The 220,049-nt window shown below is 41.2% G+C and overlaps 3 protein-coding genes and 2 long non-coding RNA genes across 43 annotated transcripts in view; 4 read left to right on the forward strand and 1 right to left on the reverse strand.

The window, feature by feature from the left end:
* The window catches only part of TBC1D5 (TBC1 domain family member 5), a 242,306-nt gene extending 204,927 nt beyond the window's left edge, over nt 1-37,379 (forward strand). For 11 of the 26 annotated variants that reach the window (XM_083404795.1, XM_083404789.1, XM_083404792.1 and 8 more), the window contains exons 18-23: nt 4,495-4,584; nt 9,084-9,247; nt 18,617-18,716; nt 25,032-25,111; nt 26,807-26,983; nt 33,312-37,379. In XM_083404795.1, the coding sequence (XP_083260921.1) occupies nt 4,495-4,584; nt 9,084-9,247; nt 18,617-18,716; nt 25,032-25,111; nt 26,807-26,983; nt 33,312-33,608 (908 nt within the window). In that variant the 3' untranslated portion in view covers nt 33,609-37,379. Of the gene's footprint in view, nt 1-4,494; nt 4,585-9,083; nt 9,248-18,616; nt 18,717-25,031; nt 25,112-26,806; nt 26,984-33,103; nt 33,217-33,311 lie in introns of all 26 variants that reach the window. The other 15 variants (XM_083404783.1, XM_083404780.1, XM_083404779.1 and 12 more) reach the window with 3 other exon arrangements.
* Nucleotides 37,380-45,742: 8,363 nt separating this feature from the next.
* Nucleotides 45,743-80,774, forward strand: LOC310660495. Its single transcript, XR_014503436.1, has 4 exons — nt 45,743-47,338; nt 47,496-47,747; nt 78,610-78,697; nt 80,044-80,774. It is a non-coding gene; the product is annotated as an uncharacterized lncRNA (long non-coding RNA).
* PLCL2 (phospholipase C like 2) lies at nt 61,355-201,506 on the reverse strand. 13 transcript variants are annotated; one of them, XM_083404673.1, is made up of 12 exons: nt 199,378-201,151; nt 197,768-197,841; nt 188,900-189,167; nt 187,509-187,567; nt 160,640-160,715; nt 142,845-142,916; nt 136,939-137,541; nt 84,235-86,721; nt 81,034-81,237; nt 72,122-72,197; nt 68,109-68,218; nt 61,355-62,649 (listed from the first exon to the last, which is right to left on the reverse strand). In XM_083404673.1, exons 7-12 carry the CDS (start codon nt 137,251-137,253, stop codon nt 62,470-62,472), a joined length of 3,372 nt encoding a protein of 1,123 aa, XP_083260799.1. In that variant the 5' UTR covers nt 137,254-137,541; nt 142,845-142,916; nt 160,640-160,715; nt 187,509-187,567; nt 188,900-189,167; nt 197,768-197,841; nt 199,378-201,151; the 3' UTR covers nt 61,355-62,469. The 13 variants fall into 13 exon arrangements, with proteins under 13 accessions (XP_083260799.1, XP_083260803.1, XP_083260802.1 ...); XM_083404677.1 differs by lacking the exons at nt 160,640-160,715; nt 199,378-201,151 and adding an exon at nt 201,379-201,506; XM_083404676.1 differs by lacking the exons at nt 142,845-142,916; nt 199,378-201,151 and adding an exon at nt 201,379-201,504 and having other exon boundaries at nt 197,768-197,986.
* Nucleotides 162,325-166,715, forward strand: LOC310660554. Its single transcript, XR_014503508.1, has 2 exons — nt 162,325-162,566; nt 166,384-166,715. It is a non-coding gene; the product is annotated as an uncharacterized lncRNA (long non-coding RNA).
* Nucleotides 201,243-215,563, forward strand: DAZL (deleted in azoospermia like). 2 transcript variants are annotated; one of them, XM_083405175.1, is made up of 11 exons: nt 201,243-201,395; nt 203,456-203,590; nt 204,951-205,042; nt 205,843-205,894; nt 206,675-206,741; nt 207,774-207,904; nt 209,348-209,425; nt 210,189-210,239; nt 211,629-211,730; nt 213,198-213,296; nt 214,685-215,563. In XM_083405175.1, exons 2-11 carry the CDS (start codon nt 203,552-203,554, stop codon nt 214,736-214,738), a joined length of 765 nt encoding a protein of 254 aa, XP_083261301.1. In that variant the 5' UTR covers nt 201,243-201,395; nt 203,456-203,551; the 3' UTR covers nt 214,739-215,563. The 2 variants fall into 2 exon arrangements, with proteins under 2 accessions (XP_083261301.1, XP_083261300.1); XM_083405174.1 differs by lacking the exon at nt 201,243-201,395 and adding an exon at nt 201,588-201,793.
* Nucleotides 215,564-220,049: the final 4,486 nt, after the last annotated feature.

Consider the following 220,049-nt stretch of genomic DNA (forward strand, 5'->3'; position numbering starts at 1 on the left):
ATTCAACAAGTTGTTGAATCACTTGTTCTGATTTAGTTCTGAAGAAATGTTGCTGTATTTTGTGGCTTCAGATAAAGGAGCATGACTATTCATATGTCATTTTGAGTCTAAGCTCCATTCATGATTTATAAACGTTCTCTTTTCTATTAGTGGCAATAAGAGAAAAGCATGCATTAGGATAGTCAAATAACTATAAAGGTCATGTTACTCCTAAAATTCTCATTCTAAAGAAGTAGCTCAACCAGATGATCAGATGTGTATCTCACCACACCACACTTACGCACACTAAATGCTCTGCCAGAGCCTTGGTCACAGTGTTTCCTCACACTTCCTCTTGTGCTTTCTCGGGGAGGTCATGACTATGAAGAAGCCACCACTCCATGTAAAGGCTGTCTTGCAATTAGGACAGACTACCTAACCCTATGCTGGCCACATGACCCGGAAGCTGTACGCTGGCTCCCTCAGCCAGTAAAGCGAGATGAGCGCCGCAACCCCAGAGTTGGTCACGACTGGACCTAATGGTCAGGGGTCCCTTTACTTTTACCTAACCCTAAGATGCCTGAAACACTCTTATGCTTCTGCTGACATATCAGTTTGCTTTATGATCTACTACATAAGAATATACTCCTTTTAGTGAACTTGAAGTTTGTTGGTTTCTGGTATTTTTATTCTTAACTTGTAGTTCTGTATTTAGTATAGCAGAAGTGATTGAGAAGTTGTTGTTATTTATAAACATCCTTGTACAGTCAAACCTCGGTTGTCGAACTTAATCTGTTCCGGAAGCCCATTCAGCTTCCAAAATGTTTGACAACCAAGGCACAGCTTCCGATTGGCTGCAGGAGCTTCCTGCACTCAAGCGGAAGCCACGTCAGATGTTCAGCTTCCGAAAAACATTCGAAAACCGGAACACTTACACTTTTTGGGAGCCAAAACATACGGTAACAGAGGCGTTTGGGAGATGAGGCTTGACTGTAACACTCCCTCCCCAGTTTTGAATAAGATATTGAAACATGTTGTGACCAAACATAAATCTGTGCTACCAAAGTGCCATGCATCCATTGTTGTTTTTACTGGTATTAACTGCTGCTGCTAATAAACATTCATACTATTTAAAAACAACAAATTTCTGCTTTTAAGCAAAAAAATTTTTGCATTCACTGTAAATGCCTTCCATTCATGATGATGTCTTAAAACTATGACTAATATTTCTATATGGGTTAGGCTTCACTGTTGTTGTATAAAATCATGCTTGGTCTTCCTTTTATTAGTTTAAAGAGCCACTGAGCATGTAAAAGCAATCCCAGATTACCAGGCTACCATTAAAGTTTGTTAAAGGTGTTTTGAGGACCGGCCACCCACATATGGATTTGAAAGACCACTATCAAGTTTGCTAAACTCCTCTGAAGTATTGCTGTTAACTTAATAGTAATCCCCAAACTGGCTGTTCACTATGTAAAGAGAAGTGCTAATCAATACTTATTTATTTAGGTAGATCTTTAGCCTATTCCTATAAAAATTCAAAGGATCACGAAACTGTCTAGTCATCAGGCATCACCATTACAATTTTGTGAGATGCTTGGGACATCTCAATTCGCATGGCATTCACACATACCATAAAGGAGGTATTTCGAGATCACCTGAAAAAGCAGAATTTCATTGTCCTGAGTAGGTAAACAAAAAACCCCCAAACACCTAAAGTTTATACTTGCACAGTTAGAAACTTCTAAGAGTTACAAGTCCATTTTCCAAAACCATAGCAGGACATTGAAGGTTTGCCACTTGCCTCCATTAGTTCTAAGTTAATGGAACAGAAACAAGCAAATTTACTCAACAGTAAGAAAACTGCAACTGAAAATACAATCTGCAAATCGGTTTTGAATCTCTGGTGTCCCATCCTTTAGGGAAAAGCTGTCAGGATGAGAGAAAGAATGACCAACCAACAGTGTGCATAAGAGCAATAGGCAAGGCTTGTTAAAAACCAATCAAGGCTGGCACCCCCCACCCCACCCCCCAACAAAGTGGGGAACATCAGCCTAACAACAAAGGTTTTAGCACTTCAAATGCTGGAATTCCACGAAAGGAGGACAGACAAGCAGAATCAACAAAGAAAAAAGCAAACATGTATGGTTGTAACTAGCGAACATGATTTCATAGAAGGAAATGGAACATAAAAAAATATAACTTCTTGTAGCTGGATTTTTTTAGCCTGCATGCCCCAAAGTAGGATTTTGTTTTGTTATTTGTATTGTGAAAGTTGGCCAGACCATAGAAATCGTGACCATTATAGGCCTGGTTCATGACATGGCATTCTAGGCGCTCTTGTAAATTTAGTCAATTACCAAATTGATATTATTTCACACCACCCCAATCTCCAAGTAGTGCAGGATTCCAGAGGTTCCAGGAACTTACACAGGGTTTGTGTTTCCTTTTGGAAATGAGATGCAGCAAAGACTGTGATGTACTTACAATATTTGGTTTATTTACACATATTTACAACCTGAGCCTGCAATGTAGGGGTTCACAGCTTCAGCACCCCAAGAGGGTCTTGCTTCTCCCGAAGTTGCATCCTTGGATTCAAACAGTCACCTCAAGAGGAAGCTAGACTGACTTAATTAGCTCTTTACACTTACTAGAGCCAGGGATTAGAGTCCTCTTGCAGCCATTTTAACCCCCCCCCCCCCCCAAGGCCAGATTAAATTCTGATTTTTGCTTAATCCAGGGATTATAGGAGTCTGACACCATCAAACTCATAACAGTGTTTAGGATTTGATTTACCTTCTGTTTGTTACCTAGGGAAGCAATATGATTACATAACAACCACAGAACAAGCCACACATCTTGCAGATACTTATGAGGGTGTATTTATTTCAGCATGCAGGAGGTTGACTGTTTGCCTTGCTCCTGTTACTTAGGTCTGCATGTGAGAGAGAATCTACAAAACTAAACAAAAAACTGAAGGAAAAGTGCAATGTTAGATTCCGTATCTTCATCACCTTTGCAGCGCAGACTACCAGCCCCAAGTGCACATTGTTTCTTTATAGGTCCTCTTCTGTTAATCAGTAATGGTGCTCTAAATGTTAGACTCAAAACCATGCATGTCTCATTATTGTCAAAAACAAATATTCAGAATACTTATTAAAATCTAAAAGTGAAGTTAGACTGTTTTCTTCTTGTTCTACTGTTAGTGGCTCATTATACTGGCATTAAGGGACGTGGGTGGTGCTGTGGTCTAAAACACAGAGCCCAGGGCTTGCTGATCAGAAGGTCAGTGGTTCAAATCCCCACAACGGGGTGAGCCCCCATTGCTCGGTCCCTGCTCCTGCCAACCTAGCAGTTCGAAAGCACATCAAAGTGCAAGTAGATAAATAAGTACCGCTCCGGTGGGAAGGTAAACAGCATTTCCATGCGCTGCTCTTGTTCGCCAGAAGTGGCTTGGACCCAGAAGCTGTATGCCTGCTCCCTCAGCCAGTAAAGCGAGATGAGCGCCGCAACCCCAGAGTTGTCCACGACTGGACCTAACGTTCAGGGGTCCCTTTACCTTTACCTTTATACTGGCATTACCTCCTGGGCAATTCATGCTGTAGTAGGAACAGAAATGCTTGGTTGATCTGACTGTCGTATTAAACCCTAATGATATATAATTCTGATTAATGTTTAGGGGATTATTACCAATAAATAATTTAGGCAGCAACTTTATACCCACTTGCCTGAGATTAAGCCTCAAAGAGTTCAGTGGGACTTACATCTAAGTAGACATGTATAGGTTTGCACTGTTAATTACCAATAATTTATACCTTTCCTTATTGGAAACTTTGTGTGTTGAGTTCCTGCTGTGGAAATGCTGTAAATTGATCGTAAAAGCAATAGCTAATGAAAAGACTCCAGTTGGTTTATAATATTAAACAAAGGCATCCAGGGACTGAGGAAGACAGTCTTCTTTTCAAAAAATATCACTTGTTATATTTGAAAATTAATAGAATACACTTCTTATAACTGTTAACATTCTTAAGATAAATAACTTTGCTTTAATACCTCTTAATAATAAGTTAATTATTCCCATTTTCTTATCAAGAACTGACTTCAAGAATCCTTTTAGAGCTCATGTTTGACATATATTTAATAGGTGTAATGTGAAATTAGACATAATCATTATCCTAAATCTTTGTACACCAGGTATCTGTGGTGGTCTTTGTTTACCAAGTTTTACAAGGTTCAAAAAATGTGTGTGTTATTATTTTTAAGATTTTACAAATTGTTCAAATAAATGCATACTCTGTGGAGTAGTAGATTTGTAAATGTAGGGAACGTTGGCATTAAAGTTGAAGTGAAATGGAAGAATCAGATGACAGTTAGGCATATATCTCAGGGAAAGTAGATCAGATGTCAAACATTGTATTTGTAATAGAAAGGGGTCATTTCCCATTCTTAGTTATACAAAAAATGAGAGACTTATATTTCTGTTACGGTAAAGTTTTTTTTAACTTTATTTACTAGGAGATGTAGTTACAGGCAGTGATGCTCAAGTGTCGGTTCCTGTCCAGAATCTCACTGCCCTCCAAGGGATAGTTGCTACAGCAACTCATGGTATGTTTGCCTGTCACATTTTTATTGGAAAGCCAGACCCACGCCTGTTTCATTTGTGGTGTTGTCATTTCCAGCGTGTATCATACATCGTACTTCCACTAAGTGGTGCTGTTGTTTAGAAAAAAGAAATTTCCTTTATTTAATCATCATATGCGATGCGTTAAGTGTGTTACCTTTACTTTATGTATTAGCTTTCCTCTCTGCTATTATTATTATTATTTTACCATTTTGTTTCATATAGTATCATGCTATTCAGGTACACTGTAGGAATTTTGATTTAGGACTTTCGGAAAGAATATCTTCTTAGCTTACAATGCTTTTTAAAAAATCTTCAATTAAGAGCCTACATCTGAAGTAGTGCATTGTAAATCTAATGATGTAAAAGGTTCCCTTCATTTAGAAAGCTAGTATTTATACGAAGCAAAGTTAGAGTCTTTTTCCAACATTTGACAGTATTATGTGGAAGGGGATTATTTTGTGACTTTGCTGAAACCATAGGAGTGTATCCAATTAAGTTATACTCATAGTAGTCTAATTGAAATTCATGGACTGTTTGTCATGTCCATTAATTCAGTTATTCTGCTCTGAGTGTTAGATACATCCCCATAGCTCAGCTCCTTAATTTCCATGCTGAATCAGAGTTCAGGCAGCGGCCATTTTAGGCACGTCCAAATTGATGCGCAATCGCTGATGTGCAGATTCTTTTGGACCTGGAAGAAGGCAGAACAAGGGTGGGGCAAAATAATGTGGGGCGCATGAGTGCCAGGAATGGAACTCCCACACAAAATGGTTGTCACTTATGACTGTAAAAGTAAAACGAATTCTTCTTCTTTTTAACTCTCTCTATTTTAAAAGCAAAGTTGCTGAAGCATTCAGAATTCTAAATTGTTTTTCAGATTTTGTGTTTCTTCTCTATGGCTGTCTCCTGCTTTCAGGGGGAAAAGGAGTGATATCAGACTTTGCTACTTGTTTTGTTGATGGATAGATTTATATTGGTCATTGGCCTTGGCACTATTAAATTTCCCCCCCAAAATAAGTTCTATAAAATAGAATAGATACAGCTTCCAAAGGTAGAGTCTTCAATATATCTTACACAGAGATCATATAATTTATCCTGCTTCTGCAACTTTTTAGCAGACTTTCCCAACTGACAATCTAAATAATGCAGCAGAACTTCTAATTGTTGATTTATCCCAAAGTTAAAAAGCTGCTTTATGAAGTTTACACTTTTGACCTGCAAGTACATATTGATCCAGTTCACAAATAACTCAAAGCCATGCCAGAACTTATTGAAAATACATGGGCTCCTGGTGAGAAGATTCTGGGCACTTTGCTTCTCCTCTGGTCCTCCTGCTGTGAGCAAAGCCATGGTTTGGCTTAGCAATACATCAGCACATGGGCTTATGGTTTATCTCACTTTAGAAAAACCATGATTTGTACCGAAGGTTTGTTCTGTGGCTTACCACTTACAAAGTACACTTTTTTTGTAACCTCAGGTCTGAAAACATTTTTAAAATATCTAAAAACACTTTTTAGTTGGGCAGAATTCATGTTAAAATAGAGTTCTGCAATAGGGATTTGAAACCAACCCTTGGGGTGACGTTAGTATATGGACAATTACAGCTAGCAGACAATTTTTTTCTTAATATCTATATTTTTAAAATACCATTTTTATGCTGCCCATCAAGGAGCTCATACATGGGTTTTCCATGAGCACCATTTACACTTAAAGCAGTCTACCTCTGACATCCTATTGACTTCCATAAGCAGCTGGGGACTTGAACTCAGGTATAAATAGAGATTCAAGTATACTTCTCTTCACCATGATCCTCTTGTTATATTTAACAGTAGACACAAGAGTGAAGGATAGGAATTTATCAAAAGAGAGCATTCACAAATACCACTCCACAGAACTGTAAAGAATGGGATGGGGGCAATTTCCCCCTACCTGTTGACTAGAAAATCTAATTACAGATAGTACTTAGTATGTACAGTGGTACCTCAGGTTACATACGCTTCAGGTTACAGACTCCGCTAACCCAGAAATAATGCTTCAGGTTAAGAACTTTGCTTCAGGATGAGAACAGAAATCGTTCTCTGGCAGCGCAGCAGCAGTGGGAGGCCCCATTAGCTAAAGTGGTGCTTCAGGTTAAGAACAGTTTCAGGTTAAGAACAGACCTCCGGAACGAATTAAGTACTTAACCCAAGGTACCACTGTATGCACTCTTCCATTTTATTGGAAGCATGGCACCTGTGATGAAATAGCTGCTGAGGATCTGGTAGGAGACTAACTGCCAACTGGTACAATGTATAGTAAAAGAGTGAACCAAAGCTGGTGGGACCAAAATAGAGTTCCTTCCCTCTTTGGCTTGCACTTCCCCTCTAAGCATGTATCTTAGCAGTATTCCTTTGTCTTGATGGAAGCAGTCAGCGGAGGTGTCTGGCAAGGCCTGTCAACATTACTTCTCTCTCAATCAGATTAGGCTCTCCTTATTGTCATCACTGAAGTTTGGCAGGGAATAGTTGCTAGGATCATGGGAAGCTGCCTTGTAGTGAGTCAAATCATTAGTCCTTCTAGCTCAGTACACTCTGCACTGGCTAGGAGCAGCAGTCGAGGATTACAGACAGGGGTGATCTGACATTGCCGGTGTAGTCTGCACAATTCCAATCTAACTAAAGCCCCATTTGGGTGTTCAAGAAACACCCAGAGGCCTCCCTGTGATTGGGAATCACGCATCATCGAGGTTCTCAGTTGCTGGGAGGATTCTGTACACATTCAGATCTTCCGCCCAATGCACAAAGGACTTGTGGTTGCAGCCGGCAGAGTCTGGGATATTGTTGAGGAGGCAGTCATGCACAGCCCCTACTCTCTTTCAGCCTGAACAGGCTTAGCATCATCTTAGTAAAAAAAAAATGAGGCTGTACTGTGGGTAAGAGACATCAAAGGCCACCAAGTGTGTTCATGGCTGAGCTCAGCATCTTAATTTCTACTCTTCTGGGTGATTTGCAAGACTGAATTAGTCTGTGCTGGTTTTGCCCTTTAAATCTCTAAATGGCTTGGGACCATGATTCCTAATGGGCAGCCTTTTCCTATATAAGCCTATGTACTCATTAAGATCTGCTGGAGAGACACTCTTTTATAGCCCATCTATATCTGGTTGAAATGAGAGAGAGAGAGAGAGAGAGAGAGAGCCTTTCCTCTCCTCTGGCTGTCCTCAGGCTTTGGAATTTGCCTCCCTCGTTTTGCCTCTTCTGTCACTGTGTGAAGGCCTTTCTGTTCCAGGGGTTGTTTTACCTGCTGAGTTGTTGACTGGCTTCTCATCTCCCTGACTCCTTAGCTTCTGTAATCATATGTCTCTTGAATTTGTTTATATTCTTATTTTATTGTTACATTTTAGTTTTTTATATTAAATGTATTTGTTCCCTTGAGTGTTTGTAAGGGAATTATTATTATTATTATTATTGATAAATAAGCACAGTGTATCTGCTAAATGTCATGAAGCTATTCTCATATTATGCTCTGTTTGTCTTAAGCTCCAAACATCACACATGCAAGTGAACATTGATTTATGCAGTGGTCATATATATATTACAGGATCTGAGCTATTGCCTTTTTTAAAAAAAGCCTGTGTTCCTAACTGTTGCACCTAATGAACAGGAAGAACATGCAACTGATTTTGGGATTAGGGTGACACCAGTGAAACCTGCAACAAAATATTCCAGTGTGGACTGTTCCAGTCAGCCAGGCACATATGTTCTCACAATACTCCATTCCACTACCCCCCAGTTTCTTGTTTTTCCTTCCTCTCCAGCAGATTGCCAGCATTCCATTCCAACTGAAGATACTCAGCCCTCTTTTTGCTATTTTTGGGTTTTTCTGGCCCTTGAAGAATTATTTTCTAAAGATCTTTTGTTCTTATGCAAACCTTGGGGTTCCCCTAAACTTGCTCACATATTTCTCTTGTCTATGAATCATGCTGTTTTGGTTATGCAAGAATCAGCTTGGAGAACTGAGTTGGTACATAGGATTCCACTGCACTACATACATCTATATTATCCTTACCAATGCCTCCTCTGTCAAGCTACCACTTCACTCCTTGCCTCCAAATTCCTTGTCTAGCAAATATTAAAAACTGTATTTGGAAAGGAGGGAGAGAGAAATTGTTTGAGGATTTTTTTACACTGCCGTGCATAGATTGAGTACTGAATGCACGCCTTTCATAGGGCACTGTCCATATTTCTTGCACAGGATTTGTTTTATGTGTTTGACTTGTATTTGTCTTGTGGAGAGTGTGCGTTGAAGGCATGGCACTAGGCAGACCTGCCTGCCTCACAGTGGCAAGTCCCTCTGTGTGTGGACAAATGTGCTTTGATGTCACAAAATCTCACTCTGCGTTCATCTGTTTACGAAGGTTACTGAGTGACACTTCAGATAGGGAGCTCTTTGATGGCAATGTTTTCCACTGATCATTTTTTGTTTCCCTCTGTTTGCTTTACAGGGCAGGGTTCAAAAAATGTCAGCGCTTCTCCAAGCATTGAAAGTTTGTCTGGGGGACGTGAATACACAGGGTCTCCACCTTTGTCTGCAACCAAGAAAGAGTCCTTTTTCAGTACTATTTCCCATTCTCGTTCGCACAGCAGAAGTATGAGCAAAAAAGAGTCTGTAAGTCCCTACTGCTTATTGATCTCATATTGTCTCCCGTATTTGCACTGGTCTGCTTTTTCATTCAGGGACCTATGTACACAGGCAGGCACGTATCTTGTGACACAGGAAAGATCTGTTCTGAACTTTAATGGAGGATTATTTCCCTTACTTTCTGTTTTTGTGTGTGTCTTCCTTAACTCATGAACAGCCATGGTGTCCTCTAAAGAAGAAAGGCACCCTGTTCCCACTTCAGCACCAGATCTGACAGGCTTCAGCAGGTGATGAGGTCCCAGAACACTTGCAAAGCCTACTGGTTCTGACACCCCTCCCCTCCCATCCTATCCTGGCACTAGGTGACTGTGTTTTAAATTTCTCACAATGTCTCCCATGTTTAACATTGCAATGGGGCATTTGGGAATGCTAAATGGTGGCTCACAGTCACCCATTGCTGCCACCAGAAAGTTGGTGGCCACTGATGTAGGACTCACTGATGTAGAAGAGGACTCAGTGAGGACCACTTTGACAAATGCTCCGTCAGACTTTGCACCAGCCTTCTAGGCAGCACATTCCTGTTCTCTGCTTTAGCTGCTGTGTTGCCAGAGAAGCTTATGTGGCACTGATAAAGTTGTGAGGGCAGGGGAGACGGAATAGGAAAGATGTGTCCTAATTCTCTCTGACGCCTCCTCAGGTTCTGCTTAAATACAGCCTTTTCTGCTCATGCAAGAGCAAGGGCAGAGCCACACTCATTGCCACTGCCTCCAAAATAGCTCCACACATATCTCTTCAGTGCCTGTACAATAAGGAAGTAATGGTTTCTCATGCCTCAGTGTAAGGTGCAATGCAGCCTTTGCCCATCAAACAGTAGGAAAGGTGCTGAGATCTTGGCTCCTGGTCTGTTGCCATTGTGCTACAAATCATACTGTGAATCAACTTTGTAATGCATCTTTTGATATCTTTACTGAAAAGTAGGAATGCACCATCTCTATGTGCATTCCAAAATTGATCCCTTGCGTGTGATGCAAGTAAGCACACAGAAAGTATCATCATTTTCTAGCGCAGGCAAAGAGGACATGGCAACTGAAAAGGTATAAGTTTTTGCCAGGTTGCACCTTCCATCAGTGGCGATCAATGCAAACAGTGTCACGTTCCCATTGGAGACATTGGAACGTGTGTTTACTTATTTATTTTTGTAAAATATTGTAACCTGCCAAATTTTCAAAAATAAAATCAAGGTGGCTAACAAATCCATACATCACATCACACAATATATCCCAATTCCCATTCCTTAGTCATAAGTGTTGCCATAAAGACCCTAAACTACAATGATAAGTTCCAAGGCAGCCATTAAAACAAAAACTTCAGAAATAAAAGGAAACACACATTTTAAAAAAACACACACACACTGTGGAGGCCTTTTTAAACAGCCACATTTTTGCCAGCCACCTGAAGCAATACTGTGCATCCCTTGACTGGAAAGACATCTCTGCCAAAGAGCTAAATCCTCTGCCACCTCTGCTTTCTGCCCTGAGCAAGTTGAGGGAGCCTTTGAGATTAGGAGAAGGCAGGCAGGCACTGTGGCGGATGCTTGATGTATGTTCAAGTGGGGCATTGCTTTGTAGCAGGCTACAAAGAGGAGTTGCTCAACCCAGATATCCTTTTGAATAATCAGAGGAGCTCGCTTTTATGAATTCTCTTTGTATCATCCCTATACTACTGTAAAGTGTTGCGAAATTGAAACTGGGTTCTTAAAGCGAGTTTGGGAGCATATTTCGGGTCCTTTTAACCTGGCTTGGCAGAAGATGCACATTGGAAGGAGGGGGAAATGTGTGAGAGTGGGAGGCCGTGGAGAGCACCCTTGACCCCACTGCTCATTCCCTATATCTTACCTCAGTGTCTGAGGTTTAGGTGTTCTGCCAGCTAAGGACAAAAAAAGAAGAAGATTTGGAACATATCTTTTACAACTGCAAAATAGCAAAAATATTTTGCACAATTGAAGAAAGTATCTACAGTATAGAAAATTCATCATTTAAGAATTTAAATACACCAATAGAAACTAATACATTTTGAATTAGTTTAACCTTTTAAAATGTATTCATGAAGCTTTTGTCACCAAATATTATTTAAGAGCCAACTGCTTTTCCTACTTTTACTCAGATATGATCCATATTCTCCTTACTATAGTCAGAATTTAAGTCTAATGCTTCTTTCATCTTGTAACATTAGGTTGTAAAAGAATTTTCTTCTGATTCTTTTGTTATCATCTTAGTTAGATTTCTTGACAATCTATAAATGTGAGAAAAGGAAGAGGGAGAGTCACTATAAACAAATAGTCTTCTTTAGTGCTGTTTCTTAAAAATAAAACAATAATCTGAATCAAAATGATGATCAAAATTGTCTTTGGAGTAGTTAATTGCATCATTTTCAAGTGACAGAAGTTACTTTGTAATCAAGTTATATGTGCTCAGTACCCAGTGAAATCAGTAAGACAGGATTGGTTCATACGATTTCCTCCATATGTTTAATCCTTGTCTTCCTAGAGCTCACACTCACATTGACATATAAAACACATGAACTAAGTAATCAGAGCTGTAAACATAGGTGGGTCAGGGACATACGAGAACGACATATATTTTCCCATTACTTTAAATGAGTTGTGGTTATGTTAACACGAAAGCACGCAAACAAGCTTCATCAGTATCATATGACAGTATCATGTGACAAAGCAGATGTTCTCAATACTGTTAAATACACAATAAGTAAAATGGGGAAAGCATACTTTAACATTTTATGACACTATATTGCATGTAGCAAAGCTTCATTAGGTAGTTTGTTCACCGCCTTTCAACTTTGAAAGGAAACACAACTAACCCAAGCCCTCAGCCCAATACAGTTCAGAGTTGAACAATAAATTTAACCTCTCTTGAGCCCAAATGCAAGGCATTGTTATGTAGTAATGAAACATCAAGACTCCTCAAGTGTAACCATAGCAAAAAATAAAGATAAACTGGATGTTAATCCTACTTCTCCTTGGCCTTACAGCAGGCATCCCCAAACTCAGCCCTCCAGATGTTTTGGAACTACAATTCCCATCATCCCTGACCACTGGTCCTGTTAGCTAGGGACGATGGGAGTTGTAGTCCCAAAACATCTGGAGGGCCGAGTTTGGTGATGCCTGCCTTAGAGGACAAGGCAAATCTTTTTTCTTTTTCTTTTTAAGCATGGGACAATAAGGCCACAGCATGCTTTAAAAGCAGTATTAAGACTCATCTAATTCTAGTTTTGGTGTAGAATCCTTACATCCCATCCCTTGGAGCATAAAGAGGAGATAAATATAGGAACAAAACCTCAGAATGGTAGTGCAAATGGAGACTGGTTTGAAGAGAGCAACAAGGCTTTTAACACAACAAGGGGGAAAGAAGTTGACAGAAAGGACAGTAGTAGAGAGGAAGGAAGAAGGAAGAATTTTCAGATATCTGAAGAGCTGAGACGGGATGAATGTGTATGTCAAGATACATTATTTTATTTGTATAGTACATATGCGCTATGAAAGATAATTACGGAAGATCGTATAAATAGAATGTTTTTAAAATTTAATCATGCAGTGTCTTGGTGAAATTTAGCCTGTTTCCATTTCTATAGTTTCAGGTATCTAGTGCTTCCTCACAAGCAAATGAAAGAGTACTTTTTTTAATAAGCATTTTGGTGCCAGTGTTTTTATTTGTAAACATTTGCCTACACTTAATTATTATGCCAGTATTACTCCTAACTTCCGAACATAGTCATCAGAGCTGTAAAGAAACCAAAATGTGAAATAACAATCCCATACCTACATGACATCATATTACCATGGAAATGTCATAACCTACAAATCTGAAGATACTGAGTAAAAGTGAATGCTGTGGTTCTGAAGAGGTTTGCTTTCTCCTGTGACTCTTTTATTAACGTAGCTCATCTAGTCTTGCCGACAGTGCTGCCATCCTATGGCCAGTAGAAATCTGTTATTAATGAATACCTTGTTCATAAATACAGCTTCAAACAATACTTATTGCAGTTTTCTGAAGTGGCACCCCATGGTTATGTGGTAAGCAATTATGTGTATTTCCAGAGTCCAGCCATGTAGAAACGTAAGCAGAACTTGCTATGAGCAAGTATCTACTCCTATATTCTGTTAATGCTTTTGAGGTGCTGTAACTGATCCCAGCTAGCTAACCCAGAAGTCATTGTTAATTCTAATGGTCAATATAATGAAAAGTCACTCAGAGGACCAAGAGAATCAACAGGCAATACTCTTCCTGCCCATCTCACAGCCACAGTTCATCTATCCGGTTAAGCAAGGCCAGAAACCAGTATTGGACAGAATCCACATATTTAGTACTATTCAAGATAAACTGGAGCTGTAACTTTAAAACAAGCTTCAGTAAGGTTTAGTCATCAACAACTCCAATACAAGTTTCAGCTAGGTGATTTCTTCATCTCATCTTTCCTTCTGCAACTTCTGTGGGCTTCAAGGTATCATTATCAGGTTCATGCAGTGCTCCATCTTGGCCATGTCATGGTCATGTCATGCCCATAGGATTCTAAGCTTCCAGACTTTGCCTGGGCTGGATGAGAAGAAGCAATGCACAACTGAAAAAATATGTACCAGTATGCAAAAGTCACACAAATGGAGTGATAAGTAGCACTAATTGAATCCAGAAAGACAAGAGAACATGTCATGAATCAGACTCTGTAAACAAACAAATATGTAGACACCTCCAGAATTAAACAGGTGTGCAATTTGTCTGAGGTGCATAGTAGCAATGAATACTACTAAAGTGAAAACATACATTTCCATTTCCCCCCAGTACCTATACTTTTTGAGTTAACTTATAAAGAATGTATATGATCAAGTGCCTACATGCATATTTTGACAGGATGTGTTGGTGCACTTAAAGCCAGGGGCGGTGTTGGGGTTAGCATCGTTGGACACCTACCAAAGTCCATCCTCCAGAGACCCTTCCCCCTTCTCCTGTTCCTTGCTGTTGCTACGTGGTCACCTGCCCCCTCTAGGTTTGTGTGTGAGCATGAAAAGAGCATCATGCACCATACATTGACCTCTTCTGGACAAGAGTGTAGATTGAGCCAGAGGGAGCAAGCAGGTGAATGAGCAGTGATTATGTGTGCAAGGAGGTGGGCTCACAGAGGGAGAGAGCACTCAGGGCATCTGGCCTAAATGATTCTCAAAATTAGGATCAGACACCGCTAAACACTATACCTGCTAAGTTTTGAGAGATTTGTTAATATTTTGGCATTAGTGGAGTAATCGCTGCTCACATGCTGTTTGCATAGACAATACAACAATTTCTTAAATGTCACTTGAACATTATCATGAGTTAACATTTCTGTATTAGTGCCAGAAAGCAGACTGTTGCAAAAGAATGGAAACATTAGATGATATTTTCGTGGCCATAATAACCTTCGGTGAATGACGCGAGAAGGAAAATTCATTCTGCCATCCATTTGGCCACTTACAATAGTAATAGACTGTACTTGATGCTAATCACAAGACGGTGTACGTTTTATGTGCTTTGTGAAGGCACCTCTCTGTGCCTTTCCACCCCCAGTTATAGGGGAAATAAATTCAATTAATATGACAGCACTATTTATTTCCCCAAGATGTTGGTAAGAAACATGGTTTCTAGTTTAAACAGGATTTGTGCAATTAAAATATGATAGTTGCAGTTTTCATTTCATTCTTCCAGTGTGTATGAAGCAAATGTCCTCTCCTGTTTCATAATCATCATATTTAGCATTTTTTATGGTATCCTTTGACAGCTTAAAGCATGTCACAGGTATCCATCTCTGTAAGGTTTACAGCAGCTGGTAAAACATGTCATTATTAGTATTGAACTGGAGGAATCTGAAGGCCAGCTAGTCTGTTAACGGCTGAGATGAAATTTGATTTGGGAACTTCCTGAGCCCCTTTCAGTTGTTACCATGTGTATGACTAGTGCAGGGGGAAAGGAAGGGTGGGGGCTGGCTCCTGACTCCACCCTTAACATCACATGCCTGTCTGGTTCCAAAAACTGGTGTCTGCATATAGGACAAAAGTCTAAAGAGGGTACCACATGTACTCGTGGAGACTTCCATGTGACTGGGAGCGCAATTCAGTCAACTCATGGAAAAAGCTGCATTCCTTGCATTGATTACCATGTTTATATAGAGGAATAACTTCCACTTGTGCAATGGAGCTTCCTCTTCTCTCCCCCACCCCGGCCAGGTACCTTCCCCACCCCCAAAATCTGCTCTGGGGTTTCCCCCAGTTCCCTGGAACATATTTTGGGTTGTTCCATTGCATGAGCAGAGGTTTTACTTGCTCAGTGATTTAAAAGCTGGATTAAAATGTGACCTTAGCAAAGCAAACAACGTATGTATGTATGTATGTATGTATGTATGTAAAAATATTTTAGGGTGCTTTTTAGGCCTTGTGTACCCAATAAAACAGCATAAAACAACAAAGAAAAATGCATTTTTTTAAAAACTACTCAGTAAAACCTCATTAAAAGAAAGAGAGAAAGCTGAATTCAACAGAAATATCATCCAGCCAATAAAAGGTTGCTCCTGGAAGGCCAACTGAAAAAGAGAGGTCTTCAAGGCCTTTTGAAAACCCTTCCCCATGGCAGCTTGATGCGGGTCTGATGGAAAGGAATCCCAGACTTGTGGGCCCACCATACGGAAGAAACTCTCCCTTAAATAAATCTAGGTGTATGCAGTGCTTTTTTTCTTTAAAAAATGTTTAGAGGTACTCTCATTTTGACTCAAGAAAATCACCATTTTATAGTTCAAATCGGGGAAAATAAATACAGTAAATGGACAAAAGTACAAAGATTCACAAAATGTTTAGGGGTATGCGTACCCCTGCATCCACCCAGACAAAAAGCACTGGGTGTATGTGTGACAGTCTCATGTGTAAGGAAGTAAACCCGTTTTCAAAATGTTTACTAAAGGTTTGGTTGCATGTAACATGCTGTGTGGTTTTCGTACAAACATCCAGTAGTATAGTCTGTAATGAACAGAAACATATCTTAAATTACGTTGTGAAAGTGGTGACCTAGATGAATATATTACTGGCTTGCAAGTAAAGCATCCAGCTCACTTTTGGGTTTAATTGAAGTGGTTGCTGAGTATCTTTAGATTACAGTGGTCTAGAGGTATAAATGTGTGGGAAGTACTTGCTGCAGTTTCCTAGAAATGAACTTCCCAGAACTGGTGACAGTTTTCTTCCCCTCAGCAGAACAATCTCATGGGTTGAATTTTCTCCTTCTTAGTTGTTTTCACAGTGGAACAACTTATTCATCATTACTATTGTTGCATTCCTTGCTTCTACTAGCATTACTGCTGACATGTTCCTGTCAACCCTGAAATTATTAGCTGTGAGAGCTTTAAGAAGTTAAAAGTTTTAAGCACCATGTTTTTTAAAAAAATTATAAGTAGCAATATAGCAATTGCTCTATTGTGTCTGTTACGATGGAAACTTAACAGGTTTGCTTAAGTAATATTGAATCTGTTTTAAGCAAATACCTCATAGGCTATTTGATTTTGTAGAGGTTTTCACTAGTTGAATAATTCCCCATAATGCTTGGCTGACATAAATATTTGTCTTCTTAATGTAACATTTATGAAATCATTAGCCAAACGATGGTTGCCAAATCCTTGGTCTCCAGAAAAGATTGTCAGCAGCTGATAAGATGCAACTGTTAGAAGCTACCTTTAGCTCCAGCCAGTACCTTTTAATCTAGGATCAAGAATGGCTTTTAGACTGCCAGTCTGCTGAGACCATAATAGAATGGTCCTATGAGCAATTGGTTAATGTATCAGAAAGCATTCCTCCCAAACTTGGGTTTAAGGACTGACTTAATTACTTTCAAAAACAGTTTCCAACATAGCAAACCTTTACACATACATTTTACCTGCCATTTCTCTGGACTGGGGTCCGAATTTAGACTCTTCATTTACTTGGTCCTGTCTAAATTTAGAATGGCACAGGAAGCCGTGTGAAACGCGGTTGTTTTGCTCTTCTAAAAGTCTGGCTCTGCAAGTGTGTCTGAATAGCACCACAGATACTCTTCAGCCCTATTTCCGCACAAAAGAATTTTGTGAGGGCATTTGAAAAGCATTAGAGTTATGTAGGGCCCTCTAGTAAACTTACATCTGTTAATAGCTAAGAAATCTGCAGTTAATTTAATGCTACTGACTCATGACTACAAATATAACACAATTTGCAATCCTGCCCATATGTCTGTTGTAACAAAGTAGAATTGCATTGTTTGATTAATCTGGAAAAGAAGATTACACTCATAATTACCGGTAGCATGATGCCTTTATAATTTGTAGAATAAAATAAATGCAGACCGTTAGAGATGGCCCATAGCCCAGACCACTTTGGCAGAGAGAAAAATGATGCTCCCAGTAGTGATAATAATCCTAACCTGCTTACCTGGGTGAAAGCCCCATTGAACTCAATAGGATTTACTTCTGAGTAGGCATGGTTAGGACTCTGCTGTAAATAACTACAGAACTGATAAAAAGGTTGCATCGCCCTGCCTAATGGTAAAGCCAGTTTCAAAATTATGCCCCCTCTTTGGTCAGTCACAGAGTATTTTTATATGAGGCTGCACCACAGAGAGAGATAGCAAAGCAGGGCTATTCTATTGCCTCTACTGCAAGACTTGTGGATTTAAGTTAGACTTTTACCTTTCCTCAATCATTGGACTAGATGACCCTCATGGTCCCTTCCAACTCTTCAGGTCTATGATCACCACAAGTTTTAGTCTTGACTAATTTTTCATATTGATTTCAATGGGAGCTAAGGAAAACCAACTTCCTCTGGATCTGACCCAAGTGCTGTGTCAGCCCTTGAGAGGTGTTGGGTTAAAGAAGCTGGAACATCACGGTTGTCTACAAAAGACCATAGGCAGCCTTGAGATCTGGTAAAAGTCCTTGAACTTACCTGCCCTAAAGAAGACAAATCATTTGTCTAGGTACATGTTTTGACTGAAGGCATGCAAGGTGGTATTCTGCAAAGCAGAGACTGTAACAAAAGAGTATGTTGAAACTATAAGGATCTGGCTTGTGCTAAATGGGTAAGGGGAACATGAGTTAAGAGTTGTTAGAAGCTAGTACATTCTGAAACAGCTTGAATTATCTAAGATCAATGGATTAATTTCTGGAAAGTTGTTGTTATGAATGCTGGGTTGTAGGCAGGGTACATGGAGGAGTGGGGCCAGTACGCCACCCTAAGATCCTTTGAGAAAGGGTTTGACAGAAATGCAATTTAGATAGATCATGAATAAAATATGTTATCAGTATCCTTATTATTAACTAATTCATTAAAAAATTTAACTATAGGATGAAGAACTGGAAGCCCAGATTTCATTTCTCCAGGGGCAATTGAATGAGTTGGAGGCCATGTGCAAATACTGTGCAAAGATGATGAATACACATCTGGGTAAGTAGATGCTGCTCTATTAATGTCATTGTTTATTAAATTTGTATATTGCCTTTCATTCATAGAGGTCAGGGTGGTTCACAACCACAACATAATAAAAAATACAGAATAAAAATAGGAACAAAACAAAACCAATAATCCGCCCCTCACAACAGATTTAGAAGGGTATCTATTAGATGTTAATCAGCCAAGGGCTTGGTTAAAGAGGAATGTTTTTGCCTCGCACCTAAAGGTGTATAAGCCAAACCTTCCTAGGGAGAACATTCCACAAACGGGGAGCCACTGCAGAAAAGGCCCATTCTCGTGTTGCCACCCTCGAGATCTCTCGTGGAGGAAGCACACAAAGAAGGGCCTCAGATGGTGATTGCAGGGTCTGTGTAGGTTCATGTGGAGAGAAGCAGATCTTGAGGTATCGTAGTCTTGAGCTGTTTAAGGCTTTGTAGGTCAAAACCAGCACTTTGAATTGGGCCCGGAAGCTTAATTGGCAGCCAGTGCAGTTGGGCCAGGATTGGTGTACAGTGGTGCCCCGCAAGACGAATGCCTCGCAAGGCGGAAAACCTGCTAGACGAAAGAAGGGTTTTCCGTTTTGGAGGTGCTTCGCAGAATGAATTTCCTATGGGCTTGCTTCGCAAGACGAAAATGTCTTGCGAGTTCCTGCGATTTTTTTTCGCACCCCACCCCCTTTTTCTAAGGCACTAAGCTGCTAATAGCCTTTTAGCAGCTAATCCGCTAATCCCTTAAGCCTTTAATAGCCGCTAAACCGCTAATAGCGCTAATCCGCTAATGGGGTTGCTTCGCAAGACGAAAAAACCGCTAGACGAAGAGACTCGCGGAACGGATTCTTTTCGCCTTGCGAGGCACCACTGTAATATGCGCTCAAATAGTCTTGCCCCGGGGTAGCAACCTGGCTGCCAAATTCTGCACTAGCTGAGGTTTCTGAACCATCTTCAGAGGCAGCCGTTAAACACAATGTGTACACCTTCTGGGTATTGTCCCCCAAATTTAGGAAACGTATCACTGTGTCCAAAGTTTTGTGTATAGAACAATTTTGCAAGCTTTGAAAATTCAACTGTGCAATGGGAGCATTGCCAGATTATGTTGACATGATTGAGGCTCATATTACTTTCCTCTCTTGACCAGACAAATGAAATGCAAAGTGTGTCTGACCTTCAGATAGTCTGCCAAACCTCTGCATAAATCTTCACTTAACCTTATGCTATGATAACTGTTGTGCTATGATTGTTTTACACAATAGAAAGGCCATCAGAAACGAGGGCGTGGGTTTTCTCCATTTCTTTCTGTAAGTCTTCAGTTGATTGCTTATGCCAGGGGTCAGCAAGGTTTACCTTGCCTGGGCTAGTTCACTCCAGTGGAGATCTGTCCATGGGCCTGCGATTTTCAGCATCAGTGTCTACGCAGACGCAATTTCCGGCACTGCGGAAGCAAGTCCCCATGCCGTGTTGCACTGCTCCAGTTTAGCGCAGCGGGCAGGGACTTGCTGAGTGGGCAGCTCGGTTCAGGGGCGGCTTGGGGGCCGGTTAAACAACCCCTGTGGGCCACTTGTGGCCCATGAGCCTTAGGTTGCCTACCCCTAGCTTATGCCAATAATTCTGTTTTCTGTTTGCATATAGAGAACTTTTATAATTAATTTTCAGAACTGATGCATGGGCAACTTATTTTTGCCCCAGGATTGCATGTCTTTCCATTTGTGTGAGCTCTCTTTTCTTACCTAGTAAGGTGTTTATCCACATCAGCCTCAGAATGTTCCTTGGAGATCTATTTAAAAGGAACAGGTTTTGAGTTCAATTTGCAGATTTAATTGTTTTCAATACATTGAGAGAGGTGCACTAAATTCTCCCTAAGCCCATGGTAGTTTTCTTTTATCCTTCAGGAGGTGTGTATGTGCAAGGGACTTGTAGCATGAAACAAACTAAGAAACCTACAAGTGGCTTTCTGCATGTTGGAAACAAGACCACTAATGACCTATTTAGGAATGCTTTTGATAGTAATCTTTTTCTTCTTTTTTTAAGAAAAGAGAAAGAAAAAAACCCAGTAAGATTTCTCCTAGCTTGTCAGTTTCACTAGAGAGCAAAGTGAAAATTCCCAGCCCGGCAGAAAGCAGCTAAATCTTCTACTTTCTTCAGCAGTCAGTGAAAGGCCTTTTCTTGCTGTTCAGAATAAAGTACCAAATACATGCTGTTTTGAACATCGAGAAAGGGACTTTCACTTGTTTTCATTTTTCTTTTTGTAAAAAGAGCACTTCTTGTGCACAGGTTCACTTGAGATTTTAAGGATAGCAAAGCACAAAAAAATAATAATCAAACCAGGCCTGCATATCTGTCATTGCAATGACCACACCAGGAAATACAAGGCAGAAGGATGTTTATTACTGAATTAATCCCCACGCATATAAACACATCATTATATTATTTAAGATTGAAATATGTTCCAGGCATAGAAGTTCATAATTCTCATATAAATACATCAGTTCCATATTCTAGGCATCAGCTATTTTCTGTCCATTGAAAGAATCAGAGTATTAATAAATAAAAAATAATGCTTGAAAACACAGTATGATTTGGTAATTTTTTGTCTTAGCATCCAGTGCACTTGGAAATATTCCAACTCTAAAAAAATATGACAGTTCTGCACCCAGAAGGTAGTTGAAACTATGTCAGCCATATGCTAATTATTTGGTGTTAGAGCTTTTATCAGCTCCTAGACTTTGGGTCAATATACTTGTTTGCACTAATATATCTGAGTATTTCTAATGGCTTTTTCATGCAAGCTTGCTCTTCTGCTCTTAGCTAAATATCTGGGGAGGTAACTAGAAAGTATAGGGTGATATTTTTGTGATCTGTAGCAGAGTTTAGAAACTGTGTTATGCAAGACCTGGAGAATGATGCTGTGTCGGGTCCACACCATTTCATATGTAACTTCTCATCTTTCTGACCAACTGTGTTGTGTCATTGCATCACATAAAGTGGATGGGAGGAAAAATATTAAAATGATGCATGACTGCAAGTACCACAACCATTTACAGGTGGACCAGGACCAGCAACCTTAATGCTGAAGCTAAGCAGCTCCGATCAGTCCCTGTGTAGAAAAACTCTTGGTAATCCAGTGTACACTGGAAGAAGAGTTTGGATTTGATATCCCGCTTTATCACTACCCTAAGGAGTCTCAAAGCAGCTAACAATCTCCTTTTCCCTTCCTCCCCCACAACAAACACTCTGTGAAGTGAGTGAGGCTGAGAGACTTCAGAGAAGTGTGACTGGCCCAAGGTCACCCAGCAGCTGCATGTGGAGGAGCGGGGAAGCGAACCCAGTTCACCAGATTACGAGTCTACCGCTCTTAACCATTACACCACATTACACCTACTGTTAGTTATTGAGGCAGAATATCTTTAAATCACAGATGTGGCACAAACCACTTGAAGTTGTTCAAGCAAATGCAGCTTTCTTTACTGTTCTCAAGTTCATTAGCTTTATGATAATTAACCAGGTGACTTTTCTCTTATACAACATACTACAATTAGAAATGTGATTGTTAAAATTTCCATATCTGTATGATGGCATCATCATACTTCTACTCAGACATACCTTTTTGTTACCATGGGTTTGATCCTAAGGCTGCCAAGATTATAATTGTATTCCCTGGAATGTGAAGGAGGGAAAGATGAGTTAGAGCAGTAATTTTTGTTTGTGTGTTTATACAAAAGCTTTCTCATTAAATGTTCATCCACTTCTTTTGCTGCACCACACAATGACAACATAATTATATATTTGGGACCCTGCCTCTATGTTACTATGGAAATAAATGTGGTGTCTTGAATAACATAAGTATAGCATGTGTAAGAATGAGAAATTGGTTCTTGTGGTGAAAACTGATAAATGGGGGAAAGGCTTCAGATTGTGTAGTTAGTCCATTTTGTTAGGTGCAAAGAGCTTTGAGAGCACATTTCTTCAGCATAATATTGGAGAAACTTTCTTACTTATTATTGTTTCAGCAGAACATCACTTTGGTACCTGTTGAGCAGATCTAATGAATCGTAAGACTAGCTGCCACACTTTGATTGAAACGTAGGGGTATATTTTCCTCACTCATAACACTAGAAATCAGGGTCATCCAAAAATATTTAGCTGTCTCTTCCCCTTAAGTGAAGCATATCATAGGCAGAGTCTGGATCCAACCCATTCTCTTAACATGTTGTTTTGGGATAAGATCAAATATCTGGGATAAGATCAAATAACTCAAGTCTTTTTAAAATGTTGCTGCTATTGTAATGGCGATTATTGATTTCTTACCCGTCCTTCACCTTGAGGTCCCATTGCAACTTTCTGTGCTGTTGGAAGGGGAGGATGACTTTTGTTTAAAATAGATAAATGTTTGCATTAAGGACAGTTATAAACTTTGGAATATCTCTAAAGAAGTACTTTGCATTCATCTAGTAAAGTACAGTAGATGAATGCATGTGTAAAATGAATGATTTTAATTCTGCAGTTATTTTAGCTGATCTGGAGGTTCTCTATACATTGCATTTGTTTCTCAGAGAAAGCTTTTGATTTCTAGCTCATTTTCCTCTGGTTTACTATCTCTATCATGTTTATGCAGATAGTACTAACTATCCACACCTTTGTAATGGCCCTTGGTCTTCTACATTTTTTTTTCTACTGTAGCCCCTTTTCCACTTTCTTCTTGTGCAGGTTGCTTATTTTGAATGATATCCAACATAAGTTTCCTTCCTCTCTGCTCCTGTGCCACTCCTGCCCCTCACCCCAACAAATCTGTTCAGAGTCCCCCAACCCTCTAAAACAGATTTGGCAGGACCATGAGGGGCTGCAGGGAAGAGGGAAGGAAGTACAAATTCTATTGCATGAGCAGAAATCTGTTCCATTAGGGGTGGGTACAATTACATATCACCCTTTCTCCGTTACATAACAGACTTTATATAATTCTGCATCCCCTGGCATTTAAACCTCAAGTTTTGAATGAGGTACATAGCATTACTCTTGGCTGAGTAGTGTGGGCTGCAGATTACATCTTTTCCCTCGAATTGCTTGTTGAGTTGTTGATGTCATTCATCTTTACAGCTAGTGCCTGTGATTTAATCCTAACTTATGTATGAAAAATTGCTGAAATATATCAGCAGTCTGGAAACAAAGCAATCTTTTGTCAAGTTCTGAAGTGTGTATATTCGCTGCTGATTTCCTGAAGCAGAATCGTGGCTTTCATCTGCTTTTAAGCAACATGAGACATAACTCAAGGAAGCCATTTGTGACACAGAAACAGATTTTGTTTGCCTTGCAAATAATTTATAAGTCTCATAATTCATTTGTGTGGTATCAGTGCTCATTGTTCCATAAAAGATGCAGCTCATGAACCTTTTCTTATTTTAAGAGAGAGATTTCAAGTTTTACAATTTGAATAACAGCAACATCAGATAGGAAGAATATTTCAAAGCAAAAATGTTTCCAGATGGGCATTTTGTCATATATGCAGTACAAGCTTATCAATACAAACATAGACTCAGACTGGGGCAGAACTATAAAATTCTTGCCTGCTTTCCTGAATTTAAATATCCCATCTGTTGTTATTCCAGGTGTTCAGTTTTTTTCCTGCCTACATGACTTAATTGGGCAAACTTGGTACTTGCCTTTTAGTCATCTGTTTAATTTGCTCTGTTAACTCAGGTGCTAAGGGAACCTGACTGCAAATGCAATAACTTAACTTGCACATATTCATTCTTAATTTACAATGCTACCCAGATATTTCCTCTTGAATTGGGGAGTATAAGACAATGAAGATCAGTAGTCTGATGGAGAGCCAATGCAGCCTTCAAATAGAAAACATGGCCCCTTTCACTCTTGATCTCACAATTGTTTTTGGCATTGCAGGAAAGATTCAAGATAAATTGTAGTCAAATGCAGCATTCATATGTAACAATAAATACTGGTTTCCTGCCATATGAAAATTAGCCTAAGCAAGCCTTGGTATCACCCACTCCCCTCCACATGGGAGGAGATTAGAAAAAAATGCTCTCGTTTTTATATAGCCATAGTTGAGCCTTACACCTGAACTCTAAACTGTGCTTAATTTTAATTATGGTTTGTTGAAACAAGCCAGCTTCATCAGCCAGTGTTTCAGCTGAACTGTAACTATAAGTGATTTTTTAAAGGGTTCTTATCCAGACTCTGTATTTTTTTAGATATATATCAAACTATACATTCATCTTCATGGCCATTGGGTTACATGTAATCTTGAGGCACATAATCTTGGTTCTTTCTTGCGAAATAATTGTTTTTGGCATTGCAGGAAATATTCAAGAAGTCATTCTTCAGGAACACTTGGAGAAGGAAGATGAAATTCTAGTGTCCTTGGCTGGATTGAAGCAGGTATAGCTTTTGACAAAATGAAGATTCTATGTATATTATGTATAAATTTTTTTGAATGGCACTTCTATAATTTATATCCTTTTTATCTGAACTTTGCATTATTCAGGATTCTAATTGCTGAACTTTAATAGTTTGTTGACATTTATTATGATGGTGAGCAAAAGAAGAGTCTGTGGAACTTACTGAAATAATAATGCTGGTAGACATTTCTGACTTTCAGTTTCTTCCTGCTGCTGTGAGCTAAAGAAACAGTAGACAGAGTAAAAGGCCATAACTTTATCAAGCAACATGGCAACCAAACTCAAATTACCCAAGGCCATTTCAGAGGGAATCTAGCCAGCCCCACTCCAGTCCTCCAGGGCATATCCATGATAGGCCAAACCATTTTAATAATGAATTCCTTCACTAACAGGACCCACAGTGAAACAACAGGAACTCTGTTGATTCTGTATTCTCTTGTCATCAAAGTTTGAATCATAGAATTGTATAGTTGGAAGGGACCACAAGAGTCATCTAGTCCAACCACCTGCAATGCAGAGATACAGTGGTACCTCGGGTTACATACGCTTCAGGTTACAGACTCCGCTAACCCAGAAATAGTTCCTCGGGTTAAGAACTTTGCTTCAGGATAAGAACAGAAATCGTGCTCCGGCGGCACGGCAGCAGCATTAGCTAAAGTGGTGCTTCAGGTTAAGAACAGACCTCCGGAACGAATTAGGACTTAACCTAAGGTACCACTGTATTTTGCCCAATGTGGGGCTCAAACCCACAACCCTGAGATTAAAAATCTCATGCTTTACTGCCTCAGTTATGACAAGTAAAACTATAAGCAATTGAACCAATGAAATGACCTTAAAACGTCAGGTCATCAAGAACAATAACCTTAATTTGACCAATTGTGCCCTTTGGAATTCCATAGAAGAGTAAAAATAAACAGCCAGCCAAGTTGGCATGTAAAGATTACATTCTAGTGCCCAGTAAAGGGATTTTTTTTTTAAGCCCGTGATGTTCCAACAGGGTGAGTGGCTAGATGAAATGTCTGACTCATCTCAGTGTTCCAGTTTTGGTTTGCCTTCAGTTTACATAGTCTCATCTTGCAAGATCTCACAGTATCTCAAGCATTACCATCATTTCCCAGAAATCTTGTGAGGCCAAGAACTCCAAACCTTGCAAATTTCTAAGGAATTTGGCAACTTGGCCCCTCCCTGCCCACTTTCTTACCACACTCACTACCACTGAGGGATGAACGGTGGGGGGCCTTTTAATGGTGCCCAGTCTTTGTTCTTCATATTCTAATGTCATTGCAGTTGTAAGATCATGCACTATGGGTGCTTTCAGTTAGATTATCAGTTTTAATATATGTCTGTTGACTCTTGCAATTTTTCAGTACTTTGTGGAATTATAGGCTGGATCCAGAAAGGGCTCAGGTCGATACACCATGGCACGTTTCAATGTTTTAATGGCATCCAGGGGAACTGATGTCCTTTTAAATGCATTTCCTTTATCTCATCATTCTTGCTAGAAGATTCAGTGGCGCCCTAATGCTTTAACTCAGAAACACAGTTGTCATTTTTATAAATGTCTTCAACAATTTAGGCAATCAATGCATAAGAAGATTGATTCCGAAGAGGACCTGGCTTTAAGTGGCAGATGTTGCAATGCAGCTAAATTACTTTCCCCCTTCTTGATAAACAGATCAAGGATATTTTGAAAGGTTCCTTACGTTTCAATCAGAGCCAGTTGGAGGCCGAGGAGAACGAACAAATCACAATAGAAGATGATCACTACTGTTCCAACAATCAGACCAAGGAGACAAATGAACCTGTAGAAGAGCCTTCAGTTGCAAAGGAGCCCCTGCCTCTAAGGAAGCAGGTAAAGTGCATGCGTTTCAGAAAAGGAAGGTCCTGGGGTACTTTTTAAAGCCTTAAAAAAAGCAGACAGGAAAGTCCCAATGGATTACAGGCTTAGAATTTAGTAATAACAACAACAGCAACAACAACAGTTAAGTCACTTTCAAAATAAATAAGTAGCAATAGTAGCTTCCAACTCCTTTTGAACCTTTTTTCATAAGAATCTGAATTTATCTTCTAAACTTTCTGATGGCTTTTAGGTGTGACAGGTTCATGGACCATAAGACTATTAATGGCTACTAGTCATGGTGGCTGTATACAGTGTTATCTTGGTTTTTCCAACAGAATGCGTTCTGAACTGTTCGAAAACCAAAGTGCAGCTTCCAATTGGCCGCAGGAGCATCCTGCAGCCAATCAGAAGCCGCACCAGACACTCGGCTTCTGAAATCGTTCGAACCGGAAAACACTCACCTCCAGGTTTCGATCGTTCAGAAGCTGATCTGTTCAGGAGCCAAGGCGTTCAGCTTCCAAGGTACGACTGTACTGCTTCCAGGATCAGAGACAAGCACCCCTCTGGAAACCTGTTGCCGACAAGCACAAAATGAGAAAGCAATTGTCTTTGAACCCTCTTCTGGGGTTGGACTCGATGGGCCTTTAGTCTGATTCAGCAGGGCTATTATGTTCCCCCTTTGGGGCAAATATCTTTAGGATGTCCTATTCTAATCACAATTACTGACTTTCAGATGAAATGATTTTCTCTGTTGCTTCCCTGTTTTCTTGTATATACGAAGATAAGCTGTGATATGCTAAAAGATGCAGAATCTGACTATCGAAACCTAGGGATTTCACAACAGAAGATGAGCATTTTTTGCCATTCCTTGACTCTTCTTATTATCTCTGTTTTCTAGACTATCATTATGCAATAATATTTGACCAGCTACACTGCTGCACTATGTCTATCATCAACTGTTTTGAACCACTCTCCTCTTTCAGCTGTTTGAGGTTTCCTTCAAATCTGTGTGGTAGCTTTCTCTCTTGTAAACACTCGTTCAAGTTACGAAGGGAAGTAGCTCTATCTGCCTTCCATGTAGCAAGTGGTTGCGTTAGACTTTTCAGTCTCATACATAGGCTGACGGAGTTGACGATCAAGAGTAGACGATCATATACAAGCTAAGCACCAGCAATAACATTCATTTATTTTTAATCTACTCTTCATCATAGAGTGATCTCAGGGCAGGGCACAATAATATAAAACTATAAATTAAAATATAAGAGTTTCAACTACGGTAATCAAACAAACAGATAAAATGATAAGATGGAACATTTGGAAAACCCGTAGCATAACTGTTTTCTAGAGCAATTCCCATTTATTTCAAGAATTTTACAATGGAAACTCCCGACAGATTGTGCCTGTGATAAAGGAGTCCATAAATGTTATGGTTGTTTGACATTGGCTTTTCAGTGCTATGTATCAGTCAACTCTTTTCACACATACAGTTTAGAAACCCTTTTTCTGGGTAGTCTTCTATAAGACATGTGCAACTTTTTAAGAGAAGGAGATTGTCTGTCTCAGTACCTTGGAGAGCTTAAATCAGGATTCACTTTAATATAGCCTTTTAATTAAAAAGTTAGTATGGTGAGCACTTCAGGGATTTCTGCCTAAAAACTGACCAGCAAAGTTCATGACCAAAGAAAAAATATAGAATTAGACAAGTTTTACAAAACATAGTTTAGTTTACACTATGGAAAAGTAAAATATTTTTAAAAAACTTTTTTAAAAAAAGAATTCTGCCTAATTGGTCAGGTATTAAACATTCCTAAGAGAATAATCCATTCAATGAAAATAGAAACTTACAGGATTGGCCAATAGCCTCCCAGCAGTCTTGTCAATACAAGTCAAGCTGGCACTGTGCCACATCCTGCTTCAGTTTTGTCTGAAAAATTTGGGATTTGTGAACATGATCTACATTGTCGCCCCTGCAACATAGTCCAATAGTTTTCTGTTCATAGCTGTCCAGCTATGGGATGTTGCTGAACCATTGACGGGGCTGGGATGCAGACTGCAACCCAAAATCATATTAACCAGTGTCATTATTCAGTGGTAAATCTACTCTGAATCTTCAAAGTTTTAGGACCAGGTCAGCTTAGAATATCTGCTTGAATATGAAAAATGTGATTTCAAAATGTTTTGGACTGGATTCATGGCTGTGATGGCTCACATGCTCAGAAGCCTATAACTGGTTGGGTGCTACTGAGAATTGCAATCTGCCTTCAGGATATCTAAGGAAGAAGTTACTATTTTCCATATGACAGCTTCTGTTTAGAAAACAGGCTACATCTGCTTATCTGTTGTATGACATTGTGAAAGCCAGGTCTACAGTAAGTAACAGGCTCCACTTACATACTGGACTTCCAATGTCAGCATACTTTTATTAGCAGAGAAGAAATTGCACACCATTTAATGTAAATTTCATCTCATAAAATAGCCAATTGATACTTTTCACAGAACAGGCGGGTGTGGCTTAATAGGATTTTCTGTTTATGAATGTTAGGCTAGACGGTTTCTGCATTTTTTTACATTTAAGGCAAATATGATAGCCTTTCTATTACTTACTTTGCAAATAATATCCAATGGGTCTAGGTGTTTACTAAGCAATTACACCTGCTTTTCACTCTGCTGAAAGCCCTGCTAAACATTTCAGAGAGAACATTAGAGCAGAATACTAATGCATAGTATGAAACCCTCAGTCACTCAACTAGATTAAATTAGCCCTTTTGAATTTCATGGAGGTAGGGTTCTATCCATCATGCTGTTGTGCAGATTTATATAGAGGCCACCATCTTTACAACTAAAGTCGGCAAATGCTTGTTCAAATAGGTAAAGACAACGAGATCTGACACTGGCAAGCTGTCAGATGTTTGGGTGGAGTGTGCTCCACTAGAAATTGAAGCTGGAGAGCCCTGAGAAGGGGCGGTGGTTTTGTTGCTTTTTGTGTACTTTCATGGAACAAGTGTAAGATGGTGAGCATTGCACATAGCTTTGGTGGGGAAGAGGTTTCTCCATGCTGTGAGCTAGTCAGCTGGTGTTCACAATGCCACTTCCCACAAATCTAGATCACTGTATCTATTCATTGCCAAGAATATGGAACTTTTTGCTCCTGGGGCCAACTGCCCAAGGGTTGCACTGAACAAGTCGCCCTTTTAAGCGCTGCAGCCTGGCCAGTCAGCAAGGTCACTGATTGGGCTGTTTGAATGGGCATTTGTGGGAGGAGTCCGCCGCTAGATCCTCAGGCTATGGGGAATTTCCTGCAACGGTCAAGCAGAGGGAATAGAGGCTGGAGCACGAGGAACCGCAAATGTCACCTCACCCACCCTGGGAAGGCGGTGAGCAGCCATTGCCAAGAATATGTAGCTTACCATAAGAGCAGGCAGACACTAGGACCAAAGTATGGTGTTTCAAGCTCATTACTATGAGGGGGGAAAGAGGCCAAATTATATATCTTGCTTGGCCTATCCCAGTAGGAATTCTGCCTGAAATTGGGCCCTGGGTATCCTGAATTAAAAAAAAAACACCCTGAGGTGCTAGATAGTTGTTTGTCCTCTTCTTTTTCTTCCCTTTTCCTTCTCTTTGTGGGATTTATAAAGGAACAATCTTACTTTAGACAAAAATAATGTAGATTGGTTCCAATATATATAACATGTAATGCTTACTATGTTTTTTATTTCAACAAATGAGAGGAAAGGAAAACATTAATACCTCTATTTCATGTCTTCCTTTGTTCTGCTTAGCTTTAACTTTAATCAGAAGCATTTAAAGCAATAAAAGCTTCATAATGAATTTTCAGAAGTTAAATAAGTGCTATGGCCTATACAGAAAGGACACCAGAGCCAACTTTCAGTTTTAATGAGGCACGGTGTCGTATTGTGATGTCTTTAGGTCAGGCTGGAAGAATTTTATGAGTGCAGCATAAGCTTTTAAAATATTGCCATGAATTAATTGGAACATTTTAATGCATCAGTATCTGTTCTGTCAAAGGCAGTAGTTCTAAACTTAGACTAGGCTGCAAGTCTCTTTGAGCAGGCATGCTTTGGATTGAGCTTTTTCTGTATTAGCACCAAAACAACTAATTGTATTGCTTTTTCTACCCCTCTGTAGTAGTATGTGTGAGGCAGCTTCAAGGCTGCTACCTCTACTCCACTGTATTGCAATTATGTTGTGGCTGCTCACATTTCAGCTTCTTCTTTTTAACCTTGGGCTTATTCATGCAGAAAGTTTATTTTGCCATGATTACCTGCACACAGTAATTTCTATACAGATGCAACTGTGTTGAAATAGCCAGTAATCCAACGTGTAGATTAAAAATGATCCAGCATTTTTAAGTCCCATAGATTTCAGTGGCAGAGTTAAACAGATGCTTAACTCTCTTCCAATAAGATTAGTGAGGTTGAAAGTTCTAGAAGGAGGGGGGCGGGGCTGAACAGCCTTCCCTCTTTTTTCTGCTGCCTCAGTCATTATAGACTTTATTAGAGCTAGGACAGTTGACTGCTTGATAGGAAGATTGGGACTTGACCTTTCTCTATAAATCTATTGGAGTTTCCAGTTGTCATCTCATAATAAACAAAAGCAATTGTCTATGTCCGATTGTGATTTGCAGAGAGATAGCTTTACAATAGGGCAGGGGAAAGGAGCGGATTAATTTAGAATTTTACAAAAGGCCAATTATTTATATGATCAACACATTATGTTTTCTTTATACGAGACCAGGGAACGGTCAAAATTCAGAGCCACTGTAATATTTACAATTAGGCCTGGCAACACGCAAGGGAGAAATCAGCTTCAAATGTTTTGCTTGCTGGATTTAAATTTAGAGGGATTCGCATATTCTTTGCATATTGCATCAGTATAAATGTTGAGTAGAGGAAGTTTCAGCAGGATGTTGCTTTTCCTCTCTTGGTAGTACAGTTGTCACAAAAGCTGCGCCTGGTGGCATTCTCTCCTTTGCAAATTTTGAGGGAGAGGGCTGTGGTGCCCTATTAGGTGGAATGGAAAGGGAGAGTTGGCTTATTCTAAAACTGCTGTTGAAATGAAGGGAAGGACAGCTGATTTATGTCTCTTCCATGATTTGGTTCCAGACACACCTTCTTTCACTGCTCACTACTCTACCACTTCCCATCATCCACACTAATTTCAGTCTTTCATCACCTGCCCTGCAGACGCAGAGAGCCAGTGTGGTGTGGTGGTTAGAGTGTCAGACTAGGACCTGGGAGACCAGGGTTCAAGCCCCACTCAGCCACAAAGCTCACTGGGTGACCTTGGGCCAGTCACTGCCTCTCTACCTCATGTACTTCTCAAGGTTGTTATGGGGATTAAATGTGAAGGGGGAGAACCACGTATGCCAGCTTAAAGGAGGCACACACATGAACCCATAAAACATGTAGACCTGTTTAAAACATAGTATCAGGAGGGTTTGCTTGCTTTAATGCATGATGGAAATAACTTTTATCCTACTAGAAGATACTCATCAGGAAAAAATGTTCCAAGAAGCCATATGGCACCGGGTGTAAGGTTGTTAACTTTCAAAGCTACTGGAAGTATAATTCTGTCATATTCCATTTATTCGGTAGCAGCAGCAGATGGGAGAAAACATGCTTCATATCACTATGAGTTTTCCTAAACCGAAACTGGCAGAGGAAGGAGTGGGGAGATATTTCACCTCTGAAAATAGCAGCGTCAGAAAAAAAGCTAGCATGTTGCAAAGGATGCTGCAGGGAGATATATCTATATATGGCTTGAGAAACTAATTACATATAAATTTAGAGATTTCGTTTTAAAATGTGTAATGGAGTTATTTTAAGATATATATTTTTGCAATGCTGTAGTTAAGAGTCAAGCCTTATTAACGGTTTGCACTTTGCGAGTCGCCAAGAGCCGCTTCTCGTGTGGCATTTTTTCTGCACAGGGATAATTGAAATGTACAGGATCATTGTAAATAATGTGCGGTTGCTAATGTGTCGGGAAACCGACAGCACAACTTTGGCGGGAGGGAGAATTGCATATGCTTTGAACGGCTTCGGTCCTGTGCATGCTTATGAGAGGGGACACCTTGACCCTATAAACCCACTCATCCTTTATAATCTGTAGGAGAGACCCTGCTTAAAGAGTTCCCAACTAGGACCCCCTTTATATGTGCCTTTACTGGTGTGTACCTTTACACGGGAACGATGGTGGAGGCAACGGCAGCCACGCCTGTAAAGGTATGTGCTAGCTGTGATGATGGATGCAGTAGGCGTGGTATTTAAAAATGGATTTTCTGACATGCTTGCCTGTTCAAAATTCTTTTGTTTCATAGGCTGTGGGCGATTCGAGTGGAAATTCTGCCGACAGGCACACGGATGACTATATTCTACTTTCCAAAGAGGAGGAAGGGAATGTTTGTCCTGCTCCGGAGCATGTGCAGACTGTGCCAACCTGCAAGGATGCGACCACCAAGAGTGAGGTCTCATGTCACTCTTCTTTAGCCTTTTCTGATCCATTGATGGGGTCCATATCTGCCTCTTCTAGTAACCTCAGTTCCAGCCCTGATGACGACAGCAGCAGCAACAGCAAGGATTCTGATTTCACCATTGTTAGCCCCTTGGAAATTTAAGTCAGCCTGTGAGGTCAGCTGTGGCACATTGGCATGTGCATCTGACACTTCATGGGACTGGGAAACTCATAAAACCAGAGCACAGATGTGGTAAAGGCAGTCCTTTTTCAGCAAGGAAATCAAGACAACAATTATGTAATGATTGCCTTTAAAACATGCACATGTGAATCTCAAGATCTAATGTATACTAAAGGTACTCGTAGGTTTACTTTGTTAGCAACTTCTTGGAATATTGAACTAGTAGCTCATAGTCACTCATCATGTAGAATAACATGAAGTATATAATCTCGTGGGTAGACAGGTGAGCATCTTTTCCAAATGTGGGGAAAGCAAATGAGCATCAGCCTGGATCCTGGCAGATTGATTTGGTCTCAGGAGAGAGTGGGGGTACTCTTCCTCAAAACATGGCAGCTAGAAAATCTGAAAAGTAAAGGTTTCAGAATTGCATCCTGGTTGCATCTCAGGCACTAAGACAATTGGCTGGCCTCCTGAACCATTTCCTGAAAGAAAAATAACATGCTGAATTTACATACAGCAGAAACCACTAACTGCTGTTCCTATCGTGCAAAAATTTCCTCGTAAAGTAATACAAATTAGGTGCACATTAGTTGCTTTGAAACATTTAGACTGTAGTCTCCACTAGATATAAACTTGTCTCCCAATGAATAAATTGTATTGTTGTATATTATAGCCTGGAACATATTTTTATAGCTATTTCAGGACATCCACAATCCCCTCAGGCCCAGGACCAAGGCTCATTGTAGGGTCATAATGCAGCAGTGTTCCTTAGCCATGTAGAAACGGTTCCCTGGCACTCATTTTTTAAATTTAATTTAATATGAGTGCGCATGATTATGTATACATCACTACATGGTTCCCACAAAGGGCAATAAGATTCCTCGTGCTTTTTTATACCAAGGATGTCATGTTTCACTCTAGCTCAAATTTCTCTCACAATCTTAAGAGTAGGCTAAACTATTTCCCAAGGCTGATTCTGTCCTTGGGATCAACTGATATGTCAGTGTCCAAAACTAGTGCATAGTAAATAATGCTGATGGAGTAGTGGCTATGTTCCTTTCTAGCTTTTAAGCGTATAAGTTCTCAAAGTAGCTCTTCCTCTGAATCTCACACCCAACATGGCCAGTTTCAGAAGAACCAGATGGTAACCGCAGAGAAGAGCTACAAATCAGGGAAGCACAGGTCTGAGCGATTTTCCCATGGACCTGCTCCTTTCCCAGTGAAAACCCACCCTTAAAATCAGAACAAACAGCAATCCATGGAAAACCCAATTGCTGTTTTCTCCAGTTGAGCGCTAAAGAGTGGTTTTCCCCAGGACAATAGGAAGTATGCATAAGCCCAGAGACATATTCTGTTCTCAAAAGGCTTCTTCCTTTCCCAGGCAGCCAGTGCTAAACATTATGTGCAGCATTGCTCTAGATTACACTGACTAATGTCACTAAGCCAGGGGGAGAATTTGGGTTTCTTGAGATTAATAGCCCCAAGTGTTTAACCTCTTGGAGATCTTTCACCTTAGCAATACATTGGTGTTGAACAGACTGAATTTCAGAAAGCTTCTGGCTTGCAGGTTGAACACAAGAAAACTCAAGGGGTGGGTGGGTGGATGGGTGTCCAGATATGCCCACCCATCCATTTCTGTATGCAAATATGCCATGACAGGGTTTCTCCAGATCTCATCAAGAGATAGGCAATGGTTCAATGATGTCAACATCCAAAAAGACCTAATTAGCCCACTAATCTGGTCTCTCTCTTTTTAACTGCATTTGGAAAGGAAACCTCTTAGCCGTGAAATGTGTAACCCATTAGGCAAGGAGTTTTTACTAAGGGTGTTGTGCTTCATTATATATAATTATCTCTAGGACCCTTGGAGGTAACAAACAAACAAAGGTTGCTAATATTAATGCAGTGTATTCCCCCCCCCAAAAAAAAAGCCTGTTCCGTAGACAGATGCTGGTGAAAGATATTTTCAAAGATTTATCTCAAAGACACTTTGCTTGTATGCTTTAGTTTTCTTTTCCAGACACACACACAGAGTATAACCACCGTCATGTAATGCAGTTGCATGGTAAGTGATAGGGCATGAAGATGTTAATGGTGATTAATTGCAGTTGTAACTTACATTAAGAATACATCTACCCCTCCATCTGCAGCATGAGTCATGCTAAACCAAATTGCAACCTGACCCCAAAGCATAAGTGTTACATAACGGATAGCTCTCCTGAGAATATTGCCCCTGTCATTTTGTAACAGGGGATTGTGGGGTTGGGAAATGTGAGCAGTGGGAAATTATTGGATCATATTTTGCCCTGAAGTGAATGGAATACGATTGTTGGGTGAGTTTGCTCTCCCAGAAGTCAGTTGAGCTAGCAATACAGTGGTAATTCCCCCTAGTTTTGTATCCATGAATGTTCCGGGCAGATGACCCAAATTAACAGGTAATAGCTATTGAACAGTGGCAGGTTCGCATTTACATATTCAGACACTATCAAGTAATTCTTCACAAGATGATGCCCTTGTGCCTTGTAAAAGTGGGAGTAATACTGAGAGGTTGTGTGAAGAGCTTAATAACAAATACAGTTTGTGAGGTCACATTGCTGTTCTTCTGCATGCAAGACCTAAAACATACTGTGGTTATGCAAGGTTTCTGTGCCAGCTTAGCACTCTTTCTCATTTAAACTTACACAGTAAACCACCTCAAGATTCAGCCTTTATGGCCTGTGCAGGCTTTTTTTAAATATAATTTCCTTTGAATTTGTAAGGATGACAAAAAAGGATTACATAGCTTGTGATTAATTTTGATCCTTTAAATGTGACTAACCTTTCTGTTTAGATTTGTTTCTGTTCTAAAACAGGGGAAAGTGCCATTTAGAGTAAGCAGCTATTTAAAAGTGGGAAACCAAGTAAGAGAGAAACTAGAGTATGGTATATCATCTTTCATCAGGTGGGGGTGGGGGAGTTCATAGAGGTTTTTGTAATTTTGTTATGATTGACCCTTGCTGTCTACAGATAATTCAGGGATCATATTATTTTTCTTGTCAGAACTGTCTTAGTGCCATGAAACAATGCAATTTATTTTATTTTTTGCTATTATCTTGCTGGGATTTTTTTTAAGAAAACACGTTTGCTATAATTAGTATAACTTTACTTCCTCAATGCCTGTAATTATCTCTGGTTTCAGAAAATAAACAGTGCTTTATGGAAGGACAGCAATGAAACCTAAGTAACTCCATTAGAGGAGTCAACATTGGTAACCCTATGACACAGTCTATCTCAATGCTATACTGGAATTTGCTTTTTTGATAATTCTGGAAGTGCTTGGTTTTGTATGCATGTAGATCCAGAATGACTACCATAATATTAGGTCATAATAATCCCATATTGCCTTACATTTGGATTCCTAGATGGTACTTTCCACTTTAAAGTACCAGTTTATTATGTCTTCTAAAATTAACCTACTCATCTTGTTCATGGGTATCAGTAATCTAATAGAAAATAATATGCAGTATAAATGGCTGCTTAGTACTAATACGTGGAACTCTAAAATGTTTTTTTTCCAGCCTCTTAGAGTCTCGTCTGATTCTTATCACATCTTCGCCACATGGCTCTTTCAAGTCTGTTGCATGTAATGTCCACATTACTGCAGAATGATTATGACCATATAGTGACTGGATGTTCATTTTTAGCTGTGGAAATTTGTATCTTTCCTCTAGAAGAATGTCTGACGTACTTTATTAAAGAAAGAACTAATATGCAGACGCTTTGCATTTCTCCTTGAGTTTTTCTTGCGAAAGTGACAACTATCCTACATCGTCTCCCTTAAAAAATAAAAAAGGCAGTTCCTACCCACCTTCTTGGAGTTCCGTCTACTCAAAAGGTAGGAAAATTAGATTTGATCTAGTACCGTCAAGTTATTTTGTGCCTCATGTCCTCTTGTGAGTCAGCAATTTGTATAAATATGTGTATGCAAAAGAGAAAGTTAAAGGAATGTTCCTGTACACAAAAGTATGGAAAGAGCAATCCATTCTGGCCTATCTCCATACAAATCCTCATTGCATTGTGTTGAAGAGCAAGAACACAAGGGCAATCAACTAGATAGTAAACAAAGACACATTTGGAACAGAAACCTACCATCTCTGAGTGACAGTAAATGGTGTAAAACTGGGTGACAATGGAACTTCTACTTTCTCTTCTCCAACCCTTTGCAACCCCTATCCATTTGTTCCAGGGGATTCCCTGAGCCCTGTAGTGTAGACTTCAGGGATGTGCAAGGGAAGAAAGAAGCAGACTCCCTCTACGTTGGATCTCATCCAGTATATCTTAAGATAGAAGTTGTTGAAGCCAGCAGCTGGCAGAGCAACTCAAGTATAGCAGCTTTGCCGTTGGGTAGGTACAAAGAAGCACCATTGACCACTCTCTTCCCAATTCAGAGAACTGTAGGGGTGGAAGGGATCATCTAGTCCAACCGCCTGCAGTACAGGAATTGCAGCTGAAGAATCCTCGACAGATGGTCATCTAACCTCTTGTTTAAAAACCTCCAATGAAGGAGAATCTACCACCTTCCCAGGTAATTGATGTTAAATTATTATTCAAGCTTTACAAACCCGGTTATAAACCTGGTTCCAAATTTTGGTTAACAGAAGAAATATAATTAGTGCAGTGTAAAAGTAATATTATGGGACGCGGGTGGCGCTGTGGGTAAAACCTCAGTGCCTAGGACTTGCCGATCGTATGGTCGGCGGTTCGAATCCCTGCGGTGGGGTGAGCTCCCGTCTTTCGGTCCCAGCTCCTGCCCACCTAGCAGTTCAAAAGCACCCCTAAGTGCAAGTAGATAAATAGGTACCGCTTTATAGCGGGAAGGTAAACGGTGTTTCCGTGTGCTGCGCTGGTGCTGGCTCGCCAGAGCAGCTTCGTCACGCTGGCCACGTAACCCGGAAGTGTCTCCGGACAGCGCTGGCCCCCGGCCTCTTAAGTGAGATGGGCGCACAACCCTAGAGTCGGACACGACTGGCCCGTACGGGCAGGGGTACCTTTACCTTTACCTTTAAAAGTAATATTGCCACCAAGGGCAAAGTACTGTTTGGAAAGAACCTCATAGAACTCAGGGCAGCAGGAAGGAACAAGGGATCTCACAGTACATTCCCAGCAACCAGGGTCAGGAGACTGAGAGCATGCCATCCAGCCTGGCTTTATAAGGGATCATACTGAGTAATGTGTAACACAGATGGTGTGTGCATTTTCTACCCCCTTCTATATACACATCCAAGTGAAAAGCATGTTCTAATAATTGTTAAAGACAATCTGTTCCTGGGTGTGATGTCACCACCTGGGTCCCCATGACTTGTACCTTCTGCAATGGGAAGCACAAGAATCCAAATAAGCCTATTTCAGGAAGATTGGGTCACCGAACTATTTCTCAGGGCTGTTTTCTGAACTGAGCAATCCGTGTAAAGATTTTGCTGCCTGGCTTATTGGTTTTCCTCTTCCTTCCGCATTCCTTTTTCCTTTTGTGTCTTGCCTTTTTAAAATTGTAAGCTTGGAGGCAGGGACTGTGGTATTTCCGTTGATCTATTAGTCACCCTGGGAGTTTTTTCTGCTTGAAAAGGGGCAGATAAATGCTTTGAAGGTATGAATAAATAAAAAATAGATTATTGTTTTCCCAGATTGATTAATGCAGAATACTAGGGCATGGTGCAGAGTCCCTTGTGTTGCACTTTGCAAACCATCTGAGTTCTAAATTAAAGACTTCTCACAGCTTCCTTCTAATGTAGGCCTGGTACAATGCAATAACAACTGTTGGGTTTCAGTGCTCCTCTGAAAACAATGGGCTGCTTAAATGGTGGCACAGCCACGTTGGTCAGCTTCCTGGCTTTTGAATGTCAGTTTTTTAAAGACTACTTTTACTGTTCTTCTGTGCGGGGCTCTCAAGTGTATACTTATGACAGTGATTAAACATGAAAGGTGTAATTTCGGAAACCAAACCTGCCTCTGTGCAGGATAGTAATCATCCTGCCTACCACAGTATGCTGTTCTCTGGAGGACAATCATCAGGGCTGTTAACTCTCTCATTGTACTTGCTAGCTAAAATTAGGGCCAAACTACACATTATGCAGGAGATCAATGACTGGATTACCTTTTCTTCCTTCCTTCCTTCCTTCCGTTCTTTCTCCCCCCTCCATACTAAAATACAGCAATGGAAGCCTGTCTGGGTTTCTTGTGGGGTGTGTGTCTTAGCAACAGCAAGGCAGGGGCAGTTAGCCCTTTGCTCATCTCCTTCAGGGTCTCCTCTTCAAAATCCCTTGCCTAGGCTCCTGCTTTTCTGAGCAAACAGCAACTGGAGGGGTGCTCTTGTCTGGAAAAACAGCAGAGGCGCAAGGAAAAAATTAAACACCTTTTTCCAGACCACTGTTCCAAAGAAACCAGCACTGCCCCACTGTGGGTGCACTCCAGTGGCAAAGAGGTTGGGATACCCAGACACAAATCTCCTGTGTAACATGTAGCCTGGCCCTTCGAGGCAAGTGGAAGTCTCTGAGTAGGAAGTGCCTATTGAATTGCGTGTTGTCTACAATAAATTCTAGTGGCACCAACATGTAACATGATAGATGGTCCCAATAACACTTGATCCCGATGCAAGGAGGACAGGGACACCACCTGCTTCAGCTTATCTAGGGCAGTGGCTGAATTAGAAACGCACATGTTCTACTCAGATATGGCAGCCTACTCTGGAATGGCAGTGCCCTGCCAGCAGGTGGCACAGTGTACTGGCACCAGATTCTCTCTGTTGCTTACACCTCCAAATCGCAAGTTGAGTTTTGTGGAAGTTCACTGCTAGTGATTTTGTTACTTGATACCTTAATGTAAAACACATTGTTGTGTTGTGAAGTATATATCCTAGAGCCAGTGCTGCTGTCACTACAACTGAAACACAACGGTACAAAAGGCTTGCAATCTCTTCTTACAGTCCGTGTTCCACCCATGATCACGGGAGTGGGTGGAATGACCACTAGGCCTGACAGTGATTCCTTATACCAGGTAAGGCCATCAGTCTCACCCACTATTGTCAACCCTGACTGGCAGCAGCTTTCCAGGGTCCCACTTTCCCCAAGCCTAGTAAACTCTTGCCCACCTTTTGAGAAGGAGGTGGGACAGCTCTAGGACACTGCCAGTGCCCTCACATTTCTTCACAAAGCCCAGCGCCTCACCCAGCTTTGGGATGGCAGTGCAGGGGCTGGTGTGTTGGTGTCAAATTTAGGTTTCACTCCCACTCACAGGCACCTGCACACCACAAGCCAGTGTGTGGCCTGTGGGTTCCACACTAGCAGCCCACTTGGTATGAAAAGCTGGACCACCCTGCTTTGGGCCACGTCCAGAAAGACTAGAGAACGGAAGGTGGCAGGTGTGCCTGGATCACTGGTGTCCGATTTAACTGGGTGCCAGGCTCCTGAACCCCTTTAAATGTGTAAAGGGGGTGGGGAGAGAGAAAAGGGTGTCTGGTGTTCCCAACTTTAGCCCTGTTTCCTGCTTTGCATCAGTCACTATTGCATGCCTCTGGTATTCGTTTGGGGGGTCCCAGGCTTGGATTCAGACCCTGAATTCCGGTCTTAGCAATGCCACTGACTATAACTGAGCTATGATCCTCCCCATCATAAACAATCTGCTCCGTTGTTGGTAATAATGTTACATCAAGCCCAAATCCACATGCAGACATTCAAAATAGTGTGAGCACTTCCCATACCCTTTCGCTGGGCAATAAGGAGGGCTGTTTTCACAACAGATAAATGATGGCCCGGGAAATTAATTTTCTCCCACTTCCTGTAGTACTGCAAATCAGTCTCTTTCTTTTGAGTTTTGTCTGACAACCATCCCCACGGCTCCCATGAGCTCTTCATATCATCTTTGCATGCCATGTGGCAGATTTATTGTATTGCAAATCTTGGCAAAACACATGGGTAGAGATTTAATAATGCCAGCATGACAGCAAACACGTTGGGTGCATTTTGCTGTAGCTGTAAATTTAATATGCTTGTGCGTCCAGACTTGGCGCCTTTGTTATCCGATAGAGTTAGGCTCTGTTGTGGATAACATCATTATTGAGAAACCAGTTCAGTTTATAAGCTGAACACACCGCAAAGTTTCAGCTGATGACAAGGTTCCTTGGGCTTGCAAATTGAATCAGGCCACTCTTGAGAGGAAGAAAAAATATCCAGAAATGGGTTAAAAACCAAATTATTGTCATCTGTGTGCAACAAACGTATGAAATTATGGAGAAAAACCAAGAGATTTATTTAAAATAAGGGAGGAAAGAGAGCAAGTGTGGTGTAGGAGTATCAGACTAGGACCTGGGAGACCAGGGTTCAAATCCCCACTCGGCCATGAAGGTCACTGGGCGATTTTGGGCTCATCACTACCTCGCAACCTAACCTACCTCAGAGGGTTGTTGTAAGGATCAAAAGAGGAAAGAGAGAACCATGGAAGCCACTAAACCTATTGGAGATAATTGTGGGATATATATGTGTGTGGGTAGAGGAGAGTGTTCTGCTTAAAGACATTGCTGATGTTTCAGTTTACTGTTTGTGTAGCCTTGAACTGTTCTGTGTTGCATGTGACCTGCTCAATGGATCTGCTTGCTAAGAAGCAAATACATTGCCTTAGCTTACCCCAAGCATCAGGCCCTTTGCTTGATTTCATTATCTTCTTGGAGCAGTCAATGTTTGGTGTACCAAAGTCTTGACAGTTTAGCGCCTCCCAAATTGCCCATGAGAGAATGAGCTGTTTACACTCCCCTGAACAAATTAGTTTTCATCATGATCAGGGCTAATTCCTCAGCATGCCCAAAGCAAAATGGTCCATGACTCAAGCAGAGCTATTGACCCATGCTGAGCTGGTGGTTTCTCATTTATTTTGAGACTCTACTGGAGTCTCCTTCAACACGAGAACTGAAATTGGCCACGTCCCTAGTCTGACCTTACTCATGCATGGCTTGCAAGTATGTACATTTGCCCCTTTCACCCACCATTTACCTCTTTTTTTCATGTCTTCTGGAAAGATTAGGAGTGATACATGGTGTTCCCGGAAGGCCATATTTGATCTTGGATTCCTGCTATGAAGATTAGGAAGCAGCTTAAACTGAGACAAAACAATTGATGGTTTCTAAAAACAGCCAGCTTGGAAGTCAGCCCAAGAGAGCCCTACCTGCTGAGCTCAGATGTGGATGCATGCATTAACAGTTATTAAGGACATTTTGAAATTTAAGTTCCCACTATCTGAAGGTTAAGGCTTACTGTTAACATTTATTTTGAGCTGGCCCACTCAGAAAAAGCTCTGCTCGCAGGAACTTGGGTTGACACCCTTGGTTTCCTACTGAAGCCTGTTAAGGACATTTCTATGCAATAGGCACAAATCAATCAGGTAAACTTTATCCCCACCATCACTGCTGCTGGGCAAAATGTGGTCAGTTGTATTTTCCATGTCATCCAATTAAAGTAGATGGCACCTCAGATACAACTGTGTTCAGCGGCTGAACCACCAGAAGAAGCTGAGTGCTATATAGATTTGGCTCCTCCTACATGAACTTGCCTGTCTTTCAATCATGGTTGTCACTGGGGGCTCTGTTCTGTGTCCTGTAATCGGTAGGGACCTGGGGCAGAGCCTTATCAGTAGGAGCACCCCAACTGCACAACAAGGAAGTTAGACTGACCCCTTTTTGTTGCATATTAAGGGGGTGATAAATATATTTTTGTTCCCCAAGGCTTTTACATGCATTGTAATTTTACGCTTTCTCTGTGGCTTGAGCATCTCTTCTTTCTTTCTTTTTTAGGTATTGGTGTGGTTTTCTTTTTTACCCATTAACGTTTTTATCACGTTTTCAAGAAGTATTGTTACAGTTGCATAGTTACAGACACAGCTGTGAACCATTGTATTCAATTCAATCATAAAAGAATGAAACCTGTGGGGCTCTTTTAAAGCCCAAATGAGAAATGGAAATGTTTTATACCTACTCAATCAATCAATAAAGCTTGCTTTCTTAAAGGAATGCACTGACATCTGCAACAAAAAAAATGTTGCAGCATGGACTGCTCCTGTTTGGAATGTCAGCTAGGTACCCTTTCCCAGGATATTCCATTCCTCCTCTCCCTCTGCTCACCCACCCAGTAGTCAGCGTTTCATGGCTACTGATCCCACCCAGTTTTCAATGAGCAGGGATGGAGAGGAGGAAATGCCACATAGAATTTATTTCTAAAGATCATTGTGTTTCTGCAAGCCTTAGTGTGTTTGCATGGATGGCCCATGTTGACTCCATACTCAAAATCTTGAGTTTGCTATTGATATATAGGATTAATTTTCTGGATATGTCTGTTCCATTTAGGGAGCTCTCCTAACTGCTGCTCTGGGATGGTGGGGTGGTTGGTTGTGGATTTGGCAAATATGTCTTTTTCCCCACAGTACCCCCGCCCCAAGCTCATCCAGCTCCACAGAAGCCCCAGCTGTGCCCACTGAAGACGTGGGTGCCTTGGGAGCTGGTGGTGTTGGTGTTTCTGCTGGCAGTAGCAAAATGGTGTGGAGTGGAGCAAGTCTGTCGCAGGATCTGCTGGATCCTAGGCTGGCCCAGACCATGCCTCTGCTATGCTTCCTTGGAGGAGTGAGAGGAAAAACACCACCCTTCTCTGCCACTGAGCATCCCCAAGTTAGGATTGCTCTGCCCAGCATCTTTTCCTTTTTAAATCTCCCCCCCCCCCTCTTAATTTAGCTCAATCACAGTTGTGTATTAAATTTTCTATTCTTCCTTGTCTCTTTTTTGGCTTGGGGTTGTTGGTTTTTTTGCAAAACGGCCACAGACGAGACATAATAATGAATTAGTACCTTGACACAAATCACAGACTTTCAGCCCTGAAAAGAAACATTCACATGTTGTCCTGACCTCAGTCAGACTACAAATATAGCCAGAATTGCTGGTTACCAAGGCAGTTAAATCTTTAGTTAATGAAAACAAACAGAGGTAGTAATAAGCATGCTGGCACTCAGAATTGTTCGGAGTATTTATAAATGGCACTTGCTGTTTAGTGGCAGGCATAATCGGGGTAATTATCAAGAGCCTTTGCAGAACTCGGAATGAAAAGTTCTTCTGTTTGGGGAACAAATGCAAGTCAAGCCCTCGTTTCTTCCTGGGCCATAAACATTCAAAGCAGAAAATAGCTGTCATTGCTGCAAAGGCTTGTCCAGACAGCAGCTTCTCCTGTAGTTTGTTCGGTGCTGTGGCTCCCTTGGCCAAGTGTCCTGGGAGGGTCCCACTGGTGCTGATGCCAATACCTATTTGGCCATTCTGCCAACCAATTCCCTGCCCATTGGCTTAACTGGCCGTAGCAGCAATAGCAACTGGGTCTGATTACATTTCCCTACATGTCTTCAGGTGCCTGATGTAAACCAAGTGAATCTTGCCAAACCCTAAGGATTATCCACTTGTGATGCAGAGCTGGGCTTTTTCTCTGGTGGCGCCAGTGCTGTGAAATTTACTCTCTCTGAAATAAAACAGTGTTATCATTCTACTGGCTTTTAAAGATACTGTACACCTGTTTGCTTTAGCATTCACTTCATCTCTTTAGTCTTCTGAGTTGTTTTGATGAAATTGTGTTATTGCCTATTTTAACTATGGTGATTTATATAGAATCATAGACATGGAGCTGGAATGGACCACAAGAGTCATCTAGTCCCAAATTCCTGTAATGCGGGCATATTTTGCCAAATGTGGGACTTGAACCCACAACCCTGAGATTAAGAATCCCATACTCTACCAACTGAGCTGTCCCAGCTGTAATTTTTATATTTTGATTGGATTTTTATCGTGCATTTCAATTATGGGTGTTTATATTTTAATGCCTGCACAATTGGTTTTTATATCTGCAAACTGCTTGGATGCTTATCGTGGTATTAAGTGGTATATAAATAAATACATAAGACAGTAACGGCAATCGGTATTGGTGTCAGGTAAGCTTCCCCTGTTTAGGGAAGTTTTTAATGTCTGGTTTTTTATTGTTATTATTATCATTAATTCTGTTGGGAGCCACCCAGAGTGCCTGGGGAAACTCAGCCAGATGGGTGGGGTATAAATAATAAGTTGCTGTTGTTGTTGTTACACAAAGGGCAGGCTGTAGCAGGGCTGCACTTTTAGCCCCATTGTCTGGGTTTCTTTGTCCAAATACAATGGCTAAAGCACCAGCCCCTCCTTGCACGTGGGGGTTGTGTGCCATTGGCACACTCACACAACCAACTGCTCTAATTGGGCAGCACCCCCTACATGTGAGGAGGTGCAAGCACCTTGGCTTGGCTTGGCTTTTGCATGCAGACAAAACCACATGCAGTTGCTATGAGAAGAAGATCCATTGTTGGGACAGGGTGAAAAGAGTGGCTCCTCTCCAGTCTGCATCCAGGTATGCTCTACATGGAAATAACAAGTGTGCGTGGCTTTAGTTTTTGTGTAATTCTCTCCTTTCTTGAGTGATGCACAAAGGGTGGAGAAAAGAGCTCCAAAAATGGGCCAAGCAGGAAAAAAGGAGGGAGGGGTTATTCAGGGAATTTTTTATTCTCGAGAGCTTGAAAAACCTGAGAATTCTACAAACCTAGCCAACTGCAGAAACAGCTTGGAATAATATCGGCGCAAAACAGATTTCTCTTTCTCTGCATCTAAGGTGAGCCTTTGCAATGACCCTTCTGGGCTGCATTGTTTAGACTCCCCTTGCTAGTCCCTGGTTTGCCAATTGGAGAAGCAGGGATCTCTCTCAGTGTGAATAGCAGATGTCAGATATGCTGAATCTGGTTAATTAATGCATTTTTGCCTTTTGAGTCATACTGTACAAATATGTTTTGTTTACCCCTTTTTCTCAGTGCTACCATATATGCTGCATAGATTACTCATATGGTGAGAGCATCTGGGGCTCTGTGTTGTGTGGTACAGGGAACGGGAATGAACCCGGACTCTCTGCCTCCCTTAACAAACAACTGATGCTGATAAAGCCTCGCTGTTTCAGCTGTCCATCTACATTGGTCCATGTAGCTCAGTATTGTCCACACTGATTGACAGCAGCTCTCCAGGTTTTTTAGGCAGGGTTCCCTCCCCCCATCCTACCTGGAGATACCAGAGATCAAACCTGTGACCTCTGCCACTGAGCTGTGTGGCCCTTCCCATGGCTGCCTTGCTACCAAGCGTGCTTTTTTTCTGGATCAGGACTTGTGTGAACAGTCACAGATACTCACAAACCATAATCAATGTTTTCTTTTGTATAGGCATTTCCACATCCTGAAGAAGGTGAACTTCCTTTAAGGAATCCATAGGGAATTTCTCAACTTCTGTAAGGGCCAAAATAGCACAAAACCTTTGGAGAACTCTGAGGCTTACAAAAAAAATAAATAAATCCTCGCAGTGTTCTGCATCATTGTTTGTATTTGCCTGTCAAACAAGTGCTTGCTTCTTTCTATTTTCTTAGCTAAAACTGGACACAAGTGTAGAAAATGTGAATGATGGTGGGGATGGAAGGTTCACGCTTTAAGAAGAAAGAGACAGTGAGAGACATGAATAGTATTAAGACGCTGTTAGGGCTAAATGCAGTGAAATGTACTTCACAGTCACCTGGTTCACAGGCTCAAGAAAAGAGTCTAGCAAAAGGAAAACAGAAGGAAATGGTTGCAGGGTGAACTGAAATAACCTGAAGATATCAAAACAAGTAGGTATCTTTACTGCTGTTTTTATCTTGACAATGTTGATTCTACTTATCTGCCTGTCCCCAGCCTGTTCCGCCCCTGCCCATTTTTTAATTCTTTGAAATTCCAACTATATTCATTTCCCTAATTACTTACATATTATGCTTTCATTCCTGTTAGGTCCCCAGAGCACCACGTAGCAGCTGGGAGAATCCCAAAACAGCAGTGGGCAATTTCTTAAAATATTGCATTGAAACAGGGTTAACTTGCCATCTGAACTCAGTTGATGAGGTAGATAGATCTTCTGAAGCAATGAATTCCATAACTTGATCCCTGTTGATGAGATGATCTGGTCCTGCATCCTTGTTCTCACATCTCACAGGGTGGAGGAATAAATAACTAAACATCTCCTAGTCCTACAGGGCTTTGAAGGTAAGGGTCAGCATCTTGAATTTCACCAGCAAACAAATTCAGAACCAATGTCACTTACCGTATCTAATACCAGTGTTTTGTAATATGGCTGAATAAACTGGGTTACCATCAGCAGCCTCACCAATGCATATTGCACCAATTGACATTTCCAGACATTTCCAAGGACGACCCCAGGTAGTGTTCTAAGTTTTTGGCGGGGTAGTAGGCTAATTCCTGGCTAGCTTCCTGATAAAGCAATACAGTGGTACCTCGGGTTACAGATGCTTCAGGTTACAGACGCTTCAGGTTACAGACTCAGAAATAGTACCTCAGGTTAAGAACTTTCCTTCAGGATGAGAACAGAAATCATGTGGCGGCAGTGGGAGGCCCCATTTGCTAAAGTGGTGCTTCAGGTTAAGAACGGTTTCAGGTTAAGAATGGACCTCCGGAACGAATTGAGTTCTTAACCCGAGGTACCACTGTGGGCCATTAAGGAAACAAAGGGAGCAGTTCTGTGCTAGGCCCCAAGAGGACCTTGCTTCCCCCAGAGCTGCTGCCTTGGACTCAAGCAGAACTCAGGCATGCCTCTGATTCTCTGGCTTCCTAGCCTGTTGCTTTGCTGCCAGCTTCAGGCTCACATAACTCTCAACTGTAGCCTTTGTCTTTATGTTTAAGGAAGCTTTTAATATTTGATGAATTATTGTATTTAACATTTTCTTGGAAGCCGCCCAGAGTGCCTGGGGAAACCCAGTCAGATGGGTGGGGTATAAATATATTATTATTATTATTATTATTATTATTATTATTATTATTATACCTCGGTTTAAGAACAGTCCAGTTTAAGAATGATTTGGTTTACAAACTCTGCAAAACCAGAAATAGTGTCTTGGTTTGAGAACTTTGCCTCGGAATTTGAATGGTGGAAGGGCACCAGCGGTAGGAGGCCTCATTAGGGAAAGCACGCCTTGGTTTAAGAACAGAATTCTGGAACAGATTAAGTTCGTAAACCGAGGTACCACTGTATTATTATAAGCACAGGCCAGCTGAGGAAGGGGGACCTACCCATTTCCCATCAAGCATAGAGCTGTTCCCTTTGTTTCCTTAGCGGTGGCGTGCAACACTATGACAGTACAGTGGTACCTCGGGTTACATACGCTTCAGGTTACATATACTTCAGGTTACAGACTCCACTAACCCAGAAATAGTTCTTCAGGTTAAGAACTTTGCTTCAGGATGAGAACAGAAATCGTGCTCTGGCGGCGTGGCGGCAGCAGGAGGCCCCATTAGCTAAAGTGGTGCTTCAGGTTAAGAACAGTTTCAGGTTAAGAACAGACCTCCGGAACTAATTAAGTACTTAACCCAAGGTACCACTGTATTTTAATCTGGATGTGTCCAGGGTGCTGGGTAACTGGCAAAATGAATACAGTCAGAAGTCGAACGCCTTGCGAGACGAATGTTTTGGCTCCCGAACGCCCCAAACCCGGAAGTGTTCCGGTTTGCGAGTGTTCTTTGGAACCCCGGATGTCCAGCACAGGTTCCAGTTGGCTGCAGGACCTTCCTGCAGCCAATCGGAAGCTGCACCTTGATTTCTGAACGTTTTGGAAGTTGAACGGACTTCTGGAACAGATTCTGTTCCACTTCTGAGGTATGACTGTATTCCCAAGTACAGGCTGGAGCTGGCACAGCAGCTGAGGCTGGAAGCAGGCTTTCACTTCTGGTTCAAACTTGGCGTGGAAGTGCCACACTTCAGCAGTATTAATAGGAGTCCAGTTTTGAAAGGAACAATGTGTGGCGGCACCTCATTTGCATCCCTAGGGGAACATGCGCATAGGATTTCAAGCCTATAGATGGCAGTTTTCGTTCACTACTACTATCTCCCCTATAACCAAATTCTGGAAGCCGTTCAAACACCCAAGCATGGAAATACACATTTACACACGCTGTCTCAATCTGATAGCTTCCTTTCATGCCTACAGGAGCACCTATTTCAAACTGGCTGGTGTTTTGTCCAGGGACCACGATAATAGGCCGAGCTGCCATTGTGTCCTTGTTTGATCACATCATTACCACCCTACAAAAGAAGAAAACATTTTTTCCCGGTGCTCCAGCCTTTGTTGTCTGCTGAAAATGCCTCCGTAGGAGATATTGCCATGGGGTGTTTTACACAGACCGTTTGTTAGAGAAAATAGAGGGGGATGTTCCTTTGCAGATTCCGACAAGCACAATCCAGCATTTAAGAACCGCATTTGTTCCTCCGTGAGTCTCTCGTACAAGTGAGGTACTTTTTTTCCTCCTCTTTAAAAGAACCACCATGATATTAATTAATTTGGACAGAAAATCCTCAGTAGAACAGGTGGAGTCTTTTAGCCATTTGTATATTAACACTCCTAAGTGAGGAATGTTCCTTTCATGTCTGCTCTTTTTAAAGAAACCAAGTCTTTGTCATGCACTTCTGCGACAAGACATAGGGATGCACGCAGCGCCCTGCTGGATCAGAGCAAAGGCCCTCCTGCTCCAACTTCCTTTTCCCTACAGTGGCTGGTCATATGCCTCTGGGAAGCTCAGAATTAGGACACAAAGGCAGCAGCCTTCTCCGGCGGTTGCTCCCCAGAGTCTGGCATTCAGTGAAATGAGTGTGCATAAGGTTGCGCATTGCCTTTATGAAGAGTAGGCATTACTCTCCATGAGTCTATCTAATTCCCTTTTAAAGCCATCTAAGCAAGTAGCCATGACTAAGCCCATGTAAGAAACGCCATAAACGAATTAGACAGATTTCCCAGAGGTAACAAGTTAATTCTGAACAAAGCCACATGAGCAATAAAAGAGTCTAGAGAAGACTTTTCCCCCCTGAAAAGGAGCCTGCCTATTATTCCGAGCTACTTGTGGCCTTGCTCATTGGCTTGGCCTCTAACAATAAATTTAATTGGCAGTCGTGGTAAGTTAGGAATGGAAGGTGGTGCCTAGTGGCCAAGGTAAGGGCTGAGGCCCGTGTTCTGTCCAGGTGTATTCATGGCAAATGAGGGAAATAGGGGTGGGTTTGGGGCTTGCCATAAAAGTCGCAGCACACCCTTTTGCTGCTGGTTAGAGAAAAATCAGGTTTGCAGAGGGAGGAAGAAAGTCCAAGCCTAATATTGCCGGTGTGGGTACCTGCTTGCTCACCTTTGCTCAACCTAGATATGGGTAAAAAAAATCCAATAGCCCTGAACCAGTGCTGACAAGAAGCATGCCATCTGTAAAAAGCCTTGGACCCAGGTGGAGACAAACATCACCATCAAATGAGTGCAATTGATCATGGCATCATAGAGCTGGAAGGGACCCCGAGGTCATCTAGTCCAACCCCCTGCAGTGCAGGAATGATGCCCCCAGCCACCATTGGGTGGACTCAAACCACCAACCTTCTGGTTAACAGCCAGATGCACCGACTCACTGTGCCACCTTTCTACAAGGTGTGCATCTTCCTGTGCATCACCCGATATGTGCTGAAACCTGGCTCCCTTGCTGGATTAGAAGAGCCTCTACTATTCTTCACAAGAGGATTCAATTCTCAGAGTAGTTTAATAATCCTCCTTTCCAGGGAACTCCAAGAATTGCAATTTTGTGAGCTGCATTAGGAGTCTCCTAACAACTCTCAGCACCATTAACAAACTACAGTTCCCAAAATCCTTTGGGAAAGTAATAACTGCAAAATGACATGAGAGTGCTTTAAATGGGTAGTGTAGACGTGACCTAAGTGTCTTGTATTCCATGGATTCTGCGAAAGGCTGCACTGACCCTTCATACCACAAGGGGAAGCAAAGAGAGTTTACTATTGCATGGATTGCAGAAGTATAAAGTTACACTCCAGTCCTAGAGGTGATGTTTGTTTGTTTTAGCATAGCGTTTTTTTCAAGTGTGGCTTTCTGGGAGGAAACTGTGGGGCAGCTGTAGTTAGACTAGGTCCTAAACTGGCTATTAGGAAAAGTTGAAGACGATGGATGAGGCCAAACCATAGGAGACTATGATGGTGGAAGTGCAGATTAGGAACAAAGCTTACCCCTTTTATTAGGATTATTTAGACATTGCATGAAATGGGACTCCTAGGCCAGGCTATAGCCAAATGGGGGGGAAAGGGGTGGAGAGGGAGAGTCTGCTTAACCCTTTCCCCTCCTGTACTTTTTTTTAGCACCAAATTTCCCTCAGGCTGCTTTTTGAACTGTGAGCAGGGAGGGAAAGGTAGGGTCCCCAGATATGCTTGACTCCAGTTGTCTTTTGGAGGGAGTGTGGAATGCAGGGGAAATAATGTACTCTATAGCAAGAATCTTAGAGCTGCTCTCCTGGGACAAGAGAGAAGGAACGTAAGCGGCTCCCTTTTGAAGACTGGCTTTCTGCTCCCGTTTCTCCAGCAGCATTAATGTTGTGCCTCTAACATTAAGAACATGAGCTTTTGTTTGCTGTTAGTCCATCAGCAGGACACCAGAAAGAAAGCAGGAAGCTGAAGTCTATAAATATTATCACTTAATTATATGGGGTTTGTATTGATGAGTCTTCACTGCAGGCACCATAACAAACAAAGGGTTTCCTCTTCTTGTAGCCATGTGATTTTTATTATTTACTGAGAAAAGATAAGAGCTGCAAACTGGAAAGCAGAAGCGCTCCTCTCTGATGCAACTATTTCACTCTCCCATTGCCCTGAGTTGCAAGGGCGGCCTTTGTAGAGTTTCTTCCAGCGATGCAGCAATTCCAGTCGAGGCTCTTGCATGGACTCTGGGAAGCTCTTGCAAGATCTCCTGAGAGCCTCCCAGAGCTCAAAAGCTATTTTTGTGCAAGGTTTTCCCAGCATGGAAATAGCTTTTAAGCTCTCCACCGTCATTGCATTTAATTTGTGCAATTTCAATTGGCCAGTCACCAAGTATGTCAAGTTGAAATTGTACAAGTTTAAATGCGTGTAAGTTGTGAGTGATCTATCATCTGTTTACAAATGTGCAGGTGGAACAGGTGCTAAATGGGCTTCAAAAGCTAGCATAATGTAGGAATCTAAATCTAAAGATGCTTGTTATAGCTTATAAAGACCATGCGGCCAGGCTGCTTGAAAGATCTCCTCTTTTGACAATCTGCTCATCCTTTAAGAACGGATGTTCTGACCCTCTCGCATGTGTCATTTGTAGGGGAAGCCTGCTGTGAAAGACACTTGTATTTCAAGGAGATAGGTTGATTGGTCTGTAAGATTCTTCCTCCCTGCTTAGTAGCACCTTGGCAAGTGGCAAGGGTTTGGGGTTTGCTTCATTGTTTGCTTTACCCAGGCCTAAGTAGCAGCAGGATGTGGGAAGACCTGCTGGTGGGCCAGGTGTAGGCTGAGTACCTGCCAGCAGGAAGGCAGCTGCAGAGTTGATGAACTGTGCTGGTCCCTGTAGATTGGCCTAGTTTGACACAGGTGGGTTGAATTTGGGTATTAGGCCAGTAAGCCACCAAGAGCCTAGAAGAGCAAGCTTTTTTCAGTTCCAGCACCTCACCAGTGCCATTCTAAGAGAGCGAAGGAGGCGTTCATGGTGAGTCCTGGCACCTCTTTTTCTAGAAAAATAGCACTGTGGAAGAGTATATAAGTTTCTCAGGTGGGGTCTGACTCCTGGAGGTTCATTGTAGGCCCTGACATAGCTCAGCTGGTAGAGCATGGGTAGGCAAACTAAGGCCCAATTGCCTTCTAAATCCAGCCCGCGGATGGTCCAGGAATCAGCTTGTTTTTACATGAGTAGAATGTGTCCTTTTATTTAAAATGCATCTCTGGGTTATTTGTGGGGCATAGGAATTCATTCATTATTTTTTTCAAAATATAGTCCGGGCCCCCACAAGGTCTGAGGGACAGTGGAGCGGCCCCCTGCTGAAAAAGTTTGCTGACCCCTGTGGTAGAGGATGAGGCTCTTAATCTCAAGGTTATAGGTTCAAGTCCCATGTTGGGTGAAATATTCCTGCATTGCAGGGGGCTGGACTGGAGAGGATCCTCATGGTCCTTCCAACTCTGAGTCTCTGAAAGGGTGCAACACACAGGCCAGCTGGAATCTTCCTGTTACTAATCACTGAAGCTCAGGATAACTGAACGGGGAAGTGTTTTATCTTTTTCATGCTATGTTAGTTTGCTTGAAGTCTGTTTTGCTGTTTTTGTTGTGCTGTGTTTAAGCCTGCTGTTTAATGAAAGCAATGTGATGTCCCTGAATAATAAGAAAAAAAGCTTTTGCAGTTGGCAAAAACATCATTGCACCCTGTATGTGTGGAATGTTGGGTTATCTTCCTCTTTGTTTGAAAACTTTCGTTTTCCCCATAAGCATTTGATTCCTTTCCTGTTTAATGCATCTGGTGTATGGTGCTGCTGTTTGTGGTTTTGCTGCTCCTTTTAGTTAGTTAATTTGTGTTTTAATGGTTGGGATATTTTTGCTTTTATTTTTGCTTTTATATTTGTAAGCCTCTTTGAGCAACTTCTTGGTGGATGGGGAAAGTGGGGCATATACCCATTAACAAAAAAAAAAAGCTAAATTCATATTTGACTATCATCCTGCATATCTTCATAATATCGTGCTTTCTTGTTGTTTCTGGAAATAATACAAGGTGATGCAGCATTATTAAAACAAGCATTTGGCGGGGGGGGGATAAGTAGCTTTTAATTGTATATTTTAAGAAACAAGGGAGATTTAGGACACACATCAAATTGATTGTTTCAATTTTTCATAGCAATAGAAATGATTAAAAATCCATCTATACAGATCAGAGAAATGTTTTCAGGGAAGGAGGAAGAGATAGCCAACTATGACAGATGCTAAATGTTAATCTTTCATCTAGTCTAGAAAATTGTAGGAAAGTAATAGAATACCTGGAAATTTTGTGGCATATGGAAGAAGTTGGAGGCAGAAGGAGACTGACCTGATCTTTCAGTGATATTTATGTTAAAAATAAAACGTATTGGGATGACCTAGACATATGCAGTTAAAATGAATAAGAAATGAATGCAATTCAGATGAATTTTTAAAATGAAAACGAATTGAGAAATTAAAACAAAAATTGGCACACCTTTTAGTAAAGAATTTTAGCCTCTTGCAGCTTGAACAAACAGTACCTAATTGACACAAACTTATTGTTATTGAAATTAAAGGGTTTAATTTGTTCATATTTCCTGGCATACCGATTTAACTGTGTTCTTTTAGGATTTATTTATGTTTAAGTGGGTTGTAATTGTGCTGTGCTTTGTGATGCCTTCTGAGCACTAAAGTCAAGTCATCCTGTACTATATTTGAAACTGATTTATTAGCTGAACAACAACATTACACAACGTAAACACCATTAAGCATGGTAGATAAATGTAAACATCTAGCAGGTCTTGCCTCTGTCCGGTTGTAATTCACATTGCCCTAAAGCTAAGTGGTCACTAATTTAATTCAGACCGAAATTAGTTGCCAACTATGTCAACTGCATTATTCAACTTTTTAGAAATAGTGTATTACACTGAAGCTGGCTGGGAAATTACCCTGAGGTATGCTGCTTCAGTCTAAAGAATCGCACACACTACTAACATTTTGGGAGCTGTAGTTTTTTAAGGGTACTAACGCCCCTGTTCCTCTCACAGAGCTTCATTACTCAGAGTAGCTTAACACTCAATTCCTCTTTCAGGAAACTCCAGGAATCATATTCTGTGGTTTTCTAACAACTCTCAACACCCTTAAACTGCAACTCCCAGAATTCTTTGGGACAATCCATAACTGTTTAAAGTGGTATCATAGTTCTTTAAATGTACGGTGTGATTGTGGTCCTGGTCAAGATTAGCTGGTTATCTTTGTGTTCTTAACAGCTATGAGTTCTTATCAGGTGGAATAAAAATTAGATAGATAGATAGATAGATAGATAGATGATAGATAGATAGATAGATAGATAGATATAATAAACCTTTAATTTGTGGGTGCTGCTTAGCCGCAAAAATACAGAAGGCCTCCGATGAAAAGTATTTGGTGTTCCAGAAGTGTGTATAGCTAAAATAGGCACATCATGAAATATGTCAGAATCAGATAGCAGCCTCAGCACTGTCACTTTTTGCAGAGCAGGGAGACAAAATAAGCCCCTTTCTCGGTAATTGGTTGCTCTACTGTACTTATCCCCATTTTCTTACTGCCAAGTCTCATTTGCTCATTTATTCTGTGATTTGGATTGACAGTGCCTCTCCACGGTCATTCTCATTACAGTAGCCCAAGGGGCATAGTGGTCTTACTTAACGTAGGAAAGGACTCAGACAGGGAAGTGTTGCCTGCTAGAATCCTGCTTAGAAGATTCTGTAGTGCTGATCATGGCATTTGATTCTTTCCTACCTGCTGGTAACTTGCTAGATGAGGCAGCCGGCATGACTGTAGTTCATCAGCCATCTTTTGCATGCATCCTTGGAAAAGGACCACAGCTCAGTGGCAGTCTGACCTGGTATAAAGTAGTTTACTATTTTAATTTGTTGTGCCTAAAGTAAATGGACAGCCGAGACACAGTTTTCACTGTATGAACGTGCATAAGCGGGCAGCACCAGCCCTACCATTGTGAAGCAGCTGCCTCAGGCAAGAAAGGTGGGTGTCAAGAAAGGCAGAAAATTGTTACCTGCAGATATTGTTGCACTGTTTCTCTGCCAGGGGAGGGAAAGAGCTGCTTGTGGGACTTCTGCTTCCAGTGCCTGCCTTGGGATACATGATGTGGGGTTGAGGGGAATTTGGTGTCCTGCCTCAGACAGCAAAATGTCATGGAATGACTCTGGCTGGTGCTACGGATAAACGTTCTGTGCACTCCACATCGTGTGCAAACACATTTGTCATGTGGTTGTGTCCATTTGTGTTTAGACCTAGGCTTCCAACCACGCCCTTTCTTGCTTCCAGACTCTGCATGTGATTGGGCTTTCTTAATGGTGAATGAATGCATATGTGGTGAGGTGCATGGTATGCTTACATAGGCTGGTTCTTTACCCGCTGCCAGAGTCTTTACAGCATTAATGCATTCACAAGCATATTTAGCACATACGTGCAGATTTCGAAAGGCATGTGCTGCTTGACTGAGAGCAGAAAGGGCCGGGTGCGAAAATGAGAAAGACATTTCACTTAATCCTGTGGCGGAAAGCAGGGATTGTGAGCCTTTGTACTTGTCACTAGTCATAAAAAACAATATCCTTCATGGCTTGTGCTTAATTCATTACCATTTCAATATGAAAAAGGGCTCCATCCCTTGCAAGCCTTTTATCCCCTAATTAGATTTTCCTGTTATTGATGCTCTCATATTAATGGCTGCATCTGAATGGAATTTATGCAGTTAGATGACATTTTTAAAAAAACAAACTGCACAGAACCAGTGCATAGAGGCACCGTATGTAAAGTGCCACTAACTGCATGTCGTTTCCCTGATAAGCTCTCTGCACTGTTTCTCTCTCTCTCTCTCTCTCTCTCACACACACACACACACACACACACACACACCTACCTCTCAACCGTCTAATGTTGTGACATCTGTGGCATTTAAATGTCTTACTATGAAATGTTTCTCTCCCCCCCCCCCCGCCTTCCAGTACAAAACCCTTTAACACTGAGGCAAATCGTGCTCAGCAGAGAAAGCGAATGCGTGCGTCGGAGTGATTTAGAGGACACTGTATTTCCAATGATGTCATTGTAAATGAGGCTGAGCAGTTCGGCTGAAAACACCCATCTGAAAGCCAAGACCTTTCTGGTGGTGGAAATTGCTCAGTAGCTGCTCAGGGCTTTACCCACATCCAGTAGATTAGGGATGGGGAACCTGTGGCCCTCTGAATGTCACTGGACTACAATTCCCATCAGCCCCAGCAGCATGGCCAATGGGAAGGGAATTGTAGTCAAACAACTTCTGTAGGCCTGCAGCTCTGTGGTAGATACACTGAGTTGCTGTTGAGTTTTATCAACAGACAAGCCTTCTGATTTAGTGTGTTTGTTGCATTAGTACCATTTAGTTGTTCACTTGTTGATGGTCTACAACAATTAAAAGAAAAGCAACCAACTAGGTCTTTAAGGTATGCACACAGCTGGTGAGCGGCCTGATAAAAATGTGGTTTATTCTGCAAAAAGTGGCATCTAACCACTAACTGAATTTCTTTGCATTAACACATCTAAGCTGGTGCCGTTCTTTGTCAGGAAATCATTCACTAGCCTTGTGTTGTCCAAGTGACCACAAAAACAATAGGGTATCTTGTAGTTCTTTAAAAAGATTCCAAGTAGTTCTATCCGAGGAGGGTGCAATGGCGTGCCAAATTATTATTATTACATAGTAAATAATAATAGGGGGATAATGATATTCAGCATTAGCCATACTCAGAGCAGACACACTGGAATCAACAGAGTTACATAATGTAAATCCATTTATTTCAATGTGACTGCTTGGAGTATGACAAATGCTGAATATTGCCCATAATTAAGAATTAGTCCTAGTTTCCTTAAAAGTATCTAGGCCTGTGTTTTGAACAGGGACAAATCTCAGCACTACCATTCTATAAATGATGACCAGCACCATGTTTTTCAGCCAAATTGGAAAACAGCAATTACGTGCTGAAAAGCGCTCTAATGCCTTATCCAGATTTATTTGGTCCATCTACATCAGTATTTTTTTTACAGAGATTGGCAATGGTTTCGGACAGACCTCTTGATGCAGCCATACCTGGAAAAGCTAGGGGTTGAACCTGAGGTCTCCTATGTGCAAAGTATTGAGCTGAAGCCCCAAAATTCCATCCAACTGTGAGTGCCTCATGCCATTTAGCCAAGTGAAAAGTGTTACCCACCACCATTTAGCAGTGGCATCCTGAGTCGGGCTCAACATGTTAAATTTTATTTGGCCAATACTGGTTTATTTAGCTGCAAGAGCAAGTTTTGACCGACTTATCATAGAATGATTGTCATCATTAGGCTAAATAGATCAGAACAACTGCTGAGGATGATTTTGTTTTAACGTGATGTAACCTTTCCCAACCCAATATCCATTTGAAGTGTTTCAATTAATACACCTGTGTGAAAGAAAATGGGCACTTGCCTTTTAAAAACCATGTAAACGGAGTTAAGTGATTCAGCAGAAAGCTGTTGCTGAGGGCCACTATACTGATAGAAGTATTTGGTGTATTATACTCTTTGCAGAAATCAGGATACATTGGGCAGTGTTGCAAGAACAGCCCAAGGTAATTCAAATGTCTGTGCTTCACCATCAGATAACTTACATGGTTATATGATAGCATGCTGGTGTGGAGTGGTTATCTCAGATCAGCTCTTACAGAGAGCCTTGTAATCATGTGATACCCGCTGGTGGAGACAAGTTTATCAAGTGAAACCCAGAGCGTGTCATAAGTACCACCTCACTTCATCAGAGAAAATTGGATTCCACTTTAATCGGATAGAGTATTGATAAGTGTTTCACTTCCAGTGTAAGGATTTTTTTTTAACTGCTTCAAAGTGGGGTGGGAGGAAGCTCCACATCTTTAACCCAGGGTGTATCAGGTTGACAGTTCAATAGCGGGAGAAGTAAATTTGACTCATACAATGCTAGGACAACCTAGACATTTTTGTCACTTTCATCATTGTCTGGAATACGAAATTTATGAGCAGGTTCACATTGTCAAGTCACAGCAACATTAAAAACAACAAACTGCACTTCCTGTTGAATTCCCATTTCTACATGAATATTAATAGTTGCCAATGTATCGGGTCACCCTATGCAGCATGGACATATGAAATGCCCTTTAAGTTTTTGCAAAATTAACGGCTTCTAATATCATGCTCCCTGATCCAGCAAATTGCTCCAGGTGCAACTGCTCCCTTGTCCATCCCATAATGAATTGTTCCTTAAGCAACATTAAGAGCACTTCACAGCAAGCCCTGTCTTGAACAAGGGTTGCCAGCTGTTTTCCACATGATATCTCACTTTGGAGACTTTTTCTATCTTCCTTCAAGCAAGGGCCAATTATTTGTCCCCTACGCAGAGGCTAAGGGACAAATCATGCTACTGCCTGCACAGCTTTGGGGCCTTTGGGGGGGGGCACTGTGAACAAGTCTTTCTGACATCGGTTGGAAATGTCCATCAGACATTTCTCCTTCATTTTTTTTTCTCAGCTTATTACTAAGGCAGGTGCAGGCAGCCACTGGAATAAAATTGGAGCTCCTGTAACATTGGTCCTCATGCACATTGTGGCAGGTAAGAATGGCTGGATATGGCATTAGTTTGGGTAACTAAACTTGACTGAAGGAGCCATGATTTGGTCTCTGGTTCTTGAGCAGAGGCCCGTAATTCCTTTTCTCAACCAAAAAGTTCTTCCTCCCTCTGCCATTCCTGTTTAGTCTTGTCGTTTCCTTGGTTGGTGCACCTAGTACCATGCGATCAGCAAATGCCAATAGATGTGACTCTGTCATATTTCCATGGGCTCAGGCAGCTGAGCCAATGAGCCAAGTCACCAGCACAAACTGCAGAAGGATGTCATGCCAGTTATGTTTTTGCTCTGGGAGGCAGTGCAGTGCAGAGGAAGGGACATCACAAATGGGATTGCAACATTAAAGGAAACCATTGCACTTTACTCTTGCTGTGCTTAAGTTTTAAGGAAGAGGTTTCTTTGCGTGAAGAAAACAAAACCAGATGAGGCACAGGCAGGAAGCAGAACTTCCCGGTGATTTTAGGTGTGTTTTGACGGCTTGATATTGCACTGGTAGGCTTATCTGTATCTTTAAAGGTGTTTGGAAGGCAACTGGAAGACAGCAACATGCAATGATAAGGCTGCTAGTTCACTGAGCAAGAAGGTATCGTCTATCCCAGCATAGTTTAAGATAAGCAGAACACAGATAGCCCTTCTTCAGTTCCACAACTGGATACCGTTTCATCCACTGGACTTGAAAGGGGTTTGAATTTGCACGACCACAAGACTAACACAACTGTAGTCTTTGCTTAAGTGGTGACCCACAGTTCAGAGGCTAGAGGCCTATTTAAAAGCCATCCCTTACCCCCACCTCTCTCGTGAAAGGGGAAGTGAGCTGTTCAGCTGGTTGCACCTCTTATCTGGCCACACCCAGGCTGTGTCCGTCTCCACCCATTCAGCAGAGAACTAGCAAAGGGAAAACATCTCTTGGTGGCAAAAAGATTGGTGAACCGATTCTGCAGATGCAAAGTTAATGCAATCTACTCTGTATAGCCTTTCACTGTAGGACTGCCTCTAGTATTGTCCCTGGCTGATCCACTGTTCAGGTGGTAGTCCTGATTCAGTCCTTAAAGGTTCAGCCTACAACATTGCAGCTATTTATACTTGAACCTAGGGCTTTTTTTCAGCTGGAACTCAGCGGAACTCAGTTCCGGCACCTCTCAGGTAGGCGCCATTGCCATGATAAAAGAACAGAACATTTCCCCAGAAAAATAGCACTGCTTGAACTGAAATCATTTGATTAAGAAATCCTAACTGTGTTGCTTAAATGGTGTATCTTTTATTGAGAAGGCTTTGCTGGAAGGGAATGGTGTTTCTGAGGTGCACCGAACATTTTGGATCAAGCTTGTCTTACCAGCTGAGCATAGTAAGCACTCACTTGATTATCTTGTCTCTAACAAAATCAGGGTTGACGCTGGCACTCAACAAAAAGACAATTTAGATCTCTTAAAACTGACTTCATTTGCTTCAAATTTATTGCACCTTGTGATGTCGTACCCCATTTTATTATTTTTAGCAGAAACATTAGGAGGCAGATCTTGGTTTGTATATTCAGCTTACAGTGAGTATGAAATTTCGAAAAACAAATCCATGTTAAAACCACGTAATGGGAAGATTGATGGATCTGGAAGTTTAAAAAGGCTATTTAAAAACCTGAAACAAAACAAAAATTGAACTTCAGTTTTAGGCCAATAACATGGGAATTGTATCATAAAACATTTTAATGTGAATTACTTCTTCACTTCCACGAAATGATAAAACTATGTACAGTATTTTGTTTGCAGTTTGGTCACTTTTACATTAGCTGTAGACATCTGCAGATGTTCTTAGGTGGAAATAGGTATATGCACCTTAATCAGGCATTTAATGGCTGACTGATTGCACATGTTCCTTCTATGCAACGGCTCTCCCACAGTGCACTGTGCCAGGAGTAAGCACTTTGTATTTACATTCCCCTTTTTATTTATGGCTCAACAACAAAAAATAAACCCAAAAGAGTAGCACTTTCAAAGCTGAACACTGCCAAGTATCTTCATCATAGAATTTTGCTTAATCTGTGCATTTGCTTACATTTTCAGCCCTGATTTTTAAGTTAGATGTGCAACAACAGGCCTAACACAACAAACTATTATAGAACTGCGCTGCTCCTAAATCAAGGAATCACTGCACACCTAGATTTTCCCCAAAAATCAAGGCACTTTTCTGAGCAATGACAAAAGCTCCTTCCCTTGCCATTATAACGTATTTCCAGTCAGGAAAACCAATTTGTTTTTCTGTTAAATGACAATGATATTTTTCTGCACAAGATTATTGAATCATGACATCTTTTACACATATACAGAGTGTTTTAGCCAGCAATATTATTTCCATGTTAGAACAATTCAGTTGCCTCTGCACACAGAATTGCTATGTACATTCACAGTTTTCATGGATAGTAATTAGCTTCTCCAGTTGTGCTTTTAAAATTCCAGGATTTCCCCTCCCACTAGTAGTAAGTGCAAAGCAAAATGTCTTGTGCAGCTACAATGGTTGCAGAGTTATAAACTCCAAAATAATGAGAATGTTCTTTCATTCTCCATTTTCTTCACCCGCCTTTTCAGGTATGGCCTCCAGGCTTCGACGGGGCTTCGAACCCTCGGCTGTTTCTGATCCTGGCTTATTCAGTCCACATGAAACAGTAGCATAGTGGATTTGCTTTAGGTTCTCCAGGGCTTTGTTCTTAGCATCTTTGAGAAGATCAGCCTGCCCCTGTTAAGAACAAAAGCAGTCACAACTATCAATAATGAGACCATTTTCTAGACTTGATTTATTGCACCACATCCTAGTTCATGAAGATGAAAACCAGATTACTTTGAGCTAAGACACACACACACACACACACACACACACACTGGATTGAACTGCATTCAGCTGGCTGGATGCATTTAAAAGACAATACTATTTCCCACCAAACAATTCTAGGCAAATAACTTTTGCTAAGAGTTTTATTGTTGTGGATGGAATCCAAGAGCCATCAGGAGTTTATTATTCATTGTGATCCAGCATACTGAGCTTCTTTGTAACATTCAGAGTTAGGAACCAAGTGCCCAGGGACAGCAGCTACCTTTCAAAAAAGAAAGAGGCATGTGTGTGCATGACCACAGGCTTCAGGTTATTTTCAGTTTCATTGGCCAGAGCTCCAGGCGTAGGCAGGAGAGCCCTATTCTGAACAGGAGTTCCACTAAGTAAGTGGTTTTGGCATGGGCTGAATGGCTTATGGGATAGGAGCAGTGCTTGTATGTAAAGAAAATGAGCATCTAGGAAGGGTTGGGTGATATAAACATCACATTTTTTCATTAGCAAATCCTTTGGAGCTGTTGGTGGGATGGCAGCATAGTCCTCTCGTAAGCATAAGGAAAACTGCTTCTAGGACAATTCCCCCGACTTTCTCTGGAGGGTGGAATGCTTTGCAGAGCAGAAAACCACAAGTCTGGCAAAGTTCCAGACCTTGAGGATAAGGCAGATACTGCATTCTTCTAAGAAAAGCAATTTGGACATAAAATCATGGTCTAAGAATACAGAGAAAATCTTATAGAACTGGGAAAGACACCACTAGCTGAATAATAAAACAGAAAGACCAAAACCCCTATGAACATTCATATGGCAATGTTGAGTTTTTTTTCTGTAGGGAAGAACATCTATTCATTGGACTCTGGCTTCAGTGGCATTCTTTAATCTGTCAAAACAAAACTGGTATCCTTTTAAAATTCCCATGAAAAAGGAAACAATGAAAGATATATGAAACATTATATGACAGAGCAGATGAATCATATGTACGTTATCACAAATGTTTCTATGAACTTCAGCAAAGAATCATTTATTTAGTTCATGTTGTTTTCACTTTGGTTTGTTTAAATCTAAGCTAATCTAGGCTGACTCTTGCTAAAATAAACCGAGTGAATTAAATGCTGGGTGCAATTTTCAGAGTGCTTAGAATCCAACTGCAGCCCAACTGAAGCAGTTTTCAGCTGCCTTGTCTGCTTATCTGTTACTTGTAAATAAAGTGAGCTATGACTGACAGGAAATTCAGAAGCTGCTAGCAATTGCAGAGCAACCCCAAGCAAAACTCAACACATGGAATTTTTTCTCTGCAAAAAGGGCATAGCCACATCCACCAAAACTCCAAACTAAGTCTTTGATCACAAATGTAAAGCAAATTATTTAAGAAGCTTAAGGCTGATATGTGGCTTCCAGAGAAGAGTTGCAACTGAGTGAGCTCCGAAGCCTGTTCCTAAAGGTGAGCAAGTTAATTTTAATGGGAAATAATTTAATAACACTTTCCACAAATGGCATATTCACTGCCCCATAAGGCCACTGTGATCGGCTAATGGAATCTGGCTAGTTTCTTCAAGGCTGATGATTATTGGCTTGTGGTAATAGAGAGCAGACTCTTTTACTGGTAACACCAGTGCTTGTGGAAGACTCTCCCTACTGAAATACAAGAGTCCCTAAAAATGTTCGCCAGCTCCCGAAAAATGCGCTTGTTTAGGCAAACATTTCCCTGATTTGAACTTGTGGTTTGTTTTAAAACTGTTTTAATTGTTCATTTGCTTTACGTACATTTTAATTAAGGATGTTTTAACATTATTGTGTATTTTAATTATGGCTTGATTTTATAGTTCAAAATGCCTTCCAAGAGGTAAATTGATAAATAAAATGTTGCTTTCTGAAATATTACTAATAAATGAATTGTTTCATAGGGTCCTGAATTTGCTAGTTTTTGTATCTCAGGAGGGCAAACATCAAGATAATTTTCTTAAAATGACTTGTTCACTTTGTTCATCCCTCTACAGGTGCTTCGTAAGTGCAGCACTAGAGGCCAGGAAAGATGGGCTGCTTTGCTGAGATGTGTGGGAGGGAATTAAGATGAGGTTTACAGTTTGTATGTTGGATGTGTTTCTACAATAGAATTCTATGACAAGTTAGTGAGTGGGAAGAATGAAGCTGAGAGGAGGTGAGATGAAACTGTATTTTTGAAAAACTGAAAGAAAGCTTTCAAAAGTGTGTGGGAGAGAGAGAGTGCCATGAAATGTGATGTCGTTAAAATAGATTCCAGAGTTTAGTGCAGAGATGAGTTATTCGGTGGGCAAATGGGACCTTTATCTGTTTGGGGAAGAAAGACAGGGAATGAATTACAGGCAGGCAGCTGCACTAACTTTGCCACTTATTCCATTTTGCTGAATGGAAAACATTGCTGAGAACAAATGGAAACAACTCTGCATTTTAATTGTATACTTCCATATGAAAAAAGGCTTTGTTTATTATATGATTTTAAATTCATGCAAAATGTAAAGCAAAAATGTTAAGATGAAGTTAAGCCTAGAGAAGTGTGAAGCAAGCATATGTAGCGCCTAAAAAGGAAAAGATGTTAATACTTTCCCTCCTGTGTACCTCATTAAGTACCATTGATACTTTTCAAAAGAGCGGCAAAGTATTTAATTTTCTCTTCCTAACCGCATTAATGTTAATTCAGCTGCTTCCTTTTCAAAGAAGTAAACAGATTTCTAATAGCTTCACGGAGCCTCTTTAGAGCCCTAGCCACTTCACATAAAAATCGGTTTTAATGATGCCAAGTTTATAGTCTAACAACGGGGGATTCTGATATCACTAGAATGTTTTTTAAAAAGAAAACATCGAAACAGGAACACCAACAACATTGGCAAATGTTCTTTTAAATAACTGTTTTAAAGAAACAAAAAGTGCAAGGATCTTTGACGTCTATTATTTCCCCATCTCAAATACGACTATGCAAAGGTCTATATCAACTAGTAAACCACCAGGCTTATTCAAGGGGGTGCATAATAATCAGTATGTTTTATAGCGTCTTGAGGTTACTGAGGTGTGGATATAGCAATCAGAGGTTCAACCATTCACATTGCTGTTGAGGACCTCATTTTATTTGCACAAATTCCACGTGTCAAAGGGCAGTCTAAATATGACACAACGTACCGTATTTTTTGCTCCTCGTAGAAAAGCCTGCAGGAGCTGTGCGCTCCTTAAAGGGTGCGTGGCTCCTGTGAACTTTTGCGGGAGGTAGGGGAATTGCCATAGCCGCGCGCAGCCTCTCCCGGCCAGAGAGGCTGCCTGCAGCTAAAGAAGCCAAGACAGAGAGCGCGATCCATCCTGCTGGCTGTTTTGACTTCTGCCATAGCCTTGTGCAGCCTCTCCCGGCTGGAGAGGTTGCGCGCGGCTATGGCAGGAGCCCAAACAGCCAGCAGGATGAATCCCGCTCGCTGTCTTGGCTTCTTTGCTCTTTGGGGCTGGTGTGGGGGGAAGGACCCGGGCTTCCCCCGGCAGCTCTGAGAAGCGCAGCCTGTCTGCTGCTCTTTGGGCCTGGGGGGGGGGGGAATAATATTTTTTTTCTTGATTTCCCCCTCTAAAAACTAGATGCGCCTTATGGAGCGAAAAATACGGTATATCCCCCGGGCCATTGATTCCATGTGCCAGTGGCCCTTATTTTAGACATGTGATCTTTTACAGGGAAGTAGTGGCCTTTGTGCACAAGGCAGCTGAAGAGGTTAAAGAAGAGTTACGTTGAGGGTTGATACTAAGGCTGCGCCCTGAATGCAAAGGAGACTTCAGGAATTGCATGCTCAGAAAATCCTGAAGATTATCTGTAGCTCTTCATCCTTGCAGATTAGTGCTACTTCACAAGTGCACCTGACACCTAGAAGCCCCTGTCCCCAATAGGACCTCTGCCCACACTGATTTTCACTGCATTGCATTCATTTCATCACTTTTCCATTTGCATAATCTCCAGCTAAGAAGGTTCAGCTAAACACATCAATAATAACAACAACAACAAATTTTATATCCCGCCCTCCCTGGCCAGAGCTGGGCTCAGGGCAGCCAACACCAGTAAAATCACAATAAAAATATAATGGGGGGGGGGGACCAATTTAAAATACAGGTTAAAATGCAATTTAAAATGCAGCCTCATTTCAAAAGTAGCCCATAGATCAAAACAATAAGGGGAGGGAAACATAAGGGTCAGACTGAGTCCAAACCAAAGGCCATGCGGAACTGCTCTGTCTTGCAGGCCCTGCGGAAAGATGTCAAGTCCCGCGTCTCTTGTGACAGAGCATTCCACCAAGTCGGGGCCAGTACTGAAAAGGCCCTGGCCCTAGTTGAGACCAATCTAACCACCTTGAGACTTGGGACCTCCAAAGTGTTGTCATCGATGAGGCTTCATTTTAATATTTTAACGTTTCAATGTTTTAATGTTGTATTTTAATTTTGTTTTTAAGTTGTAATCATTCAACTTGTTTTTATTATTGCTTGTAAGCCGCCCTGAGGCCGGCCTTGGCTGAGGAGGGCAGGGTATAAATAAAAATTATTATTATTATTTGTGAACCTTAAGGTCCTTCGCGGGGCATACCAGGAGAGGTGGTCCTGTAGGTACGTAGGTCCTAGGCCGCATAGGGCTTTAAAGGTCAAAACCAGCACCTTAAATCTGACCCTGTACTTCACTGGGAGCCAGTGTAGCTGGTAAAGCACTGGATGAATGTGATCCCGCAGCAAGGACCACGTAAGGAGCCTCGCCGCAGCATTCTGCACCCGCTGGAGTTTCTGGGTCAGCTTCAAGGGCAGCCGCGTGTAGCGCAAGTTACAATAATCAAGCCTGGATGTGACCGTCACATGGACCACTGTGGCCAGATCAGGGTGAGAAAGGTAAGGGACCAACTGCTTAATATGGCGGAGATGGAAAAATGCTACCTTTGTAAAAGACCTCTGCTTGAGACCCTGGAGAGTTGCTGCCTGTCACAGAATCTGTTGCTGTTGGACTCCAACTCCTGTCAGCCCCAGATATCAAGGCCAGTGATGACGGGATGTTGGGAGCTGGAAGTCCAGCAACATCTGGAGAACCAGATGTTCTCCACCCTTCATCATCTGTGCAGTTTTTATTCCTATGTCTTTGATGGCTAAAACTAGACAAGTATTCCAGCTGCATCTAATTAATAAAGGGTGATGCTATACTGTTCATATCCAAGACACAAATGTTTCTGTAAATTCAACAAAAGGACAGCATTTCCATTTTAAGTATCATCAAACTTTGTATTCAGTAGAACCACACTCGGTATAGTGTAACATTAATTATCATATTTTTGGTAATGGTCTAAGCATGGTGGTTTATGTTTCAAAAAGTATTCAACTTTAAAAAAACATACCTTTAGGATTGTAATATTCCAGGTAAAGCTCTCCACTGCTTTTTGTAGCTTTCTCTCCTTTAAACCTTCCTTGGCTCCTATACTTTGTAAATTCTCATGGAACTCCATCGCTGGGGGAAGGAAAAACAAAAAAAAGTGACCTAAGAGAATATGAAGGAAATGAAGCGATACCTTATACAAGAAACCTCTGCCAACTATATATTAAGTCATGTAAGATTTGCTGCAGCATAATGATTACCGTATTTTTCGTCCCATGGGAAGCTCCGTCCCATAGGACGCACCTAGTTTTTTGGGGGGGAAATAAAGGGGGGGGAAATTCCCTTTATTTCCCCCCAAAAGCAGGTCGGGGAAACCGAACCAGGTCGAGGAACAGTGGGATGGCGGTGCTGTGCCTCCCTGCTGTCCCCCGAGCTTGTGGTGCTGGCCAATGTCTGTCCGGCGCGCGGGGCGTTCTGCTTCAGGGCGCCCTGCGCGCCGGGCGGCAGGCTGCTATCCGCAGCGTGGGGAGCCCTGCAGGAGGTCCCCACAGGGCTCCCCACGCTGCGGATGACTTCCCGAAGCGCCGGGCGCTCTGCTTTCAGGGCGCCCGACGCTCTGGGAAGCAGGCTGCTATCCGCAGCCTAGATAGCTCTGCGGGACCTCCCGCAGGGCTGCCTGGGCTGCGGGTGTCTTCCTGAAGCCTGGAGAGCGAGAGGGGTCGGTGCGCACCGACCCCTCTTGCTCTCTAAGCTTCAGCGAAAGCCTGCATTCGCCCCATAGGATGCACCCAGATTTCCCCTTCATTTTTGGAGGGGAAAAGGTGCGTCCTATAGGGCGAAAAATACGGTAATTTGTTCTAAATTAATGTGAGAGAGCACACAAACTAACAGGGATCACAGCTGAGTATAATCTCATTCTCACAAGGGTCTAGGGAGGGTCACCTGGTGCTGCCTCTCTTCTTTATCAGTGCCTCTGCTAAGCAATACAACATAGCTCATTTGGGAGAGCATAAGACTCTTAATCTCAGGGTCATGGGTTCGAGCATCATGTCGAGCAAAAGATTCCTGCATTGCACGGGGTTGGACCAGAAGATCCTTGTGGTCGCTTCCAACTCTACAAATCTATGATAGTGCATTAACTATTTTTGCATTAATACATACTGGATCTGATACGCTTGGTTTCTACCAACTGAACAAGGTGTCAGTTAATGATGACAGCTCATTAATTCTGAAACACAGTGACTTACAAATCATCTTTGCAATTTCAAAAGAGGAAAGCAAATAAAGAAAGGGCCCTTATAGATGTATAAAATATTTTCCCCTTTAGAACTGTATTCTTGAAAGTTTCAATGCAGTGTCTAGAAAGGTTCTAAAAGGCAAAATAGTCGAATGGCATGAATGTTAAATTGCCTCAGGAAACACACTAGAAGGCTGCCATTTGGCTAAAGAGTATTACTGCTAGAATGAATACTGTTGATAAAACAGCATACCGTATAGGAAAAAGAAATGAAGTCTTAACAAGGAGGGTATCTTTCTGATGAAAAGAAACAGAATAATAGCTCTATGCAGATGGCTTTGCCTGGTTAATGAGCTGAGGATACCACTTTAAGACACTGAGAAATCACTTTTTTAAATACTATGTATAAAAGTATTAACTTGTCAGGGAGATGACTAGGCTACAATTGTTCTACCTGACCTCCTAGTTTTTTTATGTGGAATTGCTTTGTATGGAAGAGGATTCACTCATGTGAACCGCCATCTGAAGTGGGACAACACACACACATCCCCTAGAGCAAAGATAAAACTATTGTAAATTTTACCTTAAAAAATTAGTAGAGATCTATGTAGACTCATGTATCTGCATAGACCAAGATACACAGAAGGATTTTTAATCCTAAACACAGCCCATGGGAAAATTCCACTGCAAACAAAGTTACACCCCCATGTGTTTATGGGACTAAAAATACAAGTCAAGGTTGTTGCTTCCTGAAAGAATTTGCAAAATCAGGATGCTATGTCAAAAATATTCATCTACCTTTCTCTTTACTCCTTCATAATAGACTTGGTCATAATTAAATGCAGTGCAAAAAATATCCAGCAACAATTTTTTTTTTGCACAAAACAAACATCAGGATAACTAAACACTGGAGGTTTATCAGCCAGACCAAGGTTACTTATTAATACAAATATTTGATAGGTTAATATTGAACCATATACAGTGGCTTGCTAAATCAGAACCTGAGCCATGGAGCAAGTCAGACTTCACACGCACAGCCAGTTCAACAACTGCATCCACCACTTCCCTAACGCAACTTCAGCACTGAAGGCTTTTGTGCGCTGTGGGGCTCCATGCCGTAACTACTTGAATCAACAGTTTGCCACATGCCTTACTGAAAATCCCTGGGAATGGAAACAGTCTACATTGTTAGCAGGATCAGACATCCTTTCTATTGCCCATTTATGATGACTGCACATGCAAAAAATTTGCTTCACCTCCAAACTGTGCACATCCCATAACATCCTGGTGGAATCCTGTAACTTTTTATACCACAAATAGCTCAGTCGGTCTTAATCTCAGGGTCATGAGTTTGGGGTAAAAGGTTCTTGCATCACAGGGAATTGGACTAGATGACTCTCATTGTCTCTTCCAACTCTATGAATCTCTGAATCACATTTATTTTTGTTGTACTTTTGTTAACAAAAGCTACAATCCCTCTTGAGAAAGCATTGCAAAACAAACTAATACAAGACTAATGCACTAGAACATGTTACAGAAACATCGTAAATCACAGCGATCATATGAAGCAGTCCCTAGGAGCTTCAGTGTATAAGGACCACGACCTTCTTCACACTGTCACAAAGAAATGGTCCCATGAAGGCAGAACAACACCTCTAAAATGCATGTGCTAATCAGACTGCTTAGTAATAAGTAATTTCACTGATACTTTTAGCAGTGCAATCCTGTGCCTGGCTACTCTGTCTGCTAAGTTCAATGGGTTCCTACTCAGAGGAGAACCACTTAAATTAATGAACCCAGTTCATGTCCACTAACCTCAAAGGACCCACTCTGAGTAGGACTAGTACTGAATACCACCCAATGGGCTTACTGACAGATAAAGGGTTAAAGATCACAACCTTCCTAGACAATTCATCAGGCAGGAAGAAAGAGTTCTAACTAAAAAGCTTTTTATGCCATTTAGACCAACAAAAACATCTTTATGTTTTCTTTGTGATAAATGCAATGGTATCAATTGCACATTAATTTCCAGCATTTTGATAATTAAATCTTCATCTGATCCACTCAACTGCAAAAAATGCATTCCTATCTGGTCCTAAAAAATGTAATTACACCTGCAAGACATGTATTACTTTCTGCTTTACAAACAAAACAAAACAAAATAGGTAGAAATTAAATGACCTATAATGTGAGATCCTCTGGCTCGCAACTGTATATACATTGCTTCCAAATGGCATAAATCCATCCTTAGAGAAATCCTGCCAACACACTATATTTTCACTATTTCATTGTCAAATAAAAGATGGAAATAATTGAGACAGGGAAGTTGTATACTATGTATTATAAATATTATATGTGATTTTAAATGCTTTTAAACTTCCCTGTCAGGTGGAAGCTGCTCATTTAATTCTTGTTCCAGTTAACGCTTTTAAATTTTGGCATTGGCAGACTGAGGCAAATCTTGATTCTTTTCCGAGTTAAGGCTAATGTGAGACCTTTGGCAAATCACTTGCCAAAACGTTTCACTCAGCCAAAAAGCAAGTTTTTTACTCATTGTAAATTGAAATGAAAAAGGAAAGAATAGAATAATCAGCTGCAATGTTCCATGTATCAAAGAAACATAACTCTCACATAGCTCCTAAAATCTTTAACACAAAAACCAAAAAGTAAGTAATTGAAATTCGTCTGTTGAATCATGTTGCTTATATAATACATTGATGTGCAACTATTTTTACACGTTTAGTAGAATATGTTAACCCACTGCAGAAAGCTGAATAAAAACAGAGTTGTGTCCTTACCTGCTTTTTGGCACTGGGCTATTTTTTCATATACGTTATCTGCATTTTCTATCAGAGTCTTGATAGTTTGAATCATCTGTAACAAGAGAATAACTTGAGCAATGAGAAAATGAGCAATGAAAACTAGAAGTCAGAGCACTGGCGAATCCAGACTCACAGCCTGCATGAACTGGCCATTTCTCAGGCAGAACATATTTCCCTACCCGAGCTCTTTTCTTAATTGAAGTTGCTAGAGATTAAAACGGGACAATTGTGGCCTTCCACTTGCAAAGGATAAACTCTGCTACAGAGCTGTGGCTCCTCTCTAAACTTTGCATTGTAACAATCTCAGATTACTACACTGCTGGTGACACTACCAGAGACGCCAAGTTCTGTCCAACGTACGAGCAACACACGCCATGAGGCCTGCTGCCACCCCCGTGAGGCCTGGTATCGCGAGGCCCAAACCCTCAAGATTGAGGTGGGGCCCTCAGTCCCATCCCAATAGACTTGGGGGGCTGAAGAAACCTCAGCCCTATGGAGCTGGAGCCTATGGAAACTACTGCATTACTTTTTTAAAAAGCTGTTTATTTCGATTTATACCCCACTTTTCTCAGACTCAAAGTACCGTATTTTTCGCTCTATAGGACGCACTTTTCCCCTCCTAAAAAGTAAGGAAAATGTGTGTGCGTCGTATGGAGCAAATGCAGGCAGGAGGCTCTGCTCAGCGCTCCCTTTAAGAGCCGCACACACGCTCTGCGCGGACTTTAAAGGGAGCACGGCTCTTGGGGGGGCCTTCATCCCGCTGCCCTGAAGAGGCTTCGTGCGGCTATCCCAAAAGCCAGAACATCAAGAGGCTATCCCAGAAGCCAGATCCCTCTTGCTGTTCTGGCTTCTGGGAATCAGAATATTTTTTTCCCTTGTTTTCCTCCTCCAAAAACTTGGTGTGTCTTATAGAGCGAAAAATATGGTACCTTTGAAAAGTTCACATATGTTCTAGTAATTCGATCATATTCGAATGTACAAGATTCTATAATAATTGCCTCCCTAAGGAAAACATATTCACAGCGCTGTTATTTGTACTCACTTATTTATTTGCTAATATGCCAAGTCACCCTTCTTTACTAACAGGCATTTCAAAGTGTCAGAATTTGCCATGTTAATTGTGTGTGAGTAGAGGTGTAGTTATGCAATAAAATGCATAGGTTGCTCCTTTTATAATACATCAGAATATGCTGTATATATGTTTCAACCCACAAATCCCAGAAGCAATGCTGAACATTGATTTCATGGCTAGAGTTTAAATTGGCCCTGTGTGGATACGTAAAAGTCCACAATCCTGAATCTTGCCAAGTATTGCTTGTCGGAACAAAATGCAGTCAAACAGGGCCTGAAATCTGTCAAATGTTTCCTCACATATCCACTGCCTAGCAAACAGCAAGGCGGCCAGGGAAATGTCACTACCATGGCATTACACTGATGAGTTGAAACAGTTTTCACTAAAGAAGGGAACTGCCACAACACTGCAGAAACATCTCTAAGCCAGGTGAGGTCAACTTCGTATAATTTCATAGTCTCCATACTCCCAAAAAATAGCCCGGTCTTTTATAAATAATGCACAGAAAGGCAATTATCTTTAAATTATTTTAAGACTCCTCAAGAAACATTTAATGAAGGCAGTAACATCAAATTAGCAAGTGGGGAATTGTACCATGCCCTGTATTGTATATCCTGTGCCCACCAACTGATTTAAAAATTTGGTTCATAAAGTTACAAGTTTAATGATGAAGGGCTTTGAAATGCTTTCAGTAAACCCATTACATCCCATTGATTTCAGTTGGTTTACTCTAAGCATGACAAACTCTGAAGCCAATCGCAGCATTCAGTTAGTGATTATTTTCTGAAGATTCAATACAGCAATAAGTCTTCAATATATAGCAATAGGCAATACCTTATAGCAATATCTTCAGCTGGTTGTCAAGTTAATGTGATCCATCTCCAAAATACAGAAAATCCAATAGCAGAAAGAAATCCTTTGTAATCCTCTTTTTGTTTTCAGATTATCATTTACTCATTATTTCAGGGTCTCACTTTCAGTGTCATTGGAGCACATTCAAAAACCTGTTTTTCATTACCTCCCCTCAATGGAGTTAATTTACTTTAGATTTATTCTAGTTTGTTGCCTTCTTCTGTCATGGTGTATTTTCCTGCTTCACCCTGAAACTACACTCTTCCAGACAAAATTGTCCAATTGGCCCAATCAAATAATAACTAAATAAGCCAGGATATGCACCCACATGCAGCCCCTTTGCCCCTTCTTTGGGGAAAGTGCAGAAACAAGTCACGGAGCCGCAGTTAACCATAGTTTCCTGTAAACTGGAAACTGTGGTAGTAGCTTCCAAATGAGCTGTGGAAAGGAGCCTAAGGTCCAACCATAAACAATTCCAATGAGAAAGTGAAATGGGACATATCTTAAAATGTGATAGCACGAAAAGCTTTTAGTGGCAATATAACGGCAATTAAGACACAAGCTTAGTAAGGAGGGTTTGGGGTTTTTTAAGGGACATGCAGAAGAAGTTAAAACAAAAGACAGGTCACTAAGGATGAATACAAAATTGTTTCGTTCAGTCTTGTAGGGCAAAAGCTACTTGCCTTAGGGTTTGATTTTACTTTAGGAATTTCTTTCACCCAATACACTGTTATACTAAAAGTTGAATTAGCAAAGTAGGTCACGTTAAGTGGTTGAATCTAACAAGTAAAAGCAACTTTTAAATAGTGCTAACCTAACACTCAGTATTGATAATAAGAAACAGTTATCCAGCCTTTTCCTAGTGTCTATCAGGTCTTTTTTATCACTCTTTGTCCTTTAGAATTCTTTTGCCATTAGAAATACAGGGTTTATTTATTTCCATTTTTCATAGAACTGTGATAAGAACTCAAAATAAAGAGAACTCGGTGACTGCGAGTCCTTGAGTTCCCCCTGTCTGCTTCTTGGGTGGTGTATACATGGAGCTGCATTTCAAATGTTACCCAAAACATTAACATTTTGAGAAAATATGCAGTCCATATTCTGTGGAAATATGGGCATAGCCTTTCTGAAATACATTAACTGGCTTGGAGTCACATCTAGGTATGAGAGCTTCATCAGGACCTGGGAATTAGGCAGCTCAAGTAAGAATTTGTCCATCGGGAACTTAGATGGATAGTTAGGCATGAGCAGTTATGCAACTTTATTAAGAGAGGTAATATGAAGGTAATCCTTTAACCTCTATCCTAATGACGAGATTGCAAATCTGTACTTAATTTTTAGTTCTGCAATGTCTCAAGAAGTTAAGAACATCTTAAGTATTAACCGGGCCTCAGGATCTATACATATATCAAATTGTGATGGTTCCAGCACATCCAGTAAGGGAATTACACTAACCCACTAAACAAGGCAATGATTTAACTATGGAGAGAAGATTTAAAATACTATTTATCAGATAGTGACACTTGTCAGATCATTACTTGAAAACAGATACTAATTAAGATCTTACATGGCGGTTTGTAGTCCAACAACATCTGAAGAGCCGCAAGTTACCTGCTCTCGCTATAGATCAATATATAAGTGTGTCCAAACAACTGCAATGTTCTTGGTTTGTTCAACATTTTACAGAGTCGTAGGGCTTCATTTCTGACTCTGCAATCTAACCTAATCTCAAGATTTGTCAGTAGCCTTCATTAAATGCTTTTCCAGAGCAGCAGGCTCACAAGTTGTTACTACAGAAATAGTACTACCTGGGAGAAGGCCACTGATATTATACCTACCGCTCTGGCAAATGTGTAGCATTTCATAACCTCTATAATTATGTTGGCAATAACACATAGCATGTATTAAACAAACTTAATAGCTATTGCCTAACAAAATGTTTTCTGAAACTTTACTTTCTTCGTATACCTTATAATTTCAAGGATAACAACTTCTGGGATTGGTGAAGTACAGACCTTCACTTAAGAGGAGCTTTGTACGTCAACCTCTGTGACAGCACATAGGGAAAAGACTTTGCAAACAAGACGGCAATCAATAGTAACCTCATTACCGACCAGCTGTGGTTAGGCCCAGGCAATCAAAGTCGATTTATAATGAAGTGTAATTGATCTTTCTACTGCTTTAAATGCTGTCCAAAATTGCCATTGTAAGAAAACAAATCTTCTGGGTGTTACTTATGTTTACAATAAAGTACTTGTCATTCATATAAGACTGCTTGGATGAGGTTTAAGAAATAGAATTTGTCTGGTGTTCCCAATTGGTCTGAAAACCATGTATTTGTACGTTGTGGACTGCATGGTGCTATTCATTTATGGGACAAGTAGACAAAACTTGAAAAGAACATTATTGACCTCTCTAGAACAGCCTAAAAGCGTCTTCCCTACTTTAACTACTTAAAAAAAAAAAGCCATGCTGGAGAAAGAACCATCTAATACAGCATCTTGTTCTTACATGTTTTAGCATTTTGAAGGAGAAAAACCTATACTCACTTTCTACACCTGATCCATACATTTTATACACATCTAATATGCTCCCCCTTACCCATCATCTTCCCCCTAAACTATAAGTTGCTTTGGGACACTCTTCTGTGTGTGGAAAGTGACAAATCAATAAATAATATATAAAACTACCACTACTACTACTAATCTTTTTAATTATTATTTGTATGCCATCCATCTAACTAACTAACTAACTAACTGGGTTGCCTCGCCCACTCTGGGTGGCTCCCAAAAGACTTTTAAAAACATTAGAACATTCCAATTGCACCCTTCCCTCATAAGGAAATTGCTCATATCCCACAATCATTTTGGTTGCCCTCTTCTGATTTTTGCAGCTCTGTAATATCCTTTTTCGTATAACTTTCAGAAAAGGACAACAAAAATGAACGGGGGATTAGAGCAAACCATCACACAATCCTTTCTGTTCTGTTCTATTCCCTTCAATCCCAAAACACTATGGTAGTGGAGCCACTTTTGCTTTCACTAGCAGGAGGGAATGGGAATTTGAACAAAGTTTTGCCTGCATTTTTTTTGCTGCAGAATTCCCACTGCCAAACTGGGAAACCACTGCACAGTTTTTTAAAGCAGCATATGTACTTGATATTTGGAATGGTTACATCAAAACCAAAGCAAAACTCTGTCTGCACATGTGGATTCCTCTCTCATACCCCCCTTTGGGATCCCAGCTGTCCAGTCCTAGTCACAATTCCTAAGAACTCTTTGGATCCGTCACAAAATATCTCTCAATGTCACAATGTAATCTACTCTTGGAGGGGGTCTCATTTCCTTGCATCAAAAGTAATAAACATGTTTTTGTATTATCCCCTTATACCTCATAATTTCATCACCCATTTTATCAGAACTTTTAGCTAAAGGAAAGCATTTTCTTAGGGTTTCAAGGAAATGCAGGACAGTAGGTGAGAGGGATAAACCAATATTGTACAACAATTTTGTCCCATTGCAACTTATCAGTTGCCATAATGAATCTATAGAAGGAACTGAACATAGAACCATGTATGTTTAATCTAGTTTCGGGGTGGAGCTATGTTCTCAATTCCAGGTTGGTTACAGTAATCTTGATTCCCAGATTTGGAGTGCCAAATCCTTCAGTCATTCAATCGAGTTGCCCAAAAAAGAGTACAGTGGTACCTTGGTTTACGAACTTAATCTGTTCCAGAGGTCAGTTCTTAAACCGAAACCGTTCTTAAACCGAGGCGTGCTTTCCCTAATGAGGCCTCCCGCCACCAGTGCCCTTCCATCATTCGGATTCCGTTCTTAGACCAAGGTAAAGTTCTCAAACTGGGACACTATTTCTAGTTTTATGGAGTTTGTAAACCAAATGGTTCTTAAACTGGACTGTTCATAAACCGAGGTACCACTGTATATTAACCGTATATAACTGTATATCAACTCCCAACTGAAATAATTTGCAATTTCTCCATTAGTCCACATCAGAATAGCCTGGGGGGAAATTCCCAAATGCAAACCCAGCCATTTGCATGCAATAATGTATACTGAATTTGAAAAAATTGTATCGTGCTTTATATTTTTATGAGGAAAATGTATAATCTAACAACTATCCAGGGACATCTTAATTAACTGAAAATACTTGCTCACTTGACACTAGTTCTTTAATAATTTTAAGTTTCTCCTTTAACACAGAACACATTTACATTCTATAATGCCTCAATTCCCTGTAGTATTTTGTCATTTTAAATTACTCTGATATTGGCTAGCATTTTTACTGGAGAGAGCTTACACTCTTTTGTAGGTTAATGAACAAATATATTGAGCTCCCTAGTTACTCATTGTGCAAAAATAAATTTATAATACTAAACTAGAGAGAGGATTACTTCAGTTACCAGTGTAAATGTTTGCTGTAATTTTTATGGTAAGGGAGGTATTTCTGACAAAGAAATGTTAAATATTAAATTAGCATATTTATCTGAGATGGATTGACCCAGGAACTGTTGTACTTTTAGAAACATCCATGATAACCACAAAGCATACTGAGAATGAAGAAAACAATGTAAATCAGAGATAGCCCATGCACTCACCATGGAAACCAAGGTTTGTTTTTAAAACATTCCATAAGGAAATGCCCATGTTTTCACTCTAGTGCAGAGCAAAGGCTGCAGCATGTTAAAACACAAGTTATAAACTAGCTATGCAGCACAAAAGTAAAAGGGTTTCTATTCTTATTTAAGTTAAGAAGAGTTCGACATAATTATACCATAAACATCACTATGATTTACATGCAATACCTATACATTTGCAGCATTGCTTGCCAATAGAGGCTTTCCTTGCCCCTTACATATATTACATATCCTACCAAATCACATTCTCTTGACCAATTCCTAATGACATATTGCAATGCTTCCTGCGACATATGAAAAACTACAAGTATAGTTTTATAGCAGCAACGTTTAACTTTCAATGTGGAGGCCGTTTGCTGCTAAGTTCTGAAATAGCTTTTGTACTAAGTTTCCTATGACATATTTTGTCTGAAACTGAACTTTGCTCCTAAAAGCTAGGCAAATGTGCACCTACTGTATTATAGTTTCAAGCAGTTTCTAGTCTCAACAAAATGCTTAGAACATTTAATATTCTAAGTGCAAAGTTTAAACAGATTGTTTGCATATTGCAAATATATCCTCATCCCTATCTGAGCCCTGTCATCAGCTCCTGGTAAAGGTAATGGTGGAAATGCAACACTGTCTATCTATCCACTAACAAAAGGAAATGGTTAGCAGAATGGGGGAGAGAAGCCAGTTTTGCAACTTCCCCTCCACCCCACAGCTTTTGCAACCATCATCACCCCATCTGCTCTGCAGGTTCCCCCATGCCCCTGGAACAGAACAGTATCATGGATCAGATGGTTCTACAAGAAGACTATAAGCTCTGGAGAGCCAGCGTGGTGTAGTGGTTAAGAGCGGGAGACTCATGATCTGGTGAACTGGGTTCAATTCCCCGCTCCTCCACATGCAGCTGCTGGGTGACCTTGGGCTAGTCACACTTCTCTGAAATCTCTCAGCCTCACTCACCTCACAGAGTGTTTGTTGTGGGGGAGGAAGGGAAAGGAGATTGTTAGCCGCTTTGAGACTCCTTAAGGGGAGTGAAAGGCGGGATAGTAAGTCCAAACTCCTACTCCTCCTCCTCCTTCTTCTTCTTGGTGTCTTAATGTGAAAATGGAATGAGCTACTCTCAAAGTCCATTTGTTCAATAAAGATAGGACTCACTTGAGAAGGGAACCAAGTTTGGGGAAATATAATGGGAGATGTTTCATTTTAGCTTGCTAAGTAACAGTTCTCGAGTGTTTCCCTTTTCCATGCTCCAGGCTGTATAATTTAATAGATATAATTGTATTTGCTATGTAGCCTAAGCATTAAAATATTCACATTTTTTATGAATTTCAGGATACATCTAGCTTTAAAACACATTTTCTGAAACATATACAAGGTGTTAAAGCTTGCTTGCTGTTTTTAAGTGACCACAGCTGCCCAAAATTCTGGTAGCACAAAAGTGGAGAACAGACGAAGTCCCATCACAAGAAGAATGAATATATAGAACTTGCCAGCATGACAAATAGAATAAGAAATAAAGATGATAAAATTTAAAAGAGAACTGGACATTATATATAGATTATATGGAAAAATATTATAACAAGAAAATAATCGTAACAGGCTGACAAAAATATTCAGCAGTAGAGGTTACAACGTGGGATAATATAAGGTAATGAAAACAACTTAGTAAAGTAAGATAACATAGTGGAAAAGATAGCAGTTAGGAAACCAAGGAAAGAGTGGGAGTAAAAGTTAAGGTTTATACGACTCAAATAAATTGGAGGAATAAGATGTTATCATCAATATACATATATATGTCTTATATTTATGTATTTTTTCTTATTATCTTGTGTGTAACACAGTATGTGTTGATGATATGAGAAAAGCAAATAAAAATATATATTTAAAAAAAGCTTGTAAAGAAGTTTCTAAAAATTGAACTGAACCAGGTATTGAAACTAATGTGATTCACATTTTTGTAATAAAACTAAACCCTTAAAATAACACCATTTTCTTTTTCCCCTCAGACTAAAAATAAGGCTACAGCTTGGTCATATATATAAAATGCACAGCAGTAACACACACACACAGAGAGAGAGAGAGAGAGAGAGAGAGAGAGAGAGAGAGAGCACAGCATCAGATACACATCAAGCAAATGTTCTTTTTGGTAACAATGACTTGCACAGGCCACAGCTCATGTGTTATTATCTCTACAGTTTCATACCCTCTGCATTCATGCAAATGATCTTCCATCCACGTGATTTGGCAGGGTGGGGGAGAAGGTTAGACTAATATTTTGAAAGTAATATATTGTTAAAAAGATGTTTATTAAAGGCTACTCACTGTTTCATATGCTGTTACAATTTTTTTCAAAACTTCTGGAATGATTCCTTGCAACTCCATAACGGGATACTGTTCGCTGAGATTCATCACAACCAAGGGTGTGTTATCAGATCTCACCAAGTGTGTAGATACTGCCAGAATGCATTGCTTGAGGTTTGCTACAGGAGAGAGGCCACACAGCTCTTTGAATAAAACCACTGCATTCTGTTGAAAAGGAGGGAAGAAGTTATATTTCACTTATACACAATTTGAATCTCAATTATCTTTAGTTTAAGATATTTCAACCTTATTATACAATCCTAATAGCTACCAAAATAAAACACCCCATAGCTGTAGCCATGTTCTGCAGAAACATCAACTTTCTGAAGTAATTAAGGTACCAACAAGGCTTGCAGTAGTTATCCAGAATTAAAATTAAGCAGATATGCTTTAGAATGCTTCTACATTCTAAAGTAATCCCACTTTTCAGCTGCAGTTGACAGTACTGTAATCATTTCTTCTCCCTGCAGAGAAACAGTCAACATTCCAGGTCATGCTCTTTACTTGAAAAACTTTTAGTCATCAATATTGTCATGCAAACTTTTTCTCTCGAGGAGTTAAGTGATCATGGGTCATTTTACATTACTCTTCAGATATATATTTTTCCAGTGCTGTATTATGATGTCTACGACACAGGTCAACATCTGTTGATCCTGCCCAATGTTAGTGTATCTATTTCAATTCACTTTAGTCTTTGATTCATCCTTTAACAAGGTAAAACGAATCACAAGCAGGAAGCAGTATCCTAGAATAATTTAACATTACATAAAATACCTAATATTAGTACTTGCTTAGTACCAAACTATGAGAACAGCAACCTACTTGGCATGACAGTGCATGAAACAACATAGAAATACTGAGGATATGGAAGGTCTTGCCTCAGCAACAATTTAATATGGGGACTTGTAAACATACACCTTAAGTTTATCCCCTTCTCTGACACTAGTTTATGCAGTGCCTTTACATCCCTTGATGACTGCAGAATCAAGTGATGGCTTGCATATGTGAATGAGCCATTTTAGATCACACACCATAAACACAATGCTTTTTGATGCACTTAGCTCATACAATCAGCTGCAAGCCAACAAACACAACTATTTTCTGCGAAACAGGTATGCTGAACCCCAGGCTTGCAAGCCTCATCCAACCCACCAAGCCTTTTCTGGTAGCCTAGAAGTGCCACTGAACAAAGTTCCTCTCCTCTTATTTATCCACTAACACTTAGCATATCAGAGCACTGGAAACCTGAGCAGTGGGAGTATCAAAATAAGGCAGCAGCTTTCTGTTCTGACCTATATTCACCACAATCAACAGCGTATCCATTCTGCTGCAGTCTGGCTTCTACAAAGTATGCTATTATCTTGCTGCATGCAATTTAACATAACTTGCATAACTATTTATGTATCTTAACATCCCTTTCAGTGTAAAGGAAATGTCAAAACACTGTAGAAAGGTCATTAATTACTTACTGTTCATAGAACTAAACAAGAACATTGAACAAAGACCAGTCACATTTGTTTACCATTCCTGACCACACATGAACATGCCAACTGCAGCATTTTCGGATTTCTTTTCTGGGAGTGCTTGGGAAACATCAGAGCAGAGTAGAATACTCCCTACGGTTTCCAGAGACTGCCAATCTGCTCAGTGGCAGGGGATAGAAAGGAAAGGCACTTCATTCAATGCTCACGAGGAAGGGACACCAGGGAGGAAGACGGCCTTCTCCCTGGCAGAGCGGTGGGGGAAATTTCCCTCCCCACTTCCCCCTCCCTGCTAGAACACTACAGCTACAGAGGAGCGTTTTTGTCTTCCCACCCTTCACATGGCACTAAAGAAGAAGAAGTCCACCTCAGGATGCTGCAGCATGCCACTGCTCCATCAAGTCGAATGCTGGGCTCCTTGGCACTCTTGAGCTCCTGAACCTCTTTCCTATCTGCCATGGGTAAAAAGGTGTTGTGAAGAAGGAATGGGGGCTTTCTGCAAGCCATGTGCGGGGTGAGATGATGTATGCTGTGTGTGTACTGTGAGTATATGTGCCATGAGAAAGAAGGGGCAAAGGTGGGGTGGGGCATCAGAACCCACTAGTGCTTTGATCATAGGCGCCATTGGGATGTAGCCCTCAAATTAGTCAGCATGTAATGCAGCCCTGAGATTAAAATTCTACTCTGGAACAGAGTTTAATGGAGATCAGGCTATATATTTACCAAAATAAATAATAAGAGTCAGTGAGGTGTAGTAGTTAAGTGTTGAACTAGGACTGGGGAGACCCGGGTTCAAATGTGATTCAGCCATGAAGTTCACTGGGTGACCTTGGACTAGGTCTCTCTCTCTCTCGCTCCCTCTGCCTCTGCCTAATTTACCTGCCTAATTTACCTCACATAGTTGCTGAGAGGATAAAATGGGGAAGAGGGAGAAGTGCCATGCCACCTCAAGCTCCTTGGAGGAAAAGTGAGGTAGTTTGTGATTATAAGTTGCTTCAAACGGTTTTTAAAAAAATATTGTTGGACTGTTTTATCGTTGTAACTTGCCCTGGGACCTTAGGATGAAGGGCAGGTCAATAATACTACTAAAAATAAAAATACAGTGGTACCTCGGAAGTCAAATAAAATCCGTTCCGGAAGTCCGTTAGACTTCCAAAACGTTCAGAAATCAAGGCACGGCTTCCGATTGGCTGCTGGAAGCTCCTGCAGCCAATTGGAACCCTCGTAAGCCGCGTCGGACGTTCGGCTTCCAAAGAACGTTTGCAAACCGGAACACTCACTTCCGGGTTTGCAATGTTTAGGAGCCAAAATGTTCGACTTGCAAGGCGTTCGGGATCCAAGGAACAACTGTAAATAAATAAAACCAGTTAGCCAACCTTGCTATAAAACGTATCTATAATCAGTCATCCTTCAGAAGAACAGTCAGATAACAGAAAATACCTTACAGCACAAAAACTGAATCCAGGTAGGGTGGCATCCGTGCCTGAGTATCTTACAGCCATCACTTGAGGGCACTGATAACTCTAATCCTTACTTTTAACTGTCTGCAAAGTCACTGAACCTCTGAGCACATTTACTACGCTTATGTCACATTATTTATTATGGAAACATATAATTACACCAGTATATCTGTATGTAAAATGGTAATCTCATATAAATGGTAGTGAATAAAAGACGGTACCTGCATGTTCTCCCTCAAATCTGTGGCATCCCGTATGGGCTGGAGAGCATTCTTGAATACTTCGTCAATGGTTTTAATCCATAAAGTCCTCATACAGGCATATTCTCTGGATTTCTTGCTCTTCCTGACAGACAGGCCCCGTTTATGTGGCTTTCCACCACCCCTTCTATTAGTTATAGCAACGTGGACAAATAAGAAAGCATGTGCCAGAGCTTCTCCTGTTAAAGACTGAAGGGGGACATGGCGATAACCTGTCTGTAAACACTCAAAGGGAATTGTGTACTGCCCAATAAATTCATCCCCGATATAATCATCGTCCAGCACTACAAAGCGCACCATGGCGAGTTCAGGTAGATTAATCTGAAATTCAAAACTCTCATCAAAAATTGGGTTGTCCCCATTCTGGTGCACAGTTTTTGTCCTTTGCTCTGCACAGTCTGCAGGGATCCCATGGATTTCTACATAGACATAAGGGTCTACAACATCACCTTTGGCACCTGACCCTTTTGGTTTAGGAAAGTTCTGTCCGCTAATAATCTTAACATGAAGAAGCTGAGGTGAAACTCCAGGCACAGAGTCCTTCGTATTTGCACTGAAGTAAGAGACTTCTTCCCGCATGATAGCAGGTCGAAGAACATAGCCACAGTTACCGTTTTGACGAAACCAACCAATGTTGAGGTCCATCATTAATCCAGGTGTCTGAAAGTTCATTGCTACTATCTGACAGCCACACTTCCAAAAATCCTGTGGGTTCATATTACTAGAATCAATCCTCATAGGGCTAGGGAAAACCCTGGCCAGAAAACGTTTGTTGTAATTCACAAAGTCTCCAGGGTTTTCATTGGCATATTTGGTAGCAAGCACTTCATTGAAAGAGCAAACTTCCCAGTATTTTTGAAGCTGAAATGAAACCTGAAAATCTTTAAATTGAACCGACTTACACATGCTTACCAGTTCTGAAAGCTCTTTGCAGAGCTGAAACCGTTTTACTGTGATAATATTCTGTTGTTCCACACCCTCTTTTCCCATTCTCTGGGACATTTCTACGCCTTCGTCTTCATCTGTAACGTCTCCCTCTAGCCCAGAACAATTAGGAGACAGCTTCTTGGCTTTAATTAGTATTTTCCCTCTAAGAGATTCAGGAGAAGGCAGATAAGATTCCTCTGTGTTTGGAGACTGCGTGTGGACCTTGTCTCCCAATATTTTCTTTATATGCTGAACCATCACCCTCTGCTGCTTGAGACAACAATGGTTTTCTAAGCACAAAATAAGAGGGTATTCCGAAGCAACGAATGCATATTTGTTTATAATGTCGATTACACTGCGGAAGACTATCTGCGAGGTCATGGTGTGCCCTGTGTAAATTACTGGTTCATTGTCAGGACCATCCCACACATCCAACTCGACACATCGACACCCCATTTTCAAAGCACGAATGTATCCTGTGATATCAGATGGGCCTCGGAACTGATCCTCTATCAAGTACGTGTTATGAGATGAGTTTATGAAATAATGAGATAGAGGGTGGTTCATGCCCTGGCACACTTTTTTGTGCTCTGGGTCAAATATATGGCATTCTGGAGAAGTTAGATAATTTGTAAAACCGTCTATGGAAAGCCAGCCCTTTTCCTGGCCCTCTTTAGATGGCTCATATTTGTGAATAATATCCAGGCTTATCTCTTCGGTGGCATTTGCAATACCCTGTTCTGCTTCTAAAAACATCATAAGGTCCTTTGTGTCCAGGAATTCTTTATTGCTAGAAAATTGAACTAACAAAAAATAGATTTCAGGGCGAGTGCAAAGCTCATGAAAGACTTCAATAAACTCTTCCTTTGTGATTTCTGTACCAGGTTTGTCTTTTGTTCTGTGTAGCTCTTTGAACTTCAATTCAATTTTACTAGTTTTTAAACCAGGATTTAAATTTTTTATAAACTGTACAGCTCTGCACATGGATATGCGCCCCAAATTATCAATATCTGTTTCTTTAAACATTTGTGAAACCCATGAAGTCCGCATTTTATCTTGGCTACTTTCTAGCATATCTAGTGTGTGTTTTCCATACGATATCAGGTATCTCAGTCCAGTGACCCAAATATTTGCGACATCTGCAGAATTTGCAACAAGATCTAGAGACTCATAATTATCTCCATAAATAATAGAAAATGCACAGTCTTCCGAAATCTGTTCCGAAATTCCATTGCTACGAAAAATGTCTGTATTTTTCCCTGTTCTCACTTCTTTGATTGATTTAACGTCGATCTTTGCTTTCTCAGAATCCTTCTTTGAAGGTTCCCAACGTAGAGACTGCATGTCTGCATCTAAAAGGAAGTACCGGTGGTAAATTCTGGAGTTGGAGCGAACCTTTCTGAGTTCTGAGCCTTCAACCATGGCGTTAATACAGTCGCTTGCGCTGCTGATCTTCTTTTCAGTTGGCATGCTGCTAAATGACACCGTCTTTTTCCGTTCTCTTTTTTGCTTCGTACCATCCTGAAAAGTAGAGGAAGGGAAAGTTGGTAAGGTACTTGCCACATGTTACAAAAACAGAATATTCTTAAAAGATCTGTTGAGGACTAACATGTATGTCCACCAGTACTGACATCTATGCAAAATGAATTAAAAGCTACACTAAAAGGTAACAGATATGCAATTTACCCTTATGCTGTTGTGTCCAACTGAGCTCAGTACGACTTATTACCAAGTAAGTGTACAAGGGATTGCATCCTTAGGTGTCAATGGTGTTTTGTGGCCACTTTTTCTGCATTTTTGCAGATAGTATATATTATTGCCTCTCTCTTTTTTACACTCACAGTCAGGAGACTTGCTGAAGACCGACCAAACCAACCAACCAAACTATGCTTCAACAGTACATTACTGTACATTATCTATAAACATGTAATGTGTTTGTGGGAATGGCTATATTTTAATATCTGTTGATATTCTAGGCCACAATTGTTAACATATTAATACAAATGCCCAGAATTTTATTACAAGTCCTGGAAAGAAGAGACGCATATACTTTGTGTGTGGGTTGGGTACTGATTCCTCTGCAATGTGAGACAGAAGAATGGGCCCCATGACGGGGAGAGGGGAAAGGATATGAGATGCCGAACTAAGGAGCAAACAGCAGAGTGTTATGAAGCCTAGCAATGTCTTCCTAGCAATTACCCAAGGAGAAAGGAACCTGCGGCTACTGTGGCCATGGCCTCAAGCACTCCCCTAGCCACTATTGTCTGCTAAGGAGTAAAGGGGTGCTTTAAATTGAGATCCTGCTCCTGGGCATGAACATGGAAATGGGTATAGCTTGAAAAACTGCCTAGAAAAGGTAGAATTCTAGCTTTGTTTACATTATAGCAGGTATAAGTAGGAGGCTAAGTTACACATTGCAGGGCTGCTGAACAGGGCTGAAAAAAGCAGTAGTTTAAAGTCAGAATTCAAAAGTTCGGCTGGCAGAAGATCCAGTGCAGAATCTAGGAGCATTAGCTTCTGCCAACTTCAACTGAAGATGCATAACAAAACTCTTGGCCGCACAGTGAAACTGACAAAAGTGGGGTGGGGGGGGTGAGCATAAGCTGCTTTTGGAACGGTTTCTTAAGATAATGGGCCAAGCAAGTCTGGCTTGTCCTAGTCTTTGCATATTTAGTGTTTGGGATCAAATGGCCATCAACAATCAGTATCTACATGTCACCTTGCCTATTAGAAATGGACTAAGGTTGGCCTATTTATTGGGGGGGGGGAATCAGGAAAGGCCTATAACTTCAAATGTCATTTTATTCTCCATGAAATCCTCTTCATAATTCTTTCCCCACTTTTCTTTTTAACACACAGTAGTTGCAGCAAGCTTGGAGACTGAGAGGAAGACTAGAGAAAGAAGGGGTGTTTCTGCATTCCTCCTCATGCTGTTTTTCTTTGGTGGTGGGAAGGATGAAAAGATACCTAGTCCTCAAGGCTGCATACCTTTTTGAAGGAATGAGGGGATATATACTTATATTGCCCATGGCAACACCTATCCATGTATGATGGGAGCAGTGGGAGTGTGGGTGGAGAGAAAGAAGGATTTGGAAGTGGCAAGAAAGATTGGGAAAAGAACCAGAACCGTATCCCACCCCCCCATACATGTCTGTACACCCATACACATCAGATCTGATGGGTCTTAGTAACTTCACAACGTTATTCAAAATTAAAGCAACAGTATTGATATCTACACAAGTATTTCTGCAGCAAAATCAAGGACACAAAGCAGAGCTCAACAGTAAAACTCTGGAGAGGGGGTTATGTTCCAGGGATCATGCCTAAAGCCAAAACTGTATATGGTCAAAACACATTGGGTACAATGGCAGGTGGGATTGCCAAAGTCTTTTTTTCCTGGATGTCTGCCCCCGCTTTAATTTTTTTTCAAAAATTTTGGCCAAGTTCATTGAATGTGCATAAGTTGTGGGTTTACTGTAATGCTATTTGAGCACAATGGATGTGAATCACCAGGTTAAATTTCTGAAATTATCAAAATAATAAAGCAGAGCAAAGATCTGATAAAATGCTCATTCTAAAACAAAAACCTGTCACACTGATGGTCATAACATCAAACGTACAAGGGCCTGTTTACACATTTATAGCTGCTACACAAAATTCACTTTCATATCTCTCCACATGGCAACTGTTACATGAGAAGGGAACACTTAACGATGGCAATAGATGTGGGGAACTAGTGTTCAGTAGACATGCTGTAAGGTTGCAAGGAAATGGAAGGTGGCTAACCACAAAACTTGCTAGGAAAAACTAATAGCATACAGAAATTGAAAGGCTAATGCCTCCATCTATTGAGCCCCATGTATTCTCCAGAGTGTCCACCCAGCTCTGATATTCACATGGAGACATGTGATTGCACCTCTGAGCTTTTGCCATTTCTATGTGCAAATAAATATATGCATATATAGTCATCTACTTCCATAACTGAAGTTAATGAAGCCAATGATGGCATTCATGTTTATGGTACATCTTGCAACTGATGTTTCTACATACAAGAAATCAAGAATTTGGGGGGGAGAGCACACCTCTTCACTCCAAATTTACACACTATCTTAAATTTACAACCAAATTTTCAAACAGGCATCAGATAATTCATTCAAATTTTTATTTTTATTTTTTCTTTATATGCTGCTTTCCAGTGCAAAGCTCTGTCAAAGAATTTTAATAATTACATTAAAACTGTAAACCAGTCCCGTTTATGAAACACAACGGCATCAGTTTAATGAGTTGTTTTACTAAAACATCTCTGTGGCTACAATCCTAAGTATTTTTGGAAGTATATTCTTTTGACATCTGTACAGGGATATGAGAGAAACAACCAGGCAAAGGATACAATATGAGTCACAACAGTACAGCTTCAAATGACTTTTCATTACAAAATAAGATAACCAAGTTGTAGTTCTTCCATAAATCTGAGAACACCATAACAAATCTAAAGTTGCTGATGAAGGCCTGTTGTCTGCAAAATTCATAACTCAGTAAAATATTTCCTAATATATGGTAGTACTTCCTGGCGTCTGGATTCTAGAGAATTTTTCAGCTGTGCTTAGAATCATAGAATTATAGAGCTGGAAGGGACCTAAAGGGTCATCTGGTCCAACCCCCTGCAATGCAGTAATATATCATTTGTAGAATATATCACTAGTGTACATTAATCATTTAGCCTGACGGATTTCTATTACTGCAAATCAGGAAGAAACAAAGCTAGGTGGAAGCCAATGACTCACCACTCTGATCTACAAATGAAACTGTATCTCAAACATAATTCTCGCTCAGGAGAATTAATTACCTCATCAAATGAAGAGATTTAACTTGATCAATCGATTGATCATTATTAATGCATGTAATAACTGTTCAGAAAATCACTCACAGGGCTGTGGAAGCCCTTGCAAGTTATATAGTCTGACATCACTAGTGGGGAGGCTCATCTGTTCCCCTTACCATAGTATTTCAATGCTTCTTCCCCTCACACTTAAAAATAAATTCTTAACATGTACACAAAGTCCTATATCATTCAAACACAAGAAAACCCAGACAGTTCTCTTCTAAACCGTCCAACACCAAAAGGGCTACCTCATCTCCCTTACAGTAATACCATGTAACTTCATAGGTAATTTGCTGCTTTGCAAAACGTTATTTAACTTTGAAAGCTCTACACTCACCCACTCCAGTGATGTCCTCTGACTTTTCCCCCCTACTTGAAAGGAGTAAATCAGAGTATAGCTATTCCCAAGAGTAGTACCTCTCCCCTTACACAGAGACAATGATTGCTTTTGGTTCTGGATTGGTGCTACTGTGAATACAGTGGTACCTTGGGTTACAGACGCTTCAGGTTACAGACTCCGCTAACCCAGAAATAGTACCTTGGGTTAGGAACTTTAATTTCAGGATAAGAACAGAAATCGCGTGGTGGCGGCGGGAAGCCCCATTAGCTAAAGTGGTACCTCAGGTCAAGAAAAGTTTCAGGTTAAGAACAGACCTCTGGAATGAATTAAGTTCTTAAGCCAAGGTACCACTGTATAGCCCTTTTTAAAAGGTGTGCCTTTATGGGTGCTTTGAAGGACCCTTTGTATAACCACATACACGAATATCCAGCAACATTTAAAAATAAATACTGCGTCACTGCACTATAGCAGGATGTACCATATTTTTCGCTCTATAGGACGCACCTTTTCCCCTCCAAAAATGGAGCCCTGCGCAGCCTCTCCTGGTTGGAGAGGTCATGCATGGCTAAAGAGGAAGCCAAGACAGCCAGCGGGATGGATCCCGCTGGCTGTCTTGGCTTCTTTGCTCTTTGGGGCTGGAGGGGAAATAATTTCTTTTCTTTATCCCCCCCCCCCCAAAAAAAAACCTAGGTGCGCCCTATGGTCCGGTGCGCCCTATGGAGCGAAAAATACGGTAATTTCAGCAGGTTTAGTCTAATACTTAGACAGAAAAAAAACAAATAGCAGCTATTATAGTTTATTTTAACAGCTACACCGATTACTCCCTAATCTGAGTATGGACACCATGGCAAGATCATGAGCAAATCTTCACTCGGTGTTCTCTGCCTATTTAACTTCCTGGTTAATCTCCCTGATTCGGTCATTTATTCCTGCCCATGGTGAAGGGAGTCCACAATCCAGAAGCTCCTCTACAATTTCACAAACAGGGGAAAGCCACTTTTTCACTAAACCAAGCCACTCGCTTTCATCCTTTAATTCACTGGGATCCACAGAATGTTCACTACGCCAGCGTGGTGTAGTGGTTAAGAGCAGTGGACTCGTAATCTGGTGAACCGGGTTTGATTCCCTGTTCTTCCACATGCAGCTTCTGGGTGACCTTGGGCTAGTCACACTTCTCTGAGGTCTCTCAGCCTCACTCACCTCACAGAGTGTTTGTTGTGGGGGAGGAAGGGAAAGGAGAATGTTAGCCGCTTTGAGACTCCTTAGGGTAGTGATAAAGCGGTGTATCAAATCCAAACTCCTCCTCTTCTTCTTCTTCACTATTCTGATTGTTAGCAACAATCTTGATTAGTACCAAACTGAGACAGCAACAACATACTGACACTGCATGAAACAAAATGGCCGTGCCAAGAAAATGAAAGTTCTGGCACTGGCAGCTACTTAATGTGGAGTCCACAATAAAGAGTCCAGTGGGCTATAATTAACACAGACAGCAAGTTCACAAAGCACAGGGAGCACAAAATACATAACATCCCAGCAATGCCAAAATAATGACATGGCTTCCAATGTTGCACTCAAGCAACCAAGCCCATATGCTTTCCACTAAAGCCCAGAAAAATGGCATGCCCAGAAAAATGTGCAAGACACCCAAACAGAACTGATTTCATATGTTAACAATTAAGGCTAAATATGGTGGGCAATTTGCTTCTCACACGTCTGTTGTACAATCTGAAACGAACCTTAAAATTATACCAATCAGACCAGATGTTTGAGCCAGTCACTTTGCATGCAATAAAGCTTTGAGAAAGGAACAAAAACTACTTTGAGATTCATCAGGTAGTAGTTTACGATGACATTTTGTGTATATGGTTTAAGCCCGCACTCTTATTTGTACGAATAAATCTATAGCAGTGTGAATGAAGTGCCACTCTGAGCTTGGGCTCCATAAATGGCCTCTGGGCAAAAAGGCAAAACACATCTATCAGGTTTTATTTATTTATTCTTTGGACTGAAGCTGTCACCCTTTCTTAAGTTTGGGAATAGATTATTAAGTATTGTTTTTTTAAAAGTGAACTCTTTAAAACAAGAATATTCTTTTTAGTAAAGAATACTACAAAATCCCGTTTGGCAGCAACAATTGCCTACACTTTATTTATCACTGGAACCAATGGCCCTGCAGAGATGGAAAATTCAGAGATAATTCAAATGACAACATGCCAGAAATACTGCAGAATTATTAGCTAAGGTGTTCTACTACACCCTCAAAGCTCAGAGGTGCCTTGTAATAATGACAAAAGTTTATTAAATTTACAGGATATGTCACAGGCAATAGTTGGGATTTAAACAGCTGGTCAAGCTTATGCAAATAGCTGGCACAACTAACCAAGTGGATTTTTATGGTACTTTTACCCTTTCTGAACAGCTGAACTCATGTGATTAGCATAAATGTCTACTGCAACTGCCAACTCCTCATTTCTTGTATGGTATACTGAAGACTAAATCCTCATAGGATCCTTATCCATGTTTATGACATTCAGCTCTGCCTCCTTCAGTACATAGCCTATTCAGTTTCGTGCTGCTTATGAGGTTACTCTGGTGAAGGATTTGGCTCAGTTCACCTTGTTATGTGGATAATTACACATTTGTTTCACTGTATTCCCCTTCTGAACCTCAGCTCCATATCAAGGCAATCCTTCTGTGGCAGTTTTGTGGGGCAAATGACCACCACGTAATTGAATCCCTTTCAAAGTTCAATAAATCTCAAGGTTAGCTTTCGAATCAAATTCCACCTTGTTTATGTTTTGCAGTTACTTCAGTTAAGCTGCTGCTCTGCCCCAATAAATGATGCTTACACAGCAGCAGAAACCATTGTTTATAGCTAAAATTGCTCCTCAAGATCAGACTGCTTGGCTTAGCCTCAGACACAAATGCATTGCAAGGGAAGAAATGGAACATAAAACCCTAAATGCTGCAAAAGGAAATACATTAATTTCTTATGGTCACTAAACAGAACATGAAAAGAAATTATGACCTGGTGTCCTTCTATTCTTGTTTAAAGTCTCAAGTGGGAAGTACAATGTGTGCCTGTGATTTGTTAACAGCAAGCCAGCTAGTCCAGATGTCTATAAATAATTAAATTACACAGACAGTTCTGCATTGACATACAAACATTTTCCTTGCCTAAAGGGATGGAGAGACTATGCTAAAAATGACCCTCTTTGTAGTCAAAAGTTGTTGATAAGTTGTAACTACTTAAAGGGTTTCAAATCTTCCAATACAACTCTGGAAAATCTGTTGGTTTACATTTTTGTCCTTTTTTCCTTTTTGAAGGGAAAATATGGCACTTTATATTTCAACAAAAGGTGCACTATTAATGCAGACCTCCCATTTCCAGAATTCTTTGTTTCTTTTAATAGAAAGGGGGAGGTATCTAGTTCAGATATAAAGAATACAATCTAATGCACACTTCCTTGGGTGTAAGACTTATAGAATTCAGTGGAACTTATTTCAGAGTGATCTTGAATAGAGTTGCACTGTGAACTGCTCTCCAAATGGATAGTGGGGCTGTCATTTTTTCGGCCAGAAAACTGAACAGTGATTAATTGAACACAGCATTTGAATTTTTGAGATTAGACTGTTATTGCAGCCAGGGCTGAACAACTGAGATTATTGTTGCAGTTAACTTCAATAGGCTAATTGTGACTCACGCTGTTATATGCCCTGTTTAAACTCAAAATTACCCACATTTTAGGTCAAGTCTCAGAACATGGTACTAAAAAGTTCCTTGGCACCTTTGGAGGGGCTCAGAGATCCAACTTGAAGTTCATACTCCTGGGGGGGGGGGGGGACAGAATTTGGGAAATTTGGGAAACATCCTTACCAGAGATGGAAGGTTCCTGGAAGTCAGTAGACAAAACTGGGCTTCAAGGCAGATAGGGTATAACTTCCTTACATTAATAAACTGACCTGGTAGAAGACAGTTTTCTATGTTTCCTAAACCTCTATGTTATGTTATACAGCTGCACAGCCCAAAGAAAGGATGGTGTGGGTGTTGATGACTTCACTGACAACTAAGGGCATGATCCAACCAGTATTGCTTCTGCACAGATCCATTCATTTTCAGTAAAACTCACACAAGGCTCATATACTAAACATGAGATGAAAGGAGGGCTCCTGACTCATGGTTGAAAAATTAACTGTTGAAGAAAGTTGTTTATGAAGATAAACAGATCCTACATTATGCTGTCAGCTTTAGATAAACAGAATGGACTCCTCTAATTCCAGACATACTGGTGTGAAGCCATTTAATCCTATAAAAGAAAATGACAATATTTTTAAGCAGTTGCCTTACTGGTACGTGTGCAGAATGTTTACTAATTTTCTTTCTAGATAGCTGGCCATACAGCGTCTCCTTATGTTCACTTATAAAAAGTAAAGTTCATATATATAATTGGAGGCCTTTGATTTAAACTTCCGCATTTGCATTCTGCTCACCTGGAAGTTTCTTTAAATGAGATAGCTCCAATGAACTTGAGATACTGGAAATAACTTTAGTGCAGAAGGTGTGTGATCTCGTAGCTAGAGTATCAGACTTCAAGGGCATTTAAAGCACATGACTTCCCCCAAAGAATCCCCAAAATCCCCTCACAGAGCTACTATACTCAGCACCCCATAAACAAACCACACAGAAACACCTAGCTTCAAATTCCCACTCAGTTACTGGGTGACCTTGGACCAGTAACCCGTTCTCCCTCCCCTGTGGGAATGTTGTGATGATAAAATGGGGGGGGGGGGGGAGAGATAGGGAAACAGAAGTACACGTTACCCTGAGTTTTTCACAGGAACAGCAGGATAAAAATGTAAAATAAATGAACACACATGATAAAGGCACAATTCTGTGTTTCAAGGCTGAATAATAGCTTGGTCATAACTATTCAGTTTTAAGGAGGCCTGGGAAAGATGCAAAATAAAAAACTGTGTGATATATGGATTCAGGATTGAGAGTTCACATTGAAAACATAACATAGTTCAAACACATGCTTGATCCATGCATCTGTTTTCAAACGGGCAAGGAGAAAAAATAAAAACATAGCGTGATGCAATACCTATTTTGGAGCTCAAGATATTGGAGCTACAGTTTTGCATGTTGGCTACACGGTTCTATACTTCGTGTTCACACCTGGCGCTGAAGCCCAGAAGTGCGCAAGATGTTTACTGGTCATAAGCACCATGTTGCCTTGAAAAATCAAGGTGAATACGATCAATTAAAAATGATGAATGATACTGTGATGATAACAAGGTTATAAATTATTTTGCTTTTATATATCCTCATTAATACATCCACATTGCCTGAGAAGCATAATAAAAGCACTTCTACGACCCCAGTACATCAAGGCAAAAACATAAACAGCTTCAGGTGACCCTCCCTTTCAACATTAGGGCTGTGCTGCAGGGGACAAATATTTTTCTACAGAAAAGCTTTCATTTATTCTGTGCCATCCTCTCGCACACCCTACCACTCAAACTGTATTTATGGCAGCTATGGGTTTGTGTAATAAGAGGGCTTGCATACTGTATTTATCTTTTAATCTAATTTTAAAATGAGGTGCACAGACTTTCAGCTGCATGAATTATTTTGTTATAAAAGTTTCCTTAATTTCATGAGTTTAACAAGCAAATGAAGAATATTGTTTTATTTCTAGATCGGCTTTAAGCCTCTGGAAAATTTTGCCGATACGTCTCAACATATTCTCTCTCTTCTCTGCAATTCTCAGCTTTTGAAGGTAATGTTATGATTCGGCAAAATCATTCGCCTAAGCAAAATATTCCACTAGAATAATAAAGTACGACACAGCATGGCCCAAAATGGTGATTGTTGAAAGACTGAGGCATGCCCCAATGCTGAATGACTCATATTACATTTAAACAGCAATGCAATCGATTGTGCAAGTGCTATCAATGCTACATGTGTACAGGTGTACTTCACATGAGCAGGGCAAAAATAATTTCAAATAGGAATGAGAGGGTCTATTTGGTGCAGAGATGAACCACTGGGATAAGGTTCATAAACCTTTTTGCGCCCCTCTGTGGAGAGCTGAGTGGAGGGGCTCAGTTATTCATTACAACACCTGACCCTTCCATCCCCTTTGGCAACAAACTATGCAACAAAGCAGTCTTCACTTTTTTGGTAGGGTAACTGCATACAGGGCTGAACTTGTAATCTACCATTACACCAGAGTCAATGTTTTTCTGTGGTGCCTCTAGAATAGCTCGTGTTATATAATCTTGTGTATGAGTATATTGTGGTATTTATTTATTACATTTCAATGCCATGTTTACTGCAAATAACTCAAAGCAGTAGAAACGGTTCCCTCTCCCTTCCCCTAATTTTTCTACGCACAGCAACCCTATGCAATACGGTGAGGCTGAAAGTGTGTGACTCGCCCAGTATCACCCAAAGAGAATCTAATGGCAGAGAGGTATCTGAAACTGGGTCTTCCTTGGCCATTGTCCAAAAGTTTAACCACAGCACCCAGGGGCCATTCGGAACAGCAGCACCTCGTATCAGCTGCATGTAAGCGATTTCTATGGGGAAAGGTAAAGGGACCCCTGACTTATTAGGTCCAGTCGTGGCCGACTCTGGGGTTGCGGCGCTCATCTCGCTTTATTGGACAAGGGAGCCAGCATACAGCTTCCAGGTCATGTGGCCAGCATGACTAAGCCGTTTCTGGCGAACCAGAGCAGCGCACGGAAATGCCATTTACCTTCCCGCCAGAGCGGTACCTATTTATCTACTTGCACTTTGAAGTGCTTTCGAACTGCTAGGTTGGCAGGAGCAGGGACTGAGCAATGGGAGCTCAGCCCGTCACGGGGATTCGAACTGCCAACCTTCTGATCGGCAAGTCCTAGGCTCTGTGGTTTAACCCACAGTTCCACCCGCGTCCCTATGGGAAAAGAGTGGGGCCTTATTATTAAATCTGAGAAAATATTTTCTCCTCTTGCCCAATGTTTTCTGTAACTGTAGTAAGCTAAAACCTATTTCCTCTTATTCCAATGCAGCCTGAAGTCATGGGAAAACTTTACAATCAAAATTAACATCACATTGGAAAAAAAACTCTAGGAATACGGGCGGGGAAGAGGAGAAAGGTCAAATGATTCAGTTTGGGGGTTTTTTATGTAGAAAGTGTTGGATATATTCCATTAAAAGCAGTTCGTTTTACTCTGCTTTAATAACTCAAACATTGTAAAGGGATAATCCTGTTTGAGAAGATAACCATGTCAGAGAAAAGCTCTCCCATCAGCTTCAGAGAGTTTCATACCACAAAAATAACATTATGAATGGCAACAAATCACATAATGGCCAGCTTGGCTAATATCAACTATCAGCTTTCCAGTGACGTTTCAATAGCCTTCTAGGGTTAATAGAATCTGCAGCCAAAGAACTGGGTGGTTCCTGAAATCAGTCTGTGGAGTTTAGTATCCTGACCATCACTACTGTACTTGAGTCCTCTTTGCTGCAAAGACAGGAGAACCCACAATAGGCAGAATTCCCCTGACCAGGGTCTATGAACCTCATTTCTGTCCCCACCACAATACACAGACCCTCAATGCAAAATGTATTCACATTTATCTCTCTAGCTTCAATTCCTTGTCCCCTCAATCCCTTTCCTTAAGCCACCTATCCTTTCTTCCACTCCCCATCTTAGTTCATTCTCTACTCTGTATCCAGCCAAACTGACACATTTCCCTTCTCTTAAAGAAGCTGGATACCACACGATTTAGCTCTCTGAGCAACTGAACATTCTGTGCCACCATACCAGCTTAGGCGTACAGTACAGTACAGTACAGATTTAATTAACATATCTTCCTCAGACAATTAGTGTGCTATTCTTCGACCCCAGGGCTCAATGATGTCTTAAAAAATTAAGCAATGCTGCATGCATTACTAATAGCACAGGGAGATAAGACAGCAGGTTAAAAGCAAGCAAGGTATGTACAAAAGAACATTGTATAGAACTGTACTTTAAAAACAAACCTATGATCTAGGTGTGTGAGACATTGGTCTACCTAGACCAGTATTAAACTGCACTGATTGGCAACAGCCAAATAGGTTTTAGTCCCATCTGGTGGTGCCAGGGTTTGGAACCTGGGATGCCTTTCATAGCCACTGAGCTATGACCTTCTTTCAAGGCCCCTTGTTATTTGCATCTTCTAAGATGGGAAAAGCTAGAACAATAACAGGCTTTTCTCATTTAGAAAACAAACAAGTTAACTCTGCTAGGGTTTCTAAGAGAGGATAGATCATTCTCTACAATTCACCCATCTCATTTGGCTCTCCCATCTTCATTTGCAATTGTACCAATGCATGGAACTATGCACAGCTGTTTATATGGAAAAAATGGTCTCTGGAGGCCAGTAATTGCTATATGTGTAGATGTTACGTTCACCAGCTTAATCAAAGGCATCTGATTAGCAGCTCAGAATAGGAGCCGAGTATTATAGGAAGCCCTTGGATATATTATTCTCTTGAAAATTTTATTTTGTCTTAAATTAGAACAATTTAGAAGTAAAAGGGAAATACTTGAGTGAGATGTAAATGAGGTATCACAGTCCATGTTGCTATTTGAATAGGACAATCATTATGCAAGAAAACAGAGGAGTCAAGCTATGTTTTCCTAAAGGGAAAAAAGTAGCATTAAAAACTATAGTTGCTGCTTTAAAAATCATGGATATGCCAACCAATAAGCTGCTACCGCACCAATTTGAAATAAATGTTAGAGAAATATATCTTTCACTAATTAGTCTTGGAAGGCTTAATAATAAACAGATAATGGGTGAAACTGGCTCAATACCTCCATTCACTGTACTTCATTCTGCATTAATGCTGAAACATTTTCATTATACTGCTGGTAGAATTATTAATTCTTCCTTGAGACAAATTAATACAATTGATCAAAGTGTCTTGGAAAATTAAACACCGGGTTTTCTTTTGCATTTTATGACAACCGGCTTTAAAGCAGAAAAACCCTGTAAATGTGACATCTTTTTCTCCCTTCCTTTGCTAGATCGAGTTGAAAGACATTACATTAAAACACCAATTTGTACACTTTCCCTCCGTATCTTGCAATTTCCTGCTAACATGTGTCATAATGTTACTTCAATTTTTTCTTCCCTGTTGCAGCTTTAAGTTTAGGTTTTAATTGCGGCACAACTGGTGGATTTCTGTCCCTCTGGGAACCGGTTTATTTGAAAAGTAGCACATAAAATAAATGCAGCTCTCACCCTAAAAAAATATAAATCCACAAATAACAGGAGGCATGAAGCTAAGCCCTGATCAAATATTTTCCCTTAACATTTAGCTGCACAAACCGGCTGGAGCCTTCCAGACTTTGTACACTTGGTTCGAAGTTGGGTACAAAGATTAGTCTGCACTAGCAACAGTAAAACCGCATGAGCAAAAGACCTTTTTAAAAATTCATGAAAGCACAACTGAAGAGACAGGCCACTTTCCCTATGGCCAGAATTCAAAGCTCTGCAGCTGGGATCCAAAGAACTGTGTTATCTCTAATGCTAGTCGTTCCCCTTCCCAGCAATGCCTTATAGCACACCACTTCCAAAATTGAAATTTTGGAAATTGGAAATGGAATTCAACAAGAAGGTTTGGGGGGCGGGCACTGGATGTACCTAAATTTGAGGGGACGTCAAATGTAAATCTGGGGATTCTAGATTGGGGAATTTAGTTCCACAACAAATGTTTTGGGACAGAGGTGGGGGAAGAAGCATTCAATAAGCATTTTATAAATAGTATTGGAATCAGCTGTTTAAAGGGGGTAGAATAAGTAAAAAAAAGGGGGGATCAAATGGGCTGGTGCAAACCCCTTGCATTTGTCTAACAGGCTCTTTAGATCTTAGTCTATGTAACTGTGGTGCAAGGCTAAAATAAAATATACTAGTTTCATAACCAAATCTAGCAACAGTTCATGGTAAGTTCCCCAGAGGCTACCAGCGTAGCTGCAAAAGGAGAAGAAAAACTAGCACCCTCATTGGAGGATGTTGTGAGGTGGTGGTGAAAGCTTGAGAATTGCTAATTCAACACTGTGCAGATCTGGTTGTTTGAGTGGCCAGAAGCAACATCAGGGCCCACCCTGGACACTGCTAGCAGCCACTAAGCAATCACATACTTAGCAGATTTTTTATATATATATATATATATACAACCAAGTGCAGCACAACCAAGTGCAGTACAGCCATCTTCTCAGAAAAACTCTTCACAAAGTTCAAGAGTTCAAGACACGAAGGCTTTAGCAACTAATCCACACCTAATGACCCACCTAAGTGGGATTCAGGAAATCACTCAAGAAATCACTCAAGATATCCCTCAAGTAATTAAGGAACAAAAGAAGAAAAGGCACACTAGCCTGGGAACCTCCTCTCTGCCCAGAACATTGGAGGCTATACACCACACCTCCTCAACAGTATTTATAGGAACTCAAACACTGAGATCCTGCTCTGTTCCAGTAACAAGAAGCCGAAAGCACCAGCCTGAAGATGACGAGTGAGACCTCGTCGAAACGTCGCCTAGACACCCCAACTTTTACACGGGAAGACACCCGAGGACACCAAAACCTGCATTCCTGTACCCGTGAAAATCTACGAAAGCATATATATATATATATATATATATATATATATATATATATATATTGTGCACTGTAAGTTTGAAATATGCTGTATTGAAATATGGTGTATTTCAGAGAATTCCAAATAAATTTCATTGAAACACTTATTACAGAACATGCAGTGGGTCTTTTGTATATATATTTATTAAAAAGATGAACCTTACGACTAATTCAGAGGCGGGTTTGGGGGCAGAGGAATTTGTTTAAAAGATGTAAGCTAACCCTCCTGTGACTTCCAGCAACTGGTATTCAGAACCATTACTGCCTCCATAGTTTAACTATGTGCTGTGCGAAGAAGACCTTCCTTTTATCTGTCCAGAATCTTCCAACGTCTTCTGAAGTGCCCTGCACTTGCTCTTTACTGGCCCTAAATTCATCCATAAGGATCTATGGACACTTCTCCTTGTAGCAGCCCACATGTCTATTGCGGAAGGACCGAAGATGTTCTCAGACTTTACCCTTGAGGGCCAGTATAGGCACAATAGCATTGTATGAGAAACTCCTTTGCACCATCCAGCTTGCCACAACTTGATTCCCCATATTCCTATGTCTCCATAGGGAGACTGTCCCCATCTTCACAGCTAAGCTTCTGGAAGACTCTATTCAATGACGAGCTCAAACTGCTGCATTATCCTCCTCTTGATCTCCCTCCCTTCCTCTTCCCTCAACCTTACTTTAAGTTATTTTTAAACTGTGCATTTACCCATGTTCGTTCGTTCTCTCCTTCTCTATTTAGTTTATTTGTTTTGAGATTTACCTGTTGTTACATTATGACTGTTTTGCATTATTTGAATTTGACTCACAATATTTTAAACCCCAAACAACTTACACTTAAGAGGTACCACCTCCTGCTATACTACCCTGTTCATCCCCTAAGGAGAGGTCCTTCTCGTGTCTGATCTGGTGTGCAAGCACAACTTGTCCCAAGAATCTTGGATGCACCATTCTATGTTGGTTGACAAAAACCAATTTTAACTGTGCAAGAAACTTCGCACTAGTAAAAATGTGATGTTCCGTGTAGAGGCCATGTTTTATCTGCAAACCATGCCTTTGCGGTGCTGTATGTTTCTGTGAATATATAGATTATATCTATGGGGTTTCGTTTTCAAGCAGCCCTACCAGATCTTTACTAACCCATGCCTTAAGCAGTTAATGCAGTCTCTGATCAGACTTCATCTAATACATATTAGATGCGTCTGTAAAAGGTTTGTTTAAAAAGCTCCCAGAACAATTAGAGGACTGGAACATCTGCTTTATCAGAGGAAGAGTTAAGAAGATCTGTCTGCTTAAGTTTATCTAAGACAAAGATTAAAAAGTGATCCCAAATGTGAGTAGGGATTCCTGCTGCCAGAAATTGCAGAGATGGGTGGGTGCTGGTAACCATTGTGCTGAAGTAGAATCAATTGGCTTGTTCAGATTTGGTTCTGAGCAACAATATCCACATCTGTACAGAATAGGTTTTGCCTGTAGGCAGCTCCTTAAACCCACTACCTTTATAGGTGTAATAGAAACCAGTAGATGGAAGATGGTGTGGTGTGTGGTGTGTGTGTGTTTGTGTGTGTGTGTGTGTGTTTGTGTGTGTGTGTGTGTGTGTGTGTGTGTGTATGTGTGTATTCACTTTTCTTCAACTCCAAATACCCATTAGAAAATAACCACAAGAATTAATCATGTGATATGATAAACAACATGCCTTATAAAAATAGAGAGTTTAGTTTACACTGGAATTACAGGGGAATAAATGCCAAAGAGCTACAGACCAGATTATCATACTGATAGATTTGTAAAGCCATGAATCTATAAAGGCTGCTATACACAAATGTACTTGATGCTAGGAAGTGGTATACAAGCCATTTACTGTATATAATTGATGAGAACAGTGCTGCAGATGTTAAATTATCCCCAGGTAATTTACTTTGTGCTTCTGGGATAGTCCTTTGCCAACCATCTGGTACATTTTAAATGATGGCACAAAATATCAGACACTACTTGTACAGATGACTTTGTGCTCCAATCCTTTTGTTCTATTGCGGACAATTTTTCTGTTTATACTTTGTCATAATAAAGGCGTTAAGTCCTATAGAACTGAAGAACAAAATGTGGGCTATGAGGAGAGCCAAGCATGTGAGATTCTAGGGTGGCAGAAACACACTTGGCACAAAACTGAAATTAAAAAATGGAAACGAGCTGGTTTTTAAAAGGCGGGAGCAAAGCAGATTCCCCACTATTCCATATGCTCCTTTCTCACTGCCAGCCTGCCCTCTACTTTATTATTTCCAGGCAGCCAAAAGGAACATATTATCTTATGCTAGAAGCCAGGGGAGAAAAAGTCAACAGGCCCTGGAGCAGAGCAACCCGACTTTCATACCAAGTGGGCCGGAAGAATACTCTCACACGGAATCCGCAGGTTCAGTTCAAATACATTGCATGTATATTTTTATAACCACAAATCTCTCTTGTATCTTATATTACAAAACATTTGTTATAAGAGGTTGTTAAGTTTTGCTAATGACCAGAAAATTCTCTTTAGATTGCAGAACTGAGAGCCTCATAGTATTCACATGTACATTAACAAGTAACTCAAAATTCGTAATGGTCTAATTGCTGCATGAGGATCAAAATACCCAACAACAACCAAAGTAGTTATACCTCAGCTCTATATAGTACATATAGGGTAAAGGTAAAGGTACCCCTGCCCGTACGAGCCAGTCTTGCCAGACTCTAGGGTTGTGCGCTCATCTCACTCTAGAGGCCGGGAGCCAGCGCTGTCCGCAGACACTTCTGGGTCACGTGGCCAGCGTGACAAGCCGCATCTGAAGAGCCAGCGCAGCTCACGGAACGCCATTTACCTTCCCACTGGTAAGCGGTCCCTATTTATCTACTTGCACCCGGAGGTGCTTTCGAACTGCTAGGTTGGCAGGCGCTGGGACCGAACGACGGGAGCGCACCCCGCCGCAGGGATTCGAACCGCCGACCATGCGATCGGCAAGTCCTAGGGGCTGAGGTTTTACCCACAGCGCCACCCGCATCCCACTATATAGTACATATAGTAAATAATAATAATAATAATAATAATAATAATAATAATAATAATAATAATTTATTTATACCCTGCCCATCTGGCTGAGTTTCCCCAGCCACTCTGGGCGGCTCCCAATCAAGTATTAAAAACAATGCAGCGCTTTTCCCAGCCAGAACTCACCAGAACTCAGTTCTGGCATCACTCAGGTGGGTGCCATTGCCATTATAAGAGAACAAGGGAGAAGTTTATGGTGAGTTCCAACACGGCTTTTTCTAGAAAAATAGCACTGAGTAATTGTATGTTACAATAGCTTAGTGCAATTTCAGAAATCAAAGTAAACACATACAAACACACACGGTTTTAATTATTTCACCAAATTTACAACATACAATTGCCTGCTATAAGAAATAGGATGCTCTTGGCAGGTGGATTAAAATTCTCTTTATCCAAACAATTAGCAGGAAAGCATTAGCAATGAATTAACAGTTGTATTTATACAGAGTGTTGCTTTTGGAGAGCAGACATAAATTTGATGTAACAGCAAGCAAGGCTTTGTTTCGAATGTTAAAAATAAATTAAGCTTCACATTTACAACAACCCATAATGCACTATACAAAATGAAAATGTGTCGTAATTTATTAGAAAGCTTTCCACGAAGCATGTGGGGTATATGTTATATAGTACTGTGGTGATATTTTTCAGTGTTACTTGGACTTTAAAAAAAAAAAAAAATCCTTACATAAGGGAAGTCCCCCTCCCCCCCACCTCTGACTGAGCTGGGGGAGAGCTGGCTTAGGATAATGGCTACGTGAACTATGTTCCGTTCTAGTTAAAACCAACAAATAAAGAGGCCTAAGTTATATCCAAAAATAGTATATGCAATGTAATAATGCAAGTTTAAAACTGCATACAAAATAATACAATGATCACTAGTAAAGCATTCATTTTAACAAATACTCTCTGCAAGTTCCTGCAGGTGAACAATATCAAATTCCTTCAGTGAGAGAGTTTATCATCAAATTCCAGCTTAATGATTAATTCAAACTGGAATTTGATAAGAAAGTTCCCTGCAGGAAAGGTGGCATATAAATATAGTAATAAATAAATAATGGAAGTCATTTATAAAAAGGGAAAAAGCAACCTAGATTTCATTTGAAACCAAGACTCCACTTTTCCTCCAAAAGAGAAGTACATATCAAACTGAAGACACTGTCAAGGGGCTGCTCTACACCTACACACACACTACTGATACATACACATATATTAATATTAAAATATTATAAGCAGCATTGCGCAGTCCTTTGTATGTATAACAGAACTTTCCCCAACACTGAAGATCAAGTCTCATGCAGATGCATGTATGCTTTGTAGTTACAGTGGTACCTCGGGTTACAAACACCTCGGGTTACAGACTCCGCTAACCTGGAAGTAGTACCTCGGGTTAAGAACTTTACCTCAGGATGAGAACAGAAATCGTGCGGCGGCAGCGGGAAGCCCCATTAGCTAAAGTGGTATCTCAGGTTAAGAACGGTTTCAGGTTAAGAATGGACCTCCGGAATAAATTAGGCTCTTAACCAGAGGAACCACTGTATCGAGGAGCCCTGTATCACAGCCACTAAATTTGGGACTACTGAAAAAGATACCGTACTCTCAAGCAATTCAGAGAAGGGCTATTTGTGCTTCTCTCCAGTTCACCTGTGCGTTGCCCCTATAGGCTAATATTCAAATATTAGGTTTTGTGGAAGCCAGAGTAAACAATGTTTCAAATCTACATGGTCTAAAAAGTAAATACGGTAATAAATAGTTCTGATATGAATTTAATGAATAAAATGCTCTCATACATTAATCTGGATCTTATTTTGAAGTAGAATTATTTGGGAATCACAATCTGACTATAAACCCACTCTCAAAAACAAGATTTAAAACAACTAATACACTCATAAACTGTATGTAATAATTATTCTTCCTGACTCCAAAATATCCAGAGTGTACTTACGACTGTACACAGATTGACCATAGCTCAGTCTGGAAAGCTTGAGGCTCTTAATCCCAAGGGTTGTGGGTCTGAGCCCCACACTGGGCTGGAGATTCCTGGATGGCAGGAGATTGGATTAAATGGCCCTTGAGGTCACTTCCAACAATTCTATGATTCTATGATAATCACTAAACGCTATCAACAATTCTGAGCTTAACTGAAATACTAGTTAGCAACAACATCCTGGTTCAAAAGGGATCCTTGCAGTCATAATTGTTACTCAGCTGGGAGGAGAGATGTCCTCTTTCCCATCTGTTCTGATTCTCTCAATCCTTCACAAAAAAAGGATGGGCAGTTAAATACTGCAGTTTTACTAAGACCTAGCACTTCAGTGTCTGTCTTGGTTCAGAAGTAGTCCCTGCTGCCACAATTTCTAGCATAGATTCATGCCACAATTCAGTGGTACATTTGTTTACGAACTTAATCCGTTCTGGAAGTCTGTTCTTAAACCAAAGCATTCTTAAACCAAGGTGTGCTTTCCCATAGCAGCGGGGACTCAATCTACAAATGGAACACACTCAACAGGAAGCAAAACATACTCTTATTCCAAGGCAAAGTTCACAAACCAAAACACCTACTTCCAGGTTTGCAGCGTTCTTAATCCAAGTTGTTCATAAACTAAGCTGTTCTTAAACCAAGGTACCACTGTAATTGTACATTGCTCAGAAATAAGACCCAATTCTCTTCTCTTTCTGGGCACTTCTGCACAGATCTCTCATACATTCAGTAAAACGCTGGCATATGTCCTTTGTGTGTTAAGAGTGCTGCTTCATAAACCACCAGAAAGAAAGGCCATACACTGATATTAATCAAAGGCTAAATAATGTTCCTACACAACAAAGAGAGTTTTAAAAATTGATATTTTGCAGTAAGGAAAGTGGTGGGAAAATACAATGGAAAGTGCAGGGTAACAGCCACTTGACATCAACATCATATAACAGTCAAACAAATTTTGCGAAATAAAGTCAGGAGGATTGTTCAATATGTGCTTCACTGGGAAATAACCTAAACCCTATTACATAATTATTCCTCATATCAAATGAAGAACTGAATACTGTTCTAATATAGCATGGCATTCTTTTCTTGGTTTTAACTACTCAAGTACTTTCGTTTTTCATATTATTTGCACAACCAACTGCAATAAACTACATTTCTAAAAACCATGCAAATTTTATTTTTTAAAAAAGATTAAAACATTAAATAAGTGTTTTTTTCTAGTATTAAGATAGCCTAGCATTTGGCTATCACTGGAAAAAACCATTTCCAAAATGAAAAATGACTGCATATGAGATGAGATTACCCTGTCTCATGAAAAGTCAAGAGGTATCGAATATCATTAAACCTAAGATGCATAAATCTAACCAAACTCTTTAGCTTTCTTGCTTTAAAGTGGCAGATCAATATCCACCCTTAAAACTGTTTTAATTATCTTTTTAATAAGCATTTTATTTGCAATAAGTTAAAACAGTAAACCTAACTATCACACGATGATATTATTATTGATTATAAAACTGCATTGCATGGAGCTGCCAAGACCCAAGTAAGAAAAAAAATACATAAATAAGGCAAAGTTATCAAGATAATTAAAATGACAGCTTTGATCATACGCAGAAGAAAAAGACTGATAAGAGCTTCTTCAACTGAAACTTTGGCCCAGTGGAGATATAACGGTGTAATCAAATTAAGTGTCAGCTTCTGAATTCTAAGAGAATGGGCTTCATCCTTAATATTTAAGTCCTCACCTCTTTTACCCCACTTCTTAGCCACAATGAAAGACAAGAAAACTGGAATTGCTAAGTTAATTAGTGATCCTACTGCAGATAAATCCTTCCAGGTCCACTGCAAGTCGTTGCCTAAGCAGTATTCTGCCCAGAGAGGTGCTCAAACTGTCCGCAGCTGCTCTTCGCTCATGACTCGTCTCTAACCTTGCACTGTTCCTCATTTGTCAGTTCCTGTTCCCAGCTTCCCTGGATACCCAGCATGGCTGAAGCTCCACTTCATTCTGGTTCAACTCTGTCCTCGCTGTTCTGGCTTCTTCCTCTGCCTCTTGTTTACTCTCAGCTGTTTCTTCCTGGTCCTCCTCTCATGTCTTTTCAAAACCCTTCAGCTTGTGGGCCATATGTTTGGACTGCAAAACCTCTTGGGAGGCTCACACTGCTCTACAAAATAGGAAAAACTGGAACATAGACAGCACACCTTATCATGAGGCTGGAAAGTAGAAATGTGGCATTAAGGAAGACCCACCCAACCACTCCCAACCCCGCTGCCTAAACATCCTGAATTGGGCTGGTTTGGATTTCAGAGCCAGAAATGCCAAACCGTTCCATGAAGTAGGCTTAGAGATTTTGATGTGCCTGCTAACTGGTGCCCCCTTGCTGACTTCCATCCATGCCCTCCTGTTGCTCCCACACATCTACCAGCTGAGGCTGCAGTTACAGCCCCGTTGTTCCTTACCACTGCCCAGCGCACAGATTAAAACTAACAGCATGCACCATTAGAAGGCTATGTAATCAATGCACTTAAAAAAACAAACATATTTATTATAGGCAGGCTATAGAACTTGACATTGTGTGGCAGTGTACAAATGTTGTTAGTCAACAAATATAAACAGATTTAATAAAGACCAGCATTCTTATCCATTAAGTCTTTATTTCACGCTGCACCCATTCTGGCTTCAACAATATGTCAAGAGAAAGAATGACACTGCTTTCCAATAGACTGTTCTCTAATGGAAAGCTGTTTCACCGTATTATCAAATCTGTTTTCTCTCGCCTTGCTGTACATTCCTATCACATCAGCTTTTCTGATGAGGCATCTAGAAATCCATTCGCCAGCAAGTGCCCCCTGGCCTTCTAGTGAACAGATTCCCTCCCTGACCCACACCACTTCCAAGTAAGTACTGCTCAACGCTGACAAAATATGAAATGTTTTTATCTATTGAAAGGTATTTTGTCAAGAACCTTAAGCTTTGTGGTCATGGGCTTTTTACTTATTTATTCATAATATCCGTTTAGCACTTCTTGACCACAACGGTGCTCCTGTAACATCTGCTATGGTTTAAAAGATAGTTTTATAGGAATGAGATTTACAACGTATATAGTGCTTATTTACATTCAGGCAGAGTGTTTATGAACCTCAACAGTTGTTTTACAGTCTGTGTTACCTTCCAAGCATTAGTTAAACACGTCCTCCATGTTTCACCAAAATGTTCCGCTGAGTACACACTGAAGACTTACGTTTTTAAAGAGATTCTACAAACATTGAACAACGTAAATTTCTAGGAAGATAAACATTGCACCGTAAAAGATTAAAATCCTGCAAGATTATCCTCTGAAAGTGCAAGCTGCCATTATTGTTTGTAAAGCTATACAGTGGTACCTCGTGTTAAGAACTTAATTCGTTCTGGAGGTTTGTTCTGAACCTGAAACTGTTCTTAACCTGAAGCACCACTTTAGCTAATGGGGCCTCCCGCTGCCGCCGCTGTGCGATTTCTGTTCTCATCCTGAAGCAAAGTTCTTAACCCGAGGTACTATTTCTGGGTTAGCTGAGTCTGTAACCTGAAGCGTCTGTAACCTGAAGCATCTGTAACCTGAGGTACCACTGTATATTATGCAAAGACAGAAAAAAGCTGTATCAAACTTTTGGATTCTTCCAAAAATAAATAAATCTGTAAATAATAAAAGAAAAAATCTGTAAATAACACTCCTAATGTGATTCAGGATTTTGCCCAAATTGTATTTGCTTATATCCCAGTCTTAATTTAAGTAGTATCCTTTCTGTAAGGGACAAACACTAATCCTCTGCTTTCCTTTCAGTAATATGCTCTTGCACTTAATGCTAACACACACACACAAAAATACACAGACCAGCAGCTTTCCAACTACTTCCAAACAAATTGCATTGAAATCTACTGAATATTTTCCCAAGTGAAAATGTACTTAACGTGGATGTGTAAACAAGAATAAAAGAATAAGAGTTATGATTCATTTTATAACCTTTATAAACTGTGTTTTTTAGAAAAAGATACCAGGCTGCTATTCAGATGAAGATCAAAGAGCAGAATTGTTGCTGGGGGAAGAAACAACAGATGTACTTGGGAAGGGTCACTGCTCAGTGAAAGAGCATCTGTATAAATTCAGGTCCTAGAATAACTCCCGTCTGAACCCTGGAGAGCCACCGCCAGTCAGCATAGAGAAAATACTGAACTCCATGGCTCACTATAAGGTAGCTTCCTTCTAAGAGAACTATGCATATTGTGACATGAGCTCATGGGTGCTTTGTTGACAGTGGTGCCCAAAGGAGGTTAAATGCAAATGATTTTTCTCCAAAACCTGCTTACAAACAATATTCAAAGCAGCTCTTTGAACTCCCTTATACAGATACTGCAGCTATTGCCACAAAAGCTGGGCTCTCTTCCTCTGGACCCACCAGTGACTTGGACTGGGGCCCAGAGGGAGAGAGCTCCAGCTCCTTCCTCCAGGGATTGCTCCTCTTCGCCACTACTTGACTGGGGTAAGTAGTGGTGGCAAGAGTAGTTCAATGCTCGAACTTAGGACGAAAGGGAGAAATGTGCTAAGAGGAAGAAACGTTTGGCAAATCCTCACCGTGATCTACTCCCACCTGGAAACCTATGTACCCACTTGTCAAAGGATGTGTGGATCCAGAATTGGCCTCCAGTGTCACTTATGGACTCACTGTTAAGACCGTGTTCATGGAAGTGATCGCCAAAGAAGAGAAGAAGCAGGAGTCTTTCCCAGCCTCAGCCCCCCAGATGTTGCTGGGCTACAATTGCCATCATTCTCCAGCCAGTATGGTCAATTGTCAAGGATAACAGTTGTAGTCTTGCAACATCTGGGGCTCCAAGGCTGGGAAAGGCTGTGTGACAACACACAATTAAGTTACACAAAATGGAAGCGGTGTAGCTGGTGATGGGGTCTCTTCCAAGGTTTTAATTAGCCACAGATAACTGAATGAAATCATGTTTTAGTGCAGCAACACCATAAAGCCACCATTTGTTGCAACCATCACCACAACAAAGCAGACCTTCAAGTAAGCTATATTTTGTCTTCAGCTGCAACTCAATTTGCACCTTCTGCTGTCTGTGTTCCAGCTTTTCTCACAATAGCTCACTGAACTAAGGAGTCAATGGACTTCCAGACTACGGGAGATTGTACCAAAACTGCAATGGTGTCCAATCATTTCTGCATTCCAAAGATCTACGACATTGACTCTAGAAGAGCTAAGGCTGCCAGGGGATAAATCCCCTGAGATTTCTTGACCGTAACAGAATCCATCTTGATCCAGGGACAGACCATTCAGATTGGTCTCCCAATTTTACAGGGATAGCCTGAGCTCTAACTAGGTCATGAGCTGCCCATAGCAATTCCCAGCACAAGCCAAGAAGAAATCCAACATATGTTACTGGGCCCAATAGATAAGCCTATATCATATATTCCTGAGCTATACCTTTCTGTCAAGGTAACCTTAGAAAGGAAACTGAGGACCCTCTAGATGACTTCAATACAAAATCAAAGAATGCCTCTGTCAGCTCAGGAAGAGTGGTGGATAGTACGCTAGTTCCATTGGATACTTAACCAAAGGTTTATTATATTTCTAGATTATAACAGCTGTACTTCCCTACCATCTGAAAGGATGTTCTTGTTTTTGTGTACTCAACTGGCAACATCTGGATCAAAACAGGCAACCCTGCCTCATTCAGTCAGGTTCCAGTAATGCATACCAGACTGACAGCCTGATTCAGGATTATATCATGCATAACTTTTGCTTTGATTGTGACATTGATAAGCACCGACTGAAACTAGGAAACTAGTGGAGTAATGGCCAGTGTGACTGGGACTGATGAGACGGAACACAAATACAGTTTTCCCATCAACCACTGTTTATTCCTCACCACTCCCCTCATTTTCCATTGCACCCATGACTCGGATTTTGGCCATTTTGGGATTCTACTTGAAGAATACAAATACGAGAAAAGCACAAACCTACCACAGTTTTAATCCCACAGGAGAGTAGATGACTCTCTTTGTTTCCCAATTTGCTTTCAGCTACTAATCTTGTGTGACAACAAAAGTTCACATTTTGTTCCTTCTTCTCAGTATGAGATTTCTGACTTGAATGAAACATAATTTCACATTTTGCCTTGCACAATATTGTAGCATGAAGGAAAACTGGGCATGTTTCAGGACATAAAATTCATTGCAATGCATCTTGATGATGCCACCTCCTGTTGGTAGTTTCAATCACTTCTTTTTGGCCTTTATCCTTCAGTGTGTTTCAGTAAAAACCATTCAAGGGTTCTCTTGGGCAGCTGTGAGATCAGCTGTCCAGCTCAAGAATGTGTTTTTTCTCTCCATCAGTAACAATTGCCCATGGCTGCTTTCCCAGATTGACAGTTCTAAACCTTCTGGCGGCTCTCCTGCTATTCTGTAGGAACTACATGCAAGACCAGTAAATTCTACACAAAACTGCATTTGGCACTGAAGCAAAATCCCCCACCCACCCTTCCCATTTAGTCAGAGTGATGAGTGACCCCTAGACTTAAGCTTAGATGCTAAATGCTTAGCCATCCTTACCCAGAGAACATAGTGGGCTGAGTAAACAAACGATTGTGTTGCAAGTCCTACAGAGCTATCTGTTTTATGGTGCAGTGCACCTTGCCTGACCCTGTTTGCTTGTGTCGTAACTGTGGTCTGGATTATGTGGATTTATGGTTAAAGTGTGGGTGCAAAAGTTGTGGCCTTTCAGGTCATATGGCAAGCCAAGGTTCATGGTTTGCTCCTGACACAGTCAAGGATTTGGGAGAATCACAGCAGTGGCCCACAAAATCACCCCCTTTTGTTTTGTTTATTAATCTGAACTTTTCAGAAGCCACAGATTCTGTACTCAGCAATCATTTAGGTGAAGGGTGAAAGCAGAGCTGTAGATACAAGGGGGGGGGGGGCTAGCCAGGTTTTTTGCCCCAGATGAAGCCTCCAGAGGGGAGCCATTGAGGTTCCCCACCTGTGGGGGTGCGCAAGTGTGTGTGTGTGTGTGTGTGTGTAAGGGGGGGGGGTGCCAAACTGGGTCTTTGTCCTGGGTGAAATAAAGCCAAGTTTTGCCTCTGGTGAAAAAAAGCCAAAAACGTTCATTTGCAAAGAGATGGCTGAAGTATGTCAAGTAGAAAATAAATTATGTGAAATGACAGAAAGCAAGCACCACAAAGGGAAGCTAGTGCACTCTGTTTAAAGTCTGCTTTTATATAGGAATATTAATATTAAGTGGGTTAGAAGTTAGATACAATGGGGGGACAGACTGTTTTATCTCATCCAAGTCTCCCAAGTAGGGAATGGAATGGCTGGCTGAAGAAGACAGTAGAGCACGGATCAACCCAATATATTTACAGAGTAATGTGAATGGATTCAGTACAGAAGGTGATGCCATCCATAGGTTTGCAAGCTGCTTGGATTCAACCCTTAAGATGGAGATAGTAGTTACCAAACTCACACCAGTTGAGAAAAGCCTACAAGTTTAACCTTAAAAATACTATTTTGAAAGCTGATTGGAAATGCAAACAGTTCAGTAATATGGGTGACTACGTAAGCAGCCCAGCACTTGAGCTGTTTTCTGTAGCGCAGATCACAGGTCCAACTTAAACAAGATGCTGGCATGCATTCAGTTTTACACATTCAAGATTTGATGGAGCCAAACATTACATTCAAAAAATTCTTAACCCACACACTGACCCCAAAATGCATCTCATATGCACCATCAAAGCTTCTCTCACAGAGTAGGTCCTTGGTGCTCTAGCACAACATGCAATAGATCCAGCACACATGTGAGATGTGTGTGTGTGTGTGCACGCTACTCTGTAATTTATATAAGCTCTAAGTCTGCACAAAAATATTCAGTAGCGTTTCCTGAAAACTAGATTAAAAACAAGATTAAAAATAAAAACCAAGCAGTGTAGCTTAAGAACGCAGGAAGAGAATGTAGTTGAATGACAGAGAACATGCTTTGAATGCAGAAGGTCCCAGAGTTCAATATCCAGCATCTCCTGGTAGGCTTGGGAGACACTCCCATATGAAATCCTGGAGGTCCACTGCTAGTCAGTTTAGACCAGGGGCTGTCAACCTGGTCCCTACCGCCCACTAGTGGGTGTTTCAAGATTCTAGGTGGGCAGTAGGGGGTTCTATGGCACAAGCTGAATCCTCCATCCATTGAGCACTGGTGGGCGGTAAGGAAATTTTACCATCAAGTGGGCGGTAGGTAGAAAAAGGTTGACTACCCCTGGTTTAGACAGTGCTGAGCTAGATGGACCAATAGGCCTGACTCTGTTTAAGTTTCCTGTGTTCCCACCTTTTAAATGTCTATGGAATTCTGCACAAAAGCTTATGTACCATCAAGAGTTTCATCTTTGTCCATTCCCGTTTACTGTTGGGAGCAAAATGTCTCACCAGGTAAGACAAAATGGTCGTAATAGCTGGCACCTGGTTCAAAAGTTACACAGAAGCGTAGAAAACAAAAGCACAAGTTAGCTACAGGTACACCTTTACTCCTTTTATGCATCAATACTTTTGACCTGACGACCCCTGGAGCTCATGCATCTCACCAGGGGTGAAATCTGCAAATTCCACAGGGCATGTTTCAGCAGGCTGTTCAATGCAGAAGCCAATATTGAGAAAAAGTTATACTTAACACTCAACTGATTTATGATCATTAAATATCTCCTCACTCTCCTCATCTTCCAATTAGCCTCTATTCCACTTTCAAATCTAGTACAATCCTCTTGTCCCTTATGTGCAATCCTTTCCATGGGCAGTCACCGTTCTACCTTTGTAAGTAGGACCTGTTTACTTACTTTTATATCCTGCATTTCTTCCACCATGGTTCCCAGGAGGCTACCCATCCAGGCACTGACCAGACCCAGAGCTCCTCAGTTTCAGCCAAGTGCTGACCTCAGACTGTGTCCTGGGGCCATACCATGTTGCAAATTTATCCTTGCCTACTAAAAATGAGTATCCCTGGCTCAAAATTCCAGTCATCTATGGCCTCCTCTATTAGATTATATAAGCTGTAAGGCGCTCAAGCAGGCCACTACATTCCAGACTTCCATTTCTGTTTTAAAGTTTTATTTTCCAATTTGAACTCAATATTTTGTAGCTACCGAGTATACTTAGTCTTCATTTGGCTGTTTTTTGGGGGTGTTATGTTTACAGTTTTGTTACTTTTACATAAACTTCTGCAAACTCTGGGGTTTCCCCAAGCATGCCAGTAGCAACTTTTGCTTCTCAGTAGCCCCATTCCTATCAATATTTACCACCAGGACTTGCTATTAGTGGGGTTGCTATATGTGTACCATATTTTTCTCCAAATGCTTCTTCTGTGCTCTTAACGTTAGTTTCCTTAAACTAAAATTTACTCTTCCTACAAATATCTCAGCGTAACTTATATATGGTTCCCAGGTGTTCTCCTATTCAGGCTACACAGCTTCAGCATTAAAACTGCTTTGTATATGCCTTCAAACAATATTCTTTTCGTTGTAGGCTTTTTTGGTTTTTTGTACTGTAAGCCACTTACCGTGAGCCACTTTTGTACTGTATGCCAGCTTAATAGGAAAGCAGGGTAAAAATATTAAATCTAACTGTAACAGACTCCCCCTCTAATGACAGGAGCTGGGTAGCACGATCAACATGTTTATTGGTGGTTTAAAAGATTCAACTCTCCCTGCTAATAACGCAAGAGAGGTGCGGAGTTAACTGTTTATGGTAGCAAGGTATTGTATTACCGTATTTACTCAAGTCTAATGTACCATCAAATCTAATGTTCACCTTAAGTTTCGCAACGCAATTCGGCCAAAACAGGTGAGCATTAGATTCGAGTAAATACGGCATGTGAAAGTTGTGCTGTATAAACTTTTCCGCCTCAAACACAGAGGTTCAGTTTAAAGAGGAGGCACTTCTAGAACATTCTTCTAGACGTTTTATTTAATTACGCTCAATGAGGGTTCAAGCCTGATGGTTACCCATGTGAACAATACTTAGTTACAGGCACATGCTCATATCACAGATAGGCAAAAACTTACTTAAACTCTCAGACCTTGTCTCAGGACAGACAACAGACGACTCCCCGTTTGCACAGGGATTGTGTTCCAGGTCATCACATGCATCAGTGAAGCATGTGCCAGCCCACCCCAATCTGCCCCCTTTCAGGGCTGAAAACGGCATGTGTGTCAGCAGTCACACACCAATCAAACACACACAAAATGGTTACCGCCTTTATTTCCACCTAGAATGGCTATTAACATTACTAAAACAACAACTCCCCCTCAGCCTCTTCAAAAATATTTACTTCGCCCTCAGGGAATTAGCCTGGGTTGCCATACTTAACTTACCCCAATCCCTATCAGGACATGTCACCCACTTCCCAGGTCCCTATCTAGGTTTTTTCCCAAGCCATAACTTCTCATCTGACAGATTCCCATCCTACAATTTACCGTAACTGAAAAGTTCTAATTTTCTGACTCACCTGGCCCTTCTGATTGGTTACCAGGTCACCACAAAGCTTACCCAGAGTCTCTCCACCACGCTAATCTAATTTTAATCCAATTATTTATCTGTCCCCTAATGGCTGGAACACATATACTAGGAACTGGCAACTAGCACCTTTGAGGAACTATTTCATTCCTCAGAGATGTCTGATATGGAGCTCAACAATGCTTCCCATCTCATGGCTTCCAAATATTATGTAACTTGGCTATTTTTCAGTGCTGACCTAGGAAATTTGCCTTCACCCTCTCCTGTCCATAAAAAAAGTTCAAAATTTTCACAAGGGAACTCTTTCAAGGGCCTATGGCTGTTCACATGGCTATATTGAGATTCAGAGAGCAATTCGCCTGTGTCAGCTCTCATGGGACTGAATCAACAAAAGTAGCCAAACTTGCTTTTTGATCCTTGTTAAAAATTAGTTGCCAACTAGGTACAGTACCTAGTTTGCAATCCCTCTTTGTTCCTCTTCCAAGCTTGTTTTTTTTAAAAAATGACTCTGCACCCACCCTCTAACCTTTAACTCTTGCCCCCCCTCTGCAATTGCATTAGCTTACAGTTAAGATGTAGTTCTCTACCCTAAGTTTCTGCCCCCTACTCTCAATTTTTCATTATCTTCTACTGTGCTTATTAAGAGAATACCTAATGCTAGTTTTGAAATGGAAAACAGAAAAAAGTGACACAGCGAGTCTTCCCTTCATGTTATAGAGCAGGTGAAAAGCAGCAACCCCTTTTGTTTTCCCACTGGGATTTGGGAGAGAAAACAGAGCATGCTGCCTCCCCTTCTGGGAACTCATTTCTGGCACATGTGATGTTTGTCGAAAGCTTAAAGTGCAAAGAGGATAGAGACAAATTTTTACATGTCTGCATAGCCATTTCCCATTACAGTCAACAGATATTTTGAGCACCACTGAGCATCAGTATACATTTCTATGCATACATATCTGGGAATAGCTATAAGCTAGGCAGAGCACCAGCATTAAGAAAAACCCAGATGTATTTCCAGTAAGAAAGATTCCAAATCTCTAGAACAGCAAACTGCAAAAAGCCAGCAGCATAAAACAGTTGCTTTTCAGCTGTGCCCACTGGCAACATACTACTGCACACTAGCTTAACAAAGTGTTATCCCTAAAATATCCTGCCTACATTAACAAAATTCCCTAATAAATATATGAATATATGTTACCTATTCTTTCTCTCCCAAACCCGAGTCACGTGAAATGCATATTTTCTGTAACAGCAACAACAACAACAACCCATGCTAATACACCAAGGAAGGCTGTATTCCTGTTCTAAAATACAGTGCCACAGCCTTCTGCTTACAGCTGGATGAAATCAATCTATGTAAAGAGACCGTCTCTTACCCCAGAGCTGCCAAACAGCAGACAGCTAAAATGGCTGGGGGCTGATAACAGTGGGTGCTGCCGGATTCAATTTTCACCAAACTGTAAACTGACATGTTGGTGTGTCATACATTTACATAAAATTTAGTCCGCAGATATATACAAATAAAATTTCCATTTAGAACTATATTTGGCAATGCAGTCCTAGAGTCTTTATTTATTTTTGAAATTGTGAAGTGTTCCTAGCAATTGGTACCAATCACCCCAGTCTTTGCCAGTTGGAATCCATCTATTTAATCATATGGCTGGTGGATATGATAGTGGATGGATCGATATGATAGTTTGATTACCAGTGAACACCTCTTGAAAAGAAGAGGGGAACTTCAGTTGGTGGAGCATGAGGCTCTTAATCCCCAAGTTGGACGAAAGATTCTTGCATTGCAGGGGGTTGGACTAGATGATCCTTGTGATCCCTTCCAACTCTACGGGTTCTACAATTTTATGATTGTTTTTCTTTTGGGACAGTATGCCAGGTGAGCAAGACAAATTCCCTTGATATTCCTTGCAGAGTGAGGTGGTCAACCCATACTATTGCTTACCCTGATAGATGGGTTAGTTGCCCCTCTCCATCCTTTACATCCGAATAAGCACTGCCATAACAATAGTCACACAGAATGAGCTACAAAAGAGGCTTACCATCTTTGTAAGATACAGGCTAGGTTTTATGATCTGGAAAGCCCTACAAGGAACACTGTGTACACAAGCGTCCAAATGCAGGGAATAGTCTAACACAAATTAAGATGCAGGAGAAAAGCTATACAGTCCACGGAATCAAGATACATGGATGCTCTAAGGCTGGCAGGCAATTAGCAATGACAAAGGGGATGGCAGCAAACAAGTCGATAATTCAGTCAAAATGGGCTACAAGTTGCTGAACTGGGCTAAGGCCTAAAGCAGTCAGAGAGTCAAAAGTTTAAGTAGAAAAATAAAAATCAAGGTCAGAAGTAAAAAAAAGGAGCAACTAGTCTAGTAAATATCTTTGCACACACGCCTCTTCTGGGTATGCTGTGTCTCCCAAGAGTGGTCTGCTCCCCACATTTTGAAAAAGCATTTTGATCCAACTGCAATAAATTTCACTTAAACTGTATTTTAATAACCTTGCCAGTTATACAGAAAATCAGACTTGCTTCCAATGCTTATTATCACCACATGACTCTGGACAAGTTTTATAAGGCCTCTGAAAAAAGCATTATTTTAGGGTGGAAGAATTTCTGTTGTGCAGCTTTGAGCTTTTCATTACACCGCTGATCAGCAAGGTCAATATTACAACTATTTACATTTAAACAAAACCCACATCTAATTTTGTAAAATGACTGAAACTCAAACCTGTTTGAATTACAAACGAGGGGAAAGAATTAAACATGCAATTATATACTACTTTTTTAACATCTATAGGCTCCTTGAAGGGACAAATTTTGATTCTTTCACCAACAGAGAAAGTTAATATTTTTGTACCAAAAAAACCACACACACATGCGGTACTGCCATCCTCCAACTCCACTGTACAAGACCCAAAACACCCGAGCCTCCCCCACCCCACCCCCCACACCGCTCCCTCACATTAAGAGAGTAGAGAAGTCTGGGACCCTTTATGTCAAGCAACATCTTGCACCTGCTATTAATATAAAAGAAACTGTGTTTCCCAGAGCACAGCCTATATCCTGCATTATCCTACATCCCCCATAGAGCCTTGCCACATTGCAGAGTGGCACAGTGATGGAGAAACCCTTTGGGGTTATGCTTAGAAGACAGGGCTTTCAAAAAATGAGCCAAGACTTCCCTAAGCTAAGAGCAAAATGTTTGCTTCTAGGGATTCTACCATCTCTTCGGTCACAAAATACTTGCTTGCAGATAGTTAAGTGCATAGCTTAGTGGTAAGCATTAAGGAACTTTTCTACCCTGACAAGACAGTTAATCTCCTCATTCTCATTTGCCTATTCATCCAGTAGGATTACCTTCAGATCTCATATTACCACTGGCTGGTTCCTAATCTGCAAGTGACCCAAAGTCACCATGCCAAGATGCCCAAAGCAACATTTCACCTCCAAAAGCATCCTTGTGGGAGGGCACGAGCAGGGCTTACAGGTGCAGCAGGGGAACTCGGAAATTACCAATCAATGAACAATGTGATCCCTCATGATTCTGATTCAGTCCTGAGCATGTTGATGCCAGTCATTAGCTTAATAATTGTCAAAGTCTTCAGCACCAGCTCAACAAACTACCATAAATGAAAAGCCAGAATAGAATAAAAATTATTTTCTTTTTTGGTTTCTTTCCAAGATTGTCTGTCATTTTCATGCCTTTATCTCTTAATATAGTATACAGTAATAAGAATACCTCCCCAACCCCATATATAAATGATCCACAATCCTTTTTGCCTGTTCTGCTATATCTAGCTGCTTTTCTGCTATGACCATGGTTTTGTTGTTTTCATTGGTTCTGCTGCACTTTATATTCTATATCCTATCTGGAATCATTACTGATGAAGGGCAGGTTATAAATGTTTTTAAATAAAATCAAAATATAATGGTAGTTTTGTACACTCAGTGATAACCCTATGGTCCTAAATGTTCAAGTAATATTACTAGCAATCTGGGTGTGCCATACAGCTGCTAGCCCTCCTTTTACAGTTTCTGAGAGTTCTTACTAAAATAGAAACCCTGCATCCAGAGAGACTGCAGGTCATATCTGCACCCAGGATACATAATCAGCGGCCATGAATGGTGAATCCCAGAAGATCTTAGCAAACATTCCTAAGAAACTTTAAAAGGAGATGATTCACCACCTTAAGTGAGCAGGGTTGTGACACACTCATTATAAGGCACCATGATGTACATGAATATGAACCTCAAATTAGGAAAAACCAACACGGAAATTGTTGTTTACAATTTTCTGAATTTTAAATATCATTTGGTCTATGGAATGAAAAATCCTAGTGGATCTTTCTCAGCTGCCTAGAATATTCATCCTTGAAATAAAACTTGTCCTACTACAGGCCAACGCCTACATGTCATTCAGGAAAGGTGGCAACACAATCTCTTTTTATGCCACCATTTCCTGATGGGGAAGGAACAACCACAAAATGTTGCAACAGAGCTTGTCCGGAGTTAAGAGATATTTCTAGGGGAGAAAAATCAGCTGCTTTGGGCTGGTGCCTGTATGCAGATGAAGTACCAGAAATAACTGCAACCAATTCATTTGCATTTATACCCATATGTGTAGTCCCACCATCACTCAAGCAAATGAACATATAAAAATGAATAGTATAAATCCACCCATTTAACTCAACTGGCCTAATGTATTTATAAACATAAATTTTAACCTTTTAATTCTTTCCACCCTAAAGGTTCACAGTAGATGTCTGCATTGCTGGGGGTTGGACTAGATGACTCTCATGGTCCCTTCCAACCCCATTATTCTACAATTCTATTATCCCACAGATTGCCATTGGTCAGCCAACATACTAGACACATTGAGAACTGATTTTTAACCCATAACTCCACTTCCTTCAGGTAGGCAGGTAGGTAGGCAGGGTTTCTAGGGGTCCACAATAACAAGAGTAAAAATGACAAAAGACCTGTTGATATAGGAATCATCTCCCACACTTTTGCCCCAAAACTCTTTCTTCCACAGTACTGTAGTAAACTAAACTTGTAAACACTGAGCTGCGTCTGACTATGCAACGGGATATTTCCCTCTTAGTTAACTCCATCCGAAAGGAGTCAAGAGGAGCTCCTTCCCAATTCATACCTCTCTTTCCCTAGTTCCAGTGAACAGCAAGTGCCCAGCATCCATTTCTGCAGTGCTCAGTCTAAAGCAGTTATTCTACATATAGTTCATCTCCTTTTGACTACTTTTGACGTTATTCCCTACCCATCACTCAACAGCTCACCTAGAGCACATCATAAAAATGGGGTGATTAAAGTGACCTGGTTTGCAGGCAGTAGTAAAACAAATTGGCCAAGTGTGAGGAAGCATACAGATACTTACAGCAAAAAAAGTGGGGCTGCTCTGCTCCTCTCCCACTCTTCCTGCTGCAATGCGGCCCAGAGGCAAGCCATGGTTTGGTTTAGTGTTATGGTTTGTCTCGTTCCAGAGGCACTTTTTCAAAAATTTAGGTCACAAACAGCAAAGGGCTTTATATAATCACCAGCACCTTGAATGTGGCGCAGAAGCAAACAGGTAGTCACCACAGTTCTTTCAGAATAAATTTATTCCAATTGGCTGTTTATTCCAATTGGCTGTTCAATCTTGCAACCCAGAGCTGCAACTTCTGGGTCATCTTCCAAGGACACCCTTCAAAGCGTGCATTACAACAGTATAGTTAAAAGGTTATCTAGAATCAAAGAAGTGTAAAAGTTGGAAGAGACCTCAAGTGTCATCTAGCCCAACACCATGCAATACAGGAATCTTAACTAAAGCATACATGACAGATGACCATCCCACCTCTGCTTAAAAACCTCCAAGGAAGGAGAGTCCACCACCTGCCAAGGGAGTCCATTCCACTGTCGAATAGGACAGATCATCTATTTAAACCACTCACAGCACCACCATCTTGTTGAGATCCAACTTGAGTTTATCGGTCCTCATCCAGCCCATTACAACTGCCAGACACTGACCCAGCCTCACCTGATTATGGTACAGCCTCCTTTTCGTCACATACCTGTGCATAGTTTTCTTATTTAACTTGGATAGCCTCCTAACCGAACATTTTTCTCTCCTCAGTACTATATTAGCAGTAACATGATATAAGCAATTACAAAGCTTCTCTAAGTTAAGAACTTTCAAAAAATATAGCAGTAAATATTTGATGCAGTAACGGGGAATTAGACGTTAAATCCCCATAGCTATGGTACAAACTGAAAGAATTTCATAGATTAATTGTGGTATTTTAGAATGCACTTTTTTTCTTTTCTGCAAAACACAGCTGGCACAACACAATGTGTAAGCATTAAGCAGGTTAGTCAGGCAGGCAAAACTGACAACTGATTGGAAAACTATTTCCATATCTACAAAAGAAGTTCATTGGTGCACACAGCCTCACTATCATGTCAGAGCAAAGGCCCATCTCTAATATCAATCTGCACTGACATGCACTGAGAGCCAGTGTGGTGTAGTGGTTAAGAGCGGTAGTCTCGTAATCTGGGGAACCGGGTTCGCGTCTCCGCTCCTCCACATGCAGCTGCTGGGTGACCTTGGGCCAGTCACACTTCTTTGAAGTCTCTCAGCCCCACTCGCCTCACAGAGTGTTTGTTGTGGGGGAGGAAGGGAAAGGAGAATGTTAGCTGCTTTGAGACTCCTGAAGGGGAGTGAAAGGTGGGATATCAAATCCAAACTCCTCCTCCTCTTCTTATTTACAACCAACTAAAATGTTGTAAGTATGGATTCATGAAGAAGGCTCAAAACCAAAGTAACCAGTTGAGGAATATACTAACACATTTTGTTCTTCAGCAAGCTTCTCATTCTAACATGGTTATTTTTACAGTCAAGAGGCTTTCAAAATGGATTTAGAATAAAGGTACATTTGAATATTTGTCCAAATAGGGTAACATGATTTTATTTTTTCAAAGACTTAAAAAAAATAATACGTGGAGGCAGTCTATTTTTGTAAAGAGTCAAGTGGATTAGCTAGCTAGCTATGTAGCTTACAAAAAGCAAATACTTAGAATGGCCACTGCAGAAGACAACCCTAGTTGGCTGTTACTAAGAAATGTGGTTAACTACATCATTATTTAAAAATAACTTTAGGAATCACCTCTGAAGGATCACAGAAACATTTGACTGCAGCTACTTCTGTGGCTCATGATATCATGCTATTATTCTTGTGAATCATGTTAACCAATAAGCATTTACATAACTTTTAAACTATTTGAAATAGTGCACTTGAAGTTGTGAATTCTATAGACAGTGTGATGTAGTGGATAAAGTATTAGCCTTAGACAAGGCATACATGGGCTCGAATTCCTGACTGAGTGCATGTCAGCAACTCTCACCTCACTGAATTGTTGCAAGGATACAATGAGATAACTTTTGAGTTCTGTAGAAAAAGGACAGGATAACAAATGAAATACAGTAACTGAAATTAAATGTCCCTCCCTCACCAATAGTTTCTTAGCTATTTATAGAAAGCTTTTTTTTTTTTTTGTTAAATGTAGACATCACACAGTAATACCGTGCTCTTTCTTGAGAAGTTATGACAACCACCTCATAAGAACATGAGCCCTGCAGGATTAGACTGAAGGCCTATCTAGTCCAGCATGCTGTTCTCACAAATGCCTCTGGGAAGCCTATAAGCACCTCACCCAGAACTCACGTTCCATATTAAGTTCTACAATGCCCTGCCATTCATGGAACCTGATCTCCTGCAATCAAGTTCAGCCTCTATTGCTAGGAAGCCCAGGGCCTCAGTTGGTTTCCCAATAAAGTCTACCATATTGCTTCAAAAGTGACTTATCAAGAACTATCACAGGTACAGCTCCTTTACTTACCCTCTGTTGTCTTATAGAGCCAAATATTATGGTCTTCTACCTCAGTCAACGATCAGGACTAAGCAACCCTTACCTTCTCTGGATAAGAAAACTTCTGTTCCTGCTAGATCATCTCCTGAGGTCATTTTCTTTGTGGGCCTCCTCCTCAAGGGATCTGGCGGGCTTCTCTGCATTGGCTCCCCGTCTATGGAATGCTCTCCCCACAGGGAAGTTTGCCTGGCCTTTAGGCGCCAGGCAAAAACGTTCTTTTAACCAGGCCTTTGGTTGATTTGATTAATATCCTATGCCCTTTTAAAATGTGAGTGGGTTTTTTGGGGGGTGGGGGAGGGTTACTGGGTTGTCGTTTTTATTTTGATAGTGTATTCTGTGGTTTTATATTTTGATTTTATTCTGTGAACCACCCTGAGACCTCCAGGCATAGGTCGGTATATAAATTCAATAAATAAATAATAAATAGATCAACAAGGAACAGCTTTCTACTTAGTTGTGCTGGAACTGGCTTATTTACTAAACTTATAGGCTTGTACTCCATGGTTGTCCTCTACTGACAAGTGCTCCTTGATCCAGTAGAGTCTTCCAAAGGAACAGGGAGGGGGTTTTGGTCTGTTCCATGGCTTCCCATTCTGTTGCAAAAGGCCCACCAACCCTTGAAAGCAGATTGGGGGCTGCAGGGGGGGGAGGTGAAAATTACAACCCTCCCTAGTTCCACTAAGAAGCCTCTGTTGGGTCAAAGTGCTTTCTATCATGAGAGGGACATTTGGAAGAACTTCATAAAGAGCAGTCAATATATTCCATTGGGATAACCCGGCAAAGAGTCATGCTGGCCTGAGAAGCAGTGACAAAAATCATAGCTCCTCTTATTCCTGGATTTAGTGCCTTAGAAGAAAATGCACATTCCATTTATGTGTACGGCTTGCACAGCCAGATGTAGAGATAATATTTTCCAGTGATGTATTAAAATATGGAGTACACACTGGTTAAAATAACTGCTGTCTTAGACCGAGATATCAAGTGTATCAAAACTAATCTTACTTTCAAATAATCCGTAGGATTTACTTCCAAGTGAATATTTTGGGAATAATGGATAAAAAAGATTGACTGGTCTTTATGTTAGAAGCTGCAAGGTATAGATTTGATTTCATTCAAGGAATTATTTGGTTAAATTGAATCTAGACACAATGTAGCCATAATCTGCCACAACATTAAATACAGAGGTTTTTAATATCATAAATCCCTAATCCTAAAAAGGCTTAGGGATGCATAGTCACATTTCATTCATGTGTATATAAAAATATGTAGGACTAGCACCTCAATTGTTATGTAATTTATTTCAAATTAAAGTAAAAGAGGGTGCTGGAATATTTTTTTGTATAGGAATCTATTATGACAATTTGCCAGATTATTGTTGCTGTTTAGTCATTTAGTCGTGTCCGACTCTTCGTGACCGCATGGACCAGAGCACGCCAGGCACTCCTGTCTTCCACTGCCTCCCGCAGTTTGGTCAGACTCATGTTTGTAGCTTTGAGAACACCGTCCAACCATCTCGTCCTCCGTCGTCCCCTTCTCCTTGTGCCCTCCATCTTTCCCAACATCAGGGTCTTTTCCAGGGAGTCTTCTCTTCTCATGAGGTGGCCAAAGTACTGGAGTCTCAGCTTCAGGATCTGTCCTTCCAGTGAGCACTCAAGGCTGATTTCCTTCAGAATGGATAGGTTTGATCTTCTTGCAGTCCATGGGACTCTCAAGAGTCTCCTCCAGCACCATAATTCAAAAGCATCAATTCTTCGGCGATCAGCCTTCTTTATGGTCCAGCTCTCACTTCCATACATCACTACTGGGAAAACCATGGCTTTAACTATACGGACCTTTGTTGGCAAGGTGATGTCTCTGCTTTTTAAGATACTGTCTAGGTTTGCCATTGTCTTTCTTCCAAGGAGTAGGCGTCTCTTAATTTCGTGACTGCTGTCACCATCTGCAGTGATCATGGAGCCCAAGAAAGTAAAATCTCTCACTGCCTCCATTTCTTCCCCTTCTATTTGCCAGGAGGTGATGGGACCAGTGGCCATGATCTTCGTTTTTTTGATGTTGAGCTTCAGACCATATTTTGCCTCCTCTTTCACCCTCAATAAAAGGTTCTTTAATTCCTCCTCACTTTCTGCCATCAAGGTTGTGTCATCTGCATATCTGAGGTTGTTGATATTTCTTCCGGCAATCTTAATTCCGGCTAGGGATTCATCCAGCCCAGCCTTTCGCATGATGAATTCTGCATATAAGTTAAATAAGCAGGGAGACTATATGCAGCCTTGCCGTACTCCTTTCCCAATTTTGAACCAATCAGTTGTTCCATATCCAGTTCCAACTGTAGCTTCTTGTCCCACATAGAGATTTCTCAGGAGACAGATGAGGTGATCAGGCACTCCCATTTCTTTAAGAACTTGCCATAGTTTGCTGTGGTCGACACAGTCAAAGGCTTTTGCATAGTCAATGAAGCAGAAGTAGATGTCTTTCTGGAACTCTCTAGCTTTCTCCATAATCCAGCGCATGTTTGCAATTTGGTCTCTGGTTCCTCCGCCCCTTTGAAATCCAGCTTGCACTTCTGGGAGTTCTCGGTCCACATACTGCTTAAGCCTGCCTTGTAGAATTTTAAGCATAACCTTGCTAGCGTGTGAAATGAGTGCAATTGTGCGGTAGTTGGAGCATTCTTTGGCGCTGCCCTTCTTTGGGATTGGGACGTAGACTGATCTTCTCCAATCCTCTGGCCACTGATGAGTTTTCCAAACTTGCTGGCATATTGAATGTAGCACCTTAACAGCATCATTGTTTAAAATTTTAAATAGTTCAGCTGGAATATCATCACTTCCACTGACCTTGTTATTAGCAGTGCTTTCTAAGGCCCATTTGACTTCACTCTCCAGGATGTCTGGCTCAAGGTCAGCAACCACACTACCTGGGGTGTACGAGCCATCCATTTCTTTCTGGTATAGTTCCTCTGTGTATTCTTGCCACCTCTTCTTGATGTCTTCTGCTTCTGTTAGGTCCTTTCCACTTTTGTCTTTTATTATGGTAATCTTTGTACGAAATGTTCCTTTCATATCTCCAATTTTCTTGAACAGATCTCTGGTTTTTCCCATTCTATTGTTTTCCTCTATTTCTTTACATTGCTCATTTAAGAAGGCCTTCTTGTCTCTCCTTGCTATTCTTTGGAAATCTGCATTCAATTTCCTGTATCTTTCACTATCTCTCTCGCATTTTGCTTGCCTTCTCTCCCCCGCTATTTGTAAGGCCTCGTTGGACAGCCACTTTGCTTTCTTGCATTTCCTTTTCATTGGGATGGTTTTAGTTGCTGCCTCCTGTATAATATTACGAGCCTCCATCCATAGTTCTTCAGGCACTCTGTCCACCAAATCTAAATCCTTAAACCTGTTCCTCACTTCCACTGTGTATTCATAAGGGATTTGACTTAGATTGTATCTTACCGGCCCTGTGGTTTTTCCTACTTTCTTCAGTTTAAGCTTGAATTTTGCTATAAGAAGCTGATGATCTGAGCCACATTCAGCTCCAGGTCTTGTTTTTGCTGACTGTATAGAGCTTCTCCATCTTTGGCTGCAGAGAATATAATCAATCTGATTTCGATGCTGCCCATCTGGTGATGTCCATGTGTAGAGTCGTCTCTTGTGTTGTTGGAAAAGAGTGTTTGTGATGACCAGCTTGTTCTCTTGGCAGAACTCTATTAGCCTTTGCCCTGCTTCGTTTTGAACTCCAAGGCCAAACTTGCCAGTTGTTCCTTTTATCTCTTGACTCCCTATATCAGCATTCCAATCCCCTATAATGAGAAGAACATCCTTCTTTGGTGTCATTTCTATAAGGTGTTGTAAGTCTTCATAGAACTGGTCAATTTCAGTTTCTTCAGCACCAGTGGTTGGTGCATAAACTTGGATTACTGTGATGTTAAAAGGTCTGCCTTGGATTCAAGGCCAGATTATTAGTAATAACCTATTCATTTATTCCTGATCAGTCATGGTGGAAGAATGCAAGCCTAAAGGCCCACTCATAGTATCTAACAGATGACCATCCGGAGAGTGGGAACAATGTCTGAACAGGCCCATCTGTCTTTCACTTTTATGGTAACGGACATAAGCTGCCATTATTCAACCCCCAAAATCAATTCAGCAAGAAAATCCTGAACATTCAGAGAAGTACAGTCATACCTCGGGTTACAGATGCTTCAGGTTGCAGACCACCAAAACCTGGAAATAGAGGAACGGGTTACTTCCAGGTTTTGGCAGTTGCGCATGCACAGAATCACAACCCACGCGTGCACAGACGCACCGCTGCAGGTTGCAATCGCTGTGGGTTGCGAACGTGCAGCCCACACGGATCACGTTCGCAACCCGAGCATCCACTGTATTCCTGTTCCTCCAGTCGTCACTTCAGTGTTCTCAGGGTGAACTGGAACTGGCATTGTAAACCGATGCCTGGTTCAAACTCTGGCTACATGAGACCTCCCACAACCAAAGCATACAGTACGTACCATATTGTGCCACAAATAACAGCAACAGGTAGAAGAAAAGAATCCAGCAGATTCAGAGGAAGGAAAGCCAAGCCACAAACTAAAAATGTACAATTTTAAAGAATCCAGGGCAATGAAATAGCAGGAGGAAAGAAGGGATTATAGGTTCTCTCTTCCTCTTTGTTCCATAAAGGGAAATGAAAACAAAAAAGTAAGGACAATAATATTCAGCAAGTTCATCTATTCACAATCCCTATATGATGAGATATCCTCCTGTTTCAGGGTTTTCTCTACATTACAGCCTATGAGAATCTTCTGGAGGCCACTAGGTTAGTGAAGGCTGGGCCCTGTAGCTTTTAAAATTTATTTATTTAAAGCTGAAAAAACAGGGCATTGGTTGGATTCCCCCCCCCCAAACGACAACAACAGCAACAACAACAACAATGTATTTAGGGGAAAGAAAAATAGTTTCCAAGTCTTTTAGAAGCATAATTCGCAGGTTTGGGTATGTGAACAATGCAAATATGTACTGCAAGCAGATACACATGTTTTTCTGGGTGAGCTTGGTCTAGTCATTATCTCGCACCCTATACCTAAACTGCTTCACAGGGTTGTTGTGAAGACAAAATGAAGTGCAAAGAATCATATATGCTGCCTTGAGCTCCTTGGAAGATATATAAGATCTAAATGTAAAAAAACAACAACACAGAATACAGTTAAACCCACCCACTACTCACACAGAACATGGATACAAGCTTCTGTATTCCTCTACAAACTAAATGCAGATTTAGCATGCATGACAAAAGCCAATAGACACTAAGGTAGTAAAGTCACATGCTCTGAATGTGTATGTAGCTGTTCATATTACACAATGATTGCTTCTATTTTGTGCTGACCTCAGGTGACGACTACAATCTTGGTATTGCATGCACAAGTGGGCATTACCCTGAAACACCAATGTCATATGTTTTGAGGGAGGAGCAATTTGAGTACAGTACTAGGATTTCCATGTGGAAAAGCAACAGTGGCAGCATTGAAAAGAAACTTCCTCTGGCTGTTTTAGTGGAAGAAAAGGTTGGGAAAACTCAGCCCAGAATAAAGTCAGGCAGTACATACCTTGTTAATGATGCCATTCCAGAGTTTTCCACAAACTAGTCTTTGGTGATTGCTACCTCACAGCTTTTGTAGCTACACTTCAAACCTAGCTTTAAACATTTAGCAGAGTATTTGAGGGGAGAGAGGGGAATTTTGATGGACCTATGCATCAGGAATATCTAGAATGAAGCTGCTTCCAGACAGAGGCTTAATACTGCACATTGGTTGTTAGCAACTGTTTATTTTTTAATTTAGAGGATTTTGTGCAGAAAAAATATTTTAAGGGGGGTGCAGAATACAGGGTGGCATTTTGATGCCAATGACGTTATGTGGATGCTATGGAAAACTTGAATGAGCGGCACCTGTCTAGAAGCACGCAACTGTTTTTGAGAAATGTTGGATATGGCTCACAGGATTCTTCATATTTTGAATATGGCTTCTGCAACTACGAAGAGCAGAAACTCTAGGTTTTGTTTCTCAAGCCAACATTCTAAAGCAGAGTTGAAAGGCTGTGTGATCTTGTCAACAGCCAAGCAGAATTGGATTGGGAAGACCTAGGTTCTAATTTCAGCACTATCTTTAACAAACCTCTCTTTTTGGGAGGGTTGGGCTGGTGTGTTAGTGGAAGGAGATTCAGCTGGGCTCCTGTCTAATATTACAGACAGTGAAGAATGCCAATCCAGCCTTTGAAACAGTCATATCTTTGTATGAATGTGATTTCTATTTTTGTGATTCAAGCTGCAAAATACAACCCTAAAGTGTAAAAGCATTTTATTTTGCTATTAATACCAAGGACAGCCTTCTGAAACATTTTTCTACCAATTTTGGTCATATGCAAATGAATTTATCAAACCGTAGCTGAAAGCTAAGTTTCCTAATCAAGATGATCTTTTTTCAGAGGCATAATATAGAATATTACTACTAAACAGTTCAAACAAGCTTTTGGACTCTGTAAGGAAGAAACACCTACTATTTCCTACTACCACAACATAGCTATGAATGCCTTTCTGGTCTATCACTTGGCAGTGGGATGGCATCTTCACACATACACGAATAAGAACACATTCCAACCCTGTCCCACAAAAACACAAGACCAAACAAAACACACCAACACATTGCATGTTTAAGTCAAAAGGGCACAGCATTACAGAATCACCTGCAACAGTCAAGAGAAAAAAGGAGATGAACAAAGAATATAAATCACCCTAAGAATTAAATATAATTTTAAGAAATTCAAGATTGAAAACAGTGTGTAGTTCTCTACCAGTGTGACATGATTAAGCAGAAGCAAGTTCCTAAAGAATGCAATCAACATTATTGAGCTTAGGAAATCAAGTCATTTTTATCACTAGCAAAACCTGGCTGGCCAGCCATTTTAAGAAAAGCACTGTAAGACCTATTGAAATATCCCTTTCCTAAGACGATAGGACTCACCTCCTTGTACATTGGCTTCCACTATATCTGAATTAGTACCAACACACTAATAAACTTACCTGGTCATTTTATTTGTTATCATCTGAAAAAAGCTTTAGGAAATCTTGGATGCAAAAGTTAGATCCACAGACTTCCATGGGACTTACCCCAAGATTAAACACATACAGGACTGCAACCTTAAAATGTCAACTGAGTTTTTTAACCAGATCTAATCCTTTGCCTTACATTCTTGCTAAACACCTATAAAATGCATCACAACTATCGGTAAATATTGTTTACTGGTCTGAAGTTGTATTTTAGCAATGAAATATTTTAAGTCATATATACATTTAGGACAGTCTTACAGTATTTAACTTGTTTCTGAACCCGAGACCAATGCTAACATAAAATGCTCTATATTTGCTCTATATCTGGGATTGGTTTTTTGGTGTGTGTGGTTTTTTTTTACTACTTTGAAAAGTATGTGCTTTTGGAAACATTTTTTTTCTGTTTCCTGAGGTTTAGGTAGCTGTTGTATAAACAAAGAAGGGCTCCAAGTAACAACAGCAAGACCTATTGGAGGGCTAGGTCCAGTCTAAACAGAGACTGACAACCAACTTGATGAATTCCTGTCCTTTGTGATAGCATTATATATTTTTGCACAGACTAAACAATTCCTCTTAAAACAAATGAAGACTATGTTGAGTCATTCAACTCCTGGTTTTGTTGTAACATAGTGCCACAACAAAGCCTGACTGACACATTGCAATAAATTATTTGCACTTTCTTTATATATCAAACAGCTGATGAAGTTCTAGTGATTATAAGCATTTAGGGCGGAGTGTGGACAGAACAGAACTGTTAGCAATGAAAACTGTTGGTCATTTTCTTCCCTGCATTTTCCTTTCTTCCCACCTCCATTCCCAGATCAATATGGAAAAGGAACCCAAGTTCTGGAGTGCTCTGTTCATTACGCCTTGGGCCATAGAAGCTAATATCATGGGTTCTTTTAGGATAAAGAAAGAAAATGGTACTTCTAATTTGTCTATCTGTCCTAGTGCTGTACATATAACAAAAGGGGAAAAGCAATCCTAACACGTTACCTTACAGCAGGGATGAGGTACCTGTGCCCCTACAGGTGTACAAAGATGTAGGAATCTGGTAGTCCAACAACATCTGGCAGGTAACCTATTCCTGCTTTATAGTCATAACATACATACATATGAGATATGGTGAAATAATCTGTGAAAAAGATGTCATTATTCCATTTCAGAAGTTTCTACTTTCAGTGTCCTTAGTATTGTTCCTTAAAATTCTATGTTAACTGTCCAGCAGTGGAGCAGACTCCCATAAGAGGTGGTGGTGGACACGCCTTCATTAGAGGTTTTTAAGCAGAGGTTGGATGGCCATCTGTCATGTATGATCTAGTTAGGATTCCTGCAGTGCAGGGGGTTGGACTAGATGACCCTCGGGATCCCTTCCAACTCTACACTTCTATGATTCTCACATGTAAATGGTATGTACATTCAGATGTGCTGTTAGTCAATCAAAATGTTAATTCAACTATGATCTCTAACTCCGTGGTTGGAGTAAAAACAAGAATGACAATGCAGTATAGTTGCTAAGAGTTTCAGACAAAGGTTGGGGGAGATCCTGCTCTGAATCCCAACTCACCCAATGAAGCTCACTGAGTTACCTTCAAAGAGTCACTACCTTTCAGCCTAACCTTTCCTACACGATTGTTGCTGTATGGGGAAAAAGAGAGAAGAACCACACCTGCTACCTCATGCAACTTAGAGGAAGGGGAAGGATATAACAAATATTTTTGTTATATTTTTTAAGGCAAAGACATCTCCTTCCTAACTGCTTGTTTTAAAAACTACTCTGAATGAAAACATGCAGGAATTGTGTTACAATGAGAAAGTGAAGCTTTAATAGGTTACTGCATTATAAATGTTACTAATGCATTGCCTTTTGTGGCATTTATCTCCAGCAGAAATTGAGAACATACCCCAACTTAAAGTAGGGGGAAGGAAAAAGCATGAACAGAGAAAATATTCTTGCTGCTGCTTTTCCAAAATGCGTGGAGAGCTAGAAATACTGTTTGCTATGCACAAGATCTCTGTGCAGAAGTGATGCTTGCCCAATCCAGGAGGCTATGCAGGCAAGCTGTCCTACATGCCAAAATCATCTGGAAGTGGGAGGAAGGGAGGGTTAAGCCAGTAACAGGTTAAGAAAGCAAAAGACTTTCCAGTTCGCTAACAGCATTCATCAAGCCAGGCTCACTGTCCAGCTTTTAAAAAGTGATAATGTAAATGTAATCTGAGCACTTGTATACAGCAAAAGTAGGGACTCCCAATTAAATAAACTATATTGTATAACATTGTTACTATCAGTAACATATGCATAAAACTTCAATATACAGAACAATGGAGAGTTGAAGATCGTCGTGCAACATCCTACTCCTAAATGGTTGTGTTAGCTTCAGCCAGATGCACACCATCACAGATAAAGCACTATTCTCAGAATGCCCAAATGAGGTTCCATTTGCCATTTAGTTTCATAAAGTGCTGCACTGAAAACTCCTGTTGCAATCAGGAGTGCCCACGTGGTAAAACAACTCTAAGGGTTACAGATGGGGCATGAAAAATTGCAACACAGAAGCGGTCTACCACAGAGAAGTAGCACACAAGCCAGCCCTTTGAACGCAGAAATCCTCTTACTACAAATCCCGAGCACAGCACAGGGTCCCTAAAAAGTGGTGACAGTTCTTATGGTTTTACATACGCAGCCAAGCCTAGCAACAAACCAAGGGTCAGGTTCCACAATGGATAAAACGGCAACTTCTGCTGGAACTGGAACACTACAGCCAAATCCTAAAGCCTGCTACCTAAGCAGAGCACTGTAGTTTTTTGCAGGCCCATACTTTTCGTAAGATTAAAATTGTTTACTCCAGCTCTCAACAAGCCTAGCTACTGTTCATAGAAATGTAATAAACTACACTGGGGGAAGAGGTTCAGAATGCCAGTCTGGTGGGCACTGCTTAAACAACAGTATATTATTTGCATAAGCAGGCATTTATTATCATATTTGCACTTACATTTCAACATCAGTTTTTAGTCTATAACTCAGGAGCTCCAGATGTACTTGGCAGGTAGAAGCACCATTAAACAAAGATTAGTTTCAATAAATAGGAATCTGTGTTTATGATGTTAAACTTATACTGTAGGAAGCAGTTATTTTAGTGCCACTAACTTACACAAGTGTTTTGCCAAACTCTTGTATTGGCAGCCACATACTTCAAAAAGGGTGCCAACTGTAAAATAGATAATATAGTTGTATTCAACTAAATGGAAAGTAACAGCTGATGCAAGAAACTCGTATTATTTGCTAATGCTGCATGTCTATAGGGCAAAGATTTGCATAAACTTCAATATGGATATCCATAATCAATAGCATGTTTAAAATTGCGCATCTAGGGCTTTTAATTTTTTTGCATATGTATGAAGGTGACCTTGAACAATAAACAAATTCTGAATAAATTCCAAACCTTAGTTCATTTAAAATTCCTGTTCCCACTGAACTTGGTAGGACTTGCTTCCAAGTAAACACACATCAGGCGTGGCTGTAAATATGGTTGACACGCCAATACAAAATAATTATCAGCCAAGGCATGTTAATAAGTAATATTTGGAGTTCACACTATGCTGAACCACTAATGGGAGTAATAATACAAAAGAGATAGTGAGGAAAGCAACTAACTTTATTTCTAAAAATACTTATATACCACTTTATCATAAAAATAAAAACGCTAGGAAACAAATCTACAGTTTTAACCCATAGTTAGTTGGATGAATCACATAAGTCATAGATGTGTGGAAGGCAAAGTCCACTTTCAAGTTACCAAATTCTGAATCCCAATCCTAGCTTTAAAGCAAGCTACGGTTTGAAAAAATGTTTCTTTTACTCCTACCCTTTCGAAGCACAAACTTGCTACAGAAACCAAAAAATATATACACCACTATTTAACAAACTCCAGTAATACAGCAATTATATTGTTGTTTGGACTACCAGGGACCACAATTGGAGAGTTATAAATTAACTCTGTGCTTGGTTCAAAAGATATTTTGGCAGGCTAAATGAATACGGTATTAAATTTATACCTAAACAAGAAGCAACAGAAGTTTGCCACTGTGCTGCAGATGTTTGTCACACAAGCACACTGCTGCAAGTGGTTAACAAACCTGCATCACCTCTCTCTGACAGGATGGGTGGGTGCAAGACTGTCAAATGCACTCTACCACTGACTGTCCTTGTTCTCCCCTTGATTCTGAAAACAAGATCCTGCAGCTTGCTGCACAACTTGAGATCTGCTGCTAATGGAGTATTCATTATAGAAACATTTCACTTTACAACATGCTACTGAAAATACCTATTCTCAACAAGGAGATATCATTGGCTATGGACTTGCTGTATTCATACATACTGCAACTCTATTATTTTATGTAACTTTTAATGCAGCTCATCTGTGTTTAAAATTACCAGTATGGGTTATATGCCATTCAGCTATTATGAATCCCATGCCCTGTAGCGATCAAACATAAATTAGTCACATTTTTTAAATAAAAACCCCAACTGTTTTCTTTAAAACTAGTAAGACTTATAGCCAGGAATCCTTCTGTGAATCTATGATTTACCTACCAGCATTGTCTTATCTCCCCGTACCTGTTTGATATGTGACAATAATATCTAGAAAGTAATTAAAAAAGGCTAAGACTATAGGCATAAGCTGCCATAAACAATCTCTTGATGAATGTGCTGTCACCTTTAGGAGGGCGTTCATCTTTCTTCCCCCTCACCCACGTCATTTATCCTTGGTTTTCACATCACTTGCTGTGCGTCTGTCAACAGGGTACAAAATTGCTCTGCACAGGTGCACCAGCATCCCACAGAATCAGCAAAAACCTGCGTAGTCTGAAATCTCTGCATGGCAAGCTGATTCTACACTTAACTAGGCAGCAGTACCTTCCTTCCTTCCTTCTTTCATTACAGAAGAACAAGTTCTCGCTCCCCCTTCCCATGCCCCCAACTTTACCTCTTTATAAAGACACATGCACCAAAGATCCACACTCATATACTCAAAATTCAATGGACAGGTTGTGTCCTCACCTTGCTTTAAAGCTGTGTGTTCACCTGCACAAGTCAGCAGACACATTTACTGCTACATACACGGCTGAGTTGGCTCACCTGGAGCCTGGCATTTGTGCATGTCCTGTTCCATCATCCCCTTTCCCACCCCCAAATAGCAGAGAACCCCAGGTAGCACATCCTCTTACCTTGATGATGCTCGTTTTCTTGGGGTGACCAGGTTTGCCATCTGGCTGCAGGGTGGGACATCCTCTCTCTGTGGCAGGGCTGCCAGACTGAGTAGACTCTGTCTCTTCTCTGGTGCCCATCAGAGCGCAGTCCCCATTGGAGACCCCGTTGCCGGCACTGTCCAAGTGGGTTCTTGCAACCCCACCACCTCCTCCTCCACCACCACCACCTTCCCCATCTCCTGCTTTGAAGGCAACCTTCCCGTGTGCAGGGCTTGGGGAGGAGGCTATGCCCCCACTGCTGGTGCCACCCCCTCTGCTGCCAAACTCCGCCATCAGCCTCGCCAGTTCTAGAGGAGCAACAATATCGACGACCCTTCTCTTCTCCTCCCTCCTCCTCCTCCTGCTGCTGCTGCAGCAGCTCGGCGATGATGATGATTGGGCTTCTCCTCCTTCCGCTTTTTCTTTCTTTCTTTCTCCTCCCCGATATATGCAAAGGCTCTAAAGAGGCGGGTTGCAAAACTCTCCCGTCTCCGACCGTCGGTCAAACTGCAAAGGTTGCAAAGCGCCGGAGCGATCGCACAGATCCCGGTTCCGCCAGCGCCAGCCGTGGCTTTTCAGCACCTGGGAGAGGAAACGAGAGAGAAGGAGGGTGGGGGGAGAGGGGGGCGGGATGAAACGTGACAATCAGCTCTCAAATGAGGCGCACGAAACAATAACATACTTTGTAAAAAATACGACGTACTGCATGCATCCGGTGGGGCGGCGATGCACTGCCTTACACACATACACACACGCAACGCGGCGTGCACGAAGAGGTGAAGGATAGGAGTCCTCCCCGAAACACAACAACAAAGGCGCTCTCCCCGAGGGAGGAGGGAGGGGAGGAGACAAGAGAGCTCCCCCCCCCCCATAAGGAGCTAGAGGCACGGGCGCGCGCGCGAGGCGCAGCACCCTTGCAAAAAAGGCGGCAGCTGCTGCTGCTGCCGTTGCTACTAAACCAACAGCGACTTCAAAGCAGCGGTGATTATTTGTGCATTATCTGGAAGGCGGGGAGGAGAGCGAGCAAGCTCTGAGAGGAAGTCGCGCGGCCAGTCACTTCCTCACAATATCGATGCTTGCTTGCATCGTCCTCCTCCCGCTCGCCGTTATAATTCCCGCGTGCGCGGGGGGCCAAGGAGCGCCTCCTTCCCTTCCTCGCCGGAGAGCCGTCCCGCCTCTTTGTGTCCTCTCCTACCGGCTGCACACGCAGCTGAGGGCACTGCAGTGGCGCCTCGGAAGCGTTCACCTGTGCCGACACGACCACACACACGCGCGCGAGAGAGAGAAAGTCAGCACACGCAGAGAGCCGCCTTGTGCACACACACATATACACGTCCCTCTTCCTCCAGCACCCAGGGGCATTTTTACGCGCTACTCTTAACCTGCCCCTCCCCGCCACCGGGCAGGCAAGCAAGAGCGCGCGCGCCCCTCCCCGGTTTCTGGGCTCCAGGGCAGCACCTCTCTCTTGCGCGCGCGCGCAGGGTCCCCCAAACTGCCCTTCCCCGCGCTCAGGCGCTGTTTCGGCCAGCTGTCACTTTTCCCGCCTTCCTTTCCCTCCCGCAACTCTCCCTCCCCGTCCAAAGAATGCGCACACCTCCACGGCAAGGTGACAGAGTCGCCGCCGCTGCTCTCGGCATGGCCGCAGTCAGAGCAGGCGTCCCCTCCCTTCCCGCTTCCCCGCTATGGTCGCCGCCTCTGCCTGAAGCCGGATACGCGCCGAGAGACTGATTCATGTGCCTGGGCTGTGCTTTCCCCCACCCCGTCTCTTGCCTCACCCGTTGGGAGAAAGGGTGGCGGGCGGCGGCTGCCGCGGCTTCCCTCCTGGGCTGCCTGAGGTAAAGGGGCAGCTGCGAGCGTGACGCCGGAGCGCCCCCGCCTGTGGGAGGGCAGGGAAAAGCCCCGCGAAAACAGCCCCCGCCTCCGTCTAATTGCCTGTGCGTATCTTGCACCGGTGCCGGCTGGGCCCGACCCAGTTGTCAATCAGACGGACGAGCACCGCTCAGATTGGGCAGCCGCCCAGCACCCCCTCCGGCAAGCCCAACACACTACAGTGGAGCCGAGGGAGGGAGAAGCCAATCTGTCAGGCAAATCTTGCCCACTCGGGGTGACCTGGCGCTTTGCCTTCACAGACACCCCCTTCCTTTTTACACCCCCCCCAAATAACCAGTTGCTTGGGGTTGTTTTAATAGCGAAGGAACTCAGCCTAAAGTGCTCCTCCTTCATATTCCTCTCATTCTTTTGCTTTTCAACACACCTTCCTCTCCTGACCTCTTCCAGGGCTATTTTCCTTGGTCTCTCATTTTATTTTGTTTTTTAAAACCACACTTTTTACCTTGATGCGAACAACCGCGTGTGACATGGCACTTTCACAAATGGGTTTAATTGTTTTGTTTTCATTTTCCGCTTCTGTGATTGAATCTAAAGCCTTGTTTGGCTAGAACATGCGTTCCATTTAAAACTGGCTCTCTCCTGCGTTAATAATGCGCAGAAGAAGTGATACATTCCAGACTAAAATGCATTCTCGGCTTCACTTGTAAAAATGCCCTCAGGACTTTCAGTGGTTAACCCATCGGACCATCTGGATTGGGTTAGAGTCACATTCCTGGACAATCAATCCTTTTCCTGTCCATTAATGGCTTCCAAAGTGTAAATCAAATTGAAATGGATGTGTGTACATGCCATATGCTCAAGGACATATAGATGACACTTCCAAAAAGAGGCAGAGAGCAGACAAAACAAAAACAACAGAATAAGTGTGCTGATAAAAAAGCAAGGTTATATGTGTTTTTTACACATGCTTTACATACACCAACCACATCATGACAGCCCAGAGCACATTCTTGATGTGAAGTCTACCAGCCACTTAATGACCACAAAGCCTGCCCTTATACAAGCATGCTGGCATTTCAGGTAAATTATATAATTATATTAATAATAAATTATTTAGCAGCCTTCTGCATGCTGTACAAAACCACAAAAGGGATCCTGTGAAAACAGGCAGCATAACGTTCACACAAGAGTTCACTCTTTCACTTTTGTTTTAATTGATGTGCTATAGCTACTACCCCTCTTGCTGTTTACTCACTAAGTTTAATACAAACACACACCAAAAGGGTTTGGGGAAGGAAACACCTCTGCTTCACTCACTCTCTTTTGCTACCTAGATCAGTGGTTCCCAATTAGCTAACGACTGAGGACCCCCTGTTTTTCAAAAGCCAAGCCACAGACGCCCTACTTTTGAAAACTTTGGTATCCCTATGGTAGTTTTAGTTATGTGAATGGTGCCACAGACCCTGAGTGGGCTATGCAGACCCCCTGGGGTCCATGGACCACCAATTGGGAACCACTGACCTTGATAATCTACACTAAGCATCTCAAAGTTGGTTAAGGAGCAATGAACAAATCTGCATTAAATGAGTCTGTGCTAAATGATACATTAAGTGACATCATGGAAGATAAGTTGAAAGAGAGATTAGACGGTTTGATAAAGCAACTGCAATATTAACAGCACATGGCAGAACTGAATAATCTGTCATGGCCCTGAAAACACTTTGAAAAAGAAAACAGATATTGTGGGAGTGTTTAAAAAAGGAATGGAATAACTTGATAGACAAGCTTTAGCACAGTTCAAGAAGGAAAAGCAGGACTGCATCCTAAGTACACTTACTAGGGTGTAAACCCCACTGAATACAGTGGAATGTCCTTCTGAGTAATAGGATAGGATTACTCATAAATTTCCTTCTGAGTAAACAAGCATATAACCATTTCTGAATGTACAACAAGGCAGCAGCAAGAAAGGATAAAAGCGGGGTGAAGAAAAGAGGTCTGGAACAGACGGAGAATAGTTTGAAAGTGACACAGAAATCCACAGGGGGTCAGTATAAGTGATGGGCTGTGTCATTGCCTATAGGAGAGAAAATGCAGAACAGAAAGAAGAAGCAAGGCTTTTCAAAGGACATTTTTTAAAAAAATCACTGACGTACAAGTACATGCATTGCAACATGACAAAATAAATAACAAAAACAAACATGAATAAATAAGTCTATAACAAATACTGTAGGAATGAAATAATAGCCCCAAAGACTTACTTACAGTAATTATGTTATAATTTGCTTTATAAGACAAGTGTCTTTTCAAATTGAGATGATGGAGGATAAAACTCCCAAGAGACCTTCACTGATGTGAGAAATGAAAGGAAACCACTTCTCAAAAAAGGAATTTTGTATAGCTGTGTGTTTTTGTAAGTCTGCTCTGTGATGCATTAACTTTTTGAGCAATTGGAAAAAACCCACAGAGATTACAACTGGCAACACAAGGGGTGCTATTGGAAAAAGCAGGTAGCTTGCCCTCCCCCCTCCCCTCTGAACAAATCTTCATTCAAACTACACAGCCTCCACATGACCTTCAAATGGGGCTTGTTGGTTGTCACTCCTAGAGCAGCATGAATTTTGCTATGCGCATATACTGTAGCTATGAAATGTGCAGTTTTCACCATATCCAGTCCCATAACTTAGACCAATGGAGACATCCCAGTACAGTGAAAAGAAGCTAAGAGATGGAATATCAACCATTTAAAAGACAGAAGACAAGTTGACTAGGAATAGGATAGAAAATAGATTTTGTTTGGAAAGAAAGATAGCTGAAAACTTAGTAACAATCATTTTAGATTAGTAGAATAGAGGACATCAGCAAGATAACTAAAGAACAGAAAGAACATGCTGTGCACCCACTGCTGAAAGACAGCAAGAATCAGGAGTGAAAACTAGGGAGACGAAATGTTAGAAGACAAATGGAAGAGGAGACAAACATTGTCTTAATGGCTTTGATGCTCAGCCATGTCAGTCCTCTGATTCAGTAAGTTTCTGTTTCCTATTTCTCCATTTAGAAAAGCACTGTACAATTAAAAATCCTTTGTTGGTGGATACCAATGTACAGTGGTACCTCAGGTTAAGTACTTAATTCGTTCCGGAGGTCCGTACTTAACCTGAAACTGTTCTTAACCTGAAGCACCACTTTAGCTAATGGGGCCTCCTGCTGCCGCCGGAGCACGATTTCTGTTCTCATCCTGAAGCAAAGTTCTTAACCTGAAGCGTATGTAACCTGAGGTACCACTGTATTAAAATAGTCACTAGGCACATTCCACCATACATTACAGTGCACACTAACATTCCAAGGTTACAAATCTATCCACCTCAATTTAAGCAAGTCTACAATGAATTCAGTTGGCTTGACGTCTGATGGAACATGCATAAGATTCAGCAGCATGGCTACTATTGATGGCGTGTCTGTGAGCTGTGTCCAGAAAGAGAGTTAAGTCCTTGGCTTGGGTTAGGACTCCCTTTGCTAGTCTACCACAGCAGCAAAACAGAGGGAGGAAAGGAAACAGGCTAAGTAAAACCTGATGTTGCCACCTTAATTATGATACTGGTTTCTCTTGTCCCATAGAGAGAGCCTTGCTACTGTTATTCTGGTCCATCCTAGTTTTGCCTTCCTGGTGGATTTTGCTTATTGGTTCAAAATAGGTTTGTAAAATTTATCTCCCCTCTTAAATGCCTCATGGACCCTTTAGGTTTTCAAGGCAAGACCCTGAAAGAGTCCTTGTATTTTTAGGAGTTGCATGGCGAAGGTAATTTTACCTGGTGTGCCTTTTTCTCCACCACAACTCTTAGTTTAGCTTGTTTAATAATTTCAAATTACACCCAGAATATACTATTAAATGCATTTCTAAATGTAAGTCTGCAAGAATTTGTCATGTAGAAAATGCAGTTAGAAAAATGCACTTACTAACAGCAGAGAAGAGGTCATTTTCATTTAACTTTTTTAAAAAAAAAACAACCAATAACAAAATTAAGAACTAATCAATAACAAAATAACCAGTCAATTACCTAATAAATGCTGCTGGCCCAAAATCAATGGTTGTGTCTCATTGCTTGTACTGCTTGTGCTGTTTCTACATCCTGTTGGTGACAAGGAAAAAACAGATATAAAAAGAGAATTCCTGGATGCATGGATCCAAGTTTGGGGCAAGAACTCTGTGTAGAGAGAACCCCAGCAGAGATTTAAGATCACAATATGCAGTAAAGTGCGGAAATATAAGCTGCTCAAACCTGAGTTCCGAAATACTCCCCTCTTCAACCAGCATAGCAAAAGACCACACATTTTGTTAGTTTAAAATGGTGTACTTGCAAACTCTCCAAAGGTTGGGTTCATGTGCTTTTCCATACAGCATTCAGAAAACACAGGCTTAGTTACTAGGCTTAGTTACAGTGGTGAAAGTTCCTAAATTATTGGCAGAAGATTTCAAGGGAGGCTTGTTAGAACCATGTGGTCTGAACTTGGAAAAACCAGCTCAGACCTCTTTACATGCTAAGCCTATTAGGTAGACTGGGGGAACAATAAGCTTGATTACCTAGTCCCTCCCAAGGTGAGCTAAGCCTGGCAGGGCAGTTCACTCAATGGCATTAACCCTTTCACACATTCCCTTCATGCATTAATCAGACTTAAGCATACTGGTTGTATGAGGCTAGTTATCCCACACATCCAATGTTCTAGGGCAGGCATAGACAAACTCAGCCCTCCAGATGTTTTGGGACTACAACTCCCATCATCCCTAGCTAACAGAACCAGTGGTCAGGGATGATGGGAGTTGTAGTCCCAAAAACCTCTGGAGGGCCGAGTTTGGTCATGCCTGTTCTAGGGAAAATATTTGGTTGTTTTTAGCTTTCCACTTGCATAAATATTATTATTCAAACTGTTTCCTGAACAGATTCGGTAGTCCTATATATTAATCTTACAAATATATTAATGTGCACACTTTTTATCAGATATTATAAGAACAATTCATATAAAAATTCCAGACCATTTGAAATGCTAACTATTGTGGATCAATGCAATCATCAAGAAATAGATAAAACTATGCCTAAATTGCTAGTGATAAATCCACAGATTGGGCTGGATTTATTTTTTGTGTTGCTTCACAAATTAAATTAAATGGCAGGCTGAAATTAAGTATGGATTTACAGTAACATCTTTAGATCTACAAACCCTTCTGGACAAACAGTCTCTCCCTCATTAGCCTCAAATTAAAATTCTGAATTTAAAAGCTGCAGGAACCTCAAGTTATTAGAATTCTTTGTCATGTAGCCTCTCCAGCAGCGCAGTGAACATGAGTAATGATTTCAGCCATTTTGCCACTTAAAATGCAAGTACAGAACCATCTCCTTGCCACTGCTGATCAGACTGATAACAAAATTTGACTTCTGCATCAGTACAGTATAGCACGATAACGGATATTGTAAGAGCTGCAGCATTAACACTAAACTTTGGCAGAATGCTCCTAAAGCATGCTGGCCATAAAGAGATTATCCTTTGCAGCAGTTGTTCATGGCAAAAGATGTCTAGCTATAAATCTCTCTGAATATATGCTTAATGAATCTGTGATGCCAACAAGCATCAATGAAATAAGTTTGGGAAGCAAGGACATGTTGTGATTGTGATGAGATTTAGTGTTAATGCCTGAGCCTTGTATTCCTGCTGCTTTTCCCCTTCCCTAACACCTCTGGCACAGTTATACTGAGGGGATCAGAAGCATTGACTTCCTTTTCAATGAACTGCAGCTTAGCTTTACTTCCAGGCCCTAAACTATGGTTAATCTTGACTATGGATCGTTGAAACAAGCAATCTTCCCAAACTACAATTTGCAATTGAGCTGGTTTATTAAACCCGTTTTGTCTGGGATTGCACAAATCTAGACTCTCAAACCATAGTGGACTGCTTCAGAGGGACTCTCGACTTCTCAGAGACAAAGCAAAACCTGTATGAGTTCAACACAGGGACTCCTGGAGCACCTTGTGGTGCCTCAGCAATCCAAACATCAAAAAAAAAAAAAACTGCTGCAAAGTGTCTGCTAAAAGTGAACTGGGAGTCTCTAATCTTATCATATAAGGAAAACACCAGTGGGGTGATGGGGGAAAGGACATTAAACATCAGTACAGGGAAAGGGCAAAGTGAGAGCTGACAAGTTATAATCAGAGGGAATGGTTTTACCCAGACAGCAAATCCCTTTAATTCTTTTCTTCAACCAACTTTAAAGGTAATGATAGCCTTTGGAAGTATTTCTCTACAGTTCAGCAGGCTTATTGCCCCGGGGCACATATCTCAAGTCTTCAATTTTTAGACTAATTGCCCACAAGCACTAGGAAAACACCCTAAAAACTGTGAAGGTTGCCCTTGTGGGTAAACCATTGCAGCTATCATTCTGAAATTTGACAGAATTCAATCTGTAAATGTAATGTAAATGTCATCCAATTCCACCCCAAAATAAGTTCTAAAAATTCCCCTTTAGGAAAAGAAAGAAATTTGAACTTTAGAAGATGCCCTGCACACACACACACACACACACACACACACACCCTATTTGCCTATAATTTGGCAGGTTTTATTCATTCCAGAAGGGTAGCATACCTGCAGATTTCATCCACTTTTGTCAAAAGGGAAGCAAAGCAAACTTGGGCAGACCCTAAGGCAAATCAGCCATCCTACAGCGTGTTCCTGGCTGAGACGGGTTGTTTTTCAAAGCACTGAATTGATGTCCAAACCAAATCTTGAATTCCTTGTCTCGTGTCTAGCATCAGAACTCAGGTGCCACAATGGTTGTCTAGTGACATAATCAGCAGCAGAGGAAGCCGCTCGGGCGCCTGGGGCGGTTCACCCAGGGGTGGGGTAAGCCTCCCATAGTGACGGGATGCACCGTGGGCCTCCAGAGTCTGCCTGCCTCCTCCCACTCAGCCGCCCTACAGAAGAAGAAGAAGAAGAAGAAGAAGAAGAAGAAGAAGAAGAAGAAGAAGAAGAAGAAGAGTTTGGATTTGATATCCCAACTTTCACTCCCTTTAAGGAGTATCAAAGCAGCTAACATTCTCCTTTCCCTTCCTCCCCCACAACAAACACTCTGTGAGGTGATTGGGGCTGAGAGAGTTCAGAGAAGTGTGACTGGCCCAAGGTCACCCAGCAGCTGCATGTGGAGGAGTGGAGACGCAAACCCGGTTCCCCAGATTACGAGACTACCACTCTTAACCACTACACCACACAGGCTCACCTGGGTTGTAGGCAGTGGGCGGACTGTTTGGGCAGCGTGGAGCCTGCACACCGAAGCCACTGCATCTTTCCCAGGAGAGACGTGTGGCTCGAGAGTGCTGCAGGCCCCGCAGTGAGTGCCACCCGGCATTTTGTCATCCCCCTCAGTGGTGACACCCGGGGTGGCCCACACCCCTGTTCCTCCACCCCTGGCCACAATATCCAATCATAAACAGGATGCATTTGCCATACAGTCTGTGTACTGTTTTTGATAAGAGGGGGAACAATTGTTCAAGCACAGCCTTATCATAATCATCATCAAATGTTTGGATTCTGCAGATTTGTACCTGTGATGATGGTGGTTATAAATTAACTTCCTGCTTATTTTTTTTGAGCAGAAGTAAGAAAAAAACCACACCCTAGAGAATCAACTCTGAGTCACATGCACTTAAACTGAAACACATATGTTTTCCTGAAAAGATGAGGATAACAAATCTGTTCTAGATGGACTTATTAATAGATACAGATTTTTGTCTCATTCCCTGTTTGAAATCTCTAAGACCAGCAAGGTCGCAAGGGACACACACACACACACACACACACACACACACACTTACAGCTGAGAGCAAGAAACTGAAAGAGAGAAAAAGTAATTTTCTTCACATAAATGTTAATAAATTATAAGTTATGTATCAGACTTTGAAGCTATATACCAGATTCTATCTTCAGACCCTCTGAAGATTAATTCTGAGCAATTGCCTAGGTTACACAGTGCAGTATCAAAAAGGCAAGCATTCATAAAGTCATGAGATAGATCCCTGCAATAATTAGATTTGCTTTAAAACTTCATACATACAGTGCTAACCTGAAGGCAAAAACAGGGGTTTGTCTACTTTTGAAACAGGGATGGAAGAGCAGTAGCCCTTGGGGCATTATAGGGCTCCAACTCCCATCAGCCCCATCCAGAAGGGCCCATGATTAGGGTGATATGAGTTGTTGCAACGGAACGACGGAAACCAGAGCACAGAGAAATGCAGTTTACCTTCCTGCCGCAGCGGTACCTATTTATCTACTTGCACTGGTGTGCTTTCGAACTGCTAGGGTGGCAGGAGCGGGGACAGAGCAACGGGAGCTCACCCCATCGTGCAGATTCAAACCACCAACCTTCCAATTGGCAAGCCCAAGAGGCTCAGTGGTTTAGACCACAGCACCACCCGCATACTGTGGTATGGCTGCAGGAAACCCCAAGGTAATATGGCACACAATGGTGTGGTTCTAAACAGTATGTAGCGGACTGCAGCTGCACGGTGTAGCAGGAGAGTGCCATCTTCCCCCCACCCTCCCCCTGACAGGTTTCTCTGCCTAGAGATTCTGGTGGAAAAGCTTCATCTTCTAAAGCAGACATTTCCAAACTTTTCCAGTTGGTGACACACATTTTAGACATGCATCATTTCACAACAAAGTAATTCAATTTTACTAGCAAACCGGAAATTAAACTAACTCCTTTCCAGCCCCAGAAGCAGCATGGGGAGCATTCACATGACACACCTACACAATGTAGCTGACAAACTAATGGGTTGTGTTGCAACACACAGTTTGGAAAGTTTTGTTCTAAAGCTACACTGAAGGGGAGGACAAGGTGGCAGGAAATGGAGCTTCCTATCTCTGAATTTGTAAATAGACAATAAGCTGGGTTGAGCTGGGTAATTTGCAGGAAGATACCTGAAGTCATCATTACTTACACGCATATTCCAATACTAGAACCTTTCTAGGAATTAAAGTACCATTGATAGGCTAGTCATTGTTTTGCATACGGGTCTTATTTGCATACAGGCATTATTTGCATGGTTGTCACTAAAACCTAAGTCACAACTCCCATTATCCCTAGCTAACAGGACCAGTGGTCAGGGATGATGGGAGTCGTAGTTGCAAAACATTTGGAGGGCTGAGTTTGCCTATGCCTGAGTTTAGATCCCTGGATCCTAATTCATTATTTCTGCAGTTGCAACCTTATGAAACAAATTATCGGCATTATAATTTACATGTATGGAAACAGTGAACCTATTTGTAAATTGTTCAAAGGAAGAGTCCTAACTTGATATCTTACATCCCAGATTCAAATACCATCTTCATTTGGCCAGGAGATACAGTGTCACTGTTTGAATATAAGTTGATCTGCTCCAGTCAAAAGCTAACAATCATCACAGTGGTTCTTAAAAAAGAAAATTGTTTTGAGAATTCCTCATTCATGGATACATCTATAGCACATATCTCCATGTTTCTTCCTGCCCAGCCTCCTAAAGGAAGATGGAAATCTGACACATATTCATTTCAGTTGTACAGTTTCTCCATTCTGATGTTAGCAATTATCTTGCCAGTCTGAAAGCTGATGACACGCTATACTCCAATGGGAGTAAATGACAAGGATCACAAAGGAATTAGTATCAGTCTGATAAGTGGCATACAAGTTACATCATTCTATTTTAGTCAAATGGCTTCTGAAGTATTATATGATACATACCTCCTGAAAAGAAAATGAGACAGGACTGATTAAACCAAGCATAAAACACTTTGAGATGCCTGCCTTTGCCCAACCATAAAGATACATTATGGTTTCCTCTTAAGGACAGATCTTGATGCTACAGTATTAGCATTAAAAGTAATTGGGAGGGGGCATAAAGCTATGGGCTAGTTGGCCCAATGTCTGTTTTGGGAAAATTCATGGAAATTAATGCAATCTTCTCCAAGAGAATGTAAGGACATAAGGATAGCCTGGTGGATCAACCCAATGGCCTATCAAGTTCAGCATCCTTTCTCATGGTGGCCAACCAGATGTCTGTGGGAAACCCACAAGCAGGAACTGAGTGCAGGAGCCCTCTCCCTCACTGTGGTTCGTTCCAACTCTTCCTGGCTCGGCTCCAGTCTCCACACCAGGTGCTGGTCATAGATATTAGATGCTCTGCCACTATGGCCTATCCCGAAAATGGAAGTGTGAGGAACACTTGGGCTAGAACCAGAAAGACCTTCAGCCTTGTGCAATGCTGCCTTGTGAATTGGCGTTGTTTTAAATAGCCTGCATTGAGGTCTATAAAGGTAAAGGTAAAGGGACCCCTGGCAATTAAGTCCACTTGCGAACGACTCTGGGGTTGTGGCGCTCATCTCGCTTTACAGGCCGAGGGAGCCAGCGTTTGTTTGCTTCCACAGACAGTTTTTCTGGGTCATATGGCCAGCATGACTAAGCTGCTTCTGGCAAAACCAGAGCAGTGCACGGAAATGCCGTTTACCTTCCTGCTGGAGCGGTACCTATTTATCTACTTGCACTGCGTGCTTTCAAACTGCTAGGTTGGCAGGAGCTGGGACCAAACATCAGGAGCTCACTCCGTCATGGGGATTCGAACCACCGACCTTTCGATCAGCGAGTCCAAGCGGCACAGTGCTTTAACCCACAGTGCCACCCGCATCCCATTGAGTTCTATAAGGCAAAATAAATAGGCCATAATTTGTAATGTTGTTGAGGGAACATTTTCCCTCATCTCTACACTGGGTTTGCCAGAGGCAGGAGACAGCTTTAGTATTCTTTCCAATGTACATTCCTTGACCTATTCACATATTTATTTATTTATAAATATTCACATATTTATTTTTATAGAGACTGGCGTTTGGGAATGATGTTGTGGAGAAGGATCCCTTTACTACCACTTGCTCTAAGATGATCATTTCAAAAGTATATGAATCTGCTATTTTTCAAATGCAAGCCTGCAAATTCAGTGTTCCTCAAGAAATCTGGCACACTACAAGGAGGATTGCAGAAGATCTTAACTAGGGTCGTCATATGTCTGGAATTTCCCAGACACAGCCAGGATTCAGCCATCGGAGACAGCGTCCGGGAAGAAAGCGCTGCAATGTCCGGGAAAATCTGGACATATGGCAACCCAGGTTGGAAGACTTTGGCGGGATTTTCACTTTTTGAAATATGGCAACCCTATCTTAACAGCAGATCCTGAAACAAAAGCCAACGATGAAAACCTTAATCAGCTCCTCCATCTACAACCAGCCATTTTTTTGTTCATTTGTTTGAATAACAACTGTGACTGAATCTGGCCAAAACAGCTCATGTGGATGCCTCCTCAAATAAGTGTGTTTTGAACATATGTGGAGGATAAAAAGACAGCCTGACAAACAGAGGAAGGGGCTGTTTTATGCATAGGGAGCATAAAATTCATGAATGGGGAATGGAAATAAATAAAGTCCACTGGAGAGGAATCTGAGAACAGCAGAAGGAAGAAAAAGGAGAAAGGGTACACTGGTCTGTTGGAATACGCCTACTTTATATCAGTGGCTTGGTGCAGGTACGATTCCCCAAACTCTTCCCATTTCCTCTTGAGGTTCACACACTCCCTGCCACTTGATTTCAGCATCTCACTCCTTTTCAGCACTAATGGTTAGCAGCTGTTGCCTCAACCTGAATGCTAACCACAGATAGTGCTCCAGTTTAAAGCTAAGTACCCTGAGTTTTCAACTCATTGCATCTGTAATGCTCACCACAGTTAGCACTGAAAGGGAAAAGGAGGAATTTCAGCAAGTGAGGTTAGAAGCAGCACACAAGCCAGAGGGGGAAGGAGGAGTATTCAGATTCTAGATTGAGAAACATTCTGTCTATAATGAGTCAATGAGATGTAGAGAGGAACAGAGAGGAAATGAAAAAGACCTACTATTAACAGAAGAGATTTAGACACAAGGACTAAAGGTTTCCTGTGCAACAAAATCGTTTCCCAATACTGTATACAGAGCACTGCACACTCCTAATGGCACTCAAATGTATCAGCCAAAACAGAGAAGCCAAGGAAGGAGAACACTGAATACATGAATTGTGTGGACTTATTTTAGCCAGATGGTGTGTCCTCCTGTGAAGCCCAGTGTCCTTGGGATCAGAAGCTCAGGCCTTGTCTTTCTGTTTATATTTTGTAAATATTCCTTAGCCTGCTGTAAATAGTGTACAGTAGTCACACATTTATCTGTTGTCTAAGGAGCAAGTACACAACAGAAGGGGACTGAAAGCATGCTGCTTATCAAAGCAGTAGAACTTTTCAATGTCGATAAGAATTTTTTGTTCCTCATCAAGGGCATTAGTATCCTTGGGAATACTCAAAAAGAGAAACAGAGGAATATCTTGTAATGGTAAATAACCAAACTCCAAATAAATCCTTTGTTTGTCACCACTGAAACCCTAATTATAAGTGCAAGCAGTGCTCCCCCCCCAAAAAAAATGTTTAGGGGTACTCTCATTTTCCCACACATATTGAAATACTGCCCTTCAATGAGGCCAAACTTTGATTCATAAAATGTTTAGGGGTATGCGTACCCCTGCCCCTGTACCACTGGGTGCAGGTATTCTTTCGCTATCAGTCATAATTATTATTATTATGATTATTATTATTTTGCCGTACCAGGAGTTCTCAAACTACAATGGAAGGCCTCTAGCTCAATGGTAGAATCTTGCTTTGCATGCAGAAAGTTCCTGGTTGAATCTCTGTCATCTCCACATAGGGCTCCCCCATCTAAAATCCTGGGGAGCTGCTACCAGTCAGTGTGGACAATTCTGAGCTAGATTGACGAAGGGACTCACTCAGTATAAGACAATGTTCCTACACATGGTAATGAAGATCTGCACACAACTACACACATTGTGTGTAGTCATCTATTTTGTTTTGAATTTGTTTCTCTCCTGGAGTGCACCTTGCGCAGAATTAATGGTTAATCCAAATTGCTCAATCTTTGAGCAGTGTGAAATTCCAGGTATTTTCCTAGGATTTGGTTTCCTTGGAATGAGGGACAGCGGAGATTGTGGTCTTTATGCTATATGGCTTAAGGTAAAGGGACCCCTGACCATTCGGTCCAGTCGCGACCGACTCTAGGGTTGCGGCACTCATCTCGCTTTATTGGCCAAGGGAGCCGGCATACAGCTTCTGGGTCATGTGGCCAGCATGACAAAGCTGCTTCTGGCGAACCAGAGCACTGCACGGAAACGGTATTTACCTTCCCGCCGGAGGGGGAACCTATTTATCTACTTGCACTTTGACGTGCTTTTGAACTGCTAGGTTGGCAGGAGCAGGGACTGGGCAACGGGAGCTCACCCTGTCGCGGGGATTTGAACCGCCGACCTTCTGATCAGCAAGTCCTAGGCTCTGTGGTTTAACCCACAGCGCCCCCTGCGTCCACCCGTTTACTTGCACATATATACAACCTGAGACTATGATGGCGGGGGGAGGACTTACAGCATTAATACCCCAGAAGGTCTTGCTTCTCCCATCTTCAGAGCCTTGGATTCAAGCAGAAATCAAGCATGGCCCCCACTCTCTGGGTTTCTGCCTGCTTCTAGCCCAGCTGAAATAATTTTAGCCATTGTCCTTAAACTAACAGTCAGGTGAGGGAAGCAGGTCCTGCCCATTGCCCTCTGGCACAAAGCCATGCTTAGGCCCATTAACTCACCAAGAAGCCTGGCTAGTTCAACAACTGAATCCTCCATTAGATTTTAGCCCTTGCTGGATCCAGGAGCCAGGCAACATGCAGACTAACACCCCCCCCCCCAAATGTACAGCAATATTTTAAAATATGCTATGTTCAAAGAAGCCATTGTGCTATTCTGCTTTCCTCCTTTTGCTCTGATGCTGTCTTTCTGCTTTTACCTCAGCCAAGGAATATTATTAAAGGATTTCAAGGTGATATGTGCTCCTTAGTCACCAGCCTAGCAAAATCTGAACATATTACAAAGGGAAGCACAGCTACTCCACTTGAGGGGGAAATGTACTAAGTAATAGGAAGACATTGTCTGCTGTTCATCCTACAAGCCTCAGGGCTAATAAAAATTGTGTTTGGCGGGGCTTGTGTCCTTTTGCAGTGCAAGCACAACTACATTTTGTACAATCAAAAATGACAAAAGGGGCTATGAGACATCTCAAGTCCCCACGCTTAAGAGCCACAAGATGACAGCTGATGCAACTAAGGCTGCAATCCTACGTATATCCCATTGAACAAACTACTTCTGAGTACAGATGGATAAGACTACACCGAACATCTCCTTCCTGAACCTTGCCATCACCACCATTGAAACTTTTCCTATTCCAGCAGCCATGATGACATTTTTCACTCTGCAAGAGCTCCTGCCCAGCAGCCTGTTCCTCTGGCCTTGTTTCTCTTTCTATCCTCCTTCGCTTCCCACAGCTTTATCCACAATCTCCAGGGATATGTGAGTCTAGCAGACTGTCTGCCAGCAACACCTCTTCTTGCTCCTCTGGTAGCTGATTCCAGAATATGTTTGGGAGAGGGAAAGGGGAGTGATGATCGCAGGAAGCTGCTTATCATCAAATCAGGCTGTTGATTAATCTAGTCATATTGTCTATACTGACTGAGGGCTGTTCTCTAGGGTTTCAGTCACGGTGCCAGGAACCAAAGCAGGAACCTTTTGCAGGCACCACTGAGCTAAGCATGATGCTCTTGCAACACATATGTCTACAATAGCAGCTTCTTTTATTCTGTTTTTTTATTCATTTTATTCCACTGCCCAGAATACAGATGTGGTTCACTAGGCATCTCATGCAGCTAATATTTTCTCTGGAGGAAACTCTGGAAGCAGCTATCTGGAGTCAAAGAATTGGCATTCTAGGCTGCCAAGATTAAAAGAGTCAAGACAAAGAAAAAAACAAAATGTATTTTTTATCCCCATCGAGGTAAAAATGACAGTAAATTAATATCAGAAAGGACATTTTTCCGCTTATGTAACAACTTGCTCTTTGCACAGGCCAATGCTAATTTGAGGCATCTGTAATGTGTTATCTGAAATGTGCACTGGAAATATATGAAAATCAGCAGAACAGCAATGTATCATTGCTCACAATTTTAAGCAGGGTCATCAATACAGCCAAGAGGCACTTGGATGGCAAACATCTGCGTTTTCAGCACTATTATCTTATTGATTGCCCTCAACTCTTAAATGCAAGATGTAGGGTTGTGAACAGGCTTCTGTTTTTTGCCCCCCCCATCCCCCTCACCCTTTGTGCACATGCTGCTCAGCTGAGCATATTCAAAGCCATTCATTTCCATGTTGGAAATTATGTAAAGTAGTAAACCTGCAGAAGCACTCTTCTGTGGTTATATGAAAATGGCACCCAGGATTGTTATTGGTTGTGAAAATACTCTCCAATGAACTATACAGGTACTAATATTGCTACTTTGGTAAACTCTCTGAATAGAGATGACTCTACCATTGGTTTATTAATATGCTATTTGAAAGGGAGCATCAATGCACAGATGCAGTCAATCATCCAGGGTGCGTGTGCGGCAATTTCTCCTCTGCTGGAGCTCAGACAAGATCCTCTCTAGCATAGATGTTGGGAAGCCTTTCGTGAACAATATGAGGAAGATTTTAGAAGATACAGCTGAGCTGCATTTCATAACAATACTAAAATAGATATTGCATTGTTTTTTTAAGATGTCTCTTTCATGCTCTTGCAACATCTCATTCCTTCTGCACATTAGAAAAAGATTCAGGAGCACCAGTAGGAAGATTAGTCATGAATAATGCTGCCAAGAATAACGGAGAGACAGCCAGGAAACACCAGGAGTACAGGCTAGATCATCAGTGTTCAAATTATTCCTGCCTCCCAGTATAACTAGCCTGTGGTTTCCAATAGCTATATTTCAATATAGTTTCACCTCATTATAGTTTACAGCCAGTGCTGTATGCGCCTGTTCCAAGATTCATAGGGCTCATCTACAGTGGAGCTTAATGTGGGTTTGAAACTGCTTCTAACACTAATTATTTGTTTTTGCAGTGTCCACATGACATTCTCCTAATCCAAGTGGCAGTCCTCACTTTCCCACTGGTAAATTAGGATTCTCCTGATTTGTGGATAATCTGATAAGGAAAGAAAATCCAGTATAAACTTGCATGTTACCTGACGGCGGAGGTACTGTGAGCTTTTTGTATGGGTGAGCTTTTTTCCATGTGTGATGATGTTTTTCAGTTTTTCGCTGAGAAACATTTCTTCCTAAATTGCTTGTAAGAAGTCAAATGTTGTGTTACAGCTCTCGGTGTTACAGAAAATGTGATCAAATCACTTGGTAGTATTTAACGCTGTTGATTTGCCACAGATAGAAGTTGCCTGTGCTCAGATGTTTCTAATCTTTCCATCAAATGCTTCAAGAGAGTGTGAACTTTGTGTAAACGAAAGTGAAGGAATTGCAAAACCAACCTAACAAACCTAAATAGGCTAAGGCTCAAACTATAAATAGGAATCACTGGGCGAACAAAGAACTTAATCTGAAAGTCCCACAATAAGAGCAATAATATTGGCTCAGGTCAACTAGGGGCATGAATCTGTTTAAAATCATGCATCTAGCATGATACAGATGTTCACAATGTAAATATGAACGTGCATTATTCTAGGATGTTTCCATGATTATTTCCCTACCTATGCAGTACTAGTAGAGACTGTTTGCACTAGCGGAGTCTGTCAGTAATGTAATTCTGTAATTTAGCAAAAAGAAACATCAGCTCTTTCTTTAGCACAGTAGGATATGATGGCTCTTCTATCAATTTCCATCTAGTTCTTTTCAGAAATTCTCATTAGGGCTGTTACTGGCACTTCACTTCTGTTTTCCTGTTCTTTCCCTTTGGCTCAGTGCCCATGTTATATTCCCTGCTATTCAGATGTTCTGTTTGATTACACCTGGCCGAGTAGTACTAACTGCTTGTCCCAATCTCTGATCCTTGAGATCAATCCATTACGTGCTGACCATGCAAGAACCCAAATACTAGAGGAGACCCTAAGCGTAGCTATATTTGTTGAGTCAATATTGAAGAGAATTCTTTTGTTTAAAACATAGACATCAGTTGGAGCCCTTGCGGAGCAGAAAAGTCAGTAAATATCAAGAATGTTTAACCAGATGTGAGAGAAGCGGCACAGTAACAACTTTCAAAACTAATACCATCAGAAACCATTTTCACAACTGGAAATTTAGGCACAAATTTTCTATCCGCTTTCCTATTTTATCGTCTTAGTTTTATTTCTACGCCGCCTTTCTATAGTTAAAACCATGCTCATGGTGGCTTAGAACACGAAAATGAATACATAATTACAAATATAGCAAAAGTAGTCATAAATAATAAAACACATCAAAAAGTACACAACCAAAACTGGAAAACTTCCACATAAATAATATCTAAAAAATAATCACAAAAAAATATCAATAACAGCAACACAACCCCCTAAACCAGTGCTTTCCAAACTGTGTGTCGCGACACGTTACTCTGTTGGCTGCAGTGTGTAGGTGTGTTGCACAAACGCTTCCCACGCTCCTCCCGGGGCCCGAAAGGGGTTAGTTTAATCTCTGGTTTGCTGGCAAAACTGAATTACTGTGTCGTGAAATGATGCATGTCTAAAAGGTGTGTCACCGACATAAAAAGTTTGGAAAGCTGTGCCCAAACAATTCCCCAGCCCAATAATCTGTTCAACAACTTCAACTTTTGTAGCGGGAGTCAGTCAGCCCTGACCTCCCAAGCCAGATGTCAAAAAGATCAACAAGAGAAGGGGCAGGTCTTCCAGGACTCACAGCCAAGATAGCTATGTATGACTGAATATGAATTACATAAGGCTGTAGCCCTATTTAGCCATGCTGACAAGCCCCAGTCCTCTTCTCAGCATATCATGGTCTCCGTCTTTACAGCTGTCCTTAGGTTAAAGCAGGGAATCTCTTGTACTTGTGAAGGCTCTATCCCGCTCCCTGCCCTGGTGATTTGTAACTCTGATTATGTGGAGTTCGCCATCGTGCATACATAATATACAATAATATTATTTATTATATTATATATTTATTACTTTGCTGAATGCATAAAGCTGAATGTTAAATGTGCTTAAGTTGCAGACTTACTGTATGTGCACAATAAAGAGTTCTACAGTGGTACCTCGGGTTACATACGCTTCAGGTTACAGACTCTGCTAACCCAGAAATAGTGCTTCAGATTAAGAACTTTGCTTCAGGATAAGAACAGAAATCGTGCTCCGGCGGCGCGGCAGCAGCAGGAGGCCCCATTAGCTAAAGTGGTGCTTCAGGTTAAGAACAGTTTCAGGTTAAGTACGGACCTCCGGAACAAATTAAGTACTTAACCCGAGCTACCACTGTAGTTGTGCTTTGTTATAAGTAGGATTGCTATGCCCCAACCCAGAAACTGCCACTTTTAAGAGCTCACACAGGTACCAATATTGTTTCCAAAGGTCTCCACAGTCCTCACCCAATCTACTACACTGCCTGCTGCAGTCACCATGCCTATAAGTGTGGCTCACAATGTGCAGCTTGATGGTGTTTTCCTCAACGTGCTCTACCTATGATGAAAGCTAGCTGCCAATAATATTGTTAGCTTTGGATAATTGACTTTATAGCAATTAATCCTTTAGAACAGCCTTCCCCCAAGCTGGAGTCCTCCAGATTGTGGACTCCAGTTCCCATTATCCCCATCTAGTATGGATGACAGTCAGGGATGATGGGAGTTGTAATACAAAACATGTAGATGGCCCCAGATTGGAGAAAACTGGTTTAAAGGGAGGTAAAGTGGAAGTAGGGGGTTGGGAAATGTGATCTGTATAAACCAATACACTTTTCAATAGTAAGTTATTAACAAAGCAAAACAAAATGGAGGAAGGGAAAAGCTGCTGCATACGGTTGTAAACCACATCCATAGGATTATCCAACACATGGGCACCAGAATGCAATGAACACACAATGGCAAGTTGTGAAATTAAAGGCCTTTGTGGCACTTGTCCCCAATCAACTTCTGGTGTGTACAAACATTAACTGTAAGTTTAACACTGCTGAAGACCAAGGAGCCATATTTTGGCCACAGGCTGCCTCTTCTGCATGGGTCAAAAGCTGGAGGGGGGGAAATGTTAGGTGGGGGACCTCAGGCTTTGCCTCTCTGCCTGTAGGAACTCACCCCAGACCACATCCATCACTAGCCCTGCTCCACATATTGCTTGAGTGCTTTTGCCCGGCTGGAATTTGTCCTTGAAACTGCAATGATGTTTCTTGCTTACCTGGTCAGAGGATGGAGATCTAGGTGTAGAAATCTCCAGCTTTGTGCGGCTGGTATGTAGCTCACTGTAGAAAGGTATGAGTCACATCTGTTGCTCCACCTACCACTAGCTTGCAGTCCTTGGACGTTTGCCCATGAAGGAATGCAGCCTTGAGGCTCAACAAGGTTCCCCGCCCCTACTTTAACAGAAGGCACGACTGACCAAGCCTGCTAATATTCCTCAGAACCTGACACAGGATTGCTCCTTCTAAAGAGTTCTCCTCAGTCTGTTTCCTCAGGATTCAGCAGAATCTCACTTCTCTCTATATTTGTTTACTTTGTTCTGCTGAGTAATCATCCACAAAGCCATATGGGTGATCTTCGGCCACCACTTCTTTAAGAAGTTCAACATCGGCTGCCAGTTTTGCTTCCAAGCATACTCCAAAGTACTGATTTTAACCTTTAAAGATCTAACTGGATTGGGACCATGATCCCTGAAGGCACTACTCCCTAACAAACTTAACATAAATTAAGTCCTTCAGAATGAGGCCTCTCTGTGCCCTCCTGATCCTTAGATATTTGTAGGGTGCCTTCCAGAGAGTGTTTGGAATTTGCTGTGTTTAGAATCCCCTCTCCTAGTTTTGCCTAACTTCGTCATTAACATCTTGTTCACCTGTGCTTTTCACACTGTGTGGTTTTACTCCTGCTGTTACTAATTTATTGATTTCGGGCAGCTTTTTTTAGATGGTATTTGCACTGTTGATTTTCATTTCTATCAGCCACCTTGAGCACTATTTTTAGGGGAAAGGCAGGATAGAAATGTCCTAAATAAATAAATCAATATCTGGCACATAGTTCATCTCTTAGTTCCTTCTCTGCACTAGTCACCATAGTGTACTTGGCTGCCTAGATATCAGATTAGTTTCTCTATTTTTTCCCTTCTATACAACGAAGCATTACACCAGGAGTAGCTAACATGGGGCCCTCCAGATGTTGTGGACGACAACTCCTATCATCCCCAGCCAGCATGGCGAATGGTTAGGGATGGGAGTTCTAGTCCACAACATCTGGCGGCAACTAGATTGGCTACCCTTAAAATACTTCAATTTCTCACTGACTCCACATCCTTAAAATAACAGTTTTTATTAAGTGTTACTGGGTTAAGACTTAGTCCTGTTACAAGAAATCCCAATGGGAACAAATTTACGCCTAATGCAAATGGTGACAAAAAGTGGTTCAGGTTTCTGTAAGTGTCCTGTTTCCCTACCCTCAGTTATATTAATACAGGGGTTGGCAACCTAAGGCCCATGGGCTGGTAGCGGCCCACGAGGCTGGTCTAACAGGCCCATGGCATCCCCTGCCACCCACTCTTACCAACACGGCATGGGGACTGACTTCTGGGTTGATGGCACCCGTGCGCATGCGCATGGGTGCTCCTCCAAGCCGGATGTGTGTCAGAAATAGCGTGTGCACACCTGTGCAGGGCGGAGAAGTACCCATAAGCATGAACACATGCTATTCCCAGCGCACTTCCAGGTCACAGGAGCACTGGAAATAGTGTGTGCGCACGCGCACGGGCGCTCCTCCAACCCGGAAGAGCTCACATGTGCACACGCTCTGGCCCATCCTCCAACGGACAGAGCGTTGACCGGCCCATCCTCTGATAATCCTCTGTTTTAATGCCTTCAGCTTGGGTGGAGGAAGAGGACTTCAGTTATGAACATGTCACAAGGGGAAAGGGTTAAATATGCCCTTTCCCTGTTGCTATCCTCAATAAATTCACAGCCCTACTCAATAGCTGCTTTGAAGCTTTAGAAAAGGCATTCAAGGATCTAAACCCAGGTCTCCTGCCTAATGGGAAATCTGGCACTCACACAATAGGAAGGAGACTAGTTAGACCAGTCTCCTGAAGCGGCAAAGTCCAGCATCAATCATATTGGCCTTATCTGCGCATCAGGGTACACTATTGTTAATTGCTCTTTTTCGGTCTGTTCTGCTCCACTCCACTACCAGTGAGAGCAAATAAACTACATTCACTGTGGGTTCTCAGCAAGCTATGCTCTGTAGCTAAGATTCTTTCTTAGCGTACTGATGATGGCATATTGGAACAAAATGTGCTACATTCCCTGGTTCATGGAACGTGAAGCCAGGGGTTGTGGTCTTACGCCCAATCCTCAGCATTTCCTCCCATATCCTCCTGACAAAGTATTTACCTTGTACGATGTGAAAGGTTCTGGGCGTGGGAGCTTCCTTTGGAATAGTGGAGAAGAGTGAAGAAGAATTTCCAGTTACCTAGCAACTGTTTATCCAGTGTGTTCTAGTTGTTATGCGAATGGAATGCCACTTAAGAATTACTGTAAATTAAATGGCATTTTTAATTATTCTCATTATTAACCACAACAGATATGGGGGCGGGGGGAAGAGAGCAGTGACTTTTCAAGTAATCTAAACTTAAGAGATCTAAGGAGAAGAAGAAAAAGTACCTTAGATGTCGGATGAGGGGCACTAAGTGCTACCAGTTACACAACTTCAAGCACTTACCTTGCAAAGAGCTGAAGTTGATGATAAAATGATGGGGTTCTCTTGTTTAGAAAAATTCAGTCCTCAGAAAGCTTGCCTGTTGGGAGAGGGAAGAGTCTGGCAACAGGTAACTCGGAGGACCGTGATGGGGCCAAATCTCCATCCAGAATGCTACCTCGTGCAACACAGCAAGGGTGTTTGCCGCCAAAGTGGTTATCATTTTGGCAGCAATCTTTCTTGTCATTAGGAGGTTTTGAGGCGTGCAGAGGAAGGCAATGATCAAGGGTCTGGAAACCAAGCCTTATGAGGAATAGTTGAAGGAATTGGGTATGTTTAGCCTGGGTAACAGGAGACTGAGAGGAGCTATGATAGCCATCTTCAAATATCTAAAGGGCTGTCACATGGAACTTCCTGTTCCGACTGTCTGAAATCAAATTGGTAATCCATTGGAAGAAAATCAAGGTGGATGTGCTTAGAGAGAATAACAACAACAAGAAGACACAGATAGAATTTAATTGTTGGATCTTGAAAGACTGACATTTCCCTTTGTTTGTAGAACAAAAAGTGCAATAGGATCTGCCTAGTCGCTAATCAAAATTTTAGAACAGTGTCTAAATATCTGTAATGTCCCTGTGGACTAAATGAATGACTAGTTATCAAATATCAGAAAGCCTGGTTCACGTGACATTGCCCACTCAACAACTAAAACTTCTTTCTCAAATCCATTTGAGTTGCATGTTCTTCCCTAGTCAAATTGTTGTCATATAATGTGTCAACAGTTGTGTTTTTTTTCAATATCTCCAGAGGCAGACAGAAAAACCTATTGCGTTTTGAGGGTGGAGGAAAATAACCGCCTACTTCTGCCAGGATTTTCAAAGTACGGAGGAGTAACAAATAATGGAAAATTAATTAATCACATGTTTGTACCTTATACTCAGCAACACAAAGTTGGCTTTTAGCATGTCAGACCATTGATCATACCTCAGAACCTTTTGCATGAAAAACATGAACTCTAACCACTCCTCCAATTTTATCAAAATAATTCTTCTTATTCCTGCTGCTCTAATAATGGTATACTTTGTAACATACACATCAAGTAAGACAAAAATAATTTAAACATAATTATTACCATTTATTGCCAACCTTTTACCCGCAAGGTCCCAGAGTGGCTTGCAACAATCAAAACACAGTATTAAAAATTAGTCTTCCTGCTGCTAAGAGTAATACTATTTTATTTCTTGCTTTCAGAAAGGGCATTCTATTACCCTCTGAGCAGATCATGTTCTGATCACAAAGTATTTCTGCAACTCAACAATAGTGGTGATGAAAAATATGCCCTCACTCCTTTACACAAAAGCTATTATATTTCAAAAGCAACTCAGTTCTCATGTTTACAGACTGTCTTGACCAAAGACCACAGCACAAGTATTGTGTTGTTGCAGACTGAATGCCATTTGTTTCCACAAAAACAAGCCCTCACCTTTTCCTCCCCGTTTCTAAATAAGAAAGATTTGAAACTCACAGGATTTGACATAGCAAGCTTTGCTACAAAACCTTAGCCATTTTGCAAGACAGGTGAGGTTCCCCTTTATGAACCATCATCAATAACCTGGACCACACTGTGCTGTGCCAGAACCAATCCAAACCTACCTTAAATGAAATGTCAGACTGCCTTTCTTCTGCTGCTCAGAGTGTTTGCTGCTAAGCTTTCTCTTTCTCTTTCTTCCTCTTGCCAGTCCTCTCCCCACCCCCCAGGTTGCTAGGCAACCAAATGATATGGCTGTGCATGCATGTCCAGCAATAACGAACACTGTGTGATAATTTTTTATTTGATTTCTTAAATGGAAAACAGGGGAATATCCTGGCAAAGTTTCACCTCCTAATGAGTAAGTTTCAGAAAGTTTAAGCTTCCAAATACACACCAACCAAGCCACAGAACTTTTAGACGGTGGAACACCTAAAATTACCAGCCTACTGTTATATAACCTTCATTGTTGTATTGAATGTTCCATGGACATTTCTTTGCTTATTTTAACTGCATGACAAACTCTCACCTGCTGAAATTTCTTCTTCTACACAGCTATTAAAGTTGCAGATACCCTGGTTTCTATTGGAACTGGACACACTCTCTCCTCCACCTTTTGTATCGGGGGGGGGGGGTAAACTTTTAAATACTAATAGGCAACATCCAGTCCACCCAAGCTTGAGCATTTGTAAGACTGCAACCCTATGCATGCTTGTTTGGAAATAGGCCCAAATTAAACACAGTGAGATTTACTTCCAAATAGGCAAGCACAGGATTAAACTAAGCATCCCATTTGTTTTAACGGCAGAGGTGCAAAGCACTAGCCTGAGCATTTACTATGTTTTACAAAGGTTCCTTCCCCTTGCCTCCAAGTGTCCCTGTTTTCCAGGGACCGTCCTGGAATTATGAAAATCATCCTGGCTTCTGATTTGATCCCAAAATGTCCCTACATTTCTCGCCACCGCCGAGCTTGGGGAGGTGGATGAGCTACCGTTTGTCCCTGCAGCTATGAAGGAGCACCTCATTGCATCTGTAATCAATAATATTGTGGCCATTTCGATCCCAAGCTGGTGTCATGTCATTTTTGCTACTTCTGCATCCCAGTGGCCCCCAGCCCGCTGCACATGAGCCTGCAAAGTTGTGTGGCTGTGTGCATGTCTCTGTGGGGGAGAGGGGTGGAAGGATGTGTGTACTTGAGTGTGAGCCTGCACATGCAAATCTTTGGGACCCTAACCAACTGCCCCTCCCTGTATTCAGCACCCCCAAATGGCTTAACCCTAATTCTACAACGGGAAATGTAAATCTACATTTCGTATTATACACTGGTATCTGCAGTGGATATATAATTTGTAGTGTGAACGTTAAAATTGTGATGTATTTTGTCTTTTATTGGCTTGCAAAACGTCAGGATTATATTATACAGTGTGGTAATAAAGAATTCTGTGACATTACACACACACACACGTTCCTCTGCTCCTTTCCTCAGCAATTGAGAAATCACTTCATCTCTGTGATGAAATTTCTCCCTCTTCCACCCCCATCCCAGACAGACAACCAATCTGTTAAAGTGGATGGCTACAGTGCCCTCCCTTGACTTAACAATGACTTAACAGATTGAGGGCTTTTTTATTTTATCAGGCTCCTCCACTAGGGGCTAGGTTATATTCAGAAATATCTGTTTGCAGCTCTGACAGGCTCTGACCCTATGTAATCTCTCTAAATATTTGTAGACTATATATCTGACAGTCCACTGTTAAGGCCAAATGGCTTCTTCCATTAATACAAATTATTACATTTAAAATAAACAGGAGACAGTTCATCCAGCATCTGATTTCTCTATTCATATAAACCTATGAAATGGCCACACTGAATCAGACCATGATCTTTCCAACGCAGTACTGTCTTCCAAGCAAGTGTCTTTCCAAGCTGTGATGAGACTTGGAAAGCACATCTTACAGCACTAAGCTACATTCATGAACTGGATACTTTGCTTTGTTAATGGTGTTTCACAGGCCAACCTGGGTCTTTGCCTTAATAATAACAATAGAGAGTTTCATCTGGCAGCAGGAGGAAACTAATGGTGGGGGGAAGTGAAATGAAATCTCAAACCTCTTAAGTTCCCACTCTCCAATTCTCAAACATAGTGCAGTTCTACAGCTCGGAACACAAGGATTCCTTGCGTATTTTTAGCCAATAATGGATCAACATTAACATTTTGGCTGGTACGGTAGATCCTTACCCAAACGTGATATTGCTTGCAACACCATGCAGTTGGCAGTAATACACAAAAGGGTCAATTCAAGTCATAGAGAATCATGTACCAGCAGGCAGCGTTCCCCATATGTCCCTCTGCTAGTAATGTGTTGCTACACTGGAGCTGTAGAACAAAGATGCAAGCATCTTCCAATGAGAAAATACTTTAAAAATCATCTTTTATAGAGGTTCACAACCTGGTGAAGGCATAGCTTGTGTACCTTTCCACTGATAGCACAAAAATGTATTATGTGTGGAAATAGTGTATTAACGTAACTGTACCTCACCAAAAACATGACATTCATGCAACCAAATGCCATATAGCTATCACAGTCCTGATCAATCATCCTATAATCTCACAAGAATTTGGAGAATTTAAGAAAAGCTCTGCTGGGTCAGTGATCCACCCAGTCCAGCACAGAATCCAGTTCTCATAGTGGCCAACCAGATGGGCCAACCATGGGAAACCTGCAAGCAGGACCTTGGCACAACAGTGCTCTTCTCACCTGCAATTCCCAGCTACTTGTATTCAGAAGCGTACAACCAGTAAAGGTAGAGCGTAACCATTGTGGCTAGTAACCAATGTTTGAGGAACAGAAAATTACTGTGGTCAACAGTCTCTGGCTTCTCTTGCATATGCTAGATCTTTGCATAGAAACGGCAGGCATAGATTTTGTGTATTTCAATAGAAGGGACATAAGATACCATCCTAGATCTGACTATTTGTCCCTCTATCCTAGTACAGCCTACTCTGGCTGGCAGTGGCTCCGGAGTCTCAGTTGTCTTCCCCATCAGTTTTTAACTGGAAATGCCAGGGATATTCTGGGATCTTTGTGTACAAAGCAGACATTCTACCACCAAGCTATGCTCCCTCCACCCCTACTGGAAATGCCAGTGATAAGCTGGGATCTTTTCATTCCATGGCCTGAGGATACCTGAGGCTTCTTTTGTGTATTGCCCACTTCCTCAATCAATTAAAAGTTCCAGGGGAAGTACTACCCAAGTATGGTTTCCTTTGGAAGTGAAACCACTGGAGACTTAGTACATGGTAGTAATATTTCCTTTATTTACAAATATACAAATAGAGTATTCACTAAGATAAGAAAAGAAGGCATCACATCTGCTATTCCATATTAAATTCCCAAGTGTAAGTTGGCTCCATCTATCCACCTCTTCTGAAAATGATAAATTTATCTCTCTTTCCCCTACACTTTTCTCTCACTTACACACACACCCTTCCATCTTCTTGTAGAGAAGTATGTTTCACCTTCTTCAAACTCTGATGGCTGTCTCCTTCAAAACACTCAAAAGAGGTCTGGCTGTCAGGATACTTTTTCCTAATCCGTTGTTTTTTTTAATTGACTAGAATAGCAATTTACCTAACAAAACAAGAAAGAGGTTCATTGCATCTTAAAGAGTAAGTAATATATTATGGCATCAGCTTTCCTGGATTACAGTCCACTCCATCAGATGCATGAAGTGTTATCCTGAGTTACAGATGGAGGCGGGATTGTAAACAGTGGGAGCTGTAATGCAGAAAATGCAGACAGCGACAATTACTTAATTAACAATGGTCACATTGGTAAATCAATTAACAGATGTAATGTGATAAAAATCCTTTCTCCTAGTTCAGTTTTTGAGTGAAGCAGTTGATGAACTGTAATTGAGCAGTTTCACAATGCAACCTCCCACTGAAGTTCTTTTGTTCGCTTAGCCACTAATAATAGCCTTACCCTCCATGAATTTATCTAATCTTCACTACATCGTGTGGAAGCAAATTCCATAATTTAGCTATGTGCTGTGTCAAGAAGCACTTCCTTTCATTTGTCTGGAAACTTCCAACATTCAGCTTCATTGGATGCTGGAAGATACATTTTCACTCTTTTGCAACCCCTCTGTCCCTTATTTCCATTTAAGAGTTAGGAAGCAGAAGAGAGTTGGAAATGAAATTGTGCCCTAACCCTATGATGCTTTTTTCCTTTTATAGGACAAATTCAAGGGCAGGAAGTTGGTTGTTGATGGCTCTTACTCATAATAGCCAAAGATGGAACCATAATATTCAAAGGAAGCATACTTCTTACTTCAAGATACCAGGGACCAGCAGCAGAGGACGGGCTATCAGCATTGTATTCCATTCGTGGGGTTTTCAAATACACTTTGAGAAATGCAATGTAGAAATAGATGGACTGTGGTCTAAGTCTCCCCACAGTTAGGGAGGATTTCCTAACTATGCAGAGCATTTACTCTAGACTTGTCCTTTTTTTAAAAAAATCACAGGGCACTGAGGTTCTAGCTAAATATATACACAAAAGGAGACCATGTATGCTTGAAGTGTGACATTTTTTCTGATCACCACTGCTAACCAAGCACAACTGAGACACAGAAGTGAATTGCAATCAAATGAAGAGCTGCTTAGATTATTATGAGGAAGCAGCCTGGTAGACCACTCCTGCGCATGTGATTGAAGGTCCATTTTTTGATGGCATCAATCAAATATTATTGTGAACTTCCAGCTGGGCTTCACACAATCATTAATGGCAGAGTTGAGTCAATAAGGTCATGAAAAAAACTCTTGTTGTGAAATGCTGTTATTCCTAAGCAAATATTTGGGTGGTGGACATCTAACGTTTGAAGGCTATATTTCTTGCTTTTGCATTCTGCATAGGGCAAACAGGTTAGTCTCTACCTAAAAGAATGGGCACAGATCTGACAGCAGAAATGGCAATATATTCAGAAACCAATAGGGTTTTCAACTTCCCAGCTTATTCTGCTACTGACTTTAAAGTGTCTGTACAAAGGGACTTCAAAGGGAGACTGTACTGCGAAAGTGCTCAATTATAATTCATTAAGAGGTTCATTGCTGTTATCTGTGAACTGAATAGGGTAAAAGGGTTTTTGTTACACCACCAGTGTTAATTGGCTTACTAATCCCAGTATATCTGCATTAGCAACAATAGCTGTTTTGTGAATGACCACTGTTAATCACATAATTATGGAAATTTGCCTACCAAACCACCTAATTTAACTTGCACCTTTGTTAATATAAAAAATATGCAGTTTGTCTTTATTCTTGTTTTCTACCTACCAAGGAATCTGTGTGTTTCACCTAAGGTTGGAGAGAGATTTGGGTAACAGCAGCTTCTTCCATTTCCAGAGATGGGAAAAGTTGTGTATTCCACCTTCCCAAAAGGCTTTGGTGTAGCCAAAGACCCGCAAAGCACCTATAACACATCATTTGAATGTCTGCTACATTCCTCCTTCTTAAGACTATTACAAGATACAGACGCATGGCTTTGCCACCAGCTAATTCCCCCACACTCTCCTTCTCTCCCCATTTGCTTGGTTTATCATCTAGCCTGATGAAGCGTTCTGGAAAACTCAAAAGCTTGCGCACTGTTTTGTTGCATTTATGCTTGTTCCCTTTCCTTGTGAACTCGCTATTTATAATCCCCTCCACTGACTATATAACTGTGGCAGTGTAGTATAGTATAGTGGCTAGTGTACTGGACTAGGACTGGGGAGACCCAGGTTCAGATCCCCACTCAGCCATGAACTCACTAGGTTACCTTGGGCCAGTTGGCTGAACTTCACATGGTTGTTGTGAGGATAAAAATGGGGAAGGCGAGAACTGTGTGTGCCAGCCTTGAGCTGCTTGGAGGAAAGGCAGCATAAAAATGTAAACAAACACATAGTGCATCAGATGAAGTGGACTGCAGACCTTGAAAACTCATGTTACAATAAATGTGTCTTTAAGATGACAGAATAACTGTTTTTGCTGCAACAAATTAAGACAGTTACCCTCTGCAAATGACTGTTTCCTGTTTTTTGTTGTTTTTTTAAATGCTTCAGAACCAAGTATGTATATTTTTAGTGCACTCGGGACACAGAAGCCAATGATGTCCCAACACAGAAAGCTTTTAACCTGCACAGTAGAAATGAATGCAGAGTCCACCTGTGAGTTGGACATGTGTGTTACAACCCACATACGGTATGTAAAGGTGCAATACAGGCCAGCAGATAACCTGACACATGGACAAGCTTATGTGGGGCAATGTGGTCCTTTTGTTACCCAGCTCCCAATCTCTATAGGGCTTTCATCATCAAGCCCATTGCTTTGAGTTCAGAAATGAAATGGCAGCCAGTGCAGCTGTTTTAAAACCAGGGAGATAGTTTCCATTGCCTGGTCCCAATTTGTAGCCCAGCAGTTACACAATTTTGGAGTAACAACAGCTTCCAAGCACTCTTCAAAGGTAGTCCCGCCTATAGCAGAGTTGCAGCAATCTGATCTGAAGGTTAAAGGTAAAGGTAAAGGTACCCCTGCCCGTACGGGCCAGTCTTGACAGACTCTAGGGTTGTGTGCCCATCTCACTCAAAGAGGCCGGGGGCCAGCGCTGTCCGAAGACACTTCCGGGTCACGTGGCCAGCGTGACATCGCTGCTCTGGCGAGCCAGAGCCACACACGGAAACGCCGTTTACCTTCCCGCTAGTAAGCGGTCCCTATTTATCTACTTGCACCCAGGGGTGCTTTCGAACTGCTAGGTTGGCAGGCGCTGGGACCGAACAGCGGGAGCGCACCCCGCCACGGGGATTCGAACCGCCGACCTTTCGATCGGCAAGCCCTAGGCACTGAGGCTTTAACCCACAGCGCCACCCGCGTCCCTGGTAATCTGAAGGTTACCAGATACTTATGACCAGGCTGCTTCTGTCCAGGAGGGGTCGCATTTGGCACACCAGCACCATCTGGTGGAATCTGCTGTATGCTGCAGGTGCCACTTGGGCCTCTAGTATCATAAGTGAAATATGTTTAACTGTTGTTTGCCCCATAAAACACAGCTGCTGTGCTTCCTGTTACTTGCTGGGGACAGTGGGTATGCAAATGTTGCAGGACCCTATTGGACAGTGCCTATGACATCACTGGCAGGCATGTCATTAATCCCTCCTTTGTCCTATTCACACAATCTTGAACTGCTTGTTTATTTTAACTTCTCCACTTCCTCAAACACTATGCAGCTGCATATGGTACTAAAAACAGAGCTTCCCTCTTGAGTTAGGCTACCCTGTGTGGTGCAGTTAATTCCACTTTATGAGGGTAGAGGTATTGGGTCACATGGCAAGCAGGTGCTACGAGGAGGACATAGAAGGCTGTGTCTGGCTGGAAGTTGGCAACCCTACAGTGTAAGGATTTTTGTTTTTAGAAAACAGGAGCTGAGTCAGTCTTGAGAGTGTTGCTTTTCAATTTCTTGCACTTAAGCAAGAAATGATGGAGATCATGCCACACAGCAGGTTGTCAAATCTTTTATCACACCACCTGAGGCCTCAGAAGACAAGTCTTCAATACATCCTTGCTGCCAGAACTATAGCTGATCTTTAGAAATCCAGCAACCATCTACCACATTTATCACTTTTTATTCTCTTTCCTATATAGATGAGATAAAATTTGTAAGAAATGTTCAAGCAGTTGGTAGAGATAAGCAACAGGAAAATTTATTGAGCTAAGTGGTGACCTAAGCATCTTTTCAGTGCTGGAACACACATTTCTCTTGAGAGGGAGTGTGTGTGTGTGTGTGTGTGTGTGTGTGTATTTAAAGAAAGCCACATCTGTACAGATATTCCCCTGGCAATAGCCTATGCCCTGTTTACCTTCCCCATGTTACCTGTGCTCTGGATATTGTATTGCTATCTTTGAAATAGTGTTTGGCTGTCAATGACTATGATAAAAGACATTGGGTAATTATCAATGTAAGTTTTACTCAGAGCAGACCCATTGAAATTCATGAGCATGGCTAAATTTCAATGGGTCTACTCTGATTAAAATTTAATTGAATACCATCCTCAACAAATGCATTTGGAACATAAAAAATTCCTTCCAGTAGCACCTTAGAGACCCACTAAGTTTGTTTATTGGTATGAGCTTCCGTGTGAATGCACACTTCTTCAGATACACTGAAACAGAAGTTAGAGGGTGTTGTTGTTGTTGTTTAGTCGTTTAGGCGTGTCCAACTCTTCGTGACCCCATGGACCAGAGCACGCCAGGTACTCCTGTCTTCCACTGCCTCCTGCAGTTTGGTCAGACTCATGTTTGTGGCTTTGAGAACACTGTCCAACCATCTCATCCTCTGTCGTCCCCTACTCCTTTTGCCCTCAATCTTTCCCAACATCAGGGTCTTTTCCAGGGAGTCTTCTCTTCTCATGAGGTGGCCAAAGTATTGGTGCCTCAGCTTCATGATCTGTCCTTCCAGTGAGCACTCAGGGCTGATTTCCTTAAGAATGGATGCGTTTGATCTTCTTGCAGTCCATGGAACTCTCAAGAGTCTCCTCCAGCACCATAATTCAAAAGCATCAATTCTTCGGCGATCAGCCTTCTTTATGGTCCAGCTCTCACTTCCATACATCACTACTGGGAAAACCATGGCTTTAACTATACGGACCTTTGTTGGCAAGGTAAGTTAGAGGGTGGGGAGGGGTATTACTCAGAAGGGTGGTGGGAATGGGTGATTAGCTGATAGGTGTGGTAAACCTGTTGACGACTGTTAACGACTGCAATTGGTCTTACAGGAAAAAGCAAGGGGTGAGATGGCTAAAAATAGCTTTATCATGTATAATGAGATAAGAATCCAATGTCTCTATTCAGACCAGGTCTCTCCATGGTTTTAAGTTTGGTAATAAGTTGCAATTCAGCAACTTCTCTTTCCAGTCTATTTCTGAAATTCTTTTGTAAGAAGACAGCTACTTTGAGATCTTAGAATAGAATCATAGAGTTGGAAGAGACCACAAGGGCCATCGAGTCCAACCCCCTGCCAAGCAGGAAACACCATCAGAGCACTCCTGACATATGGTTGTCAAGCCTCTGCTTAAAGACCTCCAAAGAAGGAGACTCCACCACACTCCTTGGCAGCAAATTCCACTGTCCAACAGCTCTTACTGTCAGGAAGTTCTTCCTAATGTTTAGGTGGAATCTTCTTTCTTGTAGTTTGGATCCATTGCTCCGTGTCCGCTTCTCTGGAGCAGCAGAAAACAACCTTTCTCCCTCCTCCTCTATGTGACATCCTTTTATATATTTGAACATGGCTATCATATCTTGTATAGAATGTCCTGGGAGACTGAAGTGTTCTCCTACTGGTTTCTCTGTCTTGTGATTCCCGATATCAGATTTCTGTCCATTTATCCTTTGGCGTAGGGTTTGGCTTGTTTGTCCAATATAGAGGGCTGAAGGGCACTGTTGGCATTTGATGGCATACAGAATGTTAGAAGATGAGCAATTAAATAGTCCTGAGATGGTATGTTTGATATTGTTCGGGCCAGTAATAGTGTTGTCCGGGTATATGTGGCAGCAAAGTTGGCATCTGGGTTTATTGCAGGCTCTGATACCAGTGTCCATGTTAAGTCTGGTTGTTGTATTATTGTGGGTGAGGAGTTGTTTAAGATTGGGTGGCTGTTTGTAGGCAATGAAAGGTCTTCCTCCCAGAGCTTGAGAAAGAGAACTGTCATTGTCTAGGAGAGGTTGTAGATATCTGATGATGCGTTGAACTGTTTTAACTTGGAAGCTGTATATGATTACTAGTGGTGTTCTGTTATTTTCTTTTTTGGGTCTGTCTTGCAGCAGTCTGGCTCTGTTGACTGGGTATTCGTCTGGCTCTGTTGATCTGTTGTTTAACTTCATCAGGTGGATATTTTAGTTCTTAAAAGGTTTGCTGTAGATCTCTTAGGTGAGAGTCTCTGTCTGTAGAGTTGGAACAGATGCGGCTGTAACGTAGGGCCTGGCTATATACAATGGATTGTTTGGTATGTTTGGGATGGTAGCTAGAAGTAGGTAGAGGAAGGCATGCTTGGCAAATCCACACCGTGATCAACTCCCGCCCGGGAACCAATGTCCCCCCTGTGGAAGGACATGCAGGTCTAGAATTGGCCTCCACAGTCACTTACGGACTCATGGTTAAAACCGTGTTTATGGAAGACAATCTTACTCGGCTACGAAAGAAGAAGAAGAAGAAGAAGAAGAAGAAGAAGAAGAAGAAGAAGAAGAAGAAGAAGATGATACAGACTCATGGCTTTGCCACCAGCTAACTCCGCCACCCCCCTTCTCTCCCTATTTACCTGGTTTATCATCCAGCCTGATGAAGCATTCTGGAGAACTCAAAAGCTTGTTCCCTTTCCTTGTGAACTTGCTATTTATAACTCCCTCCACCAACTATGTAACTGTGGCAGGGTAGTGTAGTGGCTATATGATCTGAAGATACAAATATACATCTGTTTCATCTGAGCTATAACAGAAAAAGATAATTTGTCTAATTTAGCAGGTTTTGGTCGTTCCTATTGTTAAATAATTCGGGGTCATAATCTCTTACTGCAAATCATCTAGCAACCTAGGAGATCAAGATCTGTCCTCTGCTGTCCTAGGCAAAGCACCAAGAACAGTGTAGTGAGTGCTGTAATTGAGAGACACATTCCTACAGTAAATGGAAGGGATAGGGATGGGGTTATAGAGATGATCCCTGGAAGAACAAAGGCTCTGAACATCAGGGAGGAAGGTGAATGCTCCATAATGACTGCATGGCGAGGCCCAGGCCAAAGCCCGCAGGAGAACCGGCCCAGATCCGACGAAGGGGACAAATGGAGGTCACTCTCCCAGCCACTCCTCGGTTTAAATGGCAAGTGGCCACGCCCCCCAGCTAACCCGATGGTCAGCAGGGGGCGTGATGCGGCTGGGTGTCCTATTGACATGGGCAGCATCCCTCTGCCCACCCCCGGTCACTGGGAAGTCCCGGAACTCCTCCCCCAGAAAAGGGGAGCTGTTCTCCAAGAACCTTTCTGAAAAGACTGCCACAGGGAAAGGAACTGTATGGTAAAGACTCACATTAGGGCGATATGCTGGGAACATCTAATCTTCGGAACATTTATCATAAATGACAGTTGGGCTAATGTTTTTGAGTGTTTGTTGTTGCTTCTAGTTGGGAGGAAAAGGGAGATGCAGTGATTGCTGGCATTTAGAGACACTTCATTAATTTAGAGGTTATCTCTAGCGAAAGAGCCAGTCGCAAGAGGAGCTCCAATGTAAGTTGTTTGTATATCTATCGGGCAATGAAATATTATATTAACTTATTCATGTGAGTAAACCCCTAAGCAGAACATTTCAGCACAGGCAGGAATTCTTGTTTTCTACATATGCAACCACATTTGCAGGTCCACCCGCCCATGAGGCAAGGTGAGGAGAGTAAAGTGCCAGCCTATAGCACAGCATCTTGGAGCCTTAAGTGTGTAAATACTTCCCCAGTTATTTTACTCATATTAGTCTAATTGAAATCAATTAGGTGAATCACTACAAGAAAAACAGCTCCTACAGCTATCTATCTGCTGGATTAAGCTCTCAGGTACATTCTAATGAAAGCCACTGACTATATGAGTCACCAGTAGGAGCACTAAAAGGTTTGATATGGAAAATAGTAAGAAGGTGGTGTAGAGTGGTCTGCCTCTCTTGGGAATATCTGAATACATGGCAGGGTAGAAATTCATTCATAGAGCCAGTTAGAACCTGCCATAAGCAGAGAATTTTTCCAGCCTTTCTACTGCAATTAGGAAGTTTTCAGGAATGTCTTATTTGCTCTTTCACTATTACAGGTGGGGAACCTCTGGTCCGTCGGCCAGATTTGACATGTCAGGCTTCTTCATTTGACCCACAAGGCTGCTTTCCCCAAAGCATGCCTACCTGCTTAACACCCAATTTTCCAGAGTTCTAAAAAAGCTACTACAGATGTAAAAGGCCCCTTGCTGGAGATGTTCATCTGAAGAAGCTAGCATTTCTGCACCATTCACATAGCAGATGAGAGCTATGGGAAATCTAAATTTCCGAGCAAAAGGTGCCCATGGCTGAAGGCAGCTGAACCTTCACCTACCTTACCTTGCCACTCTGTCCTTTACTTCCCAATCTGGCTCCCAATATTGCAGCTAGGCTAGGAGTTGATAGTTGCACAGAAGAGGGACTTTTAACCAGTGCAGACAGCACCATCTGTCTATTAGGGATACAGTGGTACCTCGGGTTACATACGCTTCAGGTTACATATGCTTCAGATTACAGACTCCGCTAACCCAGAAATAGTACCTGGGGTTAAGAACTTTGCTTCAGGATGAGAAGAGAAATCATGCTCCGGCGGCACAGCAGCAGCGGGAGGCCCCATTAGCTAAAGTGGTGTTTCAGGTTAAGAACAGTTAAGAACGGACCTCCAGAACGAATTAAGTACTTAACCCGAGGTACCACTGTACTGAAATCTCATCCTTGTTTGCATCTGGTCCCCCTAGGGAACATCCTCAGAGCAGGAGCCCTGACTCTCCCCAACTGGAGCTAGACAGGCAACAGTTTTCAGATGAGGGGAGGCTTTGTCAACTCTAGTTTCTTTTAATGGGGGAGCTGTGTGTGTGTGCAGTCTTCTGGAGACCATGGCAGTGCAGCCAACCTAATATCAACCAACATCAAACTGTATATAAAGCAACCCTTTACATCTTAAATGATGTTCTGGATAGAGAGGAGGATGTTACAGCACCACCAATGGAGGGGCAAGAAGCAGCTGTGTTGCCACCAATGGGGGGAAGAGCAGTGACAAGGATGTAATGTTTCGCAATCAACAGCTGCCTATGCCCCATGGTGCCGCTGGGTCTTTAATCTTTATTTTATGATTTGTTTCTTCCATTCTATGCCCTTTGGACCCTGCAAACTCATTTATAGAAAATCAGTACGATCAAAATGAAAAAACAAACATTAGGAGCAAATAAAGCAAAGCACATGCAGGATTCTGGCCAAATCACACCCATTCCATTTGGCTGGGAAGCTTAGCTTACTGATGAATGCCACTTTACATTATTTCAGTGTAATAGCAGAGAAAGGGGAGAATGCAAGAATTAACTGGGAGTGAGAGAGCCCACGGGGAGATAAATTCACCAAATGAAATGTGGTTTTTGTACCCACATTGGTCACTGTTGTGTACAGTGTTGAGAACAAGTGCCTTGCTTTTTCTTTTACCAAGGCTGTGTCAAGGCATTGCTTTGTCTCTTGACTGTGTTGGAAATGAAGCCACTGGACTGGAAGTCACCGAATATGGCTTTTCCTAATTTTTCTTCTCACAGATTATCAGATCTTGATGTTTTGAGTCTAAAGTATGTCAGACTCTAGGAAAGGATAGAGGGGGTTGACTGGCCAAGAATTGAACTAACTTTTGAATGGAGGCCTAGGTACATTGTTTCCAGCATCTGTGTGGCCAACATTACAATAACCTACATTATTTATTATTTAATCGATCAACCTGTATACTGAACACACACTGTTCCCAGTGATGCATTTACAGTGGTGCCTCGCAAGACGAAAAGAATCCGTTCCGCAAGTCTTTTCGTCTTGCGGTTTTTTCGTCTTGCGAAGCAAGCCCATTAGCGGAGTAGCGCTATTAGCGCTATTGGCAGTTTAAGGGCTAAAAACGGCTTTTTAAGGCTTAAGGGATTAGCTGTTTTGCTGCTAAAATGCTTTTAGCAGCTTAGCGCTTCAGAAAAAGGGGTTTTGGAGCGAAAAAACCCCTCATAAATTTTCGTCAATTTTCGTCTTGCGAAGCAAGCCCATAGGGAAATTCGTCTTGCGAAGCGCCTCTGCAAACGGAAAACCATTTCGTCTCGCGGGTTTTCCGTCTTGCGGGGCACCACTGTATAATCTGTGTTCACGTTATCCAAAATACATGCCACCTGTACTGTGTTATACTACTGTCTGATGTATTGTTTCTCAACCCAGCCTCCCACTGATTAGAGTCCTTAAGCCTTTCCTAATTCATGTCTAGCCAAGGTGTGAACACCTTTGCATAGGGTAAATACATCCCCGTCTATGACCCCTGGTGTGTATACAACAGAAATGAACTGATGCCCTGCTGATGTGAACAGCTGTTGGGGGGGTCAGCTGTGAAAGGGGGGGGCAAATTCACTGCACTGGTAACATGAACATCCCTCTTTAGACAAAATACAGGTCACATAGAAACGATAATTCTAGGCTTGATCAGGACTGCGGGGTCATGACAAGGAACTTTTGGAAGATGGGGGGACATAGTAACAGCTATCCAGTAAATAACTTATGTTTCAGCATAATGGAAATGTTGATTACCATGCCAATGATAGACATCAGGTGCATTACTCACTGTTGCCGCCAATTGTGTTAACTTGATACATCCCACAGAAAGACAATTCCTAATTTCAGAGGGCAGTGTGCAATGTGAAGGGGGAGTCTATGTTTCTGCATTCTTTAAGATTAGATAAAAACAGCTTTGTTTCACTATTCTGCAGCACCCCTCTTAAATTATTATTTAAAGCAGAGAAGTGACATACACAAACCTAACATACCAAGTACCCACATTTTGAGATGTAAGATTAACTGGAATGCAGATTCCTATCTCAAGTTATGGTTTTGAAAAATAAGCCTCATCATGGGAATTTGCTCCTGCCTAGCTCTTTATTTTGCTTGCTTTCTGCTGAAATATGCAAACTGGGCATGGGAATTGTTCATGAAACTGATCTAGTGTTCCATGCGGGATCTTTTAACATTGGACGGTAAAACTACAATCTCTCAACCACCCCAAGTAAATCCTAAAGAGGTTAAAAGTGCAGAGGCCATTGGGGAAGGATCATAGCTCAGTGGTTGTGCATTGGCTTTGCATGAAGAAAATCTCAGCTCCAAACTTGGCATTCAGAAGATATCAGCTTCAATCCCTGGCATTCTAGGTGGGGCTGAAATCCTGAAGAGTGACTGCCAGTCAGTGTAGGCAATACTGTGCTAGATGGACCAATGGTCTGCTTAGGTATAAGGCAGCTTCCTGTGTGAATCAAATTGTTTAGTACCTGTTAAGAGTCTTGCCATGTTCATGCTTATACAGCCCTGTCTCTAGGGGGTGTAGGACTGGGGCAAATAACACTATGTACCCTCTTCCATTGCTCCCACATCCTCGTATCTGCACTGTCCTTCCGATGGTAGTGGCAGTGGCAGTTCCTTCCCACCTACTATTCATTGCTTTAGCAGCAACCTTGCTGGTGAGGTCCTCTATTTCCACATCCTCCCTCCCAGGCTCCCTCTAGGAAGGGATGGTTTGAGAGAGCCTTGTCAAATGGGAGGGAGGCAACAGGGCTGCCAGCCATGGCCACCAGTACCAGCCACAGTGTGCCCTACAGAACAGGGTCCAAGGCTTATTTGCCTCCCTGAAGATAGCCCTAGGCCTCTGTATCCAAAATGACCCATTGAGAAGAGTGAGGAATCAGCAAACTGCCATTAACCCCCAAGAACACAAAAAATACATATACTGGGGGGAAATAACTACCCCCCAACTCCCATATCAACTTGTGCTGAGTCAAATGACTTCCCCCAAAGAATCCTTGGAACTGCAGTTTGTTAAGTGTACTGGAAATCGTACCTCTGTGAGGGGTAAGCTACACTTCCCAGGATTCTCTGGAGTAAGTAATGTGCTTTAAATATATGGTGTGTATGAAGCACTAAGAGAGAGAAAACTGACAACTGAATATGAGGGAAGGATAGAATTTAGAAGGTGGAACAGGAGGACACACACACACACACACACACACACACACACTCTGTAGGGACAACCATTGCCTGGATGTCACTACCTGGTTCATACTGAAAAACTATGTCCCAAGGGACAGAAATGAGAGCCACCCACACATATCAGTGGAGAAACCCAATATTTTAATGCAGCTGGAGGTGGACACACTTGTGCCCAACTCCCCCTCCCCCTGAGGCTTCCAACTTTTTTCTAACTCAGTTTTTATTTAGTATGATTTAAAACAAAAACAATCTTGCCAATCCAAATTCCAGACAACGCAGCTAACTGACCTCAAATAGCAGGTTGGAAGTGGCTGTTGCTTGGATAGACTTGGAAGCTGCTTAGAAGTAGTTTATGACAGTCCTGCAGTATAGTTCATGAAGGCTTGCAAGAACCCTGCCATGTTGTCCAGAGGTATTGGACCCTATTTATTGCAGGTTGGGCTGAAGTTGAGAGAAGTTGTGTTTACAACAAACCTGCAGGGTTATCTACTGTGTTTATCCCCACCACTGTAGGCTGGGCTGAGAGAGTAGTATACAACAACCCTGCAATGTCTTCTTCTATACCTTTACCTCATGTAGGAGTGCTGTGTTGAGTGTAGCTTACAGATGCCCAGCAACATGGTCCACTTAAATTGCCACTTCAGACACACTTCCTGGCCAAATCAAGCACTTAATTGCATGGGATAGCCTCTTGAGCAGGGACTCGGTCCTCTGATGCTAATTTTTGTTTTCCCAACATCCTCATCCAAAGGCTGTGTTAACTGATACAGATGTGCTCTACTGCTCAGTTCTGCTCAGGTAATGGACACAGTCCTGCTCTACTCATATCTGCAATGGTGGTATCTAAAACTCTTTCTTATGTGACCTGGAGGCAACCTCAGCAGCCTCCTTTGGATTATGTCTATACCTTTTATGGCAAATAGAATCAGAATCACTGCACAAATAAAGGTCATAAAGATCAGTGGCAAACCTTCTAAATTAGCTGGAGATCAAAGTAATGAGATCATAAATGATGTCGTAAGTCATAAAAGATCACAAAACAACTCCAGAGCTACAAATATGCTATAAACATAATAACACGCTCACACTCACAATGCACTCTATTCTGAGCACACTTCATGCCTATAAGGCACTGTACTGTAGTAAGAAAGCACATTCACACAGAGGTAATGGCAACCTGTTGCTCAAAGTGACATAAAATCTGTCCTAATCTGAATGTCTAAAGTATTAAAACTTTATACTTCTTACATGCATGTTATATAATGTCAACTACACAGGTCTGTTACTTTTTTCTTTTTCTTTTTTTGAATCAAGAAAGGTAAAAGTAAGGATAAAAGGACCCCTGGATAGTTAAGTCCAATCAAAGGCGACTATGGGGTGTGATGCTCATCTCGCTTTTAGGCCAAGAGAGCCGGCGTTTGTCCACAGACAGTTTTCTGGGTCTTGTGGCCAGCATGACTAAACTACTTCTGGCGCAACGGAACACCGTGACGGAAACCAGAGCACACAGAAACGTCATTTACCTTCCCACCACAGCGGTACCTATTTATCTACTTGCACTGACATACTTTCAAACTGCTAGCCTGATAGAAACTGGGACAGAGCAACGGGAGCTCACCCCATCACACGGATTGGAACCACTGACCTTCCGTCCGGCAACCCCAAGAGGCTCAGTGGTTTAGCCCACAGCACCACCCGCATCACTTTTAGGAATCAATAAAACACAGTTGTCAAATCTGGTGGATGACATCATTTGCGCATTACTTCAGGAGAGGGAAGACTTTAAGCTTTTCAGATCAAATTTGTGTTTTTTTCCTATAACGCCAAGATCTACTAGAGCCATGGACAAAAGACATGCAGTTAGAATTAAAGAATACAGTGTCTCTGAACCTAGGAATTTGTTGTTGGTACTATAAATGAATTGAACACAGAGTATTTTCACATTAAAGTCCACTTCTCATGAATTTTCTCCATTTCAGCTGCCAAATTTGGATAGGAAAATTTTGTTGTCACTACCATCAAGTAAGGAGGAGCCAGAAACACTTGCTGTCTACTGCACATCACTCATGGTTACACCAGTAGATATTGATCTATTTTCTCCCACACATCCCTGCTCTACACAACAGGCGAACTTGTAAACACGGATGGTATGAAAGCAGATTAAAACAACAACCTTGAACTTACTGCAGAAACAGCCTGGCAATTACTCATTTTCCCCATCCCATGACCTTTTTCCTTCATGCATCCAGCTGCAGAAAGGATAAAATGTTAAGAGCCCTGAAAGATACCCAACACCATCCACTGTATCATTCTGACACTGAAGTGATCCTCTTGAGACCAATTATTCTGTCATCAGAGCCAGTTGCATAGGACAGAACAGCAAGCTGAGTTGGTCCAATGAGTTCAGCCCCTTATCTTGCAGCCCTCAGTGTGCTATTGGCAATGGATCAGTAATACATGTTAAATACCAGTAACAGTTGTGGGGGAGCTGAAGAGTTAAATTCCAGGAAATGGTTTTTTGTTTTCATCACAGTAGCTGAAGACTGGCATGTTTTGTGGGGAAGGAGTCTCTTAACATTCTGCTTAAAATAGAAACCATTTCAACGAGGGGGTTTAGCTCTTTAGTTACTATTTCCGCTTATGAATCTATTTTGAGGAACCCAGTAATCTGAAACTCCATGTGGGGGAATGCACTGATATAAGAGAAGGCAGCAAGACTGGGGGTTAAATGAGTTTTAGATCATGCTAGTAGCAGCAGCAACTGCTTCATTTCTTCCCTTGCTAGCCCCTGAGAGGGGCACCTGCTCAAAAAAGGGGGCGACTCCTTGTGCAGTTTTTCAAGGAGAATTTCTTTTGGTGGAGTAAAAAAGGCTGTCTGCTGCTTGCTGGCTCTGGCTGTGTTACAGGGCCCAAGATCAGGGCAGCTAGTAAGGAACTGAAAGAGTCCTCTGGTTGATTTGAACAGTCCAAAACAGGAATTGGAAAGAAAACTGTGCTGAGCTGGAGCCCAGCATTAGAAAACAGATCTCGCAGAGCTTTCACCTAGAAAAATGGATGCACCTGGGGTTAGTTAACCAGGTAGAAAGAGTGCCTCTCAGCAAGGTGAATTCCATATGGTAGCTTGAATCATGTAGGGCAGATGTTGGATTAGTGAGATCACCTTTATAAAGAAAACACCACCCTAAAACTCTATAAACTCCATGAGTTGAGGGGGAAGGAAATGACTGCCCATGGGGGGGGGGGGGAGACACATGATTAAAATTAAAATCTTGAGCAAGAGCAGAGCTGAAGAATTTGTTTTCAATATCAGTACAGGTTTCTTGCTACACTGAAATCCATGCCTGGGAAAGTGCATCCCTGCAAGGGAAAGTGTGGTGTAGTGGTTAAGAGCAGTAGACTCATAATCTGGTGAACCGGGTTTGATTCCTTGCTCCTCCCCATGCAGCTGCTGGGTGACCTTGGGCTAGTCACACTTCTTTGAAGTCTCTCAGCCCCACTCACCTCACTGAGTGTTTGTCGTGGGGGAGGAAGGGAAAGGAGACTGTTAGCCGCTTTGAGACTCCTTAGGGTAGTGATAAAGCTGGATATCAAATCCAAACTCTTCTTCTTCTTCATTTTAGCAGCTTAATATAAAGTACGAGTAGAAAAAAGCCTTGGTGGCAATACTGTTAAAGACCTGGGAGTTAAAACTCATGCTTATAACCAGTGCTTTTGGGGGGGGGCACAGGGGTACACATACCCCTAAACATTTTGTGAATCTAAGTTTGGCCTCATTGAGGGGCAGTATTTCAATATGAGTAGGAAAATGAGAGTACTCCTAAACATTTTTAAAGAAAAAAAGCACTGTTCCTAGCTAAGGGAGGAAGATAGCCTCCAGACATATCACCTCTTGTAGATCTGTAACTGGTTAAGAAACAGGGAGAACACAGAAGGAATAATAGACAGTACTCCCAATGGAGGGATATAGAAAATGGAGACAGTCCCCAAAGATTGGTATCGGGACCTGTGCTTTTTAACTTGTTCATAAATTAACTAGAGTTAGGAGTAAGCAGTAAGGTAACTGAGTTTGCTGATGATACCAAATTGTTCATGATGGTTAAAATCAAAATGGATTGTGAAGAGTTCCCAAAGGATCTTTGAAGAACTGAGCAGTAAAATGGCAAATGCAATTCAATGTAAGCAAGTGCAAAGTGATGCAAATTAGAGCAAAAACCCTGTTTAACTACACATATATACTAATGAGGTCCGAACTGGTGGGGACTGATCAGAAATGAGATCTTGAGGTTTTAGTGGATAGCTTGATGAAGATGTTGACCTAGCACTCAGCAGTTGCGAAAAAGGCAAATGCCATACCACAGATCAATAGGAAAGAGGTTGAAAATAAAATTGCCAACATCACAGTGGTGGTGCAACTGTTTTTGAAATCATGTATACAGTTCTGGTCACTTCATTTCAAAAACTATATTGCAAAGGTTCAGGAAAGGGCCACCAAAATGATTGAGTGGATGGAGCAACTCCTGTATGAGGAAAGCTTACAACATTTCGCCCTTTTTAATTTAGATAAATGACATGTAAGAGAAGACATTATAGAGGTGTATGAAATTATGCATGCTGTGGAGAATGTGGCTAGAGAAATATTATTATCCCTCTTACATAAGATTAGAACTTGGGGACATTCAATGAAGCTGAATGTTGTGAAATTTGGGACAGATAAAAGAAAGTACTTCTTCACACAGTGCAGAGATAAAATATAGAATTCATTCCTACAAGCCTTACTTTACCTGGTACCTGTTTATACTATGCACCAGAACTAGACTGCCACAGATTTATAGACAATTTTTGAAAAATTTGAAATTGTTGTGCAGAAGGATTAATTACAAGTAGGTCAGGTGTATTGTCTGGCAGTGATTATATTGATGAAACTGCAGGATGTTTTTGTAAGAGTCCACATAATATTTTTTTCATACGCTTCCAATGATGTCCAGTTTAATGTCTGCTTTGGGGATGAACTCCAACCCTAATGACATTTGTCTCATTCAATTGCTTTTCAAAACTAAAGTTCAAATGCACCGGGAAATTCACCTCATCAATGGGAAACTGGTTGAACTGTCTTTTTCATAAAACAAAAAACTTAACTTACAGTCATACAAAAGGAATATATGGCCCCAAGGAAAAGTATTAAGAGTACATGCCCTTTATAAAGCAAACAATAAGTCACCAGCTGTGGAAAATTCAAATTTGCTTCTAAAATAAACCTTTTGATACTGACTGGTATGGTGGAAACAAAAGTTAATCATCAAAAAGGAAAAAAGAGCCAGCGTAAGATGCAATGGGAATTTGATGGCAAGAAAACATTTATTTACCGAGCATTGATGATGAATGAGGGGTACTAAATCAGTAAGACTCATGTCATACAATGGGGCGAGAAGTAGAGATGCAGCCAATGAGAGAAATCTGAGTTTTACAGCTATCTGAATGAATGAGTCAGAGATTGGGGAAGAAGAGCACAAAGGTGGGGGGTGGTTTTTTTTGAGGAAACTGATACTGCTTTACAGACCACTGCAAGCTGTCTGGGTGCTTGCCTGCTCCCCTATGCTCAATGTCTGTTTGTAAATAAAAAGAAATCCACTGTAGTAAAATAAGAATGTCATGAGTCTCCAGTGCTCTGTCCTTGCAAATAAATAGATTCATATCCTGGCAGCCCCTAGCATTTTTAAAAATGTATTGTTGTATAAAACAATACAAAGTTAAATACAGTTATACAAATTTAAATACAGTTATACACAAATGCATACATACATATGGATAACTTGCAATCCTGTATGTTTATTATAGATAAATATAGTTGTGTAATATTAATATATATTCATATCAATTAAACACATATTTTCCTATTTCTGTTCAATCATCATATTTGTAATCACTCAGCAAAGTGTGGTGCTGTATATAGCAAAACAATACAAAGAGAAATACTAAGAGAACTAGTTTGCAAGCAAACAGATGGTGGGGCTATTATGAGAAAAAATGATAGATTCAGTTTTAACCTGGTATTAGTGTTTGGTAGATGCAATGGAGAATGTGTTCTGTGGCTCACTATGACACAAGGCTCTTTCATACATACATATTTATCACTTGTTATCTTTCAGCCAATGCGTGAACTATGAACTACAGAAAAATATTATTTGACTTGACAATGGTGACTAATACATGGCAGACTTGCACACACAGTGGTACCATGGGTTACAGACACTTCAGGTTACAGACTCCGCTAACTCAGAAATAGTACCTTAGTTTAAGAACTTTACATCAGGATGAGAACAGAAATTGTGCGGTGGTGGCACAGCGGCAGTGGGAGGCCCTATTAACTAAAGTGGTACCTCAGGTTAAGAACAGTTTCAGGTTAAGAACAGACCTCCAGAATGAATTAAGTTTTAACCCGAGGTACCACTGTATAAGTTACTGCTTGACACTGCCTGTTGCTCTGCTTGCATGCTCAGAGGATGCTTCAACAATCAGAGCTAAGGCTGCCGTCTTACTCCCACTTACTTGAGAGTAAGCAATATTAAATTCAGTAAAACTTATGAGCAGACATGGTTAGGATTGATCTATAAGGTTGCCATCCTATGCACAACACCTTAGGCGTAGGTCCCATTGTATGTTGCTGGATTAATTCAAAGTAAATCTCCATAATTTATTCTGAGTAAATTTTGGAGTAACATTTTAAATAACAATTCTCACCAAATACATGTGTTCAGCCCAGAATAAATCTTATTTCAACCAGTACTGCCAGTGGTACTTTCTTAGATTTGTGTTTGGTTGTATGTTTTGAAAACCAGAAAGGCTTCCAATGCATTAATAGACTTGTGTGCGAATAGACCAGTGAGAATATATGAATTGGGGCTATGCAGGGTTCTATCCTAAATCTGCTCTTCACCATTTAATATTTTTATATGCTACTGGGAGAAAATTACACTGAATATAAGAAGATAGCACAATGGTAGTGAAGAACTAGATAAATGTTTTGGCACTTCTTAATCTATATGTTGATTAGATGGCACAGCTGGATGGCACTGTGAGGATGCAACAGAGGAAGCAAAGTATTCCTTCTTTGCTGACTTCGCCGCCACTGAGTAGGCTTGATAATGAGCATTCAATAGTGTTCAACTGTATTCATCTGGAGTTTTCACTGTCCTAAGCTCTGATGTATATCAAGAAACCAAGCAGGCTCTACAACAGAGGAGGGCACTCATTGGCAATTGTCAACGACTTGGCCCATTTACATTTCCCACAAATCAGCCAGAACTTTAACAGAGTGTCATCCATATCAGCTAGAAAATCACCCAGAGCTGCCTTGAAGTAAACTGGATTCACCAGCCTTCAAGAGTGGGCCACCCTAGTAGGTTCCACACACTTGCAGAGGGTAAAAATGATGAAAGCCTAAATTTCAGCCTAAACATGCATAGGATTTTAGGTTAATAGGACACTTGTAAAATCTGGGTACTTGTGCACATACACACATACTGAATGAAGGTAACCTAAATTCTGCATCACAAAAAGCTGGATTCTGTAACCTGTGTAAATCAGGCAAATTAAGTGCATTAGCCTACTTCAGCTATTTCTGCTAGTCATGGGAAGATGCCTGCTACCTGGTTGCAAGTTCTCTGTCAAAACTGCATTTTAGGATGCCCAATGCGGTGTTATAAGCTGTGTTCATCCTAGCTAGTGGAATGATCCTGAGGACCTCCTTATTTTAAGCAGTGGTCGTTGTTTATGCAAAGCTGTTCTTAAAAAGTAATGACAATAAATATTTCTACTCAGTTTTCAGTGACAGAGATAAAGGTCTTAATTACTGAGCACTTTACATACAGTTTGGTAATGGATATCAAACAATACATCTGTCAACCATGCCAAATTACATCTTTCCTGTGCACACCTTTCTCTGCTTCAGACAATAGTTGTCAAGGTTGTATACGTGCACTAGGAAACACAAATGCTCCCAACAATTCTAACAGTTTGGTTGCCTTCTGAACATACCATCAGTTTAATGCTATAAGAAGACACAGAACAAGCAGCCCACATGGAAAGGACATGTGTTTCATATAATAAGTTGGCATAGGGTTGCATCTTTTATATAAAAATGCCTTTTATATTTTAGCCCACACACGCTATTTTACAACCCTGTAAAATAATGTGTGTGGGTTAAAATATAAAAGGCATTTTTTCAAGCTGACAATGCAAGTATGAGCTCATAAATGCACTATGAAAAATTTAAGTTGTTTATTAGTGTATGTTTGAATTATTCAAAAAATAGTACTCAAAAACTGGGCATACTCCATTCCCAGAAATTTGAACATTATAGTATCAAAGTTACTCCTGTATCACACATTATATAATTAAGTGGTCTATAATCTAAGGCGGGCATAGGCAAACTCAGCCCTCCAGTGGTCAGGGATGATGGGAGTTGTGTCCCAAAACATCTGGAGGGCCAAGTTTGCCAATGCCTGATCTAAGGTGTATGGGTGTTGGGGAGAGGTAGTATCTCTGGTGGGTCACACATCTGGTGGGAGACACATCGTGCTTCTTTTGGGATAGTTCGTACACCTTTGGTCCCTACTCTGCACTCAGCTATGACTGTGGTTCCTAGAAGCTGTCAGCACGTGACAGTGGCCACACTCCAGGAAATGGCTTTGACTAGCCAGTTAAACCAGGTGAGGGTAGCCAATGGATCTCAAGCCCTTGGTGAGCTATGGACTTCCTCTGCATGCTAAGACAGGCTCCAGCAGATTGAGCAGACGAGACCAATAGGTTAGTCCAATAGTCAAGAAAGCAGTTAGCAGAAGCCAAAGTCCATCCCTGTGGTTACCGCATATGCTGCAGAGGGAAATGAGGGACAGGTGGGGCTCATCAAGGTAGCCTATTTAGAAGAAGGAAAACCCTGATCCTAAACTTCAGCTGCCTTACAGCTGTACTCATATGCAAGACGTAAACCCCAAGGTGAAGAAAAGGCTAAGGAGTAAACCCTAAACAAATCTGGAACAGAGCCCCTAACGTGTTTGGATGGCATCTTGTATACCTCCTTCCAGCAACTCCTGCAGCCAAGCTGGTGCCAAATGTATTGCTCTGTTTTCATTTGGACATCAATGAGGCTGAGAGGGGGATCTTGGTGTTTGGGCAGCCCAGAAACTCCATACACAGTACCCAGGCTTGTGCCCTGGAGGGGTCAGTTCGGTGCTAATAATGCAGCAAAAACAATGCTGGAGGCAGAAGTTATGAGTTACTGGTCTCTGCAGCCACAGCAGGCGCTGTGATTCTCCATTGATTTCACTTCACCCCCAGAAATGCAATCTATTACCTTCCAAGACAGATGCCAACAACACAGAGTCTAGGATCCTACCAATTATTTCTAAAGTTAGAATACTATCTTCTTGAGAAACTGGTTATGTCTGGGTCTTGGTTCAGATACGGGACTTGTGTGTACATTTTGCTGTGCTTCTACTGTCTTCTAACAACTTCTAACTTAAAAGTGAGCATAGACATACCTGAAGTTAGGATGACAGCAAGTGCCTCCAATTCTCATGTCTTACAAGCTCTCTTTGATCTAAAAAAGCACAAGTGTATGTTTATTGTTAATGCTGATACATAGCTACACTTCAAAATCAAATGATTATTAAACCTCAAGGAATTACTGAAAGTGTGTTTTGAAGTATTTTTCTTGGAGATGTCAGTATTTAACATACATGGCATATTTTGAAAAACAACATAGAAAGCGTTTTCTTTTTTCTCCCGCCCCCGCTGAACACTGCTGCATCAGTTTACTGTAATATATATCATGACTCTATGAATTAAATAAAGAAATGTTTCCTAGATGGCTACAAGGCACTGACTATTGAATGCTCTATTTAATACTTCACATTAAGACAGACACTTATAGTTAATCCAGAGGAGAGAGAGAGAGTGAAAGAGAGAGAGAGAGATGTACATTACTGGATGGTATTATTTTGCTTGTCTCCTGACAAATGCCTTAATTCAAAGATTACACAAAAAGGTCAGCTATCAGACTAAGTGGGGCAGGTTCTACTGAATAATCCAGGTGGCTTAATTGGTCATCTACAAGTGCCGCCTCTTTTAACACTTACAAGAAACATAGTAACATAGGAAGCTGCCTTAAACCAAGTCAGATCGTTGAAGCATCTAGCTCAGAATTGTTGATACTGACTAGCAGCGACATTCCCAGGGTTTCAGGCACGAGTCTTTCCCATGCCCTGGAAACCTGGAAACATTTTGTGTGGGAACCATGTGTTTTCCCAACATTGGGAACAGTGACTTTCACATCTCTTCTGTGGGACATGCATGAGTTAGATGTAGACGACTTTGGACATCTCTCTAGAGGACAGATATAAAAGCAGTACTCCATACAGTACTCATAAACATGGAAAGAGGATGCATGGAAAGAGGATGTTTGTGGCACTTCCAGGTATGTCCAAAGCCCAGGCATGTTAATTCAGAAGTAACCTGCACTATGTTTTGATGGAGATTCCTTCAAGCTAAGTGTGCCTAGGATTGCAGTCTGTTATCCAGTGAAGAGTGATATGGATAGGGGTGAAGCCTGCTGATGAAAACTATTATTTTGGAAGTTTCCTCTGCAGGGGCAAAACCAGGCTTTGTTTCACCTGGGTCAAAAAGCCAATTTGGCACACATACCCTTCACATTTGTATACACACAGAGGCTGGGAGCCTCAGTGGCACCCCTCTGGAGGCTTCAACCAGGGCACACACCAGCAAGTTCAGGTTGTGTAATTAAAGCTTACTGGGAGATCTTGTGCAACAAACCTGCTTCCCAAAAAGATCAGACTTTTTGCACTAAGGCAAGTGAGAAGAAAATACACTGGAAATTTTAGGTTAATGCTTGCAGTTATGCAACATAGCCTACCTTCACAGCAAATGAATCAATATTAACGCTCAGTAAACAGCCAATGTTGTCTGATCTACTGCAACAAATCAGAATGGAATGCTCCAAAAGGTAATCTGGAAGCACCCCTGCTCTTCCAATGAAAGTCGAGGCCCCTTCTGAGGTTTAGCAGTGTAGGAGGAACTACAGTATGTGGGTGTCCTCCTTGCATTGCTCCAGAAATGCATTCTGGGCCACCAGGTGTTATAGAATGCTTTGAAGATCTCTTGCTACATTTGCTTCACTGCTGCTGAAATTAAGTGGAAATAAACCAGTGACAATGGACACAAGGCATTTAGTAAATATTAAGCAGTTATGTTTGGTGGCAAGACATAAAGAGGACAACTAAACTAAATTTCATTTAGTTTAAAATGAAATTGAAAAATTATCTTCCAATGGAAAGATGGGGCACCATTGCCATGCTAGAATAATAATGCAAGAAGAATGAATAACTTCTCATATGTTTCAAGAAAAAGGCAACTGGGAACTCCCCACACATACACCAGTGCCTTATAACCATTCTTTGAGTAAAACCACATAGTAGTTAAAAATGTGTATATTTAAATTCAAGTTGACTAGGAAATAAGTATTCTGTATTCATTATTGCACCATCCACTATAATTAAATGCATCTGCCTTTAATTATCCTACAAGAGAGACAGTTTTTTTTATTATTAATGGTGGAGTTCTAGCTTCAAGATCAACCAGGTCACTGAAAACAAAAGTTCTTGAACACGCTATTAATTTGGGCAGAGATCAAATCATGCATGTATTGATAATGCATAGTTTTAAGATTATAAAAGATTTGTTGGCTATCCCTGAATCACATAGCCAATTCAATGAGTGTGGACTTCAATGTGTTCGTCAGCAACAATGAATTCCCTTTTTTCACTCTCATTTTTTCACAAAGGTTTGGCATGCAGTTTATTGTTTATTCATCTTTTGCCCTTAAACACTTTACATTGGAGAGAGAGAGAAAAGAATTACTGCCATCTGCTGTACAAATTACTATTGGTAACTTAGCAGGGCATAGGAGAAAAGGAGGATCCAAGATTGCCATTTATGCAGTTAGAAGGACAACAATTTTCAGTTCAAATGCCAAAGGAAGAGCCCTGTCCATAAAAGGAACAAAATATTAGAGGCTGCTTGAAGAAAAGAGAAGTCAACAACAGCAACACAGAAACTTTGTGACTGTCTATTAATCAGTCCATGTCCCCAAACTGCAGGCGGCAGTGGAAGACAGGAGTGCCTGGCGTGCTCTGGTCCATGGGGTCACAAAGGGTCAGACACGACTAAATAACAATTAATCAGTCCCACCTCCCTGCAGAGGGGAACGGTCATGGAGAAATCTAGTTGCACCAGGAAGTGATCCGACCATAGCACTTCTTTTGTTTCACATTTAATTAGTGTCAGATCACCCACGTCCATAGAGGTGAACACCAGGTCTAAGGCATGTCCCCAGATATGGGTTGGGCCAAACTGATTCAAGGACAGCCCCATGGAGGTCATGCTTTCCACGAAGTTCCGAGCAGCCTCTTGTAAGGTTGTGTTGGCATGGATGTTAAAATCCCTAGGACAACCAAACTAGGTGTCTCCAGGAGAACATCCGCCACAACCTGAAGCAGCTCAGACAAGGAATCCTTGGTGGAGTGGGGATGTTGGTACTCCTTTAGGAATCCTGTACTGCCCCTATTGCCCAACTTCCAGAACATGCACTCAGAAAACTGGGTCTTCCCAATAGGACACCTGGTGCAAGCTAATGACTTCCTAAAATCACTGCAACCACCCCCTCCGCCCACATGACCTGGGTTGCTGTATGTAAGAGAAATCTGGTGGACAAGCAGTGTCAAGAACAAGCCCATCTGCCATGTCCAACCAAGTTTCTGTTACACATGCCAGGTCAATTCCTCCATCCAAGAGCAAGTCATGGATGGCAGTGGTCTTGTGGATCATTGACCTGGCATTGCGCAGCAGCATCTTAAGATCATGTGGGTCACCCTTTTTGATTCCAGTATCCTTCTGGTAAGGACCAGACCCGGAGGAAGGGATAGTTTTCAAACAACAACTAAACCTGTCTCCTCGGTAATGATGTGGTCTGATTGTAGCGTAACTCCTCCTCCTGACCATGATAACTGAGATTGGTTGTCCCAATATATCCCACCCTCTGTAGAACCTGTCCCAGCCATCCTATTGGTTACGGCCCACTCTGGGGGCAGCCCAAAACCTATCCCAAAACAAGTTTTCTTATAAAAACAACAAAACAAACCCATAAACCTACTAGAAAATAATAAAAGAAGCATAATTTTCAATGGCACACAAATTAAACTAACACACAACCCCATTTAAACTTTAAAACCACCCCAAAACAAACAAAACACCCCGAATTTTAAACCCCATAGACTAAAAGCTACTTGACCACCTTTTAAAATACATTAGACAGTTGAAGAAGGGAAACAATAGCAGAACCACACACCCCCAGCAATGCCCCAAGGTTTGTTCCAGTGAGTCCAGGCCCTGCCCCCTAGGCCAGATGGTAAAGGCCTTGCAAAGGGCGCAGGCCCTCTAGCCTCACCGCAGCAGAACTATATTATATGGCAGCTATTCATTTATCTCATCGCAATAAGGTTAATGTCATTCTTTCACTCAATGTACTCTCAATTACTGTACAATGAAAGGTGGCTTACACCTACAACCCAAGATAACCATGAATTAGATAAACTGCAGTATTGTCAAGAAAAGCTTATGCCATAAAGCTTTTGTTAGTTTAAGGTGCCACCGGATTCTTTGTTGTACTTAATACTTTGCACTGAATTATTTTACCTGTCTTTGGCTTGAGGTTTAGCTTATTGACTTTGCTTAAATCAACTATAGATGTCTTTTTTCCCTTAAGGTTGGTTTTCTTAAGCTGTTGTTAATTGTTTTACTTTTTTGCTCTTTAAAAAACACTCTAACACACTATTAAAAACAATATAAAAAATAAGCACAAGTTCTTAATTAAGTCCTAATTGCATCATTTTTCATCAATGTAAGTAGGAGATTAGAATTCACATTATGAGAATTTACATAATGGAAGTCTGTTATTAAGCTTTAAAGCAAGACTAAAAGAAGCATCTTATTTTTGTTTTGTTTTTAGCAACAAAAATAGCCAAAGGTCTAGTTTGATTCAAAGTTACAGTAAAAGTATACATTGCCCAATTCTCAAAGGAGATGGACAGATAGATATACATTAAAAAAACCTAGTAAAATCTATTTCACAATTAAACAAATAAATTTGTATTAATTTATGTAATTTAGACACAACAGAATACTGCCTGACTTAAGCTTGGCTTCCTCCTGGCCTGTGGTAAGCCTTTAATACTCCTCCTTGTAACACCCAAAATTCACTTTTTACATAATAGTATTAGGACACTAACAATGACATATCCAAAACTGGATGGGTTTGCATTATAATCTTTGTAAAATGAAAGGCTTTGAGCACTAATGGATAACACTATATATTTACTAAGTACTATTTTTGCATAAACTTTGCTATGGCACTCTTCATCATACTGGGATAGCAAATTTATTGTCAGTCACATACAAATAAAATCTGGTTTGAAAAAGTAGTTCCTTTGGGTAGGTTTTGCATTTCAAAACTACATAAAAGAAGTAACGGGCATTACAGGTGGTTGTAAGAAGCCAATTCAACTAACTATCCTTTTGTAATGAACAAGGTAATGCATTTTAATTCTCAGGCACATCAGCTGTTGGGCTAAAAGATCACAGAGGATTAAGATCAACACTAGTCACAATCTTATCAGTTATTCTAGGTCTGGAAGGTTGCTTGTTTGCACTCTTGATGTTTGCACACAGCTTGTCGTCTATTGTTTATTATCCAAACTGATTCTTGTCTCATTTAGAGACGAATTCACAAATAAGAAGTTACATGCACAGTGTAAAGAGAAGAGGAGAATGCTATCAAGAGAAGACTGGTCCTTTTCAAATGTAGATTGCAGCCTTTAACAGTATATCCTTTTGACATGATAGGGAAACTGAGATTTGACTCTTCACTTAGGCAGGCCAATGAGATAGAGAGCATTATAGAACAGTTAATATATCGCTTTTTAGTACACAAGCTTTCATAGACCAGCTGGATAAGCAACATGTTTTTATCCATATCCTAGCAATGCTGATATCACACACCATCTTGTGGTGAAATGAGATATACCTTAGTTTTTCATAAATTAAAACAGTTAATTGGTCAACTTGTAATTCAATACAACTTGATTCTGCCCCCTCCAAAAAAAACCCCCATGCTGTAGCTATTTTCCATATAAATAAGTTGTGAAGAGCATATTCCATGTATAACAATGCAATCCAACATACTTGCCAAAACCAATCCTCATAGTCTCCTCCATTGAGGTTATAAACTTACTAACGAAGCAAATGTAATTCTTCGGGTGTCTGTTATAACTTTATTATAGTAAGACTCCTGCTCCAGGCCTCAGTCAATCTCTGCAGGGGCCTGAAGGGCGGTAATTTTTTTAAATAAATAAATAAGAAGAAGATACTTGTCCCAGTCCTCAAATATGCTCCTGGGAAATAATCCCAACCAAGAAATGGAGGCCCAAGCACCTGCTTCCCTCATTGGGCTGCTGCTGCTGCTGTCTCTCACAGCCTTTGACTCTTGTCAACAGAGGAAGAAAATTATGGAGATGCAAAGGTTCTTAAAGGTAAAGGTACCCCTGCCCGTACGGGCCAGTCTTGACAGACTCTAGGGTTGTGCGCCCATCTCACTTAAGAGGCCAAGGGCCAGCGTTGTCCGGAGACACTTCCGGGTCACGTGGCCAGCGTGACAAAGCTGCATCTGGCGAGCCAGCACAGCACACGGAAACGCCGTTTACCTTCCCGCGAGAGCGGTACCTATTTATCTACTTGCACCCAAGGGTGCTTTCGAACTGCTAGGTTGGCAGGCGCTGGAACCGAACGACAGGAGCGCACCCCGCCGCAGGGATTCGAACCGCCGACCATGCGATCAGCAAGCCCTAGGCGCTGAGGCTTTTACCCACAGCGCCACCTGGGTCCCGCAAAGGTTCTTAGAGCCCAATAAATCATGGGATGGCCTCTGCTTGGAAGTGTGACTGGCACTGATCATTTTGACACTAAGTAGAGGCCTACCTTGCCTGCGCAACTGTTAGATACAGTACTAGTGTCAGTATGCTGCTGCAATTAAGGAGTCAATGAGTAGGGCTGTGGTTTTTTTAATTGTACGGGAGTTAAAAGTTTTGTTATGTTTTTATCTGGTCTTTTGACTGTATAGAAACATTTTTGTTGTTTCAACTATATTGTACCCCACCCTGGCCTCATATGATAAAAGGTAGACTAAAAGTACTCTTAATAAATAAATTCATGCAGTATGCCTAGAGAGATGTGGACACGTGGCTCCAACAGAAATTTAAGATCTTGGAACTGAATGTTTCTCCCCATAACAGCTCCATGTGGCGGAGGTGTGCTGCTTCCAGAGTCTATCTGTGTGCTTAGAACACTGCATCAGAGAAAGCTAAGAATGCAGAATTTTATTGGGCTGGAATGTAAGAACATAATAATAATAATAATAATTTAAAATAATAATATATTTAAAATGTTGTTAAAGTTTGTATTCATGTCATAGGATTTTAAAGGATAAAAGTTTTAAAAGGTTATCATAAATATACAGTAAACCCATGTATTTGGATCAGAAAATCTGAAAAAATATTACCATATTATAATTATATGATTACTTAGCCATGTATACTGCAACAATTATTCTGCCTATTAATCCAAAACAATCATCTCCTGAAATGCCAACTGTTAAAATTCCTTCTTTAAAAATAAAATAAAAATATTACACATAACCAAGTTCCTTCCTTTTTTCAACATCTTATTAACTTCCTATGCTGCTAATTTTTATACCTGCTGCTCATTTTGTCCTCTTTTGTCATTCCTTGCACCTTGCAGGTCTTTTGTCTGTTTTATGAGTTATGGAAATACCAAACAATTGTCAGGCTCCAAAACCTGTGAATTTCATTTAATGAGCCTTTGTACCTTTCATACTTCCCCTGCTTTTTTAAATCACCAGACCTTGTGCAGCCTTTGAACTAGATGGGAGTTTCAAAAATGGTTTTTAATGTGGAACTGATATTCAATGACATTTTTCTGGATTTGTGTTAAGTCCATGAACCTAGGCATTTCTTTGTCCCCCTGTCATTCTCTTTAAACCAGACATGCAGCCTCATCTGCTGAGTTCAATGGGACTTCCTCTAAAGTAATCATGCCTAAATAGCATTGTAGCTATAGTAGACATTAGAACATTCCTGTTGCACAAAGTGCAAAAAAAGAAAAAGATTGATAGGAGTCCTCTGGAAGTTACACATTCCACAAGCAGTTATTTAATGTTATTGTGTTGCTCCACATCCCAGAGTAGTGGCATAATAAGCAGCCTTTGCAGACTCAGTTTACTTTGGAGAACAGCACCCTGTAGTTTATGGTATTTTTGTTAAAATCCATTTACAAATCTGTAGGTTGAACAAAGAACAGCATGAGAGAAGCAGCCAACATAGACAATACTGATCCAAAGATAGAACAGTGGAAGTCTTTCCAACAGAAGAATTTCAAAGGGAAATAGTTGAATTCCAAACTAATAATGAAGTTTGGTTGTATTCATTTGAGTACAAATAGAGACAATGATTTTCTGCCACACAAATGTTTATTTTATTTGCCCATGCCAGAATGATTGCATTATCATTAATTACTGCTGTTCTGAATAATCACAAATAGTTTCTATGTAATGTTTACATTTTCTTGTTGGGCTAAATCTTGTTTCTTGTTTGGAAGGGTTTGAAATGCTAAGAAGGAAGCAAAGCATAGGATGAAAGAGAATGCCCACCATGGCCTAATCACTGAAAATTAAAGAACAGGCTTAATTTTTTTAAAAGAAAAGGTAATTTTATTGCCTTCCTAGCTGTATTTAGAAGCTGTGTTACTTATATGAGCATTCGATATGAGCAAAATAATGTATATTACATAATTTATTCAATGTATTCTCATGTAGGCTGTAACATTTCACCTGTGATCAGTGCACCTGGCTGCTAATCAGAAGGTTGGTGGTTCGAACCCATCCAGGGATGGCATTGGGCAAGATTCCTATATTGCAGGAGGTTGAACTAGATGACTTTTGGGGTGTCTTCCAACTTTAAAATTATTTGAGTACAAGTTGTTCAGTGGGACAGAATATATAGTACAGGTTTCTTAAAGATAATATTTTATGATATAAAATATAACTGAGCTTTTCAAGACAGAAGATGTAAAAACTATATATGTACTGCATAGTATCAAAGTGCCCATAGGCATTTCCTGTCAAGTTATACTTGCTGAAATTCCCTCATCTATACAACCATTACATATGATCTCTTTTCTATCTCCCTACCTTGTTGGCGATGAAAACTATAGTCTGATCCTACGCAGTCAATTCATTTCTGCTGTCGGCTAGCCCTTTGGCGAGGTATCATTTTCAGACCAAGGGCTGCAGTCTCATATGGGCAGCCTTCTAGCAAAAGTGACCAAGCAACGGATGTGACTTTTACCTTTGTACAACACACTTTATTCCAGCCACACAAAAGCCAGATTTTTTACATATCCCCACCCACAACTCTCCAACCTCCATCCAGGCAAGCAAAAGGCATTATCACAGTTTAAGACACATTCAAGCCAGACAGACACACTCAGTGAGGGTATAGGGCACAGTTAGTAAAGGTGTGTGGCCTTGGGAAAGTTTCAAGGGCCAAACAGAGAAACTTGGATGGTCACTTTTGGCACTCACTCCTGCCTTAGATATACAGGCAATGACCGATTAACACATGTCTGAATGACGCATGATTGTATGCATCTGCACAGCGGTGAAGCCAGAGGTGACCGAAGGTGTCACTAAACACGTCACTAAAAGGGCAGAACAGGGGTGGGAGGGGGGCAGAATGGAGGCAGGGTGGAATGGGGCACACTTAAGTGCTTATGCTCATGCTGACACACATGGGGGGCAGGAAAAGAACCCCCACGTGAAATGGTTGTCGATTACATCTTGAGTGAAATTCAGGATTTAACAGCTGTGTATGATACAAAACTAGGCACACCTAATTGGGGCTGAAATAATTGCACCAAGTTGTCAATAAGGAGTATTTTCAACACAGGATGGGATCCCCAGCTTGGTGAAAAATAATATTCCCTTAACACATCACTGACATAAATTATGGACAAAAAGAGCAGCAGTGCCAGCAGACCCCTTGCTTTATGACTTCTTGTATCTTAAAATATTGAAATCCTGGCTCAGTAATAAAGTTTACTGACTTGAGGTCACATCATGCATGCTGCTGAACTCATGGGCAGAATTAAAATATGATGGATTGAAAACAAACACTTCCTCTGATCATAATAACCTTAGATGATTAAGCACTATACAAATCCTGTTAAATAAAAAAAAAGTAACCTAGATGTTATCGTTCAGTAATCAGCCAACATACATACACTTCACACTAATTATTAATCTGTAATAACAACACCATCACCCTGATTCCAAATTCACAATCATTGTCATGGATTAGGACTCTCAATTAACCTAACAGTATGCATTGTTAAAGTGGGAAAAATCTATCCCACTTCTTAGCAAAAAATGTTATGTTGAGAAGGCTTAAGGATACATGGGACATACAGTAGGTAAATCAGTGTAGAAGACTTTGATACCCTAGATAACCTAACCTGTTTTGCAGTTATTTAATTGTACTAAATCTTAATAAAAGTACATTTATCAAATAAAGCTTAAAAATAAATGCCTGGTGCTTACCTGTTATTCCAGTGCCTTTGCTCTCATTGGTCAAAACGATGGAAGGCAGGAGCCGTTTTCTTCTTAGTAAAAAACTGGTGAGGATAATGACTTCATGTTGTTGTTTTTTAATAGTCACAAGTAATTAGGTTTTGTTGGTGGTTGGGATAGTGGTAAATAAAAGTAGAACATCCAGGGAGCTTGACTGAAATTTCTCTGAGGAAATGTGCTTACACATTCCTTAATTCAAAATTTATTTACCATTAGGTGATGAACAAAACTTAAAAGTACTTTTGTGACTTTGAATGATAGTTTCTCAAACTTTAGATAAACCATTAACCCCAAACAGTAGTATTATAAGCCAATATTTTAATTTGTTTATGAAAACAAACCATTCATTCATTAAAACAAGTATAGCTTTTACTTCTTTACCTCTTTAGATTCTTAATTATTTATCATGGACCATTCTCACTTGACCATGACTTGCTTTTTAAATATAAAATATATTCTGTTTCTTATTTGGAGATTAGTTAATACTATTATCAACAGTCATTTTAACAATTCCATAAGAACCAAAGCACCTCTTCCAGAAAGATGAGAAGGGTGAGCTGTCCATGGAAGCATAAGAGCCCTCCCCCTTCTCCCCAAAACAGCAACCAAACCTAGACTCTCTTCATCTCCGTCTGTTCTCACTTCACACCTCTCTGACTAGCTGACTTTTAAACCATGTTAATGATATCACAAAGAAGGATATGTCACTGTTCCTTGACAGCCTAACTTAGGGTTGCCATATTTCAAAAAGTAAAAACCAGGACACCCAAAAAGTTGTTGAAATTTTTAAAGACAAAAAAGCAAAAAAAAAAACCCCACATTTTTTCGATTGACTACCTAAGATCCAGGACAATGCGCCGCCTTTCAGAAATTCTCCCCAGACATCAATTCTGCCTTTGAAATCCCAGTAATGTCTGGGAAAATCCAGACATATGTTAGCCCTAGAATGGTAATTGTTTCTCTTGAATCCAGATGTTTCCTTAGAACATTGAGGCCCCTGCTGTTCTTTCTACCAAGTTACTTAGGAAACAACTTTCTTAATTTTCATAACTCCATTTAGGAAGACCATCACAGAAAAGTCATACCTCCCCATATTGTCATTTATCCTAAAAGCAAGCAATCTTTTCTACAGGCCATACAGTGCCATTCCTTTCTTAAAAATAATAATAGAGAAAAGTATTTTCTGACTGTGAACAGCAAGAAACTTCTTATCTGTGCAATAAAATCATTGGAGGTGCAATATGACTTGTAATATGACTTGCTTCACTTCTAGATGAAACAGTCCTTTCAAAATTCCACAAACTAAAATAGGAACGATAAAGATCACTGTGTTTGGAAATAAATTGAAAGGCGGTGTGATTCTTAAAGGTTGCCATTTCATGCTTTGTTCCTATTTATGGGAAGTATGCCCCATTGAACACAGTGGGACTTTATTCTGAATTAACATGCATAGGATTGTGCTGTATATTCTTAACTCAGACCCCAGCCTAGCAGTCCCTGCTCAGAACTGGCACCAGAGGTTGTCTCTTGCACAGAAGTAGTCAATTTTGCCTATTGGAATAGCTTGGTTCACCACTTACCAGCTGTCTTTCCTTCTTCTAACATACATCTCTCTAGGCTGACTGTTGTGTTTAGCTTGATCTGCAGGGCTAGGTTTCTAAACTTCTTTACAGCTTCACTGATATTTTTCTATGCATAATCAATAATGTTCAAAGATATGTGTCTGTGTGTAAATGCCATTTCAAAAAACAAAAATAAAATCATATTTGCTTAGTAAGAACATAGGAACAGCCCTGGTAGCTCAGGCCAAGGGCATATTTAGTCCAGCATCATGTTCTCACCAGTGGCAAACCAGATGCCGGTAGGAAGCCTGCAAGCAAGATCTGAGTGCAAAATCACTCTCCCAACTTGCAATTCCCAGCAACTAATATTCATAGGCATACTGCCTCCAGCAGCAGAGGAAGAAGATAGCCATCATAGTTAATATCTATAGATAAAGATTATTCTCCATGCATGTTTCTAACCCTCTTTAAAGTCATCCAATTTGGTGGAATGCATTGTGACTTTGTCAGTTTTCTTGTGCAGGACTGGATACAAGGCTGTGCTGCTGCCATTGATTGGTGCTAGGTCTCATATCATGACTTCTGTGATCCAGCTTGCTTAATTGGTAGCATATTGATATGAGCTGTAGCATATCCATCAGTGTTTATAAAGGAATCAGTACAGCCATGTGTTGGCTGCAGGGTTCATATGATATAGGTAGGTAGCCAGCTCTTTGATACTGGCTAGGACACATTCATTAAGATAATTTGAGAGATTTTCTCTTAATTTCTTTTGGCATATTATATACATTATGTCTAATATTCAGTCCTGAAATCTTTTTGTTCTGTCCACTTTCATCTATTGCAATCCTGAGCTGATCATTTGTAACACAATGTGTACCACTCTTAGATCAATAAATAATGATTCTTAGAACACACATTTTTATTGTCATATCTACAACACAGTTTGTTTCAGGGATGCTTAAAATAGAGCAAACTTCACTTACTACAATGAATGCAATCTATTCCGGGGGGAAATATTCCTCTCCGAGACAGCTCCTACTGCTCCACGCACCCACCCACCTGCGACAAAAATCCTTTCCCTGCAGAGAACCTACAGCTGACCAAAATAAGTTATTTTTCTAGCCAAATTTTTATTGAGGACACAGTTAAGGCGTTATTTAAAAAGAAATACTTCAAAAAAGGAGGTGCGGTTCCATCCCACTGTTTTGCACTTAGGATCTCAACAACCCTTTTATCAATCTAAACCTAGTGCAAAATCACAGAGCACAAAATTACATAGTTAACAGGCATTATGAATGGTTGCTGTATGATCACACTTTTTTTTTTTTTTTAATAAGCCGACAGCCATTTTGAACACCTTCCTCCTGCCTTTCACCGCACTTTTGAGTGTGGCCAACTGGTGGATTCTGAGGCAAGGAAGAACAAAACAAATCCAGGCCCCAATATTGCACCACACATTTCTCACAAAACCCACAAGCCAATGGCCCCTTTGCTAGTAACTAACAGCACAATCCTATGCATGTCTACTTAGAAGTAGGCCCCACTGAATTCAATGCGACTTTTCAAACCTGGGAGGACTGCAGGCCCAAAGCTATTATCTTCTACCACATACCTAATTTAAGGCCACTAAGGTGTTAAGACTGCCCCCCCAAAAAAGACAGCACCAAACTACAGAGTGACTATGCGTAAGGGCAGTTGCTATGTATAAGAAAAGGTAGGTCATCTAAGCAATTCATTATTACTTTTTACACGGAAAAACGTTTTTAATTCAGATCTAGATTCAACAGATGCGCAACCATCCCCTTTCCTGTAACCTCACGAGGGTCAGTGTCGGTTTTAAAAAGCGCTTTTCACAATGGCGCTTTTAAGCCGCTGACGTGAAAGTCGATTGAAGGTATCTTAAATTTATTTATTTATTTACTCAGGACGGTCCTGAACGGTGAAGAAAAATGGGGGTCGGCGACACGCGCCCACTCCCCAACGAATAAAAAAACCCCATCCCTTTTAAAGTTTTACCTCAGCGCGGGGGGAAGGTAGGAAGTAAAACAGAGGTGGCGTGTCTTTATATATATATATATCTTTGAAACGCTCTTCCTACGTAACAACGCTATATAGCAGCCTCTCTCGGGTTAAAAAATAAACCGAATAAGCGTTAAAAATTGAGCGGGGGGGGGGGGAGTGAGCAAATTATTAGGACCAAGTCCCGCCTTGGCCCCTTTTGGGTGTGGCGAAGAGCCGTGGGCGGGGTCTCTCTCTAGGGGCGCTTTCTGGAGCAGCTGCTGACATGTTTTAAAGGGAGGGAGGGGAAATTTGTGGATTTGGTTGTGGTGGTGGGGTGTTTTTATTTATTTATTATTTAAAGGGGGGGAAAGAAAGAAAGAAAGCCTTTGTTTTCCATTTCGACGAGTTCAAAGGTTTGCCCTAGAAGATGGTAAGTTAAGTAAAAAAGGTGGTGTTCCAAGTTCTTCAGGGGCAGCCACGTTTTTTTACTTCGTCGGTAAAAAAAGAATGGCTTTTCAGAGAACTGCGAGGGCTAAGTCGGGGGATGGAGCCGGGGGGTGGTGGAGCTCCCCCCCCCCCATCCATGTAGGGAAGGGGGAACGGGATCCGTTCGTCGCCCCTTTCGGAATCTAGCGGCGCGCGCGACGAGGTGCGCTTTTTGTGAGGGGAGGAGAGGCCGGCTCGACTCGGCCTCGAAATAGCGGCTTGGGGTGAAGGCGGCCCTTCCTCCTCCGCACCTATTGAGGGGTCGAGGGCTGCCGTGGGGAACGAGAAGAGAACCGGGCCTCGAAGGGCTTCGTGAAAAGCCGTCGGAAAGGCCTCCGTAGAGCGCGAGGAGGGAAGGCGCTGAGGGGAAAAGGGCACCATTTTGTCGCGCGGCGATTTTTTAAAAAAACTTTATTTGAAGGCGCTGCCCCTCCCGCAAAACGGGTTCCCCCCTTTTGTTGGGTGTCTGGAACTGGAAGAGAATAGTCCTCTCCAACGGATCAGCTAACGCTGAATTTGAGCACGCGTGTGTGTGTGTGGAGTGCGAAGCGAGCGGCTCCAAAAGCGCAGGAATGGCGGGCACCGCCGCTGCGTTCGTGCTGCGCACGCGCACCAGGCCCTGCCGCTTTGCGACTGAAGAAGAACGGTCTTAATTTGGGTTCGCGGCTAACGTGATGTGTCTCATAATGAGCATCGGTTGGCAGTAATATCGGGGTGCGGGGCACCTGTTCGCTGTGATTCGTTTCTTTCTTGGAGGAAGCATGTCTCGTAGTTAGTTAACTCTTGCCAACTAGGAGGTAGCGGCGTGGAGGAAACTGCGAGAAGGGGCTTCTTCAGGCTGTGCAGCCTCGGTGCAAGCTGCCAATGCGAGATCGGGGGGCGGGGAGGGTGTAGGGAGATAGCGCTTTTATTTCAAGGGTTAGGGATCCCAAGCAGCTCGCAAGGCTCCTAAGCATCCTAGCGATTGCTTTGCAGCCCGAGCCATCTCTTGCCCAATGAAAATGTCTCCTGCTTGTTCCCCCTCTCTCCCTCGAGGGGCTTCAGCTGCTTCTCAGTTTCCAGGCCTCCGGGGTGGGGTGGGACAAGCTGGGGAGGAAGCAGCAGGGCAGCTGCCCATACCAATGTGGTGGCCCGCCCCAGCTGCCCAGTCCAGCAAGGGGGTGCAACAGTCCAGCAACCCACACGGCATCTCTGCAACTAGGTAGGGACAGGTAGCTTTGATCTTGTAAAGACCCCACAGAACTACAGAATCGCTCGAATATTCTGTTTAATTCTTAAATCGAGGCCTTAAGATTTTAAAGAGTTTAAAATATTTTTATTATACATGTGTTGTATAGGCATGTGTTGCTTGGAGACTGTAATGAATCTACAGTAGGACCAATGTTTTTCTCTGTGCGGTACGGTACTTAAAATTTTCCAACGCAACATTCTAAAACAGTCATGTTGCAGACAAACTTCAAGGGAAGGTAGAAAGAATCCTGATGTTAGCTAGAAAAATGCACTTGGTATTCTGTTCTGCATGTTAGTTTTATCCACATAGAGCAGAAAATGTCTAATAAACAAGTGTGAGAATTCTTATAAAATGGTATATAAAATTTGTTCATAGTCTGCTGCAAATCAAGACTCCCAAAACATTACCCGAGAAGAAAATGCTCAGTTGCCTGCAACAAGCCAAGGCTATGTTCTGCCTGAAGGGAAAATCATGCCAAATACCATTTTTGTGGGTGGAATTGACATTCGGGTATGTATTCTTTTTATTTTGAGCTTATTAAGATTTGTTAAAATTGGTGCATTGATCTGTCTTGAGGACTTGGGGCAGATGAGTATATGCACAATAAAGGCACAATAAGCTTTTATGGGAACTTAAGTCCAAAAAGTCCAAAACTTAGGGGGACTTAATTCTGATTAGATATGCATAGGATTGCACTGAAAAACTACTCTAGCCTGGATATTACTTAAAGTCCCCTATTTGGTTGCTTTATGTGGTTCACTAGTGCTGCTTTTAAATACATTACTCAGACTTAAGAATTTTCATCTTGCCACAATAAAAAAATAATCAGTGGCTGTCCAGAGTAGGAGCAAATGTTTGACACATTGTAATCACAAGATCTTCAAATGCAGCTGGAGAGCTAGTAGCATTACTACTTTAGTCAAAATATCTCTAATTTGGTGTTCAAAAAACTGCACAGCCTTTAGAAATGATTTTTACAACTTTATTTTCGCTTGGAGAAATATCTTGTGCTCAGGATGCATTGAAGAAAATATATGCAGTAAGCCTCAGAAACCCAATGAGAACTTTTAGGCAGTGTGCTGCCTTCTTACATTGAGACTCAGTACTTCTCAGCCTCCCTCAGTGATCATACTAAGGATAATTCCAGTTCTGTCACTCATACATGGCTTTCCCCCATTACCTTCTGTTCTTATGCTGCTGACTAAAGCTAGCTATTTTAAGTCTTGTTTAAGTTTTAAAATATCTTCAGTAGGCAGTGTTAGAAACTGAGATGAAATCTAGGAGCAAAATGGCAAAAACCTAGGTTATGGGCACAACACAGGAATGTCTAGGTGTGTGGGTTTTTTTAATAAGAAGAATACAAAGCTGAAAATGAATGAACTGCAGCTAAAATATTATGTTCATTTTTCACGTGGTCTAGTCCTTCCCCTGCCCACCCCCTAATATTCTTAAGAGGGTCTTCTCCAGTCTTCTGAAAGCAGATGGAAGTGGGGAGGCAGAAAAAGGTCCTTCTTTCCTCCCACCCTGCAGTTTTAATCTGAAATCTTAGGCGCAGTACTGTGCCCAGAGCTCATAAACAGCTTGCACTAATGAAATTTCCTGTCGCAAAATGCGCCTAGAACAATGGGAGTTTTGAACACTGTCAGTCAGCATATTGCTAGCCCATAGAATAGGCATATTGGCTCCATTCAGCTTCTAGCACTTCGTTAAACAACAATAATTTATTGTTGCTGCAGGATCATAAACTGCTGAGAGTTAATTATTTTGCTGCAAACACTTTTAAAACAATTTTGAAGCCATACTTGCTAGATTCATGATACTGCAATGATTTTCACTGTGCCTTTGTTCATATGGTGCAATGTACTTCTAGATGGATGAGACAGAAATTCGGAGCTTCTTTGCACGATATGGCACTGTTAAAGAAGTGAAAATAATCACCGACAGAACTGGTGTGTCCAAGGGGTGAGTAGATTGCCTTGAATAACAGTGTGACCATTAATAAGGTGTCAGTCATACCAAATTAGCCTATTAGCTGCTAGGGTAAATGTGGATGGGGTAAGATAAGCACAGGAAGTATCAGTTGCTATTGGAGATATCAGTACATCGTAGATCTGTGTGAGCTGTGAATTGGTAAATCCCAGCCATGAACACTGTAAATGGTTTAGTGTCTCTGATTTTTAACTCGTGTCTTTGTATTTTATTGTAATAGTGTTTTGATTTTGTCCTGCTAAATATGTTTTCAGGCCTTCGGAAGAGATTAGGTATGAGTTTAAAGTAGTCGCCTCCTGTAGAATACTGTTCTTGTTTTACATTTGATGCTGCTGTGTATTTTATATCTGTTAAAGTATTTTATTTTTTCCCTCTGACAATTTGATGAGTGGGATATAAATGCAACAAATAAAATAATACATATGTGTTTAATCAATATTGTAAGCCACTTTGTGGGATCTTGCAGCCAAAGGGTGGGATATAAATCTTCAAAATAAATGGAATTTATTAAGAAGCAATGTGGCTATCAATAAATCCACTTGTCCTTGACTTTGAGGATTACAAGAAAGTGACAATCAAATTTGAGAAATTAGTGGTGTGTCTCCACCCCCAACTTTCAGGAACATAACTGCCGTCATCCATTCTTCATCTTGTTTGGCTTGGGATTGTACTTGCCTTGATGTTTTTCTTCTAGTGTATGAGGTTCAGTTTAAGTGGTGTTACTAATGCTGAAAGGTTACACTACTGTAGCTAATTTTGACTTACCTTTGCAGATATGGATTCGTGTCATTTTTGGACAATGTTGATGTACAGAAAATAGTAGAAGTAAGTTGTCATTTGGGATGCCTTATATGTGAGAAATTATCTTCAATATCCAAGGGTTCAGTTCTGATTTGGCATGGGATCAGTAAGTGGTTCAACTTGTAAAGAGAACATTGGATTAGAGTGGCTGGTCTTGGTTTCAGGTGGGATGCAAATTGACTGTTTTCAAAAGTCTCCTTTCTACCCAAAGACTGCTTCTTCTAATTCCAAATGTTCATCTAGCAGATAACTCTCTATCTTCTTGTGTTGTGTTCAGTCTGCTATACTTCTGATTATAATTTGTTTACACATAGGTTCTTAGCCTCTGTAGAAATGGTTGCATTATCAGACATTGCTTGCAGGTTTTAAACTGCGATTGAAAAATAATGATTTATTGATAAGTGTACATCACTCCTGAATAACTGACTTTATTCGTTGAAGAAATGAGTAAGCTTTTTCACCAGATCAAGCTACATCAAAGGTCTTGGCCCAAATAAGTTTAAAAAGAAACTCTTCTGTGGAAATCTGTTTAGTGTATCAGTACACTATCAGTGTGGTAATATTTTTATTTTTATTTTTTTTGGTACTGTTCCGCCTTTTTGCTTATTTTACAGAATATATTTGCTGCTTCCAATTTGTCAGTTAACACTTCTAGAAAAAATAAAATAGAGAAAGTACTAATTAGAATGACATACCATGAAAGCAGTTGCAGAGGCTTGTGGCGTTTGTATGTTCCATAGTCTGCAATGTTTAACCCACTTAAGAAAATGTAGGGATCAAACTCTCACATAACTCTTTTTTCAGTCACAAATCAACTTCCATGGGAAGAAACTCAAACTAGGACCTGCAATAAGGAAACACCCAAACCTATGTGAGTATTGTTAAAAGTGTTCAACTGTATCAGGTGAAATTTTGTAGTACCAAACTTAATGTTCTTACTATAATTATCAGTATAAATCACAGCAATAATTATGGAATTTAAACATAAATAACTTATACAGATTTGTACCATAGTGTGTTGTTTTGCTGATAAAACCAAATATTTTTACAAAGCATTTGTAATTCTTCCCAGGGAACAGCAGGGAAGACCTGCAGAGATGTCCCAAGCTCTGCTTGCTTGTGCTAGCCAAGGCGAAATGTGATTTTCATGGGTGTTTTCTGGCTTATTGCTAGACACTTCAGGTTGACATAGCTGAAAGGCCCAAGCATCCATGGAGTTTTGAATCCAGAAGATCTCCACTGGCGACCTGTCCTAAAACACTGTTTCAGAGCTTTCCATCAGCAGGAAAGCAGGGAGGGACTGCCAACACGGCAAAAATCTCCTCAGCTGGCAGTGCCTTTCTCTTAATAAGTCCAGTGGAGAGACAGCTATATGTTATCCTAGTGCCGCACTCAATTCATATAGGGTGTGTGTTTGACTGCCTCTTGTGGATGCAATCCTAAACACACTAACCAGGGAGTAAGCCTCATTGAAGACAGTGAGATTTACTACGTGGTGAACATACATTCACAAGAGTAACTCTTGTGCATGATGCAGTTCAGTGGCATATCTGCTAGTACTGTCTGTGACTTCTGTGGAACTGGAAAAATATTACAGTACCAGCTGTACAATTCCTTCAGGATAAAGAAGTCTAAACTTTTATTTTAAAATACAATACACTTGCAACTTAGGCACATTTAACTTGTGCGCATTCAGCTTTACATGCTTGGCAATTAAAATAACACACACAAAAGGAGGTGGGCACCCAAGAAAAAAAAACTTTGGCAATCGCACCCACCATTGTACCCAATGTGTTTTGACTACTTGATTTTGGCTTTAGGCGCTATGCCCAGAACGTAACCCCCACGTAAGTTGTGGGCTTACTGTATATGAAAGTTCTCAATGCTTCCCTTGTCTTCCAAGGTGCCTATCATGTGCCACCGAGACCAGTGCTTATTAATTCGCCCACACCTCAGTTCCACAGCGTTTGGAGCAACCAGGAAGCATATTTGCAGCCTCCAGCTGTGATGAGTCCTGTCACACAATATGTTCAGGTAACATTTTCTAAAGTAGGGCCTTAATACAAGTGAACAGCACTCCACAGCTATTTTATATTTCGGATTACTAAAAAAAATTGAATTTAAAGATTCAATGTTTTCTGCATAGAGGGTGGACAAACGTGACTTAAGCAGTACGACAAGAATAAGGGTTGTATGTTGTAACCATTACTCCTTGCTTCCTTGTCTATTGCAAAGGCTTGGAATGGGTTACATTTAGCTATTTAAATCAGGGCGTTTTTTCTAGAAAAAGAGGTGCTGGAACCTTTTGTTAGGGGCAGGGGGGGCAACCAACTAAAGTTGTCTTCACGTGGGAGGATAGCTCTTCTTCGCCCGCTCACCGTGGCAAAATAATATAAAATGCTGCTGCCTACATCACGCAGCTCCAAGTGCCATGGTGCCTCTATAGCACAGCACCGAGCACTGTGACAGGGAACAGCAACGCTACAGATGTGCCGGAACTCAGTTCCAGTTTGTTCTGGCTGAATGCCCTGATGAAAATACTTCTGAAAAATTACATGAGAACTGGCAAACATAAAATGCACGTGGAGTAAAGGCTTCATTCTCTTGACACAGAATATTCATGTAGTTTGTGCCTCCCATATGACATAAACTGTTAATCTAAACCCAAAGCTGCTAATCTTCCATATTTACATCTTTCCAGAAGCATGTAAATCTTCTAAGTTGTCTATCAGGGAAGGTGGGATTCTCGAAAAGAATTATTTCATATGGGGTGGGACTCTTTGTACAGTAAATGGCTGTACAACAACCTTTTTACCTTTTGAAACAAAGCTTTCTACTAAAATAAATGCAGCTTTGAATTTGTCATAACTCATATGTTCCTCTTAACTAGTCAGTTCGCTCAAGACAGCAGCCGTTTTGTGTGGTGTCTTGCTATTAGAGCTTCAGATACAGTTATGTTTGCAGGTCCTTTCCACTTCAAATCTGGTTTAACTGAACTTATTTTAGACCTGTGGAGACATATATTTGGTTTAAACATAAACGAACCAGCAGTAACCTCAGGCTCACATCCTCCCCTTTACATGTGGGGGTGGAGATTTAAAGCTTCCTGGCTGCTGCTGCTTCTTTTCTTTTTTTAAAGAACTTGTGATTTGAGGAAAATATTTGCCAAGTTTGGATGCAGCAAGAAATAGGAAGTTTTAAATAACTTAAGAAGAGCTCTGCTGCATCTGGTCAAAGACAATAGCACTCAAGTTACTCATGATTCCCAGCAACTGGTATTAAGAAGTATACTGTCTCCTGTCTCTATGCATGAAGATGAAGAGGATGCATGAGGCTGTGCCATGGTTAACAAGTCATCGTCTGCTATTGGGTATACACCACACCATACATTTACTAGCTAACCTGGCACTTTGCCCATGATAGTTGCCTTGTAAGAATATACTTTTGCCTAACAATAGGGTTTTTTTTAACTTTCAGGCATATCCTTATGGATCACCAGCTTTATTAATTCAGCAACAGGTACCTGTAGGGTTTCAGCCTGCATACAACTATCAGGTTTGTGTTGAAATACATTGCAATTCTACTACTGAAATGTGAAAGCCAAGCTTGATTAAGCCTCTTTACTTTTAGATGAATACTTATTTTAAATATGTCTGGCAGATTGTTCAAATTGATTTGGATTTGTGCATAAATGGCTATAAAATGATTTAGATTTGTTAATAAGATTTGCTATAAGAACAGTTACCAAAATGGAAGTAGTCTTGAGTGATGTGGTGGTAGTATATTGGAATGGATATTTGATTGAATTTACCTTTGTGGTCACTGAGCTGCTTTAAGCCTAGGACCTTTTTTCAGTCTATTGTAAATAATCCTGACAATACTTCCAATAAAAGGGCAGTATCCACATTCAAAAGAATAAAATGTTGGCTGCAGTGAGGCATGTCCTGCTACAAAGGCAAAAGTCCTTGCGCCAATGGGATTACTTAGTTGGATACCACCCTTGGTGCCCTATCCTTGTCCAGTTCTGTCACTGAGATGGCTTGCTTGCTTCTCTCTCCTCCTCTCGCCCCTTTGAAGAGATCATGTATTCTGTTTATAGTACTGTATCCAGCTTGTGCAAATCCTGATGCAACAGATCTTCATAAACTTGGTGAAAATACATTCAGATTTCTGCTCACACATAGCATTATTGTGAATCTTAAGACTGACATTTAAAAAAAAACACTTTGAGGTAAAAAAAAATTGAAATAAATAAACTTGTTGAACTGTCTACTGCTAAAGGCTGCTGCATATTGAAACATTTTATTTCTTTCTTAAGGTTCCACCACAATGGCCACCTGGAGAACCCAGAAACTATATTGTGCCTCCGGTAAGAGGGTCACACCATGTATTTAAGCTTGAATGATTAAGCTAAATTGACAAAAAATAATTCAGATACTGAGGTACTGCCACAATAGTGTCTCATTAAAAATGGAAGGATTTTTCTACAGTGGAAGTGAGTGCTGAAAAAGGTTCCCAGTCTGTTTTTCGGCAGAGTGCTGAAATTGTGCATCTGGCACATGTTAAGATTAAGAGTTAAATTTTAGATCCCATCCTTTACACTAGACATTTCAAGAAAGCCACAAAAATCTTTTTTTTCCTCCCCCACTCCCTCCTTCCTCTCTTCCTATAAATTCCTGTATACGCGTAATACTCCTGCTCTATTATGCCTTGGTCAGACCACACCTGGAGTACTGTGTCCAGTTCTGGGCACCACAATTTAGGAAGGATAGTGACAAGATGGATGAAACGTGCAGAAGGAGACGACCAAGATAATCACGTGTATGGAAACCAAGCCTTATGAGGAATGGTTGAGGGAGTTGGGTATGAAATTCCTGCATTGCAGGTGTTGGACTAGGTGACCCTTGTGATCCCTTCCAACTCTGCAATTATCGTTCTATGAAAATACATTTTACTTATGGTCACAAATCTATGCAGATGCCCATTACTATACATTATTTCATATATGTAATAATTTTTGTATATATATTTCAACATAACTTTGTTAATATATTCAGAACCATTTATCTGAGTTTTTATTGTTTTGTTTTAATTTTATGTAATTCTTCCATGTTATACGCTTCAGTGTTAACAAAGATACAGTTCAATCCATGTTAAGAGTTTAAAAATAAAAATGAATAAATACTATGCTATCAAAACCTGTGGGATTGATTTGTTGTTTATCTTCACTGACATGGTGACTACTGGTTCTATGGTTGCTCCTATGCCAGCCTAAGGTTATAGCTACTTTAAGAATAAGGACAGACCTTTCTGATAGCTGCCACATTCCTATTTAATTATCCTATTCTAACTAACAAGAGAGCTTACTTTGAGGTGTGTTAAGGATGCTCAATAAAGTGACTGTCCAGCACCTCAAAAAATTATCTTGCCACCCTCAATATTTACAACAAGCACCATAGAGAAGTAGAGGTGGAAGGTCCAGAGTGGCTCTGTGAGTGATAGCTGTAGATTGGGGGCGGGGGGGGGGAATGATGGGTTCCAGGAGATGCTGAGGCTGGTAGGGTAGGTGTGCCGTGCATAGCAGTGCGTTGTATTATAATTACTGGATGGCCCATCCAACCATTTGAGCTTTTAACTTGTGTTGGAGCAAAAGGTCATGATTTCATATAATAGCTTGCCTATAATACTTCCATTTGTTCTGCACCTGGAATAGACAGTGTCAATTTATATTAACTCTTATACTTCGTATTTTACATAGGCTTATACCATGAATTATGGTGGTGATTTGGAGGTAGGCGCAGAACAGGCAGAGTGTTCTATGGCCGAGACTGCACAGTCCTGTGGAAACAGTCCACAAAAGGTACCCATGATTTCTTTCAACATCCCCAAAGGGAAACGAGCGATAAGGAAATGCAGAGTGTGAAAAGGGTGGGTGGGTGCATTGCTTCTCTCTGTTCCTGAAGTATTTTGTGGCCAAAGGTGAATAGAAATACTTGAGTTAAATGAGAAAAGGCTGCTGTCTTGCTTCATTCAGCATCTCGGCCTATGCTTGGCCTTTACATTTTAGCATTCTCCTATGCGTGAGCCCATTGCTGGAGAAAGTAGCATGGCAATGATAATTAAAGCAATGTGGCCTAAATTCGTTAGCATGGGATTCGTATTTCTGCTGTTGGAGGTCCTTGGCCAGACCAGAATCTACTTGTTTCTTATTACACAAGATGATTAAATGCCTCAAATGGGCAGGAGGCTACAGTAGTATTCTGCCGAGTAGAAAGTTCTATTCCAGAGAAACCTTTGACTCCAGCATAGTTTCAGTTTCTCTTTCTCTATATATATATACAGTGGTACCTTGGGTTAAGAACTTAATTTGTTCCAGAGGTCCGTTCTTAAGCTGAAACTGTTCTTAACCTGAAGCACCACTTTAGCTAATGGGGCCTCCTGATGCCGCCGCGCCGGCAGAGCACGATTTCTGTTCTCATCCTGAAGCAAAGTTCTTAACCCGTGGTATTATTTCTGGGTTAGCAGAGTCTGTGACCTGAAGCGTATGTAACCCGAGGTACCACTGTATATATATTTGCCATTTTGAAGTTCTATGTTTGCATGTCTGAACAACCTTTTAAGTGGAGGATGAGTCCCATAGAGGTGGGGAATGTGTACTTCATATCTGTCCCCTGGATGGTGTATGTACTTGTTGTTGTTTAATCGTTTAGTCGTGTCCGACTCTTAGTTTGTGTAAATATTCACAGGTCAGCAGTATGCTACTATTTTGTTACCTCTGAATTTGGAGTTGTATTGGAATTTTGTCCATAGAATTCCACATCAATCATTATATTTATGTAACTTTTAATCATAGTAAAAACTGTTCATTCTGTCCAAACCCCCTGTACCCCTAAGCAAATGATACATTGGGGTTGTAAGTTATTTTTTGTTCTCTTCTCTGTCTTTCCCTAGTTGCTAGTTCTAGAATGCAGCAATTAAGCAAAAGTTGATTTTGATAATGTTATTGTTGGTAGGATCTACCTAATCAAACAAGACTGTTTTCAAGACTGCTATTTGGGGCATAATTTATTTAACACTAGGAAATCCTCACTGTAGGTGAAGGGTATTTTTTTAAAGAGAAGGAATGGTTTTAATAAAACTTTCATTTTGTGTTAGTGCTGTGGTGTCTTCCAAAGTGGCTACTAGAAAGGTTACGAAAACAATAAAGATCTGATTTTGGAAATACCAACCTTTGCAGCAAAGGTCTTGGTACAGACAACTTTATTTGTTTTTACCTATGGTGTACATACTGTATTGAAAATAAACTAATAAAATGTAATTACTTTAGAAATCTGTGGACCGAAGCATACAGACGGTAGTGTCATGTCTATGTAACCCAGACAACAGATTGAGGAACAATATTGTAACTCAGGAGGACTATCTTAAGGTATGAATATGATTGCAGACTACTAGAGGAGAGCACATCATTAGGGCAGCAACTCCAAATCACTTGAATTTTATTAATTTGTTGAAGCGTTGGGTCAACTAACTTGCATTCAGAGTAGACCCATTTAAATTCATGTATCTAAATTGGTCATGATAATTAATTTTGATAGAGCTATTCTGGGTAAAAGTAAGTTGAAGCCAACCTTTAAAGCTTACTGCTGCTCCTGTTTGGGGCCTAAAGAAATCAGGATAATTGCGTGTTCTGACTGCAGACTTGACAGTGACAACTACAAATAAGCACCTGCCTTCATAAGCCTTATTGCTGCATTTTAATTTGGCATTGAAATGTTCTTATTAAATACAACTGTTTAAGCGATGGTAGGGCTGGGCAATAAATGGTTTTCAACATCATAATATATCGCCAGGTAAATATCTCTATACATCACAATATATATCTGCGGTGGCAGAAGGCCTTGCTGGGGCTTCCCACAGTGGCAGAACGTTCCATCGTACCTACCTGTGGTTGTGGAGGGTGCACCGCACTTCCCTGCAGCAGCAGAGAGCCTTGCCACGCCTCACCGCGGTGGCAGAGTGTCTCTCCGCAGTGGCAAAGGGTGTGCCACACTTCCCCCAGCAGCAGAGGGTCCTGACTCTACTCCCCACGGTGGTGGCGGGAGGAGGGTGTGCCGTGGTTCCCTGCAGCAGCCGAGGGGCGGTGGTGGAGGGCCTTAAAATGGATTCTGTGCATGCATAAGCCCCTTAGGTTAACTAAACTTTCTTCTACTTTCTGGGAGTAAGCCTCATTGAATTAAGTAGGGCTTGCTTGTGAGTAGACACACATTTGCTTGCACTGCTTACTGAAAAACTCCCTACGCATCATTCTCACATAGTACCCAACCTCCCATTTCAGCATAAGGCAGCCAGCTAAATTTCCCCCCCCACAGAAGCCCCCCCCCCACAAGCCCTCTTCCCACCAATTTCTCCATTTAGCAAGTAAGCAAGCAAGCAAGCAAAAAGATAGTCTCCTTTAAATAAATATAAAAAGCTTCCTTTTTGATATGGAGGAAAGCTATTTAGGGGAAATCAACATAAACGCCACCAGATAATCATAATCATAATAATATAATTAATAATAATAATAATAATATTTATTTATATCCCACCCTCCCCAGCCAAAGCCAGGCTCAGAGTGGCTAACAACAGTAAAATAATACAGCATTCTAAAATCAATTCATTCTAAAATCAGTTCAAATCAAATTAATTAATAAAAATTCTTCCCCCTCTTTTTTTCACTGGTGGGGGTATGAGGGAAAAAAGAACTTTATGAAAAGTATAATTGTGCTCTAATTTCTCTCTCTTCTTTCTCCCTCCCCCTTGCCACCTTTGTAGGAGAAAAGGGCACATCATTTTAGAAGAAGCAGAGCTGTACTCAAATCCGTTTGATTAATGACACTGACCTGAAGTGCTTCATCTATTGCGTTTAAAAGAGAGAGATTACATACACACATATATAAAAACGCACTTGACAATTATGTAGCCTTACTGGCAAAAGTTGTTTCAAGTTGGAGTTTGTTTGAATTATATGTTATCTATTTCTAGACATGTTAGAATGTGTGTTTTCTATTTCTAGAAGTGTTTGTTTTACCTTGTCTAGATGTTTCACTGTTCTAAATTTCTAACCAGAAAACTTCTTGAGTTCAGTTTAAAAAAAAGAGTTAAGTTGTGTTTATTCCTAAGCTTTAAAATTTGTATGTTTCTGCATGTTGGCAGTTGCTTCTAACATTTTAACTTGTACCTTCAGTACTTTTTATTTACTTCCAGCTCACACTTAAAAAAACGAAGTTTTTTTTGCCAGAGGTATTTTTAGAACTGTACTTGAATCAGGTGAAGACATCCAGTTGCAACTCAATTAGTGCCAGAAGTACATAAGTACAGTGTTGCCTTAAAAATTCAATCAGTGGGGACTTCATTCACTGTGTGTGCTGCTTAGTTTTATCAGTTTGAGAACTGATAATTAAAAGTGTACTCAAGAATGTAACTTAACGGTATTAATTATACTTGGTGAGTTGCACTTTTTTTTTATACTGAGCCATCTTGGCTAATAGCCATATCCTAAAATTGTGGAAAGAATGAGTACTATACAGTGTGATCTTGTGCTTTTTAAAACTGGTCACCAACTTTAAATCAAAGAATTTGTAAAACTGTTTAATTATGTAGACTTTAGTTTTATATGAGAAGAATTCCACAAAATAAACTCTTTGAAGTGGATTTGTTTTGTGATTGGCTATCAATTTCAGTGAATCTTGAAAACCAAGGGATAACTACAGCATGTTAGTAGTACTTTTACTTTGTCTTAACACAGTTACTGTGTGGGTGAAACATAAGAATGATTAAAAATTATTTAGAATTCATACATTTCTCCTCTAACCATGGGTGTTGCCAGGATTTTTGTTGAGGGGGCACGCCTTTTGTTAGGGGGGCAGAACCTCAGCTATTTTTTTTTAATTGATTGGGGGGGGCAGCTGCCCCCCAGCCTTCCCTTGGCTACGCCCATGCCTCTAACTGAAGTCATTGCTCCAGAAAGCAATTCGGAAATCATTAGGGTAGTGTTATCCCCACTTTGCCCTACATGTTTCGGTCCTGCTCTCTGCTTGTACATTTGATGTCAGTCAAACAAGACACAGAGGGCAACAATAGGCATAATTTGTTCCACTTGGGTGGGAAAAGAATTTATAATCTCAAAAAGCAGACCTCTGAACTTGCCTCCATGCATAGACCCACATGTAACATCTAATATCCTAGGGGGCTGGGCTGCAGCAATCCAAGTCCGTCAAGATAAAAGGATCTACATGGGCTCCAATTTGTAGTTAGGGCAAGAAGAATAGACAGACAAATAAGCAACTATAGTCTGTACTTTCCGAGGTCAACTCATCTAACAATACACATTATTTCACTTGCCAGCTGTCCCATCACAGTCCTGAGCTGATAGATCAGAAGCAGCTATACATAAACCCTTATGTGCCAGAAACAACTAACTTGTGTACTTAAAGCTTTACCTTTTATACAGGACTTTAGGTTCAGATAACTTATACTTGCAAGAGAACATATATTTGAAGAATCCTGTAACCATGAGCTAGCTGGAAATATTTTAGAAGAGCAAGAGTTTCCTGCCATAGATTTGGTTCCCACAGCAACTCTTGTGGTTATGGAATGTGATCAACCTTGATAAAATTTAAACTTTGATATACTGCTTTGATTTCAGTGAAGCTGTTATGCATGCACCAGTATAGCATTTTTAAAGGCTGCCTCCCAAAAGTTTAGAATTTTTTTTTAAAAAAAACTTGCTATGTCCCAAACTTGAACAGCATCCATAAATCTGTCTAATATAGTGTGTAACAGCTTAAGGTGATAAATGCTTCCTGTGCAGAACGCAGTTGCCAAGAAATCCCGTTATAGGATGGATTACTTCTACTAAATAACTTGTAATGTGGCTACTACTTCAGATAAAAATTAAAGTGTGGCCACCAGGATTGCTGGATTGCAGGGCACATGACCCAGCAAAACAAATGCTGTTGATTAGGAATACATCTGATCTGAGGAGAGGTTTACATCCAGTGCCAGACAGAATTGCATTCCGACTCGAGACTCAGGATTGCATCTTGGGGTGCTTTCAGATCCAGGACTGCATCTGAAAGTTCACAAGCAAAAATAATGGCCAGAAGTGCCCCCCTTTTTTACCAGTTCTTTGCCAGTTGCATCACTTCCTCGAGAAGCAAAACCTAGTTGATGTAATTCGCGTCTTAATGACATCCAGATTAGACTACTGTATTACACTTTAGGTCAAGGATATGTTACTGCCTGCTGTTTCTCATATGAACTCACTCGTGTTTTACGAGGGCAGCACAGAGCCGCCTCTGCAGCAGCAACAAATAACCAAGGAGCTTCCCAGGGAGATTCACTTTGGCCCACCTCTCTTTTTTAGGAACCCAGCCAAGGTGATCCTGTTTTAAAGAGCTTTTTGGGTGTCCAGAACAGACACTAACAGAATGCGGTTATCTCATTTCATGGCTCCATTGATTGCTGCCGCTTTCATTGCTTGTAATGTGTTCTATAAGTTGTCAGTGTGTGTGCTCGTGAAATTTCAGCCCAGGAGCTAAATTTCATTCTGGGCAACCTTTTGGGAGCAACATTGCCAGTGGTGGGTGGGGCCTGAGGCAAAAGTGGGTGGAGCAACAAATGCAAAAAAAATCCATTACAGGGTTCTGCACACACCCTTCTCTACCTTCCATCATGATAAACAGGATGGGTTATTAGGGTTCAAAGGCACATTGTAGCTGGCACGAACACTTGCTAAGCAAGGCCAGTGAGAGATGTGACTTGGGGAGAGTTCTGATACAAAGTTACGGAGGGCCACATTTTGGCCCCTGGACCCAAGGTTTGCCAGCCTTGTTTTGTGTAATCTAGTATTTTTGTCTGTACATTGCTTTTAACCATTGCTAGCTGTGCTGGAGAGGGACGCGGGTGGCGCTGTGGGTTAAACCACAGAACCTAGGACTTGCCGACCAGAAGCTCGGCGGTTCAAATCCCCGCGACGGGGTGAGCTCCCGTTGCTCGGTCCCTGCTCCTGCCAACCTAGCAGTTCGAAAGCACGTCAAACTGCAAGTAGATAAATAGGAACCGCTCCGACGGGAAGGTAAACGGCATTTCCATGTGCTATTCTGGTTCCCCAGAAGTGGCTTAGTCATGCTAGCCACATGACCTGGAAGCTGTACGCTGGCTCCCTCGGCCAATAAAGCGAGATGAGCGCTGCAACCCCAGAGTTGGTCACGACTGGACCTAATGGTCAGGGGTCCCTTTACCTTTACCTAGCTGTGTTGGTATGTGGGTGTGTGTGTGTGTGTGCATATGCAGGTGAAAAGGCAGAATGCAAATATTTTAATATATATGTGCTTATTAGCAGGGGGGGGGGGTATCGCTAAACGATAAAATGTAACTGCTTTTCTGTTAGATTTATAGGTTTAGATATATCTAGCCTAAAAGGTAAAGGTACCGCTGACTGTTAGGTCCAGTTGCAGACAACTCTGGGGTTGCGCGCTCATTTTGCTCTATAGGCCAAGGGAGCTGGCGGTTGTCCGCAGCTTCCGGGTCATGTGGCCAACATGACTAAGTCGCTTCTGGCGAACCAGAACAGCGCACGGAAACACTAGCCTAGGTCCTCACAAACATAATGGAATCTTGCTGGTTGGCATGATAGCACATTGTAATATAAGAAGTGACAGAATAGATGCATATTTCCTTGACTTGGAACATGGGCTATAATACTGTACTTCCACTGCAACATAATCACTGGCCAGCAGATGGGGTGTTAGGCTTAAGTATTACTACAAATTTCAGAAGCGCTGTCATGACTTAGTCTAGCAACAAAGAGAGTTGCTTGCAGTGCATTAGAGACCCATTGCTTTATTTTGACATGAGCTTCTTTATGCCTCAGCTTACCCTGTCAAGGTAAGTTCTGGGAAGGTGGTAGGACTATACACACATGGGCTTAAATATGGGGGATAACAAGGTGAAAATGAAAGATAACTAATACAGAAACCTCATCCTGATTGCTGAGGCAAACACAAATGTAGTACATAACCACATGGAAAATAACTTCTAGTAATAAAGAGCTACCTGTCTTATTTGAGCTCTGTCTGAGAAATGCAAGTAAATAGTTTGGCGGTTGGATGAATGCAAGATGCAAAGGAGATCAGGGATTGTGTACTTTTAATAGCTGTGTAGAAGAGAAAAGTTGCAGAGCAGTAGCACACACTGAAATTTATTTAAAGGAAAGGGACCGCTGATCATTAGGTCCAGTCGTGGCCGACTCTGGGGTTGCGGCGCTCATCTCGCTTTATTGGCCGAGGGAGCCGGTGTACAGCTTCCGGGTCATGTGGCCAGCATGACTAAGCCGCTTCTGGCGAACCAGAGCAGAACACGGAAACGCCGTTTACCTTCCCGCCAGAGCGGTACCTATTTACTTGCACTTTGAGGTGCTTTGAACTGCTAGGTTGGCAGGAGCTGGGACCGAGCAACGGGAGCTCACCCCGTCGCAGGGATTCGAACCGCCGACCTTCTGATCGGCAAGTCCTAGTTGCGGGGATTCGAACCGCCAACCTTCTGATCAGCAAGTCCTAGGCACTGTGGTTTCCACTGTGGTTTCTAATATCCACAGGGTGATATTAGAAGCCACTGCTGTAGTGCCCATGAGATTGGAGCTGGAAGTGCTGCTGACCCGACTTCTTGTAATAATATACTGAAAAGGCTGCACTTTCGCTCTTCCCCAGATGCTTTAACGCCACTATCAAAAACCTGTGCAATTATATGGCCCCCCTGTTGGGAGTGCATGCTGCTTTCTCGCATAGGCAGAAAGCTAGACAAGTCAATGAGTGGGGAAAAATGATGAGGTAAAGGAAGAGTGTGAGAGAGGAAAACAGTGCAAACACAAAAGGAAAATTCAAGGGGAGAAAGAAGAAAAGAGATGATAAGAATAAAAAGTCAGATGGTAAAATGACTGGAAAATGTATGTGCCCTGGCAGTGTTTTCATAATGAAGGACATGAGCCTGTTTTATGCTCTTCTTTCTAAATGTGTTCCCTTTAGGCAGCTTTTTTATTTTTCCTTCTATTTTGTGCTAGATGGCAGCATAATTTAGATTATCTGTTATTTGCAAATGAGACCTGTTATCCCTCAATAAGCCTTCAATGCAGCTTCCT

This window comes from Podarcis tiliguerta, assembly GCF_965153285.1.
Source record: "Podarcis tiliguerta genome assembly, chromosome: 12".
NCBI lineage: Eukaryota > Metazoa > Chordata > Lepidosauria > Squamata > Lacertidae > Podarcis > Podarcis tiliguerta.

Coding starts and splice junctions, on each gene's coding strand:
- PLCL2 (XM_083404677.1), bottom strand. CDS start 137,253: ATGGCGGAGTTTGGCAGCAGAGGGGGTGGCACCAGCAGTGGGGGCATA. Junction 81,238..84,234: donor ATTTGAGGGAGAACATGCAG/GTACCGTCTTTT, acceptor CCTTTTCAACAG/AATGCAGTGGTTTTATTCAA. Junction 72,198..81,033: donor TTGTAACAGCATATGAAACA/GTGAGTAGCCTT, acceptor CTCTTGTTACAG/ATGATTCAAACTATCAAGAC.
- DAZL (XM_083405174.1), top strand. Junction 205,895..206,674: donor ATGTACAGAAAATAGTAGAA/GTAAGTTGTCAT, acceptor CTCTTTTTTCAG/TCACAAATCAACTTCCATGG. Junction 211,731..213,197: donor GTGGAAACAGTCCACAAAAG/GTACCCATGATT, acceptor TAATTACTTTAG/AAATCTGTGGACCGAAGCAT.